Below are 288,358 nucleotides of genomic sequence, written 5' to 3' on the forward strand. Positions count from 1 at the left end.
GAAGAGAGCTCAGCTCAAGCTTTAAATATGATGTCTGTGATTTAGTGAGTGGACACCTCTTTAAAGTAGACAACAGAGGTGCAGATAGTGAGTTTCAAGTCCCTTATTTTCAAGGTAAGATCACTTTTGTGGATTTCTCTCTTGGCAGAAAGGTAATCATATAAGCAGTGGAAACACAATAAAATGCTGCAAGTGCCTTTACGCATAAACAAGTTAATGAATCATACAGAGCTTAGATCAACAATGATAAGAACCACACATGCTCGCTTGTTCTGTGTTTTTTTTTTTTATTAAATGATTAAATGCAGAGTGATGTAAAATTTGCGTACCCCTTCTGCTCTTTTTCTTTAAATGAAATAAATAGTCTGAAATGAACTTTGCGGACATTTACTGTCCAAAAGGAGAATATGATTGGAATGGAGAGCTCTTGTATTTGATGTGACCACTCTGAATCCCTTCATGAAGAGAAAATCTGAAAATTTGCTAGAATATCCATGTTGAAAGATATAATTTCAAAATGAGAAATAGCTCACTGAAAATATTAACACAAGGGATAACATTAGCCAACAGATAACATGCACAAAGGTCAAAATGTAAGGTCAAAATGTGTGATGCTGTGCTCACCTGCCTGGACCTCTAATGCATTTTGACCTTTTAGCCTCTTTAATTATTAGTGCCCTGGGCCAGTTCGCTCTACCTGTAATGAACTTTATGGGGTTTGTTTAACATGAAGAACAACCTTTCCCATAGTTAACCATTCCACAACTCCCAGAGGCCTTTCCACTTTAAAAAAAAAAAGTGGCACCATTTAAGAGGAAAATCTGAACAAGAACCACATTTCCTCTTTTTAGGTGCTTTTAATAAGCTATAACAGTTGTTGTTTGGCCTCTGAACAGAACAGCTCAGAGGCGTTGGCCCTGCTGCGCACCTTCAGCACCAGTGGAGGAAATGGGCGGAAGCTTTGGAGGGGTTCCTGAGGGACGCTGCACTTCCAAGTTTGCTGCATACATACATACATACATACATGACTGCCCTCTTTTGCTTTTTCTCCCCCTCTCCTATGAGTCCATACATGACCTTCCCCCAATCCCACAAATCAATGGACCCTTTCACTGATCACTCTTCATAATGACCCACTGTTTGAGCCCACAGATTTGGGGACGTGGAAAAAGAGAGAGCTTTAAGCTGCAGCTTTTCTGTTTTGTATTATTAGAAAGGGCTGAAGTGACATGCATATACTTCAAGAAGGAGCTTGATCATAATAGACCATTCTAAGTCAATTTAGCCCAGAACATATCCTGAGGAAAGTATTACTGAGCCTTATAGAAAGCAGGGAAGCAAGTGTGGTTATAATGATATTGCTCCCATCCTTGTTGTGTGGCTTTTCTTACTTCTTTCATTTTATCTCTCCTTTTTTTTACTTTAAAAAAGTATATATCTGTACACTCACCAGTCACTTTATTAGATACATCTTGCTCATTCTACGTTGGTCCTCCTTTTGCCTTCAGAAATGTCTTAATTCTTCATGGCGCAGATTCAGCAAAGTGCTGGAAACATTTCTCAGAGATTTTGGTCCATAAGAACATGATAGCATTACACAGTTGATGCAGATTTGTTGGCTGCACATCTTGTTCCACCACATCCCAAAAGTGCATTCATCTGCTTCAAGGTTCAACATATTATGAATTCAGAGATGCTGTTCTGCATACCTTGGTTGAAATGAGTAATTTGAGTTACTGATGCCTTCCTAAGCAGTCTGGTCATTTTTGGACCACTCTCTGTAAACCCTGGAGATGGTTGTGTGGGAAAATCCCGGTAGATCAGCAGTTTCTGAAATACTCAGACCAACAACCACACTACATTCAAAGTCACTTAAATCACCTTTCTTCCTCATTATAGTTACAATGGGTCCATCCAAATATTTAATATCATAAAGAAAATACACATATAGGAAATAACAGAAAACTCAGTGAATACAGATACAAATCAAAACAGAAATGTGAGTTTGTGTCACAGTGTGTAGATTTCTTAACGCCTACATTTCTCTTTTATATTCATCCATTTAAATACCATGTTCACTTATCTAATAAGAAACTGATCTGTTTTGCTTCCTTATCTAACTAAGTGGTATTGCACTTCCACACAGGCTTTATTTTTTGAACCCTGTGGCTGCATCCATCTTTTATGACTGACAGCATAACCTGATACATGCAATGAAAAAAAAAATGTATCTTGTATCAACCTGCATGTGCTTTTCAGGGTGGTAACATTTTCAGCCAAGAAAAAAAAAATCACCAATAGCCTCAGATTGTTGCGTGTGTGTGTGTGTGTGTGTGTGTGTGTGTGTGTGTGTGTGTGTGTGTGTGTGTGTGTGTGTGTGTGTGTGTGTGTGTGTGTGTATACCTGCATCCAGGAAAATGTGGGTGGGTTCTGGCTTCTTTTATAATGACTTTACCAATAACAAAGGGTGCACCACTGAACTCAGTGTGACTGCAGTATTAAAAAAAGGCATGCAGCAGTGAAGCCAATGTTTGCCAAACACAGAACAGGAGCAAACGGAGATTCGGCTACAGAGACAGCAGTGCTTTTTGAGTCAAATTACTAAATGGCATTGGGTAGAGGCGTCATCGTGCACTTCAACAAACCCCCTTTCTTCTCCAGGAAAGACGACAGACATTAGGGTGTTACCCTGGTCACACAGTGTGTTTATGTAACCTTTTTGTTTCTGCACAATATCAGAGTCTCCGGCTGTCAGCATACAAACACACAGTCTTTCTAATTCCCTTGCTTCCTTTCTTATTGTGTGAAATCATTGCCGACCTTACAGTATTTGCACATTAATGCATATTTACAGTCCTGTGCACAAGTCTTGAGCCACCCCTCATTTCTTTACATTTTGCTAGAAAAATGGGAAATAAATGGAATGATTTATTGAAATGTGTTCATACGTGGAAATGAAGCTTGTGTAAGGAAGATCTGCATTCACTCCTCTGTCTGCTTTGCTAGGTATTTGGCTGCTAGTTTATTCTTCTCGTCACTTCTACTTTCCCATGCTGTCAAACTCAAAGCTGATCTCATTGCTCTAGTCTAATTGTCTTTCTGCCCACCTTCTTCAAACCAACCAGCCTCCACTCTGCATACTTTAAATCTCACTGATTACCTGTCATTCTTCCTTGCAGACCCATTCGTGCAACCCACCTCCACCCCATCGCCACCTCACCCAAGTCACTCAGTGCGCCATCCAAGCCTTCATCTTTATCTTTACCACCACCAGCGTCTAGACTCCAGGGGACCTGCCCTAATTCCTATCATCGCTGGGATTCCGTTCTCTTCGTTGGGCCATTAAGAGTCTAACTGCCAGATAGCTTAACTGAATTCTGTATATCAGTACATAATGTTCAGCTCTTCCTTATGATCTCTCCCCATTGAAATACAGCATATAAGGCAAAAAGAGAGTCTGTACAAATCTAACAGGCCTGAATGTCATTATGTCAAATTCAGATTCATAAGACCTGTTGCCACTCATTTTGAGTCCAGTTCATGTGTAATTTGGCTTACCTCAGCCTGAGGCTTCGGTGAACAGTAGATGGATCAACTGAAGGGCCAGATGCATCTCTCAGGTCCTGTGTCAGGCTTTATTCTGGATTTTATCCTATTTTATAAAGACATGACTTTCAGATAGTGTTCATCTGCCATAGATAGCTTTTTAGGCCTGCCACATCTTCTTTTGTCCTCCACTTGTCAGGTTTCCTGAAAATTGTTAATGACACACTACACACCATTACTAGTTTTCAGCTAGTAACTCTTTGGGAATTACCTTGTTGGTGCAACAATATTAAATGCCTGTATGCTTACTGTAACTGTGTACTTGATGGCATTTTTCATAGATTCAACTAAAGAAATGGGAACAAATAATGTATTTTTATGACAGGCTGCTATTAACAGAGTGCCTAAAGATACAATTTAAAACTGGTTCTTTGCTGAGTTGTTATGTTTGTTGTATAAAATACAAGAAAGTCTGAATCATTGGAAGCAAATGTAAAGAAATGAGAGGTGGCTCATGTTTGCACTTGACTGAATATTTAAAAAGTGCAAACAGTGGCATGGAAATATCTGGGCACCTCTGGTTGAAATATCTTTTATTGCGAATAGATGTGCAAAAGAGGAGAACTTTTCCAAGAGGTATAAAGTTAAAGATGATGCATTTCATCTGACTGTGAAAAGCCAAAGTGTACCTTCTGGGGTGGTACTTTGTAGATTTTGAGTTGTTTTTAGGATCATTATCTTGTTGTAGCCCTTCTTTTCATCTTCAGCAGATTTTTTTGTTTTGTTATTTTATTACAGAATTTGATATTTGCATCTCTTCAAAATATCCCCCATGCCACTGTCTGTTACACAACCATTATCAATCTGCCCTGTGCAGAACGGTTAGAGAGGTGTTCTCTTAATGAAATTCTGCACCTTTTTTTCATACCTCTGCTCACTGTAGCCAAAAGGTCAAATTTTGACATGATCCACAGGACTTTTCAAAATGCATCTGGCTCTTTTAGATGCAAATGTCTGACCATGAATTTTGACCATGAGTGTCATGTTTGTACAGGTGTTGCTGCACAAACACCGCTACAGAAAGGTCTGCTAACTCAAAAAAGTTTTGCAATCAAATTCTTTTCTAGCAAATCTCCCAAGCAGCTGTCTGGAAAAGTTTTCTTGGTCTTCCAGACCTCAACTAAAATTCCTTTCATATCCTCAAAGCCTTCTCCTGCTTTGGGAGCATTAATTAATTGTCCTAATTTTTAGAGTGATGAGCAGCTACTTAGAGGAATGATGACTGTTGTAATATGGTGAAACGACGGTGTTGACGGTCTAAACCTTTGCTTTGCAAACCTCTGTCTTCTTTCACTGCTGCACGCCACTGCAAAGCATGCATTGTCAAAAACTAGGTTTGTTGACGTTCCTCTAATACCTCAGTTTATTTTATTTGTAAGGTAGCCTTTAACAGCACACATTTACATCCAAACCTATGAATGGGTCTTTCTTTGATCAGATCTTTCTTTCTAAATAATAGGTCCGATCTGCAAAACAAATGCCTTTTCTTCCCGTTTTCTCCTGCCTCTCAGATGTCTCAAGCTCTGGCAGTGTGTTGGGAAATGAAAACACCTCCTCGGTCCAAATCTCTTCTCTAAACAAGAGGAACGTCAGAGTTAAATGTCACATTTTGCCTTGTTTGTCTCGGCATGTCTAAACAGCTTCATCTGACTGGGATGCACCGTAGCCCTGTTACCCTCAATAACAAGCATGAATTGTTGGTTCCACTTTCCTCTGTCCTGCCAAATAATCCTCACTAATGACGCTGTGTAATCTGCAAAATATATGCTTGCGGTTAAGCGTATTGCACAGAGCAGGGATCTTCTTGTATAAACTTTTCTTTATAGTCTAACTGCACCTTTTGTATACATAGTATAATGATGAGAGATAAAGTTTCTGTTTGTATTTGTTTTACTTCCTCTTTTTAAGCCTGGATTTCTCAGCTGCAGTCTGTGTTTTGACACTAGCAGGATGGATAAGGAGATAAGATGTTTCTAAAGCAGTGTTCTGAGACTTGAGTATCAAGAGGAGTTGAAACACCATCATGTGTGCTGAGTAACTGTAGAAGAAAATTTCTATACAGTATGTCTACGAGAAAGGTCAGTGAAAGCAGAGTCCTATTTTTAGCCGTCCTTTTCAAAGGAGACTTGGATCCTAAATGCCATTCTGTTTATGGTCTTTGGGGCTGATGAGCTAACCACCACTGAACAGGAGCACAAATTACAAGATCATCAATCACAGCTGGAAACCTCAAGTGTCCAAATACTATGCAAAAAGCAGAAAGAGCTCTGTTTCCTACCTGCAGGGCAGATTTATTTTCTTCCATGGAAAGGGGATTAAGGACATCTATGGTGGGTATTTTGGGTGTGTCGTGGATTTTTTTTCTTTTTTTTTTTGCAGGAAGAGGTTATGAGCAGTAAGCATAAATGTGAGGCCACACACAGAAACACTCGTGCCATAGATGCTGAGCTATAAGGATGAGTTCTGTGTAGACTGCAGACCTATATACCTTTGAAGTCTTTGAGAAGAGTTCCATAAAATTTAGTGCATATATATTTAGTGCAGATGTGTGCTGCTGCTGTTGTTGTCAATCTGGCAACTTGTAGCCTCTCTAGCAAAGGCAAAACCAGTCTGTCATTCTGAAAAATTACTCAACAGCGACTGGATGGACTGAAAAGAAATCTGATGCACGCATCATAGCCAGCAATTCTTGTGTTGCCCTGGCGACCTCTGCTACCATCCTCAGGTTGACAGTTTTGTGGTTTTTAGTGAAAACATAACACAAACTGCCCGAAAGTTTCGAGCAAACATTTGTGTTCTTTGTAATCCTGAACAGATTTTTTAAAAGAAGCTTATTTGATCTTTTTGTTATTTGGTTAGAGGTTTCTTTTTGTTCTTCTTCTTCTTTGCAGAGTCCATTACAGTTCAGAAAATCAATGGTCTGGCTAGAAGTAAAAAAAAATATCATATTTGTGAAAACAGTCTAGCAAGCAAGGTCTCCCAGCTATTCCCGAGGAAGTTTCTGGGCTTAGAAAAGACTCACTGAAAAATAGCAATGCAGCATCATTTCAAATTCAAAACAATATGAAAGAGTGAGCTGTTCATTATTTGTACAGCATATGGTGGTAATGTGACCTGACTTCACAGGTTTGCAGGAAAACTGCAGCTGCCTGTTCATTTGCACATGAGATTCAAAGCAGCATGTGCAGCTTCAGTGAGCCTTTCAACATGTACAGTCTGGTCTCTGAAAGTGGGCGTGCTAACCATTTACCCAAATATTTACTATTAAAAAGGTTATAAACTGAATGCAGATCTAAGAGAGACCTTTGACTAACTGACCCGTTACTATACAGTATTAACGTTTTTGTGTGTGTGTGTGTGTGTGTGTGTGTGTGTGTGTGCGTGTGAGAGAGAGAGAGAGAGAGAGAGAGGGGAAGGGGAGTCAGTGAGGCAGAGAACCCTATCAGATCAATGGTGGTCTGTTTACTCTGCTGCAGCACTAAAAGACCATTCAGTTGTCAAAATAAAACCTGTGGAAGTGAACTATGGGTCAGTGAGTTGGTTTATTAGTGTGGTTTATGTAGCAGAGTAGGCCACCTTTAATGTCCACAAGGTACACAGAAGTACAAACTTTAATGGGCAACAAGGTTCTCTGAGGAGGCATTTTAGTCATAGACTCCATATAAAATATGAAGGTAGCCATCGTGACGTCACTCATTGGTTTCTGGATTCCACAATCTTCACCGTTAGCATTTTGGCCATCTCCGTTGGTTTTTAGGAACCACAAGTTTAGATGAAGGGGTGAAGTGAGGACTCAGAGACTTGGTTAGCAAACTGAATCCAAAAACTGTACATGTGCAATGCACAGATATCAGCTATTGTTGCTAAGAACTGTAAATGCTGCAAAAGGCATTCGGTACAAAGTGGGGTTCAGTTCAGTGAGTGAAATACTGAAGGTGAGGTGAGCTAGATAGACAGCTACATCTGCCTGCCACACCTGTCAATTAAAGTAGCCAAGTATTAAGCCTTAAGAAAATCCAAACAGGTGAGTTGAAAAAACTTCACTCACCCAACAGATGTTATGAAGAGAGATTCAGCTATGGAAGCCCAAACCATTTTATTGTTTTAAAAGTTGGGCATTTTAACATGGGAGTCTATGAGGATTGACTTGCTTTTGGAGTCAGCCTCAAGTGGCCGCTGGAGGAACTTCAGCATTTCAAGCATTCAGACTTCTTTGTGTTGGTAGGAATCAAAACTTTGTGCTGCTTTAATTTTATCTCTAAGATCAGGAAATCACCAGCAGTCTGTTAAATTACCATGAATGAGTGAAGGCAAATATTTGCTTAAGGATCAAAGTCACTAAGGAGGCCTGTCTCCTCAAAATTTTGTGTACGCCTTTAAGAACCACACCCATATACTGGTTTACTACTGTAAAGATTTGAAGCACCAATAAGCATCTATTTACTAGTCAAAGCTCAAAGAGAATGCTTCCTGTCAGCACAAAAGAACTTCTGTCCCCACAGTGCAGCCCTGACCAGAAATATCATTCACTGCTTTTCTGTTTGGAAGATACAAAGCTGGGAGCATAACACCCCACCCCACGTCCCATCCCACCACTCTCTGTGAGTGTTTTTCCCTCCTCTTCTTTGACCTTTGACCTTGAATTTAACTGAAAACAGAAACATTTACTGTGTGTCTTTGTCTTTCTGTGTTCAGATTATAACAGTGTTCACAGTTTGTTATGGTGTTGAGTGGCCTCCAAAATACACAATTATAATTATGCAAGATCCAATCCTGCAAACAGATTTGTTCTTAAGTGGCACCTATGAGAAGTTCAGGAGAAGCCATGGCTTTCCTTAGCTTTTCTCCTGCTTAAAATTTTCTCTTAGGCACAAATATAATTCACAAGCAAGTTCATGAACAGACAGGTTTCATTTTATATTACTGTACACTCTAATATTCTGCAGTCTAATATGAAAACTTGATCCAGTTGTCCACTTATTTCAAAAACTCTCAAAAGAGTAGTTGTAAAACAGATGTGTGATCATTTGCAAAGGAATGGCCTATTTGAAGAGTTTCAATAAAGTTTCTGAATTCATTACAGCACTGAAACAGCTCTAGTGAAGGTTGCAAATAAGCTTCCTCTAGCCTCTGATGGTAAACAGATTTCTGCGCTCATCCTCTTAGACCTCAGCGCAGCATTCAGCACCATCGATCATAATGTTTTAAGGCAGAGACTAGAATACACTCTATGAAAGGAAATGAACTGCAGTGGTTTGAATAATTTCTATCTGATAGACTTCAATTTGTTTATGTAAATGGAGAGTCTTCTTTGCACATGAAAGTTAGTCATGGAGTTCCACAGGGTTCTATCCAGTAGTTTTTACATTATACATGCTTCCCATTTCAAATCCCAATCACCTATTCAAACAAGCCTTCGGAACCTAACTACGTTGGCTATTGGAATGTTACTCCCTGGTTTAACAGATGTATGTTTTATTTTACTGTGTTATATTTGTTTATTGTTGTTTCATTATGTATCTTGTGTTGATTTTTTATGTTTTATTCTTGTAAGGTGACCTTGAGTGTCCTGAAAGGTGCCCACAAATAAAATGTATTATTATTATTTATTATTGTTATTCCCTTAGGCAATATTATTAGAAAACACTGCATACATTTTCCTTGCAAGTAACTGACTGATGTACGCCATATGAAGCCAGATGACACATATGAATTAGTTAAACCCAGAATCGAATTTAAATCCCTTCTACTTACATGCAAAGTCTTTAATAATTTTGAAGACCTAATGGTACTATAATACCTAATAGAGCAGTTCACTCTCAGACTGCAGGCTCACTTGCAGTTCCTAGATTTTTTTTAAAGTAGAATGGGAGCCAGAGCATTTGGCTATAAGGCCCCTGTACTATGGAACCAGAACCTAGTTTGGATTTGAGAGCTACAGTAGACACCTTCTGTACTTTTAAGGTTAGACTCAAAGCTTTTCTTTGTGATAAAGTTTTTAACAGGATAGTGTGACCCTGAACCATCCCTTAGTTATGCTGCTACTGGCTCAGACTGCCACGGGACTTCACGTCATACAGTGTCATGCACTGAGCACTTTTTCTCCACTCACCTCTTTTCACTCCCACATGTTTATATATCACTGCAGCATGTCATTACATTTTTATCCTCCCTCTCTTTAGTCTGTGTTTTGTTCTGTCTCCCTATGCCCCCCCCCCACCCCCCACCCCTGAACAAGCCTCACTGGAAAAAAACAAAAAAAAGAAAGAAAAAAGAGAAAAGAAGGAATAAAAGGCATTATAGTTTAACATTTGCACCTGTACCAACATTTGCCCCATGCAAGCAAGGATGGTTGTATGAAATATGTGAGTTGAGCAAATATTTAAGCCCACATTTACATCATACTGATACAGAAAATCATTTTGTCATAGCTGAACTTTACCCTTCACAACACCCAGTGCAATCTACTGTAAGTTACCAAAGAGTCAGCAACATTTCACCATGACCATGACCATTCAACTGCATGCACAAAGAACAGCCAGACTCTGCGTGGACTGGCCCACAAATATTTGCCCGTTACTAAATTTAGAAACAGTTTGTGTTGAGATGCACTTTGAAGTGGGTGGGCAGGTCAGAGTGCCAGTTCAGTTTTCTGAAAATTTGACTTTTGGGCCTTCAGACAATTGGTTGAATTTTTGGTCAGCTGTAGTGCAGTTTGAGCGGTTTTGTTGTTCAAAATTCCAGTGTGTTGTGCATCCCACATCTATTAGCTATACCTTTTATCCTGGACAGGGTAGCAAGGGGCTGGAGCATATCCAGGCTGACACTCTAAGCCAATTTAGAATCACTTAATGTGCATGTGTTTTGTATATGAGCCAGATTGCACTGATAAAACTCATACAGTTACAGGAAGAGCACATAAACTCAAGGTCTCAACTGCTCCACCATGCGGCTCCACTACCTCAGTCTAACTCTTTCATACTGTAAATTTTCAATTTGTAGTATGAAATGGGCACATAACAAAACTTCCTTTCTGGCTTTTGTCTGCGTTGCTGAAACCATCTGCTTTCATGCTTCCGTTCAGGGTTAAGCTCCACATCACAGGTTTAGGCTGAAAAGAGAGGCAGATTAAAACATGCAAAGTGAATGAACTAAACCATCCATCCATCCATCCATTAACCTTTTGTCCAACCAGGGTCACAGATTTTGGGCAATAGGTGGGGAACACACCAGTCAAGTTTAACAGAGAGAGAGACAGAAGAATCATCAACATCCAAATTTCATAGAATCAGAATCAGAATCAGAATCAGAAAAACTTTAGTGTCCATTGCAAAGCAGCAGAAATTTGTCTTAACCATGGCTTGCAATATATTCAAATAAAGCGACATAAAACACCATATACACCACGCAGCAAGATCAGAATACTGTTAAAAGTTGTACCTAAAAAAAAGAATTGACTGAAACTGACAACATGCCCCATGAACACAAGAATTCTCTGAATCCTTTGCTTTTTATGCAGTTTTTTTTCTTTTTTCAAAATCCAAATTTTTTTTCTTGCTTTTTTCCCCCTCATGGTCTAACTGCTCATCTCACCACGCTCTTCCTTAAAGAATTTAGATACTGTGGCTTCAGTGATCTGAGAGAGACTGTGATGAGTGGTAACCCAACATAAACTTTAAAAAAAAATAGTTCCTTCAGAGTGATGTCACTCTGAAGGACACACCATGTTTTTCCACTGTCTTTGTGGCCTTTTGCAGAACTTAATATGCTGAGCGTGAGCATGACTATGCAGAAGCGTTATAGCAGGACTCTTGCTGTATGTTTTCACTTGCCAGTGGATCAATCTCCCAAAGTGTAATTATGTTTCATACAGAGTCTGAAAGAGAACTCAGGACCACACCCAGAGACCAGGAAGGATGTTGATATAACTCTGGTGCTGCATCCTGCTTAGAAAATATCAAGCTTTGTAATTGTACATGAAATGTGTGCTCACCAGCCACGTGGATGAGCATCCATCGTGATCATTAACATGGTCAGGTGTGTGGGCCACCCAAGTCAGGAGCAGGTGTAATTTTATAACCAGCCCACTGAAACGAGCAGAAGAGGCCTGAAAGCTGCCGCTGTGCATCAAAGTGAGTGACAGACGGGATTACTCAAAGATCAGTTTCTGTTCCAGATGACATGCTGTACTCCCCGCGTTCCCTCCTGAGCCAGATGTGTATCATCACGCTCCCCTCCCCTCCCCTCCGTTCTCCGTCTCTCTCCCTCTCATTACACACATATTTTCCGTGTCTTTTCTTGGCTTATTGAGACTTCAGCAGTAGTCACCGTGGTATTAAGGCCCCCTTTCATTTCTTTCCCTTGGTTTCGAGATTGTATAACGCAAAGACTAAACACTTAGCGTTATTTGGGTGGGTTGCTGCGTGGTGAAGGCAGCACATCGGCCTGCCAAGTCTACCAGCAGAGTGAGGTTGTCAGCATCCACATTTACTGAAGTACCGCTTACCTCACGAAAAATATGGAAGAAAGAAACGCATGGAAAAATATACATCAAGTATATTTTTATAAAGTAGATACATCAAGTATCAAGCTTTACTGCTTGCTGCGCACAAACTTCAATAAGGACAATAAATCATCAAATACTGTACATGTGTGTTATCACTGCTAGATGGTTAGAAACTCTTGAAAGGATAAAACTCAAACATGCTTAGTAATGGTAACAAGTCTAAAGGCCTGGAAAAAAATAGTTCCTTCGACTTGGAGAGTCAAAAAGCATAAGAATATATCAATAATTAGTGAATATGTTGTCTTATCCATGTTAAAACAAAAACATTAATATCAGTTGTTTATAATAGGTTTCGTGGCGTTTACACCTCACAGGACTTGTAGAATAAAAGCGCTGCAGAAACGCCTCAGACTCTATTGTAGAGACCGGTGGAACTAATTCCTTCACAGTCCCACAGACTGAGGTGCATTTCTTTTCTTTTTTTTTTTCTTTGCCTCCCCCTCCTCCCTGCAGAGGAGTTTATACCAACGCACCTCCCAACCGGGCTGCTGGTGAATAGACCACTGACTTCACCCCGATTCAGCCTTTAGTTAGATCTCTCGGTCTGGTCCCACCCATATGTGAACAGCTTTTGTCACAAGTGAAAAAAAGTCCCTTTCAGATTTTTTTTTCTTGCCTCCCTTCCTCTCCCCTCAGTCCTCCCTTCCTACCTCCGTCTCCCTCCCCTCCTCCTCCTCCTCCTCCTCCTTCCCTCCTCAGCATCAAGTGCAGCCTGAGCGCAGCGCCCCGGCTGCGACTTTCTCTCAGCCTTGAAGGAGCAATGAGGAGAAGGCAGCCGTCGCCCTGCTGATACCAGACCGTCTGGGATGCAGTGACTCCCGTTTGTTTTACAGAGGGCTCATATTTGTATACATCCAGGGAAAACAAACAATACCTTGCGGATTTGGCATATCCATCAATCGAATGAAAGCAGGTAGGAAGTCTGTGCACAGTTACCTGTTATTATCTCCCGATGGAAACATGCGTGGATTCACTGATTTTATTCGTTTTCATTGTTTTTCTTATAGCTTACTTTATATTTCTAACTCTTCTTCTACTCTTTTTTTTTCGTTTAGTTTTACTCTGACTTGTTGATGTTTTAGAAGTGGATTTAATTCGATCGGATTGCGCGCACACACTTCAGTCATTTCAAACATTATTACTATGTTTGGGTGGTGTTATCCACTTAAGTTACACACATTTTTTTATTAAGCTTTAAGTACATTCTTATAGGACAGCTAATAGGCACATTATCAATATACTTTCCACATGCAGATGATGCAGAAGTGGAATTACAGATATTTTAACCTTCAGATTTCGCTGAATATGTAGTTTAGTTGGATATTTATTTACATTATTATGTTGGCAGTGAAAACACACGGATCATATTTTTACTTAGATATTTCAACAGGGTTGAAATAAGGCTTCTTTTTGCAAACCCTTGACTGTGTCTGCAGATGAATCGTTTATCTTTCTAACGCCGAGGAAACTTTGCTCCTGACTGATAGAAGTTCATTTAATATTAAGAAAATAGCCTGGAATGAATGAAATCACTCCTTATAACTAATGCTTATTGAGTTGATTATGGGCCATTGTGCCACAGCGCCACCCCTTGGTGACGTTGATCTCCTGGGTGCCTCAGATACTTTCCTGTGACTTCTTCCACTGAGGGATGAAGAGGGCACAGCCTTTTGTTTAGCTGACTGCAGTGGAAAATAGTTCAGTTGAAATGAGGGCCCTCTAAGAGCTATCATGGCAGCATATCAGTTTCCACTCTTTGCTGAATAATTGCAGGCTTTCTCCTGGATTTGTGTTTTGTCTGAGTCTGGCAGTGAGAGTGTGAAGTTAAACAGAAACTAAAGGTCATTTTTGTCTTCTCATTTATGGAGAGGGTTTTACAGCTCTTGTGGGCTTGTATTTTATTGCTGTCTGTTGTAGGGCAGCTAAACGTTGGCCACTGGGTGCGTTTTATTAGAAGCTGTGTGGTAGGCTGAAGCCAAAAAGTGCCCACTACAGGCATACTTATTGAAAGCACAGTGCACTTACTGACAAGTCTTTCAACTGAAGGGTTGACTCCTTGAGCAGTGGGGTTCTCCATCTCAGCTGAGTCTCCTGGGAACTTTACCAAACCCGGCGGCATGCCATTTTCACAGCACACTAGCATTGTCAGCCGGTCTGTCACACTCAGTCTCCCCCCCAAGCCACACTGAAGGCAGCCACTGTGGATTTTCACTCTTGACTTCTGTTTAAAATTAGCTGCTGGATTTGCACTTCTACGCCAAATCACTTTCTCTCCTTGTATCTGTGTGACTTCATCACCGCAGCCGTGCTGACGAAACTGCTCTGCAGTTAAGTGATGGTCTGGTGAATCTATTAAAATGCACCCCAATTGTAATTTTCTTTATAGGTTTATCAGGAGGATTGGCAGCCTCACAGTCATACAGTAGAAGCACGAGCCAGCAGGCCGTCTGCAGACTGCACAGTCTCATTGCTTGATGTAATTCATGTGCATGCAAAGAGTTGAGTGCAGCTACGGAAACCAGATATTGTCATTACAGAAAGAGAAGGTTAACCAATGTGGCGAACCTCCAAGCCAATGTCTCAGCCCATTCAGAGGATCAGGGTTCATCTTATCCTTTTCTCTGCCCGCAGCCTCCAGCAAGACTCAGAGGATATAAATTTCTCAACCACACAGCTAATGTAACAGGTCCAGAGACGTGCATCGGGAGCACATTAGTACTTTAAACTGAGTGCCACTGCTTCAAAAAAGAAAAAAAAAAGCATCAATTTGCAACCATTCTCGGCGAGCATTTAAATACAAAAGTCTGATGTGCTGTCATACTGCTGAACAGCTCACTGTAATGGTCTAGGACAGCAGGTCTGTTGGATATCTCTAATCTTCTGGGCTATATTGCCTCCCTGTGGTTGAAATGGAACTGTGCATATCCATTTTGATCAAGAGGTCATACTTAAAGCTTTTTAAAGGTTGCCGTGCATCCTTAGGGAGTCATTAGTGTCTGGAACAAATTCCATGGCAATCAATACAAAAAGTCCCAAAAGAGTTCATTTCAAAACCACAAACCTGAACCTCATGGTGACCAAAGCTATTGTGGTTCATAATCTGGAGACCACCAACTGTAAACTGTTATGCTAATTCATCTTGTTGATGTTTAGATCAGTTAATAAATGGGAAACTTTGACCAGCTTGTGGTCCTACACAAAAACTCAGGCATTACCAGTATCATTATGGTCAATCATCTGGGGACCATGGAAATCTGCACTAATAGGTGTCAAACTTATTAAGTTACTCTTTCATCATGATGCTAACAGGGAATCACCAAAGTTAGTAGAAGGCAACCTCTTCAGTAGTGTGTCCAAAAATTTCATGGCAATTGATCTACTGATGTGATAGTTTTGTGTAGACAGTGGACTGAGCAACTAACAGCGCCACTCTTAGTGTCATGTATGGCTAAAGTAAACTACAGTTTAAGAAAGTATGATATAATAATTCCCTCATCTGTTCTTACATTTCAGAGCCAGGCCCAACTTAACAATGGGCCCCATACCCTTCTGTGTCCTGCTCCCAGCGACAGTGCTGGCTGTGGTGGCTGTAGCTGCTGTTGATGATGAGTATACCTGGCCACAATGGAAAGTGCCTCTGGTAAGGAAGAGACGCACTGTGCCTCTTAGCAGCCCAAGCTTCTCAGCTCATCCGCAGCCAGAGCTAAGCGGGACCTGTGGGATCGAGTGCCAGCGTCATCTTCCTTCACCTTCCCTGGATGACTTGGAGCAGTTCCTGTCTTATGAGACAGTCTACGAGAATGGCACACGCACGTTTACCTCCATTTCTGTGCAGGGCCTCAATGAGATGACCTCATGGTCCAAAAATGACTCATCTAGGTCCCGCCACAAAAGAGAGGTGTATGGTACAGATACCCGCTTCACCATCGCTGATAAGCAGTTCTCTACCAAGTATCCGTTCTCCACCTCTGTGAAGGTCTCCACGGGTTGTTCTGGAGTTCTGGTATCACCTAAACATGTTCTGACCGCTGCCCACTGCATCCATGATGGAAAGGATTATATAGATGGAGCGCAGAAGCTACGTGTTGGTGTTCTAAAGGAGAAATCCAGGCGAGGGAAAGGAGGCAGAGAGAGAGGAGGGCGACGGAAAGGTAGAAAAAGAAAGGGAGACACAGATCAAGAAGAAGGACAGGAAAAAGAGGACAATGGTGGGAAAGGGGACCGTAGAGGAAAAGGGAAAAGTAGGAAGAACCGGAATCGGCGAAGTGTGGAATCTGAGAAACCATCATTTAGGTGGACTAGAGTCAAAAAGACCCAGGTTCCTAAGGGTTGGTTCAAAGGTGTGTCTGGTGGACTGGCTGCGGATTATGACTATGCTGTTCTAGAGCTGAAGAAATCTCAGAAGGTCAAGCACATGGATCTGGGCGTGATCTCTTCAGTCAAGAAGCTCCCTGCTGGGAGGATCCATTTCTCTGGCTTTGATGATGACCGACCTGGAAACTTGGTATACCGCTTCTGCTCTGTATCTGAGGAATCCAATGATTTGCTATACCAATACTGTGATGCCAAACCTGGATCCAGTGGCTCTGGGGTCTACATCCGCCTCAAAGAGCCTGGCAAGAAGAAGTGGAAGAGAAAGATCATTGGGGTCTTCTCCGGTCACCAGTGGGTGGATGTTAATGGGGACGGGATGCAGCAGGATTACAACGTGGCGGTGAGGATAACACCCCTCAAATATGCTCAGATCTGCTACTGGGTCCATGGTGACTCAAGTGAGTGCCAGGTAGCCTAATAAAACACAGGACCCCACCTTCCCCTTAAACACCAACCCTCAGTACAACAGACTCCCCAACTACTCACCCTTCATCTTTTATCATCAACCAGGGGCCAGACAACTGCCTCACCTCTCATTTCTTGTAACCTCCTGTGCCTCCCAGTGAGTCCTGCTACACTGGTCAACACATGCACACACACACAGCCATTCAGACTGAGTGTTGACAACAGGAACTCGTCAACACATCAGAACTGCGGCTCTTCAGCTTTTTTAATTTATTTGCTAAAAAAAAAAAAAAAAAAAGCAACTGAGAAAAAAATATATTGTATGTATTTTTCAGATCCTTCAGATCTGCTGTTTCTAATTTGACCTTTTTTTAAAAAAAAAAATATATATGACCTCTTTGGAATGTTGAAAAGTGTGTATATTATATTATATTATATTATCCCTGGTACATTCATATTCCAACTAGGCCCTGCATGAAAAGACTACACTGCAAGTGTTCTCCACTAGCACGCATCAGGTTTGACAAAAGACCCAGGAAAAATCATTGTAACTCTTGTTTTGCAAATGAACTAAATAGAGATATTGAGATAATGTTTTTATAAACATTTTAATTGAATACATTGGTGTTTTGCATTGTGTATATCTAGTTGTTTTTTGTTTTTTTTTTACAACTGCTTTTTTAGGACAAATTTTCTGTCAAATAGAATATGGTTCCTTATGGATCCTGGGTAGAATCTTCTTTTTTTCCTCTGTGAGTCTTGCAGTCTTTTTCTCTGTTCTTGCAACACAGTGAAATGTGATTTCATTGTTGTACACATAATTATGTTGGTGCTTATCCAGAAGATATGGTGCTAATTTATGAAAAAAACTACAAGGCTTTTAAAATATATTTTGATAGCCACATACTGTAACTATATATTTAATGTGAGGCTAGATATTTGGGTTGCATTAAGATGGGACTGAACCATTCAACAATTTACTTGAGCTGCTTATACTTCTCAAATTCTAAAGGTTAAATGAGATTTCAAAAGCTATGATATTGTGATATAATAACAGATTTAAATGTGGAATGTCATATTTTTATAGATTTTCATGTTGCTTATATTCCAAAAGCTCATGAGTATCCATTTGAAGACCAAATACCTGAAATTAAAGATGCAGATTGAAAACTACAAACCATTAAACCAAGCTTATTACTTGTGTGTATGTGTGTTTGTAATGAAGTACATTCAACTACAGCAATCTATACAATATTGAAACCATTAAACCACACGGTCGTCTTTGAAACAGGCAGCTTGCCATATACTCAGACTAACATGTAAAATCAAAATTTAGAAGTACTTTTCAGCATTTAAATTAACACAACTGATTAGTTTTACACCATAGTCAAAAATTTAGCATTAAATTAGAAAATTAAACAAAAAAAATGTCTCCAAAGCCCCTACTCTGTTGGTATCAAAGTGCATGCTTCTGCAGAGACCTGCTAAGTAAAAAGCTCATCAAGTGCCACAGCAGCACTTCTGTATGTGCCATGCATCTGGAGCAGAGTAAATAGATATTTTTTTATTTTTTTATTTTTTTTAGGAGCAGAAACTCATGAAGCATAGCTGTGGAAATGTTATGGTTTCAGGTGGTTTTGTTGCTTCATGGACTGGGCAGCTTGTAATCAGTGATTCAGTTATGATTTCTGCATCATAGGGTTTAAATTTCAAAAATTTTGAAATTTAAAGTGGCAGTAGTGCAGTGGGTAGGTGCTTGCCTTGCAGCTGGAAGGTTGCAGGTTCGAGCCCCTGTCCCTGCGCTGTGTTGTGTCCTTGGGCAAGACACTTAAACCACATTGTCTAACTGTAGCGCTGGTCTCTGGCTGTATGACTGCAGATGCTTGTCTCTGGATGAGTGATCTGGAATGATCATTTTGTTGTGTGCCTTGTGCGCACAATGACAATGAGTTGAATCTAACATCTTAAGCACACTAGCGAATCCACTGAGACAATGAAAATTTAAAAACTGGCAGTACATGCAAGAAAGCATTCAGATACATTGCAACTGAAGTAATTTCGCATAGAAGAAAAGTCAAAAAAATTTTGCCAGAGACTGGTTAAAAATTAGAAGGTCAAGAGGAAATTATCTCAGCTATAGGGGTTATACTGGCTTCTGAGGCCAAAGGGAAACTAAGGTCTGAATTATGCCTCTGCATCGGGTCTTTGTGAGGCCCACGTATGTAACTGGAAATCCCATCTGAACCTTACATGGTAATCGCAATCCTGGGCTGCACTGAACGAATGTGTAGTTACATTTCTCGAGAGGTGCACGTCAGGTTACGTCGTTGGTTATGTCATAGGTTATGGTGTAGGGTTCAGAGGGGATTTCCAGTTACATACGTAGGCCCGAAGCAGAAGCATAATTCAGGCCTTAGTGTGTCCACACATCACCTTACAGATTAATAGGTTTATATTAAATGAAAGACTGAAAAAGCAGCCCTGGCAGAGTCAAACACTACTGGAAATGAGTCCAACTTCAGATTCTGCTTCCTCTACAGAAGAAGAAGTTCATAATTTTCATGGACAGAATTTCTAGACCTAGCCAGGTGGCAGAAGGCTTGGTGGCCTCAGAATCTCATCTCTGCTTTTTGCAGATGATGTGGTCCTGTTGAGTTCATCAGCTCACAGTGGAGCAGTTTGCAGCCAAGAGTGAAGTAGCCGGCATGAGAAATGCCAAACCAAATCTGATGCTATGGTTCTCAGCCAGAAAAGGGTGGAGTGCCCACTCTGGGTTGCTGCCCCAAGTGGTGGAATTTAAGTATCTCAGGGTCTTGCTTACGGGTGAGGGAAGAGGGGAGCAAGAGATTAGCAGACAGATTGGGGCCACTGCTGCAGTGATGCGGATGCTGCACCAGTCCATTGTGGTAAAGAGAGAGCTGAGCATGAAAGTGAAGCTGTCGATTTACTGGTTGATCTATGTCCCTACCCTCACCTATGCTAACAAGCTGTGTGTAGTGACCGAAAGAATGAGATCGCAGATACAAGTGGCAGAAATGAGCTCTCTCTAAAGGGTGGCTGGCTTCTCCCTTAGAGATAGGGTGAAGATTGCTGTCATTCAACAGGGGCCATTGACCCGTGCTGGGACGGCTGGCCTCTGGGGTGGTCAGTTCCCCATTGCCTCTGGTTCTCTGGGGTTCTTGCCTTTCGGCTGTGGGGACTCCATCTGGGGCTTCTTCTTCCTTCTGCTGGGGTGGTAATGCAGATAAAAAAAGTCTGTCTCTGCCTTTCGAGAGGCGTTGTTGTGGCTTACTACCCTCATTATTAAGTACATTTTGTGACACATTCACTCTCTCTCACACACACACACACACACACACACACACACACACACACACACACACACACACACACACACACACACACACGTGCGCGTAGCCATGGTTTTTTTTTTTCTTCTGTTTTACAGGTGCAGCAGTTGGTGAACTGTTGTGCTTTTCTACTTGTGCTGTCCTCTTGTTCTCATCTTTTTTCTTATTTTCTCCCATGTTTTCTTTTTTCTTTCTTGCTTTTTTACTGCCTATTAGCACTGACATTGCCATAATACACATACACTTAAATATACACTTACACTTAAATAAATAAAATAAAAACACTAACAAGAATGGAGAATTTATAGGGCTCATTTTGGAAAAGTAAATATGTTTGGCACAACAATGCATTCAGATCATAATTCTGCCAAAAGCTGCCAGACAAGACAGGCTTATAAAGAACAGGAGGATGCCCCGGGACAGATCCAGGGCGTGCTGGAGAGATTATATCTCTCTGCTGGCCTGAAAACACGTCTGGAGCTCGGGAATCAATTTAGTTTCTGAAGCTGTCAAGGAAAAAAGAATGTTTTAATGTTCTTATCAATGTGACCAAGAGAAATAAAAACAAACAAAAAAACATCTCAAATAATTAGAGTTTAAGTTAAGCTGCAACCTCCAGGACTGAAAAATTAAGCCAATGTGGAAGTGTCAAAAACTGTGGCCACTTGAGGCTGGTTCTAAAAGTGAGTCAATCCCTATAACACTATGTAACATACTTACAAATAGAGTCACCACTGCATGCTGGTTAACATCGGGGTGAATTTTTATATAACCTGGATTTAAGGGGTGTGCCCACTTTGATTGAAGGCTATGCAGACACACGCAGCTGGAGGTCTGCCAGGTCCCACCTCTGCTAACTGGACCAACCCACATATTTATACTTTCAGTGCTTTTTAGAATATTTTAATATAATTATCTGACTGTTAATATGAATTTCTGTGTGCAGCCTGTGGTCACCTAATATGGTCACCTCTGGCTCCAAAGAAATCAACAAGGCAGCAGCCAAAACACTAACATTGAAGCATTGAAGCTAAGGATGAAGTCATAGAGGCCACATCCATCTTTTATATACACTCTGTGGTTTTAGAACATACAGTGCAGGTAACAGGTAAGAATTTCTGTTTGCTGATTATTTTGTGATACTTTAAAATTTATCACATAAATGTGTTACTATACTCTGACACACAACCACGGCATGAGGCAGTTATAAAAACTGGTCTGATCACTGAACAGCAGTAGGGAAAATAAATGGATACAAATTGGAGGGACTTTAGAGCGACTTTCTTGAGCTGGTGATCAGCAAACTATAATGTAAAGTTTTCATGTGGTGGAACTAAAATGAAGCCAGTCATATACTATATTGAAAAAAAGCTGAGCAGTTCAATCCATCATTGAATTTATTGCATCTCAAAGGGCTTACATGCACTGGGGAGGGTCATTATAAATAAAATAAATTTACAACTAAAGAAAAATACAATTTCCATAATTTAGTCATGAAAAATGTTAATAATCTCCCATTATTTTCTCTGAATCACATCTGATTCGCACAACCAATCCACTAAAAGGACAACACACAGAGTAAGCTTGATAACTGTCTGTAGTTCACAGCACAGGAGAGGGGACTGGTGTTAAACAATGTCCAAACGCATATGTCAACACTGAGAACAGAACGATTCCACTGTAAGTAAGCAGGAACAGAAGTGCTTTGGGTAACACGTTAAGAAGGTTCAACAGTGACCTCCTGTGGGTTTCTCTACACACTGTTCCCATGTGGCCACATACAGTATTACACATAGTTCCACGAAAAATTGGCCAAACGTCAGCGCTGATCAGATGAACAACTCAAACGCTATGTTCAGACAGCAGTCGGATCAGATTTGTAAGCGCACTGAAGTTAAAGGTACCCTGTGGAGTTTTTCGCTGCTAGGAGGAGTAATGTTTTGATGAGGGGACCCCTCATGTTCTCTGTAAACACTGTAGGTTTCAATGGGTTTTCATTACATGAAGGAAATGCATCATACTCATAACCATCACATGTCGAGGATACACATACAGCTTTCTTTGGTGTAAAATACTGAATGTAAACAGAATGTTGTTGGTTCGGAAGTAAACTCCATAGCGGACCTTTAATCTGCACCCAAATCTGTGATGGGATGTTCTACTTACAGAACTCCTTGTTGCTGGTTTACCACAATGGTTACCTGCTGTTTGCTTTGAAATGAGTCAATCTAGATTTGGATCTACATATGCTTATATCAACTGGATCTAAGAAAATCCCTTAATTTGAACTGTCTGAACACAGAGTTTGGTATGGCATTGTTATTGTAAAAGTGTGAAAGAAAGATCAGGCACCAGACATTCCCCACATGAGAAGTGTCCAAACCAGAGTTATGTAGACAGTTAAACAGGGTAAGTTTGAATTTACCTCCGTGCTGAACAAGTAAATTTTAAGATATGTTCTGTAATAGCATTACCAGCAAATATCAACAGCAGTATGGAGGATTATTCTAAAACAAACATAACATATACAATGAATAACATAAACCAAAAAGACAAAAGAAGAAATGTAGAAAAATAAGCCACAAGTTTAAAAAAAAACAAAAAAACAAAAAACAAACAGAAAGGATCACTTGCTGGTCTTGTATGACTCAGAAAGCCCATAGAAGAGGTTTCTAAATACACAGTATATTAATCATGTAGCGGTAGTCATATTTGTTTCCAAATAGTGTTGAAAGATGATGGTAAATAGAAGGATACTCACACCACTTCTTACAACTTCATGTCCGAGTCACATTTATATTTCTCTTCAACACACATACAGAATAGAGACGTAATCCTCGCCAGAGAAATCTATGTACATCAAAGAGGACCTTTCTGTAAACAACACGCAGCATGTTTCTCAGAAAAATCTCCTGGGGCTTTGTTTTCCCACTCTAATCCAATCAGAGTGGGGCAAAGGATGGCCCCTCCCCCTTTACAAGGAGGCAGAGACAAAGAAAGGGCAGAGACAAATAAGGGGAGGTGGGTGGAGGTTAGGACACCAAAGCACAGCCATCATTCAACTCGGCACTAGAAATGAATGCGAACACATACACCTCCACCTTCCCTCACTTGGTTTTTTTTTTTTTTTTTTTTTCTTTTGGAGTGATTTCATTTAGACAAAAGTTTGGTACATCGACATAAGCACACGCTTGTATTTTTTGTTTTTTTCCATATATTTATATGTAATCCGCTATGGTTCACTTTCACAGTTTGTGCTACGACATCACACAGGAGAAGGGCTGGGGGCAGGGGGTGGAGAAAAGAGGCTCTTATAAGGTCGAGTAGCTGAACATCGCTGGCATCCTGAGATGTTGACAGACACCAGGTAAAAGGTGAGAGGGCTCTGATCCAAAGAGAAAAGCAGCTGGAAGACAGGAAATGGAGAATATTTTAATATAAAAGCCAATTAGTTCTGGATTCAAATAAAAAGGTCTGCGCTAGAAGCTGATGGTGATGATTTGGAGCCAATAACAGAAGCTGAACTCAACCTGGGTTTTATTTAATGGGAAGTTCACTCTCATGTATTATTTTATGCTTCAGAGAAAAACACCTAAAGCATAAATTTTGCTACAGCTAAACGAAAAAAAAAAAGGGTGAATGGGTGAGCAGCTCCACCTGAAGATGCTGGATATGGTTTTATTATTTGCTGATGACTGTCTTAAGTTCTGACCTAAGACTTGCAGTAATTTCCAGCACTGCAGTTGCACTGGACAGTCAGTCTAAATCATCTGATTCCACAATGAGAATCAAAGTTGTTGATGAACTCCCACCTGGGGTGTTATAAGAAGTCCTTGAGGTCGAGTTCTGCCAGTGGGTCCTTGGGCTTCTTGGGGCTCTGGCTTGCAGGCCCTGGAGAAAGCTGGATAAAACAGGAACACACCAAGCTTCTTAAACTGACAATAGATATTTTAGATAGCAAGATTTAAAGTCATTTAATAATATGAGCAATATTTAGCACACACAACTATTAGCACACAGATACGCATAGATCATGACATGATTAATTACCTAGCCCACAGACAGGTGGAGGGAGGTTATGTTGTCGGTTACGTTGGTCTGTCTGTTAGCAGCATAACTGCTAATTATGAATGGATTTCAATGAAAATTTCTGCAAATTTTCAAATTTTGGTGGTGATCTAGATCACAATCTGGATCCAGGATTTTGAAAACAGATTCTTTACTATTGTGAAATAGGGACAATATTCACATATTTGAGACTAACCTCATGAGGATAACTCTGAATCAGAATTTGGGTGCAACATGACTGTAAGTTCTGCCATATAGCAAAGTTTGTACATGATCCACGGATGATTCCAGATCTAATGATCCAGAATGCTGAAAATTATAGTTTCAAAATATAATTCACTCCTGTAGAGTAAGAAATAAAGCCAGTGAAATACAACTAACACCAAAATATAGATGAACCTGATGTAGTATGACAACCTTGGGTGGAATCTATTGCAGCATAGTATTGGCACATATAAAATTTGGGGTGGGTGAGGTATGCACTCTACTGAGTGCCCTTCTAGTTTACTACTGGACTACATTGTGTTTTTGATAGTTCAGTCACTGCTAACCAGCTAGCTTTACTCCACTCTATTTCCCTATAGTCAAGCTGGTCAAGTTGCTGTTACACAAGCCCTTGATGTCATTTAGCTGTGTTGAGTTTCATCTTGGACTGCAGCTGATGACAATAGTCCTTGTTCTGTTCCAGAGATCCACTGCAAGCTGCACGGCCTCTGAGATCACCGAAAATGACTACCATTACTAACTGCACCCCAAGATGGTGAAACTAAAGTCTGTCCAGATGAAATGAGAAATTGACTCCAGAGGCAGTTGATTATTACTTATTGATTCTAAGTACACATACTATTATTGACTAATTCATTTGAAAAAGCATGGGTGCACAAACGTGCCAAAATACAATGTAATTCTGAGGGAAAGACTGTCATGTGTTACCGGTGCTCCTGGTGCAGCAGCTCCGGGTGCAGTTCCGGCCACCCCAGTGAAGGGAGGTCTCATCATGGGCTGTCCCATCATAGGCTGCCCCATCATGGGCTGCATCATAGGAGCTCCAGGCCCTGCTGCAGGAGGCTGGTAATACAAAGAAAAGTAATTTGTCTGGCATTTTTCATCCTTTGCCTTCAAAATGATCTGATGCAGTTCCCAAAAATCACAAAAGGAGCTACAAAAGTAGCACCAAAGGCTGTAGTTTTTAATGTTCTTGCATAAAGTTAAAAAAAAAAAAAAACCTCTACCATTTCTTAATTTAGAAGTTCTCTATGATCCTCAGAAGAGATTAATTATGAATTAAATAAAGCTTACCATGCCAAAGCCGGGCTGTGCACTCATTGGTGGCACCATGGCTGCGCCAGGAGGAGCTGCTCCTGACACTCCAGGAGCTCCAGGGGCAGTACCAGCCTAAAAAGACAAATAGGTCACATTAACACATCTTCTTTAAACCTTTACCATAAATCATACCGCTTCTTCACAAAGCGTCTGGCTGCATAAATGAGCAACAACACATGCTTCATGAGTCTGTGCTGTGTTTTAACATCCAGACTGATTAAATGAAATGTAGTTATTGATGAGCCTGTGGCAGTACAAAAAAACACTTCTAAACGTAGTTTTCAGAAACACTGCTTTTTGTATGAAGTATACTGTCATCCTAGGGGAGTCCATGTTGTTCTTACCATAGGGGCTCCTGGTGTACCCCAGCTTGTAGGGGCTACCTGTGGCATCCAGTTTGCACCTCCTGTCAGCTTCTTCTCACTCTGTGGGTCCCTAAAGGAGGTGAAATGCAGGATACAAGTGAAGCTCTGCACAAATAACGTCAGTCTTTCTCTGTCTGGGCTAAATGAGCTTTGAATAATTATGAAGAAGAGGATTGAAAATCTAATTATCAGCTCATTTTTACAGAATTCACACACTTACTTTTTCTTTACTCCAAGATCTGAACAGGAAAAAGAAGATAGAATAAGTTAGCCTTTTGTGTATGTAGTTATTATGAAGACAAATAATGGCGCTTTATACATAAAAAGCTACAGTTTACCTCCAACCAAGTTGGCCAGCGATGAATCCAGATCTCCAACAATGGTTTTGGTAGCAGGAGGGGTTGCGGGTGGAGCGGCTGCAATACCCCCAGCAGCGATGGGAGTTCCCATGCTTCCTGCTGTGCTTCCAGCGGTGCTGCCCCCAGTGCTCTGGGGTGTTACAGCGGGCATCAGCAAGTCACCTAATCCATCAAACACTTGATGGCGGGAAGGTGGGACATCAGACAAAACATAGATTACAAACCTGTGAATCCCTAAGCTAGCCAACACAGGCAAAGAGCAGACGGTATGATGAGTGGGACAATCCAGCTGTGACAGCATCAGTACTCAGTTGTGCATCACATGCACAATGTCACATTGTACTGGTAATACATTTGTGCATTTAAGGGGACACAACTGCTGCAACTGAACTCATTTGGTCAGTTGCCCAGCCAGTTAAGACTGTCACATCTCAGAAGCTAAAAACCGGCTGCATCTGGAGAACATGTTCTGAACCAGGTGTCATCAAGGTCAGGTGGTATCATTCCAACTAACAATTATAGAAGCACTGTATTATTCCAAGTTGGCTGAAGGTGTACAAAGCCATTGAGCTAAATAGTATCAGTATATAAGTCCATAAATATGATCATTTTGAATTTTATTAATGGCCTCACAGTGTCTAAGCAGGCGACCAGCAGTAATAGAATGTGCAAATATTAGGCATAGCACTTGCTCAGGCAATCCCAGCTGGTCTTAACTGTATTCCAGGTTAGCTGATTGTTCAGTGGATACCCTTCTACATATCTGTAAAATCTCGCATAGAGCACGCTATTTAAGCGGCATTAGCATGCCCACAGCTGACGTCCATCTGCAAGCCAATCTGCAACCCGCCTCCACCCGGCTCATCTTTCTCACATTTGTATCTGATTTAATCGATATCATAGGTTCCTGCTGATCTCCCTGCCTCTGGCTGGAGTTATGCTGCAAAATATAACATACTGCAGATGGAACCATCAAATTTTCTTCAGTCTAGAGTGGTCCTGAATGAATGATAATGATAGGCAGCAGACCAGAACTTTCAGCCTCTGGCTGATGCTTGCAGTAGGTTTTCTCACATAATGTAAATCTGTAAGGTTTCATCAGTGTAATATGTTTGAAAGATGTCGCTGTAGCCTTGATGGCATGTGGTTACTCCTAGAGGCTAATATCCAAACGACTGAAGGAAAACGTAGATGCATTAAACAAGGATAAGCAACAAGTCGTGTCTCATGCAGGAGACAACATGCAACTTGGGAACAGCTTTCATAAAGAAAACAGTAAGGGAGAGTTGCTCAAAGTGCACATGCTGCAGTCCACCACGGGGTTGAACTCACCAGTTACAGATTAGAAGAAGCAAGCAATGACCCAGCAGAGTGGAAAGGGGGTGATGAGGGAACAATAGTGGTAGGAGTAAAGCAGAGGAGAAATGCAGAAAGAAAGCGAGAAAATAGAAAGAAGGAAGAGTGGAGGGGTGAGTGGGGAGGTGAAGAAAGCACAGCATTTGTGAAAGTTCAAGAAGAAAAAGAGAGGAGACTAAGAGAGAAAAATCATTGCAAAAGAGGCTGCAGTGCTGAGGAATAAAGCAGTCAGCAGAAACAACAGTTTTACGTCAGACTGTGACCGCAGCACGTCGGTGTCTCATTCATGCAGATGTCAAGCTCACAGCAGGTAATAATAACTAGGTCAACTGTTAAGAGCTCAGCTTTAATAAAGCAAACCAGATTAATGCACGTCAAGCAAGACCTGTGCAAATATGAACAAATTCCTGCATAAAATTCTCTCATTTCACAAGACATGACAATGGCACCAGTTACTAAAATGAAGCAACATAAGATCCACTCACTTGAAGCATCAAAGCCACCAGAGGGTGCTGTTGTGGCGGACAGAGGTTCTGATGCTGCTGCTGCTGCTGTAGCTGGCACTATTGGTACTGCCGCTGCTGCTGCAGCAGGTACTGGTGGCGCTGGCGAAGAAAGTGGGCCCAAGACATCAAAACCCGTCTCCAGGAGGTCGTTCTGAGCTGGAGCCGGAGCGAGGGCTGGAGCCAGAGCTGGGGCGGCAGCAGGAGTGAGGGTGGGGGACATCAAGCCTGAATGATATAGCCGACAAGATTTTACAATCATACTTAGTACTGCATCACCACAATTCATTAAATATGATCCCTCCAAAGGGAACTCATTCACAGCAGTTACAACCCAAGATCTAGTTAGAAAACAAATTTTATATTTAACTTGATTTGAAATAATGATGTGAGTGGTGTAGGAGGGACATGCGATGAGAGATCTTGAATAGAAGAAAGCAGATAAAATAATCAGGCTCCAAAATGTCTTAAAGGTCTCATAGTATCATATTATCGCAACGGAGCACTTTGCTCTCAGCCTGCAGGCTGAATCATAGTTTTCAAAAGTAGAATAAGAGGCAGAACCTTCAGCTATCATACTCCTTGCCTGCAGAATAAGCTCTGAGTTTAGGTTCAGGAGACAGACACCTGCTTTAGTATAAAGATAAGGCTTCAAATGTTCCTGTTTCATAAAACTTATAGGTAGCACTAGCTAAGGAGACCCTGAACCATCCAGGAGGTCTTCCTCCCCACTGACACCAAGTGCTTGGTCATAGGGACATGTTTGGGTTCTTCCACTAATGTTCTAGGATCTTTGCCTTCTAATGTAAAGTGCATTGAAAATATTGAACTGATGCTGGTATTGAATTAAATAAATACTTTTTTTTTCTTCTACACTTTCTTCTGACAACAACAGAAGGAAAATTTACTAACACATTTACTGGTCCAAATGTGACAGTCACATAGAGAAGCAAACAAATGTTTGCAAAGTGTCTGGATGTGATGACATACCTCTAAAAGTTTCATGGTTTCACTGTAGCTAATGCAGAATTGCACCCCCCAGTAGGTTAATCAACAATTCAATAAAGATCTAAATGAGATGGGCCAGACATAGCTATGACATCAGAGGGCGGTCGTAGGGGAAAGACATATTCCAAATGAGTTCTAAGTCAGTCTGGAACAGCTGTGTGATTAATTCAACCAGAACTGCCAAGTCATTACTTTCTGCATGATGTCTTAATCAGTGTAAGACACTCCAATCTCCCACTTGCCAACATGAAAAGTTTTTACAAGACTTTTCAGCACAACTTATTTAAAAATTTCCATCCATTCAGCCTTTTGATTAGCATGAAACACTTTGATGGAACTCCAAATAGTGACAGCTAGAAGAGTCTCACCTCCCAGTAGGTCGTCTCCAGGCCCTCCAGGAGCAGAACTCTGCACTTCCTCCACAGGGCCGCTGAAAGAGTCTGCAGGAGCATCCAATTATCCACAAGGCAGCATGGAGGGCAGAAAGGGGTGAGAGGTCAGCCCTGGTACACAAAATGAGACATGATTGAGGGGTGGGTAGGAAAGAGAATCAAAACATGCCCACCCATGGTTTGCATTCAATAAGGCTGCTAGTTACTGGCCACTTCGTAAAACCCAACTGAACTGAAAATTAAAACTACATTCTGTTGAAAATAATGCACTTAGAGACAATCACATGGGGTAATAATTGTTCTAGGAGCATTATTGGGACCTGCTGCATCTAGGATCTGTAAAATCTAACACAGCTGTTCTGCTAGAGTGCTAGAAACACTCTTGTGAGAACTTACTGTAAAAACTGCAAAAGACACCCCCCCCCCCCAAAAAAAACAAAACAAAACAACAAAAACAAAAAAGAAACACACGAAAACGTCAAATTATATGAGGTACAAAGAACAACAACAGCAATTTTAAACAGTACATTTTGTTGTAGAAGAGATACACCAGTATGGGATTTCAGGTCAATACTGAAATAACACCTGCTTTTCCCCAACCACAGCTTAGGCTAAAAAGGTGACATTAGAGGCTTTTGTAAATGTGTATGTCATAACTTTGCAACTTCAGATTATGTAAAAAGGGTTTGCTTTAAGAGTAAACAGTGAGTCGATGGTTGCTCCGTGATATGGGAATGTTCCCATGGAGGACAAACAAGCTTACCTAAAAACAAAGGGAGGAATGTGTGAGTGAAGTATTTGAGAGGTGAATAAATTGGGTTTAAGTGTGTTTAGTTACCACTACAAGTCTAACAAATCCTTTTATGTATGTGTTGGTGTTGTATGTACAGTACCCAACAGGTCAATGACAGGCTCTGGCTCTGCTTTAGGTGGAGAGGGGGTCTCTGCAGCAGGAACAGAAGCAGGAGCAGGGGCAGGAGCTGGAGGTGAAAACGAATCTGGACAGCAGAGATAAAAACAGACAAAGATTAAATTAAATCAGTTTTTGTTAATGGCAGCTTCATTTCCAGCGAGAGAATCGTCTGCTCATGTGGTTTTATTCTGCCTGTTCTAAAGAACTAAAGCAGACATGCAGAGAGAAAGAAGCAGAAGAAGGAAGCAAGCATCCCTGCATCTTAACTGCGTATCCACATCCTTGAAGCGTGCACCCTTTGGAAGTAGAGGTCTGGTCTGCATGTGCATGCAGACACAAGTACTATGCAAAAACTTGTCTGGCTGCACCCTTCATTAAAAAAAGGAAGGGAAACAGTGATGCAGTAAAGGTAAAGCAGCTTAACTCACCCGTCACAATGTCTCCAGCCGGAGCCGGCTCGGGCAAAGGAGAGGGCCCGCGTGAAACAGCAGGAAGGTCTAATTTACCAACGCAAGCAAGAGGCAGAATACGAGAAAGGAGAAAACCGTGGAGGTTGGGGAGCAAAGAAAAGCATTAGCGTGGCAGGTAGAAAGATTAAAGCATAGAAAGAAAGCAGCCACATGGACAATCCAGTACTTGACGAGTGGGATGCATGCACAGTTGTCATACCACTATGGGGGACAAACCAAGAGGTGAAGAAAAAAAACAGTTGACAGAGGAGTGGACATATAGAAACCGAGGAGATGAAGAGGTTCCACACACAGAGAAATGGATATCAACTCCTGTACCTGCACCAAAAAGGTCTACGCTAGGAGTGGTAGCAGCTTTGGATTCAGTGGTAGGGCTTTGCTCAGGCATAGAATCAAACATATCTAAGAACAAGGACACACAATTATATGTACATTCAGTCCAGTGCATACAGAATGAGTTCAGAAGAGAGATGAAGGGAAAGCAGAGAGAGCAGATATTTTGATTATTAAATGGGTAAGTTGCTGTGTATCTATTCAGTGCAATGCAGAATGAGAGTAAAGGCTGAATATTGCCAAAGTTCAGCATGAAGACAAACTTGCATATTTTCTATCAGAGATAGCCCACAGGACTGGAAATTACTGAGGATTCTGAATATGTCAAATCAGCAATGTGACAAAACACATTAAAGCTGGACTGTGCGTGCTTGTGCTCTCTGAGTAAGCACTGCAGTGTACCATGTTAATAAAATTCAAGAGCTAAGAGATAAGCTGACTAATAGGAGAGTTTAAAAAATATAAAATAAGCTTTTATTAAGCCAGCCCTGCTATTAGCTGTGTGACATTCTGAGCTAAACAGTAATGTTAGCATGCTAACATCACCACAGATGATGCTCTGATATCTCGCTTCTTCAATAATTTAGCATGTTAGAATGCTAATGATTAGCACCAAACACAAAGAGGACTGTCATTTAGCTTTGTGAGTAGTTGGCCAGGGTCCAATATTTACTGGAAAAATTAAAATGCATTTTGATCTCATACTGTTCATTGTACAGGGAAAATGATTGTCTGCATTGAATTTAATGGTAGTACTGTACATCCAAAGGCTGTCAAGGCATTCCATGCTGGGCCTAAGTGGTACTATAAAAAGTAAAGGAATCCAAGGATTTGTACAAACTTTGCGCACAGGTTGTTTTGTTGTTAGTCAAGTAGGTTCAAAGCTGCTTTGTAGATTAACTGAAAGTAATTAACCTTCTGATGAGACTAGATGAGTTATTATAATTAATTAATTATAATTAATCTATTAAGTCCATGACAAGTGATCCACTGGTCATCACCATCACCAAAACTCAGAAATGCCAACCTCATGGTGGTGTTTGAGAAAGGTAGGTGGATGACCAAAGTGAGTGGGTTTAATCTTCTGGGGATCATGAATCTCAGTCTAATAAATCAACATCAGCATAGTAAGATCACTAGAATGGCACCACTAGCATGGCTAAAAGTTTCACAAGCTATACAGAATTCTTATTTTCACATTCACATGCAAGCATTTTGAGCCAGTAATTCACCTGACCTATACGTCTTTCAGCCTTTGAAGCAAATTCTGTTCATGAATTCTGACATTCAGCAATATTCCCTTTTACCTCAGGTGCATAAGCTACAATAATGCATTCTCATCTGCCAGTATCTAAAAACTCTGGTCACAAGCAGGAGAAGAAAACACTTTTCTTCCTTCCAAGTTAGGCAGACTGTTAGTAGTAGTTAATAATCAACACAATTTGAGCCACCTCTGTTAGTAAAAAACAAATAAAATATTTTTATTCTCAAGACATCAAATAAGTACAAGTTTTGGTCCCCATACAATAAATAATATTGGATTTTTTTTCAAAGCAGTACTGGCCTTGGAGAATTTGTTTTAATATTCATCTTTTTTTTTTTACAGAGGAGGCCAAAATGCTTGATTTACTGTAAATGATCTATAACTAAAGGAAAGGTATCATGGAAAATAGAAAAGCAAATTGGAATGTAGGGACTGGGCAAGTTATTATCATTGTCACTATCATCATCATCAGTACCAAGAGCAACACAATCATCATTATCAAGACCATCATCATCATCATCATCATTGTCATAATGCAGGGCAATGCAGTGAGAGGCATAATGAGAGTGAGAGGACTTTACCACCAAAGAGATCTAGAGTCGGGGCAGCTGCAGACTCTGTGGTGGTGTCGGTGGTGGTTGTGGTAGTAGTAGAAGTGGTGGTGGTGGTGGTGGAAGAAGGGGTGGGGGCAGCGGGGGCAGCGATGGGAGCGATGATAGTCGGCGCCTCACTAGAGGTGGGAGGTGTAATGGCGGCAGCATCTGCCCCTGTGTCAGCGGGCTTCATAGCAAACAGGTCCAGCTCTGGAGCAATGTCCGCACTCCCCTCCGTCGTAGCGAAGGGGTCTTCACGAAGAGCAGCAGGTAGGTGGTGTTGAGGAGTTAGGGAAGGGGTTATGATTAGAAAAGAAGGGAATGGGTCAGTGGAGAGGGGGTGGGGTGGGTGGGGGTTGAGGATTTGTTAAAATGACAAAAACTGCAAAAATCATTTTTGTGAGTCTAAATACCCCCGAAGCGCCAAGTTAGAGTCAAAGAATGTAAACCACAAAATGGTAACTCATTAACTTAAGTGCTGCATCCACAAGCTTCAACAGACAAAGTAACAAAATAAAATGGTAATTATGGACTACAGTTAATACTAGAATAATTGCATGATGCCCAATTTGTCTTAAACATGCAACCCTAACCCAAACATCCATGTGTCCCAGAAACACTCTGTGAACACTGCTGCCAATGTAAGAATGAAAGAACATGCTATAAAGACCTTACATCTAATAAAAAACACAGTAAAGTGGTTTCTACTCAGGTAAGCTATATATATGAGTCCTACAGTGACTTGTCTTTCTCTGTGAGAGCATCAATTAAGTTAGACAGAAGACACCAGAACCTTCTTTATATCAAAAATAACATTTGGCCACTTTACTCATCCACAACACAGAATTTTGAACAGTAAGTTATTTTATTTTCACCCGGCAGGCCAAACTCAAGATGATAAAAAAAATAATAATTATTACTTATTACTGAGTAATTGCTGAGTAGTCAACCATTTGCTAGCTACCATTAATTAACTAGCCGTGTAGTTAAGTATCCACGTCCTTTTCTTTAACAAAAATATTTAATGATTAATGATATTTTAGTCAATCTTCTACATTATTTAACTTTGTTATAGCATTATTCTTTATACTTTGAGTGCATAACTGAAAAAAAGAGGCTCTACCTTGGCAGAGTGCTGGCAAATGAGCTAAATGCTCACAGTGACAATAGTGGCAAGTAATGTTGGAAAGTCAGTAAGTTAACATGCAAAGCATGGCTAAAAACAATAACGTAGGCTGTGAAAGGTTAGTAGTTTTGGAGATATCATAAAACAAAGCATTAAAGTACTTTGACCTACAGTACTGAACACAATATAGTGCTGTATAAAGTGTCAGGAACTGAAATCAGTATGATTCAGCCTCTTGTGAACATAAATGTCTGCATAAAACTGGCAGGGTAGATTTCTGTATTTATTAGAATAAGTAAATATTTCACTTATAAAATGTGTAGCTTCAAAGAGGATGTTGGTTTCTGGAGATTACATAAAGCTCTGTAGATGTACTGTAGGCAACACATGGATAAGCATTCTGTAATTAGGGGTATATTTCATGTCCACAGGTTGTATTTATCAATTTTACTAAATATTAACTTCAAACAATGATCAATTTTATATTGGGGCACATTTCTTTTTAATTAACACAAATGGTCAATATGTCCCATCATTTTATTTTGTAGAAATTACATATGCTATACTAGTTGGTTTTTTATTATTATTATTTTGATTTGGTTTTTTTGTTTTTTTTTTTTGTGCTGTCCAATTTGCTAAATGTCAAGTTTTACTATTCAAATTAATGCTATTCCCCTTTTTGTATATAATTTTCATCATTATTTGTTCAAAATAGAATAGGTAGTAGAAAGGTAGTGGAGTTGATCATGGTCATGAAATGACATGTTAGCACCTAGCAGCTAGCACAAGGGGCTAAAATGAAAGAAGTATCAACTGTGTTTCGGCCAACTATCTTACACTCAGGTAACGGAGCAGTATCAGGGTTTGGGCCTATTGTCAGAGTGTATGCTCACATTTAGTGTTTTTGATTAAAAAAACATTTATTATTACTTAATGTAACTGAACGCTATTATATTGTTTAGGTACCATATATGTTACAATGAATGAATAAATAATAACATTAAAGAAGCATTGACCAAAACAATGATTTCATGGCGTGTGGCTCATTTTGATCTGATTCGATGGTTTGAAAGGATGTCAGTTTGAATCATTACAGTCACAATGTTACAACTATAATCTTACACACAATACTATTAAACAGTGTGTTTTGTGTTTTAGGGAGATGCTGAGAAGCACCACCAGATGGTGATTCTGAGAGAATTTATGAAAATAAAATGTTTTAATCTTAAATAAAGGTTTCTTATTTTCTCCAAATGCATCTGGTCAGCTGTGTTACTATTGAGAGCTGTCTTACTTTGTCAGCTGTGTTACATTTGTACATTTTGTGTCATAAATCTTTAAAAAAAAAATTTTTAATGTGCAGCATTTCATTCATGTCTTTTGTTACACAACTTTTGTCTGAAAGAGAGTTGACAATGTTTACTTTCATTTAAATATTTAAAAATTAATTAATGGATTTTGCACTCTATTGGGAAACAACTTCATTATTTAGCAAAAAGAAACACAGATGTTTCCAGTTTTTGGTTGATATGAAATGTATCCCTAATTATAGAATCACTCCAATGCTCTCACTGCTGAAAAGGTAAGCTAACCATTGTGAGAGCTGAAGAGATAAAATGTGGATGCAGGATAAAGTTAATGTTAAGGCATGCTAATTAAACTTAAATATTAATTACTCTGTGGTTACAGTACACTATGCACAATGTACAGTAAAGGATTATTTTTGCATATTGTACAGACATTACACACAGTTGCTTCAGTTTTTCAGCTATGTAAACTACTGAAGGCCAAAGAGAGCAGCTGAATGCAGTAAATAAGACCAAAAATAAAAGATGATTAGCATAACCATCATAATCCAGTGAAGATAATAGTTATAATATATAATATAATGGTGCTTTTTTTTCTGCAGTATTCACTGGGTCAATATTAGGAGGAGAAGAGTCATCGAGATGAAGGAGGCAAGGGTCCATGACTTGGGCATTATAGCGGGATTTGGGGTGAGACAGTAGGACCTGAGGGCAGGTTTGTTCTACTGTCTCCTATGAAAGCAGAAGCAGCTGTAATATAATAAAAGCAACAGCCTTCACATTCGCGCACACATTCGTATATCCACGCACACACATTTGCACAAAAAGCTGTTTTGTCACCCACCAGATCCACCAAATGCATCAGCAACGGGGCCCGCGGCCACGGCGGCAGGACCATCTCCTGGGGAAGGTGCAAACGCATCTAGGGTATTGCAGACGAAAAACAGCCGGAACGCAAACACAAAACGTAACACCCAGACCAACACACCGACACACACATGGATGTATAGAACAGAAGATGAGTAAACAGATGAAATGAACAGGGAAGAAAAATAAGAGGTCAGCATCAGGAAAAAGCAGAGAATACAAGAAATATGCAGCCCTGTAACTGCAGTGATTGATATCATTGCATCATCAGTCACATGATGAGGTTTTTTTTTTTGGGAGGGGGGGCTGCATAATGCTGCATTCAGTGAGTGCACTACCAGTGCAGGCTTGTGAAATGAGGCATGTTGTCACAAGTTACTTGCACTCTGTGACAAGAGGGGAAATGTCAAGTTCAGGGATGGACAGAGGTAGTCTAAAGTTGCTGTTTTAGTAGTTCTCAAAATGTTAGTCAATCTTAAAATGCCAAATTATCATTATATAACATTCAGCTACTCATCATCATCTTGGCATATCAAAGAATCTGTTAGTGAGTCGTAGGAAGAAAATAACTCAGGGTGATAACAAAAGGCAAAAAGTGACAAATCCCAAAAATATGCATTATGATATTACACTAATCACATTCCAGTGGGGTCACAAGGTAAAGCTTCATATTATTAGTTTATTTTGACAATTACTATATGTAGTCTTGGAAATCCAGTGAGAAGTTAGTACTGCACTGCCTCATTTTGGGGGGGGATTTGCCACAGATGGTAAAAGGTTTTTCCCCATTGCTGAGTGAAAAACATGGTGTGTGACAGCAGGACATTAGTGTGTTCATGGCAATCACAAAGCAGGATGTAAAAACATTTCTACAAAAATGATGTACATCAACAGCTCTGCTGCTTTTTTCCCAGAATCCTCAGATATTTCCAACCATAGAATGAAGAAATAGAAATCTATTATTTTATATTACACAAAATAAGGCATAGAGAGGGCACACAGAATGAACTTGGAAGCAAATCTGCAACTTGAGAAATATGTTAAAAAAGATTCTTCATTCAGATGGCAAGAAAACTGCTTAAAGATTAAGGAAACATTTTTCAAAAGAGCTGTGAACACCGCTAAACAACATTTCTAGGCTTTTCAAAGATTTACAGGTAATTATTTTTTGAAAACCAGATATTTAGCTCAGTGGTTCAAATGGTATGGTAATGCGTGTCTCATCTGCTTACTATTATAATATGAATTTTATGTTGTTCTGAAAGTTGCATCAGAAAACAAAATGTAGAAATGTTAAGATCAATGGTTAACCTGATGGGAAAAAAGCCTGGGTATGATAGGACTCTTGGGTATCCAAAAGCAAATCCAAGTCCTCTACAAATGAACTTCATACCAAAGGAAACTTATCACTGTGTAACTAAAGATGAATGGGCTTGTTGCAGAAAAGCAGGCAGGCTGCCATGCTGTGTATCCTGGTCTGCATCGTACTCTCCACCTACACTGACCTCCAAAAAGGTCGATGTCTGTGGCTGAGGTGGTGGCAGTGGTGGTGGCGGCAGGAGCAGAGATGGGCAGCGAAGTGGGCACTGGCACTGGTGCAGCCGCAGCCGCAGCTGCAGCTGCAGCCGCAGCCGCAGCGGTGGTGGAACGAGCAGGGGCTATGGGCGGGGCAGCCACGGGGGCAGCAGCAGCTGCAGCATCAGCAGATTCTTTCTTTGCCAGGAGAGATTTGGAAGCTCCATCAGCAGAGGCTGGAGTCGCTACATGGGTAAACCCAATCCAAACGCCACGACCCAGTCACAGCCCCCAAAAGAGAGAAAGTAACAGCGAGAGAGAAAAAGGGGGAAAAGGAGCAAGACGCCCGCATCAAAGTGATTGAAAAGTTAAAGAAGTTCAGAACTGCAGTGTGGAAAGAGAATAACGCTGAGGATGTGGGTGCTAAATGTGAAAATAGTTTTGTTTGTTGGGAAAATACAGGTTGAAAGCTAAGTTGCAGAGTGAAAAATCTAACGCCTGTAGGCAGCGCTGTCAACAGAGTACTCACCCTGAGCCAAGAGATCTGCAAAACAGCAAAAACAGAGACATAGTTTAAAAATATGGAGATGTTCAAAAAAATTACTATTTTTTGTTTAATTTGAGAGCTGTCAGCCTTTTACAGGAAAAGCCAGAAAAGCAGAGATGGGACAAAAGGAAATCCAATTAAGTGAAAGGGTCAAGGCTGGACCATAGCCACGGTTAAAGTATCAGAGGAAAAACAGCTGAACAGCTTTAGAACTGTAATTAAAACCACAAGAAGTTCCACATTGTGGAGCCCAATTTCTTCTTCTACTATAGGGAACTGACTTTCAGTAAAAGCCCAGAGTTCCTTCTATTATTTTTTTTATTTTGTTTCTGCACATTTACTATAAACTGTAAACCAAAGCATACTGCAGGGTTTTCCATTAATTTTCTTCTTTCTCCTTCTTGGTTTTCATTCACTCTATTGTGGCAATAAAATCACTTTGCAGTGACCTTGTCTCACTGTATGCTTTGGAAAATGGGACCCATAATGTAAAGTAAAAGTGTTTGTAGTTAATGAAATGAAACATTAGAAACATCTGATTTAATATAAAATAAGTCTGTTAAATATGCTCTTTCACTGAAGTACATTAAGTTAAGGACATTTAATATCAGTAAAATCCTCCCTCGAACACTGACTGTTCTGTCTCAGCTGAGCAACCATAACCTGACACTGAGTTTGTTAAACTTTATATTTCTCAGTATGTTAAAGAGCTGGATATAAGGCTGTACTGCAGGACAAGAGATACTCAGTATTTTACACCTCAGAAGGTCTGGTCTAACATCAGCTATAAATTTTAGCATGTGGAGCTAAGTAGCCTAATTCTTACAGCAGGGTTATTTCTGAAGCCAAGAAGTACTGTGCGAAGCAGCAGTCTATTTCAGCAAATTCAGTGACTCCACCACCCAATAAACTTGATTTTTCTTGCTCAGTGTGTTTTATGCTAAAATAAAATGGCTACTTTTTTATGTTTTGCTAGTCTACTCTTCTTCTGCACATTATATTCTTGGCAATGGAGAATCTTCACCAGTTGATTGGTACACTCACAATTTCTGACGCAAAGTGCGACTGTATCTTGATTCAGGGCTTTTCAGATGATCTGACTGGTTTGCACTAGTGATTGAAATCTGGTGTAATCCTGGACACATCGCTGCAAAAGAATGCTTCTGTGACTTGAATGCTGAACTGTTAGCTGTCTTTGCCGTCTGAATGCAGTTTGAATGAATACACTGTGCGGATTCCTCCATCAGCTGACACAAGGACAGACACGGGAAACCCTGTTCATAACTCAAACATCTGTTCGGTCATGTGTGTAAGCACAGATTGTTGATCTGTCTGAGATATAAACAAATAAGCTAAGCAGCCAAATGGGGGGTATGTTAGATCAAAAGCTGATCTTACAGTTTAACTTATAATACTGTATAATACCAGTGTTCTGTTTGTTTACTTCTATGTCCTCTACATGGATCATTGGCTGATGGGGATGCTGACTTTTTGCCTAAAAATGTAGATATAAATAGTTGAAGCTGGAGAGTGACTGTACTCCCAGCTTCAAGGTAAATGACACAGCATGACAGAGAAACTACAATGAATGTGTTGTGGGGCTACAGCTAGGTCAGGCATGTCTGTAACAGCCCTTAGCATCCATTCATTTATAAGGCACCTGTTCTAAGATTTTAAATTTAAAAACTAATGCTACTGTATTAAAGCTGCTAATATCAGAATGACCTCACCTCCCCATCCAGTTGTAGAGGAAGTGGCTGCAGCGCCTCCTGCTGACGAGGAGGACATGGGATCTAGATCCAACAGGAACCCATCATCAAGTGCACTGAACACAGAGGAAGAACGATAGAGGGGGGTGCTTCAACAGAGGGAATCCATTTATAACACATTTACAACACTTCATAGTGACTCTTACTTGCTGGTAGTGGTGGGGACTGGTGCAGTGGGAGTGACAGAGGGTGGAGGAGGCTTGGCAGGCGGCACAGGACGGGCTGGAGGCCCACCGGCGGCAGCGGGAGGTGCGGGCTTGGCTGGTGCAGAAGCTGCTGCTGCTACCGGCGCGCTGTTGTTGGCAGTAGCATCCTGCCGCAGAGGACAACCCCCCCAACATTAGATGATGACACGTTTAAATAAGCTGATGTGATTCAACAGCTTTTTAAACATATGAATTCACAATAAATCGCTACCTGTCTAAAGCAAAAAAAACGGTTAAAGGGTGAAGCCCTTGATTTGAGATTTCAGTAACTGTATTTTGACTCTGAAAAGTGTCACATATAAATAAAGACTCCTATTATCAGCATTACATTATGATTATCATGAAACAAGCTCACCTTTGTGGGCGACCTGCAAAAATAACAACAGCAGATGAGTTAATGAGTATATTGCTGTACATAATGAAAGCTAATGGCTGCTACTGAGACAGGAGGCAAAGTGGCAGCTTAAATATCACTTGGCCATTTTCAGGCAGGAAGCATTTCAAAGCAAAGCCATTAAGCAAACATCTCAAATTAATGGATCCATGCTGCACCGCTGAATTACAGCTTCGTGGCCCCAGCTCCACTTGAACAAAGCTTTTCTTTTCGACATAACACTCAGAAAGTAAGCGCTGAATGATTTTTGTTGACATGTGACTAAAGCTTTGTAAAAGTTGGGCCTGACTGTACAGTAGGGTGATAACAAAGGTGTTACGGTAGTGAAGACATGCGCAAAAAGGCAAGGCCTCTCAGGGCTCCAAATGATTCGGGGCTCTGAGATGTGAAAATAATTCTGTAGAACAGCATCTTAAACAAAACTGCACTCCAAAAGTTACAGATACCAATGTTCAGATGCCATGTCTATAGAATTACTGAATAATAGTAATAATAATAATGATGATGATAAGAATAAAAAGAATAATGTTAACCTCAAAACATTCATCAGTACAATGATGGTGAAGTAACATTTACAAGTCCTACTCTCATGGACAGAGAATACTTACTTGTCCTCTCTGAGTTGTGTAAAGATAAGAGGAAATGACGTGTTAAGAGAAGCACGAGTGAATATTACTACAGATAAATGAATCCCCTGCAAAATACACTGCTGTTAAAAAGAAAACAAAACAGGCTGCCAATGGATCTACTTACGGTTTCTTCCCCTCCAGAGTGTTGAGGTGAGTCTCCAGAGATGCCAGAAGGCTTTCGGGGGCCTGCAGAAAAATAAAGAGAGGGGCTACTGGTGCCTTGAACACAGGCAGCATGTTGTGTACATATAGAAAGGTATGAGAACAGAGCAGGGCACACAGAGTAATGTGTCATATTTGGATTGCGTGAATGCCTCACCAGGCCTTTGACATGCTGGCTATAAAGTGGAAGGACAGCACCTGGATATCATTTGTGAGAAATTTCTGTTTTACCAGATATGATCTATGTTTGAAAGATAACCTAGGTTTGTCTGATAGGCTGCAGACTGGCTAGTATCCTGATGGCTGTTCTGACTTCTCGTGTTCCTGCCTGATGCTCTGATAACTGTCTTCCCTGCTCAGTTTTATTTCCTATGTATAATCTAATCAACATTGACTCAGCAGCACTGACTCTTGGAACACCTCACTCTATTTTCATTTTCCTACATCTCTGAATGTACTGCTCCAAAGTGAACTTCAGACTGGCACATTGCCTTACCTATGACCTGAGTTTTAACACATTAGGGTTGTAAAGTTATCTTATTCCTCACTGACTGCCTGCTTGTTCCAACACTTAATTAAATCTATAAAATGCAAGTTATTTTTGAGCGCTAGATTGTTTTTCCTTATTATGTTTCAAATACATTTCTTATGATACAGACCAGTAAGCACAAACAGACAAGTCTGCTTTATGCTGGTTTCTGTTGGGACATTGCATCAATTTTTTTAACCGTCACAATACTGTAAAATTATCTTTGGTTGTTGGTATACAGTACTGTGCAAGTCTTGAACAACCATTCACTCATTTATATTTTGCTAGGAAAATGGGAAATATTGCAATGATTCAATGAAATACGTGCAAACGTGAATGGAAATGTGGTATACAAGCCAAAAACAGAGTCTGTATCATTCTAATGAGCTTGACAGTCAATATTTGATATGACCATCTTTATTCCTCAGCATAGCCTGTAATCCCTTAAGCTGTGTCAACACTGGAAGCAATTCGCTTGTCATGCATCGTTCTGAAGTTGATGGTTGGTCACTTGTGGACATTCCAGGATCCTAAGCAGCCCTCTAATGCATTTACTACAATCAAAAGTATCCTTCATTTTCATTGGTACTTGCTTGCCTGGAAGATGAGAAAAAATTTATGTTGGATCCTGTCCATTTTGTGTTGCTGGAGTCCTGAAGTCCTGTTGGCTGCCTTTAGTTCTGTTCTCTGTCACGATGATCCCAAACTGCCTCAATAATGTTGAGGTCCAGGCTCTGGGGAGGCCAATCCGAGACTGACAGTGTTACACTGTGTTAGTATCCAGGTGTTTTTATTGCATTGGCAATGTGTTTGGGATCATCAACATGCTGAAAAAAAAAGTCGTTCCCATTCAGCTTTCCAGGTGGTATTGCATGGTGGATCAAAATCTGATGGTAATAATAATCAATTTGTACCTCCCTTATGACCTTCCCTGTATATATGTATGATGAGTTGAACTGAAAATGTAAAAGTTGGATTCATCACTCCATCAGACCTGTTGCCACTGATTTTCAGTCCAGTTCTTGTGTAATTTGGCATCCCGCCGCCTTTTCTCCCCGTTTCCCTTCTTAAAGAATGGCTTCTGGACAGCCGCTGAAACCATTTGTGAAGAGGCTTCAGTGAATGGTAGATGCATCAACTGAAGGGCCAGATGCATCTCTCGGGTCCCGTCAGGGCTTTGCTGTGTGTTTGTTTTTTCCTTTTTCTTAAGGACATGACTTTCAGATTCTGCTTCTGTTATCCTCTTACTGTCCACTTAGAACATACAGCACAACATGCCAAAATATTCCAAGATTTTGGCTAATAGCTCCTTGGGAATCACCTTGTTGGTGTAAAAATACAATTTTATCCCTGTCAAACTGTCACTGCAATTTTTTATAAATTTAAAGAAATGGGAACAAATTATGTGTTTTTGCAATAGCTTCTAGCAACAAAATGCCTAGAGATATAATTTACAATTGGTTCTTTGTGGAGACACAACATTTTTTTAATGCTTGAATGGTTCATAAATCAGTAGCTTAACAAACAAACAAACAAACAAAAACATTCCTCTGCAAATGGTCAGGTAAAGGTATTGGACTGAAAATGAGTGAAAAAGCAGTCAGTGTCCTTTGACTACTTTAAAAACAAAGTTTGGTTCTTTGGAAGCAAAATCTAAACAAATAAGGGTGGCTCAAGACTTCCATAGCAGTATACATAGTAAAATGGACAGGAATTGATGTTTGTTATACAAGCACTGGGACACCACATTGGGAATAGAGCAGGATACAGTAGCAACAGAAGAAACAGAGGCTTAATCTTCATGCGAATAAACAGAACGTAGTCCCACCTGGCAACGATGCAAAGCTGCACGCCCAATCAAGCTAAATTGAGTGTAATCACCCCGTGATATGCAGCAAAAAGAACTAGTAATAATATCTAGCAAAATTCTTAAGAGGTCAAAGCAAAAGTTTTTTTGTTAAAACAGTAACCATCCACCCATTCTCTTTCGCTTATCCTTTTGTGTGTGTGTGTGTGTGTGTGTGTGTGTGTGTGTGTGTGTGTGTGTGTGTGTGTGTGTGTGTGTGTGTGTGTGTGTGCGGGGGTTGGGGGGGCTGGGGCTGGAGTCTATCCCAGCTGTCAGAGGGCGAAAAGCAGGGTATCTAATCCAATAACATTTTCCTTAATTCACTGTTCAATTTCCTGGATCTATCTATTCAAAGCTCCCTTTTCTGTTATCCTTAAAAACTGAAGACTTACAAGGCAGCAAAGCTCCTAATTTTGTCTTGGGAATGAGAGGGATGGATAGTTCATTATCACCCTGGGACTTTAAAATGTCTGCCCTCACTACCGAGTAAAAACTTGGCTGCTCTCTAGACAGAGCAGAATTATAACTGTTTAACTCAAAGCTTTGACAAATACAATGATGACTCTCATTTCAGGAGGCCACTATGAAAGTTGCTGAACCGTCAGATGATGGATCATTTCTAAATTGATTTGCTGCTCTAACAAAACAAATTGTGCATGAGTGATGACATAACAGCAGAGCTCTAAAGTTAGTCAAAGGTAAAATTATTCGGTCTTGTTTGTGCTGATCTAACTCCCTCAGGAAGGAATGAGAACAGAAACTGGTAAATGAGACTGAGATAAATGTTTCAGTTTTGGTAGACTGATCCAGTTTCTTCTCCTGCACTCATCAGCTGCAGTTTATCACCAGTACAGCATCTCATATTCTAAGACAGGTGAGACTGATGTCTGTAAATTAGCCTGTAATGATCAATGATGCCCTCGACAATGACAATTTATTGCAGATGACTTCTCACATTGACTGGTAAAGGAAACTGTGGGAATTTGGATCACTGAGAGCACATCCTCATGTTACAGTATGGCCACCATCTGAATAGCATTCATATTCTCTGCTAGTGTCAGAAACATCAAGAAGTTCATCCCAAAGGAAGCAAAGATTAAAGAATTTCTCTGCAGGCAGGACATCAGGATATGTTGCTATCAGGTGTTGCTGCCATACCATGTTTATATGCTTCCCACACCTCGTACTTAATGGAGGGACAGTACAAGAATGTAAGATATCATAAAGGTTAATGAAAAAAAACATAAGGAAAATACAACATTGAAATATTTTGTGAAATGGGCTTATTTGCATGTTTGACATGTATAAGATGTTTCAGGTGTAGATAAATATGAAGCTAGAGCTAGGAAGCAGTTATTTAGCTTAGCATAAATACTGGTCCATATGGGGGGAAAAAATCCATTAAAAAACTTGCCATAAAAACCACAACCTGCTCTTTTTGCCTTTATTAAAAATAATATTCATTTAACTCCATGTTGCTAAGAATGAGAAGAAGCACTTAAGAAACACCTCATTTTTAGCATGACATTGGTATTGAAATTCTCAGCTAACTCTCAGCAAGTATGGAAACAGACATATTAGCTAAAACATACTAGTACAATAGAGGAGATTAACGCTAACATGAGCTAGCCTTGTAACGCTTATGAGAACTTACATATTTTGCTCATTCCTTCAGTCTGCCACCCGACCTGCATGGTCAAATAGAGCTGTTCTATTATGTTTCAGTGCATCTGTTTTTGCAGCTTGCTCAGCAGTGACCTAACAAGCTTACAATTAGTTAGAGAGCACTACAGCATGCTTTTCATGCATGTCAACCACGCTGCCATGTCTAAAGAGGGAGTTTCCACAGCAGAACAGAGCTTTCAAGACTGCAACTGATTCAGGAAACAGCAGGAAAATTAGGTTTCTCATCCTGGGAATTACTTATTATAAATCAGGAATCAGATTAGGAAAAAATAATCTTGTGGCTCTATGGCTGTCATGGAAACTAGTAACAATCTGCCCTGTTTTATACAGCTATTGAACCAAAACTAGCTCTGCAAAATCAGCCGCCTGATCAGCAGCGTTGCTCAGCATGTCACAGCTTTCATCCAGCTGGCTCTTCTAGTCACATCATCCCACTTTGCCAGAGCGCCCGGTGTATGTCTGCTGGGTCTGCACTTACTGTGCAGTGTGTGCTTCAATTCAGTGCACTCAATGAGAGTTTAAATGGTGACCTTCCCTAAGCTGCTTGCTCCCAAAGCTAGCTCTGTGCACTACTCACTACTCACACACTCAGCCTGAATGATCAATCTGCATCTCTGAAAGTGAAAGGAGAAGGGGAGGCACAGAGGCCATCAATCATCAAACAAGCACAGCTTATTGGTTGTGTGGGGGTTGCATGGTTCCTGTGAATTTCTGATTGTTATAAAGTGGGAGCAGTTGTGGTGGACACAGCAGGAGAAACAAATAGATAGTAGCTTTAGACATTCATGTTACATGCGAGATCGTTAGAAAGACCTCACCGCTGACATGCTCTGTTAGTTTCTAGTCTAAAAGAATATCATATATCCAAAAAGAATGGCCATTTATTGAAAATAAATCAAAGTCACAAAAAACGGTTTTGACAGTCTTACCTTAGTGAGCTCAGGTATGTCGTTTTTGTCTATTCCCACTTCCTGTAAAAGAAAACAGCAACACGTAAGATAACAACTGCCAGAAAGTGCACAAGCTACCAGCCAATCAGTGACACCAGGCGCTCAAACGGTTACCTCAGCAATTTTGAAGAATTCAGAAACCCGAGTCATTCTTGTCAGGAACCGCTTGTAGATCTCAAGCCCATCTTTACACTGGCTTCTCTTCATCTGAAAAAATTTTTCTAGAAAAAAAGAAGGTTGAAATGTGCTTTATCTCCCTAAAGTTGAAGAATAGGTCCAACCAATTAAAGAAGTACTGACCACAAACCTCTAAGCTCTTCATATTTCTCTGTGGTATACATAGCCAAGGTTTCCACAAACACACTGGCTAGCCACACCATTGCAAGGGGTGAAAAATCTCTACATTATCATATTGTTAGAAAAAAAGTATTTGCCACCTATTTTTTCTTACAGCAGTGGTGTTAGAAATGAAATTCTTTACATGATGCATAAATATGGGCCATTCACACCAACTCATACCAATAAAGGTCAGGGGTGATTCTTTACCTAACAGGTTGATGATGCCGTCATTGTAGCAGGCATATAACTTGATCAGATCTTTGAAGAGTAGGAGAAAGCAGGCATTTATCACTCCATTGTTGAGATCCTTTGGATGCACCTGAGGTGATAAATATATCTGAAGTCAAAATCTGGTTTGGCTTTTGAGGGAGAGTTGATAATATTTTGTTAATATCTTTCTAAGACCAGTCTTTTCATTTAACAAAGTCAAATTACTACACATAATTGATAAAAATTTTCACGTCCTTCTTCGATCTTCAAAATGGTCTGGCAGGTTACCAGGCAAGTAGGCACATTTACCAGTCCCTGCAGCAGCACAACAGCGGATGCATCTCCAGGTTTAATTTTGGGGTGGTCATCTTGTAGGTCTTCCCCCTCTAATGTTAAAGCTGAACTATAACTCTGAAAACAAAAATACTGGCGACTGCTAGTTCTACCCCTCAGCCTCCTGGCAGTAGAATCTTTAGGTGGCACAAATCACCTGGAAGTACAAGTTCTAGAGCACATAATTACCAGATCTCAGTAGATCTTAATGGGGTGCATATGAGGGTTAGTGGCTTTATTCACCATATCAATTCAAAAACAATGGTTAAGTAAGAACCAAGAATAAGAAATGCTAGAGTCATAATAAATATAAACCCCTGGGAATACTGTTGTTTGTCATTGGCATTGGATGAGTTTCAGACACCCTGGACATAATTTTTTTATTGGCAAAACAAAGTAGCCTTCGCAATCACTTAAAAACACAGATTTTATGTGTTGCAGCAGCAAATGCTTATCAATGTAAAAAGAAAGGTCCTGCCTGCTGGGTCACTCCAAAACACCATGTCACGAGAAGCGAACATAATTCATTAAGCCTTAATGTATGAATGTTCTCATGACAGTATACATGACCCAAACAGTGATTATACTTCACTGACTGCTATTTGTCAAAGGCCTATTTAAACACATCGACTCTCCTTATTTGTAATTGGTAACAAACAAACAAAAAAATTTAACTTAAATCAATGCACCATATGAGTAAGTCCTTTGAACCTCATCATCATTTTAACTACAAACTGCAGCAATATTGACAAAACATTCCAGATCATGTTCACATAAAAGGCAAAAGAAAAAAATCAAAAATGAAACAATAAGTGTGGAACATCTTTTAACACTTCTGCTTCAAACTGCGCTCTGGCCTGAAAATCCACACACTTACAGCAATCTGACAGCAGAAGGATCATTATCATTGTGAAAATCCACTGAATGCAAATTGGGAAAAAGCTTTGATTGTTATTTTGTCAAAAGACTGAAACAGTGGTGCTCATATAGGTACATATTTTACTGAGCCACTGGGAAACCTGCAAAATGAAAAATGCAGGAATTGTATCAAAGTTGCCAAATTCCAAACTGTCAGAGATTGTCAACAGATGTACCTTAGCTATCACTATGAGATCCTTCTTGAGTAAATACACCAATTATATAGTTTTTAAAAAAAATCCTTCTCCAGCTATTGCGTTCACAAGATTTTCAGTAAATTTGACCTCTGACCAAGGTCACCCAAATTCAAACTCATCTGAGCTTTTTAGTAAATGCAGCTGTGGTATCAATTTGAAAATCCTATGTCACCTTGTTCTCGAATTATGTTCCAAAGTTGGATAGTCCACAGCGCCCGCTGTCTGCCCAGCGAGGTGATAACAATACAAGTTCCTAAAATCTGCGGGCCTGTGGATTTTTTTCTTGCATATTCAGTTCAAATTTCAATTGCTTTTTATACAGGAATGCAGTGCAGCATTTAGTGTCTTTTTGTGTTTTTTTCTTTTGTACTGGTGCTACACCAATTGGCCACAACAAGAAAACCTCCTCCATCCATCCGGCCATCTTCAGAAAAGCTTTAATGAGTAAACCACCAATCAGGACTGAAAACTAATTTCAACCCTCTGAATATCCTCAAATGTACAATGTGAAATGACATATAAAACCTTTATTACAGACGGTGCTACAGTACACAGTTTTCTTAAAGCCATTTAGCTTATATCTTGAATGCAATGTGAAGATACCTTGCAATGTGACATTGTCACCTATTAGCAGGTGTCACTCACCTCAAAATCCAACAGGGCGTCGATCTGGCTCTGCAGAGTAGGCATTCCTTTCAGCAGCTTCTCTACTGACATGGTCCTCATCACACCCTCAGCTCTGAGAGAGAAAGAAATGGAAACTGTGAGGTTTAAGCAGCAGCTCTCTGAAACATTTAGAGCTTGGTGAGAAAGCAAATATGAAACCCGCCTTTGTCACACATAGAGTATCTGCCACTGTGTCTCATCTCTATTCTGTCTTTATTCTTAAATCAGTTTTTCAGTGGCAGTTTATCTAGCCAGTGGGACCTTGTGTCTGCCAGCTAAACAGAGCTGTCCCCTCTGTGAGCATGAGTAATAACCCTCTCTGTATTCATCTCTACAGGTCAGTAAAGCCATGCACTTGGCTCAGTGCCAGGCAGGAGGCGATGGAGCCCATCCTACTCATCAACATGGCCCCTGTGACTGGGATGTGTGCTATTCTGACTGCAACTCCTATAGGTGTACTTTCTGGTCTCAGCTAAGCTAAAAAAGCATGTTAAAAGATGAAAAAGATCAATAACTGTCAGGACTCGAGGAGGAAGAGGACACACAAGCGGTGGCTGATGAAAGCAAGGTGCAAGTTTATTTACAGTGATTGATAGAGGTGCAAAGACAAGGGGGTCCAGGAAGGCGAGGGGGGAGGCGGCTGAAGCGGGTCGAGAGGCTGAAGGAATTCCCAGGTGGTGAGGGGCCAGCTGTGGTACGGCGTGGAGCGGCGGGTTGACGAAAAGCCGGGGTTTCCGAAAGGACGAGCAGGAACTGACACGGGGATTGAGAAGTAGTCAATGATCCAGCGAAGAGTGATGGTCTGCTGGCAGCTTAAAAAGACCCTGCCTGATGGCTTGATCCGTAGCAGGTGTGGTGATCTCCGCCCTAGGGAGGCGGAGACACCGGAACCTCCGCTGTGGCCCGCAGGACAAACACACATGTATACAGACACACACACACGCAGACCCTCCCCCTAGGTTATGACAGTACCCCCTCCTCAACGGGAGCCTCCTGGCGACCGAAACTTCTCGGGATGGCGCCGCCGGAACTCCCGCACCATGGCCGCATCCAGAATGTTAGCTCGGGACACCCAGGATCGCTCTTCGGGACCGTAGCCCTCCCAGTCCACCAAGAACTGATAACCCCGCCCCCGACGGCGGGCGTCCATAATGCGACGGACGGTGTAGATCCGCTGGCCATCGAGAAAACGGGCAGGAGGAGGTGAGGCAGCTGGAGGGCACAAAGGACTGGTGGCAACAGGCTTAAGTTGGGAGACATGGAAGACGTTATGGATGCGCATGGTACGAGGGAGTTTGAGGCGGACAGACACAGGGTTAACGATGGAGTCGATCTCGAAGGGCCCCAGGAAGGTGGGGGCCAGTTTCCTAGACTCGGCACGGACTGGAACATTTTTCGTGGAGAGCCATACCTTTTGGCCTGGTTGGTAGTCCGGCGCAGGGGTCCGATGGCGATCAGCGACGCGTTTGTTTTGCTCCTTCGTCCGAAGCAGAGCTGCGCGGGTGGACCTCCATAGCCGGCGACAGCGGCGAAGGTGATGCTGGACGGAGGGAATGGTGAGATCCTCCTCGATGGCAGGGAGGAGTGGCGGTTGGAAACCCAAGGAGGCCTCGAAGGGGGACACCCCTGTGGCGGAGGAGGAGAGAGAGTTATGTGCATACTCAACCCACGCCAAGTGGGAACTCCAGGTGGCCTGATTGGTGGACGCCACGCATCGTAATGCTGCCTCCAACTCCTGGTTGGCCCGTTCCGTCTGCCCATTTGTCTGGGGATGATAACCAGAGGAGAGGCTCACCTTGGCTCCGAGAGATGTACAGAACTCCTTCCAGACCTGAGATGTGAACTGGGGCCCCCGATCCGACACGATGTCTTCAGGAATCCCATGGAGCCGAAAAACGTGGGTGGTGAGAAGCCGGGCCGTCTCCAAGGCGGAGGGGAGCTTGGGTAGCGCAACGAAGTGGGTGGCCTTGGAAAACCGGTCGATAATGGTCAGGACCACGGTGTTTCCTTCAGAGGGAGGAAGTCCTGTGACGAAGTCCAGAGCTATGTGAGACCATGGTCGCTTAGGGGTGGGTAAGGGCCGGAGGAGACCTGATGGAGGTGACAGAGAAGGTTTATTTTGTGCACAAATGCTGCATGCTGCCACGTACTCACGGGTATCCTTAATCAATGTAGGCCACCAGAAATAACGCTGGAGGAAGGCCACAGTGCGATTGGCCCCGGGATGGCACGTGAATTTGGCTGCGTGTCCCCATTGCAGTACGCGGCTTCGCACTCGAGAGGGAACATAAAGGCGGTTGGGGGGTCCCGTCCCAGGATCTGGTTCAGTCCGTAGAGCTGCCTGAATGGCGGATTCGATCTCCCAGGTGATGGCTCCAATGACGCAAGAGGGAGGCAAGACAAACTCTGGCTGCGAGGAGGAGTCCGTGGAGCTGAACTGTCGGGACAGAGCGTCGGGCTTGACATTCCGTGACCCCGGTCTATAAGAGATAGTAAAGTTAAATCGGGTAAAAAACAAGGCCCACCTGGCCTGCCGGGGTTTCAAACGTCTGGCGGTTCGCAGATAGGCCAGGTTCTTGTGATCAGTCCAGACCAAGAAGGGATGCGTCGCGCCCTCCAGCCAGTGCCGCCATTCCTCCAAGGCTAGTTTGATGGCCAGCAGCTCCCGGTCCCCTACGTCGTAATTCCGTTCTGCCGGGGAGAGGCGGCGAGAGAAGAAGGCGCAGGGTCGGAGGCTACCCATGGACTGTTGGGACAACACTGCCCCTACCCCCACGTCGGACGCGTCCACCTCCACGACGAATGAGTTGGATAGGTCAGGTTGGATGAGGATGGGTGCGGAGGCAAACCGACCCTTCAGGAGCGCGAAAGCCTCTGCAGCGGCGGGGGTCCATCTGAAAGGAATCTTGGGAGAGGTGAGAGAGGTCAGAGCATGGGTGATGGAGCTGTAATCTTTAATGAAGCGGCGGTAGAAATTGGCGAAGCCCAGAAAACGCTGCAGCTGTTTCCGATCCGCTGGCTCGGGCCAATCCAGGACCGCTTGTACCTTAACTGGGTCCGCCTTGATCTGCCCTTTACCAATAATGTATCCCAAGAACGCCGTGGACTCCACATGAAACTCGCACTTCTCCCCCTTCACGAACAGACGATTCTCCAGTAACCGCTGCAACACCTGCCGCACATGTCCCTGATGCTCCTGTAATGAGGATGAGAAGATCAAAATATCATCGAGATAGACAAACACAAAATGATTGATGAAGTCCCGGAGTATGTCGTTTACGAGGGCCTGGAACACAGCTGGCGCGTTGGTTAGGCCGAAGGGCATGACAAGATACTCGAAGTGGCCGAGGTGAGTGTTGAAGGCAGTCTTCCACTCGTCTCCCTGCCGGATCCGGACGAGATGGTAAGCGTTCCGGAGATCCAGTTTGGTGAAGATGGCTGCCCCCTGCAGGAGCTCAAAGGCAGAGGTGAGAAGTGGCAAAGGATATTTGTTGCGCACAGTGATTTCGTTCAGACCGCGGTAGTCAATACAGGGCCGGAGGGTCTTGTCCTTCTTGGCCACGAAGAAAAACCCCGCGCCCATGGGAGAGGTGGAGGGTCGAATCAGACCGGACGCCCGAGCTTCGGTGATATATTTTTCCATGGCATCCCGTTCCTGCGGAGAGATGCTGTAGAGGCGGCTGGAGGGGTAGGGCGCCCCCGGGATGAGGTCGATGGCGCAGTCGTAAGGCCGGTGGGGAGGCAGGGAAACAGCCCGGTCCTTATTGAATACTTCAGCGAGGTCGTGATAGATCGAGGGGACGCCGGACAGGTCAGGTGGGGTCCCCTCCCCCAAATCGGTGGACCGAGGGAGAGAGGGAGTTGCGGATCTGAGGCAGCGCTGGTGGCACCGCTCACTCCAACCCGAGATGCTGCGATTCGCCCAGTTAATCTGTGGATTGTGCAGTTGCAACCAGGGAAAGCCGAGGACGATGGGCGTCTGTGCAGAGTCAAACAGGTAAAAGGAGAGCCGTTCAGAGTGATTACCCGACAGAGTCACAGAAAGCGGTTGGGTCTTGTGAGTGATTTCAGAAAGCTTGGCGCCGTCCAGAGCGGAGACCAGGAGAGGCGTGGGTAGCGCTGTGGATGGAACACCCCACTGCTGGGCGAGGGCACGGTCCATGAGATTTTTCTCAGCTCCGGAATCGAGGAGTGCCAAGACTGTGTGACTGCCTGATGGAAGATTTATCCTTGTCTGAAGCGTGAATCTGGGCAGGGAGGAGCATGCGTTAGCTTGACCCGCCAGTATCCCCACCATTACTGACGGGCGCGGTCTTTTGGGCAAACAGGGCATGACGCGATGTAGTGGCCCTTTTTGCCACAGTAGATGCACTCCCCCGCCTCCCATCTCCGTCGTCGCTCAGAGAGAGACAGCCGTGCGCGGCCGAGTTGCATGGGTTGCTCCTCCGCGCCGCAAGGGGGCGCCGTAGCCGAGCTGTCGTCCGCTAGGAGGCTCCTCCGGTCCGCGGAAACCGCCCGGCGAGGGGCATGCTGGGAGTTGTAGTTCCTCGGAGTCCGTCGTGCTCTCAGGCGGTCATCTACATGGATACACAATGAAATCACGGCCTCCAAGGACTGAGGCAAATCCCTAGTGGCAAGTTCATACTTGAGATCATCATTAATATTGTTCAGGAATACTCCCCTGAGCGCCTTTTCCTCCCAGCCGGCCTCCTCCGCGAGGATCCGGAAATCCACGGAGAAATCCGCCATGCTCTGTTGTCCCTGCCGCAGGCTGAGCAACTTCTGGGATGCGGATTCAGGGCTGGTGCCTTTATCAAACACCTCCTTAAATCGAGACAAGAACGCAGGGAAAGACAGATCGGGGTTTCCCCGTAACACAGCGTGCCCCCACTCTAATGCTCTACCGCGGAACAGATTGACCATAAAACCAATCTTTGCACAATCAGAAGCGTAGGCATTTCTCTGTTGCCGGAAAACGAGGGAACATTGGGTGAGGAAACCTCCACATTTCCCTAACTCACCGCGGAACACCTCCGGGATGGGCAGGGCTTTCTCCAACGCTACGGCGGGCTCGGTCGCGGAAGCCAAACCAGCCGGCGGATCTGTCGGCGGAGGGGATAAATCCTGGTGACGGGGCGTAGCGGATGACATGGTGGATTCCAACATACCTCGGAGATCGGCGAGCTGTTGGGTGGCTGCGCCCAGCTGACTGGAAACCAGACGGAGCATATGGTCGTGACGCTGGAGGGTCTCCTCTTGAATAGCCAGGGCCCGATGAACCGGATCAGCGTCCGCGGTGTCCGGTTTTGGCTGGATCATTCTGTCAGGACTCGAGGAGGAAGAGGACACACAAGCGGTGGCTGATGAAAGCAAGGTGCAAGTTTATTTACAGTGATTGATAGAGGTGCAAAGACAAGGGGGTCCAGGAAGGCGAGGGGGGAGGCGGCTGAAGCGGGTCGAGAGGCTGAAGGAATTCCCAGGTGGTGAGGGGCCAGCTGTGGTACGGCGTGGAGCGGCGGGTTGACGAAAAGCCGGGGTTTCCGAAAGGACGAGCAGGAACTGACACGGGGATTGAGAAGTAGTCAATGATCCAGCGAAGAGTGATGGTCTGCTGGCAGCTTAAAAAGACCCTGCCTGATGGCTTGATCCGTAGCAGGTGTGGTGATCTCCGCCCTAGGGAGGCGGAGACACCGGAACCTCCGCTGTGGCCCGCAGGACAAACACACATGTATACAGACACACACACACGCAGACCCTCCCCCTAGGTTATGACAATAACAGAACTGAATTAATCATGCAGCAAGGCCATGTGAGAATGAGAAATGAAATACTGCACCCTTTCTTGACTCGGCCAAAGTCAAAAGACATCTGTCTGTATGCGAAGGCCTTCTCGTTGAGATAGCGGCTGTAGCGTCTGATAAATGTGGACATGTCTAAGCCTGGGGACAAAACACACATAAAGTATACACATACACAGCTCCCAGTGCAGAATATTAGCAAAGTGTCGAAAGATTTCATATTCAAAAATGACACCAAAGCCAGCCGAGCTCATTCCAAATACTTCCAGTTATGCTAGAATGAGCTAACTGCCTACAGCGTCATGGTATCAATTACAAGTTAAGCTAAGCGACATTAGCATAGCTGCCTTGGTCATTGCGCACACAATTTACAGTTATATATTGTACTGTAATATTACTTTTCTTCCACCAAAATTACTGTATCTTGACCGAAGTGGTTAGGCTAGTGTAAATACTATAAACAGGGAGAAATAGTTAGCATGACTGCAACATTTAAAAAGAAGACTAACTAGCACCTCTAATATTATTTCACAGGTTATATGTATTTTAAAAGGAAGATTAAGGATCTGCTGAGTGGTTTATGATTCACAATTTACTACTAATATACTGGACATACATTGTTAAAACAAATGGCAGGTTCTAGGCCTGAGTAATATGGGCTTATATGAGAAATCCTTAAAAGCTTCTCACATCCAAAATGTTTAGTAAAAATGATTTAGAAAAGGTCAGATCTTGCCATGGCATATAAATAACACTTATTTCAGTATACACATCTACAAGGTTGTAAAAAATATACAAGGGCATTTTAAAACTAAGCCTAGCCTATATTTAAAAAAATATGGGGAAGTGAAGAAATGTTGTACAGTCAGTGGAGGAAAAATTAATAAAAATCTGCCTACTGAAAAGAGTTTATTTGGAAAAATATGGTAAGACACTTCATAACCCCAGCAGGAGGGGCAGAGTGCACGCTGAAGATGCCCTGGGAATGAAAGAGCAAATCGTGACCATGTGTTTAAGGGATGGATATCAACTGGAGATAACATGGAAAAACATGGAAAAAAATCAAAATCTACTTTAGTTATTGACTAAAGTAGTGAAATTTTTACACAGAAAATATGTCAAAATTACAAGTTTTAGATTTTAAATTGCCTTGGCTTTGCACACTATGTAGTCACCCTAGCAGGCAGAATGCTTCCTGAAGAACAGGATGTGAGCCCAGAATTTATTACCAGGAGACTGCAATAACTTTAATGGAAACAAAATTCACTGAAGGGAACAGGGACTAGTGGAACTGGAAGTGTGGGGTGGCCAGGTTGGTTTTTGTTCTGCTGCTGTCTTAACAGCTTAAAACACATCTTTTAAATGTCCTAAACTGAACTAATAGAGAGTGAGAAATGGAATCAGTGGTGGGATCAAGGATTATTCACGGTCATCAGTGAACAAGGACTGGTGTGGTCAGAGACGGCACAGAGGGAAGGGAGGACCACGCACCATGGGAGCCAGTTCTGTCCAGGAAGTTGCTGAGGTTGAACAAGGTGTTTCTAGATGCCAGGAACTGGAGGAATCTCTGCAGGAAAAGACACACACAGAAGATTAGGTATTTATTCTAACAGGCTCCAGTAATGAATCGATGGCATATTCTCTGTTTATTTTATAACTGATGATCATTTTCAAACAGATGCCTGCATCTCATCTGTAACATCTCAGCATGTTACAGTAAACCTCTGAACCCATAGTGGAGAATAGACATAAAAAGTGTGAATCTATACTTTCCTTCTTTTAACTGGCTAAATAGAAAATCAGCAGTGAAGGAGCAGTGCTGCAGCCTCTGTGAGTGGGAGGGTGTGAATATCAAGGAGATGCAAGGAGAGCACTGGGAAACAAAGTTTAATGTAATAAAGATAAATCAGCTCAGTTTACTCCAGTAGCACATAAAAACACACATGGAAGCTGGCCTTCAGGGACTTGTGACAGAAAGGCTTTTCCTTTTTCTTCCTTGTTTTTTTTTTTTTTTTTTGCCTGAACCTATAGTTTAAAGAAGATGGTTCTATTCATCTCATACAGTATCTGTTCTGGAATCTCCCCCTTTTTTATGTGCTACCATGGACGGAGGCATCAATGTCAAATGATAAGGAATCGATTAACTCAGATACACCATGAAAGGAGGAGCTGGGGTAGAAGCAGGTTGCAAAGTGGCTGAAATTGGATGTGCTGAAGGGTATCACCTGAGCCATCAGCTGATGTCGGTTGGCACTGAGATCAGCTCACCTGCTGGGATTGTGGCTGAGTGTGACCTCTTGAACTAATACTATCTATCAAGTTCACCTTTGTTTCCAGGGTGAAAGTCCTGGTTTTACCTGGTTATTCATTTTGTTAGAAGCCCTGAAGACAAACTTTACTATCAAATTATACAGAATCCTCCTGTCCACAATTTGCTTGAGCATTCAAGCAAAATATGAAAAGAAAAAAGAAAAAATCCCCTGCATCCCATTCGGTACAAATAAACTGTAAACTGATTAGTTATGAAAAAAAGTATGTGTCCAGGGCCACGGCATCCCAATGTGACCCATGGTAATGCAGTTACACTTGTTCTTTCCCCTGAGACCTGCTGTGGGGACTGCAAGGGTCAATGCTGTTATCTTCCTGTCATTAAATCTCATCTGCTTTCTGTCAGCTCATGCTGGGAAACATAATCCCCAACTTCACAATAATGAATAGGACTAGTTAGGGCAGAGAAAGTGATTCCTGATTCCCCAATTACATACAGTTTATTTTCTCTCCTAAAGAATATTTCTGTATTCGTATTTCTCCCTCTCTGTTGTGTCATCTGCTATTCATTTCTTCCTCTCCCCATTCAGAGCCTTAGGCGTTCTTCATATGTCAGGATAACATTTGGGTCAGAGGGTCAGGGCTGGGGCAGTCCCTCAGCTAAACCTGACTGCCACTGAGCAAAAAATGTCCCACTATGGAGCATATTTTGCTTATATTTTGCTGTTTTATTTTTGGTGGGGACTAGGGACATAGATGGCCATAGGTGAAGGAATGCTAGCACTGTCACCTACATTAAACCCTTAAAATCCAGTTTTCTCTTTCAATTCCACTTAAAGAGATTTGGAATTGATTTCTTGAACTCTTTATTAAAGATACGTGACTTTTTTTCTGTTTGTCGGTGCATCATTTTCTACATATTTATCTATACATTTAGATTCACAGCTAAAGTTTGAAACTGCTGATGCGCAAATAAGTTCAAATATGAATTCACTAGGCTGGCATAAATGTGAAAACTACTAATTTGTCTGTTCTGTTAGATTTTCACAGGGAATGGAGTAACTGTTGCAGATTTTACTCCTGTTGCTTCTTTATATTGTTGAATGAACAGAGCTGAAAACTACACCTCGTGCAAACAGAAGGGTAATCCTGAACAGCTACAGGCCTCTGTTGTCTCTGCTGGCAGCTAAAACCACATTAGTGGCCACAAAAAGAAAAAAAAAAAACGCCTCAAACTGTGTATTATGATCTCACCTCATTGCCATGCACCATGAGGTGGTGCGTGGTGATCAGGGCTTTGAAAACCACCACCCAGCTGGCATTGCCAGCCCTCTCCATCAGTGTGTCCGCCATCTGGGGGACGTTCACATTAGATTCCTGGGTGGCCTGGATCAGGTCTGAGAAGCACAAGGGAGAGGAGGAACAAGAGATCAGCTAATGGATACTAGCACAGGTACAGGCAGCATTTTTATTCAAGGAGGTAATGGCAACTCAAACCGCTGCACTGATGGTGAAAGAAGAGAGACAGGTGAGACATGAATAACAGGAGTGTACTCGAATAAATGCAATGACACTGCATCTGGCCACTGCTACATTTCACAGTCACACTCTCAGTTTTCACTTAAACTGACTGAATTGTTTCACTTGCAAAGCATTTGCTCAAATAGAAAAACACCTTCAAATAGAAAGAGATTCTTTACAACCTATTTTCAAACATTCTCAGACTCATATCAAGATTTTTATAATGTAAACTACCAGTAAGTAAACTGCAACAAAACATCATTGAATACCATCTTTTAGGGGCTATTACTAAATCTTGATTCTATGAACTCTTATTTTCACAATCGAGAGTCCATTTAGTATGCAGCAGACTTATTTGTGCAAGCAAGAGGAGCTGATCTGCGTGAACAGAGCTGCCTTGGGAAGGTGCTGATTTCCATCATATTGAAATGCACTTAGATGAGCTCTTCACATTATGCCACTAGTGCCTGGTGTGAGTCACACTGGCTGCTGCTTTGTTTCGTTTCTGCAACCAGTTATTAACACCAGCAGGCAGAGCGGGAGAGAAAGGGAGTGGAATATTCCACAGCAGAAAGGCACAGAGAAAACAAAAATGAGGCAAAGACTTCAATTCCAATCACACAATGGGCACTATGGATGGCAGTCAGTGCACCACCAGAAAGAAAAAGTTGTAAAGGTTGTTAACTAGTAAGAGATATTTTTAATTGTAGATTACAGAATTCAATAATCTATGCTAATAATTACTGTCAGTGTGTAAAATATCGCTAGATGTCAGTAGATCGCACAGTGCAGTCAACTGAATTCTGTTTGCTTGCCCCTCCCAGTTCTACTGCGTAATCCCAGCTACGTTGGCTGCTGCAGGACAAACGTGTTTTATTCAGCCAAGAGAGATCAAAAACATTCAATTTAGTGCTGTTAGCTGCTGTTAGTTAACATGTCCACCCTGTCAGAGAAAAAGCTGAATAATAGAAAGAGTTTTCAGAAAGTTTAAATATATTTTGAAAACATCATGTGGTCTACTTCAATAACCAATAACTTTGCTAGCTGATGGTCCACCATGTGCTTCTTAGATACTAAATTAATCCAAAAATGTCTACCCTGTTGCCAAACCCCACATGACAGGTTGGACTTTGTATTGTATAGTTGGGATTTTCTTTTATTTTTTACATATTTTGATGAGATGGTGATAATTTAAGAGTTCTTTGAACTTTTTTTTCTCAAATTAGGCTCATACTGCTAAAAAGGGTGAATCATTGGTGAGTTTTGTATTGTCTTTTTAAAGCAATGAGTCCAGGTGGAGCAGAGACAGCACAGCAATATTGGGAACACCATGATGCTGCTCCAGGCTGGAGCCTATCCCAGCTGACATAGGGCAAGAGGCAGGTTACACCTGTACAGGTTGTCAGCCTGTCGCAGGGCTAACACAGAGAGACAGACAACCATTCAAACCTATGAGCAATTTAGAGTGACTAATTAAACTAACCCCAGTAAGTGCATGTCTTTGGACTGTGGGAGGAAACGCACGCAGACACGGGGAGAACATGCAAACTCCACACAGAGAGGCCCGGGCCAAAGTGGAATCAAACCCGGACCTTCTAGATGTCATTCTAACTGTGAGGCAGCAGTGCTAACCATCACGCCACTGTGCTGCCCTCTGAAAGATTATGTTAGTCAAATGGCAACTGGACACAAGCAAACAGTCTCACAACTTAAGACAAAAATGCAGGCGAGTTTGCATACGATACAATGAAGAACTTAGGAAGTGACTCCCAGAGAAGCAATTTGTCATACACTTCCTTTTGCCACCTTAGACCCTATTATATATATCTTAATTGTGATGCAAAAAGCTTATGAATGTTCATATTTATATTTTGTAATGTAGACTTTTGTTGAGAAAGCTCTTAATAAATCTATTCATGTCAGCAGTTAACACATTTTTGTCCACCCTGTCATCGTTTTTTGAAAATAATCAAGTTATCATCACAAGTTATTAAAAGCTTTTCCCGTTTTCTTAATAAACTAATCACTGCCAAATAATATTGTTTGAAAAAGTGATCAGATTGCGTTTTTTTAGAGATTTTATTTAAAAAGGAAAACACAGCTATCACAGATCCTTTGAAGACACAAGCAATTTGCAATTATTTCACTATTTTCAAAAGCCTTATTTTACCAAATAAATATTATTATTGAGCAAGGGAGAAACTAGCTATCTGAAAACGTGCATTGTATAATCACATTGGTATGAAATTTTATTTATTTTCATTTGACTTTGTCCATGACAGGGTGGACATATTTTACAATGTGCTCATTCTTTATCTGCTTGCAGTAAATTCATAAAAAGTGTGGGAGCTTGACCAACATGCATTTACAACAGCCTAAGGTCAACTTGATACAATGGATATAAAATTAGTTGGGAAACTGAAACTTTTTTCGGACGATTTACGAAGTCCAAATAGCACTTTTTTTTCCGCCTAACATTAGATGGCTTATTGTCAGCTGTCTGGGGAGGTAAGGTCACATGTCTAATCTGTTGACAATAAGTAACTGCAGCAATATTGGGACTAAATGAGCATGTTTATGCATGTTTTCATGTGTCAGAGCCCTGACTTCAGGAGATGAGGCTTGAGGTGAGGAAGAAGAGGATGACATGTAGCTGGTAGTATCTCTCTCCTTGATGCTTTTGCTTCTCTGGTGAAGGGGAGCCTTTCTCAGATGATAAAACATATCTTGAGTTTGAAAGTGTAGGCACAAATAAAAAATTGCCTCCACGGCATGCAAATACCTGCAAGTGCTCGTCTCCTCCACCTTTGCCATGCTACATATATGGTCGGTCTCTAGGCACATACATAAATGGGATTATGTCATCTCAGGCTCTGTATTTGAAACATGGCAACATGGCAACTTCCACAAACCAGCACCTGCTCCTATGTATTTTTAATGGATTAATTGTAACTCTGTGAGAATGCATCAATTTGTTGAAGACATACTGTAATTACACACCAATCTATGTATATTTTTTAGTACAATATTCTTTTATTCTATTAAATAAACTTGAAAAAATGACATTTCATGATGGTGAACAAAAAGCATTACTTTACTAATCGTACTCTATACAGTTATGTCAATGTGTTTTCAGGTTGTCATAATATAGGCAAGGTTTAAAATGTGCACTTAAATATGAAATGCAGTTTGATACAAAATACAGAAAGCAAGTTCATTTTTCACGTTCCCGTTTGTGTTTTTCACCTCACTATTTTGGTTTTACAGCTTAACACTGTATTCTTGTCTTTTTCATCATATATGCAACTGTTTTAAACCAAAAACACCAGAAAAAAAAATTCACTAAGCCAGTGGTCAGATCCAGATGATGCTAGCTATAGCTCCTATAATTTCTAGTTGAATATTAAATGTTTGTTGCTAAAAATCCACTAAAAGCTGAGAATATCTCAGTGTACACAAAAAATAAGGCCAGTCTTTAGCTGTGATTCCTTCCTACTGTTTATCAGCATCTTAGAGATAACAGTCAAGCCTGTGCAGGAAATCTATTCACCGGCAGATAGGAGGTCATATCTCCAGCAACAGTGTGAGGAACGAGATAAGTAGGTGTGTACTCAGAGTGATAGACAGAAAGGCAGAGAAAAGACGACTGCTGTCATTTTAAAAGCCTTGATTCTGGAGAGCAGGCCAGACGCAAAATACTTCTGTCCAGTCCTCTGATTTATTAATAGTGTCATATCCGTGTCTGCACATTTAATGGCAGCACGCTGAGGGGAAAGCTGAGAGGTGTCAATTCAATTTTCCTCCCTGGCGTATTATTGACTAAATGCCACTACATCTCACGCCTGGTACATCTTACACAGGGAGTAACTGCAACATGATTATAACATGTTGGTGATCCACATGGTTTAGAACTTAAGAGTTTTACTTTTAAAATAAGACAGAACGTTTGAAAAAGCTAATATAGAAGATTGTTTGGATAACGTTTGTAATGCTAGTATAATACATGTTTTATTTACAAAATGGTATGGATGGATGGATGGATAGATGGATGGAGATGAGATTATGTCTTATATTGTTTTTCAGCAGAGGACACTGAGTTGGACACTAATACCTGGAGTCTTATAAATGCTCAAAGGAGCACCTGAGTGTTATTGTTAAAAAAATGGCAGCATCTAGGGAAGAAAAATTAAGACCAAAATTAACACTAAAGGCCCCAAAACTGCATTTCCTTAAATGGCCACTTGAGTCTGACTCCAAAAGCCAGTCAATCGATAGACTCCTATGTTAAAAAGCCCAGCTTTACAGAAGCAGAGATAACTAGTGATGCACAGATTCGATATTTGGATCCCATTATCAGCCTGATCCTGACTTAAAAGGCCGGATTGGCTATTGCTGATAACACTCCAATCTAGGCCGATCCATTCAGTTCAGTTGTGTGTTGTTTACATCTGCAGCAGCATTCCAGTTGCTAACAGGAGAGTTAATATAGCAGGGAGAAAGTTAACAGCAAAGAGTCAGCAGCTTGGAGGTATTTAGCTACACCATCAGGTTTTATTTGTGTGTTTGTGGTAGGTTTAAATTTAACCACAAATTGTGGTCAACTGAGTTGCCACTCTGTTGCAGAGTATCACAGTCTCTGTCAGATGGGCTGGTCTGAGTATTTCAGAAACTGCAGATCTACTGGGATTTTCCCAAACAATCATCTCGGGGGTTTACAGGGAATGGCTTGAAAAAGAAATCAATATCCAGTGAGCAGCAATTCAGTTGATGTCAGAGATCAGAGGAGAATGGCCAGAGTCAGACTCCTTCAGCGTGACAGGAAAGCAACAAACACTTACAATCAAGGCACACAGAAGAGCATCTCTGGAAACATAAAATGTTAAAGCATGAAGCAGATGGACTACAGCAGCAGAAGACCACACCAAGTGCCTTTCCCATCAGCTAAGAACAGGTAACTGAGGTTACAGTCTACACAGGCTCACCAAGATTGGACAATAAAAGGCTGGAAAAATGTTGCCTGGTCTGATGAGTCTCAATTTCTGCTGCAACATGTTGGTATGGTCAGAGTTCGGCATAAACAGCATGAAAGCATGGATCCATCCTGCTTTGTTCAGGCTACTGGTGGTGGTGTAATGGTGTGGTGGATACTTTCCTCTCACACTTGAGGCCCTTTAGTACCAGCTGGGCATTGTTTAAATGCCACAGCCTACTTGAGTATTTTTGCTGACCATGTCCATCCCTTTATAACCACAGTGCACCCATTTTTTGATGGCTGCTTCCAGCAGGATAATGCACCATGTCACAAACCTCAAATCATCTCAAACTGGTTTCGTGAACATGGCAATGAGTTCACTGTACTCAAAATGACTTCACAATCACCAGATCTCAATCCAGAGCTAGAGCACCTTTGATGGAACAGAGATTCGCATCATGGATGTGCAGCCAATAAATCCGCAGCAACTGTGTGATGCTATCATGCCAATATTGACTAAAATCTCTGAGAAATGTTTCCAGAACCTTTTTCAATCTGTGCCATGAGGAATTAAGGCATAGCTGAAGGCAATACGGTATCCAGCCTTGTGCTGGCATATTCCCGCTGTTTTACTTCTTTAAGGAATGTGCTACTGACAGGTTAGAAAGAAAGAATGAAAATAAATAAATATATTACTAACAAAGAGGTATATAACATATGCATGTTACATGGGGTTAACTATTTGGCATAAAAGCAACTATGACCACCTCCGCAGCAGTTCTTACAATGGTAATTTAGCTGCATTAATTAGATCCAAATTGTCGACGTTTTTGTATACAGACAAAAATCTTATGGATTTAGATTGAGTCTCAGTTCATGGAGACTCTTAGGCTTTACTGACCGTCCTTGACATGAAAGGGAACTCTGTTTGGAGACATCACATACGTCTGCTTTAGGCAGAAGTAAAAATTTAAAACAACCTTTGTAGAATCTGTGTATGCTTTCCATTGACATTCCAGTGAGAGCCGCAGGCGTTGTAGAGAAACATATCTCTGCATCTCTCTCTCAATAAATGCTAAATAATTTTTTCTGGACTGTAGTTAATGTTTCTCCTTCCATGAATAAATCTAAACCTGTATTCATTGGTATGAGCAGCTGGGAAAGAAAATGAATGAATAATGATGTAAAAATTGCATTCAAGGACGCTTTGTCTTTGACAGTCATGCTACAAGTCTGCTGGCTTTTTAGCTCCCTCCGTCATACTTTCATCATGTGGTAAGGTTGGCAGTGCATGTCCTCTTCAATAGTAAGACAGGGCACACACATACAGCGCAAGCACATAGTTGTACACAGACACACACATGCAAAGAGTGTGAAGGATAATCCCTAAAGGGCTGATGAGTCAGCAGCCTGCATCATCCTACGCTTCTCATCTCTGTCTGTCTGTCTGTCTCACTCACTCTCTTTCTGTCTGTCTCTCTTGTGGGGGTCAATGCTTCTGTAAGACAGTGAGGGAAAATACAAAACCACTACATGTAATATCACCATAAAGAGGTTGCTTAAATCTATCCTAATGAGAGTGGAAGATTCTAGCTGCAGGTTATGAACGCCACACGAGGTCTCTCTTCAAATTTGTTTGTGAGAAAATGTGCTGGATAAAGTCCGAGGAAATATTTAGAAAGGAACGAGAAGTGAATCCCGATCGTACAGCAGGAGAGAAACGTGGGTAGAGTCTCAGTTCGGATTGAGATTCCGAGCAGCACTTGAGCAGGAACTCCTGACTCACCATCTCCCCTCCTCTTCCCTGTTAATTATTCATGCGTGCGAGTATGAGTAGGAACGAGAGACACGGGGGACCCAGCGTGGATGTAGCTGAGCGCTAGCACACACAGATAGAATCACCCTGACTAACAACTATTTGCATGTTTGGATCCACATCCAATGCTCTGTGTGCTGAAATATGCAGCGAATTGAATCATAAATATTTTTATGGCGTTGATGCCCTCTCTGCATGGGAAGCAGCTGCACTATTCGAGTTTTTAATCCATCAAGATTCTGGTTCAAATTTGCTGTTTCAGAGCCAGAGAGAATTCACCTGTTGCAACAGTGATTAAAAGTAAAATTCCAGTTTTATATGTAAAAACTAATTCCCTGGTTTGCTGCTAACTATGTCGAGTTCAGAGAGTCGGGTAAGGCAAATTCCAAAAATCTCCAAATAACCCAGCTTATGTCAAAATAGCTGGTGTGGATTTGGCCTTGAAAGTTAATGTTCAAATTGCATTAAGGTTTAAAGTTCATTATTAGGGGTTTGGCTGCTTTAAGTTACAGCTGGGTGCTAACTCAGGTTATTCAAGCCTCTTTTTATGGTGTGAAGAAGTTGGAGAACTCTGAATGCAATTACATGTATAAAAAATGTCTTGTGTGGTTAGTGCTACTAATGAAGCATCTGTGGTCAGGTTTTCTTTTTCAATTAGCAAAACGTTGACATTATGTTAACAAGAGTAGTAGAGTGCTAAGTATTCAGGGCCGTGTCCATGTATAATGTGGTTAACTATGGTTTGCACTGCTGGTCCCAGTGGTAATCACATCATAATTCAATTTGTTAAGCAGAAAACCCAACTGTGAGGCCATAAAGAGGGTAAATACCAACATATCATGTTTTTCATGTGTACCTCTGCAGGCACACATCTGTCTCTCATTCACTGACCTTAAACATATCTTATAATTCAACACGTGAAAGTAGTCTAATGGAAGAAAGGCAGTTCACTCTAACAGCCTCACTTTGTGTATTTTTTCATTTCCCATGCCCCCTGAAAGTATAGATTAAAATAATGTAATAACATCATAAACTTGGGACTACTAGTACATTAGGAAAGTAATTGGTTAGCATGTTTAAATGTAGATGGTTTACCCTGCAACATCAATAACATATGTGTGAATAAAGTCATTCTACTCTATAGTAAGTGATGACATGGGAAATAAATCCACAGAGCATAAAATAAAAGCAAATACAAATACTGACATCAGAGCAATAACAGCTGATCTACTGAAGCCATATGACACTGAGCCTGTTTGAAAGCCTGATACAAAGAAGAACACTGAGAGGGAAAAAGTGATGGTACGAAGCTCCTGAAAACCTACCCTGCAGTTCAAATATGACAAAAAAAACAAGGCTTTTGTCATACTTGGCCCAGAGGGTGGTTAAGTTAAAGCTAATGCTTGCAAGCTCGGTTATCAGGCTGCATTGGTAAACTGCATTAGAACATCACACAGACTTGTGCACTTACTGCACAAGTTAGTTACAGACTAATAAAATACCAGAATTTCACTCACCAAACTGAAAAACAAACTTCTTGGACAGGCTCTCCCTAACAGCACGCATTATTATTTATTATATTATTTTTATTAAAAAATGTTCCACAAGGCACCAGCAACTCAAACACAGAGGAAAAGTCATGTTCACTGGCTTAAAGTAGTGGAGGTGAGCAATCTGCAACACACATTTTTTCCCGTGACCAGTGGCTGTATCACAATGCTTTAATAGTAAGGCAGTGGATGTACACACACACACACACACACACACACACACACACACACACAAGTGTGTTTTGCTATCTTTGTGGGGAATTTCCATTGACTTCCATTCATTTCTACAGCCTAAACCTTACCTTTACCCTTTTCCTAACCCTAACCATCACATACCTAACCCTAACCCTAACCTAAACTCAATTCATACCTTAGCCCTAACTCTGACCCCTGACCCAAAAACAGGGTTTCCCCTTGTGGGGACAAGGTTCCAGTCCCCACAAGGAGCAATTGGTCCCCACAACGTAGTATATGTCAGGAAAATTGTCCCCACAAGGTATTATAAACATACGCACACACACACACACACACACACACACACACACACACACACACACACACACACACAGTGCAATGAAAAAGTATTTGTCCCCTTCCTGAATTCTTTGGGTTTGTTTTTTTTTTTTTTTTGCAAATTTCAGTCCAGACTTTGACTAGGCCACGCCAAAGCCTTCATTTTGTTTTAAGCCATTCAGAGGTGGACTTGGTGGTACATTTCGGATCATTGTCCTCCTGCATAACCCAAGTGCCCTTGAGCTTCAGGGCACAAACTGATTGCTGGGCATTCTCCTTCAGGATTTTCTGGTCGAGAGCAGAATTCATGGTTCCAACAATTACAGCAAGACGTCCGTGTCATGAAGCAGCAAAGCAGCCCCAGACCATCACACTACCACCACGTTTGACTGTTAGTATGATGTTCTTTTTAAAGTTAAAGTTAAGCAGATGTAACGGGACTCAAACCTTCCAAAAAGTTCAACTTTTGTCTCGTCAGTCCACAGAATATTTTCCCAAAAGTCGTGGGGAACATCAAGATGTTTTTTTTGGCATATGTGAGACAAGCCTTTGTGTTTGTCTTGGAACTCTTCCATAGATGCCATTTTTGCCCAATCTCTTTCTTATTGTTAAATCATGAACACTTACCTTCACTGAGGCAGGTAAGGGCTGCAGTTCTTTAGATGTTGTTCTGGTTCTGGTTCTGGTTCTTTTGTGACCTTCTGGATGAGTCGTCAGTGGACTCTTGGAGTAATTTTAGCAGGCCGGTCACTCCTGGGAAGGTTCACCACTGCTTCCATAGAACCACAGTGATAATGGCTCTCACTGTGGTTCTATGGAAGCCTTAGGAATGGCTTTGTAACACTTTCCAGACTCATAGATGTCAGTGACTTTAGATTGTGGCATGATGTGTTGCTTTTTGAAATGTTTTAGCCTGCCTCACTTTGTCAGACAGGTTCTATTCAAATTATTTCTTGATTGAACAGATCTGGCGGTAATCAGGCCTGGGTGTGGCTAGTGAAATGGCAAGGTAGGTTTAGATATTTTTTTTGCTTTATTCAATAAAATAATCATTTTAAAACTGCATTTTGTATTTACTCAGGTTATCTTTGGCTAATATTACATTTTTTGATGATCTGAAACATGTAAGTGTGACAAATAAGCAGAAAGCTAATAAATCGTGAAGGAGGCAAATACTTTTCACAGCATTGTGGGTGTGTGGAGGTTTCTCGTGTGCATGACATCACTATCACACTATAATGCTGCCTGCAGTAGCATGGAAAGGTTCGCACAATTGAAGCTAAGCTAAGGCTTCATTTTGTGGTATTCTTAGAATTGCAAACTCAATTTTAGTTTCACTGTTTATCCATAGGGCAGCATGGTTGCGTGGGTGTTACCAGTGCTCCCTCACAACTACAAGGTCTGGGTTCAAATCCACCTTGGCCTGGGCTTTCTATGTGGAGTTTGCATGTTCTCCCCTGTCTGCGTGGGTTTTCTCCAGGTACTCTGGTTTCCTCCCACAGTCCAAAGACATGCAGTTAGTGGGGTAGAGTTAATTGGTGATTCTAAATTGCCCATAGGTGTGAATATGAAAGGTTTTCTGTCTCTCTGTGTTGGCCCTGTGACAAGCTGGTGTACCCTGTGTCGTGCCCTGTGGCAGCTGGGATACACTCCTTTTCCTGCTCTATTTTACAACCACAGCACCTGAGCCATCTTTGTGCAATGTAGATACCCGAGACAGGAGCCTCTGCTTTGACATTATTCACCATTTGTGCATGTGGTTAAAAAGCAGGAGGAGAGAAAACAAGAGAAACACACCTGTTTGAATGAGAGAAGCTCATAAACAGATGTACAGTACACATGCAGTCTGCAAAGATGCAGGGAACATGATACCAGACTGCAAAAGTGTCCCTTGAGCAAGCAGCGCTGCAGGCTTGTATTGACTGTAATCTTCCCCCACTCAGGACTCATGTGTGCTCTGCTGACCTACCCAGGGTCAGATAACTGTCACTGAATGCCATATCACGATGCCCGCAGCCTCTGCCACACCCAATAACTCACAACTGACAGGACTCTGATTTCAACTAGCTTCCTTTAATGCATCAATAACTGTAAGCGATATCAAAGCTACTGCTTGTGAGAACAACCAGAGGTAAACCGCCAAGCGTGAGTGCACCACAGGACACACACATACATGTACTGTATGGAAACTTCCTACACATCCAATATTTTCCTCTTCTTTTTCATAGATTAATTTTTACAAATGTGCAAAAGCCACTGGGGACATGCCAAGGTGGTTTCCTAGGCAACAGGCTCTGGTGTTTGCAGTGGCATCAAGGATGCGGTGAAATTTCTTTGAAATCATCTTCACAGTATCAAAATGATGGGGTTATCTAGTCAAAGCCAGATGTCTGTGAGTCACCTCAATCTGAACACAGCTGAGAGCTGAATTCAGCTCTGAATTCACACAAATATTCGGCTTTGCCCTTCATATAACTGGTGGTTCTTTCATCTTCTCATATTCATATACAGTAGATCCGCATTTGAACAGGTGATACATAAACATGAGGATTGGTTTATTCAGTCAGCAGTGTGTGTGTGTGTGTGTGTCAGTGTGCAGAGCGTGACACAATCCATGGTGCATGAGTGATGCTTTGTTGAGCTACACATGAATGGAGCGTGAGAGCACAGTGGCTATTTATAGCTCCTCTCACCCTCCAGCAACATTCAAGGGGAGGGGGGAAAAAAATACCCACAATGCACTGTGTTCTATAGTAGCATGGCACCAATGTGGAGTGGCAGCCAAACAAAGATGGAGCCAATGGGATTCAGACACTGTGGAGACTGGAAGTGACATCTGAGGAACAAGCTGGCAACCCATACAATGCTGCTGTTACTGCTGGTGGACACAGATAGCAGTGCTGTGCTGCCTTCATATGGACGCTTTGGCTTTTAGTGACATTTCACCCAGTTGCTGGTGGAGCTGTAGGCCATAAGCCTTCAACAGTTTGGTTTACTGTGATGGTCATACAGTATGAAATGGTCCTTTGCTCACTGGCCTGGTTCATCACTCATCATAAGACTAATCTTTTCTGCCAGCAAACGGATCTGGTTTTGCCAGTTATGTTTACTGATCAATTTTCCTCTAATTACTCTAATTATGACACACATCCTTCTTGCCCACATCCTCTTTATCTGAAAACTACTGATGCTATCTGAAACAACAACAAATAATATACTGTAAAGCAAATAAAAGCAAAAAAGGTACCTAACTTAAATTCATTCTGGCTTCTGTCTTGCTGTGTGCCTTAGCTGCATTGGTCAGTGTATTAGCAGTTCATTTGCCATGAGGATGAGGGACTTCCATGTGTAAACAGAAAATCCAATAGTTTGTCGATTTCTCTCGGGCGCAGCTTCTTCTGCTCTAAGGGTTGTATACTGTATTGCTTCCCTGTATGACGAACCATATAATGCAGCCAAGACATTTTTTTGTAGTTCATTTTTTCTGGGTTGTTGCACTTCTTTTTTTCTGATGAAGAATAATCTATCTGCGTAGGTGTTACAGAAAGTGTGCTCAGAGGTGAGGAAGCACAGAAAATTGAGGATGGACCAAAACAATGGAATAAAGTACTTTGTGGTATATTTTCCGCACTGCACATTTCTGAGAATTGTAGTGGTAGCTGGCACTTAGGTTAATATCCAGGCCAGATCTGGACCAGCTCTGCCCAAGAAAAATATGATAAGGCTCAACTCAAATGTCTAAAGCAAGCTTTCAGCACATAGGCTCTGGTGATGTAATGAACCCTCTGAGGTCTAAGCCATCATAGCCTAACCCCTGCCCTATGTGTTTGAGCAAGGAAAATTGACTTTTGGAAAAGTCAATTTTGGATTTTTTTTTTTTTTTTATGTATGTCAGCTAGAATGCTGATTATTATTATTATTTTGCTCCCTGATTGTCAGTTGTTAGAGTTGAGGTTAGAGTTGGGGTCATCACCAGTAATGACTTAGACCTCAGTGAGTTAAACTAAACTCATGAGAACCCACAGAAAAGGTCATAAACTACTGAATGAAATATAACCTCTGCAGTCTGATGGATGGATTAAAAAAACAAAACAAAAGTATTCAGCTGGAATAGTCCTGGGACTTTCATTCTAACGTGCTTGAGTTAGCAACCAAATAATCTAGAAACTGAAAAAAAACATCTGGCGGTTGGCAGCAATCTGCTTGGCAACAGAGACTGTTTAGGAGTAAAGAAGGGTTATGTCAGAGCAACCATACTAATAGATTTAATAGAGTAAAATTAGCAGTTCCTGCCTCTCTTTTTTGAACAGTTTTCAAACAAGTAACAATTGCCAAAAGTTACTCAGCAACTACAGGGTTACAATAAACCAGCCTAACCATCCTTGGGTGACTAATGACAGCACAACTAATATAACATTGCCAGTAGTTAGCTACAAGAAGTTAATTCAGACATCAAAGTGACAATGGCTGTCAACTTCTGTCTGAAATTTTCTAAATTCAATGTTCAAGCAATAAATCTACCACAAGGATCACTGCAAGCTGTATGTGCTGACAGGTGTGGCAGCAGTAACAAAGACTGGTTGCACCTGAAGAAGAGAGGGTTGCTTGGAACCAACAACAAAACTTTATAGCAAGACAACAGTCCTCACATAGCTGCTTACGTGACACTTTGGAAGTCAGCTGAATCTGACTTTGGGAGTCTAAGGAGATCATTCCAAGGGAGGCAAGGGTGTTGTGTAACTCTCAAAACTATTTTAATCTTTTTTAAAAACTCAAAATGTTCCCACAGGGCCCGCTATCTGGGGATTCACTCAGTTGGGGGGAAGACTTTCTTGCGACACTTTGCTTTTTATTGCAAATGTCAGATCCTGAGGCAGTTAGAGAGAGCAGGCTAATAAAACAGCAGGAAACCCTAGCCTCCCTGCATTATTGATATGCAGCCCTGCGTACAGACGTGCCCCTTTACTGTGGGAGATGCTAGATAGGCTGCTGTTGTTTACCTGCATAATAGGACAAAGGAGTGTTGGCTTGCATCCATTCCTAGGCACAGTCTGCACATTTAAGTGCAATAAATCCCTGCAAACACTCATCTTGAGTGTAATTGTCATGTTTTTATCCTCAAGCTAGCAAGCTCAAGGGCATCATGACCTCCAAAGAACATGAGAAATAGGGCTGAGAGGGAGGGTAAGAGGTGGGTGGAATTGAGAAATAAGAAGCAAACACTTTCAATCTACTGCTCACATTTAGAGTACATGGTCTGGTAACAGCGGGATCCTTAACCCAGTTCATTAATCTGGACACACACTGTTGGTAGGACAGTCCACCTCCCACACATTGTTTGACATTAGAAAGACATTCAGAGGCTTTCACGGACACCTGCTGTGAGATCAGTGCAGCAGTACATGGCCAGCCTTCTCAGCAACCTCTTTTATTCTTGCACTTGTTCTCTGCATCTCACCATTAGGCAAACGCTGCGCTCAAACATTATACAGAAGAGAGGAAGAAAGAGTGGGAGTGAAGATACAGCAGGACAGTCAAAAGGAATAAATTGCAGAAATATTTGGACAGTGCATCAATATAAAAAAGAAATTGCCTTTTTAAACACAGTTAAAAGTAATTTTACACTTCTGTAGCAAATGCTTTTTTGGCCAGCTGCACCATTTCAAGCAAAAATCTTTAAGAGTTATATAAGGAACTGGTTTGTCACAATTTGTAAGCACGGGAAGAACTACAGAAAGGCAAACTTGCAGGTAGACTATGGAGAATGAGTACTGATGAATGGAAAGGAACGAGAAGCAGGTAAAGTTTTGAAACAAAATCTAAAGTGATAGAAAGAAGAAAGTGTGGGGGGGGGGAAATGAACAACTCATGAGGTGCGGCAGGACTGGCTCGGGGCTCAGGCATATCTGGCTGCCAGCAGAACTGGCATGCTGGCATTTCTGGGTGATTTCACTGCAGAGGAAAGCAACAGGATGAATGTAGAGTAGGCCCTGCGAGAGACTGGCGACCCATCCAGGGTGTACCCTGCCTCTTGCACTGTGGTAACTAGGATAGGCTTCAGTATGCTTAAAAATGTTTTATATATACTCATACACACACGCAAACACTGTGACAGCAGCGAGCTGTCAGAAACGGCTAGATTAAAGCACTAGATTGAATTTGTACCTCACAGGATGTAACTGAAGCAGCATGAAAATATAAGCTGCAGAGGCAGCCAGCACTTTCAGTGAAGATATCCACACTGACAGCATAGGGTCAACAAGTGGAGGTGCTTAAAAAGATGTCATTTTGTGTCAGTTTTACTGACATATTTCAGCCAAACCTCTGCTGCTACTGAGAAAACTGCATTTTCACCATCCTCAGAATGAAGGCAAACTCTGTGAATCTCACTGAAGCTAAGCCATACTAACCTGACTGTGCTTGCTACAGATAAAGAAGTGGTATCACTCTTGTCATCTAATTCTATGCAAGAAAGTGGATAAGTGTGCTTCCCAAAATGTTTGGAAGTAGTGAAGGTTGTCACAGTGGTTAGCACCATCATCTCATAGCAAGAAAGTCCTGGGTTTTAATCCACCCACCGACTGGGGCCTTTCTTTGAGGAGGCCATTACATGTCTTCCCTGTGTGGGTTCTCTGAGTGCCCTGGCGATTATCTGCCTCTATATGCAAGCACTGTGATAGGCTGGCAACCTGTCCAGGGTTGCCAGCCTATCAAATTTCCACATGGAAAATCAAGAAAAAAATAATATGACTGATTTCTTACAGTATTGTCTGAACTAGACTAACTTTACTGATGGGCAATCAGGGGCAATAAAGTTGAACATTTACCATGTAAACTAATACAGACATGTTTACAAGTCCCATCCTCCATCCTTTGAGGAGGCAGGATGCCTCTCAAATGCAGTAACACATTAATCGTGACTCATGTCGTGGTAACAGCACCATAGCAGCCAAAGGGGACGCAGCACGCTGTTTACGTTTCTCAGCGCTTACCCTCTTGCTTGCCCCCCCCCCCCCCCCCAACACACACAGAGCAGGTAATGTATCCCGTGTTTGCTCGGAGCAGTGTATAATCGCATCTCTGGGTAAAAAAAACAAAGAACTTTTAATTAGAGTGACTAGATTTAGAGCGGCAGGAGAGCTGGTGATAATTATTGCAAAAAATCCAGACAGAACCTCAGCCGTGATGCTTAATTAGGTCATTACGATCAACATCATCTGGGTTTAAATATTGTATAGATATAAAGAAGAGAGAGAGGGGAGCATGATGCCATAGATTTTCCAAAACATAACCTTCAAATCATAAACCTGTTCTAGCTCCCTAAACTGCAGGAGGATTACGAGGTTAGGGGCTTCGTGAGCAGCAGCAGCTAAAGATGGAGGTTATTAGGATCAGCAGCAGGAGTGATGGTGCCCATCTCGGAAAACAAAGCCATCTTCATTTGGCAGACATTCAAATCCTGTTACACTAGTTGTTTCCCTTTAGGCTGCAGATACCCTGCATGTCCTCTGATCCACACTCTAGGCCTTAGAATTCACACTGAGAAAAAGCTCAGCTGATATTGTGCCCAACCCCCCAGAAAGAGATGCATTCAAGGACTCCTCGTAAACCCCTATTTCTAAGGCAGGAAAAAAGACACAGTCCTTTGCAGGTAATGCCAAAATGGACACTCTGGTCAAGGTAATCACGTTGCAGCTGCTGCTTGACTGTGCTACAGCGGCAGATATTGAGTAATCCACCAACTCCAATCAATCCAGGCAGAAAGAAGCAGTATCTTGAACACACCCATGATGGAGGAGTAGCATTTGAGCACTTCTCACTCCACTGCAAACCTCTGAGTGTATGTGCCTGCCGGCACACCAGATGACCACGCTGCTGATAGGTCAAAAACATTTTTACTGATGAACTCAAACTTAAAGGTAGCCTCTCTAATTTACTGCAACATTAATACATTTCTGGAAATATGTGTTGTGCCTTAATTGTGCTTAAATTGTATTTTCCCACATACATACTTCATCTTCAGACCACAGCAATGGGAATACCGGACATTAAAGATGCCTGCTTGAGTTTTCATATGTTTACATTGAGTACCAACAAATCTGGTGAACATATTTCCTTCCTCACTGAAGCTGAATTTTAAGTTAGCTTGGGATCTTAACAAACACACTCACAGTAACACTGTTCCACAGAAATACCAGTGGTCCAAAACTACACAGTGTGCTTTAAATTTACAGCTTAAAATATTTTTTGTTTAGGGCACATGGTTAGTGCATGTTTTACATTTTGTGCAGCTGCGAAAAAAACTGCAAGCCTTCTCAGAAATTATCTTCTTTGTACACAGCTATAATCCTCGTGCCCTTTAAAACTTCGGCCCATTGAAGCACTTGACTCCCAGCTGCACCTCCTCACTTGGATCCGCATTCAAGTCCATTCATGCTGGGATGCTGCCAAAGGCTTGTGGCATACAAGCACCTTTTGTGAATGCACACATGCAGCCACGTGTGTGTCTGTGTGTGGGTGGGTGTGTTTGTGTGTAGGATATCAAGATCCTTCTGTAAGACACACTCATAGCATGTGGGGTGTCGGGCAATCTGTGCTGCTGCCTGGGCGCTAATCTTTTATAAGTTTAGCAGACTTCCGATCTGTATCTCAGTCATCTGTCAGGCTCTCAAAATAAAAAAAAAAATTTAAAAAAAGGCATCTTCAAATTCTTGCTGGGCTTCCAGAGGCACACACTTAGAGCTGAACTATTACTTGTTTTGTTTTCCCCACCCTTTAAATCGTTGGTTTGCATTTTAAAAACACAAGGTACAGCTTTAGGATAGTTTTGCTGTTATCAAAAAAGTAAAAAGTTACCTGCAAAACTGCATAAGAGACATGAGCCCGGAGACGTGTCTGTTTATATTCTTGTCCCACTCTCTTCTAATATTATCTATTTATGGTGCCTTTCATCCTCAGAAATGCTGCAGCACCTGATTCAGTCAAAACACACTAACTTCTGATTTTCTCCTCTGTGTCTCACTGTGGGGTTTTGGGATCACAGCTCGAAGCGCTTACTGCCCTGGATGTTACTTGAACCAACCCAGCACACATTTGGCTGTCAGTGGAACAATCCACAAGAGATATTTTTAGACCTTGAACACACAGCTCCTAACACAAAGTGCCCTTTTGCCATTCAGCATGTTTCCTTTTTTTAAATGGCTTGTAGAGTGAAGTTAGTACATGCTTAGTGCACTATATTGCACTGATAACAGACTGACCAACTACATCGTCTATTCAATGGGTGGAGCTCACTTGGAGAGGGACAAAAAAGGCAGATAAGCGATATCTTTCAGTCATCTTAATTGATGCGCTGCTGTCAGGTTTCAGGCAGAGTGAGGAGCAGCTCTTCACATTAGAGCCAAAAAGCCCCAAAATATGAAGTAAAATAAGAATTTGATATGTAAGAAGGCAATCTGTGATATCTTTGTAGCATCTTTATATAATTAGAATGCAAAGTATTTCAATAATTGACAGAGTATCCCAGAGCTAAATACACTAAATACATGTGAGTGTGTGGCTCACAGAGTATATGTGCAGGGGTATTAATGGATGCCAACCCTGTACATATAAAACAGGACAACAGCAATGTTGAAGGATCCTGGCAACAGGTTTCACTGATGATTAAGATGTTTTTGCTAGTGGGCACAGAAAGCACTGTGGTATAAGTAGTCAATTTTCTCCTAGTAGCACATTAGTAAACGTCAGCTTTGTGTGAAAGATGTTTGTCAGATTTCTAAAACAATCAGTAAAAAGGGACTGATCGTGGATTTTAAAGGTCACATCACAGAAAACGTTCCCCCCGGACAATGGAACAAAATGCTGACTCAGACATCAGGAAACGGGCCAGCTTTCCACTTGTTGTTGGGCTATGATTTACCACCATTCATGTTTATATTTTTAGTCAGGACAGGAGCACACGGGTTGAGTGATTTGTTTTCCCCCCACAAGGCCTGAGTTTGCCAACTTGAAGCAAACTTGCCTCAGTGAAAAACAGAGGGAGGTCTATCATATTGCTGGTGTACCCAGGGCCCCTTTGTACCCCTTTCCTGAGGGTGAGAGAGGTTCCATTTGTAAATTTATCCTGTTAATCTGTCATATAGCATTTCACAATTTAAATATACATTTGTTCTCCGCTGTACCATAAGGTCTTTCTTTTGTTATTTTAGCATGTTGGTGTTTCCAGCACAGATTTTAACACCTAAATGGTGCTAGCTTAAAGTTACAGAAAACTATGCTAACACAATTTATTTGTGTGAGCTGGAATGATGAGTTTTACCTCTGCTTATGCTATGCCTGTCACATTTTATTATCCATCCATCCATCCATCCATCCATTTTCTTCCGCTTATCCGGGACCGGGTCGCGGGGGCAGAAGCCTAAGCAGAGAAGCCCAGGCTTCCCTCTCCCCAGCCACCTCCTCCAGCTCATCCGGAGGGACCCCAAGGCGTTCCCAGGCCAGCCGAGATACATAATCTCTCCAGCGTGTCCTGGGTCTACCACGGGGCCTCTTCCCGGTGGGACATGCCCGGAACATCTCACCCAGGAGGCGGCCAGGAGGCATCCTAATCAGATGCCCGAGCCACCTCAACTGGCTCCTTTCGATGTGGAGGAGCAGCGGCTCTACTCTGAGCCCCTCCCGGATGGCCGCACTCCTCACCTTATCTCTAAGGGAAAGGCCAGCCACCCTTCGAAGGAAACTCATTTCTGCCGCTTGTATTCGCGATCTTATTCTTTCGGTCACTACCCAAAGCTCGTGACCATAGGTGAGGGTAGGAACGTAGATCGACCGGTAAATCGAGAGCTTCGCTTTTACGCTAAGCTCCCTCTTCACCACGACGGACCGGTGCAGCGTCCGCATCACTGCAGAAGCAGCCCCGATCCGCCTGTCGATCTCCCGTTCCCTTCTCCCATCACTCGTGAACAAGACCCCGAGATACTTAAACTCCTCCACTTGAGGCAAGAACTCGTTCCTGAGCCGGAGATGGCACTCCACCCTTTTCCGGCTGAGGACCATGGCCTCAGACTTAGAGGTGCTGATTCTCATGCCAGCCGCTTCACACTCGGCTGCGAACCGTTCCACTGCGAGCTGGAGGCCCCCCCCTGATGAAGCCAACAGAACCGCATCATCTGCAAAAAGCAGAGATGAGACTCTGAGGCCACCAAGGAAGAAGCCTTCCGCCACCTGGCTATGCCTAGAAATTCTGTCCATAAAAATTATGAACAGAATCGGTGACAAAGGGCAGCCCTGACGGAGTCCAACACCCACAGGAAACAAATCCGACTTATTACCGGCTATACGGACCAAGCTCTCACTGTGGTTGTACAAGGAATGAATGGCCCGCAACAATGGGCCAGACACCCCATACTCCCGCAGAACCTCCCAAAGAACACCCCGAGGAACACGGTCGAATGCCTTCTCCAAGTCCACAAAGCACATGTAGACTGGTTGGGCAAACTCCCACGCACACTCGAATATCCTTGAGAGGATAAAGAGCTGGTCCAGCGTTCCACGACCAGGACGAAAACCGCATTGTTCCTCCTGAATCCGAGGTTCGACTAACGGACGCACCCTCCTTTCCAGCACCCTGGCATAGACCTTACCGGGGAGGCTGAGTAGTGTGATACCCCGAAAGTTGGAGCACACCCTCCGGTCTCCCTTCTTAAAGATGGGGACCACCACCCCGGTCTGCCAATCCAATGGCACTGCCCCAGATCTCCACGCGATGTTGCAGAGGCGTGTCAACCAAGACAGTCCTACAACATCCAGAGCCTTCAGGAACTCAGGGCGAATCTCGTCCACCCCGGGGGCTCTGCCACCAAGGAGTTGTTTAACTACCTCAGTGACCTCACCCCCAGTGATGGTCAAGTCATCCCCCTCATCCCCAGACTCTGCTTCCACTACAGAAGGCGTGTCAGTGGGATTCAGAAGGTCCTCGAAGTATTCCTTCCACCGTCCGACTATAGCCTCAGTTGAAGTCAGCAGCACCCCCCCCGCACTATAAACAGTGTGAGTGAAGCACTGCTTTCCCCTCCTGAGTCGCCTGACGGTTTGCCAGAATCGCTTCGATGCCGTCCGAAAGTCTTTTTCCATAGCCTCACCGAGCTCCTCCCACACCCGAGTTTTTGCTTTGGCCACTACCCGAGCTGCATTCTGCTTGGCCTGTCGATACCTGTCAGCTGCCTCCGGAGTCCCACAGGCTAACCAAGCCCGATAAGACTCTTTCTTCAGCTTGATGGCTCCCTTCACCTCCGGTGACCACCATCTGGTTCGGGGGTTACCACCACGACGACATTTTATTATATGGTTTTTATTTTTTAGTATAGTGGGGAAAAGCAGCTTTAATAGCTAAATGCTGCTAGCTTTAGCATAAGGTAAAATAAGCTAACAAGGATGTTAGCTTGGTGTTTTAATTTAGATGTTGCAAGAGAGAGAAGGAGGCCATCATTAGACTGAAAAATAAAAAATAAACCTATTAAAAAAAAACAGGAAAAATTCATCTAAAAGAGCCTGCACAGTTTTGAAAAAAAAAATATCTATGGACAGATAAAAGCAAGATGAACTTGTAGCAGAATGATGGGATGAGAAAAGTATGGAGAAGGAGAGGAACAGCTCATGAGCCAGAGCATACCATACTATCATTCAAACATGGTGGAGACAGGGTTATGCTATAGGCATGCAGGCTATGGCTGCCAGTGGAACTGGGTCACTGGTATTTATTGATAGTGTGACTGCTAATAGAAGTAGCAGGATGAACTGTTGAGTGTACAGGGCTATACTCTCTGCTCAGATTCAGCCAAATGCGGCAAAACTGATTTGAACTTCACAGTGCAAATGGATAATGAACCAAAGCTTACTGGAAAAGCAACCTGGGAGTTTCTTAAGACAAAGAAATGGGATATTCTTCAATGACCAAAATCCATTGTGGTGGTGTACAGAGATGAAACTACAAAAACTGTGTCTCCACTTATACACCTGTATGTTGCACATTCACAGACACTGATTTCACAATCATATTCCAGACTCTATTGTGTCTGTCTGTTTAAGCAGGAATGTGGAAACAAATTTTCTTAAACAAAGTTCCTTAAAACTACCCAAACATTAATTTCCCCCCACGATGTTTCTGCCTGTATACAAGCCCATGACCTCACAGCTCAGCAGGTGTTACTCACCAATCCATTACAACTTGTTTCAACTAACTCTCTCATTTTTACAATAATTCCAACACCAAATAAATACACTAATAGTTCAGTTTTAGTGGCAAAATGTTGTGAGGATTAAAAAAAAATACAGTCAACAATAATGATTTATTTGGTGGAAAGGGAGTGAGGAATTTTATTTCCACTGATGTCAAGCTTTAATATTTGCCAAATGTGTTTATATTATAAACATATTTATATTATAAACACATTAATGTGTGTGGGGAATATCTTAATATAAGCCATTATGAGTCTTTGTGCAAAAAGAAGGCAGAAGCTATTATTTACATGTATATATTCTGCTTTATGACTTCTTCCTGTCAGAAATAAAGAAGACCAAATGCGAAGAGGTCAAGACACCACCAGCAACTGTAGTAATGCTGTTTTTTTAAAGGTTGCTCTCATTACCCTTTTTTGGTCTATTTTTCACATATTTATTGACAAAAGTCCTTTAAAGACCTTGAGAGTGTGTAATTCATTTGCATCTAGAAGAAACCGTTCTAAATCAAACATTCCCTTTCACTGTGTCCACTATTATCTCCTCTGCACATTAGTCATTGCAGAGTTCAATCAACTTTATATATGGATGCCCACTGGGGATATTGACAGACCTTGAAATTGTGTGTTATCAGTAAATACAGCCTCATTCCACCCTTTCCAAATAGTTAATAGCCCTTCTTTATTTTAAATTGAAGTGGCACTCCTGATCCATCATTTTACAACCATGTTCGTACAACACAATATGTCAAGAAACTATGCTGGCAGTTTTTTTGTGCTATCATAGAGGACAAGGTCCCAGGCAAAAGGCCCTGTGTGTTTAGTAGTACAAACACTGCTTTTAACCTTTTCAATTATGCAGTCACTAGCACAAGAGTGGCACAGGACAGACAGCCTGCAATCAGAGGGACTTATCTGCAAGTACCTGGTTGGAGGCTCTGTGGTTTCCCTCTGGCTCTAAGCTGATGCATATAGGGGCCGAGAGGCCCTGTAATTACGTATGAAGTTTGGCTCAGTTAAGACTGAAAGTGGTGGTGGTGGTGGTTGGGGGGGCAGCACTGATCTGTGTGTGTGTGTGTGTGTGTGTGTGTGTGTGTGTGTGTGTGTGTGTGTGTGTGTTCATACATGTGAGTAAATACAATGAGTGGAAGCCATCCAAGCATATTATTAACACACACTGGAGGAATGGATGGGGGGGGCTGACCATCATGGCTTTGGTGCAAGGCCTAGTTGTACATGAGAAGGATGGATGGAGGGTCATTCAGATGGATTGTCTGACTGACAGATGTACTCACACTCCAAGTGTTTCTTCTTTGGGGCTGTCTGTTCGTGTGTGGTGGCTTTACACACAGCTCGGCACACCTCGGATCCCGTCAGGCTGTACTGAGCCGCGGCGATGCGGTCCGTCAGCGTCTGCCCCGACATCTTCCCTCCGCGGAGTCCAACCTCGACTAGCAAGCGTCCAATATGGTCCTACCCCCCCACCCCCACACACACGCCCCGGAATGAGCGACCAGCCTCAGTAATCCCAGCTGCCCTCGAAAACAGCACACAGACACAGCACCAGAAAAAGAGATAGTAGGACACTTTCTAAAGAGCCGCAATTGATTTGAGTTGCATAACAAGCGGAGAGCGGCTGATTCCCACTCACTTCTGTTGGATCTGCATGCGCTACTGGAACAATCATGAACTGACTTTCTTCAATCAAGGCCAGTGTCCTCTGGTGATTACAGTCTATGGGCAAAAAAAGAAGCAAAAATCCTATTCCAGGTTTTAATTTTGTTTTGTTTTCCTTTTATTAATTTCTTACTGTTCCGCGGTATCGTCGGTCAGCCTCCCTCACAATACCGTCCTCCCTGGATGATGCTCGTCTCTGCCTCCCCCCTTCCTCCCTGTCTTGCTTCCTCTAGTCTCTTGGATAATCCTTACCACCACCACCAGTCTGACAATCCCTGAGTATCAGTGGGCCGTTTAGGGAAACATCATCATCCCACACCATCCAATGTAGCAGGGTTTTTTTTTCCTCTCCTCCTCCAGCCCTGCTGGATGCTTCCTTTCTGCTGCGGCCTCACCGTCAGCCCCGGGGACACGCGCTTCTAACCGGGTCGTTGGATGGCGGTGCTTTCCGTGGATTTACGTCCTCCTGTTTATTTAATTATTAATATATTTATATTTCTCAACACGCCCTGCCCCCTCCTCTGAGTCAGGTGACGCGGTGTTACCAACCCCACTGCAGCATCTTTCATCGCGAGAGCTCATGGGATACGAGGAAAAAAGAAAAAAAAAAGATTGGATGAGGATGCGTGAGGATGCGAGGGGTTAATAGAGCTACTCTACAGCCAAGCTTGGAGCCCGTCATGCTGCCTCCATACTACGAAGGTCATATGAAGCGTGCAGCTTCAGAGAGCACTATACGAAGCAAATTAGGTAATTTGGTTCTGTCCATGGTGCTGATCTCTCCGCTGGTGTGGTGCATTTCCAACATTTCCTGATCAACTGTATACAGTTTTGTGGTACTTAGTTTACATGAGCATTTACATTTGATTCTCTCTTACTGTATTCTGTATCATTGTATATGTGCCTGCAGTTACACTCAAACAAGGACTGTAATAAAAAATAAAAGATCAACATCCAAAATATGATGCACAGCAATGTTCATGATGCTTTACTTTTATGCAGCTGTACTCTAGGCATTTTCAGATACAAGCATATATGATTTTTTTTTTTTAACATATGAGTAATGAAAATAAAGTTTCCTGATATGTTTTATTTTTTCTTATTTTGTTACATATTCTTTTACTGTGTTGGATGTTAATATTAAACATGGTCTAAGTGTCAGGTAATCATGTGCTGATTACCTGACACTCAGACACATAGCTGCTTAGTATCAAATTTACCAAGCAATCTGCAAGCTAAAGCCTTGTTTCATACAATCTTATTACAGATTACACATAGCAGAGAAATAATTTGCTAGCAGCATCTATTCATTTCCTTCTTTAAAGTCTTGGTAAGGAAATGCACAGTTACTCAGAGTGCACATTTCTATTAGAATCAATGGCAATGCCATAGGGTAAATTCTTTCTTGATATTATGAAAAGAAAAACAGCCTAAGTAAACACCTCATTAGAAATCTTTATTAAGTCACATCGATATGGAATGGCACAGCATCTTCACATGAAATGTTGAAAGTCATCAAAGCTGCTCCTTATATACAAATAATTAAAATCAATACAGTAGCTTTTGAAAAGTAAAATTATAAATACAAAAAAATGTACAAACTATTCTCCCTCATTTATAACCCCATATAGTTTTTTATAGGTTGAGGTTTTTCACTAGTGTTGATCAGTTATGTGTTAATTCCCTCTCCCTCCCTGTGGTTTGACCTCACGTCTTGATAAGGCCCTCTAGAAAGTCTTTTTCCACCATCTCCTCAATGTTCTGTCGAGCTCGACTCCAGAAGACTTTCTGGCTCTCCAGTTTGTGGCCCTCCTTGTGGCCGGGGAAAGAGGCATCTGTGGGGTTGTGAGCGTAGGCTGGGCCTGAGCGGCAGCTGGCCTTGCTGCTGAACACCTGGCTGAGCAGGTTGAAGAAGGGCAGCAGCTGCTCCATGCTGCGGATAACGTAGAGTGTCAGCATTAGGTGACCTGGCTCCCAGGACAGGGTTTGGGTGGAGCAGTCCTCCTCTGGGTTTTTCTGAGGAGGAAGGCAAACAATTAATTTACTGAAGCAGAAAATTCACCCGACAACCCGCAAAAGATTCAAAATGAGCTACACTTTACAAAAAAGGCTCTTTTAAGAAGCACTTTCCTGAATATGCTCTTTGTAAGAGGCAGTCATTTGTCTCCATGATTTAATAACCTGTGCAGACAAGAGGGGATGAGATACCTTGGCTCGTTTCCTGAGCAGCTTCACTAGTCGGACGACGTAAGGCTTAAACTCTCTCTGATGAGTCCCCTGACGTCTCACTTCCAACCCTGAATCGTCTGAAGCCTCTGGGATGAAGGCCCAGCGATACCTGTAATGAGGCATAACGTACTCAGAAAGATCTCCATTTTCATCTGTTTAATGAGTCAGCACAGCTTTAAAAGGAATGAGATTCAGTCAATTATGCACTTCAAGCTTCTTACAATTGTCATCACAATGTAGCCATCTATGTCTCAAATCCTGACAAACAGGCACACATTACAACCTTAACAAATTATGTCTTATTGATTCTCTGATGAACCCATCACATGCAAAAGCCTACTGTCTGTACTGACATCTGAAACTGAGGCAGGCTCTCAGGAGGCAGTGCCAAGGCCAGATCCAGGAGCTTGCAGGCAGAGAGATAGAGGTTGAGCCAGCGCTGGCTGTTGTAGGAGGTGGAGAAGCCATTCCCGCCAGAATAGGTGGTCTCCAGCCCAGCCACAGACGGCCCGGACGTCCTACAGGTGAACAGGGAGAATAAATTATAAAAAAGGAAGACTGGAAAGGATCATCATCATGTTGCTTATATTTTTTTTCCACTGAAGCCCAATTTGCAATAACAACACATTATGTACCTGGATATGTCCTCATCTGCTGTTAGCTCCTGCTCCATCAGCAGAAACACCTGAACCTGCAGAGAAACAGGCATATGACCGTGTGAGTGGGCTTTTTTGGGTGAAACACAAGCAAAGGTGCATCAGGTAATAGAATTTATGTAGTGTATAGTGCTCACCAGCTCAGTGATCATGGTGGGCCACAGAGAGGTGAGGTGTTGAGGTGACATGCGCAGCAGCAGCACTCTGAAGAACAGGAACACCTGAGCATGAAGGATGGGCACCTGAGGCAGACGCAGGCTCTCCACAAGACGCTCTGAGGACACACAGTAAAACAAAACAGCGAATAACTTCCCCTGTCAGCAGGGCTTTCAGGTTACAGACAGCATTAAAGAACATCAGAATTTGTTCTCAGCAACCAAGCAGAGGCTCCAAAATATTTATAAAAGGTCTCCTAAAGCACAGGTGCCATCTCTGTGATTCTACCTTGGATGTCAGGCAGATATTTCTGATACTGGTCCACTTCACTGCTGTAGATGGTGAAGGCCAGACGTTTAAGCAGCATGGCCCTCTGCTCCAGCTCAGCGTCTCTGTTGGTGAACAAACTCAGAGAGCTGCTCTGAGCTACGGCCACCCGGGCTGACAGGAAAACACACACAGACACACAGAGTTATTACTTCACCTGCCACAGTCTTTTAGCTTTTAATAGCTATAACACATTAGCATTTTTTCAGCTGTCAGTGAGGGCAAAATGATCTGATAAATGGTCCATGACTGCAGCCAGAAGTGATATATCTCCAAACTCTAATAGGGAAAACATGAAGCTTACTCATGAGGTCTCTGAATGTGGTCTTGTCATGAGTCATCAAGTGGTCAATGATCGCTCTCCAGCTGCAAAATGAGAAAATAATTTTTACAAGCCCAGCCCTCCTATATGTGCCAACAGGTGAAATTAAAACATTTTCATGCTTTTATTTTAAAATCTCTACCTGAAGCGTCTTCAATTTCTTAAAAATTCTTACAGATTTTCTCTCTTTTTTTCAGTTGTGAGGATCTTAAGTGCTTTTTTTCCCCTCTTACTGTAATCATTTGGGTTACAGCTGTAAAAGTCTTCATCTGCACACAGTTTCCTCTCCTACTCACTGGCTGACGCAGGAAGAGTCCATCTGGAAGAAGGTGTGGTCCATGAAGAGGTCGAAGGCCTCCTTCTTCCAGGCACGCCGGGTGTACTGATACCCACTTAGACTACTCAACAGTTGGATACAAGCCCGGTAGCTGGGGGCGTTGTGAGCACTGCCAGAGAAAAATCAGGAAACATTCATGTGACGCATGCATACAATCACTCTCACACTAGGCAATTCAATGCACTTTTTTACTGATTAGAATTTCTAAAATAAAAAAGTTCTGGAAAAACAAAGTTTACACAGTGTAATTTCTCAATGACAACAAAGCAGCGCAGAATACAAAGACGTTCATCCACACCTGTGGTTGCGGAGGTAGGGAACTACGTAGTGCATGATATTAACCAGCAGTGGAATGACCTTCTCCTTCTCATCACTGTAGAACACCATGTCCAACAGATGAGCCAGCACCTGGCAGATAAATCCAGTATTCATCATATCACTTGCATCAGAAAATTTCAGTAAATGTGGCAACACCGAGTGACATTCTTCAAAAACAGGATGCAGCCTCAATAGACTAGTAGGCCTCACGACCTACTTCCTGGGTAATCCCAAACTCTGCACTATTATACTCAATATGTACACCACAGCCCAACATACTTTGTGTACATAAAGAAGAGTTTCATGATTTTAGATGAAATTCTTGGTGTGCTCACATCACTCTTTAACATGTAATCCAACCTTGTTTGAGATGGATGAGCAATACTATATGAGAGGGACATGGCCAAGTCAGCCAACTTTAAATATTTTTTATATGCATGCAATTTCAATGTTCTGGTGAGTACTGAAGTAAAAGTTAATTTGATAAAAGCTTTAAAATAAGTGCCCAAATAAGTCCTTGAGGCATTTCAAGATGGATGCTGATTGGCGAGATTTGCTTCTAGAAGAACTGTAAAAAGCACATTACACCAAAGTGAAATGATTTGTGGAGGCATTTATATTAGTGATGGGTCGGTCGCGAACGATCCGGCTCTAAGAGCCGGCTCTTTGAAGTGAATGACGGGAGCCGGCTGCCGATAGTGAGCCGTTTCTTTTTTCTTTTGTTCGTTTCCTTTTTTTTTGTGGAAGCCGCACGTGATTGGTTAAGATGATTGGTAGCAAATGAGCGTCTACACTGAGCGGGAGGGGAGGGTCCATGGACACACTGCGCAGTGAGTAAACAAACACCAGAGAGGGAGGGGCTCCTGCAAAATGCACTCGGAGACAGGAAAGAGGCAGAGGAAGTTGCGCGTTACATACACGCTACACGCGGGAACGATGAGGAAAATGAGTGATGGAGAGCGTAGCAAAGACTGGACACATTTTAACCTTATACCTCCAAACATGTCGAATGAGACACAGCGTACTTCAAAAGTGCCGGCGTTTGCGGACTTCCGGTCACAAATACCATAATACCAAAATGAAGTGTAATTTATGAGCTTTCAGGAACCGTTTGAATTTTTTCGATAGCAGGAATGGTCGCGGAGTTAAGGTGAAAAGCCAGCTGCTCAAGTTCCTTTGACCAACTGAGACGCTATGTCTTAGGGGCTCGACACACGGGGAGCGACGTCGCTCGCTCTCCATTCATTTCCTATGGAGCTTGTGCGATGAGGCGACAATCGCTTGCCCTCCTCCAGCTAAGCGACCGGCGACATTCGTGCATGTGAAATTTCGAGCTCGTACACGTAGACGTGCACACGCGACCAGGCGACGCGACACAACAAAGTTGGAAAATGTTCTACTTTTGTCGCTGTCGCGTGGCACTAAACCAATCAGCAAGAGTTTCATTGACTGACCAATGAGCGAAGAGTATGCTACACACTGCAGTCTGCAACCACTTTCAGCAGGAAGGAAAGCATCGTTTTAGCTGTGTTTGACTTTCCTATATTATATGACACTTCACGCAGTGATTATCGAGTTAAACATAAAAGGCAGCCATATGAGAACGTGTTGGTGCAAGACTAACGTTAAACAGACGGATAGAGAGGACTTTTGTGCTAATATAGGATGAACGCGAGGTTGTCTTTTTCTTTTGTAGAGGAGACTTAACAGCAAGATTTCTGTCAGTTCCAATAAAATCTTCAGACTCCTCATCTTTATTGCCGTGTCTGACACGGACTGCTTTGAAAATGTCTAAATCCCTCCAGTTTCATAACCAATCACATTTCTTGGAGACGAGTGACGTAAGAGCGCGATTCGCAAAGCTGCCGTCGCTATCGCGTCCCGTGTGTTCGGTTTCACCCCAGTGGCGATGCGACCCATTCGTCGCTGTCGTTTGTCGCTCACCGTGTGTCGAGCCCATTAGTCAGCTGTTCGCGGCTAGTAAGGTCAGAAAAACCCGCGATTCAGCAGCGATCGCCTGGCGTTAAAGGATTAATCTGATAGACAGAGTGAAGACTGCAAATTTAAAATTTAATATCGCCCTTGTTTTTTCTGATTTCCAGTCTTTTGTTTTATAATTTGTATTTAGAGCACTCTATTATATGTTGAGTTTATAAAGAAATGTTCGATATAGGCCTAATGTATGCTTTTACATTAGTAATTCATTTTACACTTTTTTTTTTTTTTTTAAATTAAAATCTAAGGAGCCATTTGGGAGCCGAAAGAACCGGCTCTTCTTTGGGAGCCGAGCCTAAAGAGCCGGCTCTCTGAAAAGAGCCGGAATTCCCATCACTAATTTATATTGAAAAGTCCTTGAAGTTGGATCTTTGGCTGCCTTGATCACCATCCAACCACTGCACTGCACTGTGTGATTTTTATGCTGGCATAGCTTCCAGTGCTTGTGTTCTCTGATATTCTCCTTGAAACAGTTTCTCATGTACTATTTTCTATATATTAAGGTTTCAAACACAGTAGTGTACTAAACTCAAGACTATGCAAGTCCCTCTTTATTTATTTGGTTGCTTTATGTCTTTCATTCAGTAGAAAGTGTCACACATCAAACATGTTACTGATGAGCTGACTGCAAATTTAACTGTAACACAAAAGTCATGGGTACACTCCACATTTTGTCCTACCTTTTGTGCCTCAGCTACAATTCAATGGGTGAAAAATAAGAAATGGCCACAACTCTACTCACTAAGCAACAGGTGCACAAACTGAACTGCAGGATATATTTGATAACCTGCTTTAAATGAACTCATTCATCTATAACCTGCATCCATGAAGCACGGCCTATACCTGCGTAATGAACTCCACTCTGAGCTAAAGAGCCAAAACACAAGAAGGTGGCCAGTGATTTCAATTATCCACCTCCTCCAAAGTAAAGCGCTTAAAGAAGATGGATTTACTGGTCCACTAATAATGACTAAAGAGTTGGGAGGTGGTCGTAAATCAGCTCTAAGAAGCTCAGGCAGACTGTTAGTGGACTGTGGGGGTGTTCTTGATAGCAAAAGGTCTAAACATTGCTGGTAAATATGAGTGAGAGCAGCTTGAAACGTAATTAAGATGAACAATGGAAAGAACTGGCACAGCAGCCACTGACCAATGGCCTGCGAAACAACAGCAGAGCAAAAGGGTTGAAGGGAGTCACAGACACACGGGTGCTTTACCTCGGCCAACAGTGTGAGGGCGTGAACGCTGTACACTGATGGAGTGAAGCTGGAGGCCTCCATCACTGTGAGCATTAAATCTACAAAACACACATACCAAACGTTAGCAGCAGCTACAGATTATAACACAGCCATGCTGAAGCATCCAAAAACTATTCACAACGCACATGCTTTTAGCTCTTAGCTCCTGTCAACATAAGTCTTTAAGTGCTTTGCATGACCTTAGTTACATTTAGTTCTAGTGTCTAGCATCCAGATTAAAATGGAATGTTATTAGCGCCATATATGAATCTGCTACATCTGATTTCACAGAATCACCTAAAAGATCTTCATCTAAAATTTTAAAATAAGAAAAGGTAAACATGACATGTATTAAAACATCTGTGGTAGAAGCAGACTCTGCAGTTGGTGACAGGGCCAGGCATGTTTAGTGTGACTATCAAGCAAGATAGCTACCAGCCTTTTCAGGTCCAATCATAAGGTTCAAGCAGCGCACCTTCTACATCAGCTTCCAGGCTGCTTCCATCCACAACGATCTGAGGAGAAGGCTTCACCTCCAGGTTCCTCCTCAGCCACGTGGTTTGCTCCAGAGAGGAGCCTGCAATCGTCCCGATGGCCTCCACCACTTTATGGGTCACGTCCTGAATACACAAATGATATTAATTCCCTAAGTAAGCTTGTCATGTTTAATTTGATCGTTATAATCCTCCATGTCTGTAGAGCATACGCTTGTCGTACTATTATCGATAATAAAAACGAGATCTGGACATGAGTCAAGGTCACTACAGTAACTACCTGCAGCTCTCGCTGGTCCTTCTTACTCTCCAAATTAGGGTTCTTCAAAATGAACTCATTCAGAACTCTAGAGAAGAAAATCAAAGGAACAAAAGTATTAAATAGGTTAAAAGATAAAATGTGGATTCACACATTTGATCTTGTGTGATGACCACAGGAAGATGTTCAGGAGAAGGCAGAGTTAAGGAAGAGAAACCTACCCGAGTATGAGAAACTGTCCTGGAGCGGGCAGGCCCAATTGTACTGAGTCCTTCAGCAGTGCCAGCAGAGACGGCCAGCTATCAACTAAACTGGAAACAGGAATCCTAGGACAGAAAGACGCGACAGTCATAAATGCAGAGTGGTTAGTGGTTGTAATTATCTACACAAAGAAATAAATAGTGTATTCGTTGTATTAAATAGCAACAGATATGGAGTCTAAATATATAATTATGTGAGGAGGCAGTGCACTCACCTCTGGACATAGGCGTAAAAGAACTGCAGCATGCAGACCTCTAAAGACAGATGCTTCTGCAGAGCAGTGAAAAAACAGTCAGTGTAAAATGTGTCACTGTTAAAGCTCTTCTACAAAAAAAAAAAAAAAAAAAAAAAAAGGATTAAAATTAAAAGGACTCCACTCAAAAACAAACTGTGATGTCTCCGAAGCAGAAATCATAGCAGCAATCAACACAGCTTTCAGGTACTGAAACATATTGCAGCCTTTTTTATTTTTACTGGCACAAATGATAATCACAGATACGATATTCATGAGCACATTCCTGTCTTAGCATTTTAATGCATACTGAGGCAAAAACAGAGCCAGGTGACTTGAGCAATCAACACTTAAACACCAACCTTGTCCTTGGCGATAGCAGGCGGCTGTTTCAGGACCTCTTTGACCGTGTGCATGACAGTCTCAGTACGCATGGCGCTCACAGAGCGAACCAGCTCAACCAGCAGCAGCTGCTCTTCACTGGCCACAGGAATCACCTGAAAGAAATACAATCATTTCCAAGAGTGCATTCAAACTGAAGCATCCTGGAGTCTCTCCTGAAAGCACTCCTGGTGAGAGAAAAATATGCGAGACAATCATCCACACTTTGTTTATACCTTATTTCGGACTGGAGTCTTAACCTGTTTCCTCTCATTCCAAACATAGGCTATAGCTGCCATGAAATGAGCACCATGATTCATGGAGATTGGACCCAGCAGCTCCAGGATCTGCTGACGGAGGTTCTGCAGAAATAATGCAAAAACATTCATCGATACCATCATTATTAACATCCCATAAATAGCATCCAGTGTCTCTCTCAGAGTGTTGCGTTTTCCATGAGACAGCTGCAAACAGTTTACTTTCCTAAAACTTCTTGAGACACGTCACTTTCAGATCTGTATCAAACGTGACTTTCCACAATGAGCATATTAAGTGCCACAAATAAACTGTCAAAGAACATTTAAACTGCTCTGTACACTTGCCATCTGTAATGCACTAAGTTGGATTAGGTAGGTTATTTGGCCCTTAATTATTCATCCTTCAGGGACAGAAGGTCTATAATGGTTACAACTTATTTTCAGTGCAGGATAAGATTCACCACAATATCTCAGTGTAAATTACATTTCCAACTCACCTCAGTAAAAATATCAAATGCTATCTGCAAGGGGTGAATAAGTATTTGTAGAAAAACAGAGAACTGCAAGTCCTTGAGCACCAGTAATAAGATTCTGTTTGAGTGTTGCTTTATGAGCTATAAAGCTAAGCAGCAACAGTTCAGGTTAGCACTGAGCCTAATTTCCACTCTGTTGTGTATACTGCACACTTGTCTTTCATGTGGCTTGTTATGAAGCTAGGTTAGCAGGTTATCTAGCCTTTTGGGGGGGTCTAACTTGCAGTTTTTCACTGTCTTTGCTGATGCCTACGGGGGAAAATCATTGTTTGCATTAACCCAACTGTTAAGAGCGGGATCACATCACTGGGAGAGATCACCACATTAACTCATAGTGCCTGCTCCAGATCTGTCGACAGCCCAAATTCTAAATAATCTGATCACTGTAACAATTCCACTTCTTTCACATGTGAGCTGAATGGATAAACCAAGAATTAACAGAGCCGACTCATGAGCAGCCAGACAACTATAAGGGAACCAGACCAAGCTAAACTCCATTATTCAAGTTCCCTGTCGACACCTGGCCTCTGTGTCTGTCTCTGAAAACAAGCTTACCTTTAAAAGTGCTTCTTTTAAAAAAACAATCAATAAAAAGCCCCTCCCCTCATTCAGGAAAACATTTTTCAACTAGTATTTGTTATTTGAGCAGTTTAACCTTGAGGTCAGACTTGCTAAATCACATTAAAATACAGAATTGAATCTTTGATGGAAAAACTATGCATACATATTGGCTGATATACCTTAGTGGAGCCTAGGTTAATGTTGGAAGTAGAAGCAGCAGAGGCAGCAGCTGGCTTGTCAGAGTTATCAGCCTGGTGAAGGACACTCCAAAGGAGAGTGACAGAAGACATGATGGTGTGGAGGATGGACAGGATGCCTGAACGAGCCTCAGCCAGGTGCTTCTGATCGACGCTCACTTGTAACTGAACAGCAGAATATATAAAAAGATACTGAGTACTGGTATACTGAGTTTTACACAATGAAACAGAAAAAAATTTAATATTTCAAGATTATCCAGTAAGAACACACATATTCTAAAATATAAGCAAGGAACTGCTTCATATAAACAAGTGTATATAAAGGGCAGTAAATGTCCTCTGGAGTATCAGAATGCAGTCTGCTGCAATCATGTGGTGCACGATGCCCTCACCTGGTGGTACTGGGAGGTAGGATCCAGCAGGCAGTAATGGATGATGGCTGTCACGCCCTCTAGCAAAGTAAGAATCAGGTCAGGAGGAATGCAGAGAGCCATCCACTGTGGTCTAAAAAGCAGGAAGAATATGCAGTTTAAACAAGACAATTAATATTTTTCAACAAAAAAGCCAAAAACATGTACACATTTGGAACATTTTAAGGAAGAATGAATTGCAACTGAGTCACTACATCTGATGGTCAAGGGTGCCATCTGGTGACCAAGCCATTGCTATACCATTTTATTGCACTGTACTGCTGGTCTGTTATGTAGTTAAGTTAAGTTTCATCCAGACATTAATACCTGGTTTCGGTGATCCCGGTCTCATAGCGATACTGCTGGAGAAGATTATCCAGATTCCTGCACAGCTGCAGAGTGACTGAGGCCACAACCCTCCTTAGCACTCTCCCCATGTAGGGCAGGGTGGCTGTGATGAGTCCTATCCACTGTGGATGCATCTTGCATGCATGGTGCTGATGCAGGGCCCTGATCACTGCACAAAGGAACATACCCTGTGCCGTGATAGGCTGTCCATGGAGGTACTGCAGTGATGTCATAGGCTGCTGAGGGTTGACATGCTCCACCTCCCCACCCAGGATCTCAAACCCTGCTCCAGCGCTGCCTCCTGTCCCTCCACCTCCTGCCCCTCCGCCTACAGGTTCTGCTCCTTCATCAGCTGGTACAAGGACCCTGTGCTCAAGCACAACAAGACTCTGCAGCAGCCTGAGCAACTGGGACTGGACTGCGCTACAGCTGTCTATCTGGTCCTCTGACAGGTTGATAATGCTGTCCTCAGAGAGACCTTCTTCCACTGTGGCCATGTTGACCCCTGCCACTCGCTGCTCGTGCCATTTCTGAGCACTGAATATAGAAGAGAGCAGGCAGTGGAGAACCACCTTCTGAACTTTGCATTTAGAAAGGACATCGCTTATAAAACTAGCAAAGCCCTTAGCTGAGCCATCTGTGACTTTGGCTAGCTCGCTGAAAAGGAGAGTTAAGACCTCCACACTGGTCAGCTGCATGGCCCGGTTCCCTGCCAAGTCCTGGGGGCCTGCAGGCACATGTGCAGAGTAATAACTTCTTAGAAAATAGAGACAGAGTGAGATGATGATCTCCAGGTACATGGCGCTGCGGAATGAATGGGAGTGGGAGTCCTGGGAAATGGGGCAGTAAAAGTCTTTGCCCATGACAGAGACCCGGTGACGGGCTAGGAGGTTTTGGAGCAAAGAGAGCTGTGGAGTGTATGTGTTGTTGATGCTGGTGGTAGAGATGGCACTTACAAACCCTGAGGGAGCAGCTCTCAGCATTGCTGCGATGGCTGACAGGGCGTGGAGGGCCCGGGAGGAGTCATACAGCTGGAGGTAGAGTAGGACATGCTGGTAGAGGGGGTGGATGTTAAAACGAGGCGGGGCAGAGGATGATCTGCGTCCTGTAATACTGACACCCCCAACAGTCACTCCAGAGCCCCCGCTGGGCGAGCCAGTGTCGCTCTCTATCTCCGACACCTCACCCTCCCCACAGCTGTACCAGTTCTCTAGATCTAGACTGTCACCAAAGAAAATACTGGGCGGGCGCAGTTTGTCAGCTTGATTTGCTGCCTTCTTCTGCCTCTCCTCCTCTTTTCTCTTAGTCTTCTTGATCTTTGGCTTTGCCCCTGGAGACTTGTCCGCTAGCTTCTCCATGATTTTCCCTTTAAGGCTAAGCTGGATGCTGCTATGGCTACGTTTACGGGCCTGAGGGTCATCCACCTGCAGGGTGTGATCCGGGGTGGCTGGGTCGGAGCTGTCTGGCAACGTGACGATGGAAGGCGATAAACTATGGCGGGTGATACCCTCTTTGTGCTTTCCGTCTGCCAACATATCAGCTGGTGTGACAGTGAGAAACTCCAATGTGCCTTCAGCTAACATCTCCGGCACAGTTTGGTGGATGGAACCATGAGGAAAGCCAGAGTCCAGGCGGGTACCAGTGGAGGTATCTGAGGAGGTGCTGTCAGTGTCCGTTTGGGGCCAGTTTTCAGGTGGAGATGACCCTTCGAGAGTGCCCTCATCAATTAGCTGCAGAACTCTCTCAATGAGTTCACTTATAACACAAGATACAACTTCTTCTATAGAATCCTCAGAGAGGTCATCTGAGGATCCAGGCTGTGGGTCTGAACCATTTATTGTGCTTTTGACTCCCTCTGGTTCCTCAAAGCTGCCATTTTCCACTGTAGATGAATGAGAACCAGTGGACTCTGAACTCTGAGGCTCCCCCTGCTGGTGAGCAGGCTGATATTCACCAGCTAGCTGCAGGTTCTCACTGCTCAGGCTCATTATGGACAGGCTGTCACTCAATGGGTTTACAGTCAGGCAGAATGGCTCCATGTCACCCACTACCAAGCCTTGGAGCTCCTCTTGTCCAACCCTCTCACCCTGGACCTGACTGAAGTCTGAGGAAAAGCAAGAAAGAGATGAAAGAAAGATTTACATAAAGACCCAAAACACTGTTCTTTTCTTAAAGAGCGCTAATGACTACCATCAAAACAGATAAAAGAAAAAAAAATCTATGTAAAGGTTACTGCTCACTGTCTGAGAAGCCAGAGTCTCTGTTGTAAATGGGTTCTGATGGCTCCCGTTCAGGCGGTTCAGGAAAGACCTGGGCCAAATGGCGCTGTGCCTGTACCCTCTGAATGGAGACTCGGTGGGTCTTGGGATGGAGCAGGAGGAGGAGGAGTGGTTCGAGGACCCGGGCAATGTCATGTCTTTGAAGGACCTGATTCAGCCAAGCCCGACCGACTGCACTGGTACATGGGTCCCAATAACTTAGGCTGTCCAGCATGATGAAGAGAGATCTGAGGGACAAAGACAGAAGAGGTAAGGAGAGGACAACAGAAAAACAAAAGAAAAATGAAAAGGCATTGAAGAAAAAGTGATTTATCAGCATAATTTCCATATGATCAACAAATTAATTCCTACCTGTCAAATGTGCGACTAAAAGGAGAAGACTTGGTGATGTTCAAATCTCGCGTTAAATGCCACAGCACAGAGAACTTAACGTGGGTCTCCAGCCGAATTTGCTGAAAGAGAAAAGTACTTCAGCGTGGATTTTGTTTATCTGATTTTTGCCTCTCGGGTAATGTACCCGCTATGCTGACCTTGTCCCTGTGCATGAGTTGCTGGCTGATGACATCTTCACAGATGCTGGAGGAAGGAACAAGGTTGTGGAGCTGGTAGAAGAGTTCCACACTGCGCTGATGGTGCTGAGGTGTTCCTTCACTCAGTTGGTTCCACAAAATCAGAGCCACTGACTGAGCAGAAGATTAAACAGGGTCAGAAAAGTAAAAAGCCCAAACAGTTTCACTATAGTCAGAAACCAGATCTCTACCTTGAAGAAGTCAGTTTTGTCAGCAATGTGCTTTAGGATTCCCTGAGTGAGTGGTGGCCTGATGACTACAGCCACTCGACCCTGGCTTGGGCTCATGGGTTGGGTGGACTCGGAGCTGGTGCCAGATGCCACGCTTTCAGCAGTCACCATGGCAATCGACTGGGTAAGCCCCACAAGGTCCATAAGCAAGGAGATGGCTACGCCTTGCAGGCTGAAGTCACTGGCCAGGCAACAGGCATCCATCAGTGTCTGCAGCCACAGCGGCAGCCGGACCTGCTCACTGTCTGTGTGGACGCAGGAGGGAAAGAAAACATGTTAACTTGCATGCACTCATGTCCACAAACTTTCTTTGCTCTTGTTTCCAAATATTCAGATTCTCTAATGATCTACAATTGTAATCACCTATTAGTGCATTTGTTATCACAGACTGTTTTTGCACTTACCAAACTGTTCCTCCTGTGTGGGTGAGGACTTGAGGTTTCCCTCTGCAATGTAGACGGGGAAACTGGAGCATTCTAGGAAGAGCTGGCAGGCAGCTGTGAAGGCAGCAACGCACTCTTTCTGGACCATCCCAGAGCCCGAACATATGTCCACACAATCACTGTGTTGAGAGCACTCTGAAACTGGGGGCCCTGAGTGCATCAACTCACCTCTTTGACCTTCAACTTTGTCCAGCTGCCCTGGGATAATGTATAAAGTGATGAGACGAGAGAGAAACTGCTGGAAGTGCTCCAGGCAGCACTGCATGACTGGTTTGTCCAGGGGTTTGGTATGACACGGGCCTGAGGAGCGACGGCCTGTTCTAACTGTGGGGTGGGGATGAGGGGAGTGCTCTGTCTCTTCAGGGATATCTCCTTGGTATTGTACAAAGTCTGTGAAGCCACTTTCAGAGGAGCGGCAGCTGGGAGTGTTTTCCACCTCCTCAAAGACCTCCTCATTGCCTGGTGCCTCAAGAGTGGACGGGAGAGTCTATCACGAAAAATGATGAAAGAAGAAAGATCAGCAAATGTGTAGACTTTATGCATTTGTAACTGCGTTACTTTCTAAAAAGCCCTCTGAAACTTTGTGAATGACCTTTTATTTTTTCCCCACAAGAGAAAAAAAAAAAAGCTTACTTTAGCAAAGGTAAATCAAAGACTGCATTCCACACACATTATATACTTAATTATCATGAATGTTTAAATACATATTATGAAAACTAATATTGTGCCATTTACTAACTTTCAGTGTCAGAAATAGTATCATTCATACAGTCTGGGTACTGGTCAGACAAGCTCGTTATCCTCCCTGTGGTATCAATCAGTGCCACTCTGTGAAGCCTTTTGCATTTATTTTATGAGCAAGGTGTTTTTTTGGAACCTGTGCCCTGACATAGGGTTATGACAAAGGTGGGGGGAAACTGTCACTCCTAACCCCTCATGTGACAGGATTACTGTTTTGAAGGGGTGTGATTAAACCCAAACCAACCAACCGAAACATTTCAAATGAGTATTATTTTCCTTAGACTGCTGCCCCCATGACCTGGTCCTGGATAAGGGGTAGAAAATGGATCGATGGATTATTTATACAGTGCCAATTCACAACAATAGTTATGTCAAGGCATTTGTAAGGTAAAGACCACACAATATCAGAGGGAGAACCCCCCCACAATCAGATTGTCCCTTGTGAGCAAGCATTTAATGATGTTGGGTCGTGATTTTAGGGGTCCTCATGTTCCTTTTGGCCAAAAATTCAAACTCAATTAAAACCAAAGTTTTGAAAAAATCGCGGGAATAAGTAGGCTCTGGTGCAGGCTGTTTGTTAGACATCTTGGTTACACAAAACACAGACAAAAACCATACACAGACAGTAACAGAATTAAGACTAGAATACAGAGAGAGAGAGACAGAGAGACAGAGACAGAGAGAGAGAGAGACAGAGAGAAGAAAGAAGAAAAAAAAAGAGAGAAACAAAGAGACAGATGGATGCAGAGACAGGAAGAGAAGAAGAAGAGCAGAGCAAGAGGACAGGAAGAGGAAGAGCAAAGACTAAGAGAGAGACAAAGAGGGCACATCATTTATATCTTTAAGATGGTAACTGCCCACTTGCCTTTAACCCTCTCAATTTACATAAAGTCTCAACCCCCTGAAACTTGAACCCTAACCATCACCTTTTGGGGCTCTGTTAACTTTCGTCCCACGTGTACTAAAGAAACACACGTCACCAGAGTACCCAACGGTTTACAACAGCTCTGGCAGATGTCATAATGATGGATCTTCTCCCAGTTAAAACCTCTGCTATGAAAACACCTCTTGGACAATCCCCACTTAGCTAAAGTTTACCCCCTCACTAATTCATGTTACACAAACACAGGTGGGCCTGCAGAACTCAACTTTTGAGGCCCGCTTGTCAAAAAGTTGCATAAAATACAACATGAGGTGACAATGTTATGTGAACCAAAGATGTACCTGAATCCCACACCAAGGCCTTAAGCATAAATAAGAAATAGATATAACAGGCCTCAGCTTTATCCTACTAATTTAAAGCATACAGTGTTCATTAATCCAGTGTGTGACTAATATATTTTAATAAATGATATAAAAATAGTAACAGTAAATACCAATATCAAAGTGATAAAATAAATTCCCAACAACGATGCTGGGGAGGAAGATCTGCCTTTTAACAGGAAGAACCGAAACCAGACTTGGGAAGAAACGGCCATCTGCTGTGAGTTGAGGGGGTGAGAGGAAAAAGAAAACCTTACAAAGGAGTTTAGGCAAATGAAAAGTAGTTTTTAGTGCCTAAATCTGACCAAGAAAGAAAGCAAAAAGTAAAAACTGAGTGAAGAATTCATCAAATGAAAAATTTGACAAATGAAGAAAAATAAGGGGGGGGCAACAGCCTGAGTGAAATTACTGTAATAACCACATGTTGGCTGTGAGGTGCCAGTGATGTGCCAAAAAGTGATCGTCTGCCATAAAGTGATTTCTGATGTTTATGAGCTTTTATGTGTAATATTTTTGCTTATCTTGGTAAAAAAAAAAAAATAGTGCAGTCAACAGGATTTATGAATGACTATTACATAAAATGAAGAAATTACCTGTTTTTCAAGTACCTTTATGACTCTGTTATTGTGCCTACATTATAATCAATCCAATCATTTTTGGCCACTTTATAGAACTTTAATGTTGTATTTGTTTGGATTTCTGCTGCCCTGTTGCCCAGATTTCTCTTGAAAAAGACATTTTTAATGTCAATGACAGTTTTTACCCTGATAAATAAAAAATATAAAAAAGTCACTTTGCCATAAAGTGATTGCAGGTTCTACCTTGTGACAGAAATGTTGTTTCTCACTCAAAATGACTTGATATAATTCGTGAGAGATGTTTTTGACATGTGTTTAACAGATTATAGGTCAACAAGTCATTTGCAACAGTTTAAATACAGGCAATTATTTTCTGGCAAATACCGATCACTTTCTGGCACAACACCGGTCATGAGGGTGGTACTTGACTAGCTAAATATTTTCTGAGGTGTTACTGATTGTGAGAAGTTTGAGAACCACTGGGTAAGGGCTTCTGAGCAGGATGCCTTCTGGGCACCTAGGTGAGGTATTCCATGTATGTTCTACTGGGAGAAGGCCCTGCACTAAGGACAAGATTACATCTCAGTGTCCCCCTGAATGACCTGGAGGTGTGGCTGAGGAGAGGGAGGTCTGGGCATCTCTGCTTAGACTCCTACCCCAGCAACACAGATCCAGATAAATAAATAGATGGATGGATGGATGAGAACACACTGGTTATACAAATGTTTAAAGCCTCTGCATACCCACACAAATGTTCTCAGCTACCCTGGCTTATTAGTAAATCTGAGAGAATGTGAAGGAGTAGAGTTGGATGATGGATGTGAAGATGTTTTGAAGCACCGTCCTGGACACTGTCATGGCAGACCCTTTGATCTCTAATAGCATGAAAATCAGATGTAACCTGAACACTAATCAAATGAAATAACGCCATCTAAAATCTATATCTAATACCATTTTATTCCCTCTGACTTTAACAGGCATTGCAGAAAAATAACAGGACATCTTATGAGAACATTTTTTGATGCACTGCATTGTTGGCCGCAAGCCACAGAATTTGTTTGTCATTTGCAACTTAATGAAGTAACTTAGTTTGTCAGCTACGTAACACTGCCATTAACTCAACCTCCATCTAGAATTTAATCTGGAGACACTTCCAGGAAGTGCAGCGTTCATATAGTGAAACTGTAACAGAAAATTACAAACTTCTTCCATAATTCATTCAGAGCATTCTTATAAATTATTCAGTCAGAAATGTGCACTTTGTTTAGTAAATATTCACTGCACTTAACTATTAGTTAAAATAGTGGAGGTCTCTCAGCAGACACATACAGGTTGTGACTACACTGGTCTTTATGTAATAAGGCTGTGTACACAGCTGCTGGGCCTGGCCTGAGGGAGCATCCTACTGCAGACAGACTGACAGACTTAAGTTCTTCTGTTTCTTTATTCCGGTCAGCCTTTGGGGGCCTCGGGGATTCCTGGGATATATTTTGATTGAGGTAGCGTGCACATTCCGGAGCCTGGACTCAGATGGCATGTTTGGTAGAACGTTCTCTATATGCCCCTCAGGGTGGGAGTGGAGGTGGGGGTATTACAGTATTCAGTGGATATATGCAGGATGTTTTCCACTCTGTTGGATACGGCACACCCCAGAGGCATCTCGGGCTAGTTTACTCCTCTACTTCCTCAGAGGAAAAAGTGAGCTGGGCTCAGCTGTTGGGTAACCATCTTCTGTCTTTTTACTTGTCCTTTCTCATGGCCCTCACGGGTCTCTCTCAAACCATCATGGTTCTCTCCAGCTCTGGGCACTGGACTGACTGACTGAACTTCTAATCATGGCTCACTGGGCTTACAAACACTTAAAACAACCAGGTTGTTGGACAGGGACCAGAAGGACCTCAACAGCCGAATGTAGCATTTGTTCTGAATAGTCTTCAAATGCCTTGCGTCGAGGGAGCGTGGGATGGCAGGGCCACCCAGCCAAATGCAGCACAGGCCAGGAGGCTGGCAGAAGGCACCAAGAGGCCCTGTTCATGGACCAGGACACACCATCAGAGCCTAAACTGATAAGTTTCTGGGCAATAACTTGTAGGGGAAGTGGGTCAGATTAAGGTTTGATCTGTGTACAACAGCAACAGGGTCTATGTTTTTTAAAGGATCATAGACAGAGCAAAATTATCACCAAAGTGAGAGCTTGGCAGAACACTGACTTCTCTTTCAGTGCTTCATTTCTAACTCTTAATCTTGTTAATATTATGAAAACGGTGGGACAGTGTCATTAACCCCAACACTATCCAATTATCTTCTTCCCCTGATCAAATACAACAATTCCCTTTTACTCCCCTGAAACATTTTGAGACATTTTAATCACCTGTTTGTCCTCCGTGTCTCTCTTTTTGTCCCTTGCTGAGTTTGATGGGTTGCCAGTAGAGCTGGAGAGGCCCTGAGCCTGAGGGCCTGACGGCAGGGCCAGAGGAGACACCAGCGGAGGCTGCACCTTGCTGAGGATCTTGGAGCAGAGGCGAAGGCAGTGGGTGAGCTCGCCGAGGCCCAGGGCCTGCAGGTGACAAGTCAGCGCTGACACCATCCGCAACAGCAGCTGAGGGAGATGCTCTGTCTGGATTTCTATGTATGTCTCCTAAAAATGTTCGAGAAAAAAACACAACTGAGTTGAGGAACTAAGTGTAATTACTGTGCATTTGAAAATGGACAACATGGTATAATGTTATTAAGCCTGGTAGATATGCTGACACTGGGCTTTAATTCTACAAAATAGTTAACAGAACACAGTTTGCTTGTTTTAATGGTGTTAAATGCACATTCATATATATGACTGACTGTCAAAAGGCAAGTTTTAATGACAAATAATAAATAGTGCAATATTTTTTGTTTTCTTTTTAACCAAAAAGTTAGAGAAACTGGCCCATACATCTCAAAAATCTTACCTGATCTCGATCAATTACATCTTTTTGTGCAGCTCTGGACCAATCCCACTGCTGCTGCTATTTATATTTGCTCTACGGAAATCCCATTATGACCACCATGGACTTTTAAAATAAGCCAAGCAGTTTTCATTAACCGAAAACATGATTGGGTTTTTTTTTTTTGTTGGTTTTTGAGGGTGGGGGTGCATTTGTCACCCAGGCTGAGACTGTTAACAGAGTTCTGCTAACAACCTGAGACATCTGAGAAGGAACTGAGTAGAAACAACCTGAACTGCTGAGAGTCACCGTGCCACATTATGTTAAGAAATTACTGTTTTGACACACTGGAAGAGATCCAGTGCATTTCACAGAGGCACAAGTGCAAATGGAGAGAACAGGACTTCCTCTGAGGGATCTAAAAATAGCAGCAGCAATGAAAACAATCTAGAGCCAAATTTAAAATGTTTATGTTGTATGTTTATGATCACACCTTTTATCAAATGAATTTGTCGTTTTCTTGTTTCCAAGAATGATCACGTGCCAATATTAGAGCAGTAGAATATTAATGAACAACTGACATGAAGTGGGAAAGGCTGTTTGCTATTTTCTGTGCTAGAAACAGGATATTTAAAATGTCTAAGGTTTTTCAGGAGGAAAATTTTCTGCAACTTTCTAATTTTTCATTTGGTTTTTTTCATGCTTCTGTTTCTTATTTACAGTCTAAAAAAAAATACAGAAGCTGGCAATTCTTAAGTTTTACATATCAGGACATAATAAACAGTTTCTAGTCCTTATCAGGTTTTAAAATTAGGTAAATACAACCAGGTATGAGCAACAATATGCGATGCATCACACCCATGATATATTATACCATGCCACTATTTATTTAACAAAACAACAACAACAAAAAACACCAAAATGCAGAAGAAGTGTGAAAAAACTAAATATACCCCCCCAAAATTTATCAGCTTGTAAAACCTCAATCATTTGGTCATTTAGTCTCACATTGTGGAGAAATTTAGCCCACTCTTCTTTACAACGTTGCTTTAGTCTATTGAGGTTTGTAGGCATTTGTTTAGACACAGCTCTCTTAAGCTCCTGCCACAGCATTTCATGTTCATGTTCAGGACTTTGCCTGGACCACTGGAACACCTTCATTCTTTTCTTTTTCAGCCACTCTGCTGGATTTTTGTTTGGGATCATTGTCCTGTTACATGACCCAGTTTAGGCCAAGCTTTAGCTTGTTGGACAGATGACCTCACATTTGATTCTAAAAATACAGAGGAGTTCACAGTTGACTCAATGACTGCAAGGTGCCCGAGTTCTGTGACAAAACAAGCCCAAATCATCACCCCTCCACCTTGGTGCTTGACAGTTGGCATGAGGCTTTTGTGCTGATTTGCTGTTTGCTCTCTGCCAAATGTGACACTGTGCATTGTGACCTAACATCATCACTCTGGTCTTCTCTGTCCAAAGGACATTGTTCCAGAAGTCTTGCAGTTTGTTCAGATGCAACTCTGCAAACCTATGCTGTGCTTTGACATGCTAACTGAGGCCTGTAGAGCCTGACATGTAGCTCTTGGGGTTTGTATGATCTGACCTTGTGAATTTGCTGGGACGTTCACTCCAGGGAAGACGGGCAACTGTCCTGAATGTTTTTGCTCTCTTAATTCTTATGGAAGCAGTAAGCAGATGTACTCCATTTTCCCACATACTGCTTCTGCATTTTGCGTAGTTTTTGCTAAATAATGACACTAATGTCATGCTTTGTTCATCTCAGGTTGCATTTACCTAGTTTTAAGACCTGCTAACGACCACATTATTTTTTTATTATGTCTTGATATGTTAAACCTTTAGTGTACTTTTTTACCCTGACTGTAACTCTATGTCTTATCTTGTTTTCCATTTCACCATAGTTCAAATGGAAGGAAATTATCGCTTTATTATGTATGAGAGCTATATAAATTAGAAAGTATTTTTACTCAAGCAAACAGATTTTAATAAAATTAAAAAAGGTAAAAAAAAAAAAAAAAAAAAAAATATATATATATATATATATATATATATATATAAAAACACAAACATTAACTTAAAGTGTAAAATTAAAGGGTCATATTTTTTAATAAATATGTGAGCACTGCAGTAGCATATAACTGTATGCATACTTAAGGGGGAGGGGAAAGCACATACACACTGGGCAGTGATTTCATTTTCACAAGATCCACACCAAACAGCCAGGTTAAGTTTGCACCACATGTGATGATATGTCATAATCCACTGGGATCATGTTCATTTTTTTTTTGACATTAAAAAATGACAAGTCAGTCAATCTGAAATGATCAGTCAAAGCAGGGAGGGAACAAAGATGGCCTGAGGGATGTTGGCAGGATGTTGCAGAAATGTTATCGTAGCCTCAGTGAAGCAGGGTGAGGTGAAAAAGCAGGAAAGAGCAGTACTTTACCTGGCAGATTACCCTCATGCTTCTAGTAGGCTTCAAGGAGAAAGAGCAGATAGTTTGAACAGACAGGAGCGAGCAGAGAGACCACAGGCCACACGGCACTCTACACACACCTCTCACAACCTCACTCAACACAACATTCTCTCTTTTTACCCACACACACACAAGCTTTTAAACAGGGTAATAAAAGAGTGTGGGATTTCCAAACTATTCAGATTGGAAATTCAGTCTAGAAGAGCATAATTCTATAAAGATGCAAACGATAGTTTTGGCACGGAAATCAAACACACAGGCTTTTTGAACCTGTGTAGTGAAGGCACACATATAACACACAGAACAGACAGGAGGAGGGCACACACCGGACTGGCAGCTGTAACATCCCGCAGACTGGATGTTACAGAAACAGGGCTGAAGGACAAATCTGACAACACGGAGGCCAAATTGTTCATGGTGGTGGAAAGTACTTGTAGGGGACATACTGGATAAAAGAAGGTATGTGAGCCAAGGAGGAGAGACAGACAGACTCAAAGCCAAAGCAGGGTGACAAAGGACTATAGGAGAGGGACGACAAAGGTTGTGATAGAGATCATCAAAGAAGAAACAAAGGACGAGAACTAAAACATGAAAGGACAGAAATAAAATAATGAGCAGGAAAGAGCAAGGGTGTCAAAAGAACCTAATGCTGCTGTAGTATGAAGCAGGCAATGGAGATACCGGACAACAACAACAACATGTAGAAATGCAAGTACAGCTGCAGGTCTGCTGCTGCTTGTTATAATGGGAGCACTCTGAACAAAAGGAAGACACACTTCAAATTGTAACGTTACTGCCATCTATCAGGGAAAGCTCCAAATATGATCCAGGTGCTGCTCGTAATGTTAACAGAGCACAATCACTACCACGTTTTTAAATTTAAAACTTAACACTAAATTAACACTGGATCTAGAATCAACACTCATGTAATTTCAATGATATCAGTACAGACTACAAAATCTCTGGGACCGCTACTGAGTGAAAAAGAAATCGGCAAATGACAAAGAAGCACACAAAATAATGCGGATAATAAAAACAGCATGAAAATGTGACAAGGAAGAAAGGAAGGAAGACAGAAAGAAAGACAGAAAGACAGAAAGAAAGAAAGAAAGAAAGAAAGAAAGAAAGAAAGAAAGAAAGAAAGAAAGAAAGAAAGAAAGAAAGAAAGAAAGAAAGAAAGAAAGAAAGAAAGACAGACTCACCAAGGAAACAATATCCAGCAGAAAATCTACCAGCTGACAGAACTCCACCAACGAGAGCTCAGGAGGATCTGTGCTCCCAGCATGTCGTGCTGCAGTTGTGCTGCTGTTCACTGTCCTCCTGCAGCAGGAGAACATTTTGGATTATATCAAATTTAATGTGGGGAAAGTATTTTGCAAAAATTGGAACCAGCTCAGTGGTGGAGCAGGCGACCACATATATATGCCGCTTTGTGGTGCGGGTGGCACGGGTTCGAGTCCCGGCCTGTCCCCGATTTTCCCGCGTGTCTTCCCCATCTTTCCCCCACTTCCTGTCTGTCTACACTGCAAATAAAGCCGCTGTGGCCATTTGCATTTGTTGCTTTCAGTTCTAAAAGCTCCCTGAAAAGACTTCAGCTGATCCAAAATATCACAGTGAGTGTACTAATAAGGACAAGAAAGAGAGACTGATTCTCTTCACTGGCTCCCTGTTAAATCCAGAATTTAATTTAAATTGAACTGAATTTTTAATTCCTCCTCTAACGTACAAAGTCCTGAACGACCTGGTTTATCTTATCCTATCTTACAGACCTCTTATCAGGCCCCTCTCCCATGGAACCAGCTCCTAGTTTGAATTCAGGAGACAGACACCCACTCTAATTTAAAGATTAGGCTTTAAAACTTACTTTTTTGATAAAGCTTATAGTTAGAGCTACAGAGTAGGTGACCCTGAATCATCCCTTAGTCATGCTGCTTTAGGCTCAGTCTGCTGGGGGATGATGCAGTGAACACTTTCACTCCCTATGTGTTTATGTGCCACTTCTGCATATCATTAATTTTTTTGTCTACCCTCTCCCATAGTTTGTGTTTTGTCCTTGCTCTCTCAATGCTCTCCTTTAGTTCCTCTTTTTCCTTCACACCCCCCATTATTGGGGTTTTCTATCAAATATTATGCACCCTGCAATATTAAGCATCATGACAACAGCTACTATGAACTTGCACTACATAAATAAAACTGAATTGAATTAGCCCCCTGCTACTGCCATGAAGAAAGTTTTAACACCACAGTGCACCCAAAACAAGAATGAAACACCTTGAGCATCATCTCCAAGAAGCTCCAGAAGCAAATTTTATTTTTCCACAGATTTACAGTTTCTGATACGGCACGATGTGCCTCGAAAAGTGTAGACTTGACTGTATTTTGGATGAAAACATTTATCTTAATATACAGACCTGCAGCACTCCTCAAACCAACGAGCGATGTAGTCCCACATGTAGTACGGCTCAAACGAATTAAACAGGAGATTGGCTGTTTTAATCAGTTCCGCCGTCTTCTTGTTCTCCCGTAGTTTACTGAAAAATAAGGCAAAATTAGCACCACGCAGCTTCAGCACAGCATCTCCAGCACAATAATGCAGCATGCCAATGTTAGAGTCTGTATTGGGCATGGAAATGTTGAAATGAATGAGCCAAGCACTTATCATCTCTCATGTCTTAATAGTAAAGAAGGTTAAGTAGTGGATCACACAAACCTGCTGAGGTGCGTGTGATCTTTGCTGAAGGGACTCTGGTTTTGGAGGTCTAACTCTGTCCGGCACTGTGTGTACAGAGTCCGAAACACCTCGATCAGAACATCTTCCAGGATGGCAGGCCCTTGGATGAAACAGAGTGTGTGAGCACATGTTAAAAATCAGGTTCTTTATATGACATGTAGTGCATACACAACACTAATTAGACTCCTGTTATCGCAACACTAATAAACTGGTTACCAAGCTCTGGTTTGTCCAGCAGGCTGATCAGGATGCGAAATGGCTTGAGGTCATGCATGAGGATGCTCTCCTCCTCTCCGCCTCGGGCCTTGCCCTGCAAGATCCCCACCATTGCCTGAACACACACACACACACACACACACACACACACACACACACACACACACACACACACACACACACACACACACACACACACACCCCTTTATTACAGTAGGTATCATAAAATATCATTTATATTCATTTGCTTTTCATCTTCCTTTATTTTCAATTAGATTTGGCAGAGCTGATTTTATATTCACAATGGCACGCTTCCCTTCTTTTCCTCTTTTTGTATGTGGCATGTGTGTTTCACGCTTCAGCTGCCACATCACTGGCTAAACCATGGAACAGACGGTCCCTGTAGTACCGACCGTATCCCCACGGAGGGAGTTCCGGTTAACTATCTGAGCAGATGGTGAAGGAGAAAAATTTTTTTTTTACAAAACATAAATATATAAATAAATAAATAAAAAACCTTTCCCTGCTGGCTGCTCTCTGTGCCCCCTGTTCCAACCCCTGGAGCACCAGAGCATATAACTGAGCTGTTTTTAGCGTGGCAGGACAGATTACACAAGAACTGAGCCATCTTCAAAGCACTGGCTGCTGGGAATAGGAGCAGGACATACAGTATATGTGCAGCCCAGAGAGGAGGTGTGGGAGGAGAAGGATAAAAGGGGTTCGAAAAACTGTGTAGCAGACAGAAAGAAAAAAAAAGATCTTCCTCACCATACACGTACACATGTCCAGCCTCAAGAGACGTGGTTCGGGGAATATTTTGGAAACCAAGTTCACGCGTAAGAAACCATTTTTTTCATCGGTTACCTGATTATGCAGTCAGCTTGAAAGCTCACCTGAACCAGCATGTCCTTAGAGAAGGTGTTGAAGTAGTGGCTAGCGTGCTCCTCTGGGTTGCTCTGTCGAGTGCTGCGGGGGCCTATTATCACCCCATTATTGTCGAAGCCTTCAAAGAACAGAGACATACGGTTAGAGTCACATGAACATTCAGATGTACCTCTATAACACTCAAGCACAGGGAAAGATGTAAAGCCCTTATCAAAAGAAGAACAAATAGAGGTTGAATCTCTGCTGAGATAAACAAGTGTTTGTTATAGCTTCTTTTACGGTTAAACTTCTACTAATGGCTGCTCCAGCATTATTAATATTTCAGTCTCTGCATGAGATTTAAGAAGTGTGACTAAATTGGACTGGAGCAGACTGAACAGTAAAGCAAAAATAACATAACTGCTGCTGACTGAATACCAATCACACTCTCCTGTGTACCTCAACATAAGACCCTGACCTGATTTGTTCTTCATCATTTCTGTGATCCCGAAATTTTGCATTTAGCGTCACAATAGTTGCATAATGCTTTGGTCAAAAACTGTGAGGTGATTATTTTGTGTTCACCTTTTAGTCATGCTGATACTTACCAGTGTGTTCGCCCGCAGTAAGTTGCAAACAAGAAAAAATAAAGTAAGACAATAGCCAAAGCAGATACAAGCTTAATGTATGTTGTTAAAAAGAAGAGAAACAGTGTGCACACAAGAGAAGAGTGTGTTTAAAGCTTTTTGTAGCAGGGTTCCTGTCACTCTATGAAAAATCGCTATTAGTCTTCTTATATTTAAATGACAGTGGCTTCAAGACCAAGAGTAAAGAGTGAGAGTAAAGTCCTGATATCTATGCGTGTCAACAAATGTAGGAAGATTTGGAAAGTATCCCTCTATTTCTACAATATCCTACGACTGACATGATGAGTAGGAACTCTGATGCATCAGAGTGGCAGTACTGTGTCTGAGCGTGTATTTCGCACCCAGGAGCCAGGCGTAGAGTCTGCGGTTGAGGGACATGTCTCTTCTCAAAACCACATGCAAAGCTGCTGACAGGATCCGGATCATGTCAGGGCGAGTCGCCTGAACACAACACACAACAGACCACAATATCTGTCATTGTGTATTTGTCCCTTTTGCATATAGAGGGGTGGTGGTGGTGGGTCTATATTCTAGCCCTGTCAGATCCAGAAATGTTTTGAGGTTAAGAATTTAACAAGCAGCCAGCATGAGTCACCAAGCAAGCTGCCTATGCAGCCTCATCATGGACACACTCACACACACACACACTCACACACACACGTGCACAGAAACACCCAAAGAAGCAGCTTCAAATTTGAAAGAACAACAGCAATAATAATGTCAAAACTGATATTAGCTGATATTTCAATGAGATGTCCATAGTTCTTTTTGTCTAAAGGCTGACTCACAGACACACTGTTATCCTGCAGAGACCACAGGAGCATAGAGCTACTCTCACCTGGCTCATATGAAAGGGGAAGCAGAACAGGATCAGGTCCAGAGTGCTCCTTTGCACCAAAACACTGGAGTCCTGGACTGAGGTGCTGACTGCCTCCACCTGGTAAGAGTGCAAGCAGAATATTATTCAGCCACTCCACGCACTTAAAACAACTCATTCTGAACTATAGTATACTTTCTAAGCTAGCACCATAAATGAAAATGTCAGGAGGACATATATTTTTAATTTAAGGACATGCAGTGCTGTCATCAGCCATTATCTGCCACGTACCATGAGCTCAATGTCACTGCCCATGACATAGAGCTGGTCCTCCATGGAGAGCTTCCGGTTGAGGTGCAGCAGTACAAAGGACACCCCGGGGAGACGCACAGAGGGGCTGGTCAGGATGCTGCCCCACAAGGCACTGTAGAAGGCCGACTGTTCCACGGCTGAAGCCACCTTCTCCAACAAGGTGTTGGTTCTACAGGAAGCACAGACAGGTTACAAGGACCAGCCTTATTAAGCACACACACCAACCTTTACCTCCAACCAGCCCTGCACTAGAACTGATGTTGTCCACATATTGGCAATCAACAAATGAGAAATATAATTATTGATTAAACTCCATGTATAGCAGTATTGATAATGTTATTGCTAAGATTTTTTTTTTTTTCTGGAATGTAACTGAAATGACACACCATCATGATTTATTAGTCATTACTGAATACCTATGATCAGAGGAGAGCATTCACTGAGACACAATTGATAGCGTGGCCCAATCCACGGGTTTCTGGAAGAGCACACGTAGGCTGCCATGACAGACTGCTACTTCCGCTGTACAGTTTTATACTTCCGGTTACCCAAAGTTAGAGCCAGAGTTAATGAAAAAATTTGGTTACTTTGTGCTGTAACGGGCGGCTTTATTAGTTGGAACATGAGCTCGGATTCAACTTGTGCTGTTGTCGGTTGTCACTACATCAGTCTGTACATTTTTTCAAATTATCTTACTCTGTAGATGTGTTCTTTTTCCCCCAAATTATACTACCCAGTTGCACATCCTATTACTGTAGTTTTTCCTTATGTTTTAAGTTTTCCTTTAATGTACAGCCTCTTATTTTTTTTACGTTATTTTATTTATAGTGTGACACTACAGTATACAGCCTACACAAAGCTTAAACAATGCCTGCCTTCATGTAAACACGTAGCAGTTAGCAAGATGACAGTTGCGTGTCTCCCCAATCACAGCCTTTGGCCAGTCCAGTGTTTCTGTTTCAGTGATCTGAACACTCTGATATCCAGATAAGTGATTTACCTTCCACAGAATAGCTGCAGCATCACTACATGATTTCCCTAATCAGCGATACAGGAACAGCTGACTGTCTCCACCACTCCCCTTTCCCTTAGCATGACCCATGCTAAGCGCTTAGCTTGGCCGATGCTCTGGCTCGGCTCTACAGCTGCTTTAAGGAAAACAACGTTGCCTTGTTTGTTAAGCATTACTTTACTGATTTTATTGCTTTGAAGGTAATATTTGCTCTTATAATTACGTGATTCCTCACCATCAACACCTTCGGAAAAACAAGGTAATTGATAATGTCGATGTAGCTGAATACTGTGGATATAATAGTGTCTTAGAATAAGCACCACATAACCTCTACTGAACTAAAAAGAAGACTTAATATATTTGTGTTTCAGCTAGTTTGAAGAACTTTCTTTGTTGTTACATTGTTGTTCACTGTTAAAAATGTGTTGCGTTAGAGTAGCTTTAACTAGACTTAGCACAAAAGTAAGGAAATTTTTGTTTGGTCGATTATTTCTTTGCTGTAACAATGCTTCTTGGTAATAAACCTTATACCATTGAAAAGCCTGTTTATTTCCCCTTACATTGAGCCACATGTGTAAGGAAAATGCATTTGTGGGTTGAGCAGCAGAGTTGAGTATGTGGGTTGCACCCATGAAAAACCTGCCAAGTCTCTGCCAAAGCCAAACAGCTTATTCTGCTATTAACTCTTGTTTGGTGTCATTTATTAGACTGGATGATTGAAGAAATGAGTTATATTGGCAATTTAACAATTTATTCATGAAACAAACAGGGGCCAGTAGCATGTGGAAGAACCACACACAGCCACAAGAACCTGGCACCTCCTCCTCATGCTGGCCCCAGCTTGGTCGCACACTGCTGTAGGATGGCATCCCATTCTTCAACCAGCATTTGTCACAAGTCAGCCAGTGTGGTTGTGTTGGTCACTTTGGCATGAACAGCCCAAGTTGATCTCACAAGTGTTCAGTGGGGTTGCGGTCAGGACTGCAGGCAGGTCACTCCATCCTATCCACTCCCAAATTCTGGAGTTAGTCTTTGATAAAAAGATTTGGGGGAGAGCGTTGTCATCTTGGAGGACAGACTTCGTACCCAGACTGTAGAGATATGGGATTACCACTAGTTCCAGAACCTCATCTTGATATCTCGCTGCACTGAGATTGCCTCCAATGATGACAAATCTGACACCTGGGGCACCAGAAGCTCCAAACAAGCATCAATAACAGAATAAGCTGTTTGGCATTGGCAGAGAAGACTTGGCAAGTTTTCATGGGCAACACCCACAAATGCATTTTCCTTTCACATGTGGCACCATTTAATAACCAGGCTTTCCAACAGTATAAGATTTACAGCCAAGAAGCCTTGTTACATCAAGGAAACAATCAACCAAACACAAATTTTCTTTTCGCTTTCTTTTCTTAATTATTCTAATATAGCTGGTATGTGGCAGGCGCAAGATTTAAAAAGTTCAAAATAGGTATTACAGTATAAACAGAGCAGTTAACTCAAAATCATGTAGGCACATATGCATAAAATATGCACCATAGCCTCCTGACATAAGATTGACATAAGATGACACTAACAAAGACTATAAGATATGTCAATTTTATAAGTATAGTATAAGTATAAAACAGTTCTTTAAATTTCAGTTAACCAAAATATATTATTATCTATTTTTAGTTTAAATTTAGTTAACTGTAATAACCTTACACACAGTTACTTAAGATATAAGTTGTGGTCTGAGATGATGAAATTAACCGTTATATACAATTAATAATAGGTTGGAAAGACTGTTTTCACAGCAGATATTCAGATATGCCATAAACAGCCACACGTGTATTTACAAATATATTGTTACAGTATCTCAGTAAATAATACCCCATGTAAGTAATTTACATGGGGTATTATTTACTGAGATACTGTAAATAATACCAATATGAATATGAAGCCACTGTTGCATTAGAACCCCTGTGCTTTTCCTCCTAGAACAAGCTAAAAGTCCACTATGAAGCAACCATCCTGTAGGTCAATAATGCCATCATAGCTTAACTGTAACTGGAGCGCCCCCTAGGGTCTACCTTGGACAGGATGAATATATTTTTGAATGCCTGGCCTATCATTTACCAATAAATGTTCAGTCTTTTGATTGAAGGAATAAAAAGAATAGATACATGCCTCCTTCCAGTTTCCAGAACAATCTGGGAGTTTTTCAGTGGTGATTATGAGGAATGAAAATAGGATTCTAAAGTCTGAGACACTAAGACTTTGGCTATCCTCTGTTAGTAATATTTATCTTGCAGTGACTCATATCTCATTCATCATTCATATGATTGCCAATCACTTCCTTTCCACATTAGGCAATAAAATGCTTTCTTGTAATGGCCTAACCCAACAGTCTAATGTGCACAACACCAACTTTTCCAAGTGCCCTTCTCTATGTTCCTATTCTCCTCACCTGTCATAGTACTCAGAACCCTCCTCCAGACCAGGGAGGACCCCAGTCAGTAGCCCCTGCAGGCCTGGCTTCAGAGTCTTTCCCAGTGGCAGATAGTAGGTCTCATAGAGCCCCAGCAGCACAGGCTTCACTGACATAGCAGCATTGGAGAGTAAAGGGAAGAGCCCAGAGCTATGAACATGAGGGAAACATATTGGTTGGTTAGATCTGATTCCAACCTAAAAACCTTGAAACCATCTTGCTTTGTGAGATCTGGCAGTGCAGCATTACCTATAAAGAAAGAGGTCTTTGGCCAGCCTCTTGGGTCCTATGATCTTGAAGATGATCTCATAGGTCTCCAAGGCCTTGCGATGGACCCCGCTGGGCAGAGCAGGGTGGAGGCATTGGGCCAGCCGTTTGCCTATTGTCAGCTTCTTAGGAACCACTTGGTATTTTGCATTATTCTGCAGAACCTGGGAAAAAAATTGAAACTTGAAAATTGACAGAGAAGTGCGACGGCTGCAATGTCATATAGGAAAAACAAGTGAAACTGATGCCTTTGCACAGACCTTTCCACATCGCTGTAACTTAAGCTCATGTGGTTAGACTGCATAACTGTATCAGTCTGTGTTTAGAATAAACCAAGCATATCTGATTCTCACCTTATTGAGTTTGCCCAGTGCAGAGATGAGGTCTGCCCACTCACTGGAGTACTCAAAGTTCTTAAGGGCCTTGTCCACTGCTGCCACATAATTCCTGTACTTGGAGTCACCGAGCAGCTCCAGTTCCTCTGCATTCATTCTCCTGGATGGTAATGTTACGCTAATGTAAAACACCAGCTGCACATATGTACATCACACCTGCAAAAAAAAAAAAAAAAAAAAGAAAACATGCCTCATCCTGAAATGAGAAGCCTGAGTCTACAGTATCAATAAAATGCTGAAGTAGAGCTGGAGCCATTTTATCAGATCAATCTGACATGAGCAGGCATTATCGCATTTATTCTATCTTAGAAATGAAACAAGGCAGCAGACACGCTGACCTCCTACAGACGTGCAGAGTTCGGAGAAGGCGAGGCAGACAGTGCTGCTGCTCTCAGTCCTACAATGCAAAAGTTCATGAAAACCTGTTGTCTACAAAGAATGCCATTCCAAGAAACAAATTCCTGAGGCTGGTTAACAGGAAAAGAATGAGTCTGTCTAGAAATTTATGCTTAACGGCCTAACCATGAAACAGACTCTTGTTTACACACAAATAGCTGTCAGCTCTATTTCCTGCATTACAAAGCACCATCCAGGCTGACAAACCACCAAAATCCCTAAATACTGTTAGACTGGGAAAACTTCCTTCCCTTTTTGTATTTTATTTTATGTATAATTTAGCTTAAATTACCTCCAATGAGTCTTGAATGACAACCCAATATTCATAATTTACTACCACACTTATGAGTGCATTCCCCTTTGGTCAGAATACACCAGAGCTGTAGTGCAGCTCCTAAAGGTAACAATTGGGATCAGTTATTAAGAGGTATCTGTACTGTATGTGCATCTGCTCATATTTCTTTATATTTACAGTGGGTTTAAAGCGGCAGACTTTTTCTAGAACAGACGCTCTGTCTTGTCACAAGGGGAATTGTGACATAAGTAACATTAGTGGCGACTGGAGGCCATAATTAAAGCGTATCACTGAGCCTGCCCGTACAATGCAGCCATTACTAATTGATGGTATTAATCACACCTGTGTTTCCTCTGACGTCATGTCAAAATGCCCGCCGTAGAAAGACAAGTCTGTAGCAGAATCACGGACACCGCGGACTAGTTTTTCTTCACGTTTGGGAGGCGTTTCTTTAACCCAGACCGTGAAGTTTCAAACTCAGGGAAATGTAACGTTACGCATGCGAGGCTAACTCTGACGCAAACTTCGTTAAGGCTTTCAGCAGCAACAACAGTGGAGCAGCACCGTCACCCGTATGACAGCTACTGCTGCCCGACTATAACAGCGTTACTGAAATAACTACACTTTTATACACAAAATATTGCCGAAATATTACAACTAACCTCACTACCGTTACTGCCAGTTACAATTACGTTTCTGCTAACAGCTACTCCGTCACTGGCCAGGTGAGGTTATTTCAGCCAGCGCAGGTTGTACGACACTTTATAACGTTAAAATTAAAGTACACATAAAAACCTTACCGTTGCAGGATTTAAACAAACCACTGTCATTTATTCGTGTATCCGGTTTGATGAGAAAAAACAGCTGACAGCATCGATAATATGATTCGGAGGCTAGCTAATGTTGGTAGCAGGTTGTTTTTAAATGATGGGCCCGGCTCCTGTGTCAGCCGCTCATACGAACAGATCAGAAGGCTTTGGAAGCAGACTGTAGGTAATTATATCCTACATGTTAGTGTTTCTCTTTGTGTTTTCCCGCTGGATGTGAATAACAGCGGTGAGCGCATAGGTAGCTCCCAGCAGAGATACAAAGCTACACGGCTGACAGTTCCCAGACTGCACTGCAGATCAGCCGTACGTCCAACCCAGGCCGTCCAACTGCTCTTCCGCATGCACGTCTTCCGCCTGTCGGCTCTGTGGAGTCACGCCAAGGAATCCAGGAAGTATGGAAGTTTTGTCTTCAAAATAGAAGTCGAGTATGTGTGATTCATACATGCAATTTTAGTCCATTTTTTTCTTTTCACTCCCAACATTTGTGTTGGCTTCCAAACAACTTTTTACAGTACAACCCCCTCCAATAACTGTAATAAACCTTTTAGTTGGTGCATGTTTAAAAATACACAAAAATATATTCATTTTGCATGCTGTATCACTTCTCAGAATAAATGTAGGTTTCTCTCATTCTCATGCTAACAAAGTAAAGAGGGCAGTGGGTGGTGTTGTGTAAATAATAAAATGATGATAAAACAAATATGTAATAATAAAACAGGCCTCAAGAAATTTTAGATTAAGGGAAGTGCAATGTTAACATACATACATGATTTATTATGATTAAGACTATGCTTAATCATACAGGCTGAGCGGTTTGGAGACAAAATTTGGAGACATGTGCAGAGGAAGGATGATAGATATATTGGTCAAAGGATGCTGTAGAAAGAGCTGCAAGTCAGCAGGAAAAGGGGAAGGCCCCAGAGGAGGATGCATAGGGGTGGTGTGACAGAGGCTAGGGATAAGGTGAGATGGAGGCAGATGATGAGCCGCTGTAGTGACCTGTAAAAGGAGCAGCCAAGAGAAGAAGAAAAATTAAAAATCATCTTTAAACATGATCGCCCTAATCACACAATAAATTGATAACTGACCCAAAAACCCAAAAAGTACAAGAAAAAGTGTTCATTATAGGGGTGGTGTTTTTAAAACGTGTAACCTTTATTTTGAAATACATGCCGGATATTACTCTTACTCTTTCGTACTTTCCATCCGCGGAATCGTCACGCCGCAGACAAACGCAAACCTCATAGACTCAGATTGCTATATCAGACATATGTGTTTTTGTGTTTGTTCTCCTTTGGATGCTGTGTTACTGAACAAAGGCAACCCAGCCGCTCTCCAGTTCTGATAAATCTGTCATCTCTCTTGGATTCTTCCTGCACTTCCCACTGAATGGCAAACGAGATGCCAGCCAAAACACGTGGAGTTGGAGTGTTCTTGGAGCTGAGGAAAAGGCTTCAGAGTGGACTGCTTATTGTGGGGTAAATATGTATCAGGTATCACGAGTAATGAGCAGTTAGAAGCGTCTGTTTCTTTGGCCAGAGCAAGGCTAGCTAGCATCAGCTAACTTAGATGATGGTGGTGCTTCACCATCATGGCAACGAGAGCAGGCAGGCTAAAATTAAGTGTAGCTTAACTGTAGTTTGTTGTTTTGGTGAGATATTTCAAACTCTAACGTTCGCTACTGTTTGAATTTGAAATTAATACAAATAAAAAGAAGATTTTACAACAAACCTGTCCAGAAAATGGTGGGTTATTTTTTTCTAGTGTAGCTTATAAACGTAGAAAAGTAGCAGATCGCACTCTTTTGTCTATTTAGCAGCTTTGAGTTTCTTCTAATTGCATTTGAATAGTTCTACTGTATGGCGCTGTACATTCATCTAATTTCAAAGCGAAAAGCTGACATTTTATTTGATATGCTTAGATTAAAGAGCTGGAGCTTGTCTCAGCTCCCATAGGGTGAGAGGCAGGGTACATCCTGGACAGGTCACATGTCCATCAGTGCCAGAGAGACAGACAACCACACACTCTCAAATCCACCACTTAGCCTAAATAGCATGTCATTGGACTGTTGGAGGAAGCCAGAGTTACCTGGTGAGAACCCACCTAGGGACCGAGACAGCATGCAAACTCCACACAGAGGCTCCAGCTGACCAGGAGGTTGAAACCAGTAACCTGTGGCGTTGTGAGTATCACTGTGCTGCCCTGTATACGATAATGGATTCATATTATAAAATCTGAAAAATAATCAGTAACTAAAGCTTTCAGATCAGTGATACAAGGTACAAAGTATACTTTCAGCCACGATATTGTGGAGTATTAATAGAAGGCAGCGTAAAATAGAAATACTTAAAGCACAAACAAATGCATTAAAACGGCACTGAAGTAAATGTGTTACATTCCACTACTATACATGCTCTCATCCAGTGCGGTTGGGCATTGTAAGATCACATCGGAATGCGCATGCGCTTCAGGCTTCAACACTTTGACCTCTCATTGACTTTTAGTGGTGTGACATCATGTGTCTATGAACTGAATTGTGAAGCTGTTGCTTCACTTTGCAAACCCTGAAAACTTGAGAAAAGGGCAACTTTTCCTGACAGTGCTCTGATCTAAGTGCTTTGGTTGGGCACATTAGGGGCTACGGGTCTGATTTTAGGGAAGCTCAGCACCACCTCCATGCCCATGTTTACCTCTGCTATAAGCACAGGCATGCTCTGCCGTTTCTTTATTGCAGTGACCAGGGATCTAGTCTTAAATGATGTGCAATGCTCTCTGGTATTTAAGGGCAGAGAGAGCACAGATTTTTTTTCTTTTATCTTTTACTAAGCTCTATACTTGCTACTCAGCGCTCTCCTTATGATAAATTATATATTACACCAACAAAACCACTAGATGGGGTTGGTGAGGTTTGAAATGCAGCAATATAAGCTCTGGTCCTTTGCTCTCTTTTATAGAGTGCTGAAAAACAGTGGACAGGCAGCTCTATAACCTGCTTCTACATATAACTACATTATGTAGCACTGTACAGCCCTATGATCAGTAACAGCAGAGCCTCCCACTCTCCAATGTGTGGTTCTAAAGAAAAAAGTGAATAAAATGCTTGGATTTATATCCATATAACCAAGGAAATGTTCATCCTACACTCTGTTTTTCATTTTTTTAAAAATTTAGTGTTTATTATTGCACTAGTGTTAATAGTAATAGTTCCTAATTGTTCTACTTAATATGTTTTTCTCTTCACTTAAAGTACCTGACACAAAAAAAGCAGCTTTTGTTGTGAAAGAAAGGTTCGCTCATTAATCACTGTGATGCATGAGGCTAATTTCAGACTTGCAAAATGCATTTATGCAGGATTGCGTGAAGTTTGTGGGGAACTGACTGGATGGTTTATTTATTGTACATTATGTGACAAGAACAGAGAGTACAATAAGAACCAGCCTTTGGAGTTTTTCTTTCATACAAAAAAAAAACCAGGTCCCAGCCCAAATCACCAGAATTGTAATGAAAAGATTTTAAACTAGCAAATGAGGTTTCATTTACTCATGTATATATTTATTTTTAATCCTGTGGCCAGAAATACCAGGAAAAGGTATGTATTATATTAACGTGAAATGTTATACCTAGTGGTGAAATTGGTATTATTGATAATTTTAACTGGTAATCCACAAATAAATCCACTCCTTTCCTGAGTTAAAATGTGGAGGTTTTTTTATACTGAAAGCTGTTCCAATGGAAGAATTTGCTTGTTGTCTTTGCCTTATATACCATAACAATAATAATGTCTAAGATTATGGTGAGTTAGAAGTCAAGAAGTCAAACAAAATCACCTTGGGCTCTGAGTAATTGCGGTGGATATTTTTGTTATTATCTGACACTTGAAAGCTGAATTTGGACATGAATTGGCAGATTGTCATTTAGCATTATTATTATTAGCTGCTTCCCTTTGTTATAAAACTCATAGACACAAGTTTGACTCAACAGGATGTTTGGGCTTGCAACCATGTTTTTGTTTTTAATCGTTTAATCTACCACCTATTTTCTTGATTTAATGGAAGGAAAGCCAGTTATATTTTCAACAGCCCCCAAACCCCCAAGTACTGAGTTGACTGACGTTTATGATGCATCAAAAAAAAAAAAAGCCAAATATGTGGCATTTTTACTTGGGAAAAATGCATTTTTCAAAGTTGCCAACTAATTATGTCAATATGGGCTATGGATGTAGAGGGATAATGGTGGTGCCCCATCACTGCTAACCTAAACAGAGGGCCCAACATTATGTGCATGTTGAAACATATAAACCATCTGTTCTCCAGGAAAGATGTGGCCAAGACTCCTGCAGATGTGGCCGTGACAAGTGGAGATTCCTCCCTCCACGTCCGGACTCCCAGAGGGGAGCTGTGCCTGACTTTGCCGGCAGGAGTCACCTACGAGCAGGGATCCTGCATTCCGACACCTGCGGGAGAATGCTGCGGCGAGGAGCTTCATTTCAGACTGCGTATCAGCGTTGAGCGAAGCACAGATGAAGGTAATGCTCAGGACGACCTCCCTCTGAGTAGCTGTGCTCCTCTGTGCCAAGACGAGTACAAAGTCTTTTGGTAGCTATTTAGAGCCTTGGTGTCTATTCTGATTTAATTGGGCTGAGTCACTTGGTCAACTGAGAGAGTGAAGGTGTAAATTTTCCTCTCAGGATCCTCGACAGCCCACAGGCAACTAATCATCAGCCATGGGAAAGCTCCCTTTAAGTGCTTTGAACGGGCTCATCTAAAGCAAACCCCAGAGTCATTGCATAACATCCCCAAACTCCATTGTTTGGCATTTTGTTTGTTTTAGCCATTGAAACAGAAATTTACAGCTAAGGCCAGTCAGTGACAGTCCAATCAAAGTCAGATTGATCGCTCCCTCTCTATCCAGCCACCATCACCACCGAGGTATTTTATCGATTTTGTGCTCAGTAGTAGGAGGTTACCACCACCTCACCAAATCCACCTCATTTGTTTTTTTTTTTTTTTATGCCTTTTGCCCCTCCACAGAAGCTTCTGCCAGCATGATCAAGACACTTCGGGCAAAAGAGGCTTATTGTTTCTACTGCCAGGGCTGCACGACGAGGCTGCTCGAGGACAGGTGAGGAGCAGACGGGACAAGGAAGGGCATCGGTGGAAATGGGTTTTTATTTACTCCATCCTGCGTAGGAAGACGAGCGATTCTTTATTGATGGCGTGACCCAGCTGTAGAAGTGATATTCGGAGAGAGAGAAATTGATGGATGGGAGCCTCGGCGGAGAGCACGGCTGACAGCTTGACTGGGTTAGAGTTATAGAGTCTGTGTGACGTAAAGGTCTGCGCTAGCCATTAAAACACAATTGTGTTTCTTACCTTGAGGTGGTTCGACTGGACAGTGGTATTGTTCTTACTGCCTCGCAGCTTTCTCTGGTCAGCAATGTGACATGCTGAAAATTGCAATAGCTGCATTATGGAGACCCTTGCCCTCAGGCTATGTTTCTCAGTTGTAACTCACTAAAAGTTGCCAGAGATATATATACTTTTTTTTTTTTTTTTTTTTTATGGCTTTAGCAAGGTCTAGGCAAAAGTGGAAACATCAGGGGAAGTACTCAGAGCAGGATGAAAAGTTATAATTTCCACGTTATGCCTCAATTGTGTTTTGTAACAGAATGTTCCATTTAATAAGGCTGCTCTCAGGTAATAATGGTTGGAGTGGCCTCCTGAAGATTTTTGTATCACTTTAAACAGGGCTGGAATTAAATGAAAGCAATAATTCTGTTAAAGCTACAGAGTTTATTTTTATATTAAGCCCACCTAATGACTCCATGTAATAGAAAATGGTTGCAAGACGCAGTGATCCTACAAAAAAAAAAATATATATATATATCAATCACAGAGGAGCAGAAATTATATATATATATATATATATATATATATATATATATATATATATATATATATATATATATATATATATATATATATATATATATATATATATATATATATATATAATTTCTGCTCCTCTGTGTTTTCCTTCAGAACATTTTAGTATCTTTTAGATTTAGGTTTTGGGCACCGTAGATTTTCTGCTGGCTTTAGTTCTTGTGCAGTTGCCAGTTGTTTTCATCAAATAAAAGGAAAGAAAAAAGCTCTGTATCCTACCAGTCCAGCACCAAACAGGAGTGGACAAGTTAGTGGACAGACTGGAGCCTTTAGGAACTAAAAATCCAGAGTTGAAGGCAGGGTTAATATTGGAATTTCACTCATGCAGTGAACTGAAACATGTTTTCAAATTACTGTAAATGTTGATTCATCGTTTAAATGGTAATTATTGTAAATTATTAACCCCAGATGAAAAACTCTGAAGCTGCAAAAATGAAGCCAGGAAGGCGGGGAGAGATTTTATAATTCATCCATCTGGATACTGGAGTTGGGGGCGTGTGACAGGTGGAACCGATTGCTCTCTGCGAAACTACACCTTCGAGTCACCAGACTGCACCTTTTTGTCCTGCTTATGTTTGGGCCAGTTTATTATCTGACTAATATTATGACTTGCTGTGTAGTACAGACCATCCAAGAAGTTTGTGCTTCAGTTTTATAATATATATAATATACTGTAAATAGTCCGGCCTGTTAAGGTTCAACACACAGGCACATCATGTACATTGTATATAGTGTTATTATTAGTAGTATTAAGGTTAATCTTGTTTGTTGATTTTATATATATATATATATATATATTCTTTTCTTAATAGTGTAAATTATTATATTTTTATTTATATTTATAATAACTGCGGCTGCTGTTACACCCAAATTTCCCCTCTGTGGGACAATAAAGGCTGTTTCTTCTTCTTCTTCTTCTTCTTCTTGACAGTTAAATTCTTTTACTCTGTTACTAATTAGCAGATATCTGTGGCTGTGTATTGGACCCACACCGTTTAGCTATGCCACCCTTTCCAAATAATGGTAAATATGGAAACTAAAAACCAACATGCCAGCAGTCAAAACGCTAACCTCATAGCTTCAAAATGCAGAGTCCAAAACCAGTGAGTGATGTGAGTTGGTGGTGTAGTTGCACCTCATGAGGCTAAAGGCCAAACATTTCATCTTGTGGGTTGCGGGTTAGTATCTCCGTGGCTCGAGCTTGTCCTAGTGAGTTTGGAAACTGGGTCAATGCCTTGAAGTCTTTCTCATATTCCTTGAGCTGCTGCTGGAAGATGCTGCTACCATCAGTAAGTGCCCTTTGCTATGGGCGGGTGGGATGGTTGTGCTGTTTTGCAAGAGGTGGGTGGTACCTGGCAGTGCCAAAGGTTCCCCAGCAGAACACTGTATTGTAACACGATCATCGGTGTTATTCACTTTGCCTGCCAGTTATTTGCCAGACTACATTTTAAGAAACTCCTGGAAAAATGAAATGTAGCTGGGATGACCAACCCCACCCCCCCAAGTCTCTATTATATTTTTTAGTCTAATTATACTCTTTTGTATTTCAATATTTTTCTGGCTCTTGGGGAACTCTGTGCTTATTGAGAAATAACACCTCTCACTGCAACAAGAACCAATTAGCATAGTTTCTGAACATCACTGGACAGTAACACTAATTGCCTTTTTTCCCCCTTTGTTTTCGCTCTTCTTCAGAGTGTTTAAGCGAGTTCTTCCTCTCCCTAATGGTAACTGGAACGCCATCGTGGACGACTGGTGTTGCCACCCAGATCCGTTCGCTAACAAGAAGCTGTTGCCCCGGGCCGAAGATTGTTTACTGGGCGACTCCTTCGTCCTGTTAGCCCGAGATGGCAGCTGCGAGCAGACTCTGACAGAGGAAGCGAGTCCTGTGGGCACAGAGGACAGCCAAGATTCAAAGGTGAGGGAAACAAGGTTTGCTCCTTCAGTGGAAGCACTTTTTATGCCATTAGTACAAAATTAAAAGATTTCAATAGAAGTGCCTTTTTTTTTTTCTTTTTTTTTTTTGGATTCATTGTATAGTCATCCACACACACTCTCTTCTTAGACAAAATGAAGTCAGACTGTGTAGATGAGGATTGATCCCCCCTCTTCTTCCATTAGTCATTCTCCACACAACAGGCTCAACACAGGCACAGCTCTCTGCGTGACTAAAGCTGGGAGAGAGTGCAGGAAAAACAATCTGCCTGCTGCTCTTTGTCTCACCTCCCTTTCCATTTTCCAAACTAGCCATAGCAGCTATTGATTTTAAAACGGCCGAGTTAAAGGTGGCGGCGGGTTGTGGTGATCAGTTTCTGGATGTTGTTATCTGTCGTGTGCACAGAAACCTTGCCGCCGACTGACCCTCGTCTCCTGCGCGAGCTGTTCGTCAGTGCTCGGCGAGGCCGTCGCACCAGGTAGGGACGATTCTAACAGATTTCTATAAATAAACAGCATTTCAAGAAGCACATGAGAGCCCTCTCCCTGTGGTATCTTCCAGAGACGCTGAAACTGTACATCACACAGGTGGTGGTGGAGCCTGCTGTGGGAGACAGAAAGCCAGAAGCTTCACTTAACAGGCAGGTTTTTAATCCAAGCTTTCCATACGAGGTCCCGTTGGTGCCAAAATTCTGTTCACATGCACACGGTGTGTTTCAACGGAACATGTGACAAAACATTTGTTGGTGCCGGCGCAACTTTACTCCCGAGCTTCCTCTCATTTCAGGGTTGTCGTCATGAGTTTTGTTTGTCTCTGTTATTATGATTGCCATCCTGCAGGCACTGTCCTTGTTATTGTCCCATACTGTATAAAACTGAACTAGTGATCAAAGCACGGGAGACGTTTCAGTCATTGTCTACAGTACAGTGTAGATGTATAATTTTGGCACAAATATAAGCTCATATTCCACTGAATATGAATATGGCAAGGAGGCATCTGTTGCTTTTGTTTTATAGGAAAGAATAAATAAATGTTTTTCTTTTTTGTTAAGGGGGTGGGGGTGGGGGGGTAGGAGAAAGAAGTCACACAATCCCTTGTCGCTCTCTAGTTTCTCTCCAGTTTCATCATTGTGACTGCTGTTGGATATTTTTAGTCCTTCACAATAAAATCAGTATGATGACTATAAATCAGTTCAGGTCCATTTGTATGTTTGTCTCAAATATCTGACACAGCGCTGATTGGATTTTGCTGGGTCTTGCGGGGGAATGAGGCATTTCAGCACTGTGTTTGGGCTTCTTCAGAAATAATTACAGTGTAGGTCTGAATTAAACATTTTAATAACCACATCTGCCACTGCACGATTTTGAATAATTTAAAAATCTACGCACAAGCGTCTGTTTCTCGTGTACTTTCTCGTGATTATTTGATTATTATTATAAAAACCAACTTGTACCGGACACGTTTTCTTTTCTTTTTTTTAACTTTGAGACTTTTGGCAGTTTTACATTCTCCAAAGATACAGCTGGCTCCAATCTGTTTTACTGTGAGTGCCTGACCATGATTATATGAAATGGCTAGAATTCGAATGCCCTTTCAAGACAGAATATGTAAATGAACATTGTGTCTTTTGGACAGATCTCTGTTTGTGGAGAGGACGGTGGCAGCCAGGTTGCTGGAGCTGGCTAACTCACTGAATACCTTCCACTTCTCGGTCCAGACTCCTGATGGAAAAGCCTTCCTGTTGGTAAGAACCACCCAGCATAGTCAGAAAAATAAATGAATTCTAAATACAAAAAGAGTACTCTGTTATTTAAGAAATGGAAAAAGATTGGAGTACTTGAAGGGGTACAAAAGCCTCATTGACTGTGATTATAGAGTAGGCTTCTTTCAAATCAGCTATAAGTGGATTGTTACAGGTAGCCAGTATTTGGTGTTTTTAAATTGTAGCATTTATTAGGGGGCAGCTGTGGCTCAGGTGGTAGAGTGGGTTGTCCACCAATTGGAAAGTTAGTGGATTTGTCTCCGGCTCTTACAGTCCATGTGTTGAAGTGTCCTTGGGCAAGATGCTGAACCCCAAGTTTCCCCCAATGCATCCATTAGAGTGTGTGAATATTAGATAAAAGTGCTTAGGTATAAATAAAATGTGTGCGTGTTATTGGATGAATGAGAGTTGTAGTAGAAAGCACTTTGAGTTGGAGCAAATCAAGTAGAAAGGCACAATATAGACTATATTGCCAAAAGTATCCACTCATCTCCCTTCTCTCACATGCATGAACTTTCTGAATATGATGTTGGCCCATTCCCAGAAGAGTTGAAGCTGTTATAGCTTTAACTCTTCTGGGAATGCTTTCCACAAGGTTTAGGAGGGTTGATGGGAATATTTGGCCATTTGTGAGGTCAGACACTGATGTTGGATGAGAAGGCCTGACTCACAGTCTTTGCTCTAATTCATCCCAAAGGTGTTCTGTCAGGTTGAGGTCAGGACTCTGTGCAGGCCATGTCTTTATGGTCCTTGCTTTGTGCACTGGTGTGCAGTCATGTTGGAACAGGAAGGGGCCCCAAACTGTTCCCACAAATTTGAGAGCATGAAATTGTCCAAATGAGTTCCACATGAAGGCCACATGAAGTTTGGACGTCTGATTGACTCTGCAGAAATGTGGTGACCTCTGTGCACTATGCACCTCAGCATCCACTGACCCACTCTGTGATTTTACATGAACTACCACTTTATAGCTGAGTTGCTCTCATTCCCAATAATTTCCACTTTGTTATAATACCACTAACAGCTACTGTGGAATATTTAGTAGTGAGGAAATTTCACAAGTGGAATTGTTGCACAGGTGGCATCCTATCACGGTACCATGCTGGAATTCACTGAGCTCCTGAGAGCGACGCATTCTTTCACAAATGTTTGTAGAAGCAGTCTGCATGCCGAGGTGCTTGGTTGATACACCTGTGGCCGTGGAAGTGATTGGAACACCTGAATTCAATGATTTGGATGGCTGAGTGAATACCTTTGCAGTATGGTGTAAGTACCAGTCCATTTACCATCCACACAAATGTCAAACAAGGTACTAGTTTGCCATTTTCTGGGGTTTAGTGTCTTGCACAAGGACACTTTTTCCTCTTCTCCAAAATATACTCTTGGTGTACAGACTGAACAGGGCCTGTTCAGTCTTGGTGATATTACTCCAAATTCCAGTATGCCACTAAATTTCTTGTCATTGTTCCTATGGTAATTCTGTGTCATCAGTCTTCTTTGGTGGACCCGGTTCTAGATCTAGATGACTTGTTAAAGGGTATTTTCTCAGTTTTACCTGATGTTTGAGATGGACCGTTTTTCACAATAAAAATATCCAGTTTTCTGGTTGTGTTCTTGGCAAACTTTAGACAATAGCATAATAAAATGGATCGCTGAAACTCAGGATGGCAGAAACAGTATAATTAATCTTGTGAAATTGGGCTGAAAATTCCATAAGAGAGAAAAATTAATGATTACAAACTCAACAATGTTTCCCCCTCTTTTCTGCCCTTATTATGCCTCAGTATGAGTAATAGTATTGAAGTAGAAACCTTTGAAATATATTGAATTTAAAAAAGAAAAGATTTTTTTTTTGTTTTGTTTTTTTTTTTAATTTTATGCTAAATTGGCTATGCCTGAATAGATCTTGTATCTTTTTTTTTCTTAAAATCAGATTAATAAATGTATACCATCTCTGCTTTTTGATGGCATGTGTGACTCCTTGCCCACATGTGTCTCAAGTGTTTAGTGACCTGTCTGCTCCTCCTGCAGCTCTGGTTGTTGAACAGCGACTCCATCACAGCATCAGTCCCGGAGACGCGTGTCGGGGCCGAGGGGTCCAGCAGCTCCCCTGCTCTTCACAGTCCATCACCCAGAGCTGCCAGGGCCCTGAAAGTCCTCTACATAGCCTGCTCCGACACGGGCACCCAGCAGAGAGAGTAAGCAAGGACGCTTAACATATCCTTCCCCCTCCCCTTCAATCTTTGTTTTTTCTCCTCTTAATCTCATCCTTTCATCTCTCCTGCGCACCCTCTCAATCATCACCTCTCTCGGCTCAGCGCGAGGGATGAAAGCCTACTTTGTTGGTGAGCAGACTTTGGGTCTTAATAGAACACGTTGCTCTAAGGGTCTCTGCTCAGATATAATTGTCTATTATCTCGCGAATGAGCTTGCCATCAAAAGCCGCCTCAAAGTTGTCAGCAGCATGTTTGTTGCACACATAAGGGGATGTTGTTTTGACTGTAGTGAGGCTCTGTGTGCCTTGCTGTGATGCATTAGAGAGGTGTAGGTGGATGTGCTGCACGTGGTTCTCCAAGCTCAGTACAGCAGCACCCCACTGGAAGAGCCTTCCACCCTCATTATTTTCAACAGAATCAGAGCTCAGCATTTTTTTTTTCCCCCCACCTTCCTCCTCCTCCTCCCATCCTTCATTCCTGCTGCCGGGAAGAGTGAAAGCAGAACAGAAAGGTTTTGTTGTTTCAACCATTTTGACAAGCCCACCAGCTGACTGATGGAGAAACAGTAATTAAGAGACAAAACTCACCCAAAAGGAGAGAGAATGCTGATCTTCTCAGCCAAAGCAGTAAGAGTTAAGATGAATGCCATAATCTACTATTTAAGTTGGGTGATGCATGAGAAGTCTGGGCAGGTACAGTGAGAAATGTCCTCTTAAACAAGCTATGAATGTGACTTCAGGGACAGGGAGAGATCTGGACATTTTTTTTTTTTTTTTTTTTTTTATAAAGTGATCCTTTCTTTATTGTGCTGTACACTATCATCTCTCGTTTACCCAATAACTCCTACAAACAATAATACTATCTCAAGCAGTCTTGAATAGAAATATTAGTGTTTCACTTTATAAAAAAAGCAGGTGTTAGGAGGCTGAGGAGGCACAAACACAGCTAACGTTTTACAAGGAGACCAGTGTGGTTATGTTTAGACAGCATACTGCTTGTTTTGTTTTAGGGAGAGATGATGGTTTTGGTGGTTTTCATGATACCAATTTATCCACAACTACAAAAATTTTGAGTCGGGTAACAAGGAAATGACCTCCTTCACGGAGCTTCATAATTGGCAAAGCTAACCTGAATTTATTTTCTCAAAATTTTGAGATGCCTAACTCAAAATTTAGATAGCAAAAAAAAATTTTTTTTTTTTTTTCTTCAGTGGTGGAAAATTGCTTCCATAGATATCAGATATAAGGAACTTATCCAACATGGAGTATGTAAATGCTAACAGGAAGCCAGCATGAGAGAGAGACTAGAGTGGCTTCATCCTGGTTCCTGGACCAGATGCACCACTTTGACTCACTTTGGGGCAGATGCCCCAAATGGCCATTTGAGGAACTGCCGTTTTGGAGTTGTTTTTTTTATGTCAGAGGTTCAACAACCTTTTTTTTTTTCATGCCTGTGGGCAGACATTTTCCATTTACTGAGCTCTATAAAATGAATATGAAAAATAATTTGGTTGCACCAGTGACTCAGTCTGTTCTTAATAACAGCGTGCAATTGGGAATAGAGTTTCTTTGTGTTTTTGTTGTTCCTGTAACTGCAGCAGTCACGACTGATCCCTCAGTTTCAGGAAACTCATTCTTCTAATTAAGCTCTTGTACATCATATTAATAACCTAAGAAAAAAGTTAGCAAAAATTACAAAGCTTCCCCAGTCGTTCCATTGGGGCACACACATACTCATTTTTATTTTAATGTTGATTGTTACTTGGCTTCAGCAGGTGATGAGTCTAATATTTATTAGTCATCTCTAATGAATATTTATCATCGATAGACACTTTTTGATGAGGATCTTTTTTGTTATAGCAAACTGTTGCCAAGAAATGTGCTACATAAGACATTTTCCTTTTAAATTAAGCATGCCATTGCTCTCTGGTTGGGAAACTATTATATATCTTGGTGACACTGTATCTAAATGACTGCAGTTACTGACTGGGCAACCTCAGCAGAGAATAAGCTTCACATTAGTGTCTAGGCTGTGTGCTGCGTTTTAGAATTTTACTAATTTCTGACTTTTTTTTTTTTTTCCTGAAGTGTAGCAAAGCTAAATGCCGGTGTGTGACTCACACTTCCATTTCCCCCCACATAATTTACCATTCATCCTTCATCACTCATCTCTGACATTTTTAAATTAAATGTTATGCCTGGGGAGCTGAAATCCCAGGATGACAAACCCTCTTATTCAGGATACAGTTGGTTACAGTCGACTGCAGCCAGAGGTTGCAGTATGCGTTGTTAAAACTGCCAATAATTGGCTGGAGAATCAGTGAGCCAGTGCCTAAGTGGATTATGCTTGTCACTAATGGCAGTTACTTGATTATAAATTGAGGGAAAGTCGCAGGCACCATCACTGTCCCAGTACAGTGGAGAAACAGGAGGTCTCATAGATGTGGAAACTGAGTCTAATGGAAGACACATGCACAACTTGTTCATAATGTCTAATTAAATCCTATAAAGAGTTTTGATGTTGGCTGGTTTGGGTTCAGTGTAGCCACAACTGCATTTTTCCAAATATTCTAAACAGCTGGAACAGGAGTGTTATTTTTTTTTTATTTTTATTTTTTTTTTCCTGTGTTATGTCTTAAGTACAATTGCCAAAACTCTGAGAAGACTTTACCCTTTCAGAAACTGCACAGACGGCTAAATGTCACCCAAACAAACTGGATCAGCACCTCCCGCTGACAGACCATCAGTCTTTGCTCTCTCAATCACTCTTCCTCTTCTCTATTCAGCCCCCTCTTCTTTTGTCCTTGTCTTAACACATAGATCATCAGACACGCAGACATGTATTGCAACACGTGCACGGAGGCTATAAATCCTTGTTTATGTATCCCTAGTTATCTATTCCAGTTTACAGCTTAAAACCAGTCAATTAAAACGGCAGGGCGACCGCTTCAACCTGAGATTTGCAGTAGCTATTCTGGGCATTATTTTGTTTGGATAATGCTAAGGCAGTCACAATAAATCATTGCTACTTTGTGTGTGTGTGTGTGTGTGTGTGTGTGTGTGTGTGTGTGTGTGTGTGTGTGTTTTCAGCATTGTAACTAGTTGGGAGGTCAATGCCACAGGACATCCTGTGGAGCTGCCGCTGAAGGTGTGTGAGGAGCTGCTGCAAGTGATGGATGACAGCAACTCAACGCTCCCTGCGTCCATGCATTGCATGAGGTCCTACGAGGTGAGACGTTTACCATGTATTGTAAAGCCATGTTCATAGATTGGTTATCTTTCTATAAAGCTCACATTAGTGCTTTCTTATATAAGCAAAGAGCGAGTGAAATTCTTGTGATTCATCTTCATCTTTAGTAAAAAGCTATATTAGCAGCAGCGCAGGCTTTGTTTTAGCTGACAGCACTTGCTTACTTCTCTCACTTTTTCCTTACAGCGCCTTGTTTTTCCATTATTCAGTAGTGCTTGACAATGTTTTTATCCCACCTTAATTAATTTCATGATTCAGAGCTTTCAGTTAACAGCTTCGCTTTAGCGATTATGTGGGTCAAATGTAAGTCTTTTCTTTTGTCAGCCTTATTCCAGCTCCTATACACCTGTAATTGTGCAGAATGTGTATATTTAGCTCGAGCTGCCAAGGAAAACCCTTTGACTAGAAAATGGGAGGCGTTAACTTTTGCTGACAAGTCTATTGTCTGAGAGGCTTTAAACAGTGATGGGGGTAATTAGCACTATTATCCTCCACTTCCTGCTCAGAAAGTTTGGAAAGTGACTCCTACCTCTTAAACAAGTTTGCCATCTGCTAAAAAACTACAAAGGCTGGATTTGCGCCTCTAAATCTACATTGAAGAGTGCATACTTCACTGAAATAAAAAAAAAAAGGTACAAAAGATTTATTTTACTTTGTTTTTTAACTGTCATTGCTGAATGGCAACAGACCTCTATGGTCATATAAGTCTCATGCTAAAATTAAATGAGGAAACAAAAGCATGAAAGTCTTTTTAGGGACAGTTTTGGGGGGTTTTTGGCCTTTACAACATAACAGCAGAACTCTAGAAAAATGATTAGTGTGTTTATCTGTTGCATTATAACTGCAATTGTTAGCACGTTAAGCATATCATTAACTATCTAGAGTTTGTGAAATTGATGTTCTCAGCTGAATTCTACTGGTATACACTGCTCGAAGAATTAAAAGAACATTTTGAAAACACATCAGATCGGGGGGGGGGGGGCATGCTGGATATTTATATTGATAAGGACTGGGTAATGTGTTAGGAAGGAAAGGATGCCACATTGTTTGATGGAAGTCATAATTATCAACCTACAGAGGGCTGAATTGAAAGACACTGATAATCAAAGTGAAAAACATGATAGGGCAGGCTATTCTAGTTTGCTGAAATTTCATTGTAGCAACTAAAACTGGTACTCAGTAGTTTGTGTGGCTCCCATGTGCTTGTATGCATACCTGACAATGTCAGGGCATGCTCCATGAGACAATGGATGGTGTACTGAGGGATTTCTTCCAAGATCTGGACCAGGGCATCACTGAGCTACTGGAAAGTCTGAGGTGCAACCTGGTGTTGTCAGATGGACTGAAACATAATGTCCCAGAGGTGTTCTATTGGATTTAGATCAGGTGAGTGTGGGGGCCAGTCAGTGGTATCAGTTCCTTCATCCTTCAGGAACTGCCTGCATACTCTCTCCACATGAAGGCCGGGCATTGTTGTGCACCAGGAGGAACCCAGGACCCACTGCACCAGCGTAGGGTCTGACAATGGGTCCAAGGATTTCATCCCGATACCTAATGGAACAGGGTGCTGTTGCCTAACCTGTAGAGGTCTGTGTGTCCCTCAATGGATCTGCCTCTCCAGACCATCACTGACCCACCACCAAACTGGTCATGTTGAACGATGTTATAGGCAGTTCTCCACGGCTTCTCCAGACCCTTTCACATCTGTCACATGTGCTCAGGGTGAACCTGCTCTTATCCGTGAAAAGCACAGGGCACCAGTGGTGAACCTGCCAATTCTGGTATTCTATGGCAAATGCCAGTCAGGCTCCACAGTGCAGAGCAGTGAGCACGGGGCCCACTAGAGGACATCGGGCCCTCAGGCCGCCATCATGAAGTCTGTTTCTGATGTTTTGGTCAGAGATAGTCATACCAGCGACCTGCTGGAGGTCATTTTGTAACTCTGGCAGTGCTCATCCTGTTCCTCCTTATACAGGGGAGCAGATACCAGTCCTGCTGATGGGTTAAGGACCTTCTGTGTCTTAGAGTAACTGCCTCTCTCCTGGAATCTTCTCCATGCTCTTGAGACTGTGCTGGGAGACACAGCAAACCTTCTGGAAATGGCACATATTGATGTGCAATTCTGGAGGAGTTGCAGTACCTGTTCAACCTCTTTAGGGTCCAGGTATCACCTCGTGCTACCAGTAGTGACACTGACCCTAGCCAAATGCAAAACTAGTGACAAAACTACATATATAGAGAGCTTTCAACTCCCCACGCTGCCATCTGCAGAAGTTCTCTGACGACTCTGCCATAGTTGGCCTCATCACAGGTGAGGATGACTCAGAGTACAGACAGTGGACTCAGGACTTTGTGGACTGGTGCCAGCGGAACCACCTCCTGATCAACGCCGCTAAAACCAAGGAGCTGGTGGTGGATTTCCGCAGGCGCAGACCCACCACACGGACACCGGTGAACATCCAGGGAGTGGACATTGAGATAGTGGACTCTTATAAGTACCTGGGTGTTCACCTAAACAATAAACTGGACTGGACTCATAACACTGATGCGCTCTACAGGAAGGGTCAGAGCAGACTCTACCTGCTGAGAAGGCTGAGGTCTTTTGGAGTGCAGGGGACACTCCTGAAGACCTTCTATGACTCTGTGGTGGCATCAGCCATCTTCTATGCAGCAGTATGTTGGAGCAGCAGCTTGTCTACAGCTGAGAGGAAGAGGATAGACAAGCTCATCAGGAAAGCCAGCTCTGTCCTAGGATGTCCTCTCGACTCAGTGCAGGTGGTGGGAGACAGAAGGACTCTGACCAAAATAACATCACTGATGGACAAGGTCTCCCATCCCATGCATGAAACTGTTGCTGAGCTGGAGAGCTCCTTCAGTGACAGACTGCTGCATCCTAAATGCACAAAGGAGCGTTACCGCAGATCCTTCCTCCCAGCAGCTGTAAGACTTTATAACCATCACTGCTCCCAACAAAAACCACAACAACCTACACAATGTAGGATAATATATAATATACTGTAAATAGTCCGGCACATCATGCACATTGTATATAGTGTTATTATTAGTAGTATTAAGGTTAATATTGTTTGTTGATTTTATATATATTCTTTTCTTAATAGTGTGAATTATTATATCTTTATTTATATTTATAATAACTGCGGCTGCTGTTACACCCAAATTTCCCCTCTGTGGGACAATAAAGGCTGTTTCTTCTTCTTCTTTGAATATTTCTATACATGAACTACAGTAGCAATTATTGTTTTTGTAGGAGAGTTTTATTTCTGCCTTTAAAAAAAACCAATGCCACCTGGTTGTAACAAGTTTTTTTTTGTTTGGTGGTTTTTTAAGTTGTGATGTACAAAAAAAGTTGCAGCAGCCAAGCTAACTCAAGTTTTAACTGTAGAAAATGTGGGTCCCAATAGTAGAATACTTTTTTAGGTACACCTTGCTAGTACCTTGCTTGTTCTTTGTGAGCCCTACAGATGGTTGTGCAGGAAAATCCCAGTAGATCAGCAGTTTCTGAAACCCTCAGATCAGCCCATTTGGCACAGATCATACCACATTTAAAGTCACATAAATCACCTTTCTTCCCCATTCTGATGCTCAGTTCGAACTTCAGCATTGACTGGCTGATTAGATAGTCATGTTAGTGAACAGATGGACCCAGCAAAGTGGGTGGCGAGCATATATTCAGTCATTTTCATATGCATGTGATCTATTACATTACCAGGATAAGCCAAGGATTTGATGAAATGATCATCAAAGCAAACAGTGAGAAATTGATTTGTGATTTGAAGAGAACTAGTGGAAAACTGAGCAGATGTCTCGAGTCACTGACCAACATTAGATAAGATTAGCTAATCATGTTTTCACACGGGGGCACAAACAGTAACACCAAGATTCAGCAGTTGGTTTAATAATCATGTACAGCATGAAAAGTTACAGCACCGATTAAAATATAATTAGGAACTTGTAACTTCACACACCCAAGTCTCTGCTTATGTGATTATGTGATTGTTGTGTTTCAGTGCTGACTTTAAGATAAGCTGATAGACTTGGGAGTGCATGTTTAGATTGTTTTTTTTTTTTTGTTTTTTTTGTGTTTTTTTTCCCAGTAATTGGTTTAGTAGCTCCGAAACAGAAATGCCATAGCAAAGTATCACATCACTCTTTTGCCCTGTGCATCCACATATAAAGCATGTTGCTACTGGAACACATTCTCTGAGTTCAGAATTACCCCTCTTGTACATTTCTCACTCAATTATGCCAGTTACCAGTCTCCTTTGCTCCCACTGGTAGTTTTGTTCTTCAGTTGCTTTCCTCAAATTGGGATTAGTTTAACCTGGTACCCATCCATTTCTCTTCATTGCTACTAGCTGCCAAATTTTACAGGCATTCCACGAGCTCTGGTTTTCAATGTGCAGCTTGTCTCTCTTATGCATAACCCCCTTAAGGCATAAGGAAATCCACTCTTTTGTTCTCTTTGATGGCTGCTATTTGTCCCAGGCTCCCTAATAAAATGTGCCGGAAGGGAAATCTTAAGATTCTGCTGTGTTATTTTGACTGAAATCAGAAGTTGACTCATAAAAACTGAAGTCCACCAGTGTAAATGAATACTAACATAATGTTAAACTTAGATGAAGCCACTTTTTCCTCCTCCCTTGTTATGAAGATAGTGGGCCTTAAACCTTAACATTCATCACTATGGCATTGCTGTCCCTCCACAATCCCTAAGGGTGAGACTTTAACGAAAGGTCAGACCTATATCTCTTTATACACACACACACACACACACATCCCTTACATATTGTGGTACAGTAATGAGCAGTATTTTTGTTTTCTCTGCTAACAACATGACAGCGGTGGGTGGAGTGGAGGGAAATTAAGCCCTGCTGAAATGGAGAAGGCTACGGAGGGAGCGACCCAGACATGAGACACAGTATCTGTCTGGTGGTGAAAGCTTTTACAGCAGTAAAAAGAGTGATAAATTGACACACTCAAACAGTTCCTCATAGTAGGAGCCTCTTGTGCTGTGGGCGGCAGAGTACGGGAAGGTAATGTGATCATATGGTTATCTAGAATTACTGGAGATGGTCAGAGAAGAGCACGTGAGAGTCCCTGTTTGAAAACACAACAGAGTATCAAAGGCCGTAGCATAGCATCCACCTGGGAGCTTCTAATGACCTGTAGGATTAATCTGCTGCTTATATTGGCAGTGGTCCTTACATGTGAGCAAAAGACTTATTGAGAAAAATTCATTTCAATTGTCAGACTATATGTTGACCACAGTGTGGTCATTTAGACATTTGCAGTGGCAAGTGAAAGGTTACTGGTTCGATTACAGCCGGAGACACAAATCCCCTTTGGGGTTGCATCAGGAAGGGCATCCGGCGTAAAATCTGCCAAATCAAACATGCAGAGCTACCCATCGTGACAAGGAGAAGCCGACAGTAGCTCTAGTTTGACTATATTTAAAGTGAATTTTGTGTTTGTGATCTTGAGAGGTGTGTGTGTGTGTGTGTGTGTGTGTGTGGTGTGTGTGTGTGTGTGTGTGTATAAATGGCTACTTTACAGGCAGAATAGCACAATGTCATATAATAAGAGTGTCTGTGATGTTGTGTCTCAATACAGTTTTGTTCTGTCCATCTTATAGCTTCAATCTCTGCATTCAGAAGCAGAGATTGTTGTCTGTACTGTCTTTTATTTTGAAAATTGACCACATTCTCTCCCGTCCCTGTGTCTGACTTCCTGCTGTCCTTGCCTGGTCTGTGCAGGTTGATGCAAAACAAAGAAAAAAAAGTTATGGCACTATTTAAACAATGCCTTGTGGAAAACTCCTTCTGGGTCACTTCTGAAATGCGCCATGCCCAAGCCCATCAAGTCAACTATCCAAATCACTTCTTTTGGAAATGAAAGTCTATATTTCACAGGCCTTTATGTAGCTCTGTGAGAAAATAAGTGCATCCTTACTGCTTCCAGGAAATTAAAAGGGTAAGTGGCAGCCAGGTGCTGCTGACCAAATGCAGTTGATTAACTGATATTTACCAAGTGTGAGCTTCTCTGTAAAAGCAGAAGTTTTGGCACTTTGCTGGTCTGGTGCATTCAGGTGTGTGTTAACAAAATATCACAATCTTCCCAGGAGTGGATGTCCCAGCAAATTAATTCCAAGTTCAGACCATCAGAGAAAACTGCAAAAAAACAAACCCCACTCTGCAGGCCTCAGTTAGCATGATAAATGTTAAAGTTCATGACAGCACAATTATAAAAAGACTGAACAAATATGGCTTGTTTGGAAGGGTTTCAAGGAGAAAGTCACTTTTCTCTAATGAGAACATGGCAGCACAGCTTAGATTTACAAAGTTGCACCTGAACAAACCCAAGACTCTGCAGCAGTGTTGTTTGGACAGACGAGACAGTGACACATTTGGCAAAACACAGCATATCAACACAAACACTTCATATCAACCTGCACTCATTGGGGGAATAATGGTCGACCACGAGCTCCTCTGTATACTAAAGTCAAATGTGAGGCCATATAAAAGCCAAAGATTGGTAAATTGGGTCAAACACAGCAACAAATCTGGCAGACTGGCTGAAAAGGAAAGGAATCAAGGTGCTGCAATGACCCAGTCAAAGTCCAGACCTCAGCCTGACTGAAATGCTGCGGCAAGATGTTAAGAGAGCTGTGCATAAATGAACTGAAGTGATACTGTAAAGAAGAGTGGGCCAGGATTCCTCCACAGTGATGTGAGAGACTGATAAAGTCATACAGAAACAATTACTTCAAGTTATTGCTGTCAAAGGTGGTTCTAGAAGTTATTGAATCATAGGATCTAATTAGTTTTGCACAGAACTGTGAAAAACCTTTTGTCATATTAATATATTCGATATTAATGGCTCTGAAAACTCATTCAGGTGTTTTCACTCATGCTGATGATGAGGGTTAACGAAAGACCTTTTGAGCAAGTCAGATGTGTACAAGTACAGGCTGATAATGAATATAATGTGGTACTAGGCGTCCTGGATCTCTGAAATGACTTATCGTGACGCTTAATTGAGACATCAATAATGTTGCTAGTTATTCTTGCAATGTGTCATGCCTACATTTAACTTCTCAGCAGATAACTAAGTTTTACCCACAAGGGCTTCCATTTACTGAGTTCGCTTTCAAAGTTCTGGTATTGTGCATGTTGGCTCACTGTCACCCTGTCAAGGCCGACTGGGACACTTGAATAGAACTGAGCCATTGTTAATGTGATTAGTGACAGCACTTCTCGTGGTATGACAAGTGAAACTGTCTGCTGTGAAAAAGCCTTTACAGTGCCCAGGAACGGCTCAACAAATGGAATGAGCTGCTATTGTCATTAATTACCACTTTTGTTTTTGGTGTGTTTTTATACTGTGGTGATGTCAAAATGTCTGCGGTGAAAAACGTTCTCCAGAGACTGAAAAGATAATGTTCCAGTGTAAAGGTAGATTCACGAACACTCAGGCCTACAGCTAATATTCATCAGTGCTTTATATACTTTCCATTTAAGGATATTTATTTTTCACCATCATCCTATATGAGTATCAGCCTCAGCAGCCTAATGCCACTGTCACAGCACTTGACGTTGTTTGCAGGTAACTGTGCTGAATTGGGTGTGTGATCAGAGTTTCTTTGTTAAATTTCAGTCAGTGTGAGCAGATCAAAGTCTGCACCGTAGCTCAGCCGTTATTATGCTGCATGTGGAATGTCTGGACTGCTCGGTTCCCCGCCCTGCGTCCCTCGGCCTGCCGGCGTAATGGGGTGTAAGTAGATCGAGCTCAGAGTGTCGCTCATGAGCCCGCAAACAGACAACCCCCCCCCCCCCCCCCCCCCCCCCCCCCCCCCCCCCCCTTAACTTCATTAATCTCCCCTTCACTCCCACTGAGACAGCATGCAGCTTAGACACAAAACGATCTAAAAAAGCGATCCGATGCCGATCCACGGAGAGCCGGGGCGAGCTATCAATCGTGCATTCTTTCTGCAGTCCGCACGGCGTCACACCGGGGGCACGGCTGCACTTGTTGAAAGAAATTACTTCCTCTGAGATGCACATGTAGTGATTCATTGCACATGGACTGATGTGTGAGAAGAGGAATTTATCAGACATGCAGGAGGTGTGTGATACTGTTTTAGTCTTTACATCAGAGTTGCACTCACATCCAAACATGAAGATGGAAATAAAGCTTTTATTTAAAAATGTTGATTATATGTTGGTTACCTGCAGTTCTATTGGAGACTCGGTAGATGAGACTCTAAGGAAATGGTTACTAGTAGTTTATTATACTTCCTCAGATGACCTAAAGGGTTGCAGCACCTCTAACCAGTTTCTGAAATTAGGTTGTTTTTTTTGAAGTTTTTTTAATTCCTTAGTTCTCTGCTAACTAGCATACATAATGATTTATGACAGGTTAAGAGTGTGTTGCTCATTAATGCATCAGCTATGAGTGATAATAGAAAACTGAAAAGCACAGGTCAGTTCATGTGTCCGGTTGCTCTTCGTTCGATCATTGCTGTGGCATGGAGGTGGAGGCACACGGTGCGTCATTACACAGACAGTGGCTTTGTTCATTTTTCCATAATTTATAGTTGTCTGTTTAACTGCTGGACACTCAGTATGTCTCTTTGATCACCTTCTACTCTTCCACACACCTTTCAGTTTTTCACATGCAGCGAAACCTCCTCAGTGCTTCTGGCCAAGTTTGGAGTGTTATGATAACAGAGCTCTGGCACCAGGCATCAAAGAGTGTGTTTGCTCGAGAGGCTTCCTTAAACCAGCCTCTTGTCATTGTCTCGGTACCTTTAATACCCAGACATTAACTGTAAAGCTGCTGAACTAAAGAGCTGTCGTGTAGAAATGAAAACTCAACTAGAAAAGGTAGTCTCTCACCACAGCTTAGATTGTACTACTCCGAAGGATTTGCTGTGTGATGATTTTTTTTTTTTTTTTTTGTATTTTTAATACATCTCACTGAATTCTGATAGATCAAAGAAACCCTTAACATATTAAGGGGGCAGACCTGCTGTCACCATCCCAAAAGACTTTGATTGATCTGAGGAGCTTTTTTTTGTGCAGTTTCTAATAATATAGACAAGTGACTTTAAAAGGGGGGGAAAAAAAAAAAAAAAAAAAAAAAAAGGAAAGAAACCTGCAAAGAGCATTTTGACCACCTGGATCCTCTTTGATAGAAAAATTCACCTTCAGATATTCCTGAAAGTCATTTTGGTTTTAAATCAGCTTCTCATTCTGAGGAATGGGGGCCCTTCCAGTCACAAGTCTGTCTCTGCTCAGTCCTGCTCTGCTTTGCCTCCTTTTCTCTCGGACTTAGCAGCAGCTCACCTCTAGTTGCCGTTTCTTATCATTTGTATGAATTACCACTGATGCGCTTGAGCGGTGAGCAGACATTGGCACGGGGACGGAGAAGACAGGGCCTTGAGTGAGGCAAATGCCCTCATCTATCATCCCAATATAGAGCCCTCAGTGGAGCGCAACTATTGTCTGCAGCAGGCACACACCCAGGAATAGCAGATGGAGGGAGAGAGGGAGGACGGGGCGAGCTGATTTGTTTTCTGGGCTTTGTTTATCTAAATGCGTGTTTTTGAAGTTGATTAAATCTCTACCACCTGTGTTTTTTTGTTTTTTTGGGGGGGGGGTGGGGTTTGTGGCGTTTGAAGACAGTAATTGCAGATAATGTGTTTCTGGCGCTGATCAGTGACTGTAGAGATTGAGTACATCTGTGGTTTGGGAAACAAACAAAAAAAAAAAAAAATCCAATGGGAAGTGGAATTTGACCAAATGCTGAAGTTACTTTTATTTTTCAGTCCCTGTGAGTTTCTATATAGATTTCAGCCTCAACTAAACTTGTGCTTATTGTTTCTAGGTGGCGTACATGAGGCTGTGAGATCACAGATCAGAGACCAGGCCAGCCCAGGACTTCACTCATCAGTCTTGGTTGCAGCTTTCAAGAAGAACTGGAACAGCCAAAAGTACATGTGACGTGTTTCTACAAGTTAAGATCCTGCACAGATTTCCAATGTACTGAGACTGGAATTTACTGTGGCAGCAGGGGATCGGGGTCGAGGTGGGGCGTGCAGGCTGTAGTTTGTTAAGCAAGTCAAGTTGTGGGTTCTGGTTCCTTCTGTCAGATGGTTTTAATGCGTCATCATCTGCACACAGATTCATGTTGAAACAGGATGATGCCAGACTACATTTGTAGTTCCAATTATCTCGAAATGTATCACAATGGTACAAAAGCCTCTGTGTGGTGTGTGTGGTGTGTGTGTGTGTGTGTGTGTGTGTGTGTGTGTGTGTCTCCACATTTTTTTTACTGTTCTCACAAAAAAAAAAAAAAACCTGAATAAACAGTTGTGTTTAAAGAAGTCTCTTTTTTTTTCTGTCTGCTGGAGAGCACTGCTGGTTGATATGTGGGACATTGTTTCTTGAGTTGACTCTTGATGAAAGCTTATTAAGACACACTTCAGCCCCAGGGTACAGCAGCACATCTTCCACTTGAGTGTAATTACAGCTCGTGGAGGGTAGGCAAGTTTTGTCTAGTTGTGGGTTTGTTTGTGTGTGCCAGTGATTGATAGAAACTAGTAACTGCGTGGTATGAAGGAATCATTGTGAAAAGGGGTGTTTTAAACTTTGAAGTGAGCCTTTTCATTTGAGTATAGCCCAACTTCCAGATGGATTGTAATGGAAATTCACACAGACAGTCATGATTTTCCAACGGATAAATCTGTGATCCCACAGATGGTGTTGCTGTTTATAGTTCAGATTAAAATATTTTACTATCACAAGGATTACATGTAGACTAGATATTTATGTTGAATTGTTCATGTAAGTGTTCTTTGTTGCATCCACCCACTTTAGTTTAAGATGACCAAATGCCTGCAAAACTAATAACACTCCCATAAGCCTAATCTGTCCTGAACATGCTAGCATGCTTTATTAAGATGGTGACACGGTCTGCATGTTGCCACAAACTGACTCAAGGTTAGTCACAATGCGTGAGAGTTACTTAATAAAATAAGAATTAAATGGGTATATAAACATAAATGCCAGAGGTGGTTGATGGTCAGGTGGATGAAAGATAGAGGAATAGTTAACATGACCCAGCTTTTACACAATGAGGCAAAACAGTATGAGACAGTGGGAAGGACGTCCCACTGGTTGCATTCATGTTCCTTTAGCAAGGGCACAAGGTTGCAAGAAATGAGGAGAGACAGGGCATACCCTTAAATGAGAGGAAATCTTTGCTGCTGAGGGAAGCCATAAAAAAATCTGTCAAAAAGTGATAACCACATTTACTTACTCTTTCTATCATTCATATGGTCAAGGTAGGAATATATATATACCCCTTTACCGCTTGAAACTGAGCAGGGTATCTGGCGTTCGTGCTTACTGAGATGCCACAGGTGCCATGGCTACTGCTGCAGTTTTTGGCACTTTCGTGTTGGTTTTATTTTACTTTTCATCTCCTGACGTTGCTGCTTGGCAAGAAGCGATGAATGCGAGGCAGGAGCATATGTCTTGCATGGATGGGAAAACCTTAGCTGGTGAAAGGTCAGCTGAAATATTGACAGAGAAGAAGCTGATATTCAGCAATACTTGAACTGAGCAGGACTCAGTTGTGAGCCTATAGCTCAGTGGAAACTCGGCCTACTTGATGAACTGACTTGGCCACTGAAGAATATCCAATTTCTTTGCCCTGAGAGACTCTTTGGGTCATTATCTATTTACACTGTGAATCACCGTCTGTTCAGTTTTGCAGGATTTGGCTGAATCCGAGCAGGAAATATAGCCCTGTATAATTCAGAACTCGTCCTGCTACTTCCACCAGCAGTCACCTCATCAATAAACACTAGTGGCCCAGTTCCACTGGCTGATGTCATAACATTGCCTCCATCGTGTTTGACAATAATGATGTGATATGCTTTGGATCATGAGCTGTTTCTCTGCTTGAACATACTTCTCTCTTCCCATCATTTTGCTACACGTTCATCCTGGTTTCATCTGTCCAAAGATATTTTTGGATATTTTCTGGCAAAGTCTAATTTGGCTGTCTCATTCTTGAGTGTAACCAGTGGTTTGCACCAGGGTTATTATAGTTAACGAAAACTGAAATTGAAAAAACATTGTCGTTAACTGAAATAAATAAAAACTAAAATTCAAAGGAAGAAACGACAACTAACTAAAACTGAATTGTGAGTTTACAAAACTAACTAAAACTAACTGAAATTATAGATATTGTTATTTTTTCAAAAGTCGTGTGGATTGATATGAAATCATTTTTTTCCTCTCTCCGAGTTTAAGCTCGGAACGCCGTCGGGCAAATAGGTGCGCATGTGCGTGCGTGCGCACACCGCGCTGCTCCTCAGAGTCCCATGTGGTGTTTTTTTTTTTTTTTTTACTATGATAGCACAGATAGCAGCGAGTGTCTTGTTGTGGATGATGTTGTGGATGATGTACGGAACACTTCTTAGTCAGGAAAAAAAACACCAACATCAAAGTAGACCTGAGAAACGCACACAAGGCAGCTACGGAAACCGCTCTCATCCTACAAGGCAACCCGGCCTGCACCTCCAGAGAAACGTGACGACTCGTCGGGTCAACGCAGCCACAACGTTGTGTTTAGTCCTTGTGCGTTTCCGGCTACTTTATCAGTCAGATAATAACAATCAGGACTAATAATCAAAGCATCAATATAAGGACTCACAAATGTCAGCAAATTCCTGGAGGGAGCTGCTGAAACTATGGGAATGGACGTGAAGAATGAAGAAAGTGAAAAAACAGGACAAATATGTTTGCACCCTAAAAACTGAGCACAAAGAGCAAGGACCAAAAAACCCCCAGCACACAACCACAAGGTAATTAACACACGCAATCCAGCCATACATGCATAAATGCGGACATGAGGTCGGACACTTCCGTAGGCTACATAGGCCGCAAAGACCCTGCAAGTCTAATCAGCGAGCATCTAACCAAGCTAGCTCCAAAACAGAAGCAGCATCAGGTGGAGAGAACATCAGGATGCAGCTGGATTTGAGCTTTGACTCCTTCAAGGAGTTTGTTTTTGTCAAACACCACATGTAGCTGTTGTTAATCTGCTGCACTGAGGCTGAACTTTATGGGAGTTTATTGTAGAATTTATCGAGTTTTGGAGTTCATATTGTTAGCAGTTTCTCCCTGTTGATGTTCATGTGTGTCCTTAATATTACACACATTTAGCATGTAGTTCTGCTGTCTGTGAACAGTTCGTTGCTGAATTTATTTCTTTAAAGGGTATCTTTAAAGGGTACCTGATTAAGTATGAAAATACTAAAACTAATACTGAAACTAACTAAAACTAAGCATAAAACCAAAAATAAAAACTAATAAAAATGAGCAAAACCACTCTGAAAACTAATTGAAACTAACTGAATTAGAGAAAAAAAGTAAAAACTAACTAAAACTAAACTATAATGTAAAATCCAAAACTATTATAACCCTGGTTTGCACCCTCTGAATTTCCATTCATGAAAGCTTCTCGTGATTGTAGACTTTGGCAGCCATACGCCTACCTCCTTGAGAGTGTTCTTGACTTGTTTAGATATGAAGGTATCATTATTAGCCAAGGAAATAATTTATTTAATTTTAGCTGTCTTCTGTGGTCTTTCAGACCTTTTGGTGAGCTGCATAGTGATCATTGATCTATTGATCATTCCAGTGAAGAGCTATGAAATTCAAGTCCAACACTTGGAATCAACTTCATATCTTCTATTTGCTTAATTTGCCATTGAATAACAAGGGAGCATGCCTCACCTGGCCATGAAACTGTTTAGGAGTCAATTGTCCAATTAAGTTTGAGTCAGTGGCTCAAAATTAATTGGACAATTGACTCCTAAACAGTGAATAAAAATGTCTAATTCCTGAACAATTAATGCAATACTTTGTTAAACCTGCTGAATTAAAGCTGAAACTCTTCACTTCAATCAGATCTTGATGGTTTGATTTGATGTAAAATCCACTGTGGTGCTGTGCAAAGGAAAATGATCAAAACTGTCATTTCCCAAAAACATATGGACCTAACTGCTATACTTTGAATTCATATTTTCAACTGTAGTATAGAAAGCATGTATCAGTGTCACATTTGCATGCTTTAACTTCTCCTTTAAATCAAGAGAGGAATATATATATATATATATTATATATATATATATAATTTTTTTTCTTTTTTTTTTTTTTTTTTTTTTTTTTCTGTTTATGAGCCAAACTGCCTGCAGAGGCCAGCCAGATGAGTAAAGCAAAATGATCTATTACAGATTACCACTGGAGCATGTGATGCACACACCTCTACTTCACGGCTCATGAACACGGCACCCAGTGTGCATAGGTTATCTCTGACCAACAGTGCAGCATAATATCTGCCTGCATGTCTATTTTTACAGCCTCCTAGTGAGGACAAGGGGACTTCCCCCCCCCCCCCCCCCCCCCCCCCCCCCCCCCCCCCCCCCCCCCCCCCCCCCCCCCCCCCCCCCCCCCCCCCCCCCCCCCCCCCCCCCCACCCCCCCCCCCCCCCACCCCCCCCCCCCCCCCCCCCCCCCACACACACACACACCACACACCCTACTGCATGCCTGGATCTGCTTAATGCTGATGCGGCAAGTGACAATTACTTTAAAAATATACAAAGAAGTATTGGCCCACCGAGGCGGCAAAGCAGAGAGTGAATTGGCTAATCAAATACATCCAACACTGAACCGTCAAGGTTCTCATTTCCTTTCTGCCCTTTCTCCACAAGTGCAAATGAAGTAGGCTCTAAATAACCCATTTGTTTCAAGCCCGCTGAGCAGACGGAGCTACTCCACATTACGGGCTACTGCTGCTGTTTTGAACACGCCAGCAGACACAGTCACCCAGAAGCCTGAAGGAGTTGCAGCAGCCCCCCCCCCTCCCCCCCCCCCCCCCCACACACACACACACACACACAAAAAAAATAATAAACAATAGAAGTGTCAAATTAAAAGTTTTTTGGCCAGTAGACCACCGTCTGTTGACACTGTGCGGCTCATTAGCCTTTTCAGACAGTTATCCTATGAATAATATCAGCCTGAACAAAGGTCTGCTACATATTCTGCCTAATTAATTACATGTCCGCGTTGGAAGGCAGTTTTATGCTTGCTCTTCTTTTAAGTGTGCAGCAGATTTAAGGAAAGAAAAGAAGATGGTACTCAACCGCGGCTGGCGAGGATTCTCAGAGACTGACACTGTTTTGTGTCGTTCCAGATTTCCTGTTCGGTGACAGAATTTTCCGTGGGGATGTTCTGGCTCGTTGTACAGATATCATTGTCATTATTACAGCCCAACTGATATTACCGGGCGGCATGTTGGGCCCGTATGCATCAATATGTGCCAGTGTGATGCTTTCCGTTTCTTTGGGGAATTACAAGTCAGTGGTATCTATGGTAATTTATGATCAGTTTGCAAAATACCTTCTCACACTCAACGACCGCTTTTGATCACAAGATGATTGCCAGGTTGGCTGATAGGAGGCAAACCTTTCTGCAAACAGTCACAGTCTGGACTTGGACTGACTGCAATCATTTTCAGAGAGACTGTCAAGGTTTGCAAAATTGCCCTCTAATTTATAAATGCAGACAGCTTGCCAACGTGTAGCCATCAATCTGAATGAGTCTTGTCAGTGAGCACAACTCGAGGGGCTGGCTGCCAGTTGTTTGTATTCTGGTTTTATTCCTATAGAACAGGAAGGTTCTGAGCACAAATGTAATAGTTAATGTGAATTTTTGTCTTTGTAGAAGCAACAGATATGTGATTTTTGATGAGTATCACAGTTAGTTGCTGTGAAACAGAATGCATGCAATTGCCAACTTGACCCCATTCAATCACAGACCGATAGCAAACTGATTCTGTCTTATGGTCACATTTATGGCAGGTTTAAGTGATAGTGTTGCATGCTTGACAATCTCATTTTGCAGCAAAAAAAAAAAGAATCCTGAAGTGAGATAACGTTAATTACTGCATGGTCATGCCCTAAACTGCGAAACTTTTGGGATGAGGTATATAAGGCCATAAACCAGATTTTTCAGGAGGTCATACCAAAGGATGTAACAGTCGCAGTACTTGGTATTATACCTGCAGGTGTGCAAGGACGAGCTAAATCATATCTTTTAAATATCCTTTTTACAGCTGCCCTGAAATGTATCACAATTAGGTGAAGGCAATTAGAACCACCCTCCTATAATGTCTGGGTTCAAAAAGTAAGTTAATTGTACCAAATGGAAAAGATAACATATTTATTAAGACTTCAAAAATCTGTTTTTAGCTTACGGTGGGGGCCAGCAGAAGCCCTACTCATGTAAAGGTCCAGTGAGATGGAATTTTGGTTTACGTTGCCTATTTTTTTTTTTCCTCTCTCCTTCCCCTTCTTTCTAGTATTGTATGATGCTAAACCCACATAAAACTGTTAAATGTTATGCTGAGATTTAATTGTTGAAAGATTCTACATTATTAACATGTATGTGAATTGTTGCTGACGCTGCTGTGTAACCGCTCTGTTAAAAAGTTAATAAAAAATTTTAAGTTCAAAAAAAAAAAAAAGGAAAAGTAATACTGAAAGTATAGTACAGGCTCTGAAATGGACTCAAAGTATAGAAGTTAAAAGTAACTTTTTGGAGAACACATCTACCAGCTATCTTTATGCAAAGCTGACTGAACCTCATGACCTGCTAATATAATGATAAAATAATATTAAGGGTCCTGTCCACTCTTTCTTATGTCTTTCACCCTCTCTGAGAATGAACTTATCACCCACTCACCTTTCTTTTTTTCTATCTGGGAACAACGGTGTCTTTAGCTAGCAGACACATTGTGTAGCAAACTGTGCTGAAACCGTTTGTGTCCATCCTGGTACTTGTTGAACTGTTTGAAGTGTAGCATTGGAAATTACCTGCCACTTCAAATTTTTTTACTCATTTATGCTCACCTGTCTTCAGTAGCACGAGCTAGATGCTGAAGTACTACCAGTACAACTTGTTGACATCTGCTCTTTGAATGCTAGTCCGGATCACTTTAACCCCTGTGTGTAATGCAATAAAAGATGCATAAATTATATGTTTTTTTGCCTCTTTCATCTCCATTAATTTTCAATCAGTCGTGTGCAATAAGCACCAATGATGAATACATCATGAATAATCAGTTAAATATCAGGAATGGGTGTAGTGATATGAAATAATCAATAACTCCCCTCAGATTAACTTAAAGTAATATATAGAGAGTAAAAGTAAAAAGTTGTCAGAAAAATTAATACTTAAGCACAGATACCTCAATATTCTGCTTTACTACAGAAACAAAGTATTTGTACTTAGTTACTTCCCACCTCGACTTATACAAATATCAAACTGACTGTGAAGTCAGTAACTTGTGCTGCAAAGCACTATAATCTAAGTCAGGATTCACGTGTACGTGCTTCAGTGCTCTTTCCTCTCCTTCACTTTGAGCTGGATGACATCACGCATTGACCGACTGAACTGTGGATCCTTTGCTTCGTTCTGCTTGTGCTCCTTGTGCTGAAAAATTGAGAAAAGTTCAACTTTTCAAGTGCCAGCCAGTCAAACCAGGTTTATTCAAATGCTCCAGTGCTGCTCCTGGCCAATCTAATCACTTTATGAAAATGTCCTCGGAAAGCATAGTTGCTGCTTGTGTGTCCTGCCCATAAAACTAAAACAGATTATTTCAGTGAGTAATTACCCTGTTGCAAATGAACAAAGTTAGTAACAGGCAGCTGGCTGCGTTAGTTGTCCTTGTGAGTGATGAAACATGGCACAAGCACATGACGTTATTATGTGGAAATGTTTTGTTTTTTTTTAAATAATTTCATGAACTTCTCTCAAATATGTCCACACTCTATGGCTGTGATTATTTTCAGGGTGCCAGACTCACCTAGAAGTAATATTAAACTAAACTAAAGCTGTGAATCTACAGGCATGCTAATGCTAATATTATATCGGCTATAGCTGTCACAACACGTCACTGAAAACAACAACTGTCAACCTCAGGTTGGTACTAGAGAAGAAGTCTGTGGATCACTAATTAGGGTGAAGATTCAGCCAAGTCACAGGTGTTCGTTCCACGGGAATCTTCAAATACTTAAACTGGCACTGAGCAGCACGACTTGATACATTTCTTCACCCAGAACTGCTCCACCCATCTGAAATAAATGTCCAGTAAAATGACACGTGACATCACCCGTATGGAATGATCAAGTCTGCAAACGACACTGTATGAATTTCAAATTGGATTTTCCAGCTCTGTGCCTTTGCTAATGTATGTTGATATTATTTTCGGCTTAAGCGACACAGCGATGTGTGAGATTACAGCATGAGTAGTGTAAAAAAAAAGAGAGAGATCCTTTTGGGAGAGGTCAAGCCATAAAGCTTGTCTCATCTCTGAGAGGAAATGAGGCATTAGATTGAGTTCCCGTTTTAGTCACCCAATCCTAATGGGTCATCTATCCTGAGAATCTTGGAGTTGTTCTGCCAAAGAGGGATCACACGAGCTTTGCTCTTGGCTTTTTTTTTCCTGAGTCACTCTGATTTGGACCAGATAAAGACAAAAATGTTTGAAATAGTCAAGCTGTGTCCATTCATAGTTTTCACAGGATTCCAATGGCATTATGATTGTTAATGGATTTGAAAATATAGCACTAATTTGACCCTATGCCACCCACTGGATCATCCATCCTGTGCAAACATAGATTCATATTGTAAAAATATTATATATTGTAAAAACATTACTGTCTTGAGCCACCCTTTATTTCTTTATAATTTCCAAGGAAAATGGGAAATAGGTGCAGTGATTAATTGAAACTTTCACAAACATACATAGAAATACAGCATATAAAGCAAAAAGAGAGTCTGCGCAATTCTAACAAGCCTGATATCAATATTTGTGTGACCACCTTTATTCTTCAGCACAGCCTGAACTCTCTGAGGCAGCTTTTTGTACTTTCTCTAAGTAGTTTTCAGGAATAGTTCTCCAGGCTTCTTGAAAGACATTCAAAGTTCTTCTTTGGCTGCCTGTTGTTCTGTTTGGTCAAGATGATAACACATTGCTTCAATATGGTTGAGGTCTGGGGTCTGGGGAGGCCAATCCATCAGTTTTGAGAAGTTCCCTAACACCACTGTCTGAAATGCAGCCTCAAACCATGGCAGAGCCTCCACTATGGTTTAGCGATGGCTGTAGACACTGTTGTACTGTCCTGACCTCCTTTATACATGTTGATGACAATTTGAGTCAAAAATATTAAATTCAGATTCATCTCTCCATCAGACCTGTTGTCACTGGTTTTCAGTCCAGTTCTTGTAATGTGGTATACCTCAGCCTTTTTTCCCTGTTTCCCTTCATTAAGAATGGCTCCTTGACCGCCGCCCTTCCACTGAGACCATTTCTGGTGAGGCTTGGTGAAAGTAGATGGAGCAACTGAAGGATCAGGTGCATCTCTCAGGTCCTGTATCACACCAGTGATACACTCTTGGTCATATTAAGTTAATAACCTTGCAACAGCATTTGTCTATCTTTACTGAGACGGAGAGGGTTTTTAATTTCAGTTTTAGTTTGTTTTCATCTATGGAGGAGCCCTCATTGATTTTGAATGTCATATATAGCTCCTGTTATTTAGTGTAGTGACTGATTTTCCTCTTATCAAGCTACCATGAGGCTGACTTTTACCAATCAGAGTCAAATGTCTCGACAGCTCTGTTTACCTTCAGTGACAATGTCATTTTTCCAGTATTTTGGTTTCTGACCAAATACCTGCTAGACCTTTAGTCTCAGCTCTGCTGTGTTTGTCTTAGCATCTTAGCTCATTCATGGTTCTCTGTCACTGTGAGCATGTCAGTATGCTTATGACAGAGTTTAGCTCCAAATACTGCTGCACTCAAGTAATGACCACAAAGAGCCACTAGCATGGCTGTAGCCTTAGTCTTAGTTGTTTCGCTGTGATCCTAATTCCAAAGTCAAACTGTCTTTCCCTCTAGCTTTCCTGACCCCATAAATATAAGCCACCCAATCCCCTCCACCCCCACTTCTCCCTCTGTAACGTCCCCATCTCTGTGATCTAATCAGACCACGGGGCATATCCATGACTCTTCAGGGGCTCATTAGTTTGTCCATCGGTCTCAGCAAGCTTCATTGGTAACCTTGGAGCAAGCCTACACCAAGCCTTAAAGCAGGCGAAGGCCACAGAGTCAACATGCTCCCGGGGAAGAAGGATGCAGCTGCTTCAGCAAGCATGAGGCAGAAAATAAAAACATCTCAAAACAGACAAAGAGAGAGCACTTTCGGAAGTTATAATGCTTGTGACAGCACAATGACAAACAGAAAAGTGCTTACTGTCATGAGTGACGGGCCAAGAGTGAGAATAAAGTAGTGAGAATGAAACTTATCAAATGCATCAGCAAAATTTCCAGCTGTTTGGGGTTCCAGGTTACACACTGATATTCAGCCATAATGCAAAACCTCATTTCTAACCTTGGAAAGTAAGTGAGGTGGTAGGTGGCAGACAGATACGGATTGAGCTGAAAGCTGTGGTCTGACAGGCAGGAGACACTTTGAGCTGACAGCTGGCAGAGGAGATGGAAGCCCCGCTGGAAGTGGGGTGTAGGATGCTGCTTCCACCGCCGCTGCAGCTTGATATCTCCTCCAGCTTGAGGAAGATAAATCGGCTGTTGCTTCTCAGTTTGGAGACAGAGGAGTTTTGCCTCGCTGTCGGGGGGCAAAATGCTTATCAGTGGATATGTTCAGAATGTATTATGGGAAAATAAGCAGTTAAGTTTCCTGTTGTTGCTAATCTGCACTCCAGGGGAAGCATAGTGTGCACTAAAATTCAAATTCAAATAAACACATTTTGTTTAGCAGGTAGAAATGGGTATGAAATCAAGTGTTCACATAGAGGAAAGATAAATAGGACATTTTTTAAGGGGTAGCCAGCAGTTGATGATGTAGTATTGTCCCAGACAGATTATAGACTTTTGCACTAAATTGAGATATTTTGTGTAATCTATTAACCATCAATGAGATAACAGCTATATGAACTGGAAGGAGGACCTGAATGAAGGATGTGAAGAACAAGAAGAAACAGAGGGAGGGATAATAATGACAGAACAATCTGTCAGACCTAAGACAAACACTCCAATCTGCCCCCATATTTGATCTTATTTGTTTTAGTAATATTAGACAACATATAAGTTGTGTATGTGTGCGTTCATAATTCTAAGTATCCTCTGATGCTGAGATCAAAACAGAAAGCACAACATAATTGTTTTAGTAGGCTACCAACTCTATCAACTTTTACCCAATAAAATGAACATGCTGGCCATCAGTCCAAGAACTTCATTTGATCCTGCAAGTCGGATACATCAACCACTGCAAACTGTGACCACACGGTAGCGTTTGCTCGCTTGTGATTGCCAGCCCTTGCATGCCCACACTGATGATGCTATTGGTTAATGCTAACATCCTAAACACAATACAGACCTGCAGGAACGGCGTATTTTGTAGGCCCGCCTGGAATTCAGCATTGCCCTGATTCCCTTGCCAGTGAGGCTTTTCCCATTGGCCCTTTGGACAACTACAGAAAATAAGGCAAGCAAAAGTTTACAATACTTACAGTTTTGTTCTGCCAGATAGTCTCCACAACTAATGCAACTTTTATGACTTTTCAAAAATCCATTAAAAAAAAACCTTGATTATTTTATGTCTAATTACTGTGACAGCAGATGCTGCTAGAATATCTTTAATCCTGGTCTTAAAGTTAATGCATTTACCTTGACTATTCCAGCTGAAAGGCCAGGAACATCAAAGATGTTCTAATTTGGCCCAAGGGAGACAACAATAGTTCTGCAGATGTTTCAATGAAAACCAAAACCATCAGCCTACAAGTTGAGATATTTCAGTCTTTGACTAAAGTCCTGTAAAAAATAAATAAATAAATAAAAACTGTAGACAAAATTGAAGCATTCATCTTTCCAGCATAGGACACTAGAAAATCTGTAGCCAAGGAGAGGAGAAGAGAATAGGGCACACGCACAAAATTGCAATATTGCTCAGCACATTTCTCTGCTGTCCTCCCCCTCTTTTTCTCCAGGAGTTTGGGCTGATTGTAGCCTCGGGATAAAGAGGGCTTCTGTTTGTGTAGCGGACCTGACCTCTGAAACCCTGCAGCAACACATCCTTCACACGATAAACCCAAGAAAAGTGGAAACCTGGAACCAAAGCGAATAATAGGCAGAGACACATTCCCACTGGCCAACCAGGATGGTCTCCACGGTTTCTGTGTGTGCCTTCATGCCAGTTTGTGTGTTACCCATTGCCTCTTGCCAAAGAGAGGCCTTTTGTCTGTTCCAATATATTTCCATGAATCTATCTTTAGATGGGATTCAGCTTGATGAGTCCAGTTTTCTGAATGGTTCCAGGGCTGTGCACATTATGAGCCTCTTGAGGCATTGATGTTTTGAGGTACGAGAGTCCCATTTCCTGGTACCTCTCCCAAATTATAGTACCTTCCACATGAAGGTGTCCCTAGGCAGCCTGTTACATTAGACAGAAGCCTTTATTCAGTGGAGTGTTTATTGCTGAGACAGAACAAAGACCCTTGCTATCCTGCCGAGTTGGAGGGGAGGACGGTTTTGACAAGTTGAGAGAATCGTCTCATTTCCTTCCTGTCAAAATGTCCCTTCCTTTTTCCTCTTGCAACACTTTAGTACAACCCAGAGAGAAAAGGTGAGTGTAATATTTCTTTACATTTACTTTGTCTTCTTTCAGCATTGGAGTGGTGATAGAAGCTCAGTGCAAATCATAGGGGATATATGGGATTTCAATAAACTAGTGCTTTCAGAGGTTTTTAGTAATGTTGAGAATGAAGGTTGCTTCACTCGAGGAATTTTTTTCTTTTCCTTCAAGTAATTCCTCAGTGTGACAGGAAAAAACAATTCCTGTCACACTTTGCGGACGGAGCATATCCTTGCATTGTTCTTTTAAAGAAAAAAAGAAAAAAAGCTGCATGTTGGACCTGCTTGTCTCCGCTGCTTCTCATCTATAAGAGAGCCCCCGTCCTCACTGTGCCTCTGGCTGGGGATCTTGCAACGCATTGTGTCGACTGTAATAGCTTTTGTAACAAGTTAAGAAATGATTCACTTCAGTTTGCTGAAGGCTACCTGCGTTGTACTGTGCTCTGCCGTGTGCAGTGAATGAATCACGGCCACGATACAAAGCATTTAATGTAATTTTTGTAGAGGAAAGAGGGAGGGGGAGAAGTTTTATATCTACTTTAATTGGAGTGCACGTTATTATCCGGAGCAGTTAGCAGGGACATTTTCAACAGTGATGGCTTTATAATTATCATACAGTAGATTTGACTGTCACCCTTGGCAGTACCATACTGTGGCCTTTGCACATAAAATGTCCATTTTAGCACACTGACAAATCAAACCATGATGAGAAAGTAGGAGGAATGTCATTCCTTATCCACATCACGCAGAAAAGGACAATCAATTCATGTGGAACTAGTGTAGTAAATGTTTTCATTTTTCCAGCATTCAATTACAAACAATTAATTTACTTAATCTTGATCAAAACCTAGCTCGGTTTTAGTAGGGTCGAGACCTAGTAATATTGAAAACAATGGTGTGCTAAGATTAATGGAAAGGGGTTTATCTCTAAAAGACCTGTAGTTATAAGATTCACTATTCTGCCAGTGGAAACACTTCTGTGCAACTCTGACTGACCTTTGTAAGGAAATAACCCAGATGATGTTACCAGCTCTGCTGTGGTACCACTGATATCATCCAAAATGACTGATATTTAATCCCCAAGCTGTACTACTGTTTTGTAGTACTACATGGTTTCACTGTGCTGCCCCTCTTGCACATAGGTAATGTGTGCACTGTAACCATACAATTTATGGATTCAGCTTGCTAACCAAGCTTGCTAGCCTTAGCTGAGCTGATAACTTAGCACTTCACCCTGTCATCTAGATATGGTAACGTTTGGGGTCCAAAAGCCCAACATGGGGTGGCCAAAATATTAACACTAAGGCTTCAGTAAGCAGAGTCCAAAACTAATGGGTAACATGGTGGCTGCATCCTTCTTTTATACTCTTGCTGTCACCTAAGTGAGAGTAAGACACTAAACTGAACTTTTAATGCATTTATCTGACAAATTTTATGCCTTGTGGTTAATCATATGAACAAACTATCTGGAAACTTTGTGCTTGGATTTTCACTGTGCATAAAATTCTGGTATTTTATTATTATGTTAGCGCAAATTATCAGGTGTAGATGCACCTTGCTAACCAAGCTTGTTAGCTTGAACTGATAACAGGCACTACACTCATTCACTCCAAAATGACCACTTCAGCCTTCAAAAGAAAAACCGAGATGGCACAGCTAATGCAAGATTTATACTTCTTTGTTAAATCCATGTTGGCATGTTATAACCCTTCTGAAACCCTCTGCTGTAATGCACACTATAATTTGACACGCATCACCCTAGAAATATAACTACACGTGGCATCAGCGCAGCCTGCAATTACTGTGATTGGCCTGTTCAGTGGTGTCTTTTTTTTCCATTGCCTGCTACTTCTTCTGCCATTATTTTTCAAATCGACTGGAGACACTGGATAAAGCTGCAGAGCAGATGGAGGTACGTGAGGCACAAGTATAAATCCTGAGAATGATTGTACTGCAGTTAGCGACAAGAAAAGAGTCAAACCTAGTACCCCAATGTGTACGTGACTCTTACAGATATTTAACATAAATTACAATACAAAAGTGCACACTTTCAATCCTACAAGGACATGCAATGTATGTGTCATCCACTTAAGTATGCTACATCATAGGCTCTTCATTGCATAAGTATAAATTAAGCTTAAAACGTGGTGATTCAGAAACCAGTAGCTGAGGTCACAGTGCCTGCATCCATCTTTTTATATATCTAGCTGTGGTGAGAATAAAGAATCGAATGGCTGTACTTGTTTGAACAGTGTGTCTCGATGTCCTTGAAAGATAATGACATTTAAATCAACCATAAGGAACTGCCCAAGACTGCAAGACTGTCTGCAAAGGAGGTTTAGTGTGAAAAGTGCATTAACAAAGCAGGAATATTCAGAAACAGAATTACATGTAGCTCAGCAGTGTTTTTGCAGCAGCCAGAGAACAAATACATAGTGTGCTTATGTTGGGAAAACAGAAGAAAATGAGAGTTTGCCTTTCACATGTATAGCACAATTGAAACAACATCACACAGCTTCTTTAGGCAGCTTTTGATTAACTAAAACCGAGATATTCATTCATTTGAACCTGTCTCTTGCGTGTAATGTAATATAAGAGTGACACTATACAACTTTTGGTCTGGATAATTGGTATAAATATCGTCCTGGTAGAGGAAAGTAAGTTGAACCCATAATCAGCTCTTTTGGAGTTTAATTCCTGGGAACATTTCAAAAGAGCAGTTTGAACTCAAGCTTAATGTGCAGCTTTTGTCTGTGAGCCATGCATCTCTCTGTTGTTTTCACACGACTAAATGATGCCTTTCAGGGATGTCAGCATCTCAAGCAGGGGATGTTATTACAGCAGCCCGTTTCCTCTGATCTTCCCCTGTCTGTGCTTGTTATCCAATAGCTCCTTTATCACTTGAACAGCCCCATCATCATAGTTCAGAATCGCTGCGGAGGAGAGCAGCAGGCCTTGAGGACTGGGCTTATGTCACAAGGTTGCAGAGCTTATAGGGAGCTGTGTGTAGATCTTCATCAATGCTCATGGTGAAAGTGTAGCTCCTACTTAACGATGCTGACTAACTGGCCAATAGGGCGGATGATGTGGTTACAGAGTGTGTGCATGCCCAGTCGATCTGTTGTCATTAACATTTTACACTCCTCTTTGTAACCTCAGTGTAGCACAGCGTTATTGCCTGCGGCCTTGGCCTCCCCACAACCCTGCCAGCCTTGTTCAGGATCACTGCTGATGAAAGGAAAATGTTTGAAAACTCCCTTAATGGGAACAGTGAGGAAGAAGCGTTTCATTTTTCCTCAACAGCTGTCTGTTTGACTTTGTACCCCTCACACACACACGCACGCGCGAGCACACACACACACACACACACAGCCACACCTTTCTTGTCTCACTCACTAATTAAAGATGGAATTTACCTGATGTCTGTGAAGGTAAATAGCTCACAGTTTGCAGTTCTTGACTTTCAAGTTGCTTTATAAGGTGTGTACATGGCTGCATAGTTATTAAAATACCATCATTATGTTATCATATAGCATACATACGTTTTAAGATTTTAACGAGGTCCACTTAAGCTTAAGAAGTGGACTGATCTTGCTATCAGCAGATGCAGCACAAACTCATCATCAGAATAGAATTGTTTTATTACAGACCCTCAATTAATATAGAAATGTAAAGGGTAGAAAATCATAAGGAGGAGTTGTAAAGTTTGATGGCCACAGGCAGGAATGACTTCCTGTGCCATTCTGTGGTGCATCATGGTGGAATGAGTCTTTGGCATTAGATGGTGAGGGTGTGAAGTATTGTCCAATACTGACAGTAAGTTGGACAGCATCCTCCTTTCTGAAACCTCTGTCAGAGAATCAAGCTCTACACCCACCTTCAGTTTACTGTCTGTTGGTATTCACCATCCTCAGTCTGCTGCCCCAGTGGACCACAGGATAGAGGATGGCACTGGCAACCACAGATTCAAAACATTGTGAGCATCGTCCTGCAGATGTTAAAATAGAGACGGCTTTGGTCCATCAGCTTGGTCACCAGTGTTTTGGTTGTCCTCGTGTCCGCAGCCAGTTCCTTAGTCTTTGCCATGTTAAGCCACAGATGGTTTTGCTCGCACCACATAACAAAGTTGTCCCCCACAGCCCTGTACTCATTCTCATCATCCTCTCTGATACATCCCACTACTGCAAAGACATCAGACAACTGATGAAGGTGGCAGTAGCTGAAGTCTGTGGTATATAGAGTAAAGAGAAAGGGAGAGATGACGGTCTCCTGCAGGGTACCTGTGTTCCTGACCACACTGTCTGGCACACAGTGCTACAAGTGCACATACTGGTCTGCTAGTCAGCCAGTCAACTATTGAGGTCACTAGAAAGGCATCCACTTGCATAACTGTCAGTTTATACCAGTAGAGCCGGCCCCATGGTGTTGAAGGCGCTGGAGAAGTCAAAAAACACGACTCATAGTGCTCGCTGACTTATCCAGGTTGTAGACACGCCCACAAGCATGTAGGCAAACTGGAGGGGGTCTATCAGTGGGCTAATCATGGGCCTGTCCAGAATGAGTCTGTAGTCCTTAGGACCACTGGGCCATGATGTTTTTCTGCATAGGCATGAGGCCCGACCTCTTCCGCAGCACGGGATCCATTACAGATTCATGCTCATCCCACTTAACTGTTGGCCACAAGCTTTGAGAACCCTGAGGCTTAAGCCATCACGGCCTGCGGACTTGCCCGAGGCCCTGTTTAAACAAGAACGTTTTCAGTAGAAACTGTGTCATTTTCCCGTTTTTGTTTTCAAAAAGTAACACGTTCAGACAGAAACGTTCAGAAATGGTCTCCGTTTACACGGAAACGCAAGATGTTGAAAACACTGTTGTTCCCATTGCCAGGCCACAAGTTGGCAGTGTGGATACAGGAGTCGCAACCGTAGCGTGCATGTGCCAGTGCCCCCCGTTTTCAAAAACTAGGGATTTTGCCCGTTTACATGGAAATGGAGACTGGAGCGTTTCAAAAACAGGACCCGTTTTCAAAAAGTATCGTTTTCATGCCGTTCTCGTGTAAACGGCAGGCCAAAACCCATCAAAACTTTACCATTTTCATCTGAAAACGTTCTCATGTAAATGGAGCCTGAGTGGAGTCTCATCAGCTGTCTCCTGATTTGGTCAAGAGTGAAGGTGACTGGAGTGGGAGGAGTGGAGGTGCCCCGATACAGTCTGGAAGTGCAGTGAACCTGGGAGCCAAGGGAGGAGGTGTGAAATGGGCTGAAGGACTGTGAGGAGAAGGATGGAGAGATGGAAGGGTGGCTGGTGGTTGCAGGCTTCAATTCCGTGGCTGTTGGATGGTATTAGACTAGAGATGGTCTTCATACCATTCCAGACCGCCCTCATGTTTTTTTTTCTGGAGTTTTCACTCCAGCTTCCTCCTGTATTTGCCCTTGGCCTCCATGATTGTTGCCTTCAGTTCCCTTGAACTGTTCTCACCTCCTCGCTATGGCCAGCTCTCATTAAACTGTGTTTTTGGGTCGCATGCAGAAGTAAGACTCATCACATCATGTCTCATGACAATATTTAATTTCCTGCTGAATGTTATGATCACCAGCTACTAACACTTTGGGAATGAGGTGAACTTTGGGACACAGATTGTAAATCGAAGCATGCTGAAATGAACTGCAACATGTCGCTAAATTTGAATTCAATATTCATGTTAAGTTATTAACATTCAAATTTAGATTTGACAATTTAATTTTTATATTTAGCAGTTAGGTTTATAATTAACATTTAGGTTTATATGTAAAAACTTTGCAAATACTGCTGTAAATCAAGGGAAAATTCTGGTAAAATTCCAAAAAATAAAATAAAATCCATACAAGGAAGATGATTTAGTGGTTGCCTCCCTTAATCTCCTCATGTTTTCTGTCAGCATCTACTGCATCAAGTAAAGAAGTTTCAAAGTAGTGCTTCCATGCAAAAGCAGCATACTGATGAAGGTCTGTGTCAGAGTTATTTAGGTCTAAAAGAAGTAAATTCAACCTTTATATAACAGCATTAGATACCTTCAGCTATAACAGTGACCTACTTTTATCAGTTTGTTAAAAAGTGAACATGTTTAAAATCTGATGGATATGTCTGTGCAGTAACTGTATTGATTATTTTCCTGGTTAAATAAATAACAATAAGTTATCAGCTATCAGTTCTCAGCTCTTTTTACCAGGTCACAGTTTTTTTCAAGATTTTAATGGGAACATTCCTGGGAGAAGAAGAAGAAAGTGACATTATTGCATTAGTACACTTCAGTAAGCGAGCGTGCTTTTATTGTAGCCTCATTACTTGCGAATATAAAAGACTGAAGGGACAAAGTGGGTTTTCAGAAAGCCAGGAGATCTTTATCAGATGACTGTAAGTCACATCTTAAACTCAATGTGACCTGGCTGGATTGGAACTGAGGAAAAAAAAAAAATTACCATTTCATTAATTTACATATTCTCCATCAAATCAAAGAGATACTTGTGGTGTAACAATGCCCCACAGACACTTCAGTACTTTGTCTGCTTTGGCTGCAATCCGCATATTTCTGATTTATAAGGATTCATCTGAAATAAATGAATCTTTGACAAAGTGTGTCTCTGCGGGGCGAGGAGAAAATAGAAGTGGAGAGAAGATAAGGGGGGAGGGAGAAAGTATCAGGAGAAATGGTCTTAGCTCCTCCATTCTGATGACCAAGAAGGCCGTGACTTCATCACATACCTTTATAGTTTCTGAACTCACGCCTCTTTAGACTACCCGCTCAGTGACGTCCAAACTGGAGGACCAGTTGTCAAGTCAAGAATTCTGTTCGTGTTTATCCTTGCATTGTTGAAGGGATTTGTGAGAGAGTGGTGGATTAATCCTTCTTGAGCTGTGCTTTTTTGTAAACTCCAGTGATTGAAGCATTTTTTGCTGTTACTGGAAATTCAACTCAAAATGCAAAATATCGACAATAAACAAGTAAGAAAGGTCGTAACCTAGCTGTGATACTCTGAAAATAGTGTGGAATATGTGAGCTGGTACGTGCGTGACCAGCACTTTACAAAAGCTAATTGAGTTTCTATCCCTCTCATCTCAGATTGGCTCATGTACAGAAAGGTAACCGGAGAGATCTTATTTGCCCAAAGCGTTGGCTTGTGAATAGTAATGGAGGTATCGTCAAGTACTATCTGATGCTTACATACGAAGCTCATGTTACACAGCACTTTAAGAATGCTGCATGTCATCTGTCGGGTGGGGCGGGGGCTGTCTGAGCCTCTATTTGAAGCCTGTTTCATTATACTCAAGAGCTGCTGCCAGACTTTTCTGGCACGGAGACTCGTCTCATTTCATACAGAGAATAGAAAAATGACAAGATGGAGCGCAAAGAGGCGGAACGGCACACTTGACAACTGGGGGCAGAGATTGTAACAGGAGAAATGTGAATGTAAGTATTTCCATGTGCATTGAGAGAGGGCTTCCTTTGAAGTCTTGGATATTATGCACATGTATGAAATGTTAAGGTGTGGCTCACTGAAACTGACAAAGTCCAACTTAGAGCTGAATACTGTTAGTAACATTTTCAAAATGGTGTGTAAAAGTAACATATATATTATGTTTTCTTGTGGACAACTGGCTATAAAAATAAGCATATTTACCTTAATCTAGACTTTAATCTACATGATATTACTCTGCAGAACCCTCATAGTGATGTGGATGGGAAAAATATTCCTGAATGGACATGGGATGCTATTGCATGACCAGAAGTTAGTTTTGTAACTGCACCGCATTACATACAAAAGTTCAGTTTGAATGACACCAGTTTGGCCAAAAATTAGCATCTTTAAATGTCTGTTTTTTTCATAGGTGAGAATAACCTTACAGAGCTTGTTTACTGGGATCACAAAAATGAACCCTAGATGTTGTGGCCATGCATTATTATTTAATTAGCTATTACATGCTATCCCATCCTAAGTGCACACCATACAAGAGAGTCACTAAAGGCAAATGAAAATGGTCAGGCTTTCATAGTTAAAGCATCTTGATTGATTCTGTTAATGCGTTGTTTATATAGCTCAACATTTCCTTTATGATTTTCAAATTAAAAGCCAGCTAACAGAAACCCTTCATTTGAGGCTTTTACTGTGAAGTGCTTGCAGGAAATATGTGAGGAAAAGAGAGAGGTATAGGGAGAGAGGACAACCGCCCATACAGGTAAAAAGAAGAGGATAACACATCCAGGCAGAGCGTAAGATGTTAGGAATGTGTAGTGGCTTGTAACGTCTGGGTTGTGTTCGGTGGTGAAGAGGAGGCGGCGGGCAGCCAAAAAAAACGCACAAGCACACGGGCACTGAGAATTTCAGTATTGCCCTTTTAATAAATGTAATCTTCACAACCTTATGAAGCCCGGTTGAACGGCTGCTACATAAACACACATGAAAACGAGCAGTGTTCATACAACCTATGACGGTACAAAAAAAATAAGGAAAAGGAAAAGGTCCGCCTCAATCCAAAATGTCCGTCTGCAAAACACATCTCCCCGCGCTCTCTACTGAGGAGCGGTGGGCGCACACTGGTGACATCATCTACACAAAAAGACCAGACTGTCGTAAAGAGACATCACAATTACGACTGTTACAGGCTGATGGATAAAGTCAGTATAACATTTGATCACATGGTCAGAACTGAGTAATGTATGTAAAATGTCTCTCTATTTATGCACTCTATCTATGATTTACTACATTTTTGGCCAAATGTAACTCTAGAGAAACAGTCATTTTTACTTTTGGCACACTAAAACAATGTTCTATATTGCACACAGTTTAATGCAGGTGATAATCCAGTCATCTCCTACCATACCTGTTCTCCTCCTGTTACGCTGATGTCTCAGTTTCACTGCCCCATGATGTTTTTGTGATGTTTTATCATCGCTCCTCGTGAAGATTTACCTCAGGAGGCAGAAATATCACGTAAGATCAGCTTTCACATAATCATTAAAAAAAAAAAAAACAACCACGAGAAGAGAACGTGTTTTCAAAACAAGTTTACATAAAACACGCAGGGAAGTGCAAGTTATCTGATGTGGCTGCCGTGTGTAAAAAGCCATGAGAAAGGAGATAATTTTAGGCACCATAAATTCTTGTTTCTTCTCTAAGTGCTGTAGCTGGAGGAGTTGACACAGCATCCACTTTAGCACCTCTTGTGCCAACAGATTAATGGCAGGAACACAGTTTTCATATTCTGTGTGGACCTTGTTACACTGATTCTTCAAGGCCTGCTGAGCACTCTAATTTGGATAGGAAAAAAAAAACTACATGTTTTTAAATGGGGGTTTTGCACCACACGACCTTGTAAAGCAGTACAGGATGGCGTGATCAAGCTCCTTCTGGCTGTCTCTGCTCCCAGTGCCTTACTACTGCGCTGCTGAGGTCATTACTCATTGTGACACCCTCCGCTGATCTACAGCACGTTACAAAGTGTTTAATATTGTTCCGTGTTGAATTTGTGGCCTCACAAAACAACCACCAGGAGGACTACCAGGCTGAATTAAATATATCCAAAAGATTGTTTCAGTGCTTCCCTCAGCAGATCTGTCTTCCTTCTTGCAAAACTTTTGTAAGTTTTCGCTTTGCAACTTTGCGTTGACATTCTGGTTGATTAGTAATTGATCACCTTCTCAGAGAAAATGCGCACACTATGCAATCAAAACCTTTTTACATTTTTACCTCCTAAGGTGTAACGTGCTCAGCCCAGCATGACAAACAGTTCTGGGCTACAGTATATCTCGCATTTGTTTTCCACTCTTGCTCTCCTCAGTACACCCCACCAACACCACCCCCACCCAAAAGCAAAATTGGAAACTGCACAAACACAGAAGCAGAAAGATGACTTTCCAGCCAAACCTGAGGTGACTGTGTTTCTCTTCTATTCTTTAAATCTGATTCATTTCTTTTTTTGAGGTGCTACTTAGCTCAGATTATATAAGAGCCACTTTACCAGACAGCAAAAATGTGTCTCTAAACGTTTGTGGTTATTTGGACATTAGGGTAATTATTGCTTTAGATTCTGTGCTTCTAATCCTTTTTTTTTTCCTCCCCCCACCTAATTGCATTTGTGTATGTCGCCATGGTTGGAGTGTGTCCGTGTAGAAATCAGAACTCCTGGCTTAAAAGCCGATTGCGTGGTGTGATTGAAAGCACCTTAATGCTCTAAATGGACCTTGTAGAGTTTCCAGCTGCAGCTTTAAAAGGTAAGAATGGACTTTTGACCTTTTTCAGTCTCTGACAGGAAGTCCTGAGAGTCCTCTGAAAAAAGAAAAGAAAAATTTGAGCCTCGTAGTCAAATAATGACAAAAACTGTCTGAAGCGCACTTGAAATGTCTCACAGGGATGAAAGTTACCAAATGCTAGAAAAGGTAAATAATCCCACATTGAAGCAGCGATTTGATGCCAAATCTATTTTAATCTTTACACTGATGCACATGATGCTTGTCACTTCAAACTCAAAATAAACTCAGTTTTTACAATCTTCAGTTCAGACATGACTAAATCGTCTGCCAGTTGTTTAATTCCATTTGTAGCCACAATAAGTCAAACATCACAGCACAAAAAAAAAGAAGCTAGCATGCATTTCTGTAAATCACCGTATTTATATGACACATCATTTGCCAAGATTGTGCTTATGCAGCTTCACGTCATGTTCTAAAATCTCCGCTTCACATGTTAAGTATAAAAGTGATGAATGGTAGCGATCTGTGTTAGGGGGATCGTAAACAGAGACACAGCAGCAACTCGGAGCTGTGAGGCTCTGATTGTGAGTCTGTCTAAACACACTGTTTGTTTAAGTGGGCTGTAGAGCACCATGTTTCCATGAGCTCAGGGCTAAGGGTGTGAGGGTGTTTCCCAGTCCAGATCAGGTTTCCAGACTACTGAAGAGATGGCAACACCCTTTATTTCTACCTCATTGTTGTCTCTGGGTGAGAATCAAAGAGAAATTCAGGATACTATCATATTTGTGCAGCTAAATGAGACAGAAGGAGCACTGTTACTCTATTTGCATTTTCATTATTATTAAACTTCAATAATGTCAATCCAGCAAATTAGCACTCTGATCTGAAGCTCTTCTTTTGACACTTCATATGAAAGGTTTGTGATTTTTTATTTATTTTATTTTTTTAATTAACTGGGAAAATGTGATGATAGATTATATAAATCTAACAAGATTTTCAGACCTGGCTCTGACTGATGTTATTTGTGTCTAAGGATACACCCTTCACTGTTTTCTGCCTTAGACTCATCTATGCTCTCATGCTTTGACTCATGGGTACCCACATTCTGCTGAAACCTATTTGAGAGGGGCAGGTAATGGCTTAAAGGGAGGGTAGTATTAAAGGGAGAGGAGCTAAAATGGCTTGTTTCAGACAGTGGGTGAACAGAGGGGCAGCACCACCAAGGCTCAGTGCAAGATAAACACGGGTTATTTTGAACTGTGAATCATGCAAAGCTACTCTTGTAGAGTCCTACAATAAAAATACGGAGCTTGAAATTTGCCTAACAGGTCCACTTTAAGCCCACTTAAAGAGACAAATCTGTGTGAAAACACTTGAACATGTTATTTTCAGGCACTTGGTTGAGCCCATACATAAATCAGCTTCTAGTGGTTTTAAAAAGTGTTGGAAAAGCTGCCTTTGAGTTAATGACATTGCAAGAATCAGGCAGCTCTTGAGTCTGAGTTCAGAGAAAACACACTGAAGGAAAAACACAGGGTTCCTTTTGAGACCGGCCCATTGATCAGCCGTGCTATTGAGCGCTGAGAAATCAACACAAGAATCAGCCACGTGTGCCTGATAGATTGTTAGCTACAGAGGTAATTTTCAGCAGTGTGAGGAAGAGTCGCACAGCTGAATAAATCTTTATATGGGAGCGATCTGGTGTGCGGATCAGTCCGTTTTCATAGCTGCAGAGGTAAACACCGACGCGCTCGCCACGTTGAGTTAAGAATTTTTATGTCAAGATATCCTGTAGTAGAGTTATCAGAAGAACTGAGCTTCATCAAACTGAAATATGAAATAACACAGCTGTGATTTAACCACAGGAGGATCGTCACCATATTTATCTGCAGTCCTTTTTTTTCAGACCAGAGGACAGAACATTTGAATTTCCACAAAAATTGCTTTAAAATGAAGTATTTATCTGCAGTGCATTCTACACATACAGTTGGTCTTTTCTGATGTCTTTAAGAGTGAATTTCTGATGTTCTATTAAGTCTTTCTGAAGATCAAATCTATCATCCAAAGAGTGAAAGGTCACAGGATAGATCATATTATTATTAACATTTTACAATTATCATGCTCTTATGCAACAACTCTTTAAAAAAAAAGTCACATAACCCCAGAAAATCTACACATAAAGGTCACTGCAAATGTGCATTTTCCATGCATCCTATTGAGTTCTGCCTTTTTTATGTTTGGATATCTCACTCATCTCTGCATTTCTGTCCCTCAAGCAGATGCGGCAGATGCTTTCGCCTGCTCAAAGGGCCGCGGTGCTGTCAGCTCGGATCCGTCTTCGTTTAGGAAGGCGCTTGTTCGTCAATCCCTGGCGTGGCTCAGCAGGAGGCCGGCTTCCACAACAGGCTCATGTGTGGCATCATAAATCCACATTAGCGGAGGACGAGGCATCTCGTGGGGAAGGAGACTGCAGCGGTTGGTGCAGATAACAAATAGTCCGGGCCCGCCAATGCCCAATATACACATAAAGAGCTCATAAAAGCCGCTACGTAACCTTTAAGGACGAGGATCAATGGTGGCAATTTATGGAGCTTGTGTTACTTTGTTAAAAATCTTTATCTACAAAGTATGCCCCACCACCACCACCACCACACACACACACACATACATACACACATCAACAACTGCCATTTACATAGTCCGAATTTTTTTTTTTTTTTTTTACTAAGGGAAAGGTCAGCGGCTGGGGCAACGTGCCAGGTGTTTGCGGAGCAGCAGACCAGTGCGGCGTGGTGAATGTAATTACGGCACTCTGGCAATCTGATAACCTGCCAGCCTGTCTCTCAACACTAGGAAAGTGCACTGGCATATTAAATGTGGCTTAACAAACAGTGAACAGCATCTGTGTGTGTGTGTGTGTGGAGGGGGGGGGGGGGGGGGGGGGGGGGGGGGGGTAGTAGGTAGTATAATGGGGAAAGCATTCTGTCAGGAGTTTTTTTGACTGCAGGTGTTTTATTATTCAGTTCTCAAAATACTGACAATTTTCAGACCTTCTGATATTTTTCTTGTTATTCTCACCCTATGACAGCTGGGATAGGCTCCAGCGTCCCCCATCCATGACCCTGAACAGGATAAACGGAAGGATCGATGGATGGACTGTAAAATAAAAAAATTAAAATATAGTGCAACTTTTCACCACAGTGTCTCACTAGGAGGCAACCCAGGGTTATGGGAATGGCTTGGGAGGGACTGATAGTAACGAGTGAGGCACTTTTGTTCCTCGAATTTATCCCGAAGACAGTGTTTGTCCCTTGGGAGGTATGCCTGTTGTCTAGATGGATGCACCACCTTAACAGCAGAAGTCAGGGAACAAAGTCTCCTGTGAGCAGTACAGAGAGCATGACAAACTGTTACATAATCAGCTGCAACCTCGATCTGCATTATCAGCTATCATACTGGGTGTCTTGCTGGTGCTAAGATGAGGCTTCAGCTGTGTGTTAGCCAAAGAAAGTGGGGCTCTACAAGAGCTGGGTAGCAACATTCACTTTTAATGTTTCCATAGACTTGATGAGCTATCAGAGACTTAACAGATAATTTCTGTATTTTTAAATTGTGGGTCAAAGCCTCTGCCAGTGACTCTTTCCTGCAGTCATCGGTCTACTTTTTCTATAGTTTTACAAATGTATGTGATTAATCCCACTTAAACTCCTGCTCCCACTTAAATAGCAAACACTGAGACTAGATTTTTTTTTTTTTTTAACAAATATAACCTGAATCCAGAAAAGGTGTCTCTAGGGAGGAAGCGGTTAATCTTATTTGTGTAACTCAGACTGCTAAAGCCTCATTTTAGCTGGACAGAGAGAAGAAATTGCATTTGAATAAACATTTTTTGGGCATAAATATCAGCATCGGTGTAGGAAGTAAATGGATAAAAAGGCAGGGTAATTGCGATTAAGCATATTGAACATAATTAAGCGTACATTAATAAGGCTGTCAGCTGACCATCATTACAATCTGCACACAGCAAATGACAACAAGGCCTAGTTTCTTATAGATATCTTAAAAAAATGTTCGATAACAATGATTTAATATAAGTTTAAAAGTGACCCATAATGCATGCACAGAGGTTTTACTAGAAACCTCTGTGTGGGTAAGTATTCATACGAGAGGAAACAAGTGAGGTCACATGTAACAGCTGAGCCTCAGGTGCCAGTATCTGTAACAGTATCTGTTACTAACGAGTACGGACCATCAGTCCTGCTCCCGTCTGCAAATGAGCTTAGCTGACGGCCCAAACAGACTGCTGAGGGAGTCCAGGGAGCTGCCCAAGACACACCACCTCCTCACTGGACCTTAGTTGACACCATAAGTCAGCGGCCGGCTATTTAGACATCCAGCCTGCTCGGAGACTAGAGTTAACAGTCACAAAGGTTCCAGCGAGCCAGGGACGGTGTCGTCATGCTTAGAGAAAAGAGAGCCCTCCCCTCACTCATCTATTATATTCTTCTTCCCCTTCAGCCACACATTCTCTCCCTTCTCTTTTTTTTTTTCTCACTGTAATTACACCTGCTCCGCCAAGCATAACTTGAGGCGTGGCCGGGCAAAAATCACTTGTTAATATGAATCTGCAGAATGTGTGCAAGGAGGAGAGCTGCTCAATGATGGTCTCTGTGGAAACATTAGGCTGTAAGCAGCCTGCACCTGTACGCCCCTCATGGGATAACAAAGTAAGGAGCCTCGCTTTGGGGAATAATGGTGTGCGTGTGAAGTGAGACCATCCATTGTCAAAATCGTCCGACAACAATATCAAATCTGTGGTGGTGGTGGTGGGGTTAACTGGCTAAAATTTCAGTGCTGAAGTGTTCGTCAGAAAGCCGTAAATCAAGGTGCAATCTTTGGATTTAGAGGACACACCCATACACACTAAAGGTGGCACATTACAGACAAAAGCACTCTCCTCGTCTCTAAAACTGGCAAAGTTGCTTTTGAGCAAATGTCTCGCAGATACAAAGAGTTCCAGGTGGTAAGCGTGAAGCTAAAGATGGACTTCAGCTAAACCCCGCTGTGTCTGTCAGGATGCACACAAAAGCATCCACACCAACCGGAGCACAGACCACACAGATTCCACATGACTTCCCTTTCTGGCATCCAACAAGCTTAATCAGACACATTCAGAGACAGTCACAACTATGTCAGCAGCCGCTGATGACAAAAACTCTAATTTTTTCCTCCCTCCTGAAACACACAGATGTGCGAGATACAGGCCTGGCAAACTGTGAAGGAAATCTGTGCACGAGGCACACTGTTGCACTGGAAATTACATGCAGCTGTAGGCAATGTGAGCACAGTTGTTAGAGACGGAGGAACAGGAAGATGATTATCTCAAGACGCTTTTTCAAAAGGCCAAGGAAGTTCACAGTCATTCCTGCATGCAGACACAACAAACATTCATTTATGCTGCTATACGGCAACAGGTATGGTGTCTCCTTCAAACGGATAGCACGCATTAATCGTTAAGCCATACTGTAGTGGACGGCACGGGAAAATAGCAATTGACAGTTGAGTGTAAGCACTAATGACTTACTTCCAGGGATGCAAGTTCCCCTAAAACAGAGTACATGAAAAGCAAAGCCGCTTGTGCTCATTTCCATAAAACCTCCGTGTGCCCCCATGAGGATCTCTGCTTCGGTTTGCCTTCATTTGCATGTGCCATGGAGTGACACATGCACTGTTTTTTTCCCGGGGTTTTGCGGGTGGAGCGCATTGAAACGCTTACAGTACACGCCGGGTAGGGCTGTTAGTGGTGAAATGTGCCTGCTGGCTGCAGGCTCATTTTGGGGGGAATTCGCAACAGAGCCAGTGGTTCTTTATCAGATTCACAGCGGGAAGTAAATTGGACAGGAGATAACAGTTGGCTACTCTCATCACCTCTAAACCTACGGATAGCTCATTTGAATTCAGGCCGTTGTCCTCTATTCAACATCAGAACTTCTTTCTGCAGAAAGTTGCTTGTTAATGAGAATAGGACTTTACACTGCTACCCTGGAGATACTATAAGTGGCAAAAGTGCAAACGTTTCACACATTGCTGAACTCGCTGACAGCTGGAGCAAGATTTAGTGTTTGTCATGTGGTTTAGCAGAGCTGTGGCCCGCTCAGGAATGTATGCGTTGTGTGTGTGTGTGTGTGTTCCCATGAACTCCTTCATCACACACACGCATACATTCCCGAGGCGGGGAATTATGCGTGTGTGTGTGTGGTGTGTGTGTGTGTTCCCATGAACTCCATCACAGGCCTTGGGATCACATTCCTCAGTCTTACAATTAAAAGGCCCTTAGTCGAGACAGATGCCAGCAATCCACAGAGGCGTTTATTCAGCTGAATATCATCACAGAAAAAAAAAAAAAAAAAAGAGCAATCACATCCACCTAACAAATCCAAAGAGCTATGCAGTGTGCACTATAATCATTCAAGAGAAAAGAAAAAAGGGGGGCATACTGTATTACACATATTCACGTATTAAACACAGACTCGAGCAAGTGTAACATTGCTCTGCAGCGGAGGCATTATGAGAAGGATGCAATGACCAGCAAGTGTTTTGACAAATATTCTTTCAGCTACAAGTCAGTTCCTCCATTCATTTATCCTTTAGGGGAAAGTAAAAATAGAACATATCACTCTTTGCAACTGTTCAAAAAAAAAAAAAAAAAAAAAAAAACCCTTTGCCATGACTCACTGTCCATGCACTGTTACACAGAGACAATGCTGTTGAACATCACAGCTGCCAGGTACTGGTACGGGACATGCGGCAGTTGCTGATGGGAAGTCATGGGAAGGGTAAAAAGGAGCGACGACGGGTGTGAAGTCTGAAGTAATATCATGGGGGGGGGGGGAGTGGAGGGAGGAAGACTTTCATGCAAATTTAATAGTATTAAGTCTTTTTTTTTTAATCTCACTGCAAGGTCCCAGATGGTGTCCCATTCTCCCTCACACATCTGAATTGATGCTCAGGTTGGCCAAACGTGGGTCAGAGTTTATCTCGTACCTGTAATGATACCCCTCCATGTGGTCCCTACAAGCGTCCCGGATGTTGTACATCCACCGCTTGATGCCCTTTCTGTTCAGGTAGAGCACCAGCAGGAATATGACGCCGATCAGGGCCAGCACCAGTCCCAGGAATACATAAGAGGTCCCCAGCACACTCTCCATATCTGTTAAGCACTTCAGCTGGTACGGCTCCACCTGCAGGAGCGGTCGGCGTCTCAGGTCCTCGGGTCCGCGCAGGTCAGATTCTGGACGTCGATGACCTGAGAGGAGTTTTTCAGCCACATCAGCGTGTCTTCGATGAAGCAGTTGCAGCGCCAGGGATTCCCTGCCAGCTGGATGCGGAGGCCAGGCTTGAGGTTGAACTCTGCCATCGTGGTGCTGGGCAGATCCTTCAGGCTGTTGTCCCTTAGGTCAAGGTCACGCAGCGGGGGCGCTCTGAGAGTCCCATTATGGATGTCGATGATGGAGTTGTTCTGCAGGCTGAGGTTGACTAGTCTGGGAAGGCTGGTGAATATGTTGCTCGGAAGAATCACAAGGTCATTGCTGGACATGTCCAAGGACTGTCAGCTGGAGGAGGTTTCCACTGTGCAGGAAATTTAGAAGCACATCTATGGTGGAGCCATTGTGAAAAGACCTGCGAGTTTCAAGTGCTGCAGTTTGTTGTCATCCGGGAAAGCACTTTCATTTAAACTCCGGAGTCTGTTGTTGCTCAAGTCCAGCTGCGTGAGGTTTGGCAAGCTGACAAATGCCATCGCATCCACATCCTCCAGCTCATTCCCACTGAGATAGAGATGTGTTAATAGCTTCAGGTCGGTTTGGAAGGAGCTCACGTTAAGACGGGAAATTTTGTTCCTGTGACGTATAGGATTTTAGTGTTATTTGGTATGGAATGCGGAATCTCGTCCAAGTCCTTGTTTTGGCATTTCACAGTTTCTGAGGAGCACGTGCATTTATCGGGCAGCCACGACCGGACGGCACGATCGCGAGGAGAAAAAGTACAAACATAACACTGGACTTTCGGAGTCTCCCTTGCGTGTTACACTCGCACGTGTTTAACATGCGCATCTTGGATTTTGGAAATCAGTGCGCGCAGACCGTGCGTAAAGAGTTCGCTTTACACGACCCAAAGCGGCCGACCGCTGCCTCGTTCTTCTGCGGGGGACAAAGGAAAGTTTTCCCAGCAGTCTTTCCCCGCGTTTATCCTTTCGAAAAAATGCTCCCGCTTCCAACTCCATATAACTACCGCCACCACCATCCTCATTTAGGATGAGTCTACATTTCAGTGAAGCTGGCAAACTTCCGCGATCCTCTTCTTTGTCTTCCGAATCTCAGAGAAAAAAAAAGCACAAGATCCTTTTTCTTGGCAAAACGAGCAAATCCAAACAAATCGTTTTAAGTCTAATTACTTACTCGGACTACTGATTTCCAAACAGGCAACCCTCTCCTTCTCCCAGAGGTGCCATACGTTACATACGTACTTCCAGCATTCCGCTCTCCTAATCGCTGCGAGTCCAGAGGAAAGACCAACCGCAGCAGCACGGCACAGACGAGTGCAAGGAGGGGAGCGTACCATTATTCAAGGAAACGGGGGTGAACAGAAAACTTAAACAAGTTTCCTTCAGGCTTCAATTTGAATTCTACAGTCACGATGACGCTTATACGTGATTTATTTTGCATGAACATGACCTGAAACTCTTGAAAAGTATTCACAAACTGACTCGGAGCTTATTAGTGCCGTTACATGTATGGGAGAAGGCTGAATGTTCATGTTAGGTTCAGATTAAAATGGGACCTGAGTTTATTGTGGAAGTGTTAATGGTCAGTTTTAACCACCGTTGTTCCTGAATGTCAGAGTTAGTATTTCTCTGCTAAATACTAAAATATTATATATAGTCTAAAGAAATTTTCAGAACAGATTCAAAGAAGCAAACCAGTCTGTTAGATTAAGTGTGACAAATTAGAAAGGACAAGTCACTGCACTGCCATTAGTATTAAGATGTGAAGAGATTATGAATGGGGGCTGGAAGGGTTTTGCATTTTTTTCATTTTACGGATGCTTCAGCTGTTTTCTTCTATCTTAAATCTGTTACTATATAACTTTTCTACTTTACATGATCCTTTGATATACTAGATTTCCCTTCAGGAATAACTGAAGTGTTTGAATTGAATGAGTTGTCAAAATAAGATTAATAAATCTCTAATAATACATATATGAAACTGAAGCGAGACTTCAGAGTCTAACTAGTAAATGAGGAAGTGACGCTGCAAGAGGAAAAAGATGGAAGATAAAGGATTATTAGACCTTACTACATTTATTAATTATAATTTATACTAAGCAACAGAATATGAATCCATTTGCTTTCATGAAAGGTGCTTTCAGGTGCTCTTTTATTTCAAAGGGTCACCACAGTGGATGGATGCCCTTCCTTACCCAACCCTCCCATTTACTCAGGCTTGGGGCCAGCACTAGGAGTACACCAGTTTGTGACCTCCTGATGCTGGGTTTGTGTCTCCTCCCAGTCTTGAAGTTTGCTTTCATGATAAGTCTTAATGCTAAAGTAAATGTCCCACTTTACCAACAAAAACTCAGCTGGAAAATTTTACTGGCACAAATTAAATTGACATATGAAGCTTCTAAACCTTGATTTCACTGTATGTATGCTGTTGAAAACCTACTCAAATGAACAACCACAAAATAAGTCTAATGAGGTACCTTGTCCCACTTTACATAACATTATTCCACTGAATCATAACCACTTGCTAGTTCAGTTACAGAGAGCATTTCTTGGAGTATTAGATCTTCAGATAATGTTACTTAGCATGGTTAAATGCATGGATTTGTTATTTGGATGAATTCCTGTGGGTAAAAGTAGCTTAATCTTAAGACCTGCCTTAATGTTTGATAATCAGTGCAGTTCAGTCCAAACCTCATTTGATGAGCTCAGACAGCTGAAGGGATGAAAAAACTATCTTTGGAGGCCATGTCAAAACCTCAAACTCGTTGTGGTGCTCCTAAAACCATTCCTGAACTATTTTTGCTTTTTGGCCACAACCATCGGGGAATACTGTTTCCATGAAATGGTGTACATGGTCTGCAATAGTGCTTAGGTAGGTGATACATGCCAAAGTAACATCCACATGGAAGGCAGGACCCAAGGTTTCCCAGCAGAACATTGCCCAAAGCATCACATGACCTCTGCTAAGCTTGACTTCTTCCCATAGTGCATCCTGTACCAGGTATTCCCCAGGTAAGCAATGCACATGTACCAGACCATCCACGTGATGTAAAAAAAAATGTGATTCATCAGGTCAGGCCACCTTCTTCCATTGCTCTGTGGTCCAGTTCTGATGCTCACATGTCCATTGTTGGTGCTTTCAGCAGGTGACAGTAGTCAGCATGGGCACCCTGACTGATCTGCAGCCATGCAGCCCCATACACAACAAACTGCGATACAGTGTGTATTCTGACACTTCTCTATCAGAACGAACATCAAATTTTTTGTCTGTTGGCTCGGAATACACAGCCTTTACTCCCCATGTGCATCAGCGAGCCTTAGCCATCCACAACCCAGGAACACCGCACAAGAGCTGCAGTTTTGGAGATGCTCTGACCAGGTTCGGTCCTTGTCAAACTCACTCAAATCCTCAAGCTGCCCATTTTTCCTGCTTCTAACACATCAACTTTGAGGACAAAATGTTCACTTGTTCCCTGATATATCCCACCCACTAACCGGTGCCTTGATGAAGAGACCATCAGTGTTATCCGCTTCACCAGTCACTGGTCATAATGTTATGGTTGATCATGTATGAAACGTAATGTGTAATTTGTAAATCTGTTTTAAAGCCTCATTAATTATGGCATACCTGTTTGGTTGTAATTGCACATCAGTGGGACCTTGTAGTAGAGGCACTGTCTGGTGGTTTGAGCTAAATTCATAAGAAAAAATGTGGACGCTCTGATGCTTGAATGGTGAGGGAGGGTGTGCTCATTAATATGTCATGTTTGGGAGCAGCCCCTAGTGTGGCTCTGAGTGTAATACTAGCTTTACCTTCCTTTGACCATCTCCTGTTCTTAGCTTTGGCCAATATGACAATCATCTTTGTAATTCCATGAAACCTGGATTCTGAGTATCTAACTGCTGTAACTGACACAATGAACCAACAAACATTTTCCATCTTCTTTTCACACCCACACTAAATGTGGCATGCTCAAATGTGGACCATCACAGTTTTTATTCACTGTTGAAAGAACGAAACAGTTATTAGGCATGGTTTTAAAACGTTATTCATCCTCAAAATATCTTTACAATTAAGCGTGAATAGCATTAAGCATTTTTAATATTCACAAATAAGATGATGTTGCCATAGGACACTTGTAATTTAATGTTAAATGGTGCAAGTATTATATTTTCTCTTGATTAACTTATAAGATTGCTAAGAGATAATATTTAAGCTACATTCATATTTCGTATATATTATTATTATGTTATTATCTAATAACGTGTACAGAAAACTGAATATTAAAAACATTTCCTATGACATCATGCACAGAGCAACAGCACACTCTGAACTCAACTGACCAACCCCAAAAAACAACCAATAGGACATCAGAATGCAGCCGCTGTGGCCAATCAGAAGTCTTGACATTGATGCGGATTCTCGCCAAACCTGCAGGGGCTCAGTCCTGTCCAAAATTCGCACCGGTGAAACAGTCATTAGCACCTTTTATTTGTAGTGATGACACAGTGGATGTACGTCGTTGATGCTGCTTTCTCCATGTCTTCTTTTTTCTTTAACTAGCGGAAGGTAAGAAATGAGGCGATGCTAATTTCCCTCACCGTTAACAGCTCGCTAACGTTAGCTTGCGATGATGTGTCAGTTAAGCTAGCTGTCAGAGTAGCATTAGGTAACTGTCTTGAACTAACTACACCGGACTGAGTCTCAAACTTGCCCTTATCGGTGCATGCAGACCACTTTTGGTGGTTGAAATGATCTGTGCAGCAGTACCCTGCTGGGAAGTATGAGCTAATATTACTGGGTTAAGTAGCTAATGTGCACAGTTTGCTACTGCAGCAAGTAAGATGAGCAATAAAGGAGATAGGACAGTTGCTGTTAAAGAAATGGGGCCACTATGACCTTAATATCAAAGGTCTGTTACCTGAAGCCAAATGGTGGGTGGATGGGGGTGCAGCCAACAACAACAACAACAGCAGGCAACAACACGCAACAACAATCAACACTGAGCTAAGCTAAGTTAGCCTGTTATATAACCGTGATGATTAGTCAGCATTAAAGCTCGCAAACCTGTAAACTCGGCTGAGCCGTGCCGCTTAAGGCTGACATTAGGGCAAACTTGTTCTCACTTTTGCAGTTTGTATTTCACTGCTGCACATGCATGTGAACAAAGTGTGGATGCTGCTTGTCACTCATGGTGACTCACATTTCTTCCTCAGGTGCACTCTACAATTATGGAGTTGTGAAAAAGAGAGTGTGGAAATTTGGGGGGGAAGGTGGCCTTTCCCCTCAGGTTTGATGTTGGGACTGCAGGAGGAGAAGGTCAGAGGGTTGGTGAAGTTTGTTGCCTTGGTAAATAAGTAGATGGAAGACTATTTTTGCAGAAATTGTACAATTCTTTTGTATAGATTCATAAGAAGTTTTCTATTTATTGAATTCCTGATGCCATTGTGTACTTCAAGCACCTTGCTCTACGTGCAGTCTCGGTCGAAATGGTGGACTGAAACGAGCCACGCAGAGGCTCTGGAGTCGCTAGGGTGCAGTGGAACCTCAACACAAGCACAATTCTAGCACTCCAAACCACCTTGACACCCCCCCCCCCCTTCTTTTTCTGTTTTATTGACATTGTTTTTATTTTGCTGCCACACATCACATTGTTTTTGAGTGTGTTTGCAATTGTGGGTGGTGGGCTGGCAGAAGGACTTTGCAAAGAGAAGAGGTTCACTGAAGATTTGTTTCAGAGGTCAGGATGAGTCAGGCTGCTGGACTGCACCCCCAAATGCCGCTCACAGCAGCATGCAGACCAGGTAGTTGCCGCGCTAACAAGCGGCTCTGAGGGGCAACTTCGGGCATTTCTGACTTCATACTGCCACAATGCGGCCACCTTGCGGGATGCCTTCGGTCGCACATCCCTGCACCTGGCGGCCTCATTGGGTAAGAAGGCCCTGCTGGAGTGGCTGCTGGAAAGTAAGGGTGCTGACCTGATGGTTAAGGATAAGGAATCTGGCTGGACTGCTCTGCACCGCAGCGCCTTCTATGGACAGATCCATTGTCTCATGTCACTGGTCAAGGTGTGTGTTGATTTGTCTTTGAAATTTATCACTATGTTCATTACATTATTACCAAGAATGGAAATTTCAATCAAAGTTTACAGTGTCATAAAATAAAAAAACATTATTCTGAAGAGACTCAAATTTTGACCTATAGTTGTTTTGTTTCAGCATGGAGGACTTCTCTCTACCCAGGACAAAGAAGGTCTTTCTGTCTTGGACTTGACCATGAAGGACCGCCCATCACATGTTGTGTTCAGAAACACTGGTAAGAAGGGCTGAAACCCAAAGATGCTACTTTTAATGCTTCGGTTTTGTTTTCGAGATGCTTGACTTCCGTCGTTCAAAATACTTTGGGGTTCTACTATGAAGCAGTATATTTAGCATATCTTTTTCTTATCTGGCTGCACTTATTCTAACACTGGTAACCAGATAACAAAGGTGGTTAGCAGCTGGATAAGACAACTGAAGGTTTTCAAATGTAGCTCACGCTAAAGAGGTGGTGTTGGCAGCTTATGACAAATCACAGACAAGTCTGATGGCAGAAGAGCAGTATATTTTATGAAGATGATCAGATTGTAATATTACAAAATACAAAGAGATGATAGCTCTTTGTGTAACACCAGCTGAAAGCAACAGAGCTGCTGCAGCCAAATAAGCAAAGTGTGAGTGTGTGATAGGCAAAGTGCTGTACAGTAGTACAGTGTTGAAAAATGCTGTGTAAATGTGTCTGCACTTTAAGTCCTTTGCTCAGTAAGACTGGAAAAGCACCAGAAATGCTGACTCTGTAAGTTGACAGACTTATGATAGCTCTGTCATTAGGACACAGGAGATTCAGACATATAATTACAATTGCACGTTAAATTAAGTCTCTGTTGTGTGACATACATAATCTACATGTCTTATTGATACAATACAAAGAAAGACAAAAACGTTAAGTTGTCTTCAAAACTTACTAGCTGCACGTTGGTGAACCTCAGTGTGGAGGTAGCAAATTTCCAGACTTTTCCAGGAATAGTGGCATTATTTCTGGTGAGCTGATTGGTGAGCAGGTACTAGTTTTGTATGTGTTCTCCTGTCTGGAACATATCCTGGTTCAGAACAGGTTAGGTTTGCAGCATATGTTACTATGGTAGTGTAGCATGGTAAGAAGTGATCTTTAAAACCCTGAACACCCAGGATTAAACCTGAAAGGTGCCTCTCTAAGACCCAAATCCTGCTTTGCACTACAGGCCTTTGTAGTTAAATCAAGCTTTAGGTGGACACAATGTTTTGGCTTTCCTTTTAATAGTGTTTCTTTCTTCACTTCAGACCCTACTGAAGTGTACACATGGGGAAACAATACTAATTTCAGTCTCGGCCATGGCAATCAGGAGAGCCGACAGCACCCTGAGCTTGTGGATGTGTTTGCCAGGACTGGAGTTTATATCAAGCAGGTAGGCTAACAACACATTACTGTTCTAAAATCTGTCAAAGTAGTAGCTGACATGGATAAAAGCTGACTCTTTTATCCATGTTGCACTGGTAATGGCCCCATGCTTCAACTCAATGCCAACATTTTACATCAAATTAAAAAAAAAAAAAAAGTCAATGCACATGGGTGTTTCAGATAAGCCACATCGCTTGGGTGAATTCAGCCAAACACTCCCTTCCCTCGAGTCCCGTATTACACCAGCACCTCCTCAGAGTACATCAACATTTGCAAAAAATTTTTTTTTCTGTTTTTTTTTTTATCCCTTCAGCTGTCTGATACAGTTTAGTCCACAGCAGCTGATATAATGCTCAAGCTGGAGAACTTCAAACTGTACTTGTGATAAATGAATTAAGTTATTAATTAAAGCATATTACTTAATATTATTTGGTATGTTGTAATGAGTCATGGCCACAGTTCCTGGTTCATCTGGGAGGTGGGGGATCAGTAATGTTATTTGAGTCTAATATGGGGTATTGTTGCTGTATCATCAGGCGTGGACTAGCGTCTCTTGTACAACCTTCATTTGTGACTTAGTGAAGCTAGGCTGTACATTGTTAACCCCTGCTAGCCAGACTGTGCCAGCCAGGCTACAATTTCATGCATTTGTCATGTGAAGGCTCTTAGTGTGATTAATATAGCGCCTGGAACAAGTTCAATTACCCCCAGTGGTGTGTGTGTACCCACCAAGTGTTGGAATAAGATAAGGCTGTGTTTGCTTTATTTTCACTTTTCTGTTTATGTATTAACTAATCATTTATCTGTGCCTAGTGTTATATAATTGCTGTTTACAGCAGAAAAGGTTTTTTTTTTTTTTTTTTCGCCTAACCTGCAGGAGTCATTTCATAAAGCTAGTCGAGGACAAGTGGATCTGATTTCATGACCATTTCATGACCCAGTGGGACTCAGTGTAGTCTTTGTCTTCCTAACCCAATCCAGCAGGTGCCAGAGGTTAAATATTAATTCCACAATGACATGTTTTTAATTAAATAAGTGTGTATGCATGTGTGTGGATGTCCACATCAATGCGATACTTCAGGAGACATCCCTGTGCTCTATTGAAGTCTTGAGGGGAGCGATGTATTAGTAATGATGTTTGCTTTTCCACCTGTGCCCTGGCCTTTTATTGGCGTAGTGTTTTACTATCGCTACAAGAGGGCTTGGCCAAGGGACATGGAAAGAGATGCATTGCAGCCTCGGCTGCAAGGTCAAAATTATAATGACAAGAGCATTAATCAGCACGACCCAGTACCTCATAATTTTCCTCTAGTGGGACGTGCAGTCTATTAAAACTGAAAGCAACAAGGGGACATCACAGTTATGTTTTTTCTTCTTTCTGCAGGTGGTGCTGTGTAAGTTCCACTCTGTGTTCTTGTCACAGAAAGGCCAAGTGTTCACCTGCGGGCATGGACAGGGAGGAAGACTTGGCCATGGAGATGAACAGACTTATCTGGTGAGATTTGTTCTTGGGCATCATGGCAAAATGCCCCATTATAGTTTAAAAAAAAATGCTGGATTTGTTCCTCTTTAATGAACAAAAAAACGTATTATCATCATAAACAAACACCAAGTGCCATGGTCTTATGCTGATGGATAATTGACCAACTTATAACCGTGTTGGTGGGATATATTGCTTAAATTACAGAGAATTAAAGTTTCAAGGAAAACATGGTTTTAAAACTGGATTTGGATCTGATTTTCATGTAACTTACAATTATAGGCAAACACAATCTGATTAAACAAATAACACAAACAGTCTCCATTGAACACATTAAATTTTCACTGACAGTCCAGGCTGGGAAAAAAGTCAGCATGTCTTTGATAGTAAGTCATAGAACCTCTTTTAGCAGCAACAAGTTGGTGTTTTCTTTAGCTGCTTAGGAGATTTGCAAGCCCCCAGAGCGGTCCGTACCATGAAGTTTTGGTGTTGGTGTGCTGTGGCTTTTCTGTTGCAAACATAGTGTTGTGTAATTTTTGCCAAAAAAAAAAATGCAACTTTGGTCTCCTCTGTCCTCCGAAATTTTCCCAGAAATATTGTGAAACATGCAGATGGATAGAGAGCAGTGGTTTCCTTAATTGTGTCTTTCTGTTCAGTGTTTCTCTGGTAGTGGTCAGAGACTTCAGGAAGGTTGTAGAGATTACTGCAGGTGCTTTTCTGTTAGACTTGCTGTTACCCTTGGGTTCTTTTCCCACCTCCTTCAGAGGGGTGTACTATAGTACAAAGGAAGTTCAACACAGCCAGGCTTTCTTTGAGTTAGCTGGTTCGACAAACCCTAAAGCCCCAGTTGGAGATGGCAGGTATCACGACGTAACAGGTATCAACTTTCTCTGTTAAGCTGGGCTTTCTTCTTCAGGCTCTGTGTGGCTTACATAAAAAGGGGTCATATGACCCTTCTTCAATACAAAATGATTCCTATGAGTCTGTCACCTCCAATCAGACATGCTATCAGATGATGATGATAAAATGGTGATTAAAATGCAACATTTTTATAAATAAGATGAGAATAATCCAGCAGAAAAAAATCTTGGGATTTAATGCATTAGTGTTTAAATAAACATTTTAGTTCAAGTTAATTATTTTATTATTTTATCGAGTGCGCTCTTGATACTGCTGTTTATTTCTTCTTATTAGAATCAAGTACAGTATAGCAACATTAATACATTTTCTGCATCACCTGATTAACATATGCACATTCCTATGACAATGCAATGCATAGTTTGCATTTCATTTATTGGTTTTAGTAAGGTCCAGCTGAAGAAGTTGCACATACAACACTTAGTACCCCAGCAGAGAATCTATATCACACTCGAAACATGCTGTAAATAAATCGTGGCACTGCCTGAAGATTTTAAATCAAAACTAATATAACATAATCTGCTCCTGACCAGGTTGTGTTCAGCATAAGTTACCACAATTATTTAGCCACTTTGTGACACAGAAAACTCTGACTTTAAGCTAGGCATAGCGCGCTAATAATATATATAATATATCTCACTACGTAGTACACTCCTCAGGTGTGAACGTTGCACTGTTGTTTTGAGCTTTGTCAGCAGTAACAGTTCTGAAAATCCTCCATTTTTTAGACCTGTGGGTAGCACGGTTCCCACCCACCTTTTTTTTTTTCTTCTTTTCTGTACAAGAGCAGATTTTATCAGTAACCAGACTGGAGGGGCGCTAAATATTGAATTCATTCTAACACATATTCCAAGTAGATTTAGAAAAAGCTGCAAGCAAAAAGGTTCAGCCATCACTTTGAGTACAGGCTGGAAAAAGTGTGTTCAATAATGACATAAGACGTAACTATTTACTAGGCTAAATGCGAACATTAGATTTTGCCACTAGATGAAGTTCAGGGGTGGGGAAGTGAAGGAGGTGCTGGCATTGCCTCTGTAACTATAAGTTTACCGGTACTTAGATCCCAGCTAGAAAAAAACAAAAAAAAAAAAAAAAAAAAAAAAAAAAAAAAAACACAAATAATACAAAATGCCATTAAGTCTGTTACACTAAATGCACAATCTGTTTTGTTTTCTGAGCTTTTAGTGGCGTCTCTTTGAGTTTAAAAAAAGGTGTTAGGGCTGATAAACTGATAACACTTCTTTCATGTATGTCAAATGAGCTTAGAAATGATTATTAAACCTTCTTCTTCTCCTTCTTCTTCTGCTTCTCCTTCTCCCATTTCCAGGTTCCTCGAATGGTGGAAGGTCTCATGTCCCATCACTGTTCCCAGGTGGCAGCAGCTAAAGACCACACAGTGGTCCTGCCAGAGGAAGGCTATGTTTATACTTTTGGTCTCAACACGTTCCACCAGCTGGGCCTAGCTCCTCCTCCCGCCTCAGCATTTGTACCTAAACAGGTAGGAGATAGCAGTGGGAGTTCCTTATGTTTTGTAGTGTAAGCATAAGCGTTTCTTTGTGATACAATGATTATTAATGATTTGCGTTGCATTTAGGTTTTCTCCAAGACACTCAAAGGCAGGACGGTGATTGGAGTTGCAGCAGGAAGGTTCCACACAGTGCTGTGGACCAGGGAGGCTGTCTATACAATGGGACTCAATGGAGGCCAGCTGGGTAAATCTTGTCCTTGGAAGTCAGCAAAAAAAAGGGAAAAAGACCCAAAGAAACCAAAAACTCTTTTTGATGTGATTCAAAAGTTGGGTTCAGTCAGATTAAGGTGAAGCCCACAGCATGTGGCAAAGTGGAACCATGCCAGAGAACAGAGCCAATATTTCGCAACACAGTCATGAATTGTGTTGCGAAAGTACTTTTGCACAATTTTCTGTTTACTTGTGCAAGAGAGAAATTTAGTTGTGTTTTTGTGAAATTCCATTTAATAAGAAATTAAAAAAAAAACAAAACTTATTTATCCCAAATTCTTTAATAAGCGCTTCCTGTCTGGTATGTTTTTCCCTCTTTTCCAGGTTACTTGCTGGATCCTAATGGAGAAAAGTGCGTAACAGCCCCCCGCAGGTTCAGCCCTGCACCACAAGGATGTGACCATATCTATGGCAGCAGCTAGTGATGGCGCAACAGTAGTTGTGACTGAGAAGGGGGATGTGTACCTGTTGGCTGACTACCAGTGCAAGAAGTTGGCTTCAAGGTGAATAAAAACAAGAATATCATCAGTATCTAGTGTACCATTGTAGAAGTGGTCGCCTAATTACACCTAAATGTTGCAATAATGAAATTTTGGGCCACATGGGGGCAGCAGAAACAAGGTATGAGCTCAATATTTTTATGATCCCCTTTCAAATTCGTATGGCGAATAAACAATTGTTCATTTAAACATCGAGCAATGCCACTGTTTGGAGTCATCTTTCTGGCTACGTTGCAAGCTTACATGCAGTATTCAGTCTCCTTTAGCTTTGATTTTGTTCTCTGCTATTGTTTCCACCAACTCCTGATTGCTAAATGTTACACTCAGTTCGCCAGCTGTTTGCTAACTGTGGTCTCTGTGCTTATATTTGCTGCGGGCTGTGATTGTGAGTGCTTTTTTTTCCCGAAAATTACACCATGAAGAACAGTGAGGGTGAACCAGAACAATAGCTTTCAGATGGGGCAGCTAAGGGTGAACTTGTATCTTGGTGATAAAGCTGAGCATAGCTGCAGAGTTGGCTGATAATTTTCAGTTTATTGCTACGAGCCTCTCAAATGTTTCACATTGCCATATTTTATTGGAAAGTATTTGTTACAAATACCCATAGTCACTCTAGTGTTTCCTATACCCTAATCAATAAATAGATTTTAGATTAAGCTATGTTTAATGCCCCAGTTTAGCATTTTTTAAATTTTATTTTATGTTTAATCCATTTGTGAGGACACCATCTGTAACTAATGGGCAGTTAGATTGCTTTCCTCTGAAATGGGATTGCAAATAATTTTGTTGCGCTTTTGGCATAATTACAATAAAAAAAATCGGATTGTGATCCTGCACCTCGTTCTAACCCCCCGTACTTTTCTCCTGAAAATTGCATGTACTCTGGCAAAGCACACAGAGGGCTTTTATCTGTCATTATGTTCAGCACAGACATGGAAGAAATTTTACAAGCACAGCAATTGTCTCACTAACTTTGTCTCCAAGTGATTGTTTTCATCTGTAAAAATAATCCACTTACCAGCCACTGCTGGTTAACATGCAGTCATAATGAACTACATTTCAGTCTCTGTTCTGTTGTCTGCCAGCAGAGAGAGAATAATATTTAAATGAGAACAGCTTTATGATTACTTTGGTTTTATTGTATTAAATATCCCTTGAATTGGAAATAATTGTTGTCTTTTCTCTGGTTTCTATAGTTTAGTGCTACAAAAGGGTTTGTTAATGGGGCTGAGTAAGTACATTTGTATGCATTTTGTACACACCTGCTCTTCTTTCTTTCTTGATTTTTGATTGGTCTCTTTCAGGCAGCTCAATATCAAGAAGGTCCTGGTGAGCGGGGGGAGTCTGGACCATCGAGTAGCTCCGCAGATCTTGAACGAGGGAGGAGTGGAAAAGGTGGTGATCTTGGCATTAGATACAGCTGGAAGAGTAAGTGCAATGTTATTCAGTGTAGTGCTTTTTAGTCTGCTTTAGAGATACTTTGAGCACCACAAGGCAGGTGCCATGTAGTTCTTGGATATTCAAAAGAAGGAGGATGTAAAACTGTAAAGCCATAGTTCACTTTTTATACAGTATGTTGGTGCATGGAAAGAATGTATCCTGTTATTTTACACTTTACTTTTCCTGTTGTTATCTAACCTATGCTACAGAGTTACACAATCCAAGTCAGCCTTACCTGTATGGAGGAGCGTATAGATAAAAATGGTGAGTAAGATTAGTTTTTCTCTTGTCTCTGTCAGGTGTTTTGCTGGCGTTCCTCTGGAAGCTCGGTGAGACAGTGCCGGTGGGCGTATGCGCGTCAGGTTTTCATGACGGACATCGCTCTCAGCAAGAACAGCATGATGTTTGTGACTCAGGACGGGGAAGGCTTCAGTGGCGTGTGGGCTGGAGAATATAAGAAGTGCGGGGAGAAGAAAGGTGAGGAATTTAGAAATAAGGTCTATTGAATACCTAAGTTGGCAATTTTTCTTCATGATTTTTTTTTTGTCTGTGCTTGGATCAGATTTTAGCATAATGTGGTCTAACTCAAAAATTAAACAACAGCTGTAAAAGAGAAGAATCTGGGGCTTAACAACATGAAAATCAATCATTAAAGCAAACTTGTCAAAATAAGTTTTAAGAATGGAAATGGATTATTATTATTATTATTATTATTACTCAACGTGGTTAACATTCTCCTTCTGTGTTACAGAGGTCAGCGTGGAGGTGTGTGGCCACTCAGATGCAGGCACACTGTATGAACGAATCCGGCTGGAGAAACTCCCCTATGTCCACAGAGCTGTCAGCATCACCATGGACTCAAAGGGTCGGAATTTTGGAGTTCTTCAGGCTGACCCAAAAACTAGGTACACGTCCCCTCGAGCACAGAAAATGCACTAAACACTTACACTTGACGTAAACGTCAGTTCATGATGAGTACCGTATTTTTTGGACTGTAAGTCACTCCGGAGTACAAGTCGCACCAGCCAAAAAATGCATAATAAAGAAGAAAAAAACATATATAATTCGCACTGGACTATAAGTTGCATTTTTTTCGGGGGGGGCATTATTTTATAGAATCCGAGACCAAGAACAGGCCGAATAGGGTTACACCTGCAGTATGCTAACGTAACACATTCATCTACATAACACACAACAAACTGAGTACGTGTCTGGTATGTTAACGTAGCATTAACAGTTCTTCAGATAACCATAGCATAAAGAACATGCTAACAAGTTTACCAAACCATCAACAAAGCGCTGCTTCGTCTTCTGTGTCGCTTTCGTCAGACTTGTCATCAGTTGCAGTTCCTATTATTCCGGCCTTTCTGAATCCCGACAGGATGGTGTCGATTGTCACTGAAGCCCATGCTTTGTTGATCCATCCAATGACTTCCAGGAAAGTTGGGTGGCACATTCTTCTGGTTGCCGTGAAGCTGTGCTCTCCGTCCATCATCCACTGCTCCCACAGGTTACGCAAGACTGCCGTAACGCTCCGGTTCACAGAGATGTCAAGTGTCTGAGTATTTTGGTTAACGTGTTAATAATTTCACATATAAGTCGCTCCGGAGTATAAGTCGCACCCCCAGCCAAACTATGAAAAAAAGTGTGACTTATAGTCTGGAAAATACGGTATATAACATGCTGTCTTTCGAAAGTAAAGGTGGGAAGGGGTTCACCACTCTGAAAAACAGCAGATGGTTATTAGTAGAATATTAATATAAAACAGGATCATAGCATCATTAATCCAGAAGAGCATGCTGTGCCCACCAGACATGGCTGAAAACCGTGATCTTTTGGGTCCCCAGGTGGCAACAAAGTAAAAACAGAAATGATCCTCTAACAGAAATAACCACATGGACTCAGGTCCACTTCAGAAACCCACTGACAGCACTTGTCATTGCTGAAGAGTCGTTTCGACTGTGCAATCATTCTAGGAGATTGTTTCTATTGTGTTTTTTTTTTTTTTTTTTTTTTTCTCTTTCCAATCAATAAATGTTGGCTAAATAAACCAAAGCAACACTGTCCACAATCATTGTCAAGTAGTTTTATCTTAAATGTGAGGATTCTATTAATTTGGGATTTCTTTATCACTAGAGAGACACTTTTGGCCAGTTATCCACGTCAAGCTTGAGTGAAGAAAGGAGCTTAAACATATCCTCTGTAACAAAGCATGGAAACTGAAATAATACAAATGGAGAAATTAAATATAGTTAGAAAATCACAGTTCATTGTGTGTATGGGTATTATGAAATCCAAACTTAAATTAATAATTCTGAAAATGATGAACATGTCATTATTAATAATAATTAGGGTTATAATTCTTGCTTCCACAGTAAAAGCATGCTCATCACTAGCCACAGTAAGGTAAACCCTTAAATGTGAACTGTGCCATCTAGAGGTGAAAATGATCCTCAGGAAATGAAAGAAGGAAAAAAAAAAAGGACTTTAAAATACTCTCCCCTCATACTTAATCAGGTCACTAAATGTTAAGTTTAGGATTTGCATTGCAGCTGTTTAGGCATAAATCAGAACAGTGGGCTGTGTCTCTGAGCAGCTTGTGTCTCATCTTTTATTTTTAGATCTTCTCTCTGCTGATTACATTCACTGCTTTATTAGGAGTCAGCTGGGAAGATCCTTGTCTCTTTAAGCATTACGCTACGTGCTATCATTGTTCTCTTGTTATTGGAATGATGTCTTGGCAGTTTAATCAGAAAATAGATACTTGAAAGATTAATTCCAGTTGTTTTTGTGTGTGTGTGTGTGTGTGTGTGTGTGTGTGTGTGTGTGTGTGTGTGTGTGTGTGTGTGTGTGTGCGTGTGTTAAAATTGTTATTTATTTATGTATTTATTTTTTAAATGTCTTCTTGTGTATGTACTACAGCCTGTTTGAGGTTCCCAGTATTTCTCCATCCTCCTTCTCCCAACACTTCCGAAGCCTTCTGGATGAGGCGGACGAAATGGACAACATCCATGATGTGACGCTTCAGGCCGGTGATCGCACCTTCCCGGCTCACAAGTACATTCTGTCCATGAGGTCCGAGTTTTTCCGGAAGCAGTTCATGTCCGAGCATTGTGGGGTTGACGAGGAGCTCGAAAAGGAAGTGAGGAAGAGTGAAGATGCCGTGGGCTGTGATTTACTCATTCTGGAAAAAATCCCACCGGACATGCTGGAATACGCGCTTCACTTCATCTACACAGACTCCTGTGAGCTGCTGGTACACGGGGCACGGCCAATAGTCTCGGGGGTCATAACAGCCCAAAACCAGGTGAGAAAAAAAAATCATATGTTCTCGATTATACTGTACAGCTTTTCTTTAAACTCCATCGATTTTTGACCCCACAATAATTTCATTGACCTGGGAGGTCTGTTAGCTCTGACTCAGCTGTGTTTATTTCATTAACACTGTCTTTGACTCCCTCCGTTGCCTTGGCCAGGATTCAGAGGAGGATAGGCTTATCAGCAACCTGCAGGACTTGGGCCTGAGTGGTCGTTCAGCTCTAGAGGTGTATCGTTCCCTTCCCCCCGCAGCCAAAGGCAACAGCGACAAGGCCAAGAGCAAGGGCTCCAAGCCTGGCAAAAAGGGGAAAGGAAGCAAAGGTGACAAGTCCGGAGCCAATGAGGGAGGGGCCAATCCAGTGAAAACCTTACAGGGTGTAGCAAAAAAGCTCGGTCTGGGCAGCCTGTCAGCACGGTGAGAGGCTGACTGTGCTCTAAAGTCACTGGCAATGCAGATTCAGTGTCCTTTGTTTTGATCATGTTTGCTTTATTTCTGCACAGACTGGATGGTGTCAAATATGAAAATGGAAAAATTAATGTTACACAGAAGAAAACTGGCAACAAACCCAAATTCTACCAGAAAAAATGGTACGCATATGTGTCTTTGTAATTAGCTGTAGCTACTGATTAAATTGCAAACTTAACTTTGAAATATTTTCCCATATTTTGTTCTTTCTGCGTCTGTGCAGCTCCTATCTTTGTGATGTTACTCTGAAATCTGAAGATGGGAAAGAGTTTTCTTGTCATAAATGTGTCCTCTGTGCAAGACTAGGTAGGTTGAATCAGACAGCATGTCATCAACTCATTCAATGGAATAAAAACTGTAATTTCAATTTATTTTGGTTTGTATTTAAGATGAAATCCAGTTGACTGTAAATGCAGATTTTTGGAGTGTAATTACAGCAGGCATTTCTTTCTTTTGCCATTAATATTAGTTCATAATATCTTATATTCATATTATATAATCATATTATTTTAGACTCTGATTGAGGCAGCTCTGCATCCAATTCTGCCTTAATGATATTAGTCCTATTTGGGACAATATTCTGCAGTATAAGTACACTTGAGATTTTATATCGTCAGACCCATTATGATGTGTTACACAGTCATCTAGTTTGAAAGCTCTATTTTGTGGTAATGTTAGCTTCACATGAGTAACTTAATTTGAATGCTTGAAAGTATTTAACTTTACAGATTATTAATAGTCATGTGTTTACTCTTGTCTTTCATTCTACAGAGTACTTCAACAGTATGCTCGGTAATCCCTGGATTGAGGTACACACACACACACACACACACACACACACACACACACACACACACAGACACACTGCTGTGATATCTAACCAGTCACAGCTCTAAATTCGATGCTCGGGCTGATAATCTTTTCTCACAACTCTTCAGGCTACATCTTGTTCTGCACTCGAGATGCCCACCAGCTCAGAGATCCTGCAGGTCATTCTTGAGTACATCTACACAGATGAGTCTCCCACCATTAAAGGTAACCTCACAAGCCCCCCCCCCCCATTCAAAAATAATATTTTGAACTGTTATTTTTAATGATCATGTGCGCTCCAAATTTAGATGAACTGACTGTACTCTTCCTTTTCCCTGGCAGAGTCTCTGAATGTGGAGTTTGTCTGCAATGTGTTGGTTGTGGCTGACCAGCTGCTCATCACACGCCTGAAGGAGATGTGCGAGGTCGCCATCACTGAGAACCGTATGCTCACTTACTCCAGTTTCTGATGCAGCTTCTGCATTTATGTCATGGCAAAATAACAGATTTGACTGATTTGAAGGTTAAAGGGAAAAGCAATATGTCCACAAGAACTTGGATACTCACTGAGTATCCACTCACTCCTTTATTTTCTATTGGGCTGTCATGTTCTTTCTACATTCACATAACTCTCTCTGTAATTCTCGGCATTAGCCTGAGGGCATTTATTTAAGGTAGCATTAAGTTCATTTCTTCCTCATGTTATCTTCATTCAGAATAATTTCATAAGTAGAGCTCATCTTGAACTGCATGCTTTTCTGTCCTCAGTGACTCTGAAGAATGCTGCAGAGCTGCTGGAGTTTGCTACCATGTACAATGCAGAGCAGTTGAAGTTGTCCTGCCTCCAGTTCATGGTGCTCAACATGGCCGCCCTGCTGGAATCAAAGTGAGATTTTAAACCCAGTTCACATTTCAGCTGATTGATAGCATTTTGGATTTCAAGACAAGATCCTGAATGTATTTATTAAAACATGTCTATGGAAATAGAAAGAAAAATACGTTTTCTAATCAGTATGTTTTGGTTTTGTCTTCCTTCGGTGGCCTCAGAGCTCTGGATATTCTTAGTGATGAAGTGCTCGTGGAGCTTTCTGCAGCCTATAGGAAGATGGTGAGTTACCTTCCACGCTTAGTAACACACCAGTCTGCATCTGTAATTTTTTTTAAGGCTACAGCTTCTTAGGCACAAAGAATCTAATGTATCTAAAACAACAGTAGGCTAATAACAGCAAGGGTATGGTTAAGGGCGTGCACCTTGTATAAATTATGGACATCTGAAAAGTGGAACCAAGGCTTAAGCCTGCATTTTTTTCTAGTGACCAACAGGGGGCGACTCTTGTAATTGTAGAAAGACATCCAGTTGCATAGACGTCTGTGGGAGAACAGCACTGAGCTTCAAACACTTTCCTGATGCCTTTATGGGTTCAGTTCCTATTTTATGTTGTGTCCAGTATAATTTTTAAGTTCATTTTGTACACTATTGTCGACAAAAATGCTCAGGTTGAGGCTTCACAATGGGGCTTCACCTAGTCTGAAGTCTTTTCTTGGGACACTCATCGTGTTGTTCTGACTTTTAGTAATCGTATACTTAAAGTTTATCTACATGACAAAGAGATTTTACGGCCTCTGCAGAGGACAGAAACATGAGTATGTTGATTGATTTGCTTAACTGAATGTGAAATGCTGCTTTGTAAAGCAGCTATAGCAGAATAAGCTGTTTGGCATTGGCAGAGAAGATTTGGCAAGTTTTTTGTTTTTTTTTTTTCTTCTTCATGGGCACAGCCTTCATACTCGGCTCTGCTGCTCAACATACAAATGCACTTTCCTTATAGATGTGGCACCACTTAAGGAGAAATAAACAGGTTTTCCAATGGTATAAGAGCTATCCCCAAGAAGCATTATTACAACAGAGAAATAATCAACCAAACACACATTTTCTTACTTCCAAACTTTTCATAGAACTGTTTAGTTTTTCAATTTTCCTTCCCACCCCCATTTGATTTTAGATCCCAGCAATGCAGAAGCGTGTTATCACCCCATATCCTGGTGCACCAGACCTCAGTTTGTATGAGGATGAGGATTTGGACTCAGCATTCAGCCCCAAACCAGAGACAGAATTGGATCACTCTTGCAGGTACACAATCAAAAATGGTAATCAGTTGGTACACAGTATCTCCATTTTAATTCTTTTTTTTTTTTTTTAACTGTGCTTTCTAAAGGTTTATAGCTAAAAGGCAGGGCATTATATGTGATAACCTTGAATACATTTTTTAAGCATTGTTAATGTGTTAACCCAAATAATAATCTTCTAAAAATATTACAACATTGTCTTTCTCAGGGAAATCCTGTTAAAAAAGGCTAAAATGAAGGCTAAGAAGAAACCAAGGAGACGCTCTGACAGCTCAGGGGGCTACACTCTCTCTGATATCATTCAAAGCCCTCCTGCTGCAGGTATTTAGCTGTCAGCTACTTTTTGAAAGGATTATGTTGTTCTTACCTAACGCATGCTCTTTTTGCTCAGTGGTTTCACCATGCCTGGTGAAGTCTGGTAAGGTTAACTCAACAGAGTCCCTGCAGGAGCTCCTCACGTCGGACTCTGAAGGCAGCTACATGGGGGTTGGCAGTCCCAGAGACATGCAGTCACCTGTTTTCCACGAGAGAGCTGAGGTTAATTTTACATCTTTAAGATGCAGCACATGCTTTCAGTTAGAAGTGGTTAAATAATCAAGTGAATTGGTAGCTTACAGTCAAGAATGCACAGCTGGTCTACTTATTACTGTTAAGTTAAAGTTGTGGAAACTACTTGAAGTGCTTATAAGATTTTCATCTGCAGGATGAGAAAACCTTTAGTCAGAGACTGAAGACCCCACCCAGCACCCCATCTTCCCTGAAGAACGGCCTCCCAACTCCCCCCAACTCTGCTCCACAAACCATCCCAAAGGTCCTTCCCTGGTAGGATGGAATTCATGGTCTGAAATTTCTAAACATTTTTGTCTTATTCATTTGATTTCCCTCACGTCTCCTGTGCCTAGAAATGCAGGTTTAAGATTTAAGAAAGGGTATCTTCAAAGGTTGTAATTTTAACTTTATATCCACCCACTTTATGTTGAGGGGGTGGTTAGCAGACAGGAAGTGTTTTCACTCCTAATAAATGAATAAGAATTGAAATTTGAGCAGTATATCCTTCTTATTAAGTGTGACTCTGTTTTTCAATTTGCAGTCCTGCTCGTGCACCTCCAGTCCTGGATCTGAGAACCATCATGGACATGGAAGCCAGCTCTCTGCAGACTCTTGGAGCAACTCCTAAAAGCCCTGGAAGGTGGGCGGGTGGCCTACTGTGTTTAATTGAGAAATTGTTAGCGAACAAACAATTTATATCACTTATTCTAGTCCACAGAAGGCAGTGGCGGCTTTAATTAATGACTGATTATCTTTTACTTTACAAATGTACCTTTCAGTTCTTGATACACTGTCTGGAACTGTTGTTTACTTCAGCTCTGCTTATTTTCCCCCCGGTCCACAGTGTCAACACCAGCATCAAGCACTCCCCTCTTTCCACTAAACTGTCCCAGAAACAGAGGAAGATGTTGGCCATGGCTAACAAGGAGGCTATGGTGGAGTCAACAGCATCCAAACCAACCCCCACATCCACCCCATCCAAAAGCAGCGGAAAGGCCTGGTGAGTGAGCCCAAATACAAATACTGCTGCTGTCATGGAATACCTTCCTGGTCCCTTTGTCAGGAAATGTCAAAGTAAAAAACTGTTTTGTGTGTGTGTGTGTTTTGTGTAGTGAGCCCATGCATTCCTGGCCTGGATGGGATTGATAATTGTGAAAATGTGCAGCATGTAGAAAATGTCATAGGTAGAAGTTTTCCTTCCTCCACTTAGCTACAGCGCTACAGTTGATCTCTTCCACAGGAGAGGAAATAGTGGCTTCAGAATAATATTGTTCTGTTGCCAGAAATTTGGTGCAGATGCTGTTTTGGAGTCATTGAATGGGGCAGGGGGTTCATTGCAATTAACAGTCTGCTTTGTTTTAATATCCTCATTAGTAAAACGTTTGGACAAGACTTGTTGGATAGTCTTAGTTGTATTTGGATTGGATAACACTAAGGTACAAATTATGACTGAGGAAGTGGAGCAATATATTTTTTGCCATTTTTGTCAGTCTTTTAACTCAACTCGACAAGATCAGTTTGTGTTCTCTTCTTCTGAAACAAGTTGCAGCATGTGCCACAGCCATCATCTGGCTTGTGGCCGACCCTACACTATGATGTTAGTGTCTTTTACCTCCAAAGTAGGGCATGCAGATTAAATGTCCCCTTTGAGCATGGATGTTTGACACTTGAAACCGTGGTTGAACTACTCAAAAACTGGTACAAAATGAAGAAAGTTGTGAGCCAGTGGTATCTAATCTTAAGGTAATGTAGCTGGTTGTGATATTCCTCAGATGTACAGAAAGTTATGAACATCTTGCTGAAGCACATGTGAGCTATTAAAGACCTGGGTTTTATAGAGGAATTATGACTAATGAATTTATCATTGACATAAATGGCTCACCAAAAATCATAATTAAGGAAATGAAGTGGCTCATGCCCAAAATGTCATTTCTTTCCACCTGCAGGGCAACGGCTGTCCAGTCCCCACCCTCCTCGTGTTCATTTCGGGCTCTGCTAGAGGAGGAAGAGAACCGTTTGCTCAGAGTGGGGCAAACAGGAACACAGAGGGGCCAAAGCACCCTGGGATCCCCCGTCACTGCTACACCTGCTGCCAGGAGGGTCACGTTCAAGTGTGCTGAAGGCAGTGAATCGGAGAGACCTGTAGGGTAAGCAGAAATTGCACCACAGAGTTTGGGAGTCAGGGGTTCTATCACACGCTTGAGTTAGAGCCAAAATATCTTCTCTTTTTAATGAGTCAGAAATAGACTTGAATTGAGACTCGATTCTTTGCCAGATATTCTGAGATGGCCATTATCTGTTACATAACATGAACTGTAGCAGAAAAGCATGACAGACGTGCTGCTGCAGTAAGATTGACTTTCTCTTTGGTACTGCTGATTTCCACTTGGAGGCACTGTTGAGGTGTCCTCGTATATCAGCTGGGTTTTTTTTTTTCTTTTCTTTTTTTTTTCTGAATCTGCAGCCCCATAGATAAACCCATTGTCTCAGTGGTAATTTCTCATTATTTTACTTCTAGTTTCCACAGCCTGAACATTAAATTATCTTTTAAAATATGTGACCACAAAAACAGGAAGACAAATGTATGTGTAGCACAAGCAGGCACTGTTGTACTGTTTTGCAGCTAAGACATAAGAGGGGAAGTGATGGTGATTGTTTATCTCAGACTGATTGTTCAGGAAATAAATAAAGAAATTAGTTGTAACTGACTGAATTTTACATGCTGGGCCACCATAGTTGGACAGACTGAGAAGCACATTAAGCTCTTTGTTTTGTTGTGTGAGGTGAATGGCTCTGAATGACCCGGTGCAGCTGGGTTGACCTGCCCTTGACTGAGTCACCCTGACCTTTGCAGTGTCCCCCAACAGCTGGATAAACACAGCATGCACAGAATATATTCCGAGCTGTTGGTGTGCTTTATTGTTGAAGTGATGCCTCTTTCTGACATTGGGTAGTATGGAAGCAATAAAATCCTCAGCGTTTGGCCACCTCTGCATTTTTTAATTCCTTTCAGGTCCTGAAAGTCAAGTTAAACTTTCTCTCCTTTTGTAAGTGCATCTCTTATCTGATTTCATACTTCCTCTGCTGTATGTTTGGCTGTGCTTCATGCTGCAGTGTTAAGAGCAGACTTCTAGATATTAAACAGCTGTGTAAGTAACTCAAGTGAAACCAGTGATGCTAATCAGAATCGATAAGGGCAGCCCCAGTGTCACAACAAATCACACAGAAACGGGAGCAGGTTTCAGGTTCGCCTCGGTCTTTGGATGAGCAGAGACGGACGAGTTCAAGGCTCAGGAAGCAGCAGAAGCAGCCGTGTATATTCTCATGTCTGCCTTCTGGGACACAGTTTCCAAATCAAATTTAATAGAGATGCCTTTATAATCTGCACTGTGATTGAATGTCAGACATTTTTTCCTCTGCTTATGTCTCCTACAAATATTTCCAGCGTTGTCTTTCAGCCAGATGAAGACTCACGCAAACAGAGGCCCCTCTTTCCGTATGACATTAACATGCATCATAATGGAGTGTTTTTGACAGGATTTACAACAACCTGTGATATAAATGACCTACAAACCAACAAAAAAAAAAAAATCACTGAAAGCAGACAGAAATCAGTCTAAACGTAGCTCATTCACTCATTATGTCAAATAGATGTCCAGGATCTCCACAGAATAAGAAGAAGCAGCACAAGTTACATGCATTTACCGTGAAAGAATATTTATATTTAGACAGGAAGTTCTATTCTCTGCAGTCTGGTTTTTGGGTGGAACTGGTTTTTATTCTTTAACAAACCTCATTATTCATACCTACTTCTCCAAGTTGTTTTTCAAGTGTTTTAGGAGGATTTAGAAATGTTTATAAAATTGTGAATATGTACATAGTGGCAGTCTTGATATAAAATAGACATTCAAGGTAAACACAACAGCAAAAGGCAGCAGAAAAGAAGTTTGTGCACATTTTGAATGTGCTGACATTTTTTTTTTTTTTTTTTTTTTTTTTTTGGTGTTGCAATAATTCGCCTCATGTTTACAAATGATAAGAGGCCCGACTTTTTTTTTTTATTTATTTTTTTTTATATATATTGTTGGAGCAAGGTTGGCCTTTTATTTTGAGGCTAATCCATTTAGGCACTGATGGACAAGCTGTCACATTTTGGATTCTGTTTTTCTAACATTTTTAGGGTGAATCAACAAGCACTCTGAATACAAAGTGTCTAAACAAAGTGTTTTAAAATGCAACTGTTGCTGTGTGTGAATGGGCTTAGACTGTGACTGTGCTCAGATTCATTCCTTTGACAGTGAGGGAAGATCAACACATATTGAACAATATGTTGCAGACTATCAGGAACAGTTCAGCCCCACTGAGTTGATGAAAGCAATGAAACATGTAGTTATTAACCTTATCCATCAGAATAACATGATGCAAAACCAAATACAATTTGAATAACACTGATTCATTTTTATTATGAATTATACTTTATTAGGCACACTTTGCTAGTACCAGGTTGGACCCCATTTTGCTTCAGAACTGCCTTAATTCTTAGTGGCATAGATTCAACAAAGCGACACAAGCATTCCTTTGAGATTTTTGTCCATCACAGTTTCTGCAGTTGTGTCAGCTGCATATCCATGATATAAATCTCCCACTCCAACATCCTAAAGGTGCTCTATTGGATTGAGATCTGGTGACTGTGGAGGCCATTTGAGTGCAGTGAACTCAATGTCATGTTGGAAAAAACACTTATGGTGATATGAGCTTTGTGACATGGTAGATTGTACAGCTGGAAGCAGCCATCTGTAAATGGGTACACTGTGGTCATGATAGGACATGGTCAGCAACAATACTCAGGTAAGCTGTGGCATTTAAACAGTAGTAAATTGGTAAGGGGCCCAAAGTGTGCCAAGAAGATGCCCCCCCACACCATATTTCAGATAGCTTTCTGGTTGTTTGTCGTATTCGGACTCTACCTGACCCCATCTAAATATCGCAGTAGAATTGGAGACTCATCAGACCAGGCAACATTTTTCCAATTTTGTTGATCCCGTGTGAGTTGGAGCCTCAGTTTCCTGTTCTTTGCTGCTATAGTTTATCTGCTTCAAGGTTCACATTCATAGATGCTTTACTGCATATCTTGGTTGTAATGAGTAGTTATGACTTACTTTGCCCTTCCTATCAGCTCCAAGCAGTCTGGCCATTCTCCTCTGATCTTTGATATCAACAGGGTATTTTTGCCCAGAGAACTGCCACTCACTGGATATTTTCTCTTTTTGGACCATTCTCTATAAATGCTAGATGGTTGTGCAGGAAAATCCCAGATCAGTAGTGTCTGAAATACCAACCCATCTGGCGCAAACAGTCATGCCATGTTCAAAGTCACTTCAATCGCCCTTCTCCCCCACTGTGATGCTCAGCTTAAACTTCCCCAGGTTGTCTTGACCATGTCTAAATGTTCAAAGTGCATGAAGTTGCTGTCATGTAATTGGCTGAGATTAGATATTTGCATTAATGAGCCACTGAACAGGTGGGCCTAATAAAGTAGCCATGAGTGTGTATTGCTTTGTTGAAATCAAAATGAAAACAGGATCAAGTATTGAACGCTGTGGAATGCCAAGTAGTAGGGGTGGGACTGTAGAGAGAAAAGAAAAAATGTCTTGTGCAAAAAATACCACTTATCCCACACTTGGATAAACTTATCACTAAACTAATCACTAAATATTAAATATAGTTACATAAACTGACCAGCAGGTTGCTTTTACTGCAAGGTAAACATTTCTGTTTTTGTTAATTGTCCAGTGCTTTCTCAGTATGTTGTTTCCTCAGATCTGCAAACTTTGTCTGTTGTCACACATACAATATAAAGTTAACATGCACCTTTTTCATTGTTGCTCAGGCACTGCGACTCCCTCCTTGCTGGAGAAGGCTTAAGCGAGGTTGATGTTTACAGAGAGAGCAGGAGGGTGTGACTGAATGAGTGGGAAATTGCAGTGAGAACTGAGAACTCTGGCACAGCTTCACTGAATAAATGCTTTACATAAGTCAACATCAAACTATATTGATATATTTTTAAAGTTCAGCAATAAGTCAGACTCGTTTCCAGTAGGCTGTGCCCTTTGTCAACAATCCTGTTCAGATTTTTATGAACAGAATTTCTAGGCCTTTCAGCCAAGAGGTAAAAGGTGCCAGATTCAGTTGTCTCATGATCTTTTCTGTGCTTTTTGCAGATGATGTGGGTCTGTTGGTCTCACTGAGTGATAAACTTCAGCTTGCACTGGGGAAGTTTGCAGCTAGAATGAGAATTAGCTAGGATGAGTAAGGGAACAAGGGAGCAGGAGATTGACAGACGGATTGGTGCAGAGTCTGCAGTAAAACAGATGCTCTACCAGCCTGTCATGGTGAAGAGAGTGCTATAAGTGAGACAGAGAGAAATGAGTTCCTTTGAGGGGAGTCTGGGCTGTCCCTCAAAGTTCAGATGAGGAGCTCGGTCATTTGGGAGTGGTGCAGAGTAGAACAGTGAAAGGAACCAGTTGAGGTGGTTGAGGCATCTGACTCCTGGCTCTCTCTTAGCTAAGGTGTTTCTTGCACGTCCTACTAGGAGGAGACCCTAGGGGAAACCCAGGAAACACCAGAGAGATTATGTCTCGTGGCTGGCTTGGGAATGTCACTATGCCCTCTCTCTCTCTCTCTCTCCCCATTCATCCCTGTGCCCATGACCCAGAACCAAATAAATGCCACGTTCTATCACGCAGTGTTTCAAAGTACTGTATCAAATACAGCAGAGGTCAAAAAGGATTGTAACCTGGCCTTTTATGTTGGCATGTGCAACAGTTATCCGAAACTCCACCAATGCATTTTAACTTCAGTTCTGTTATGCAATGGTAGCAGAGGTTTGTTAAAGCCAGGTGGACAGGTGGCCATTCACACACAGGAGCTTGTCAGTAATGGTTGACTCAACCTTTGTCCATTGGATCAGACTCTCGTTGCTTTCACTGTCACAGAAGTTGATGCCATCCTGTGTGTGTGTGTGTGTGTGTGTGTGTGTGTGTGTGTGTGTGTGTGTGATTCGTTTATCCCCTCAGGCCCTGGGTGCTGGGTGCAGTGGGCAGCCCTCCCCTCTCTTCCTTGGTGACCTTTGCTTCCATCGTGGAGGAGGAGAAGCAACAGGAAGCCGCACTGATCCGCAGCCGAGAGAAGCCGCTGGCGCTCATCCAGGTAATGCATCTTGCCTGTGTGTCAGTGCTCTCACACACACGCACACACACACTCACCCCTGGCACAACTGAATGTATAGCTTCTGTATACAGCATCCAAATGGAAAACATGGCGGTGGTCCATCAGGGAGGGTGGTATGTCTGCTTCTTGCATCTCCTCTCTTTCTTTATCTGGCTGACTTTTATCTAATCATCACATTCTGCACAGTGCTGTTAGAAATAAGGTGTCTCCAGTTTTGTCTCTTTGACAGCCCACTCTGCTCTCCTCCAGCTGTTGCCAGACTTCTGTCAGAGCCTTCACAAAAACACTTTTTCCCTCTGTGGCTTTCTGGTTGCTATTAAGTAAAACACTTATTACCATTAGGCTTTAAGCGTCAGCATTTTCTTCTTTTCCCCTCAAATGCCCCCCACCACACACACACATTTTGTTCCTTGTTATTTTCCATCCTTATAGATTGAAGAGCGGGCCATCCAGGACCTTCTGTTCCACTATCAAGCACATGACAACCCAGATGAGCTGATAGTGGTGGAGAGGTCTTCCAGAGGTCCCATGGCAGTCCCGACCTGGAACAAACACTGATGTTCAACAGCACAGCCACTAAATACTACCATCCAAGTGGGAATGTCTCGCCCTGTTGTCACGCCCCATTGTCACTTTATACTTCTGGAAGCGTCTCTGCTCCAGCTTCCCCCCAGAACCCCTCCAGATCCCAACAGTCCATGCTGAGACATACCTCGGACTCATCCATGCCAGTTTACGATGGGTTTGACGCAAATCTCTGCTTCTCTCTGCAGTGTTCCATTTGTTTTATTGCTGCTCAGCATTTTGTTGTTTGCGTGTGAGAGAATGTGTGTTTTTTTCCATAACTGAATGTGGTCCTGAGGAGAATTTTTGGGACTGGGATTAGTTGTGCATGTTTTTCTTTCTTTCTTTGTTTTTTTGTTTTTTTTTGTTTTTGATTTGATTGTTTTTGCTGAGCAAAGAGTCCATGTATAAAAAGTAAACAACTCTCACAAAGGAATATTATTAGTGATGTGAAGCTGAAGTTGCCAAAGAAATGAAAATGTGAGATGTTCCAGGCCACAAAATGGGTCCAGATTACATCACAGGGCTTTCTTGTGTTGAATCGGTGGAAGCTCTCAGTGAGATTAAGAGAAGTTAAGAGTGCCAATTATCATCTATGGCAGAGCATAAGGAGCACTTGATAAGTGAGCTGTTTACCAAGGCAGTACATTTACCTTCTTTATGGACCCTTTTTTTCCCCCTTGCTTATTATCAACATTGTTTGCTTCAGTTGATCTGCAGTTACATGGTAATTTAGCAGTAAACTGTTTGTATTTACTTTAATACAAGCAGACGTTTGTCATAGTTAAAAAGCATTATTTGACTCAGTTACAGAGAAAGCTAAAGTCAGGCTATTCTAGTAGGGTTGATTTTGTTTAACTGGTCAGTAGTGTGTTTTAGAGATGGTCATGTGCCTTGCGATTGAATAATGAAGCAAAATGAAGTTTAAAAAATCTTTATTTTCTCCTTATTGTTTTACTCTCCTAGAGCCAGTGTAAGCTTGGTAGGTAGCTCAGATCTGGACCATATGTTCTCCTTTTCAGGTGCCATTTCATACAGGTGTGTTTGTGTGTGTTGAGACCTAAGGATGTGACAAGAAGATGGCATGCAATAATAAAAATATCTCACCTGTGCAATGAACCTGTTGCCTCTCTGTGTTTCATAGTTTTGAGTGGACAGAATGGGTGAGGGGGAAAAAAAAACGGATAACTTAATTTTCTAAATAATGTGCTGCTTTATTTTCTGTCATTTATCAGAGAGACTCAGTCATTTGATGAATAATGTGGCTCTCAAAGCATCTAATAAAAATAACATTTAAGCTCGCCCATCTCTTCGCACGTCATCTGCCCTGCATGAGCAAATGACCATTATTAAGTCTCAACCTGTGATTAGCTGTGATGACCCCGATCTGAACAGAGAGCGTGCTGATTGAGGGATTTTATTGGCTGTAATTACAGGTAGAGCATCGCATTGGAAGTCAGGAAGAGACGGCTCGCAGGGAAAATGTTAATTACAGATTAGGATCTATTAGCCGGTGCAGAGATGACACATGAATCAATGCCTTGGAGGGGGGGGGGGGGGGGGGGGGGTAGTCTTCCTTTTGACATCACACCAGTGCAACCTAGAAACCGATGAAAGATTTTTCAATAGGACTGCTCACACTGTGCATCTGTGCGCAGAATAAAAATTTGGTGGTTTTGCATGTAGTGTACTGCCACATGACATTAAATTTGACTGTAGAACACAAGCCAAGATAAAGTACTGGAGCTTTAACCAATAAGCTACAACATTAAAGCCTAATATGTAGATCCCCTTCAGGGCACAGGACAGGAAGCAGATTTTTTTGGGTGGTGTGGGTTGTGGGAGAGTGGCTTGTGGGATCGGGTTTGTTCTGACGCATGCCACTGATACATTTGGTTTGGGATAAGGGGACTTTTGGTGGCTGGGTAAGCACTTTGGGATCTTTGTTGCTAATCCTAAACAATTTTTTGTAAGGTTGTACAGCAAGATAAATGCTATTCACATCCCCTTTTCATGTGTTAATGTGACTGAACAGTATATGTTAGATGTTAGATTCAACTCATTGTCAATGTGCACACAAGGCACACAACGAAATGATTGTTCCAGATCACTCATCCAGAGACGAGCATCTGCAGTCATGCAGCCAGAGACCGGCCCTCTACATGTCAATATTACGTGAACGTTGCAGACAATGCGCCAGTACTGATTAGTATGTGTGTGCGTGCATGTATATTACATATATATATAATTTTTTATTTTTATTTATTTATTTATTTTTTGGCATGTGGTATGAAAGATTTTCTGATTCTGTCCTTGTGGTAGTGGAGTTGAATCAGTCTCTTAAGGTTGCTCAGCTGCCTGTCCAGAGGGGGGGGTCAGGATTGTTCACGGTGGATAACAGCTTCAAAAGTGTCCTGTTTGCAGCCAATCACAAAGCCAGCCTTCCTAATGGTTTTATTCAGTCTGTTGGTATCACCAGCTCTGATGCTGCTCTCCCAGCAGACCACAGCAAAGTACATTGCACTCGTATGACTGAGTGATACAAAATCTCCATCATTTTGCTGCACATATTGAAGGATCTCAGTTTGCTTGGGAAATAAACTGCTTATTCCCTTTTTGCATACAGCCCCTGTGTTGGTCTTCCAGTACAGCCTGTTGATCCTGTGGTCACACTTGTATTCCTCCATCACATCAAGATCCTGTTCCAGAATAGACATGTTGTGGAGCTGTCGTCCTTCCCAAACCACTCCACAAAATCATCCTGTTGTGCTCTGTGCTCCTCCTCCTGCTCCTCACTAATACATCTAACCACTTCAGAATTGTCAGAGTATTTCTGCAGGTGCCGTGGCCTGGAGTTGTACTGGAAATCGGAGGTGTGTGCTGTGCACTGGAATGGAGACAGCATAGTCCCTTATGGAACTCCTGTCCTGCAAGTCAGCCAAAGAAAGAGGAAAAATAGGGCAGTGGTTCCTGCCAGATGGACAATACACCATTCAAAGTTAAGATCATCACCTGTCATGCTCCAAATATGTTATTTTAATTCACCCTGATGCCCCTTATTCTTGAAGTGTTTATGTGTAATGGGTTGTGTTGCAATATTGTTGTACAGCTGAAAGTGTAGTTTAGCTCATTCTAGCCTCACTGAGCGCGATAGCAGCTTTATTCAGCATTGAGTTTCAGTATTGAGTTGCTTGTAACTTTTTATTGAAGCCAAATGTTACCACTTCAGTCAACTATTGCAACCACTGACGCATTCATTTTGGCTGTTATCATTAGCTAATCATGCAGCCTTTACCTGAAACATTATTGGAGAGAAGCAAGACAAAATCCTAAAATCTATGGGACGGTTGTTTCTAGGACTTCAGCCATTAGCTTCCTTTTGTTGTCTAATCACCACTTAATGTTTACTTTTAGATAAGTATTTAAACATTATCTATCTTTAGCAAACTTAACCATTTTATCATTACTTTTCAACATATCTAGTTAGCTTATATCCATTTAGCCGTGTATACTGTTCCTGCTGCTTTTCACACACTCTTTGATCATAACTGGTCTTGTTCAGGTGTTACAGCTGACTGACAATGTAGATATATATTTTTTAATGAAGTAATGTAGCAGTGCCTCCTGGGCTATGTTTACCCTGGTTAGGAATCAGTGCTGTAGGGTTTGCAGGGACAAGTGTGACAGAGCAGTTCAGCATGTTTAAGGAAGGAGCACTCTTCCTCTCAAGTGGTGCTCACTCCTGGCCGTCCAGCCTTCCAGCCAGGCAGATGGGAAAATCATAGGGCTGTCCTCAGGATGGTGAGGATCACTTCAGGATTAATTTGTTTATGGAGAAAAAGGGACATTCTTGACATCCCATGGAACAATTCCTACATTCCCAGCCTGTTCTGACTGGATAATTCCAAATTTAAGCAAAATGAAGGTCAAACCCCATTAATCCAACCGGATTTAATCACTCATCAAGCTGTTCATCGTGGTCATCTGTTAGGATTGTATGATTATGATGCTTTAGTAGCTCTCCAACTTTTTCTTTCTTTCTTTTTATGCTGCCCATACAGTATGCCTGGAAGTACCATAATGGTAATTTGTACTTTCTTTTCATTCATATATATGCTGAAATTGATCATCTTTAAAGTTCTGCTCTGATAATGTTGAGTTTTTGTTCTGCAAGTTTGTGCTGTTGTCTCACTTCGATTGTCAGATTGTGCAATATGATGATCTGTCATCTTGGTGTCCACTGTTTGTCTTTTCTACAGTACCAGGAAAACGACTGTGCCTGGATGGTCTAAATGGATATATTCAGCCCTCATCTGACTAGCTCTTGTAAGTTACGAGAGCTCAAAAATTATGAAAAAAAAAAGTGAAATAAAATTAAAATTTCAAGGGTCTGTAATTTGGACAGTTTTCACAGTATGAAGGTAAAATTTTACATGGCTTAATTTAATATGCTGAAGTTAATGTGCAAAAAGAATCAGATGATTCTGATGGGGCTCAGGTGGGAACTTTTCTCCAATATAACTGATTATACACTGCTCACAAAAATTAAAGGCCAACTTTTTAATCAGAGTGTAGCATCACGTCAGTTAAACTTCTGGGATATTGATCTGGTCAGTTAAGTAGCAGAGGGGGTTGTTAATCAGTTTCAGCTGCTTTGGTGTTAATGAAATAAACAACAGGTGAACTAGAGGGGCAACAATGAGACAACCCCCAAAATAGGAATGGTTTTACAGGTGGAGGCCACTGAGATCTTTTCTCACTGTTTTTTCACTAGTTTTGCATTTGGCTGGGGTCAGTGACACTGCTGGTAGCATAAGGTGATACCTGGACCCTGCAGAGGTTGCACAGGTAGTCCAACTCCTCCAGGATGGCACATCAATATGTGCCATTGCTGGAAGGTTTGCTGTGTCTCCCAGCACAGTCTCAAGAGCATGGAGGAGATTCCAGGAAACAGCTCTCTAGGAGAGCTGGACAGGGCTGCAGAAGGTCCTTAACCCATCAGCAGGACTGGTATCTGCTCCTTTGTGCTAGGAGGAACAGGATGAGCACAAATTCACTTCATTCAAATTGCATTAAATAAACATTTTATGGATTGGAAGAGAGACAAAAATCCAAACTACATGTGTAATTATGTCCAAGTGATCCAGTGAAATGTTGTATAGAACATAGTGGAAATGTCTGGATTAAATATTTTTCTGCACAACTGACTAATTTGTCCAAGAGGCTCCTGGCTGCTTGGTTTCTCTTCATAGCCTCTGTCAGAGAGCAGTAAAAGTTCAACAAGCTTCTTCAATCCTATTTGGCAAACATGGAACCAGTTAGCCCTGGATTACCTGACCTAACCACTACCGTCATAGAGCTGGCAGCTTTACAAAGATCATTAGAGCCTCTGTGAGTGTTTTACTCTGAGAGTGTGGCTGGAACATGCCAGCCTACCTGGTGTCTTGGCTGTCATTCAGGAGATGCCCTCTGTGGCTGTGATGCATTTATTACCAACCTGTCTTTTTCTAATTATTTTCCAATGCATTTTTAAAATAAATTTGCACATATGGTTCTTTGGCTTGGCCCTGTAAAAGCACAATATACTTCTGTTTAGTTAGGACGCTGTGTAAATTTACCAGAAGGGTGATAAATGAAACTTACCTAAAATAGTTAGAACATGTGCAAAAAAGTCATTAAAAAAACACCTGGTCAAACATCTCACATCTAATTAGGTTAATGAGTAACATAGATGGGTATAAAAAAAAAAAAAAAAAGAAGCATCCCAGAGAGGCTGAGTGTTTCAGAAGTAAGGATGAGGAAGGGTTTACCACCGTGTGAATGACAAAAAAAAAAAAAAGAGAGGGAATCCAGACAAATCTCTGTCCACAGGGGACAACTGAAATCCAATACTTAGTAGATATGGTCATCTGGCCTCCAGGCAGCAACACATTAAAATCAGACACGATTCTCCAAAGGAAATCACTGCTCTGGGCTCAGGAACACTTCATCTTGTGTATCACAGATTTAGAAATGCAAGTTTCTGAATGCAGGACACCACGAAAAGAAAGAAAACATGCCACTGTGTGTTTTTTTTAAGATTGACTGAGAGAGTGGAAAACTGCCCTATGCCCCGACCAAACAAACTTTGGATTTCCTCTTAGAAATCATGGACAGCATATCCTGAGCAGCTGGCTTGTGGTCAGTGTGCATTTGAAAATGCAACATCTGTGATGGTATGGGGAAACGATAGATTTTGGGCACATGGTGCCATCCAGATCATGTCGTTTCAGAGAAAGCCTAGCTTATTTCAGCAAGGCAATCCAAACCACATTCTGCATTATAAAAGCATGGTTCTATTAAAAAAAAAAAAAAAATAGGAGTTCTGGTAGCACTCGTGGCTGTTGCTTTATATTTACTGTACAGCCAAGAGAGTGGTGTCGACCTTTCTGTCAGTCTCAGCAAGAACAAATAAGCATTTTGCCCAAACTGATGATCTGTCAGTGGATAAAAAATAGACAATATAAGGCCTCATAGAGCCAGCTGGGTTTGCTTTCTCTTCCGTCGGACTCAAATGACAGCTGAGGCATGCTGTTAGTATAAATGGGCACACCCATAATAGATGCAGGGTGCAATTATGTGTGAAATCACAATGGACACAGATTAGAAAACCACATTTAAAAGCCTTCAAGTTAGAGGTGTGGCTGTTTGATGTGGATGCTTCCAACGTGGTGTGAGCTTCCAGGTGCAGGGGAGGCTGTCATACCATTAGCATGGATCAAGTGAATGCAAGTATGGCAGATACAAGCACATACAATACAAAATCACTGCATATTTGTATCTGTAGCATCTATTAGTTGGTGAAGTACTTTAGCAGCAGCATTCAGATCCTTTACAGTCCCTGGTCTTGCACAGAGACCCTATAATGGGGAAGATTAGGTGAGATGGGTCTCTCTATTCCTGTGAAATAAGACCTATTCTGTAGCTTTCAGCTCTAATCGACCAGAGCAATCTGAAACCAAATACAACACCACAGTTTCTGTCTCTTTGGGATCAAAAGGAGTGGAAATAATGGGATCCTCTGTGCAAAGGTGACTCCTGCTCCTTCCCACTCCACAGACCCTACATAACCCCACATTGCCTTTCCTTGAAGGGGGAGCGATTCTCCAGCTTTTTGCCACTGGGGGTCAGAAGCAACTTCACTGAAAGTGGCTGGAAATCCCATTTCTCTCCCTGCTCCTCTGATCCAAAACAAAACTAACTCTGCTGTCAGCAGCGGGAATATCTCCTCCGACAGCTGGGACAAACTAATGCGACCCTCCTGGAAATCCAGTTATCTCTCTGAAAAGAGAGGATGAGGGTAAAAGATGGCTAGGGAGACACAGAGCTGAGAAACAATGAGTAGATCTTTGTTTTCCAGTCATGTCAGTGCTCACGTTTCTCAGGCAACATTGCCTCAGAAAGTGCTTCACCCCTGTGTGAGACCTCCGTCACGCTGCAGAGCTTCTGAGGGCGAGCGTTTCTGATCAAATCTGACATCCAGTTATTCCATCTTCTTTTCTTCTCTAAGTCACAGCGGCAGCAGGAAAAACCCCTAAAACAGCTTGAAAATGAAATGTCTGTTGTGTGACACTGCTTGTAAATCCTTTGCTGCTGGTTTGTGTTCCAAAGTTTATCTTGGAGGAACTGTTTCAGTCACCGTCTCTCCTGGCTGAAACAGTGTTACCAGGGAAAGCACCAAAAATAATGCATGTGTAAAACGGTCCTACCGGTGAATCCATCTAGATCCTGCTGGCATTGCTACTGTAAAAACAACAATGTTCCATTAACTAAAATATTTGCACTGGTTAAAGTTATATAATGCTTAAGCCAACATAATGTACATACCGTTATACCTCATTGTACCACGCTACATACCATCCTTCCTAACGTTCAGTCTGTATCCTCTCAACAAACATAATAATTAAATTTTAAATTAACCTCCTGCCATGGCAGTGATTTAAAATGCCTTTTTAATAAAGGGGTTTATGTTTAAACTTGCTAGGCTAGCGTTAGTTGATACTGTATCCACCACTCATCAGAAATGGTCATTTCTCGCTCTAAAAAACAACAACATGGTGGCACCCAAATGCTGACTTTAAGGAGTCTAAACAAGGGTTCAACAAACCAATGGCGATGTCACAGTGGCCACATCCATCTGGAATAATCAGTCAGTGCTCTTAACAAGATCCACCAACTCATCTACAATTCAACGTTCTTTGGATGCAGGGAGCAGGAAAATTCCCTTTATCCAGTAACATACCTCAGAAAACACCTGAGCAAGATTTAACGCCAATTAGAAAATCTGAAATTTCTGGTGATACATTTATTTTCTAAATTAGTTTTCATTATGATGCTGGTATTGTTGCTCAACTGGTCAATAGTGAGAAACAAAAAACAAACAAAAAACAACACTAGCGTGGTTGTTTGTAGTATGTAAGAATAATAGCATATTTACATAACAGAAAGCAATGTGTTGAGCTGTAGTGTGCTTGTCTTTGTGGTCATTGCTATGGTTAAAAATTGTTTTCCAATGTCTGAACTATCCATCCGTTGTGTTTCGCTTATCCGGGGCTGGGTCACGAGGGCAGCAGCCTAAGCAGAGTTAAGCAACTTTTGTCGTTTTGTTGCAAAGTTAAAGTTGCTATGCACTGCTAGCAACATTAGCACAGTAGCTTAAGTGCTACTGCATAGTGCCACTTAAGAGTTTTGGCTTGATAGATACTACTCTAAACTTATACTGTGGTAGCCTTTTGTGTGTGCATACATTATAATGTAAATTTGTCATGTGACACTGCTCTTGATAAAGAGGAATTTCTTCAAATTTAAAATGCTAACCTTAAATTAGCCAGCTATCTGCTACAGCTAACAGTGGCTCAGCCTTTATATATGAGTATAAACCTTGCCTGGCTTGCTAATTCAGTCGCTATCATGCTTAGCCTTAAACAATTAAACTAAAATAAATGGAGAGCTAAGTTAGAGAGGTTTTTTTGTGGCTTTAGCTAAAAGTAAGCCAAGAATTTGATGGTTACATTTGGTAACAGTATGTATATACTTAAAAAAAAAAAAGGGAACACTTTGAAAACACATCAGATCTCAATGGAAAAAAAAATTATGGTGGATATCTATACTGATATGGACTGGGTAATGTGTTGGGAATGAAAGGATGCCACATTGTTTGATGGAAATTAAAATAATCAACCTACAGAGGGCTGAATTCACACCTCGAAAATCATAGTGACAAAAATGATATGGCAGACTAATCTGAAAAATTTTCTGAAATTTCACTGCAGAAACTCAAAATGTTACTCATTAGGACGTATGGCCCCACGTGCTTGTAATGCATGCCTGACAATGTTGGGGCTCCCAATGAGAACAACGGATGGTGTCCTGGGGATCTTCTCCGCAGATCTGGACCATGGCATCACTGAGCCTGACAATCTGAGGGTGCAAAATGGTGAAACGGTGTTAATGGCAGCATAACGTTCTCCGCAGCTTCTCCAGACTCGTTCAGCGTCTGTCACATGTGCTCAGGGTGAACCTGCTCTCATCTGTGAAAAGCACAGGGTGCCAATGATGGACCTGCCAGTTCTAATAGTATATAGTAAATGCCAATATTATGGTGCAGAGGATATTTTTTGTTTAAATGCAACACCCTACCTGAGTATTGTTGCTGATCATATCCATTTGATGGCTGCTTCCAGCAGGATAATGCACCATGTCACAAACCTCAAATCATCTCAAACTGGTTTCTTAAACATGAAGATGAGTTCACTGCATTTACGTGGCCTCCGTAGCCACCAGATCTCAATCCAATAGAGCACCTTTGGGATGTGGTGGAATGGGAGACTCTCATCTCAGATGGGTAGCCAACAAATCTGCAGCAACTGTGTGATGCTATCATGTTAAAATGGACCAAAATCTCTGAGAAATGTTGGATAATCCAACTTCTGAAAACAACACTGATGTTTTACTTGTACTTACGCTGAAAATAACTCCAATTTAATACAAAACTACTCAAAAATTAAAAAAATAATTGAAGAATGGCATATCTTTAATCCAATGTCTGACAATGATTTGTCCTTTCAAGTGAAAAACCTGCAGTGATGATCAAGTTTATCTGCATTTGTTACGTATGTCTAGAAATATTTTTCAAAGGCTTTATGTCACTAGAAATAAAAGCAAAAAGAATGTTTAACGGTCCGTCTACCACAAGGTCCTGATCTGAAGAGAAAAGCTCAAAGGGAGCAGCGACATTTCACTTCATGGTGGATAAATCCAGCTCATGCAGTTTGATAAATGATACTGGAAAACAAAACAGCTCCCTCCTTTTCTTTTTTTTCTTTATTGCTCTGAACTGTCCAGAAAGGTTTTCATAGACCCCAGAGGCAAACTTTGTGTGACTGTAAAAGATTGCTTTATGAGGCATAGAAGTCTCATCCACAGACATTAGAGCCTGCAGAGCAGGAAAACAGCGCTCTGTTTTGGAAAGTTTTTTTTTTTTTAAACTAAATAACCACCAACCCATCTGACAGGAAAGGACATTAATATCAGCAAGGAAAGGGTATGTATTAATTTTGAATTCTTGCCTCCATTTGATTTCCTGACAACATAATCTCATTCCTGTCTTTCAATGAGCTCAAATGAATAAATCATCCATTTTGTGATGAGTAATGAGGTGCCAGGTTGTATTTATACAAAACATCTCATCAGTAGGCCCTGGTGTTGTAATGGATGTGTATACCTGCTGTTGGCTTTGATTTAGCTTTGCAGAGAGCGCCAGCGCCATGCATGGACGCGGGACCGAGTCCAATCCTTAGCAAACCATGTCTCCACACCTGGGAAACAGATCGGCAGAGCTGCTTTCAGTCCATTGTAATGGACTAACGGTTCCATGTGCATTTCCAGATGTGGGATACAGTTTCAGTTCAACCTGTCTGACATGCGCCAAAACAAAGTACAGAGAAAACAAAACAAAAAATTATAGGTAACAAAACTAAACTGAAGGTCAAGCTTTTGAAACACGCTTTAGACTGTACTTCAAAAAGATATTTTTCTTCCTAATTTCTCCTTTAATTAAGGCTGATTTTACGGGGGGGAAGTTAATTGTAATCTTCATTATGACTGACTTTGTGTGTGTGTGTGTGTGTGTGTGTGTGTGTGTGTGTGTGTGTGTGTGTGTGTGTCCTGTCATGATGAGGGAGTTACGCCGCGCAGACGTGCAGCTCCTGTGTGGGACTCGGAGTTAAGACAGTGGAATGGAGTCTATGGGATAATCAGGGTTTACAGATCTGGGTGGCTCCTGTGACGCAGGGGCTTTGCACTGCGTAATAGAGTGTCCGTGACAGCAGCCTCTCCGCCTCCCAATGGCATCCCCTGGGCAAATCGCTGATCCTACCGCTCATGTGACCCCTGACATTCTCACATGCTGCTAACCAGGTAATGTCTGGGCCTTGGCAAAAAAACAAGGCTTCTGAGGGAGATAGAGTCTGAGAGGCTTCTAAGAAGTTATATAGAAATAATCACAGTTATCAAAGGACATAAAATGCTGCAATGCACGCCTTAATTGTAACCAGTTAAAGGGTGGACATCCTAAAGTGTGTTTTAGAGATGGCAACTCAGTGTATCAGCACTGAGCTATAGCAGGGTAGGTGTAAGGTAGCAGCCTCGTGTTACAGATAAAATGTTTACCCTCCTTTAAAAAAATGGACACATTTGCTGAATCTAAATATTGCTTTAATGTGACATTTTAAAGGCAGGCTTAGACTCAATTGATTCCTTTACTCAAAGCCTAAACCATCCCGCCCATAGATGGCGACATGACGACGTGTTCTGCTGCAGATCAGCTCAATCTGAAGCGAACAGAATACTTTTATATTTATTTTTAAACTATGTAATGCTCGTTCTTCTGCGCATTTCTAATTTTATTTGATGAAGGAGTGATCATGACCACAGGAATGATCTCATCTCTGATTTAGGCGCATTCAGGGTAGTTGGGAACCGCAATTTTCTCATGAAGTGATATCAAGTTTGGATATATCTTCTGATTAAATGCATTCTAAAATATACCGGCGGAGGCTACGGAGCTGCTTGATAAAGTAGAGCCTTACAGTATTATCATATTGAGCAGCGGTTAAGCAGTGAGCAACAGATGGGGGGGCGGGGTGGAGTGCAGCTTGACAGCTTCAGACTACAGACCAGACTCTTGCAGAAGGATGCTTCATGTCAAGTGGGCAACTAACGGTTAACTTATACAAAAGTGAGGGGAAATATGTCGATCTAAGAGACCCGAGGAAAGCAAGCTGGATTTCCTGAGCACACACAAGCTGCATTAACGGGATTATTATTTGGTAGCAGGAGGAGATATTAAAAATATGTAGGAGACGCGCGTAAAAATCCACAAGATTCCTCCGAGGGGTTGAACGTCAGTGGGAGGATTGTGCCAAAAGCGCGACTTGAGGAGCAGCTTATTCATGCAAATTCATAAATCATAGGGCGTGCCTTTTTTGGGCGATGGAGTCACAGTCGGAAAAGCAAACACCCTCCTGGATCATCAGCGACCTTCAAAGACTTGTGATGCGCAGCGCTCGGACGCATTGACAGCAGCGCCGAGGCAAATGTTTTAAAGACGTAGGGAAGAGAAGAGAAAGTTCTACACGCTTCTGTTAACTGACTCAAATTCTCTCCTCACTCAGTGGCCCGCTCGACTGCTGCGCTGGATCTCCAACCAAAGAGTGAACGAACTGTAACGCACAGTCTCTAGCCCTGGATAATATTTTATTTTTATATGTTTACAGTCAGTTTGGACTATTTTAAATACTGAGACTCCTGATGCGGAAGACCCTACTGCCAACCTGCTTTAGAGACTTTGTGCTGTTCCTGTTTTGAGAAAACGACTGAATTTTCATTTTTATTTAAATACCCAGAGGACTTCATCACCATGTCAGAAGACGACAATAGATCCACTACCAGCTGCATGTCCGAAAAAAGACGGCAGCAACGTCAGTGTCCTCAGCTGGGAGCAAGTGCAGCGGCTGGACGCCATCCTGACGGAGACCATCCCGATCCACGGCCGGGGAAACTTCCCCACTCTAGAGATGCAACCGCGGCAGATCGTTAAAGTAGTGCGGAGTCGGATGGAGGAAAAACAGATTCATGTCCGGGACGTTCGGTTAAACGGCTCCGCGGCCAGCCACATTCTGCACGAGGACAGCGGACTGGGCTATAAGGATCTTGACCTCATATTTTGCGCAAATATGAAAGGAGAAAGTGATTTTCAAATTGTGAAGGACATAGTTTTGGACTGTCTCCTGGATTTTTTACCCCGACTGTGTGAATAAGGAGAAAATAACACCGTTAACGTTAAAGGTAGGCTACACACGCCCTGACAGCAATGCACAGTATTTATTTATTTTTTTTTGTGCTTCAGATTTGTTAGATACTTTTATATATGTTTATGTTTATATGTTTAAAATTTAACTGCATTTGTGCCAATAGGGCTTAGCGACATTTACGCACAGCTTAATGTGCAATTAGATTAGTTTAAAGTAATAGTGAAAAAGTTTGTTTGCTGTAGTTAAGAGGATCGAGTTAAACCATTTGGTAGGGATCCTGAGCTCAGCCACTCAGGTCTAATATAAGTACATTCCATAGCCTTTAATATTGGGGTCAGTAGCATTAATAACACAACGACAAACAGTTATTATATATATAAATGTAGTCATTAAATTGAAACCTTACTGCACAATGCAAAGTTAGGCCTAAATCTACTGGAGTAGCGATTGCAACTGCAGTTATATTCACTTTGTTTATGCTCTTTTTCTCTCTCTCTCTCTTTCACCCTCATGCATGCTCACACATTTAGGAAGCCTATGTGCAAAAGATGGTGAAGGTGTGCCATGACTCAGACCGCTGGAGTCTCATCTCCCTGTCCAACAACCGCGGGAAGAATGTGGAGCTGAAATTTGTGGATTCCCTTCGGCGGCAGTTTGAGTTCAGCGTGGACTCATTTCAGATCAAACTAGACTCTCTGCTGTTGTTCTAGTTACGATTGCTCAGAGAACCCCATGGCCGAGACCTTCCACCCCACCATTAGGGTGAGAGTGTGTACGGAGACTTCAGTGAGGCTCTGGACCACCTACGTCACAAGATAATCTGCACACGGAACCCGGAGGAGATCCGAGGAGGGGGTCTCCTGAAGTACTGTCACCTGCTGGTGAGGGGTTTCCGGGCCGCGTCAGAGTCAGAGATGAAGTCCCTGCAGCGCTACATGTGCTCGCGCTTCTTCATTGACTTCCCTGATATTGGTGAGCAGCAGCGCAAGCTGGAAGTCCTACCTTCAAAACCACTTTGTTGGCCTGGAAGACCGCAAGTACGACTACCTGATGACCCTCCACGGAGTGGTGAACGAGAGCACGGTGTGTCTGATGGGGCACGAGAGGCGGCAGACCTTAGGGCTCATAGCCATGCTGGCAGTGCGTGTGCTTGCTGAGCAGAATGTCATCCCCAACGTGGCTAATGTTACATGTTACTACCAACCTGCTCCTTATGTGGCAGATGGCAACTTCAGTAACTACTACATAGCACAGGTGCAGCCAGTGTTTGCTTGCCAGCAGCCTGCCTACTCCACCTGGCTTCCCTGTAACTGAGTACCCCGAAATAAAAGAGGAAGGAAAGATCCTGATGTCTTTAAACAGGAGCGAGTGGCACAGTTGTACCCTTAACTCTGCGCAGTGCTTAACAGCTGACCAAAAAAGACATCCTTTGTTCAGTGTTTTGCATCAAAGCTTCTGCTTTTGTTCATATGTTGAGTATGAACAGTAAATCCAGAACAGCTGGCACAATTCAAATGGAATATCTCACATTTACCAAACACCAACAGTCTCCTGATCCTGCCCCAGGCCAACCGAGTTTGGAAAAGACTTATTTGGATAGCCTGGAAGCAATAGCTGAGTTTTAAGGCCTTGAATGCCAGCTGCAGAACTGTCACCGGAGACTGTACGGAAGACTGAGTCAGTTCTTTAATGAAACTCATTAGCCAGCATGTTGCAGCAGCACCAGCAGCAGCTGCATCAGTGTCCTGAAGCTGACACACTCACATGCACTTGAGGTGAATCAGATGCGCACGGTGCTCCAAAGCGCACTGTGCTTTAAGATCATCTGAACTGAGGTGAGATCCTATTAAACTAGTTTGGACAACAAGAGCCACCTCACATTTGGATATAATTCTGGTTGCTTACAGACCAAAGATTTTTTTTTCTAACACAAAACCCCCATTTTTTTTAAGGGAGAAATATAAACAAAATATGAAGCTATTGTAATGTATATTTGTACATGTGAACATATGTGTGTTTATAAAGTGCCTATTGCCTCTCAGCAGGCAGAGAAAAGAATGAGCAGGCCATATGACCCCTCTCTGTTTATAGACAGTAGCACCCCAGAGGCTTGTGAATGTATATGTGAAATCCTGCACAGTCAGTGTTTTGTGTACATTTGGATGAAAAAGAGCACCGTTTGTGTGGATTTTGCAGTAAAGTAGCAGCCAAATGTGCGAATGAAATGTTTCTGCAAGGTTCACATTTCTTCTCGTGTATATTCAGTAGCTCAGAGGCTAAAACTCCCCAAATTACCAGCATGTCACGACAGAGCCCGATAAATATCAGCCACTCGTCAAGTCACACAATATTTCCTGTATATTTTGTATAGTGGTGCTTCACTTTTTCTCATCTGAGAAGAAAAAGAAAAAATAATAGGGGGACAATAAGTAGATCATAGAAAGAGAGAGGGCTCAAACGAATCTGTTCCTCAGTTGGAGGATGTTTGCAGTGACACCTCAGAGGATGAGACACTGTTTGCTGTAGCACCCCTGGCAGGGAATTCCTCAGCTGCTGCTGAAGAGCTTGAACTTAGCTGGGTTCTGCAGATATTCGGTTCAGGAAATGTAGTGCCAAACATTTAGGCAGCCCCCTGCTGATAGCCCTGAAATTTAATGAGGCCACTGTTTGAATCAGATGCTGATATTAGAAGTCAGAGAGAGAAAGAGAGGCAAAGGAGAGCAAAATGATAAAGCAAGATTGGAAAAAAAAGAAAAGAAAAAAAAAGAGATGATCTGGGAGAGATGGGTGCAGCTGGTGATGGGGTTTATCTATCTAGGGCTACTGTGTTTTACTGTACAAATTGTCTCTGTTAGGTCAGACTGCAACGTGATGGACAACGCCGCAGCTTGAAACCAAACCGTTCTGTTATCAGCGCCTGTTTTAATTATCTGCTCGCTGAAACAAAAGGATGGAAACCGAAGAATACTGCATTGCGTTCACCTCAGCATCAGAAGACTAAGTTGCACCTTATGTTTCCTTTGTGAGGTCGCTCTGTTGATGTTCTCTCTCTTTTTTTTTTTTTTTTTAATGCTTCATTCCACGCCTGTTTTTGAAGAATTGTGTATAAATATATGAATTACACGCTTGCTAACTGTACTGTTGCTTTTTTCTCAGCTGCATTAAGAAAATAAAAAAAAAAACAAACTCAAAACAAACAAGCAACAAACAACAAAAAAAAAAAGGGACCAGCATCAAGTCAATATTGCAACAAAAAAGAGAAATTCTCTCGCTGGAAAATGTTTTTTTTTTCTCATCCTCTGTCTGGTAATCCATAACTTCTTTGCTCAGTTCTTTCTTCTAAATAGCTGTTCATGCTGATGGTATCCTTTGGATTGTGCAGGCAGTGTATTGTAATTTTATACTCAGTGAAGGTCCCAACAGCGACTAGCTAGTGGCTCCAGTCTGCTTGTCAGTTAGTGATTGTGCCTATCAGTTAGAGATTGTGGGTTACTGCACCGTCTTGTATGGTCGTCTAAAGCTCAGTTTCATGCAGTCTTTTACAAATCACACTTTGAAAAAGAAAGAAAAAGATCCTTGTCATGTATGTATATTTTTTTATGATTGTTATTTTTATAAATGTATCAGATGCTGCAGGGGTTGCAGTGCTTTGAATCTGTGATCGGCTTCAGAGGAAATGTTTTTTTTTTTTTGTTTTTTTTTGCTATATGATGTTATGTGTCCAATGGGTCAAAAGGTTAAAGATGTTTTCCTCAATAAAATATCTGAAAACCAGAATTTGTAATGTCTTCTGTTCTGCATCTGTTTGACTGTAATCAAGTTTACTGCACTAGCCTGGTCCAGCAACAAACCTTCTGCCAAACACAAGAACTTACTCATTTATCGATTACCTCAGATTTCTTTTTTTAGAGTCGTAATGTCTCTTTATTTTACTGGGGTGAGCCATTTTAGCGGTTTTCACATAGGCTCCCTGCTTACTTGCTGGGAAGAGTCAAATCCCTCTCACGGCCTGCTGGGCCCAGCAGGCCCAGCCAGAAACCCATCCAGAACTGGCCCCGCTGCTGCCAGAATGAGCTGTTGAATGTGAAGGGATTTGCATCCACCCAAAAAAGAGACTTTAAACGCTTTTGTAGAATGAATATCTTTGCCTGCTCATCAAATTCTCTCTGTTAACAACCCCCAGCCCCTCCATACACCGACAGAAATGCAGTCACGATCAGCGTTAAGGCCTGCTGTGCTCAGAGCCCAAATATCTCATGGTTGTCAGGCTGAAATAAAACTCACCACAACAGAGCTGATTGTCACACAGGTCACATGACAAACTGTCCTAGATAGAGAAGGATATAGATGTGAAAACACACAATGAGTAAGAGATTCACTGTATCACATAGTCCTAAATATAGTCAATACGATAAGGGCATTATAGGTTGCACTTAAGCGCATTTGCAGCTCATTAATCTGAGCAATTAAAGGAATGACTGACAGGTCCAGGCTGAACAGCAATGTGCCTACAGACAAGTGCAACATTTGTTGTGCATGTGTGCATATAGGCCTATAGAATATATGTATTCTATTGGCCCTTTCATTCCTAAACAACTACAGTACAGGATAGATATGTATTTTCTGTTTATAACAGTGCTAACATTCCTACACACTAACAAGAAGAAATGTTTTAACTTTCTCCAATTTAGTTGAACTTTGGGTGGGATTCTTTGCTCAGAACAAGCGCTGCAGCATTTATCTTGGAATAGCTTGAGGAAGGGCTTCTTCAAGGCCAGTATTGACCAGTTTACTTTACAAATATCGATTTGGGAAAAACGTGAGCGTTCCTTTAAAGTATAGACCATTGTATGACGTTTCCACAGATAGACATATGAACTCCTAATCAAAAATACCTGTGAAGTTAAAGCCAAAGTGCTCAAAAATACTTTTGTGGTAGTTCCAATCGCTGTCTCCAGGACCACATTTTGTCATGATGACACACAGAAAATAGACAGAACGCAGAGAAAACAATATCAGTTATTCTATGTCAGCTGCTAAAAATACCCACAACACAGCCTTGAAACAGAGTACGAGATACTAATAAATGGCTGGTTTTTGTGAGGCACCTATTTCTGGCATTTAAAGGTTTATTTGCTTCTATGCTGTACATTACTCGCTGCATCTCGTTGTCTACATAGCAACCAATCCAGCAATACCGCTGCAATATAGATTCCTTTCATCATTAGCAGGACTGAGTACAATTCTTCATATTTGTTTTTTTTTTTTAAATTCTTTCCCCCACAAAGACGGCATTTGACGACCTCCCCTGTAGCCTTAATAATGAGTTTGACACCTCAGTATATATCAATAAAGATTTGTTTCATGACCATTATCTAGGGTAGCCCCAGTGAGCTGTATAGGCAGAGATCACCCTCACTAACGCATCATTTTGTTCTGAAGCAGGCCTGAAATATGGTAGAATCTGCTCAGTTCAGAAAGCAGAACATGGATTACCCCTGGTAGGCATCCAAGCAGGAAAGAGTTAAAGCTGTAGTAGTCAATATTTTAAAATTAACAGTGGATTAATATCTAAGCTGCTGTCACTTGTTGTCATACTCAAATAGTGTGTTATCAAATGATGACACTGTCCTCTTTTGGTCTTGGGATAAGCAACTTTACTGCTATAGTTTTACTCCCGCTTGTTACCACCACTAAATACTTTTTTTTTTTTTTTTTTTTTTTCTGCTACACATAACTCAAAATTTCAGGTTATTTTCTTGAATTTTGAGTTAGGTGTCTCAAAATTAAGTCTAAATTTTGAGTTATGTATCTCAAATAAGTTGAACTTTTGACTTAGCTCTACGAATCACGAAGCTCCGTGGAAAGAAGTAAATTCCTTGTTACCCTTGAAGCAGATGACGCAAAGGCAGCAGCTAGCAGTGTATAGCAACGTGAACAAATCATCAGATTTTTGACCTTGGAATGCTTTTAGCAAATAAGAGTTGTGTAAAAGGTAAAGAATCAATGTTTTCATGTTGAACCGTTGGACACTTGATGCCTTCAGCCTCCTGCCTGTGGGTTATAGAATGATGGAGCTTACTGATTGGCAGAGCTAACACAAATTTGTGATAATGGTTGGTCCTATGGGTCATTGAAAGCACTTGAATCTGATTGGACCATGTAACTTAGGGAGTGTGGATCCCTCTAGTTTGTGTTACAGTGCCTCTGAAAAAGAAGATGCTTGTTTACCTGCAGCTCTTATTAATAAACAACATGTCAGTGTGTTATCCTTGCGAGTCTACGAAGACAAGAAACCAAAACAAAATGAAAGGAGAGGTGTCATTATCAGGTAGAAACCTAACTCTAGATTCTAATGTTGCTCTATGACTGCTGGAGGAATAACTTTTGCCTAGAGCTGTTACCTTTTTAACACTTATGGGTAGATGGTAGTATTGTGTTAACTTATATTTGTGCCAAAGTTATTGGTTTAGATGCCAGAACGTGCACCATTTTTTGATCATGATACAGTATCTAATATAGCATTCATCAAGGCTACTGGCTGGCATTTGTTGGGGCATATAAGAGACAAAGAGTGTGCAAATCACATCACCAGAGGCCCAGTATCTTCTATGTAGAGCCTAAAATAACTTAAAGTATCTAACATCAAAGTCATGCAACATCACCTTTATCATGTTGTCCTGAAAGAATATTTATTTTGTTACTGTCAAAGTCTGCCTTCTGGTGCTGCTAGTCTCAGTCTTAATTTCAAGCATGACTCTACTTAATCCTCTCTTAAGAACCCATCTCATTTGTGGTTCGCTCTAAAGAAGTCAGATTGATGTAATGGCGCCAAAGGACCTAACTCTCAGGTCCTTAATTTGTGCTGCAACGAAGTAGCCCTCTTAATTTAAGGGGAGCTTTGATTTAAAGTTTAAAGAGAGAGTTGTGAAAGACTCTTACCACCATAGGTAGCTGGCAGAGGGAGCTAGATAAACCAGAGGGAATTCACGCAGTGCGCAATATCCAATGTCGTTATAATTACCTATTTACCTTTAAATAACACCTAAGACACTGTCATTCATCCTGCAGTTCCTCATCCCTTCTGGTCGTCTGTGCTCATCTGTTCTTTAATGACTTTCCACCGCAAAGATTGGAGAGTGGCTGGCTTCATGTGATTTCTCTCCTTTTTTCCTTCCCTGTTGCTGTGAAGAATTTTTCCAAATGAAGGTTTTATGGAATAAGTGGGAACTGTTTGGAACGCAGCTTACCAACCTAGTTCGGTCCCCCGACTCCAGTCCAGTCCACTGGTGAGGAGCAACAACTGTGGCCAGTCTAATGTGCTGTTTCAATTTCTCTGAAATCCCAGTTATTGGAACATTTCCAGTATTGTGTGTGTGTGTGTTGTGTGTGTGTGTATTTGTTTTGCACTTATTTAAAAAGTGTGGGGATACCACTGAGCCGACAGCATGAAAGCCCAGACCCCCCGAAACACACATGCATATACGCATATCAAGTCTTGTAAACAGATTCCACATGGGTCAGTCTGTACAAATAGTAAGGAAACATCCATCAGGCATATTAGCAGCCATTAATGAGATACGCTATATTGCCAAGAGTATTCACTTGTCTGCCTTCACACGCATATGAACTTGAGTAACATCCATTCTTAATCCACAGGGTTTAATATGATGTCGGCCCACCCTTTGCAGCCATAACAGCTTCAACTCTTCTGGAAAGGTTTTCCACAAAGTTTAGGCCATTATTCCTGAAGCACATTTGTGAGGTCAGACACTGATCCGACACTGATAAGAAGGCCTAACTCACAGTCTCCATGCTAATTCATCCCAAAGGTGTTCTGTCAGGTTGAAGTCAGGACTCAAGTCAAGTTCTTCCACAGCAAACTCACTCATCCATGTCTTTATGGACCTGCTTTGTGCACTGCTGCGCAGTCATGTTGGAACAGGAAGGGACCATCCCCAACTGTTCCCACAAAGTCGGGAAATTGACCAAATGTCTTGGTATGCTGAAGCATTAAGAGTTCCTTTCACTGGAACTAAGGGACTGAGCCCCAACTTCTGAAAAACCGCTCCATACCATAATCCCCCTCCACCAAACTTTACTCTTGGCACAATGCAGTAAGACAAGTACCAAACCCAGACTCGTCCATGGGATTGCCAGATAGAGAAGCGTGATTTGTCACAGAGAGCACGTCTCCACTGCTCTAGAGTCCAGTGGTGGCTTGGTGATGTAAGGCTTGGATGCAGCCGCTCGGCCATGGAAACTCATTCTGTGAAGCTCTCTACACACTGTTCTTGAAGGCCACATGAGGTTTGGAGGTCTATAGTGATTGATTCTGCAGAAAGTTGGTGACCTCTGCGCACTATGGACTCAGCATCCACTGACCCCACTCTGTGATTTTACGTGGCCTACCACTTTGTGGCTGTTGTAGCTGTTGTTCCCAATCACTTCCACATTGTTATAATACCACTAACAGTTGACTGTGGCATATTTAGTAATGAGGAAATTTCACAACTAGACTTGTTGCACAGGTGGCATCCTATCACGGTACCATGTTGGAATTCACTGAGCTCCTGAGAGCGACCCATTCTTTCACAAATGTCTGTAGAAGCAGTCTGCATGGCTAGGTGCTTGGTTTGATATACTTGTGGCCATGGAAGTGATTAAAACGCCTGTATTCAATGATTTTTGGATGAGTGAGTGAATACTTTTGGCAATTTAGTGTAAGACTAGTGTGTAGACCTTGTATTTATAGCAAGGTTTCAGTCATCATACCAGACTGTCTCATGATGTAAGTACTGCTTCAGTAGTCTTTAATGTAATGTAGCCTTGTTCAGTTTAAAAGGGGTTAAAGAAAAAGTCTTTAAAAAACGCTGTCTCCTTTACCCAGCGAGGAGACGTTTAAAATATCAAGATTTATAACATTTGGCATGTTAGTCAAGTGATCAAAGGCATCATCATCAGCCATGCTTCAGTTCAGTGACTGGGACGGTATAGTCAGGGCTTTGGTTGAGCACTGTAAGACCAAATCTTTTCAATAAGCAGATTCAAAAATATTCAGGACACAGAAAAGAAGTGCGTTACACATCACTTTTCCCATCGTTGTAGGAAACTCTCATATGTCATCCTTATAATAAACATGTCAGACTAATTACTGGCTATCATTAACTTAATATGGGCCTTATGACCCTATGGCAAATTTCTGTCATGCTGTGGAATGTACATGATAGGAAATTTTTCAGTTTAATTTAAAGCTGCACTCATCAATAGTTTTTTTTTTTTATCAGCAAAGGGTGAAATGACTGTATTTTACATAAAAGGTGCCTTTTGTAGTATTGTAGTCATCAGTAGACATAAACATGCTGTGGCTGTCAGCGGCTCAGTCATATGAGGATTTGCTTGTCATGGACTGTGTTGTCTTACATTACTAACCCTAAACAATGAAAAAGTTGATGATTTCCACATGATTTTAAACAGATTTTTAAACATAGTTTTAAAAGCTGGAATAAATCAACACGGTAGAAACAGCAGAACGTAAAAACACTACTACCAGGACTGTGTAGTCTAAGTAATACCTGGTTAACAGAACTAATTCTTCCATTAATTACACCCATAAGTGAACTAAGGCTCTGTTGATAGATTTTTATCATTGAGTCCATTGACATCAGAGAGGAATGACAGAGAGTAACTTATCCCTGACCTGCATGTACATACTGAAACACATGAATGCATGTTATTACAAATTAATATAAATAAATGTGCCAGTAAAACAAATTAACTTGGCAACGAAGTGAAAAAAGACCTCAAATAGATGGAGTATGAGGTGATACAGGTGAGTGTGTCCACACTTTTGACTGGTACTGCCCATATTTACATACATAAAGACTGGAAATACAGCCTTTGAGTTCAGCTGGAGTGAGATTTAAAGTAACTAAATAAAGTATTTCTGAGATGTATTCTTACTTCACAACCAGCGATGCTGAAATGTCTACTTTATTCCCACTGCCACTGACACTTCCATATCTATTTTATATGATTTACTTGTTTTAACAAGAACCTTACCTTACTAAGTGTTGGCCTATGAGTTGGGTATGAGTTCATAACCTAGTTTCATTTATTTGACAGCAGCCAGATTACTGACTAATTCATGTCTCTACTCATTGAGGTGTTTATTTATTTCACTGTATTTCACTGGCTTTTTAAAATTCGAATTGAATTAACATGGTATTCTAGGTAAAACAGCCAGCCTGTGTATGCCTCTTCCACAACGGAGAATATATTTTGCAGCAACCACACAACTAAAGCTAATTATGATTTAGCATATGGTGAATAACTCAATCAATTGATTTGTCCTGTCTCTGTTTATTGTTTCTATGTGATTCTCCATGAGCAGTAACAAGATGAAGCACAAGATTCCTGGGAAATGTAATGGCATAGTGTCTTTTTTATTTTCTCCGTTCTGAGCACGTAAAGCTGCCGTACACAGACTGCAAGTGTCAGCTATGGTTTTGGCAATACCGGACTAGAAAAGAAGAAAGCATTGCATATTACTACTTTTTTCAGCAAAATGTGTGTCTAACAAAAGTTAATGCAAGACAACTCTGGTGCAGTGTTACAATTTTCTTTTGACCAACCACTTAAGGGAAACACAAAGAAACCAGACACACAGAGAGCTGCACAGACAAAGAGGCCAACAGCAGCTGTCAGTCGGAGCAATGAGGGGCTTTTCTTGCTGATATTTGAAAGCTTCTGTAAACATACACCTCAGCTGAAAGTATGAGCAGGAAGAATTACAAAGCTGAAACTGCAGAATGGAGCTGAGGTGAGGCTATAGGTCAGGGTAGGAGTGACGGAGTGAGAACAAGGTGGAAAAGGAAAAGGTTGGAGGGCAGAGATGCAAAGAGAAGTGGATCATAATGGAGTACTGTGTGTGTGTGTGTGTGTGTGGAAAGAGAGTGTGAAGGCGAGAGGGGGAATGTGATCCTCTCGTCTCAGAGATTAGGGTCACTGAGGTCAGCAGGTTTATCTTACATAAGTCTCAGGACAGACGAGCGTCCTCTGGCACAAAGAGGGAGAGTCATCTGTCTATCTTATTAAACCATGCTGGGTAAATATTTTGTGCGTGTTTCAAAATCAGTTTTACCAACACTCCTAACAGGGAATTAGATCAAATAATTTTATTGGATTGCAATCAATGTTTTGAGTATTTTTTAAAAGAAAACAGTCTGATAGTGAATAATATAAAGTTGTATTTGACAGGGGGATACAGCACAGAGGCAGCACAATGGTGTGGTGGTTCTGTCACCTCACAGCAAGAAGGGCCTGTGTTTGAATCCAGACTGGGGTCTTTCTGTGTGGAGTTTGCATGTTTGCGTGTTCCGAGTACTCTGGCCTCCTCCTACAGTCCAACGACATGTATGGGCTTAGGTTAAATTGTGATTCTAAATTGCCTGTAGGTGTGAATAGTTGTCTGTCTCTATGTGTTTGCCCTGTGACGGATTGGTGAGCTGTCTATGGTGTCATTGTACAATTCTAATGCGCATGATGTCAAGATTTTGTACTTTTTTCTTCAGGAGTCTTCAGGAATAGTTCTCCAGGCTTCTTGCAGGACATTCAAAGCTCTTCTTTGGATGTTTGCTGCCTTTTGTTCCGTTCTCTGTCAAGATGATCTCACACTGCTACAATAATGTTGAGGTCCAGGCTCTGGGAGGCCAATCCATGACTGATAGTGCTCCACTGTGTGCTTATACTGCATTGGCTGTGTGTTTGGGATCATTGTCATGCTGAAAAATAAAGCCTATTGCCAATCAGAAGCTTTTCAGATTGTATTGCAGGGTGGAAAGAAATCTCTCTGTTCATAATTTTATGTTCAATTTTGACACCATTCTCAATACCAATGGCTGAAATGCAGCCCCAAGCCATGACAGAGCCTCCACCGTGTTTTGTTGATGGCTGTAGATACTCAGTGTTGTACATCTTCTGACCTGATGACAGTGATTTGAGTCAGAGATTTCAAAATTTGGATTCATCACTCCATCAGACCTGTTGCCATTGATTTTCAGCCCAGTTCTGTATAATTCAGCACACCTCAGCCTTTTCACCCTGTTTCCCTTCATTAAGAATGACTCCTGACAGCCACCATGACCACCATGACAGATACTGTATAGTTATAGTTTTTGTAGGCCTATCACTTTTTCTTTATGATGAAATGATTCATAGGTCAGTGTGAAGAGGCTTGCTAAACAAACGGAATTAAACATTCCTCTGAAAATGGCAGGTCCAAGGATTGGACTGAGAATTAGTGAAATCAGCCAATGTCCAAGAAAAACTTTGGAAGGCCTTCAGAATGCTGAAGAACTATCGCTCAGGACCACTTTAAAAAATTCTAAGAAAGTCTGGCTCCTTGGAAGCAAAGTACAAAGACGTTTGCACAGCAGTGTATATTAAATTAAAGCTATATCCAACTTCTTGATTCAATACAGTTCATTCCAATAGTTATGCTCAGTGTTTGCTCAAACAGACACGGGTGGAAACTGTCAAACTACAAGCAATTTTACATTACTAATTTAGATTTTGCTGTGATAATGCTCTTGTTGAATCTGTTTGTCAGAGCGCCCGTCATCACTATGTTTTGTGTGTTGCAGTTGCAGACAGCAGCGGTTGCCACTACAGCCATATCTTATATGGTGCCTTCATGTGTGTATTGAGCAATGTTGATGAGTGAGCACTAAAAAGTCCCCCAGAAAAAAACACACAGCTAGAGTAAACAATGCGAATCAGCACAATATAAAATGGTTATGCATGGACTGGTGTGCATTGGGGCATGGCGTTTGCGAGAAGAGTTCTTTTTTTGAACACTAACAGGAAGCTTTATCAAATATGTGTGATAAAGAGTGTGAAACCTCATAAGATTATTGCATGTTCATTCTAACCTCCCAATCTGATAACAGAAGAAAAGAAAAGTTAAAACATGGTGAGATCTTGGATTGTGATTGTGGTGTGAAAAGACGCCTGGTAGGCTGCCACCTGACTTTTGCTATCTGCAGAAATGAGACCCGTTGAAGTGGCTACATGTCACATAAAAGCAATCTCAAATCCTCCAGAGTCTACAAGGTCAACAAAAGGGTCAAAGGTTATGCCAAAGGGTCCTGGTAACCATTAAACTCAATGTAATTTGGCCATAAACCAACCAAACAAGGTGAAAAATAAGGGATACCATATCACCAAGGATTTCATTGAGAGCCCATTAATATCTGCAAGATTATTCTTCCAACTATTGCCCAGATATTTCAACATGATGGCACTAGAAGAGAAGTCAGTGTCTAGGCGACAAAACATTGTGGCAATCCATCGAGCAGTTACTGATATTTCAATTTCACCAAAGTACTCCCATTCCACAGAGCCAGGAGGGAGTCATGGCTAAAAATTTAATTCAAAGCCTTCTGCATGAACAAAAGTGGCTTTTTGTTGTCATGCTCTGGCAAGAGATAGTTATGATTTTCAATGATATCTTAAGATATATTCTTCCATTTTTTTTCTTTCATGGTTCCTGTGGGCACTTACCATGAGGCCAGTAAAAAATCTTTCTGACAAGCTGTTGCGTACCACGCTGCATGTTGCTGTGGCTCTTTGGCCCTCCTTTGTAACTGTCTTTCCCTCGAAACAGATGATCTCTTTGGCTCTGATGCAGCCCACCACCGCTTTGAATTTACCAGCTGCTTTATATGAAATTGCATTCTTTAGACCGCTAATAGTAGCTTAAGAGCTATATATTTATATACTTGGCTGCACATTCCTAAATATAATATACAATGTTCTTTGAAAGATTTGAAAAATATTTCAGGGTTTGTCACCAATACCACCAGTTTGTTTCCTGTCTGGAATAAAATAATTTTATTATCATTTCTGTTGGTCTCAAAATAGCTTTATATTTACGACAGGAGGAAAATACCACTGAATGGGGTCCAGGCAATTTGGAGAGCATTTAAAGCCCACAACATATTACAAACGTAACCTTTCCTGGGTAAAACACAATATTCTTCTCTCAGAGACAAATGAAACCATTTTAGGCTTGCTCATCAGTTGCTGAGGTAATAGGACCCAGATGGTAGCGCCGATATAAAAGCCAGGTAATTTCATACAACACTGTGAAAGGGCGAGATGCATCTCTTTGGAATCATTGCAGTCTCTCTACCCTTGTGTAAAACCAAACCAAGATAAGGCAATCCCGAGTCTCCCCAGTGAGATGATTCTCGTAAACTTCTATCATTTCCTTAAAAAGAAATTTCATTACTTTCCACTTTAATCCATTGGTGGGAGAGAGTCTTGTGGGGAAAGGGGAAATGCTGAGGACTCCTTGGTAAGACAGAGACGGATTTTCTTTTGAAAGCTGCACAGTGCAACTAGTTGAGGTTGACTGATTTGATTATTACTGTTGAATGCACTTCTCACATGCAGGCTCACACTAGTGCTATAAATCTTACACACCACACGCAGGTCTGCATATGCAAGTGAGGAAGACATTTCTCTTGATTTTTTTTCTGTCATAAAACATTCATATGAAAAAAAATTTAGTCCAACCTATGGGAATTTTTTAAAATTTGATGTTCTGTGAAACAGGGACTGTGCTAGCTGGCATACTCAGAGGACTCGTTTTCAATATCTTGAATCAGAATCAGAGGTTCCAGCTGAGGTGCCAATTATTAGAACCTTCCACAGGTTGAACCTGTCTTATTTAAACCTAATTAGGGTTGGTGTTTTCTTTGTTGTTGAAGTGCGTGTTGTCATCACGCCAGGAGCTCAAGGCTTTTGATAAAATGTTGCAGTAAGTTTGGCAAGGCATTTAACAAGATCCCTAATTAGATGAAATAAATCGTTGCACTGTGAGGACAACTGGACAAGTGGCATCGACTTCAAACAACTGACAGTTTGTTCAGAACTGGCCCATCCTAGATAATCCATCCCTAGAGCAGAGTGTTGGATGTGTATGTGTGTGTGTGTGTGTGTGTGTGTCGAGGGGGGGGGGGGGGGGGGGGGGTATAGCACCGGCAGCTGTTGGTGTCAAAGTGCACATGTCTACAATCAGTAAGAGACTGCACTTATTTGACCTACATGAGCGACGCATGTCAGGAAAATGCCAGTGCTGTCCCAAAATAACATTAGAGTAGAACTACAGTTTCCCAGCATCATTAAGGAAAAGAACACGCCTTCTGCTGACATGTTTGGTGCAGACCAAAGAAAGAACCTCATACCAGCTGAGTTGTGGAAACTCAAACATCTTGTAAATGAAGGAATTTTGCATAGTAGAGGGGTCAGAGATATCAAAATTTAAGCCGGTATATTTGCTTTTTGTTTTTTTGCAAGAGTGAGAAGATTAGCCATGTTATGGAGTGGATTCTGGATGTGCTTAAACATTAAAAACCGGAAACTGGTAAAACAAGCTGGCTGACTCTGTTAAATTAAGAGAAAACAAATAATAAAAAGAAGACATATTTTTTACTATACAATGCAAGAAAAATATAGAAAATTCCAATTAGACTGGCACCTGGATTTGAAACTTGGTACAGATAGATAACCTCACTGTGACATTAAGAACAGTCTTGTGCTGTAACTGCTCTTTGCCATTGTTCCCTCAAAAAAGTTAATAACACATAAAACAATATATTTTTTTCTTTAATTAATTTAAAAAAATATATTTTTGCATACGAAAAAGGATCCATCCATCCATCCATCCGTTCTCTTCCGCTTATCCTTTTCAGGGTCGCTGGAGGGCTGGAGCCTATCCTAGCTGACATAGGGCGAGAGGCAGGTACACCCTGAACAGATAGCCAGCCTGTCACAGGGCCAACACAGAGAGACAGACAACCATTCACACTCCCATTCACACCTATAGGCAATTTAGAGTGACCAATTAACCTAACCCCAGTAAGTGCATGTCTTTGGCCTGTGGGAGGAAACCGGAGTACCCGGAAGAAACCCACGCATGAAAAAGGATATTTTGTGATAATCACTCAGATTTAGATTGCTGCTAGGTAAACTTTTCACTTTAAATATAACCAGGCAAGATGTTTTTCCTTGCTTTCAAGCATAGACGGATGATGATTTGCTGTGGCGACTCCTAAAGGGAGCAGCCGAAAGAATAAGATGTTTTTCCTTGCTTTATTTTGAGCTAAGGCCTATTCCAGCTGTCATAAGGAAGGAGGTAGGGTACACCCTGGACAGGTCACCAATCCATCTAGGGCATATAGACACAGGTGGGAAGTAACGAAGTACAGATACTTCATTACGTAGTAGCTTTTTCATGTATCTGTACTTTACTTGAGTATTTATTTTTCTCACTACTTTTTAACTTTTACTCCCTACATTTTTACACAAGTATCTGTACTTTCTACCTCTTACATTTTCAAAAAAGTCTCATTACTTTAGGTTTAACACATCTGAGAAAAGTCTGCATTTCCGGTGTTACACCAAATTCTGCGACCCATCATATTCTGCGACCACAGGGGGCGATAGCGTACATCCCTCTGCATGTACGTGCTGAATACCAGCGAGAAGGAGACTATTTACGTAAACTGCAACATTTATTTATCGTTTACCAATTTATTGAAGGATGGGTAGTAGTGGGTTTATGTATTTCAAACGGTAGAATAAAAGCATTCAATGCAACGGTCCGTCCAGCTGTGTTCAATGTCAAATAAAAAAAACGCATTTCCTTCGTCAATGCGAACGAAATAATATTCCGTAAGGTTTACAATCTCCTGTTTTGGTGCTTACGCAGTTTACGTAAATAGTCTCCTTCTCGCTGGTATTCAGCACGTACATGCAGAGGGATGTACGCTATCGCCCCCTGTGGTCGCAGAATATGATGGGTCGCAGAATTTGGTGTAACACCGGTCACTGCGCCGTCAAACATCAAACGCTCTAAGCCTAAATGAAGGAACCATAACACATAAGAGACAATCCTACTGCCGTATTCTCCATCCCCGGGCCTTATTATACAAAGAGATTAAAGAGGCAAAACCATGTAATTTATGTATCACATTTAGCACTATAATCAGGAGTTATAGGGGGTCGGACCGAGTCCGTAAGTTGTGCTCTCGGGGCGTCAGCATCTTAGCTAGCGCTACTGAAGAGGAGCGAAAATAAAGGGAGTAATGTGTTGCAGGTAATTTTAAATGCCACTTTTCTAAATGCTCAACAAATATCAGCAAACACACAAAAAGTGTCTGCAGTTTGTCACACAGTGTGTCTGCTAGCTAAAGGTCCAGCTGCTGTGTTTCAGGGAGAGAAAAGAGCTGAGCGAGAAGTTCACTCAGAGATGTAAGAAAGAGGACAGGAGAGGAAGAAGAGAGGGTAGCTTTAAAGGTAAGGACTGCAAAACAAACGGAGGTATGCTAACTTTGTGTAATTCAAAGATTGTATGAAAATACTGCAGTGTGTGATAAACAGGTTAGTTTGCTGTACTGTATTTACAGTAAAGCTCTGTGTTGGACTGGAGCACAGTATCTGTGTTCATTGTCAGAGTTACAGGTTACATGAAGTGTAGCAGAGATGAGTCTGAATCAAAGCTGTTGATGCTTAGATTCATTCACTGAATTCAACATTTATACAACCTGCTTTTATTTTATTACTTTGAGTACATTTCAGAGCCTGTACTTTTTTTTACTTTTACTTAAGTAAAGAAGTTGAACCAGTACTTCAACTTTTACAAAAGTATTTTTTTTAACACAAATACTCATACTTCTACTTAAGTACAAAATGTCTGTACTTTTTCCACCTCTGGCAACCAATCACAGCTACACGTCTTTGGACTGTGGGAGGAAGCCAGAGCCCCCACAGAGAACTTGCATGCCTGGATTCAAACCCAGGATGTTCTTAAGAACATTGTGAGGTATCAGTGTTAATTGCTAAACCACCATGCCACCCTTGGACCTGACCTCAGAAAACACTTTGCTGATGGGTTTATGGGCTCAGTTACACATGTCAGGTCATACTGAACAAAACATTAAGCCCATGTTGTAAATTTTGGTCATTTTAAGGAAACGCTCATTGGCTAATGACTTGCGACTGATGATTTGTTAGCCACTGAGCACGCATATTCATATTCAGATCCACCCCTCACTCATCACTTCTGGTTTCAAAACACAAAGATGCCAATGAAGAAAAATAATCATCTGAAGGTGTCAGAACTGGACTTCACATGCCAATGGGTGCCATGGTTATGCCCATCTTTTATATATCTGTGTTTGAGATACTGAGTTTTTCACAGATTTTATCTTCTTGGCTTTGGAAATTTGTCATTGTTTTATTAAAGATGGGATAAATGACAATATCATTAGAATTCAAAAGGTAATTTACCCTCAGCTTCCATATATGCAGTGCAGTTCATGTACCGTTTACTGTGCATGCACAAATGCAGAAAAAAGAGCTTTGTTTTCCCCTGTTGAGCCTTGTTCATGCATTTGACTGAGGCAGCACTGAGACCCGCATGCTCACTCTGTGGAGCCGCTTGGTTCACAAGGGTCAGTGTGAGGATGTGCTCCGTTTGCACTGCAAAGTTGCACTGCTGCCAAAGTTAGTGCTTTAGAGCCATCACCAAAAAAGAACAGCATTTTTGGAGAGTCTGAGATTTTTTTTTTTTCCTGTGTGTTTTTTGACACAGTCCAGCTTCCTCATCCATTCCTTAGGAAAGTACAGTAAGTCATTGTCTGACAGCTGTTTTCTTTTCTGTGAGCCTGCCCTGCTTGGATCCTTGGGTGTAATTCCACACACAGGGCCAGCTGGAGGTTTTCTTGAAAAAAATAAAAAATAAAAAAAAATACAGACTGAGTGCCGAGCTGACAGATTCACCAGCAAAAAGCACCAAAACAGCATCGCTGGTCCAGAAATCAACAGACTCAGTCTCCTGCAGTTAGATTTATCCACCTATTTCATGTCCAAAAAACATAAAACCAAACTCCAGCAGAATCATAATTGGATTTGACTTTTAATTTAATTATGTGTGAGCGGATTTTCTTGGACATCTTCATGAACACCTGCTTTATCTTTCAGTTCAAGCTCCATACGGTATTCTGGATACAACAACTAATGTGAGCATAAACTATTCATACTTTTACTTTTACACAAATAAGTTAGTATTAACCATTAAAATACAATATTAGATAATGATTAACATAGAAAACTGCACTGAATTGAATGCACTGTATGCAGAAATATTGGCCTTTTAATACCATTAGAAAAGTCTGGGAATCACCAAAAATTTGCTAAAATGTGGTAAACAGAAAAATATGTAACAGCGCAATATTTTTATTCTTGAACTCTGCTAGTAGCATGATCCACAGTTCAGAATAATCTTTTTTTTTTTAAATCTTACTGAGCCTCAGTGCAGCCCCTCAGTTCAGTAACAAGCCAATTTTACTCTGTACATTTTCACTCCTTTAAGGCTTCTTTTAAGCCATCTCTCTTGTCATTGGCAGCCCCTCACATACAAAAAACTGGAACTAGCTCACAGCTAGAACTATGTGCCAGAGATGACCATATTCTTCCATTTATTTTTATGATGATCCACGGTTTCTATTATAATTCTTTTTTACTTTCCTTTGTGACTTTGAATGGTGATTATTGGATTTTTGGTGCAATCCTTTTTTCCTGTTTGCTCATATTTTGGTGAGTGTTTTCCTTTCATGTGCCTCCCGTGTTCCTCCTGTTTCACTGTTGTTTGTGGGTGTTTATTCTTGTTCCCTCGTTCAATCTAACTTCCTGCTTAATTTTGAAGGTTAGCTCCTCTTTTGGCTTTCAGTGTTTTGAGTTCCCACCTTTGTTCTTTTCCCTACCCTCTTTTCTGATTGAGTTCATCTGTTTCTTATTACCCATCTCTGTTCCTTCAGTCTTTTTCAGGTTGTCTTTTCAACTCTGTCTTGTTCCAGAGATTCCCTAGTTTCTGCTGTCGGCTCCTGGTCTTTTTTCTTTTCTGGTTCTGTCAGTTACTGACACACTTTTCTGCGAGGTAAACTGCAAAGTAAACTTTGCTACTCCGTCATATTTGATTACTGTTCTACAGTTCTACTGTAGAACAGTAGAACTGCACTGACATTTACTGGTATCTTCAGAGAATCATATCTAACCTTATGCCATTTAATGCAATAACACTGTCAAACACAGTGTATTAATAACTAAGTTTGACAGTATTATAACTCTCATAAATGTAACATCCATGTGTTCTTATTGTGTTGTCACACAAGCAAATATGGCTTACGATTTGAACTTTATTGAACACACTGCTTTTTCATTTCACACATGAACATCTGATAGCTTATGACTGGATGAAAGCGATGGCACAATGAAACAGTCCAGGTCAGAACACGCTAAGGGATGAGCTCCAGGCTACGCCGATCTGAGTGCCAGGTCTCTCGATGAGTCATGAGCAGAACTCATTTTACAACCATTTTCCCCTTTCATTTCCTGTCTGGATGACCCAAACCTCTCTGGAGGGTAGCTTGTAACATATCCCCAGCTAGGTTTGGACACCATCTCTGCCGTTAATTTGTAGACAGGATGTTTAACCAGGCCGCTCGGAGGGGTCATCGGAGGGGAACCCTGGGGCGATTTTCCTCAGATGCTGCAACGTGAGTGTTTTCCCTCTCTGTGGAGGGTGATGAAAGCTGCTCACCACTAGAACATAATATTTATCACTGATTGTGTGTGAAAACCTAATAAAACAGAGTTAGGTGATTTTCATGGTTCTTTTTTTTTTCCGTTTCTGCAGCTGAAGGATTACATGATCCTCTGTGGGTCTAACAAATTTTTGGCCTCTTGGCCTCATGAAACACTGATCTGAGCCACAGGGAGGACGAGAAAGCATTAAAACTGCTGTTTATCTCAGTGTCTGGAAAACCCATACTGTGTTAAACAAGAGCTCGAGTAGATGGAAGCTTCAGTGTTTGTGACATGATAACTTCTTGCTTATCCACATCTGTTAACAAGCCCCCCCCCCCCCTTTAAATCCAATTTGTCAGTTCATATTGTGGACAACAACAGATTCATTTTCTACTTTATTAAGCCTTGCTGGGCATTTGCTTTGTTTCAGTCTTTATGTCTGTTTTCCAATGTACTTTCAATTGTCTAACTTACAGTAATATGATGTTTCCTGCATGCTAAATGACAGGCAGGTTTGTAGGTGTAAACTTTCAATTGCGAGGAGGGTTCTTCACGCTGTACATGTGCAAAGTGAAGGAATTACAACTGAAAAGCTTACAAGTGGAGCAATGACGAAGGCTTTGAAAGATAAGGGCTTCCAGGAGCTTGGTTTTAATGTTTTATTGGCACAGAGTACCAATTTTCAAAATACCTCCCTCGTCAAGCGCTCATTAAAGCTAAAATTACACGAGTTAACGGCTCATAACCGCTGTATCGCGGCAGCTTGATGGTGAAAGTGCAGCTCGTGAAAGGAGTCCCTGTTACCCTGGACAAGCTTCTGTGCTCCAGCGACGGAGCAACACTCACATCCAGAACCGCTGAGCCACAGCTATACTTACCTGAAGATTACAGTAATTATCAGGTTTCCCATCGTCATACCTGTACCAGCAGAATACCTGCCACACTGTACACACCTGCCCCAGCACAGGTAAGTATAGCTCTCCTGCAGCTCAGCAAGTATTCAACTCAAATGACAGATGCTACCATGAATGAGTGTGGAAATAGCTGACCACAGAGTAGGACCACTTGGTTAACTTCCAGGAAATTAGATTACACTTTTGAGTGTACAGGGCTGCAATGAATGAACAGTGAAGCTTACAGAAGATGAGTGAATGGCCCTGACACACCTGGTGTTAATGGGCATCTCAAGTGATCGAATCACAGATGGTATAGGGGAAGAACACATTTAAGATCTTGAGTTTTTGGAGGTGGTTTGGGCTGTATGTGGCCATATTCTTTTAGCTTTAATATGGGAATATGCCAATTATGGCCAAACTTCCAATTCAATTAATGTACACACTCATCTGTGTGGCATTTTAAAGTTTCTGAGAATTTTGAAAGAGCCCATAAAATTTATGTTTGATGCCTCAGGTGTGTCAAGGATAATAATTTTTGAGGCAGTCATTAAAACTACAGACAAGGATGTGCCGGTGGGCAGAATGGGTCTTCTGGGTTGTGGCAGGAGCCTGTAGGAGAGAGAAACATGGAAAAACAACAAAAAATGGGTTTTGTTGTTTTTCCATGTTTTTCCATTGAGCCAGATTTAGAGAGAGATGTTTAATCTGGACTATTGTCCACTAGCCTCTATAAATTACTCTACAGAAACTTGTTCAGGCATTCTGAATAAATGAAATACCGGGTTTACTATCTCTGTTCTGTGGCAACAGCAAATATGTGGCATTTTGCTGTTAGCAGATGGAGCTTCCACAGATTTAAGGTTAAAGAATTAGTAATATGGCTCAGGTGGTGGACTGGGTTGCCGAAGTGACACGGAATCCCAAGTTTTCCCCAGTATCATGGCCAGCGCTGTGTATTTGTGTGAGTGTGTATCTCCTGTGAATAAAAAGTGCTATATAAATCAAGACCATCTATCCTGTAGACCTTCTACACCCTTCACTCCATGCTGAACTTTTAAAATTTTATGCTTCTACTTTAGCTCTCTACAGGAGCTTTTGGATACATTTTTTTAACTTTTTGACAGAGCCAGGCTTGCTACTTCCCTTGCTTCCAGTCTACATCCCAAGCTACTAACAATCTCCTGACTCCAACTCCATACTTGGCAGATAAGATTTTTTTTTGTGGGGGATTTTTTTTTTTGCATCTATTTCTTAAATCCCTGTGAACAGGATGTCTGTTTCAGCAGATCTGTGATTACATAGATTAGTTAACTACTATCTTAAGAGTACTTCCAGTTTTAATGTATTTAAAGCTATTTTCAGATGACTCTTCCTTCAGTTTTCACTCAGTGCTCTAAATGGTTTGTTTAGCTAAAGAACAAGCCTTCTCCCAAGTGTATCATGAGGTCATTGTATCTGAGTTACAGTCTCGCTCCGGGTCATGGGCCTGTCCCGTTCACGCTGAGGCCCTCATGTGACTGTTGCCTGTTGTTCTGGGATCCAGCCGCGCTGGTCCGAGAAATGCTGTCAAATGTTGACAACTCCAGAGAAAAATCTGGAAAGGAAAAAAAAAGAAAGGGGGGGGGGAGAAAGAGATTATAGATGACACAACATGGAGAGAGAAAAAAGAGATCTCCAACACAGCCAAAATCTTGTCCACTTGGAGCTGGACATGCCAAGTGCTAAACAAGCATTATATATCCATTTCTGGGGTTCATATTTATTCTGGTGTTATGAATTGCTGCTTCATAAATCAGTGTATTATAATGCCTATGAAGAGGCTTACAGCGAATGGAACATCTGCTGGCTAATGCAAGCAGACGTGGAATAAGAACCATAAGTCTGAAAATTACTTTAGAGTCCTCTCAAAGGCTAACAGTATTTGACTTCCCAAAGAACCAGAATGTGTCAAACCTAGTTGAACAAAAAGCGATGGCAAAAGACAATATTTGGCCTTGTGAGGTACAATGCTGTACCTTTTCCTTGGAACTGCCTTTTGTAATTTTGGCCGAACTATGCCTAAAGTTCAACAGCTCACTTCACATGTATTTTGAAATGGCTCTGCTGGATGCCGGTCCATCTGCTCTAACCACAATGGAGTGAGAACAGGCGTCAACTGACTGCCTGCAAGTGCAGTGATGATACCTGCAGTAACCAGAGCGACATAAAACTGACACAGGGTGGGTTGCTACACTGTATTCATTTCTCCTGACACGAGTAACCACACATACAGTTCACCTCTTATGATATGGTGCCATAATTGTAGATAGTCCCACCACAGAGCTTTTGTCTGAAGCTTCCTGGCTGCAGACATCCCTCAGCTGAAACAATAAAGGCATCAATGCCTTGCTTTTCTTCTTCTCTTCATGCCAGTATTTTTACTGACCTGTTTTATTTTAACCTTCCCAGCATCCTCCTCCTCCTCTCTCTGTTGTGTGACTCCTTTGTGTGCTCGGTTTCCAGACATGTGAGGAATCTAATTCTGCTTCTTATTAGGCATGACCGCAACGACCCTGCGCTGTGATCGAGCCAGCATGTCCCTTCCCACAACAGGAAACACCGTCACCTACAATTAGCCAACCAATACAGAATCTCTGGCTCCAGTCACAAATCTTCAGCCTCGGAGATCGAATTTTGTTAAACATGGAAGCAAGCTTCACAAATGAGCCCATGGAGATGTAACACAAAACACAGATTTTGTCTAATGCTGTGGAGAATCTTGGTTTGCAACACGGTTTACCTCAGACAGATGTGACAGCCAACAGGACGCATTGAAACCGAGGAACAACATCGCAATATAAGCCAATCAGGACAGCTTACTGGCTCTGTTACTTTCAGATGAAATTGTTTAATGCAAAACCTGGCACCAAAAAAATAAAAGCTTTGAAATAGAACTTCATTCATCAGAGTGCTCCAGCACTGCAGGGAATTTGGGTTTCATGGGAACGCCAGCCACTTCATCCTCCATAGAGTCAGAAAGAAGATTAGAATTCATTCTATGATTTATCCACTGTGTTTCCTCAGCCTCGCTTTGTGATTAGTCGTTGCCATTTTTTTTTTTTTTTTTTTTTGTTGCTGTTATGTCTACATCTGTCTCAACTTACATCAAGAATTCATTCAATTATATTTCCCAGAACAGCTCCCAGAGAAGTGGTACCTTTTTATCTGTGAGCATTTATTCTAAATACTGTCTGAATGCTTTGTGTTATAGATCGCTGAGGCCACTGTCATTAGAAAAGTTATGTTTGTGCTACTTCATCTTGTATTAAGGTGATTCAAAGTGGGCACTCTAGAGACTGTGTTGCCTTTACAGTTTAATGACGGTGAAAGAATGATGTCTAATAACATGCACCAGTGTTAGGTAAAAACATCAGGGGTGCACACAACTTTACATTTACAACAGGTCAAACAGCATGTATATTGTGAAAAATGTCATTTGCAATACATAAAGAATTATCAGTTGACTGCGGTTTTACTTTCAGCCCGTTGTTTGGTTCAGTCTCACAGCTTTCAGTGGGTCTCCTTCACTGAGATATGCGTAGAAATGTTCTTAACCTGTGCAAACAGTAAGTCCACACAGTGGACTGTGGCTGTGATTCATACAAGATGTTGCATGACATCTGACGGACATAGACCCAAAACAGTGAGCAGTAAGGTGGCACTATCGCAGTGGTGTGTTTTAGGCCGATAAAAATGCATTTGCAAATCTTGATAAGTTATAATAAAAATCCTTGGGGATATCAGTTTTTTATTTATCAGGTTTGCTGGGGTAAATATAGGAAATCTTTAGCAAATGGATAATAGATTATAGTTCATAAACAGTGTATAGTTTTAGTAAATAACCATTAATGCAGCTGCCCTTTGGTTGGAGTGGGATCGTGAGATCAGTGGAATGTTAAATGTGCTTCTCTGTCAGGCCCGTTCATGAATCACTTTGATAGCACGCCTCGACATGCACATGAAAACTGACTGAATGTTGTAGGACATATCTAGCACAAACGTGTCCATATATGCATGACTCCTTTTAGACACACATATTTAGCCATACAGACTCATATAACTTGCATATCACACTTGTCATGTGTGATTGTGACAGCAAAGATGCCAAGTAAAAATCTTTCACATCTGCAGTTAGTGTGTGAAGGTGTACGGGCACTTGAAAAACTGAGGTTTTGATGGTGGAACTGCCATCACAGCTTTCACACGTTCTGCCTCGTGTTACATTATTTAAAAGCTGAAGAAGAGAGAATAACAGCTCTTGTTTGGATAGAGACCATGCAAAACATGTGCATGTGTGGTGGCTCCATTTCCCCCCCATGCCATGTGCAAAGTCTGCTTCTTTTGTGAAATGTCCCAGTAGCTACGTCTAAACTAAACACATATTCCAGGATGAGTAATCTCATTTCTTCCATAATGTAATCACACTTAAACTTTGCGCTGCTTTGTCGACAGGACAGAGCGGGTGAGGGATGAAGAATGTTTGCACACATCAATCGAGCTGCCTGTAGACACCAGGAAAACACTAAGGTCACTCTCTGAGTTTAGAGATCTGCTGGGAGAAGCACATTTCCAAGTGATTACTGCCAGAAAGCAAGACATATGAGGAAGGTTGTTCTGGCCAGTGGCGCTTGACTAACCCAGCTTGACTAGGACTCTGAAGGAAAAGCTTTAATACACATTACTTTTGATGTATTATGGTGCACTGTGTCTTCTGAAACACCCCTTCAGATGTAAAACTAGCTTATTTCCAGACCATAAAACATGAAACTTTCTGAAATCAACATCTGATTTTGTTTGAGTAATCCCTCGATAATACTCCATTGCGGACATGGAGACAAACAGCTGGAGACCTGACGCTTGAGTAGCCATTCCTGTTGTATTTGAAACCTGCTTGAATTTGTAAATTTGTACATTTGTAAATTCTACATGGATAAGTCTGCAAGGTCACCAAAAACAAACAAACAAAAAAAAATAAAACAGGCAGGGATTCGGACTTCTGTGCAGACCGTCATGCTCACCATCTGATGACGAAAGTTGTGTCACTCAGACCAGAGGGGACCCTAGCCGACTCATAGATGTGGAAAGTATAATTGAGGCCTAAGAATGAGTCAGCTGCTGCTTGCACTGGTCTGCTTTGGAAGTCCCTGAAAATGTCATTCAGAGTTGTTTTCAAGTTCAGGGAACAGGCTCTTCCAAAGGTTGTAGCTGTCTTGAAAAAAAAAGAGATAATGATAGTGGTATCAGTTGTTAAAGGAAGGGCACATTTAGATAGTTAAAAAAAAAAAAATTACTGTACACTTGAGCTCAGACTGGAAGTGCTGAAGTGTCGTTCTGTACTTTAAAGGAAAGAGATCGGGTAGAAATAGGTGTGAAAGAGTTCTGCTTTCCATCACAAAGAGACAAGGTAGAGAACTAATTATTGAACTGAATAGCCAGACTGATCATGCAGAGGTCACTTTGTCTCTCTTTTGACTCTCATTTTCCCTCCCCTGATGGCTTCTTTGTGCTTTCTTAGCCACCTGTCCCATGAGTGCCATTTGCATTGTTGCCACAAAAGGTCACTGCGTTTACTGTCACATGGTGTTACATAATAGTTCCCGCCTTAAATTTCCCTGCTCACACTAACAAATTCAAGCCAGAGAAAAATTGTTTGATTATTTATTCTTTTTAAATTGAATGATGCCAGTCTAGTGCTGTTTCATTTCTCATATAATAAAACAAGACACAGTGCTATGCCTGCCAACAATGAAAACTGTGGCAGATTTCAGATTGCACTATTAAGATACTTGCACTTGTCTGCTGAGTGAATAAACTGCATTCCAAACTGTAAAGAGGTTAGCATTATGTTCCCTTTTTGAGCAATTTGCAGAAAGCACTATTAAAGTTTTTCATAAGAAGAAAAATTATTTGCTCTTAGACAATAGCTGGCATACAACAGTGAGTAAGAGCAGACCTGCTATGAAAGAGCTGTAGCAGTGGAGAACCACATGGATGTCCTGGAAAAAAGTTAATACTAACTACTAACCATCCTTATGCTTGGAGACAACACAATCTCCTAAAAGGATAAAACCTTAAAATAAATAAAACCTTAGATCAGCATCAAACATTATCAAAATAACCTGATTATATTTAATATTAAAGTGTAAAGACAGCTATATAGGTACTAGATAGAAAGTACAGAAAAACTATACTTGCATTATCCAGTCAAAAGAAAACCAAATGTGCTTGAAGCATAATGGCATGTGGATGTGTGTTACAGTTATTCTAGCTTCATTCGTTGGTTTCTTTGCCAAATTCTAGACTGCACAGAAAAGATGGATGAAGCTACCAAGAAGTAACTTGCTGACCCAGTGGTGGTCACTACATGTGATCACTTGGTGCAGCAAGTGATCACATGTAGATGAGGGAGTGAAGTTCAGGTGATGTTATCAGCTAATACTATCTTGTTTGGTTAGCAAAGGTGTGCTGCATAGACAAATCTACCTGCCAATTATTACTAAACAACAGATAAATAAAATACGAGAAATTCATTTACCAAAACTGGGGCACAGGCATCCTGGACTACGCTGTCTGTGCAATTAACGACACAGCAACTCATATGCTAAACTAATGGTATGGTAAACATGCATGATATATATGAGAAGGCAGTAACATACAATCCTGTGCACAAGCCCCTCATTTCTTTATATTTTGCTTCCAAGGAGCCAGACTTTCTGCAGGTCTAACAAAGTTTTTCTTTGGACATTTGCTGCTTTTCCACTCATTTTCAGTCCCGTCCTTGTGGCTGACCATTTGAGGACCTTTTTTTTTTTCTTCAAGCACACCCAACACTCACTTATGAATCATTCAAGTATAAAAGGCACATAGCTCAAGGGATGATCAAGTCTTGTGTCTACATATAGCAGGCAACTTAGTAAAGATTGAGGAAAACTGAGGAAACTGGACAATGGAGGACAAAAGAAGAAGTGTTTGGCCTAAAAAAAAACCAAACTATATACAGCAGATGAACAGAATCTGAAAGGCATGTCCTTAAAAAACAGGAAAAAATCCAGCAAAGACCCGACTAAAGACCTGAGGGATGCATCATGCCCTTCAGTTGATCCATTTATTGCTCAAAACATGCTCAATATGTAGAGAGGAGGTCAGGCGAGAGAGCAAACAATGAGTGGTTTGGGGCTGCATTTCAGACAGTGGTGTTGGGGATCCTGTCAAAATTGATGAAATGATAAATGCAGAAAAGCACCATCAGATTTTGATCCACCATGCAATACCATCTGGAAAGTATCTGATGGGAACAATCATTATTCAGCATGAAAATGATCCCAAACACACTGCCAGTGCAGTAAAAGCATACCTAGATTAAAAAAAAAAAAAAAAAAAAAGACGGATTGGCCTCCTCAGAGCCTGGACCTCAACATTATTGAAGCAGTGTGGGATCATCTTGACAGAGAATGGAACAAAAGGTAGCAAACATCCAAAGAAGAGCTTTAAATGTCCTTCAAGAAGCCTGGTAACTATTCCTGAAGACTACTTGAAGAAATGACAAGTAAGAGTTCATGCTGTGTTGTACCACATATTGTGTTTCAAGCTCGTTAAAATTGCACAAACTCTATTTTTGCCTTATATACTGCATTTACATGCATGTTTGCATATTTCAATACATTGCTGCACCAATTTCCCATTTTCCTAGCAAAATACAGTACTGTATTTACTTCAAAACTACAGCCATATCTACTGCTGTAACAGGCTATACACCACAGCAGGCTTCATCACCAACAGCACGTCACAATGTCCATTATCGTTAAGGTGGAGGGTAAAATCTCGGTAGTGATTTCACTTTCTTTTTTTCTTTTTTTTTTAAACCATGCTTTCCCAGGAGCTCACTGATGAGGTGATGGTTAGAGTGTGGACGCATTAGCGGCTCAGCTGAGTGGCTCCCTGGGCTCTGAGGACCCAGCATTAAGAGTCCAGCTGTGGACTACACCTGACAGACAGATCTGCCTCTGTTGTGCTGTTGTGAGGCCAAAGTTGAAAACATGTTGCTAAAGCCTTAGCAACAAACCCAGGAGTCATACGCCATGGCAGATAAACCTTGACAGTTTAAAGCCAGTTGCTCAGTAGATGTGAATAATTTATAACTCGTTTGTTCCAGTGTCTGCTTTATAAGCACGAATCCAGAAATCCTTGGCTAAATGATGCAGTACATTTGGTTGATTTATTTGATTTAGCTTTGAATGGTCTCTTAGGAGGTCTAGTAATGATGAAAAAGCTCTTTGGAATAGCACATGAAAGATTAACAAATTAAAACAATCACAAAAACAGGAGCTCAGTCTTCCTTCAGGTTCATTTTCATGGGAAACATGAAACATCCAGATTTTTTTTTCTTGCCCAGAAATACAGCAGCTTTGGTTGAGCTTGCTACTGAAGCATGAGCTTGAGTAGGCTCCCAGGGACCTTAATATTTAATCAGATATAGGTATGTTAGATTATACAGTGCAGAAATGTCCAGGTGTGGCCCACGCTGTCCCCATCTGAGGCTACACACAGAGTTCTTCAGCCATCATGTAAACATGGAAACCCCTTTGGGCACAGTGCCAGTCAACAAGAAGAGAGAGTTTCCCAAGATTCCTCACACTCTCCAAACTGTATGCAAGTGTATAGTCTGGATAATGTTTGAAGAGTGAAATAGCAATCATTTACAGCCCACTGGTGAAGTTCAGTAGACGACGTCTGATTGGAAACAATTTATCCACTTTAAAGGTGTGAGTCAGCAGTCCCTGGGGAGGAAGAAGTAGCAAATGAAACATAGTTGCTAATAGATGATTGATGTTAAAGACCAAAAGACACCCCCCCATCAGACTGAGGAAGTTGGGTGGAAGTGCACAACCACCAAAAGGAGAGCTACTGAGCTCAGAGTAAGAGGAATACTGAGAAATAGCATTCAGGAAATACAGATTTTCATTGTGAAATTTGTTTTTAGGTGTGGAGTGATTTTTCCCTCAGAAAGACAAATTCTTACACTGTTATGACTTGTAAACTCCCAAAACTGAACATGCCACCATAAAAAAGCCTGTTGTAGGGGTGTTTCTCACATGGAGAAGCATTTGCCAGCGTTGCATTCTTTTCATGCCGCCAGAAAAAGGTATAAACTTAGAAGGGTCACAGAGTCCAGAATCCACAGAACTCAGCTATATGGGTTTCACATTAACAGAAACGACCACAGTGAACCCCAAACTTCCTTCAAAAGGCTCAGGTCTTTAAAAGATTCTTATTGGCATGGAAACTTTCTACTTTTTCAATCAGTCAGCATTTTTGAGACACTAAAAATTAAATTGGGGTATGAAGATGAAATTTTGGAGATATTTGTTGTAACGGTTATATGAGTTGCCGGTAGCACTTCCTATTACAGCTTATGATAACGCAGTAATAGTGGGATAATAAGGTGAAAACAAAAAGGTAATAATATGGAATCAACAGGTTTTTATCTCTTAATTACCAAAGTGCTATCCAAGTATTAACCATGTAATTATCTTGTGTCAATAGTGGCTATAGCTAAGTAATACTACACTGAAGTAAACAGATATGTTGTCCTAGGTTTTCAGTTGTAGGAAATATTACTATGAAATGTAATAGTAGTAGTTTGTTTGTCTTCTGCAGCCCTAATTCCAGGTGATTACACATAAACTCTTACATGTTTCCAGATACTCATCACGCTTCTTGCTTGAAGTTTGCTTCAATAGGGTATTAACATGGAATTGGATTTTTTTTTTAAAAAAAGAAAAAACAAAAAAGAGGCAGCTTTCCATTTTGTAGCGCTGATTTCTGATTATTACACAGGATCTACTGCACATGTTTCCAGGTAATGGGCAACAACAATAAACCTAATTATGGCCTGAGCAGTAAAAGTTCAAAGGCTCTATTGTATCTACTTCATTTATTATTATGATTGAGACAAATGAATCGCCTTTTTGAGGACCTAAACATGCTCAAAACTCGTGAAATTTTGCATATATGTCAGGCCTGGTGAAGATTTATATATTTTATGGGTTTCACATATGGAGAGTAGAAAATGGCTCCAAAATGCCACCTATGAACAAATTCCTAGCACACGGATTAGGCTACATGAGTGAAATGTAACATCCCAAGATGTACAAAAAAAGTCCATAGGACCTATGACCAAAACCCAATACTAAGTTTACTATGCTATTTTGGCGATTTCCAAGCATTATACTCTTTCAAACTCCCCCTGGGGATTTTATTGGATCAACTTCATATTTGGTCAGTCTAAACTACAGACCTGTGCCATGTTAAATTGCAAAGCCTTTAAGTCTTCACTGAAGGGCTTGTCCGATACAAATAATGGCGAATTTTGATCATTTGCCATGATCGAAATTTCGATCATGTGCCACGCTAATTTACTGTCATTCACATATAAATTATCCAATCTGCCCCAAAATTCACATGTTTGATCAGAGTCTGAGTATGGAGACATCTATCTGCCAATATTAGGTCACACTCCTAATGCTACCTCAAGGCAACATGCTACTTAACTATTATTTGGACATAAATTTGGTAATTAAGTCCTAATAACTTGCTATTTACATATTATATTGTAAATAGAAGTTTTTTCCACCTTATTACTACACTATTACTACTTTATTAGTAAGCTGTAATAGAAAGTGCTACCAAGTTGCCTTCAAACTCTTTGCACTGTCCATGTTTGAAGGCCAAACTAGCAAAAGAATCTTGTTTTGAGATTGAATGAAAAATGTTTTCAGTGCTCTTTGTGCTGGTACATGTCGGCATGGACCACAATTCCAGAGATTTTTGCCAAATGTTGTCCCTCAGGAAGCTCAATCTGATTTAAGTCTCCAAAACCTTCATTTTGTTTTTTTGAACCATTCAGAGGTGGACTTGCTGGTGCATTTTGGATCACTGTCCTGCTGCATAACCCAAGTGCTCTTGAACTTCAGGGCACAAACTAATGGTCGTACATTCTTCTTCAGGATTTTCTAGCAAAGAGCAAAATTCATGGTTCCATCAGCTATGGCAAGCAAAACAGCCCCAGACCATCAGACTACCACAACCATGTTTTATTGTTGAAATGCTGTTAGATTTAAGCAGCTGTAACAGAACTCAAATCTTCCAAAAAGTTAAACTTTTGTCTCGTCAGTCTACTGAATATTTTCCCAAAAGTGTTGAGGATCATCAAGGTGTTTTTGGCAAATGTGAGATGAGCCTTGGTGTTCTTTTTGGTCAGCATTGGTTTTCTCCGTTTTTGCCCAATCTCTTTGTTATTGTTGACTCATGAATCATGAACTCCGACCTTAACTGAGGCAAGTGAGGCCTGCAGTTCTTTATATGTTGTTCTGTGTTCTTTTGTGACTTCCTGGATGAGTGGTTGATGCACTCTTGGAGTAATTTTATGTAGTCCGGTCATTCCTGGGTAGGTTCGCCACTGTTCCAAGTTTTCTCCATTTGTGGATAATGGCTCTCACCATGGTTCTCTGGAATCCCCATGAAATGGTTTTGTAACCCTTTCCAGACTCATAAATGTCACTGACTTTGTTTCTCAGCTGTTTCTTTAGATTGTGTGCTTTCTGAGATCTTGGCCCACATCACTTTGTCAGACAGGTTCTATTTAAGTGATTTCTTGATTCACCAGGTCTGGCAGTAATCAGGCCTGGGCGTGGCTAATTAAATTGAATACGGCTAATCCCAGTTATTTTTTTCATATAGGGCCAGGTAGGATTAAATAGCTTTTTTTTCCCCATTAATAATTGAAATCATTTATAAACAGTCTAATTTATAAAAACAGTCAATTAATCTGAGTCATCTGTGACACATCTCTTTAGAATAGGGGACTTGACTAAACTGGAGATGGCAGCTGAGTGCGAGTGATCACGGACCTGATCTCTGGCTTCGAAGCAACCATTTCAAAGGCAATGAGATCGCAAATTCATTGCACTCAATCGCAATAATTCTGGTTGTGCTGCCACCTCCAAACACTGTTTTCCCCAGTGTGGCTGTAGCATCAAACATATTGAGCTGACTTAGCATCCTTGAAATTCTCCATCCAACCCCCCTAAATGAAATAAATAAATCATATAAGACAACAGTTTTTCAGCAGAAGAGTAAACATTCTGTCTCCCATTAATCACCACATAAACAGACTGTGATGGTAATGGAAAGCTTGAAAGTGTATGCGGGTGTTTGTGTTTTATCACCTTGTATTTCGGAATTACTGAAACACATTGTAAAGAATGGTGGTGGTGTCTGTTTAACTCACTTGGTATGTCACACATGCAGCAGCGATTGCCAGACTCATGGGCTGCATCACACACTAGACACTTCACATAACAGTAAACACATCAAGACCCAAGGTCAGCTACTTGACGTCAGCCCCTGCTTCGCTTCTCTGCTGCTTGGAAACACAAACGCATGAACACACTTATGCAGCACACACGCGCACACACACAGACACACACTCCATACATGGAAATCACACTTGGACTTGTACGTGTATATCAAGTGTGTATACACACACTCCATACTGTAAACATGCTCTCCAGTTCTCTTTCTCACCTCTCTTTCACATAAACACGATACACCGCTCTTTAGTCATACATTGAATGGTATTGTACATGGTTGATGTGAGCAGGTTGCCATAGAAATCAGTATAGAAGTTTCATAAATTAAACCAGAGTGACAGTGACGTACTGTGAAATTGCTGCTAGTGATAAGGAAATGATTCCAGTCACATGGGGGTCCCATGGTTTTTGAGTTCCTCTGACTTTTGAATCCTTGCTTATTATATAATATTTTCTGTGCCCTATGCTATGAAGCTATTTCAGCACACACATGGTATCATTCTGTTATCTAGATTCATTTACCCTCATCAGCAGCAGAATTAGCCATCATTTGTTTTGTGTGTGAACTGTGTTTGCATTAAAGGGGGGCCATTGGCATCTGATGAATCACAGTTATGGGTAAGTGTACTGGCAGCAGAGCGGCTGATTTTGCAAAGCAAGAAAACTCTACCATGTGGAAAATATGAGGGTAAACACAGAACACAGGCTGAAGGCAACACAGTTGCTGCAGATAAAAGCAGCAGTGTGAGTGTGTATAAGGAAAAGCACTGTATAGTTGTTTAGTACTAAAAGTGCTGTATGAATGTGAGTGCTTCAAGTGCTTTGGTCAATTACACTGGAAAAGAGCAACTACTTAATAAGGTTTAGCCTTTTCGAAGCCAGGAAGGAAAGTCGGCAAATGCAAACTGTTGAGTTAACTGCTGTCACTGTATCATTTAGTGACTCATTTAGATTTTTTTTTTTAACTAAAAAATTTCATACTTTAAACATAATCACTGTATTTGTATTTATTCTCATGTTGTGGCCTTTCCTCTTGAGAATACAGGGATGCAATGAAATGTTATACAGAACTTTAATGCTCTTTTAAAGGACAAAAATGATTAAACAGATGGAAACACTGGCAAAATATTAATAGCGTTTGCATTTCCTGTATACTATATCACTTGGGTATGTATGCTCTGCCTGCTAGCCTCTTGCACCCTGCTGTTATGTGCTGGATTGTCTCAGGGGCATCTCTGCACAGCCTGCACCAGGGGTCTTGCCTTGCGTGGCAGACCCAAGCCTCTATCGATCTTGTGCTTAGAGCTTGTTCCTGTGCTGCCATGTTTAGTGCCTCTGTGCTGTCTTTCAGCCTAGCTGTGACCAGACATTGGTAGGATTTTTTTGATATTAGCTACTGAGATATTCACCAAGCACAAAATCAGTTGTGGCCATCTTCCTGATGTACTCCTGGATCTTTGTTGTTTCATCCTGGATGGTGGCTCTGACACTCAGTAGTCCTTGATCTCTTTAGGGTGAAACCATGCATCCATCCATGCATGGTAAGGAGCTTTCTTGTCGTGATGTCAGTGGTTTATATCTCCTCCTTTGCCCAGCTTATTATCTCAGCAGGGTATCTGACAACTGGCAGGGCATAGGTGTTGATTGCTTGGATCTTGTTCCTCTCATTCAGCTGACTCTTCAGGACTCACCTTTCTCTCTGCAGGTACGTGGAGGTTGCAGCTTTCCTAGCAGCCTCTTCATGGTTCCCATTTGCCTGTGGGATTTCAAGGTACTTATCCTCAGTGTCTGCAATGTTGCCTTCTGGTAGTGCAATCCCCACAGTTCTGACAACTTTTCCATCTCTTTGTTACCATCCAACTACACTTCTCAAGTCTGAATGACATTCCTATGTTGTTGCTGTAGATCCTAGTGGTGTGGATCAGTGAATCGATGTCTCGTTCACTCCTGGCATACAGCTTGATGTCATCCATGTACAGGAGGTGGCTGATATTTGCTCCATTCGGTTAGTTATCAAGATATAGCAGTTTTTTTTATTGCAAAAATGTAATTTTTGTTACTCTTTCATTAAAATTCTTTGGCACCAAACTTAATCCTTTTTATTTACACATCTATGGCTTTTGTAAATATTCAAAGGTTTACAATGTATATATTTAATTATACATTTTCATATATTTCACCATCATTTTGAAGCCGCAGCTCTTCAAAGCCGCAGCTCTTCAAAGAAGCTGTTGAGTATTCAGTGAGTACAAATACATCGCATCCAGTAAGACTACAGTCAAAGAAAAAAACCTTTTATGTAATTGGAAACAGTTTCAGAATAACAGGGACAGTCATAATGTATATCTGGCAAAAGCTGTAACTGTTTTCTCATCACCATCTGCTCACCAGGTTGGATAATAGAACACTCCATCCCTCCTAATGTATGGATATTTCTGTTTACTTGTTTTTTGCATGACTCTTGGAATGACACCAAACTACCGAGTGAGATTTACTGTGTAAATAAACATAGGATTTAAAATTGCAGACTCACTGAGTATCTTAATCACTGTCAGACACTGCCAGATGGTATGTGAGTGATCTCTCCAGCAACATCATTAAGTGATTTCTCTCCCACAGTGGGTAATCGCCTCTTCCTGAAGTCTGTTGTTTGTTGGTCTTACCATTTGGCTGGTATGGTGTGGAAAAAATGCAAAGTGGTAAAAATATGCAAAAATAGCATTTGTAGTGGCTACATAACACAAGTCCAGAGCAGTAATTGGTGGAAACAGTTCAAAGTCACTATGCTAACAAACTTTCCCTTGTGTCTTTGCTGGCTCTCCAAGAGACATGGGAACCAGATGATGAGAAGCTGCACTGCTGCCATTTAATCCCAGAATTCATCTGTGTGGCATCCATGTCCACTGATTCACCCCAGCTCTGTTTTCAAAAACACACGTTCAGGCAGTAAATTATGCTGATGCTCTCAAGATTCTGAACCACTTCTTTTAGTCAGGATTTACCTTTCTTACAGTATCGTCTCCCCTAATCAGCCTCTTTCTATTGCTCTCGCAATCCACTGCGCATGTCAATTGCCAAGCCTTTGTTGAGCGAGATTGTCATCCCCATGGCTCACTGGTGTTACTTTTATGTCCCTGCTGAGAGTATTGATGAGCTCTGGCAACATCCAGCCCACAAAGGCACAAACATTTCTTTCACTGGCTTATACCAAATAAAACTGTTATAAACAAGACCCCAGCCTCTCTACCATTCCCTCATCCAAAAACCAAACAAGATGCTGAGGCTGCGGAAACACTTCCCAGATGTGCGTCTTGAAGTGTAAGGGACTGGCTGTATGGTATGATTCTGCTGCACTGCTGAGGGTAAGCATCATGAAAACCTACATGTAATGCTCGTTGGCTTCTGATGACTCTGTTTTAAATGTCTCATGAACAAGACAAAGTAATTACATGCTTATCATGGCATCTGTTTGGCTCCATTCCTGTGAGTAATGTACAGTCATCCAGAATGTGCCCTAACACATGCTAAATGACTTAGCATTACAAATAATTTCCATGTGCACACTTTCTCATATTCCAATATTTGTGTGTGAATATATTTCGAGGGCAATAAACCACTTATTATTTTGCAGCCTGCTTTGATTTTTCAGGGCTGTACACAAAAACAGTAGCAGAGAAAATGTTATTTTTCTTTTCTGACTTGCAGCACAGCATCTGTGAACCTTGCCAGAACGCTGAATTCATTCCCTGCAAGTACAAATGTTATCATGTCTTTAAGGCGGAAGAAATAAGACGGTGTAACACTGTTTGGAGGTAGGGAATGTTCAGAGCGTCATTCTGTCACGGTCATTTGCTGATGCTCAACGCAGTCTTGGGCTTCAACGTCGTAGGGTTTTTGCTATATAATGGCCTCTTGCTGCTATGTGCTGGTTCTACAGGAAGAAACCGAATCCTGTGAGACAAATTAATACTTAGGCACGGAGGGATCTGTGGACAGCTGCTGAAAGCCGCTTTGACTGTTAGGCCTGCCAAAGAAAACAAAACAACACAATGCAGAGTCCCATAAGCACCAAGGGGAGAGAGTCAGATGTTGTTGTCAAAGTGCTTTTATCAACTATGATCATCTGACCATCACGTTATGTTCTATTGATGCCATATGGCTAAAAAAGATTTTTTTTAAAAATAAGACAACCATGTAAATTTTCCATCTGGAGCTGTGATCATTATGTCTCGGGCTCCACACTTTTGCTTTCTGCTCATTTGCAGCGCTATTTAGCTACAGCAGATCTGCATTCACAGTTAAATTGTTAAGGAGTTGCTCCTTGGTCAGTGGGGCACTTTCACACTTGGCTTTTGTACAAGCTTTGGTTTTATATTAGAATTCTAGATATATTCTTCACGTGGATAAAGTCATCAACCTGCCACAAACACTTCAGCTCAACAGAGGGAACAATGACATTAAACACTTCCAGTACAGCAAGCTGAAATTCTGAAAAACTGTTGGGAATTTTGTGGACTAATGCTATGTGACTGATTCACTTAGTTATATCACCTTAAAGTTTGTTAACATTACTGTACATCATACTGCATTTGTAAGGTATAGTTGTGAATAATATTTATATTTACAATATCTTTGGTGAACGACCCCAAGTAGAATTCTAGTATAAACTAGGTAATTAGTACCATTATTTGCAAAACAGCCAAAATTATAGTATGAGAAGCCTTGTAGTTTTTGTGTTCTAATTGATTTTAGTATATACTGTAACTTACTGGTTGGAAGAAAAGCCAAAATAGGGCATTTCCCTAATACTGCTTTACTTTGGTTTTACCCAGCACAGCTTGTCATCCTTTGAAGCACAGCTGTGGACCAAGTTTTTTATAGACAGAGGAAAGAGGGTTGTAATGTGAAGGGAGGTCCACCTTGGGGTTCTGCATTTACTCTGCAGGTCTATCCAGGGCTCACAGTACGGTTACCTTTAACATGTTACCTTCATAAATTATCCTTTTTTGTGCACACATGGACATTTTCTTTTTTGGTCCTAGTATGAACATTCATACAGAAGAGCAGATGTGTGTAGTCTCATACACAAGTCTTGAACACAGGAACAGTTATATCTCTTTGTTTAGGTGTTGGGTTGACAGAATGAACCCCGTGACAATACACCAAATATTTCCATAAAGGCAGAATGTGGGGAATGTTCTGTGGAACAGGGACAGCATGTTCCCAAGTCTTTAAACAGTGGAGAGTATAAAGAATATGGGTTTAGCAGGGCTGATTCAAGTCTGAGGTTAGCAAACACTAAACCATTGACAGGTAAATTTAACAACATTGTCATTTTGTCACAATGCCAAGCTCTGCGGGAAAATCTTGGGTCTTGGCATTTACACTATATTGCCAAAAGTATTCACTCGTCTGCCTTCACACACTTATGAACTTGAGTAACATCCCATTCTTAATCCAGAGGGTTTAATATGATGTCAGCCCACCCTTTGCAGCTATAACAACTTCAGCTCTTCTGGGAAGGCTTTCCACAAGGTTTAGGAGTGTTTATGGGAATTTCTGACCATTCTTCCTAAAGCACATTTGTGAGGTCAGAAACTAATGTTGGATGAGAAGGCGTGACTCACAGTCTCTGCTCTAAGTTATCCCAAAGGTGTTCTATCAGGTTGAGGACTCTGTCAGGACTCTGTGCAGGACATTCAAGCTGTTCCACACCAAACTCACTCATCCATGTCTTTATGGACCTTGCTTTGTGTACTGGCACATAGTCATGTTGGAACAGGAAGGAGTCATCCCCAAACTGTTCCCACAATGTTGGGAGCATGGAATTGTCCAAAATGTCTTGGTATGCTGAAGCATTAAGAGTCCCTTTCACTGGAACTAAGGGGCCGAGCCCAACTTCTGAAAAACAACCCAACACCATAATCCCCCCTCCCCCAAACTTTACACTCAGCACAATGCAGTGAGTTCTCCTGGCAACCGCCAAATCCAGACTTGGATTGCCAGACAGAGAAGCATGAATAGTTATTCCAGGGAACTCGTCTCCAGCGATTGACTCTGCAGAAAGTTGGCGACCTCTGTGCACTATGTGCCTCAGCATCTGCTGAGCCTGCTCTCTGATTTTATGCGGCCTGCCACTTCGTGGCCGAGTTGCTGTTGTTCTGAGTTGCTTCCACTTTGTTATAATACTAACAAGTGACTGTGGAATATTTGGTAATGAGGAAATTTTACAACTGGACTTGTTGCACAGGTGGCAGAGAAAACATCTCCACTGCTCTAGAGTCCAGTGGCGGTGTGCTTTACGCCACTGCATCCAATGCTTTGCATTGTGCCTGGTGATGTAAGGCTTGGATGCAGCTGCTCGGCCATGGAAATCCATTGTGATTTTATGTGGCCTACCACTTCATGGCTGAGTTGCTGTCATTCCCAATCAGTGCCACTTTGTTATAATACCACAAACAGGTGACTGTGGAACATTGGTAATGAGGAGATTTCACAACTGGACTTGTTGCACAGGTGGCATCCTATCAAGGTACTACACTGAGTTCCTGAGAGTGACCCATCGTCTATACTGCCTGTCTATACCATATTAGACAGGCAGTTTTACACTGTTTTACACTGTGGCTCATCTGTGTATGTGACTGAGTACGGGACACGATTGTGCTTTTGCTCTGTTCTAAAGGCATTCTATGAGGCAGAGTGAAGCATCTTAAGGCAAATTTCACAGTTTATCAAAGCTAAAGAACAGATTCCCTATGAGACAATTACTGGCAGGTCAACATGAAGACTGGAAACTGCAAAAACGGGAAATAGTGACATCTGTGACCTTAGTTTGTGAGTGTCAGTGAAGTATTTTATGAAGTAAGCAGGTAATTTTTGGTAATAGGAAATGGCAATAGTGGTGAATGACTGATGAGCTGATTAAATTAGTTTTAAGTGTATGCACAGCCTTCTAAAATTGCTCTCAGCTGCCCTTTTTTGTTTTTGTGTATTTGCAGTTGGACACACTTGCTCAACAAGGAATCCCATGAGCTGAGTGAATTTTTGCCAAAGAAACCATTCGGACCATTAGAGGCAAAAGTGTTTTATAGGTTTATTAATGATGACTCAATACTGAAATTAAAATCTCAATGTTACTTCTTTTTTAATACATTTACATTGATTTTTCTCTATAAAATGTTTATACATTTATTTTTAATCTATATTTGTGTCAAACTAGCTGTGAGGCCATGATATCCAAATGACTGTTAGTGGGATTATTATGAAACTTGCCACAACCATTCATATTAGTCACAGGAAGAATTTCAAAATTTTGAACATGTTATTAAAAGTTTTACTTCTTCAGATACTTTTAACATAAACTGTGTGCTTTGCTTTAGCACTAGTTAGCAAATATTAGCATGCTAATCTATGTTGGGTAACACGCAGATATTATGGATGGATGGATGGATGACAGAAATCACATCACATCACATCCATCCATCCATGGATGGATGACAGAAATCACATATATGCCAAATTCTGTAACTTAGGGTAATATATATATATATATATATATATATATATATATATATATATATATATATATATATATATATATATTAGGGATGGCACGACACCATTTTTTTAAGTCCGATACTGAGACCAATATTTTATCTGCCGATACCGATATAAATCCGATCTTTTTTTTTTTTTTAAAAAACAATTGATTTCAAATGCCTGGATACATTTTACATACGTCAACAGTCTCACACACAACAAAATCAAAATCTTTTAGTTGTCTGGAACTGTTTACCACTCCAGCTCCATTTAGCTGACTCTGTGGAGTCTTAAAAAAACAGTTGAAAACCTTTAACCAGGCTTTCTGTTGACTTTATTTTTATTCTTTTTCTTTTAATATGGTAATTTTAATATGTTTTTAACATGGTGTTTTATCTGGATTTTTTGATATTGTGTTTTAATTATTGTACAGTGCTTTGTGACTTTTTGTCTGTGAAAAGCACTAAATAAATAAACTTTACTTACTTACAACAATCGCTCTATCACCTGAATCCTGTTGCGCCTATGTGAGAAGGTGATGCATTGGCTTATGGTATGTTGCAAATTTCAGTAGGGCTGCAACTATTGCTTAATTTAGTAACTGAGTATTCAATCAATTATACCATCAGTTACCAGAGTAACTGGATAAGAAATACTTTTTTCACATTAACAGTTCATCTGCATATTTTAACTACCGGACAATCACTAGTTCGCTAGCAGTATGTCCGGGAGCTGAAGTAGAGAAAAAAAATAATTGCTGAATTTCTCAGCACAGCGAGCGCAACACACGAACACACAGAGAGTGGTGGAGGTGTGGAAAAACATATGAGCGATGATCCATAAGAGGTATTATGTTGGTGTGGAAAATTTTCTCTGTGAGCTTGGGCAGGATTCCATTTGTTTATGCCTGGAGGTGACATTTTATAAGATGTATGTTGAGTGTGGACTGTTACGGTTGCAGAGAAACTGTTGGAATTTTATAGGTACTGTGAAGGTGAAATGGGGATATTCATCCATCACAACAAAACATTTAGACGTTTGCACATTTTTATCCAGCGTGTACAAGTTGGGTTCCTTTCTCCTGACACAACATGTTCTGTGAAGGATAGAACATCACTCAGCAGCGTTCTGATAGCTCGTTGCTCAGCTGCAAATATTCCTTCATCCAATGCCAAACTGAGCGGCAACTCAATAAGTGTTTCCTGTTGGTGAAGTCTTCTCCACACTGTTGTGATGTTTAAGAAATTGGTGGTTTTATGCGCTGCTGCTGTGTTCTTGATTGGGTTTCATGGCCTGTAAGGATACCGGAAACAGCATCAGATTGACTTCAACCGCAGCATCGCGAGCCAAACCTTGACACTGGCTGCAACACATAGTGTAAACATGTCATGTGAGAGTGATCACTATAGTGCAATCTGCAAGCCTTTAGACCCCTTAGTTTTCTCACCAATCTACATACAGTACCCCACACTGAAAGTGAGAAAAGAAAAAGAAAAAAGGTTTTTTTTTGGAGAGTTGTGTTAATACATTAAAAATAAAAGACTAGATACTTGGGTAAATGAGATATTTCAGATATTCACTTAGTTCTTGGTTAAAGTATTTCACTCATGATGTTTTATGTTGTTGTTCATCCATCTTTCCCGACTAGCCTCTCTGTCCCTGTCCCCGGTTGTCATCTGGCTAACCTCTGGCTGTTTCATGCTTTTTAATGAGGAATTCTTTATGGCCTCTCTACCATAAATGTTCGATTAATGTAAGGCTGCAGCAGCTGGTTGCACTTTTGTAGGGTTCTGCTGTCTCAGAAAACAAAAACAAAAACAAAATAATCAAATAATCACATTCATATTGTAACCTGGGTTCTTAGTTCCCAGTCTGACAAAGGCTTATGCTTTTCAGTTGCTTAGTTTGATTTAAAGGTCAGATTATTTATTGGTGGTTCCAAATTGCTTACTGTAGATTTGTTTACTGTATCTTTCCCTCATATCTGTGCATACAAAATAATCTTGTAAGTTTTGCTTGTGTTGTTTTTAAACTCTAAAATACACCAGCAATGAGACCTCACACTGTCTCTGTGTGCCTTTCCAAATGATGTTCATTAAATGCTTTGATTGGTCTTCCAGATATCTTTTGGTTCTGAGCTGAGCAACGGGCTCAGATATTTACTTAACTGGTGATCAGATTAGAAGCTAGAACATGCTTTGCTTAGCAATATTTTTACACCATCTCCAAAAACAAATCAATATTAGTTCAGGCTGGTCATGAACAGATCAGCTTATTACTCTTCTTTGAATTCTACTAGCAAAACTCACAATGATTGCAATTTTCAAGCTGCACTAGCCTGCCTTGAGTTGTTCCAAGCCACTTTGCAACCCATCTCTTCCCTAGCTGCTCCTTTTCCTGTCATATCCAGCTTAATCTGGATTAATGTTGGTTATCATTGATGCCTACGCTGTTTTGTACTGGAAAAGAGCCATATCATTAAAAATAAATTACTGCAGATGCAAACAGCAATCTTCTTTTGACTATAGAGGGCCTGTCTGGAAAACAATAATGTCAGAGGCCCTAAGACATTCTTTAACATCCTAACTCTGTTGTCCTAAACTCTTTTTAAAGTTCATTATTTTTGATTCAGTCTTATATTTCCCATCAGTGTTATACAGCAAACAGCTGTTTTCTTACAAAATAAAAAGTAATGAAAAATGTATACATGGCCTGCCCTGGATCAAGTAACAAGCAAAGCAACTTGCTGGTAAACATTTTGGATCTTTTAGCAGCTGTAGTGTACCCAGAAGTTGGAGGTGGTCAGATTGTCTTGACCAGCTGAGTCTGCGAAGCTCTTGGCCACATCTTTGGGGTTGTTATCCCACTGAGTGATAATGATGCCAGTCAGTTCATTTAAGTACATATGGCTCAATCTGACCACACAAACTGCTTCGATATTCACCCTGCTGCTTCTGTCAGCAGTGAGTTTATCAATAAATGCAAGATTATGAGTTCATTTGGCAGCCAGAGATGGAGCAGAAGCTCCGCCATGTCTGGCAGGGCTATCCTTGGGGTCATGATTTGTTCCTAGATTTCCCCACACTTTCTTCTTTACATCATGTTGTCAGAGGTAGATTTTTGTATCATAATTCCACTCAAGTTTGTTCCATAACAAAAATTTATATTTTATAATGATCCCAAGGCTTCATCTCTTTGTGGTCTGAAATTCTCATCATGATTAGTGAACACTGCAAGAATTCTGGAGAGGATCAGATGCTTGGTGTGTTTCCTGTGAGCATCTCAAGCAGCAAACTCTGGAGCAGAAAAATTAAACCAATGCAGAAGTCCCAAAATCTGCAGTTCCACTTTTGGGAGCGAGTTAATCCAGATGCCTGTGTTAAAATGCACAGTGTTAGAGCATTTGAAAGCATGGTACTTCTATGGCCATTTGCCCCATTCATGACTTTTATATTCATTTATGTATACATAGGAGTTTATCCCCTTTAAATGGCAGGTGTCCTGACACTGAGCTGTAGCCATTTGGTGTCTACAAGGCCTCTGCTAATTAGATTTGCTTAACTGAACCTCTGTTGGTAACCTTTGGAGTGTTTTTAATGGAACTGGAACGGCAAAAAATATGGTCTGCTGTGTGGTACAGCTTCTTCGATTTTTGCTTCAGTTTGGGTGGGTCAGCCTAGTATTTCTTTAGTTTGTTACCATTTAGCTGTAATTAGCAGATACATATGTGTGTCCCATAGAGTTCAGGAATAGCACTTGCTAACCATGCTTGCTAGTGCTACCTGGTAATTTGGCAGTCACCTCCCTCATCTAAATATGGTATTTTCTGGCTCCAAAAAAATACCAATGATGGCAATATCGAGGAGCTGAGGCTTCAGAGAGTCCAAAACCGATGGGTGAGGTCACCGTGGCTCTGTCCATCTTTTTGATAGTCTGTGGTGCATTTGCTGTTTGAATCTTTCCTACTATTGATTTTAGGCATTTAGCAGCTCTTAACCCTTAATTAACTCTGAGCCACAGTTTATGAATCAATGCTGAAATGAGGCCAATTCCATTTAAATCTCAACACAATGTGTTGTTATTATTTAAGTCAAGTTAGCAGTAAGTTTTTTGGGTGTTTTTGGATTATATAGTTCAAAGTTTAAACATAATCTTAGACAAACAGTTTCACGATGGCACTGCACTGCTGTGTTTAATGTTAACAGGAAATGGAGGGTGACAATTTTCAGTTATTGATTGAGATGAATCGGAATTTAATTGCCCACTCAACCAAGTGGCATTTGTTTGACACTCCACTGAACCGCAACAGTGACGTTTGCTACAGCAGCTACAGTATTAGAGTTGGTTTTGTGCATAATTGGACTATTTTTATATTATCGTAGATAGTTGACAGCAGAAAAGCTCTTTAATAAGGTGGAAGACAACAGGCCAAATAGGCCAGTGGCTTCAACAGGCCATTTTGACATGTCATCGTAGCAAACACAGGTGTGATTGATAAAATTAATTATGGTCTAATTCAGTTTAGTGTGTTATAGGCATGTAAGTGAGTCAGCATGCACAACACCAGGGCCATGGCATATAAATTAGACAGGGGCATAATTAATATAATCAGATTACACTCGTGCTCCACCTGCAGTGACATGTCAAAATGGCTACTTTGAAAAAGGGCTCTCTCTCTCTTTCTCACACACAAACACACACACACACACACACACACACACACACACACACACACACACACACACACAAACACACACACAAACACACATACGTAATCAGCGAAAAAATGCATTGACCCCAAAGAATATTTCCATCTTTTGCAGTGTACATGTCCATATATAAAAAAAAATCTAATCAGTTGTTCTAGAAGGTAAGTACACTTTATGACTACTTTTCATCAATATTAAAGCACGAAAATGCAAATGGGACATAAGAAAAGGAGCTTTACGTGTATAATTAGTTTAGGCTTTTATACATGGATAAAACTATCACTGTGTAATAAAGCAGCCTTGCAATAAATCTTGTAAAACTTTTCAAAGGTATTAAATCATCTTTGAGGTAATTTTGGCGGTTGTAATCCTGCTGAATTTCATTATATTGAAAAATATTTCTACTAATAAGTTAAAACTTATTAAGAGTTATTGGGTGGATGAAATATTGCAAGTACCAGATTAATCCAGTTAGTCTGATTTCTCCTCCTCTTCCCTAAAATTCCCAGCTCACATTTTGATGCGTCAGAAAATGATAAACGCTATTATACATCGGCTGCTTTGGTTTCAGGTTCCTGGTCTTGTGACTGCTGGCTCGCTGAGGAGAGCCAAAGAACAGATGGAACAGATAGAACGATGGCTCCACAGAACAGATGAATCATTAATGTTTATCACTAACACCTGTGCATATCCTATCCTGAATCAAAATGGCTGCTGGCCTCAAGAAGACATCTCAGATACACTATATCGCCAAAAGTATTCACTCGTCTGCCTTCACACACATATGAACTTGAGTAACATCCCATTCTAAATTTAATGTTTAATATGATGTTGGCCCACCTTTTGCAGCTAAAACAGCTTCAACTCTTCTGGAAAGGCTTTCCACAAGGTTTAGGAGTGTCTGTGGGAATTTTTGACCATTCTTCCAGAAGCACATTTGTGAGGTCAGACACTGACGTTGATGAGAAGGCCTGGCTCGCAGTCTCTGCTTTAATTCATCCCAGTGGTATTCTGTCAGGTTCAGGTCAGGACTCTGTGCAGGCCACTCAAGTTCTTTCACACCAAACTTGCTCATCCATGTCTTTAAGGTCGTTTTACCTGAAGTCACGTTGGAACAGGAAGAGGCCATCCCCAAACTGTTCCCACAAAGTTGGGAGCGTGAACTTGTCCAAATGTCTTGGTATGCTGAAGCATTAAGAGTTCGTTTCACTGGAACTAAAGGGCCGAGCCCAACTCCTGAGCAGCGCCTTCGGTCAGAGACTGAATCATCCTCACTGCAGGAAGGAGCGCTTTCGCAGGTCATTCATCCTAACAGCAGTTAGACTGTATAACGTATCATGATGTCATGAGTCACTTGGACACTTTGCCTCCGCTGCCATCACTTTATGCATACAGTACATATACATTTTATTTATTACACTCTCACCCATATAATGCATACTGTATATGCTGTATACTTTACCAGCTACAAATGTATATAGTATTTTAAAGTATATATGTGTATTGATATATATTTTATGCATATAGTGTTTTCTATTCTATTTTAATTTAATTTGTTTTATTCATTCTTCTTCTCCGTACTGAGCTGCTGTAATGTGCAAATCTCCCCGTCGTGGGATCATTAAAGTTTTATGTTATCTTAAAACAACCCCAAACCTAATTCCCCTCCCCCCCCCCCCCCCGCCCCCCCCCTCACCAAACTATACACTTGGCACAATGCAGTCAGACAAGTACCATTCTCCTGGCAACCGCCAAACCCAGACTCATCCATCAGATTGCCAGCTGGAGAAGCGTGATTCATCACTCCAGAGAACACGTCTCCACTGCTCTAGAGTCCAGTGGCGGCGTGCTTGATGCCACTGCATCCAACACTTTGCATTGTGCTTGGTGATGTAAGGCTTGGATTCAGCTGCTTGGCCATGGAAACCCATTGTGATTTTATGTGGCCTACCACTTCATGGCTGAGTTGCTGTCATTCCCAGTCAGTGCCACTTTGTTGTAATACCACAAACAGTTGACTGTGTAATATTTAGTAGTGAGGAATTTTACAACTAGACTTGCCTGCACAGGTGGCATCCTACCACACGGTACCACGCTGGAATTCACTGAGCTACTGAGAGCGACCCATTCGTTCACAAATAGTTGTTTAAAAAAAAAAAAAGGAAAAAAAAAAGCCACAAAGTTACCAAATACAGTGATGGTATGAAAAACTAACAAATGAACTGATTGCTGTTGTCTAGAGCTCATGTCATTATTTGCATGTATTTTGTATATGATCCCGATTTGCATAATTGTACATCTCCTAGAAATATCCTTTCATCAGAATAAGAATAAGTGTTAGCTTATACTTTCTGAAAATTAGAAAAGCAGTCAGCAAAACAGCCATGAATTTTACCAAAATTCCCATATGGAAAGAAAATGGTAAAGAGAAAAAGTAAAGTTTGTTTTGGTTTTTATCCATATGGTTATTTTTAGTTGCCCTTCTCAAGGTTAAATCTGAACATAGAATAATATGTTAATGAACAGAGTGGATATGCAGTAGGGTTTAATATTTTTCCCGAAAATGACATGAATCAAATCCCGGGAAATGACGAGCCATTTCCCGGGAATCCCGGGAAAAAGTTTATTTATTTTTTATTTTAATTAGGCCTTCTGTAGCCTGTGTCGGCCTTAACCTATTCTGATATTGTAGAGGTAGCTTTCCAGCTATGTCCTGTTATGCCCAGTAGGGGGCAACGTCGGCTTGATTAACGCAATAAAACCTACATCTCGACATTCGAGTGCTCGAGCTATGCGGTGTTGTATCGTTCCTCAACACTCCCTTAACAAATATAATTCGAATATTCCTCCATTGTACATGGAATTATACCAAGCTATTTACAACTGCTGGTGCAAAACAATACGGTTCATCTCCACAGCATGATAAAGGCTCAGCCACGCTGTCGTGGCGACATCTGTTACGCTATATCTCCACCAGTGGAACGCTGTAATAGTCATTGAAAAGTTAACTACCGTACTACACTATAATATGGCATAACACAGGGCCTTGAGTAATGCTCCACGACTTGGTCATTGCCATTCTGGCAACAGCAAATTTATAACACCGTGTCTGAGGGTTAAGTAGGTTCGCTGTGAATCGTCTATTGAAAAACTGGCCAATCCTTATAGCCTAAAAAATATACATTTTACTCAACTCCATTTTAAAAGCGAAATATGTTAAAGCAATCTATTTCATGATCATTTCTCACCCATTAGGCCCGTATCCTAATTCATGATTGTTAGTAAGCGGCTGCAAACGAGGAAAAGAAACACTCGAAGTTAAACAGATATTTCTTTATTGTTCAGGGCAGGCATATTTTATAGGCTATAGAATGCAATATAACAATATATAATAATATGAAATTATATAATACAAAATACCTTAGGGTAAACACATTGCCCTACGATTTCAACAAATTAAAGAGGAAAAAAGTACAACTGTGTAATACCTCTATTAAAACGCTTGAGATGAAGGCTGAAGCCTTAAACGGAGGCTGAACGTGCCTGAAATGAAGAGTAATGCTTTTCGCATTAAACGAACCTTCTCTCAATATTTCCTTTAAATTTAACATTCTGAAGCTTTCTTTTCTTTCTGAAAGTTAAATCGACGCGCGCGACTTTTTTCCCGGTTTCCCGTCTAAACGTTTCCCGGGAAACGGGAAATTGTTCTGATCGCATTTCCCGGTGAATCCCGGATCCCGGGATTAAACCCTAATATGCAGTCATGTGAAAAAGAAAGTTTCACAGGACTATGAAAAGTATGAAAAGTTCTCTCTTCCTGGAACCATAAAAATTAAGAGGTTAAGTAGAAGCATTTGATCAGGTTCAGCTGATGCAAATGAACTTGATTAACTGGTCATCAGCAGGTGTGAGCACCTCTATAACAGCAGAGGTTTCAGCAGTGGTGTTTGTCTGGAGCATTCAGCTGTGTGTTCACACAATGCCACAATCTTCCCGGGAGTGAAGGTTCAGAGAAAACTGCCAAAAAACCCAAGAGCTCCATCTCAGACTCTACAGGCCTCAGTTAGTATGTTAAATGTTAAAGGTTGTTCAAGTACAATTAGAAAAAAGACATAACAAATATAGCCTGTTGGAAGGATTGCTAGAAGAAAGACTCTTCTCTCTAAAAAATACATGACAGCACAGCTTACATTTGCAAAATCGCATCTCAAGAAACCACAGGTCTTCTGGAATAATGTGTTTTGGAGAGATGGGATCACACCACATTTGGAGAAAACCAAACACAGCATATCAGCACAAACACCTCAAACCCAGCTGTCATGGATGGTGGAGGAATGCTGATTTGGCTGCTTTGAAGCCACAGGATCTGAGCACCTTGCGGTCATTGAGTTGATCATGAATTCCTCTGTATACCAAAACATTCTGGAGTCCAATGTGAGGCCACGTGTCTGACAACTAAAGCTTGGATGACACTGGGTCGTGCAACAGCACAGTGATCTCAAACACAGCATCAAATCAGCAACAGAATGTCCTGCAGTGGACTTAAGTCCAGACATCAACCTGACTGGAATACAGTGGTGGGAACCTTCAGAGAGCTGTGCATAAACAATGGCTGCACACCTTAAGGAAATGAAACAACTCTGTAAAGATCAGTGAGCCAAAATTCCTGCACAATGATTTGAAAGCTGACAAAGTCATACGAACCTGATAAAGTTTTCTTCTGCTACCAAATCATGAAACCGTACTTAGTTTTTCACAGGACTGTATAGAATCCTGTGAAAATGTTCTTTTCACATTACTGTAGCATTTGGATAAGTACTAGACTACTTTTATTTGAGGTTAAGTGTTAACTTAATTACAGGCAGCAGGACATTATACTTGATGCCTCTCAACCAGTTTCTACTAAAATGCTGAGTAAAAGAAACAAACTTTTACAACCTAGATGTTCACAGTTGTCTTCCACACTGTGGCTCACCATTTAGGAAGATCTCACTCATTCAAAATCATAGTGGATTCATTCTATTAGATACATTTACCAAGAGAACAGGAGGCAATGCAGATTTATTCGCTCTGGGCCCTCAAAGTAAGTAGGATTTATATGGCATTTGATCTGCCAGAACGAAGCCGCTCCCCCCTCCTCACAGCAGACTTCAGGTAAATTACATATCAGAGGTTGTGGCCTGCACTAACCGAATGTCTGAACATTTGTTTCTTGAGGCTTGTTGTGCATCCACAATACATTAGACCACACTACTAGAAGTACACCACATTGCCTGGAGGGAACATGAGGAGGGGTGAACAGCTTTATTGTCCAATTACTCCACCAGGCAGGCAGGCATGCTGAATTCTACTCTCATTGTGATTTTTATTTTTTTTTTAACAGACACATCTGCTGCAGCACTGCAGCAGTCAGGCAAATATATATTAAACTTGGATGGGAGGTGGTAAGCTGTAAGGTTAAAATGATGGATAGATAAAGATCCATCAGCTAAGGTCTGTTGTCCCGTGATTTGTCCCCCTTTAAATTCTGAAATACAGAAATGGAAAAGTGTGAATTATCCAGATGTTAAATGAGTATGAAAGTGAATTAAGTGCTATAACCATGTAAAAGTGAGGTCAGAGGTCAAAGGTTACATGATATTTGGATGTAAACCGTAATGTAATATTTGGAATCCCCCATATATCATTCCCAATAAGCTGTCAATACAAACAATGGCAGTAACAAACATAGTTTAAGTAGCTCTATATAGCATTATTATCACTCTGACCTTCAGATCAATTTCTGACTTGAAGGAGAGGTCAGAGATCAAATATATTTGAAATCTTTATACAATATTTTCTATGTTGGACAATAAACACGAAACTTTTTTGCTTTTTGTAAATTTTCGATCAGTAAAGCATGAAGTTGACCTTGAAGGCCTCGTGGATTTAAGCCAAATTTAACGAATTGGTAACATGACCCCAATCTGCACCCCTGCAAACTTTATCAGAATTCCTTTAAGACTTTCGAGCTGTCATATTTACAGACAGAATGGAACACATGCAAATGCTACCAAGAACATGATCTCCTTGGTTAGGTAATTAATTTTCAAGTGAGATATATATATATATTTTATTTTTTATTTCACCATCATTATGAATCTTCATATCAAGCAACATCTGTCTGAAGAATGCTGGGTGCGGACCCTTTGCCTAAACTTTCACATTTTGATACATCACCACAGGACAAGCACAGGAATCAAAGATAAAACAGTAATTCATGTACTGCTTTGGTTTCATAGAGATAACTGAAAATTATTTGCAAGAAGATGAAAAGCAAAACCTTAAAAAAAAACAAAACTTTTTTGCTGGTTTTTCTTTTCCACCATTTCTACTTTCCAGCCACCATTTAACCCCATCTCGTCATCTGTTTCACTGTTGTGTTGTCTTTAAATAATACAATTAAAGAAAGTCACGAATTGGACTTATCTCAACTGATCTACACCAGCTTATACCAGATGTGCACACAATGTGCGTTAAAATTACTACAGGATGATAATAATGTTGATAATACGTGATATAAATTCTTCCACAGCACCTTCAGGCCTTTTGATCTGCCATGAGCCTCTGTCTTTAATGAAATCTTTGGATGATTCAAGTTCAGTCTTATAGTCATAGAAAAGGATTCAAAAGGTCTTGTTTTCTGACTGTTATGTATAATACTCTGAATCTGGATCTAATTTATTCCAAAAAAAAAAAAAAAGAATGCACAGTACATGGGAAGACTAAAAGAAATTTGCATGTTTTAGGGAAAATGCTATATGGTTTTTGACATGCTATATGTCTTGAATCCACTGACACGGGGTGCACTGGTGGTTGGTTGAGAATCCAGAGCAGGCTCTCAGATCAAAAGAGCATTTGATTGCGGTTTTAAGTGCTGAGTCAACCAGCATGTGGTCCATATGGTGAAATGCCTCTTCTGCTTCTACTTTAAATCGTGTGCGGGACGTTCAGAGTGCTGTGCTTACCTCTGTCGTGTCCTCGGGTCACCGTCACTGAGCTGTGCCAGCACTGGACACCTCTGAACCTGTCTAGAACTTTTGGGGCTGGAGACGGAGTTGATAGAAGAGCAGTTTTATTGTTGTACTGCAAGCGGTGTGAGTGCTGTCAATGGGGACACACACACCGGTCAGCATCTAACCAGAACAAGCTGTTTTCCATCGCCTCTGCCCAGGCCAGCACATCATTATTTTGTTTGGATGCTGGCCCTGTCACATGTGTGTCACACTCTGTGGCTGGATGTCAAATCTCTGCTGTAGCTTTTTTTTTCTCCCCCACTACAGAGAGTGAGTTTGTAATTTATGATTAAGTGCACCCGTTGCACAAAGGGGGTCATTAGGTGTATGAATAATAAAATATCACATGGGCTTTTCTGTGATCAGTATAATCAGTGATTTTTACAGCTACATGGTGACGAACCAGAGCTGGATGAGAGTGATATTTAAGTCTTATCTGGCATACATGAAACCAGGTGCCAAACTAACTCAGGAAGTAGTTCTGAGCACACAGAATTTAATATCTATACACTGTGGGAGCTTTCTTATTCACTTAACTAATAATAATAAAGCATCAAAATGCAGACAAGAATTAAAAAAAAAAGGCATAACCTTCAAGGCATAAGGGCTGCACATTGGTGTGCATCAGAGGAATATTTTCTGCTGTGGAGAAGGGTGAAGCGGTTACAACAACAGAGGGACGTAAGGATTGCAGGATTGTTTCATTTAGTCGGGAGTATGAAATCCATGTGGGCAAAAACCAAGACCATGTGAAAGTGCACTGCAGTGGAAACATTTTTTTTTTCCTCAATGTGCTAAGTAATTTTTTTTAAATGAGAGAATAACCTCAAAGTCACGCTTTTACATTTAACGAGGGCTCTGAAAGGAAAAGCTAAAGATAAGTCCTGATTAAAGCAGGCTGTTTTCCTCTTTAAAATAAAACTGTTAACAACACATGAAGCATATTTTTAGGCACACCTTTAACATAGAAATCATTTAGCCTTAAATCATCATTTCAGTAATGAATCATCCCCCTTTTTTTGCCTTTAACCCAGCAGAATCCGGTTAGCTCTATATCCAGAGTGCTTGTCACTGAACGTCACAAGTGGCTAAATGTCCCTGCACCTGTGAGTCACTGATGACATCAGTCAACACCCGGGCACAGCCGGAGACACAACATGTCGCTTAGGAAGTCAAAGGTCAAGGGACAGGAATTAATTAGTGCAAGCTGGTAGCAGATATGAGCGGAACATGGGTCATCGCGATCGGCCAAAGATCTCCACTTATGACGTCTGTTTATGGGCATGAATCATCACGCAGGGGCATGTCATGCTTGAAACTGAAGACTCTGAAATCCTCCTTACTTCTGGGAACATGCAGAGAAAAGATCAGTCATCTGCACGTGGGCCTGAGAGAGAACCAAAGCCTGTAGGATGTTTTAGTGTAATTAAAGCTGCGAAGCAAGAAATCTGAGAGATTTATCAGCCAGTCTAATATTGTTCCAGTGTGTTCAGTCTACCAGTTATTGGGTGATCAGTTAGATTAAAGGAACTAGGTAGGATCAGGGAAAGACAAGTCAAAAAGACCCTTATCTGAGGTCAGTTTTCAATTTATTTACATTTGATTTATGGCTTCAAATGGAGGAAGAGACTCTCATAGTAAGGATGGGGAAGCTGTCCAGAAATTTTACAGACAAGAAAGATAAGAAACAATCAAAAATGTGGTTACTTGTGTGCCTTAAAAATAGCTTAAAAAATATGTAAATGAATAGTATCTTTAGGTGAATATGAGACTCATATCAACTCTATTGTTGGCTCTGTTTTGCTCTCTCTTTTTCGCTGTTAAATGCACGACTGTGTTCACCTGCATGCAGCTTTTGTCATCTGGTGATGGGCATCTAGCATTAAGTGGGTTATGTTACCTACTCTTTTTTCTTTCTTTTTTTTTAATAAAACAGCTTTACAGTATGACAGGGAACATAAGTTAACAAGAGCCAAAGACACTGAAACCCTGTAGAGCTGACAGTAATAGGCATAGTCAGCCAACAGTTTCCTGGGGGCTTGTCACTATGAATGACAGCTTTTATCTTTTATATGCCGTAATTGTCTGATACATAGTGTATATATATGCTTTTGGGAAGTGATGCTTATAAATAATATAGAAACACTTATGGATATAAGTTAAATTTGAAGAGGAGCAAATTATCAATTAAAACAACGCACAGAGGACACACGCTGAAAATGAAAACTTCACATAAATTTTAGGTCAGTGCCACATTTATAACCTATAGGCCTGGGCCTAGGCCTACATTTATAACCAACTGTGTTCTGCATTTACGGTGAAAATCCCATCAGAACATTAGGATACTTTTGCAGTGATGAAAATTGACCCTCCATGCACCGTCCATCCGTATAGCCTGAAGGCAACATTTTGGTCAGCATCCATGGAAAAATATCAATTGTAATTAGGGTTTACTTCAGCATAGGGGAGATTATTTTTTTCCCCTCACATGGGAGCCCAATTTATGGTCAAATTCTGAGGTTGAAATTACAGAGAAAGTAAGGGAACAGCTGTCGGTCTTGGTCAGACAGAACGACACGGACGGAACAAGGAACACACAGGATGGTACGGCACACGAGGCTTTGCTATTAGCATTATGTTGGACTGCTGACAAATACCGAGGGCTGGCAGTTTGAGGTCAGTCCTTGAGTCTTGTGTGGAGCTGAAGGCTGTGTTCAGGTCAGTTTAGGATAGGTTATTATGTCAAACTAGGGCTTTACACTTCTGAGTCCTACATGCTTCATAGCACAGGTATAATATACAAAAGGATGCCGACGTAGTTGTTACATATGGTAAAATGCAAAACAGGAAAGAAAGCTATATAGGGATTCACATGATATCATTTTTGGGATCTTGGGAATGGGGTTAATGATAGGGTGCACCTCGCTACGGAGGAGGCATGGTGACACCAAGAACTCTCACAATACAATACCCTGATGCCTCATCCAACTGCCTTAAAGTGGTGAGCCAAATACAGCACTTCAATGCATCTTTGCTCAGTCATGCAGTAAATACAGTACAGTAGAGTTTGTGGGGTGTGATAGGATGCATGTGTGTCAGTGCCAGCGACACTGTGATTATGACTGACCCGAGTAAATATTTTACATGGTAAAAATGGGAATTAAGATGAAAGGATGCGTAATTACACAGTGCATGGCCTGGTAAAGCTGAGTCACATAAGGACAGTACAGAGCACAGATATTGAAGGCTTTCCAACAGGAAAATGCAATTTATCAATCGACAGAGCCCACGGGAAAACAACGGGGAGGTAATGGCTGGTATTCATCTCCCAACATCTGTGAATTAACAACCAGGAGCTACACTGAAGCACTCAGTAAAATCCCAGCAACATAAAATACTGTCTTCATATCTTCCTTAAATGATCTCAGGACAAAAAACAAGCTCCTGTGGGAAAGAAGAAAGCGATACTCTGCATCACAGGCTGACTGTAATAATAGCAGAGCATCAGGATAACTGATGCAGCTGTATTCTCTTCTTATGTGCTCTGTTAATTCCAAAAAAATACATGATCGGATCATAAAAATGTTTTTACCTACATAAAATAGTGCACGGAGGAGCAATCTAATACAAGTCACTGCCAATTTATGAAAGCGGCTTTGATAATTTGAAAATAAAGACACCACTGTGAGACAATACATAAATCAGGAAATGAGAACCTGCTGTATATCATTTCCCTTTACCTTTCATTTACCTCTGTTTGTAATTTACAGCCTCACAGCTTGATCATCCTGCCAAGATTTTACATTGAACTATGCTATCGGTGGCTTTTTCTTGAAGTGACATGCTCCACTGCAGCTCCAGCTGGAAGAGTCAGTATCCTGAGCCAAATCGTAGCACCTGCAGTGAGGGATTATTTCCTGGTTTCTACCTGCAGTCTTATTCAGGTCGCATGCAGTTCACTGAATCGGCGAGAATCAATTAAGGGAAACTTGGAGGGTCTTCAGCAAAGACGATAAGCACACATATATGGAAATTTTGAATAAGATATAAAAGTAAATCACTCACTATCTTAAAACATATTTCACATTATTCCCTCAGTGGGAAAACGCATTCTGAATATGTGAGCTTTATTTTTCTTTCTCCATGTTGACAAATGAAGTGTTTTTGATTACTGCTCAGACTCATTTTTTTTTATGAGAGCGAGGCCTCTGCTTATGTACAGTATGTCACACACAATAACCTGAAATGAAATGTTAGAGCTATAAATTTCCTTTGATCAGATCTCCCTTTGATCATGTCAGTCCTGAAAGATGAGATATACCCTCAAAAGTAAGTTTCAAAGAAGCAGATAAGATCTGATACAAGAACAGTGTTAAAAATGCAGCTGCATTTAGCAACATGTCAACCATGTCATATGTAGATATGAGAAGCAGCCATTGGTGCGAGTGACCCTGATGAGAGGGATGTAAACACATGAAAATGAAGGCAAACTTTACACAGAGTGATAGAAAGGATGGGTGAAAATGGGGTGTTGATCACAAGTAAACATAACAGCATTGCTTTAGACAAACTCATTTATAATAAATCATCAAACAGAGATGAAATATATCGGCTGACATGTAACAACGATGATGAACAAAGAGCTAGCCAGACTAGCAGCATGGAGACGCTGACTACACGCTGACCATAAGCAAAAGCAGCATGCTCCAGAATGCTACGTGCTCATTATTACCGTGCAAATACTATTAATGTATAACATGTCAGCAGGGAAAAGTGGTTCAGTGATCCAGCTTGACTGACAGTTTCCAATAAGCAGGGATCCTAAACTGTTTTAGGTAAGCTGATGTTTTTCATAAAGAGTTTGAGGGGGGCACTTGGTTTCTTTTGCCCTGTGCCCCCTACAGATGGTTCCCATTTCCTCTAAAGTTTTACATGCAGGGTTTCTGCACCACTTTAAAAATCAGAACCAATGCCTTTTAAGGCATGAAATAAATAAAACTGTGTTTTTGTTGTTGTTCTAGTTTTTTTCTTTTTGTTGTTTTTCTTTTATGAACAAACCATAAATGCATAATTTAGTATTCAACTATTTTATAGCATAATAATCTCTAAAACACAGTATGTGATGCTTTTCATTGCCAGGCACGACAACAAAGACTCTTTTTTTGGACCGTTGGGCAAATAAAACATGAAATTTGAAGACGTCACTTTTATCTGTAGTTTTTGGGGGTTTCTGCCAGTGTATTAACAGTCATGTTGTCCTCTTAGCCTAAATGATCTTCAAGCTTACAACAAAATAAAAACAATCCAATGTTTAGTTACATTTTGATTCAAATTCACAGCAATAATGCAACGTAAAGTCCGACAATGTTCGAGAGAAAATGCCAGCAGTCAGACGACCCCCTGCTCTCTTGTGCGAAAGCCTTTGGTGGGTATGAAAAACTCCCTTTAACAGAAAAAGAGCTCCAGCAGAACCAGGCTCAGGGAACGGCAGTCGTCTGCCTCAACGAGTTGGGGGTGAGGGGAACAAGAAGAGGAAAAAAAGGGAATGTATAGAGCGACAATTTCTTTGTCATTCCTTTGGCCCTGGCATCCATATAACTATACAATGATGTACACCTACCTAACAATGATTGCAGATCACATACACCACTTCATTGCAAAAGTATTCCCTGATGGCAGCGATTCCTTTTATAGCAGGTTAATACACACTCTCACACTGCACAATTATTCAGGAATGGTTTGAGGAACATGAAAAGTTCAAGATATTCCTTTAAGCTCCAAATCTCAATGATCTAAATACGGACAAGTGCATGTAGGATGTGGTAGAACAGCAAGTCCAGGCCACTGATGCACCACCTTGCAGCTCGGAGGACTTGGGAGATACACTGTTAATCTCTTGTTGGCTGAACACAGAACAACTTCACAGGTATTGCTGAGTCCGTGTGTCGAAGGTTAAGTGCTGTTTTGGCAGAAAGAGGGGGTCCTCCGCAGTATTACACAGGTTTTTTGGTTTTTTTTTTATGTCGCATATAACTGATGTATATCTTCCGCTTTTCTTCATGTGGGTTGTTGATGTGACGCGGCAGTTTCACCATCTCACAAGATAAAAGTGGATTTGGTTAGCATTGTCCTCATTTGTAAAGGGTTAAACTTTTCTTTGTTTTACAAGAACCTGTTGTTCTAAAAACCTAACTTCATTTTTAATTTTCAAAACCTTTCTGCCAAATCTCAAAATTATCTCACAGTGTGACTGTCTCAAATATGAGTCAATAAATATTAACTTTATAAATTAAAAAAAAGCTTAAAACGCTGATAACCTCCACCATTTTAAAGCTTTGTGTAAGTGTCTGTTACAGGAAATGGTAATGTAGAATAGAATAAAAAATAGAGAATAGAATAGAACTTTATTGTCATTATACATAAACGAAATTATCATCATACAACAGATTATATAATGTCATTCTGTCATAATATAACGAAATTGCATTCAGAACAACCATCCAGAGGAGAACAGACAAGACTGACATAGGGGGGATGGGTGTCTGCAGCTGCTGGCACTGCTGTAGTGTAGGAATTTGATACAATTTCCTACACCATCCTATGACGTGACACCAAATACTGATTTTAAATTGCGCAATTCATGGACATCTATATTCGGCTGATCAAGCTGAGATCACAGAGGTATCGCAAAGAATCAATCAGTGCAGTCCAGTGAAAAAGTTAGTGACTAATATTTTCTCAAGCAGCACGATGGCGTGGTGGTTAGCACTACTGCCTCACAGCTAGAATGACATCTAGAAGGTCTGGGTTTGATTCCATGTGGAGTTTGGATGTTCTCCCTGTTTCTGCATGGGTTTCCTTCCACAGTCCAAAGACATGCAGTTACTGGGGTTTGTTTAATTGGTCACTCTAAAAATTACCCATAGGTGTGAAAGTGAGTGTGAATGGTTGTCTCTCTGTGTTAGCCCTGCAGCAGGCTGGCAACCTGGTTGTACCCCACCTCTCGCCCTATGACAGATAGGGTAGGCTCCAGCACCCCCACAACCCTGAACAGGATACGTGGAAGAGAATGGTTGGATGGATGGATGGATTTTCTTAAATATGTTTATATATTACTTAAATATATGTATTTTTTCTTCCAAAATGGCGTAGTATTTGCAAACTACCCGTGTGCATACTCATTTTAACATTTCAGCTGCATGTACATCTTTTGTCAGGTTTGTCAGACAACAGAAAAATACTGGATTTTTTTTGCATGAAAAAAAAATCACCCATCACATGTGCAAAGAGCCCAAACTGAACATCCCCCCTATTGACAGAATTAATATAATGCAAGTCAAATGATTTCATTCCATCCCGTGAATATTTGCCAATGCCGTCACTTACCAAATGCTAGAAACGTGAGAACGTCAAATCTGGGCTGTCACTGTCACTAAAAAGAGCTGCTACATGTTTGAAATTTTATGATTACAAATGAGATATGTGTGTTTCTGTGCCAGATTATTGCTCAACTGATAATCTAATGATGAGACTTGGCTTTGTTGCTTTGGCAGAAATAATACTAGCATGGCTTATAAAGCTTTTTAATTTACTGTAAGCACATCATAACCACATTGTGATTGTAATCAATAAACAAAAGGTTCCAGAGAACTTTCAGAGCCCAATCCTGGATCAGGTTCATGGGTTCACATGAAGAGAGTCTGCACTCTTTAAATCCTTCAGCAGCTGAGGGTTCAAACAGGCAACCTCCAATTTTCATCTTCCACAAAAGTTGCTCTGAGTTCAGCTGCATTAATACCAATCAGTCCAGACAGTCTGACTGTAAACTTCTGTGGCATGCTGGTTATGGGAAACGCCCTGATGCATAACTGAAATCCATGAATATTTCTCATAGTGAGGAGATGGTCACAGGAAGATGCTTGAATGTACAGAATGTGCTGTTCTAGTTCTGTCCTCACTTGGAGAAGGTGGTGGACTAGAATATTTGCTATTCTCAGTCACAAAGGGATGATGCAAAAATAATAATTAAAAATAGACAAAAATGTAACTTCTGACATAAAGGAGATGTGATTAGTAATCACGCTAAAGTGAAGCTAATGCAGAGCACGTTTGGATGTTAGGATAGACACACATGGTGCTAGCTACCATTCTTAAAGGGTAAGAAAATGTCACAGAGTGCAGCGTCACAAAGCTTACTCCACTTTCATGTCATATCAGTTTCCCCTTAAATCTGCATTTGGAAATTATTTTGAAAGCTCCTGTATCTACCTTGGTGCTAAACTGTTTGCCAGCAAAAGTGAACAAACATTGAGGAATCACATCAACCAAAAGCTGTAAAATACAACTCTATATTTATCAAGCATGATATTTTTAAAGTTCGCACTGTTAACTTTGCTGTCACTGCTGGGACAGCATGCAAAAAAATAAAATCAGAGTCTGAGGGTGAGGGTGAGTGCCATTTTCTTTTCACCTGTTTTTCCTAAGTACATTTCTGTAGTAGTAATATAAATGTGTGTGTGCTTTTCTATTTCCCCAAATATTTGCCTTGGGTGTAGGACTGATCATTGGCTGGGTGTTGGGAGACCCATGACCCATGAAGAGAGGGAGGGTGTGCCTCTAGCCATTCAGTGCCTATGAAAAGGGGATCAGAGCAAGTTTTGTCTAATTACCAACATGTTTTCACCTAGACATGTAGGCCGTGGTCTGCTGAGAAAACTAAACTGCCAGGGGGGAAAAGTACTGTTGTTGAATTTAATGAGGAAATGCCACAGCTTTTGTTATAAAAGCCTTCAGATAAGGTCTTGATTGATCTCTGGTCGCGCTCAGATTTGGTCTTTTTTTAGCCATGTTGTCAAGAGCTCTATAGAAGGCAAACATTATGCCAGCCAGCCAGTTATGGCTTGGCAGTCCTAGCTTTATCTGTATGTTGTAGCAAATTAATTTTTTAAGGTTTTTTTTTTTTTTTGGTACAAATTCAAAACTTTTTCCTTAACAAAGTCAGCTTCTATCAGAGATTTCCTGGAGGAAAAGTAAAAAGAGCAGTGCTATACAGTAACACGAACAGTGTTGCCATGCAGCTACCTGCACATTGCGCCATTATTCTGACATCCTTTTATTTCACAGTGAAACCCGAGCCCTCACTGAGGGTATCATTTACTGTGCGGCTGCCTTACAGTTTTTCAGGAAAATTAAAATTAATGTGAAATAATTTCCAAAATTATAGCACACTAGAAGAGCAATCCCCAACTGCTTACTCATTTGCGAACCGCAGACAAGTGTGAGACTCTGATTCAAGTTTCACTTTTAAAAGAGTCTCGGCGGGGGAGCCGAGGGAAATGTCTGCCTGCCTCTCCCACACTTCCTGTTCAAAGCCTGCCTCCATCGAGGAGGCAAAAACCCAAAACAGCTATCAGTATTAAAACACAGCTTCCTCTTATCAGCACTGCCACAGGGAGATTTACACAGTTTGTTTCCAAAATGTCTATTATTACGTCTTAAATCACCCATGTCACCCATGAATAGGGGGAACAAACACTTGTCTTAATTACAAGCAGCCACAATATCCATATTTTAAGCTATGATTCATTATTATTCATGAATAAAATCAGCAAAAAAACATTTGCTTCAACTAAATCTTTACCAGACATGGCACCACAGCTATTCACACTGTGTGTAAAAACGTGCCACACAACAATCAACTCCATGTCACTGCAGAAAATAAACTAGCTTTTAGCTTCTGCAGTGAGTGGGTATTACAGTATTCAAATTTGAGCTGAACCTTCACGCTGAAAAGATCCACCCTGAGTCACTGCTGTGAAGACCTTGCATGCAGCAGGCAGCCATTGTTTCCTCCATTGTTCTCCCTGGTGACTTAAATAAAGAGAGTCTCCAAAGCCACACAGCTCTAAATATGTATTTCTGCTGTGCTAATTAGAGACTGTCTGTCAAGCGGGCACTGAGCCCAGGATGAGGGATGGCTAAATATACCAAAACAAAAACAAAGCTTCCAAATGGAAAATTATAAACATTTAGACAGAAAAATCAAGGTCAAAATTGAAAATATAAGTGGTAAGGTGACTTTATGTGTATTTGCTTAACTGAAGGAGACGTGCAGCAGCGACAGAGGTCTGTGGTTTGGTCACATGTTTTGAGACTGTGACTGTGGAACAGGAGTTCTGAGTGATTTAAATGGCAGGAAGGGTCACACTGTCCACTGAAGCAGTTTGGAGACATTTCACACAGACAATGTTATTCCTCCTTTTTAAAAATGGTACGATTTAGATGAGCCACTGCAAAAGTGTTCTCTGATTCTACTTCTACACCACCAGTGCATAAAAAAAATAAGTACACTCTTATTGCTTCTATGGGAATTAAGAGTTTAAGTAGCAGCAAGATGCTGCTGCTCAAATGAACTTGATTAACTGGTCATCAGCAGATGTGAGCACCTCTATAAAAGCAGACATTTTGGCAGTTTGCTGGTCTGAAACCTTCAGGTGTGTGTTCACACAATGCCACAATCTTCCTGGGCGTGGAGGCTCAGACAAACTGCAAAAAAACCCAAGAGCTCCATCGCAGACTCTTCAGGCCTCAGTTAGCCTGTTAAAGGTTAAAGTTCATGACAGCACAATTAGAAAAAGACTGAACAAGTATGGCTTGTTTGGAAGGGTTGCCAAGAGAAAGCCTATTTGCTCTAAAAGGAACATAGCAGCACACCTTAGGTTTGCAAAGTTGCCTCTGAACAAACCACAAGATTCTGGAACAATCTCCTTTAAACAAAGGAGACATAGCACATCAGCACAAAATACAAAAGTATTCTAGACTTAAATGTGAGGCCATCTGTCTGACAGTTGAAGCTTGGCTGAAACTGGGCCATGCAACAGGACAATGATCACAAGCACAGCAGCAAATCCACAGCAGAAGGACTGAAAAAGAGAATAATCGAGGTGCAGCAGTGGCCCAGTCAAAGTTCAGGCCTTGACCTGATTGAAGTGCTGTGGTGGGACCATAAGAGAGCCGTGTATTAGAAAAAATGCCTGCACACCTCAAGGAAGTGGGCTGAAATTCCTCTACAATGACTTGAAATGCTGATAAAGCCGTACAGAAATCAAAGTTATTGCTGCTAAAGGTGGCTCTACAAGTTACTAAATCATGGGATGTAATTAGTTTTCACAGGACTGCACAGATACCAGTGAAAACTTTCTTTTTTCACGCTGTGAGTTGACCATTAGCTCTATTTTTAGCTCTGCTTTAGTCTGTGCTAACCCCCTGAAGGAAATACCTGTTAGCTGCTAGTTATTTTACTTTGTTGACAAAGTACCTGCTAACTTTATCTGCATGAGCTGCTTCTGTATAATGTCCTTATTAAATACAGATTTTAAAAAAATCAACTCTCAACCAAGTGGGAACCTCTGTTAAATTCAGCTAAAAAATGAAACCAATGCGGAAGGACCTTTAATATTTATTATCACATGGAATATGTTAACCTAGCTAGCCAGGGCTAGTGTTAAATGATAACTCACCAGCTCTTCCCAGACCAATGGGTGACTTAACAGTTGCTGTGTACATCTATTAGGTACAGTCTATGCTCTCAGCGGTGCGAGTGAACCAAAACTGTTAAGATGCTAAAACCAAAACACTGAGCTTAAAGATACTAAAATGCTTCACTCTCTTCAAATTCTCTATGGGTCTGTCCCTAAACCCAAACCTGTTCGCATTACACATAAACATGTGACATATAAAATTCTGATTAGTGCCAATTTTAACTACTACAGATTATAACAGGTACTGTAAGCTTGAATGGCATTCTCTGATATTCCCGTTTTCCCAGCGAAGGACAGATTTCTGACACTATTGTTGATTCTGTTAAATTCCTTCATATTGGATGCATCCTTGCAAACCAGCAAAAATTTCATATGACATCCATCTGAGGAAAGTTGGCACTGCCTGATAAAGACATTCTTAGCAGAAGCATACCAAAGTCTGAACACACTATTTGGAAATGCAAAACCCTGGCTGTGCCTCAAACCTCTACAATATCTCTGCAAATATTTGTCTTCTTACTCAAACAGCACATGATGTTTGAATATATGTACATTTAGCTATGTAGATACATATATATGCATGCATACAACACATAAAGGATGTCTCAGGTACACCCAAAAGTACACCAGTAATTCTAGCAGACAGTGACATTCTTTGAGAAAGTCGAGGCACTTGGATGGTCTGAAGTGTTTTTTTTCCGCACAAGAATCTTGTTCATATTAGTTTTGCTTTGAGTAATAGCACGGTAATAATCAAATGTGCCCCTCCTATTCAGTCTCAGGGGTGTCGCAGGTCAGTCAACTGCCATCACTTTAACCATCATTTCTGCAGTCCCCCCCCCCCCGCCGCACTCCTGACTCACTCCCAGCTCTGATAGAAGTGCTCTGACTCAGCCTCCAGGAAGGTGAAATGTTTCACTGCTCGCACATTTCCCTTTCGCTGACCTCAAATGACTCCTCTTCTCCCTCCCTGCAAAATAAGTGTTCCTTGAGATCCTTCAGCACCGCTGCTCAACGGCACATCTGCCACAGCTGGGAACCGATAGAAGGAGCGAAGCGCTCTGTGTCTTCAAGTGCTTTTGAAAAGCGAGAGTGCCTCAAGAGTGGAACAATGGAAGTCATGCCACAAGCCCTGACTGGTATGTTCACTCTGTAAAAACATTACATTTAAAAGCATGACAGTGTATTTATGAGCCCTATGTGAAGGCTGGCATGTTCAAACTGTGGAAATATGTGTCTAGCAGATGGGCTTGATGCGTAGACTAACTGAGAGTTGTGCCGATATCATGCTGTGTTAATGGTTTGGTAAAGCTGCAGTTTCAAGCTACTGACTGGCTAATATCATACCAGATTTTTACTACAATAAATTATCTCATAAAAAGTTTCTCATGCAATAAAGTCTACATTTTGAGAGCAATGCTGTCTGGAGCTGCTACAGCTGTACATGCATTACATTAGATAACGTGAAATAATACAAAAAGTTTGATGCTAATATAACCTGATCTTTCATTTTGTGCCTTTCCCCTTTTGCAGATATTGTGTGAACCGATTAACTACACACTTATAAACATCCCAGAGGAAGCTCTTTATCTTCTGGAATGCAGGAAGATGCAGCCTTTATACAACTCTTGGAAGAATAGCTGATATCAATAGATCATTTTGTGATAAGCAACACAAGTAGTTTACACTTGTCCGTCTTGGTGGGAGCTCGGTGGGAGAAATGCAGCACAGTAGATGCAGACATTTTTACCTATATTGAACATTCCTCTGAGCAGCTGCTGAGCAGACTCGGCTCTATCTGACCACACGCAGCCGAAAGAACAGGAACAGTTTTGACAGGACATCAGATAACATACTTTAAAACAGGCGGCATTTAACTCAGACTCCCCAAACCCAAATCCTAACAATGGTGAGCATTAACGCTGAGATATCACTGTTCTAGCAGTTTAGCTCATCAGTCACTTTGGACTGAAACGCAGTGAGAGTCTGCACTTTATTGTCTGGTGCAGTTATGTAGCCGTTAAAAGCTGAGCAAGTCGCCAGCTCAATGGAAAAGAAAAATGATCTTGTGACAGTTTTTAGATTTAAGGACACCATGCGTAGAATTTGGAAGAAAATCAGCCTCTGGCTGGGTTCAGAGACAGCATTAAAAAAAAACAAAACAAAAAAAAAAAACTGGGACTTAAATCCATTTTCTTAACTGCTTAGATGGGGTACACCCTCAACAGGCCACCAGTCCATCACAGAGATAGCACAGACAGACAACCACACACTCTCACATCCACACGTCTTTGGAATCCACAGTTAACCTTATAGCCATGTCTTTGGACTGTGTGTGTGTGTGTGTGTGTGTGTGTCCTGTGACCCCTCGCGGTCACAGGGAGAACATGGAAACTCTGGTGCTGAAATGAATAGACTCAAAAATGACAAGAAGACTGCAAATCGTTTTAATGCGATATTACATTTTTTTTGTGTCAACAAAAATCAGTCAGTATATTCGTACAAATGTTGAAACCAAAGTTGCTCAGGCAGCATATTAGAAATACCTTCCTAGGGTTATGGTTTGATGTTAAGCAACACGCTGGAGAGATTATATCTCTCGGCTGGCCTGGGAATGCCTTGGAGATCCCTGAATGCTCTGTTTGAGGTGGCTCGGGAGAGGAAGTTAAGGTTAAGGTCAAAATTTGGCCAACACATGTCATCTAAAGGTATGCAGGTGAAAGAGTGTGATGAAAAGTGGCTATCATCTTTGTTCTTTGGAAGAAGAGTGCCATGTCTACACAAAAGGTGTTTTCTAGATGTCTGTCTTATGTATCTCTAATGGAACCCATTCGTATGAATGGGTAAGTGTGAATGGTACTGTATATGTTAGGCACTGAGCGCTTCCAAAATACAGGTATTACCTACACTCAACATTGTACTGTACCTTAATGCCTTCTGCGTAGCTGCACTGAGAGTACTCAAGGCTGCTGCTAAATATGCTGCTTACACAACATTTGCTGTAAGGATAATAATGCAGAATGGTCATGTGAGCGGTGGAATAGTGCATAATGTTTGGAACATTTCTCAGGTGCTCTCCTTTAATTTGTTCTTACTGCATTTAATATAAAACCCTGCCAAATGGTCGAGCTGGGAAAAATATAATAATGGCAGGCTAATATAAAATTCTTTTTATTTAAACACCACAACAAGGACTTTATTTTAAAGCATTCTCATCGCATTGTTCGTCTTCTCAACATGAACACTGAAAGGCAAGAACAACCTTCTTGTTAAAGTATTCTTCAGCTTTCTTATAATGGCTTTTTCTCTACACAGACTTGGAACAAACATTAGACAAGTATTTGTTCCCCCATTTCTAATGCGCAAACCTCAAAGGCTGCTCTGGTGAAAATTCAAGCACAAGGACTAAAATTCTATTAAGGTGGAAGCAAACTTTGCTTGAAAATATAGAGTTCTAGAACGAAGCAGGCTGAGGCCCTTCATGTTTCCTTTATAGGCAAAAGCAGTTTATCCTAATTCAACTGTGATTCAAATTTTCTGTCCCAAATAACCCGGTCCAAATAGAGACCTGATCTGTTTCCACTGTGAAGAAAGCAACAATGACATAATCTCACCAATAACCAGGATGTTTCCTTAACCAACAGTCTTTTGGGTCTATTAAATTCACCTTCATGCTGGAGCTTTACAAACACCAGTAGACTTGCGCAGATGGTCCGCATTTGTGCCCTATCAGCTTTCAGAAACAATAATGTGTTGTTACCACCAATGCGGGGAACAAAAACACTGCCCTTGCTGAATGGGCAGCACAGAGAAACAGAACTTACCATGGAGAGCGTAAGTGTGTGAGCTCTACATGCAACACTCCTGAAATTAGGCTGGAAATTATTTCATTGCTACACAAATTAGCCCCACTTACGTCAGATGAGACTGAACTACCCTCTGTGTCTAACAGGATGTCATTGGCATATTAAAACACACTGTCAAGCCAACAGCAGGGCAAAATTACCTCCATTCGACCAAGAGTGTTTTGTATCCCCCCCCCCCCCCCCCCCCCCCCCCCCCCCCTCGCCAGCCCTCCATAGCAACCATCTGTCAGACAAAATGGCCAGAATTAAATCCAACCTTCGCCTGACTTGGTGATGATGAAGAAAGACTAATTCATAATATCCAGCTGTTTTGTGTGAGACGGGAAGCTCTGATCGTCGGACAGGCAAATGTGCATGTGTTTTGTGTTTTAGTGCTGTTCAGAGTGCTCTGTTTGGTTTTAAAGAGGCATGTGGACAACAGTATGCTGTGCAGTCAACTCTTAAGTATTATGGCATCGGTGAACTAATGTACAGTGCATCTTTTGTGTGCTTGTGTGTGTGTGTGTACGTGTGTGTGTGCACTTGTGAAAGCACACTGCTTGCAGGTAAATGTTTGACTAGGTAATGAAGCTTTGGATAAATGGAACAAAAACAGCCGGTGTTCTCCATCAGTCCCTTGTTATTCTGCAGGGCAAACACTGGAGTCTGGGTTTTTAAAAGCAAATGCACTTATCTTATAAGAACTATAGTTTATAGGCGGTAATTTTATCCTATGAGTAATCATTGAACATGATATCATCCTTGGAAGTTGAAAGAGTCTTCGGTTCTGCCTTTAAAGGTAGAATTACTAACACCTCATTATTTTCTATTCTGAAAAACACAATATGAAGAACTGACCTATAAGGACCAGAATTCACGTCCCCTCTTTGTCAAAGTTCAGCAAAGGCTTAGCTTTTTATCTCCCCATTACAAACAAGTAATAAAATGTAGGCTATATCCTGTTTTGGATTAGCGTGCTTTAACTCTGTCATCCATGAACCTCTGAAGTCAAGGATCCTTTGAGATCTAAAGAACAATTGGAAAGTATCTCTGCAAAGATAGCACTGCCTGTTCTATCAATACAACAGACTATTAAAACAAAACAAAAGCTTACTTTTAGTTTAAGTACAAAGAGATTGCATAATTACAATGATTGTGTTGTTATTGTATTGTGCTGCAATTAGTAAATCCATTACTAAGCTTGTGTGCGTTTGTGTTAAATTTTTTATAAATGTGCTGGCTAAATCTCATTAATCCAAAAACTTTACTAAAATGACTTTCCTAACACCATCCATCCATTCATTTTCTACTGCTTCTCTGGGTATCTGACTTGCAGACAAGTCAGTTCCTTCCATGCAAACTATGGGTGATGGCAGCATCTTGCTAGCAAACAAAGCAATCACACGCAGTTTTTTAGTGCAGCATTGTGTATCTCTCTGTGACCAATTTCACATAGCAACAGTAAGCAACCTCCTGCAACTACTCACAACCATGAGGGGGGGTTACACATTTTCCCTTAGGGCCCTATGGTTACCAGTCTCTGGTCCCGTGTAAATGGGGCTTAGCAGTCAGCTAGTGACTGCTAGCAATATCTAACAACTATTCACAATCGGTTAGGGAATACTCATTTTTCCCTAGTGACTGGTGGTTTCCAGGCAGTCCCCAACTGATCTCTAGCCCTGCGTGACTGGAGCCTAAGGGCCCTTTGGAGGAAGCTCATTTTTGTCATTTGTATTTTTTTTCTCACTACCCACAGCTTGGGGCCATAGATGAGGGAGGGACCCAAACAGTAAATCAGCAGCTTCACTTTTATGCTCAGAACTCTTTTCACCACAACAGATTGGTAGGACTTTTGCATTACTGCAGATGCTGTCAATCTCCTGTGGCCTCTTTTTTCACTTGTGAACAAGACCCCAAGATACTTGAACCTCAAACTTGAAGGAAGCCATTGGAGGTGTTAATTCTCATCTCATCCTCTCCACACTCAGCTGCAAACTCCTACAAGCAAGCTTGAGGTCATTGTTCAGTGAAGCCAACAGAACCACATCATTTGCAAAAAACAGAGACCACAAAATCTGACACTCTTTGCACCTTGGCTTGCACCTAGAAATTCTGTCCATAAAAGTTGTGAACAGAAACAGAATCTGTGACAAAGGGCAGCATGAATTTATTGCTGGCAATCTGACCTGAGCCCTCACTGCAGTTGTACAGGGAGTGCATAGACTCCAACAATGGGGTCAATACTCCATACTCCCTAAGCAGCCCTCACAGGACACCCCAAAGGATGTGGTCAAGATGTAGTCAAATGCCTTCTCCAAGTCCACAAAACACATATGAACTGGTTGGGCAAACTCCCACTCACCCTCAAGAGGATAAAAAGCTGGTCCAATGTTCCAAAATAGAATCCCCCATGAGTTACAACACACCCTCTGACCCTTCTCTTTAAAACGGGGACCACTCCCCCAGTTTGCCAATCCAAGGGTACTCCCCCCAACTTCCATGTGATGCTGCAGAGGCATCACTAGGGCAGCCCCACAACCTCCAGAAAATTAAGGGACTCAGGGCAAATCTTGTTTCTGCACTAAATCTGGGCATTTTAACTATAGACTGCAGACATATAAAAGATTGGTGTAGACACCACTCAACCTCATCAGTTAGTTTCTGAACCTCTGTTTAAGGAGTATAAAATATAGCCAGTTTGCACTTATTAGAATGGTTCTGCCCGAAGTTTCTTCCTGTTTAAAGGGAGATCGTCCTCCTCACTGTCAAAAAAATGTTTTGGTTCTATTGTAGGGACTTTATGAAGCACCTTGAGACAATGATTGTTGTGAACTGGCTCTATAGAAATAAAATTTAACTGAATTGGTTTGGGTCAGCTGGGCTTCATGCCAGCCTGCAGATTTTGTGTAAATTTTTAATTCCAATCTAAAAACTGTATGTGATGTATAAATCTCAGTTTACTCAACATGTATCTTATAACTAAAATTTACTTTTTGCTGGCCATAATGTTTTAAGGGACTTTTATCCAAGGGTAACACTGGGAGGCTTTTGACTGACAGAGGCATTACCAGCACTCATTACTGAAGGAATGTTCAACACAAATTTTGTTATGCAGATATGAGCTGCCATGGCATGGTATACTGCTCATTTGCTGTTTTTAATAAAACCAGCAGTGTTTTCCTTATCAGTGAAAATTAACTTGCTTCCCAGGAATGAGGTTCTAATTTGATTTATGGAGCCCTACAGTACATGAAACAACTCTCAGCGATGCTGAGCTGAAATGAAGTCATGTGGTATATATTTTTTCAGTCCACAACACATCTTATTTTGCCATCATTTTTTTCACTTTAACCACAGAAATCTATCCCAGGCTGTTTCTGTTATAATTAAATATCAAATGAAATATCATGTTGAATAAATGCAATCAAAGCAATCTCATGAATTTGTAGTGATGTTGTAAAACATGCCTCCGCGACCACTGAAATGCAAGAAGGGCCACATTACAGGCTGAGCAGTTCTACAATCCCCACTAATCTGTGGTTGTATGGTTGGACATGCACAGGAGGATCTTCACCCCCCCCCCGTGGCCTTGCGTTGTGACCTACCACCCTGAGTTTTTGAGTTTCATGTAAATTTAGTGTGTAATGACACACTGTCAGCTCACAGATGCTATTATGGTATTCCAACCGAGTAGAGGTCATCTTTTGCCACCCCGCCCAAAGGAGGGACCGCTGCACCAACATCGTTAAAGGCCCTGCTTTCACCCCAGACCAAAATGACATATGATTTTATCTGTACATATTGGCAAGAGTTTGTGGTGCAGAGCGCTGGGAATCCTATCTGAAACTGTACAAGGTTTCAGCAGATACGTACTTCATGAATGTTTCTTTTTTTTTTTCAGGCTTTTACATAAAAATCTTTTGATTGTCTTTTGCTTGACTTACTTTTGAGTCCAGATGCTGCAAGTTGGCAAAACACTAGTATAGGTGCCACAATGGAAAGGTGGGAGAAATCCCAGCATGTCTCGGTGATTATGAGAAACAAAGAAGCATTTGGTGCTGAGACAAGTATTTATTTTATTTGCATCTTTGAGCTGACCCAAAATACATTTACAAATGTTTCCCATTGAAAGTTCACATGGTGATGGACTGTGCATGCACTGCAGATAGGCTCTGATCTTTTTTCTTTTTTTTTTTTAACCCTCAAATACACCACTACAGTTCTAATACAGCCATCCCAAATTGATGTTTTTTTGCAAGCCAGGATCAGAACTACATCCTTCCAACTGGTTTTATTTAGCAACAGAGTGGACTCCTCGGAAGCTCAGCAAACATCGGTGATGGAGTTTTCTTGTGCAGCTCACAAAACCCTTCACGTCACTTTAACAAATTGTTTACAAAGTGACATACTGGGTGCAGTTGCTCCAAAAAAAAAAAAAAAAAAAAGTTTTCAAAGAACACAAAGAAATAGCCAAATCTGCAAAGTGAGTAACGTTCAGAAGATATTCCAGATGGCTGTTTTACATTAAAACCATGAAACTTTCTCTGGGGTGCAGATTTGAATTTAGGCCATCCTGTCAAGAATTCTGGGCCTTATACCCCTTCCTTTAAAAATCCCAGGCAGTGCCACGGGGAAAACATCACTCTGTTAAGTTATTATTCACACTTTGAAGTCCTTCTCACCTTCCTCCTAAACTCCACTGATGAGTTGAGCTCAGCATTTAAGGCACAAATTAAAAGCAAAGACCTTGAGGCATGGGGCCATCTGGTCCTGCGTATGCCTCGGCTGTACATTTCATTAGCAGGCTGATTATTCTTTCCCCACAGCATGAGGACTAGTGATACTCTATATACAGTAGTGAGAGCAAGAGGCAGTGTGGTGCCTTTACATCACTTTGCATGCCTGTTTGTAAACTGTAAACTGAGCATATGGGAAAGATGTTTCCACACTGAGCAAGTACCAAAATAAGGTACAGAGAAATCAGTTTATACTGTAATCTCACTAAATAGTTTTCACACGAAACCGCAAGGAATGAGAAAGACAAAAGAATGGTGTGTGGGTCAAGGTGCTATGTTTTAACATGCTCCACAAGGTAAATATATATATATATATATATATATATATAGCTCACTTGGGAGTAAACTGAAGTGTCAGCAAGTGCCAAAAAATTGCTCTGATAGTGTTTTTCACCCTTTCACAAATCGCCATGAAGAAATACAAATTCCATTTGTCAAAAT

The 288,358-nt window shown here is 41.4% G+C and overlaps 7 protein-coding genes and 1 long non-coding RNA gene across 10 annotated transcripts; 5 read left to right on the top strand and 3 right to left on the bottom strand.

The window, feature by feature from the left end:
• The first annotated feature begins 12,834 nt into the window (after positions 1 to 12,834).
• Positions 12,835 to 17,249, top strand: prss35 (serine protease 35). The gene is made up of 2 exons (XM_030750151.1): positions 12,835 to 13,085; positions 15,686 to 17,249. Exon 2 carries the CDS (start codon positions 15,705 to 15,707, stop codon positions 16,962 to 16,964), a length of 1,260 nt encoding a protein of 419 aa, XP_030606011.1. The 5' UTR covers positions 12,835 to 13,085; positions 15,686 to 15,704; the 3' UTR covers positions 16,965 to 17,249.
• Positions 17,250 to 23,416: 6,167 nt separating this feature from the next.
• On the bottom strand, positions 23,417 to 83,249 carry snap91a (synaptosome associated protein 91a). Its single transcript, XM_030749430.1, has 29 exons — positions 82,413 to 83,249; positions 58,765 to 58,907; positions 56,734 to 56,809; positions 55,281 to 55,383; positions 49,424 to 49,517; positions 47,328 to 47,439; positions 46,896 to 47,002; positions 46,761 to 46,802; positions 41,733 to 41,794; positions 41,588 to 41,596; positions 40,941 to 40,953; positions 40,526 to 40,692; positions 40,341 to 40,435; positions 38,593 to 38,607; positions 38,054 to 38,308; positions 36,526 to 36,603; positions 33,237 to 33,500; positions 31,377 to 31,460; positions 31,017 to 31,085; positions 30,569 to 30,673; positions 29,652 to 29,723; positions 28,258 to 28,503; positions 26,396 to 26,593; positions 26,278 to 26,296; positions 26,037 to 26,127; positions 25,669 to 25,764; positions 25,303 to 25,437; positions 24,114 to 24,202; positions 23,417 to 23,707 (listed from the first exon to the last, which is right to left on the bottom strand). Exons 1-28 carry the CDS (start codon positions 82,540 to 82,542, stop codon positions 24,122 to 24,124), a joined length of 2,961 nt encoding a protein of 986 aa, XP_030605290.1. The 5' UTR covers positions 82,543 to 83,249; the 3' UTR covers positions 23,417 to 23,707; positions 24,114 to 24,121.
• Positions 83,250 to 84,227: 978 nt separating this feature from the next.
• On the bottom strand, positions 84,228 to 117,434 carry dop1a (DOP1 leucine zipper like protein A). 2 transcript variants are annotated; one of them, XM_030749735.1, is made up of 38 exons: positions 117,043 to 117,434; positions 115,510 to 115,707; positions 115,139 to 115,320; positions 114,869 to 115,039; positions 111,387 to 111,576; positions 111,117 to 111,215; positions 110,620 to 110,719; positions 109,661 to 109,743; positions 108,768 to 108,882; positions 108,531 to 108,651; positions 108,232 to 108,351; positions 107,023 to 107,140; positions 105,791 to 105,820; positions 102,777 to 103,043; positions 97,785 to 98,310; positions 97,342 to 97,625; positions 97,112 to 97,264; positions 96,933 to 97,033; positions 96,543 to 96,808; positions 94,282 to 96,406; positions 93,937 to 94,048; positions 93,527 to 93,709; positions 92,233 to 92,358; positions 91,978 to 92,112; positions 91,598 to 91,653; positions 91,344 to 91,448; positions 91,144 to 91,210; positions 90,845 to 90,989; positions 90,349 to 90,428; positions 87,120 to 87,229; positions 86,781 to 86,930; positions 86,467 to 86,528; positions 86,124 to 86,276; positions 85,817 to 85,953; positions 85,659 to 85,714; positions 85,377 to 85,541; positions 85,003 to 85,132; positions 84,228 to 84,810 (listed from the first exon to the last, which is right to left on the bottom strand). In XM_030749735.1, the coding sequence occupies exons 2-38, from the start codon at positions 115,645 to 115,647 to the stop codon at positions 84,502 to 84,504; spliced, it is 7,470 nt and encodes a 2,489-aa protein (XP_030605595.1). In that variant the 5' UTR covers positions 115,648 to 115,707; positions 117,043 to 117,434; the 3' UTR covers positions 84,228 to 84,501. The 2 variants fall into 2 exon arrangements, with proteins under 2 accessions (XP_030605595.1, XP_030605594.1); XM_030749734.1 differs by having other exon boundaries at positions 84,502 to 84,810; positions 109,661 to 109,770.
• An 847-nt stretch (positions 117,435 to 118,281) lies between these two features.
• On the top strand, positions 118,282 to 142,535 carry ube3d (ubiquitin protein ligase E3D). 2 transcript variants are annotated; one of them, XM_030750341.1, is made up of 10 exons: positions 118,282 to 118,550; positions 121,386 to 121,597; positions 122,103 to 122,193; positions 124,713 to 124,935; positions 125,359 to 125,431; positions 125,515 to 125,593; positions 126,589 to 126,697; positions 128,747 to 128,913; positions 132,021 to 132,159; positions 142,087 to 142,535. In XM_030750341.1, the coding sequence occupies exons 1-10, from the start codon at positions 118,462 to 118,464 to the stop codon at positions 142,105 to 142,107; spliced, it is 1,203 nt and encodes a 400-aa protein (XP_030606201.1). In that variant the 5' UTR covers positions 118,282 to 118,461; the 3' UTR covers positions 142,108 to 142,535. The 2 variants fall into 2 exon arrangements, with proteins under 2 accessions (XP_030606201.1, XP_030606203.1); XM_030750343.1 differs by having other exon boundaries at positions 122,106 to 122,193.
• A 12,420-nt stretch (positions 142,536 to 154,955) lies between these two features.
• Positions 154,956 to 168,070, top strand: LOC115794865 (uncharacterized). The gene is made up of 3 exons (XR_004021208.1): positions 154,956 to 154,985; positions 167,501 to 167,696; positions 167,951 to 168,070. It is a non-coding gene; the product is annotated as an uncharacterized LOC115794865 (long non-coding RNA).
• Positions 168,071 to 171,568: 3,498 nt separating this feature from the next.
• Positions 171,569 to 173,783, bottom strand: tpbg (trophoblast glycoprotein). Its single transcript, XM_030750272.1, is given in 6 exon segments — positions 171,569 to 172,500; positions 172,503 to 172,824; positions 172,826 to 172,905; positions 172,908 to 173,120; positions 173,123 to 173,221; positions 173,224 to 173,783. Coding segments are annotated over 6 exon segments (1,116 nt in total). The 5' UTR covers positions 173,333 to 173,783; the 3' UTR covers positions 171,569 to 172,207.
• A 3,096-nt stretch (positions 173,784 to 176,879) lies between these two features.
• Positions 176,880 to 202,239, top strand: ibtk (inhibitor of Bruton agammaglobulinemia tyrosine kinase). Its single transcript, XM_030749205.1, is given in 31 exon segments — positions 176,880 to 176,970; positions 177,068 to 177,073; positions 178,256 to 178,572; positions 178,723 to 178,819; positions 179,863 to 179,987; positions 181,365 to 181,475; positions 183,706 to 183,876; positions 183,973 to 184,090; positions 184,441 to 184,489; positions 184,491 to 184,619; positions 185,921 to 186,044; positions 186,356 to 186,533; positions 186,808 to 186,961; positions 188,979 to 189,363; positions 189,533 to 189,789; positions 189,876 to 189,962; positions 190,064 to 190,146; positions 190,612 to 190,649; positions 190,779 to 190,875; positions 190,993 to 191,094; positions 191,419 to 191,536; positions 191,698 to 191,758; positions 192,654 to 192,781; positions 192,986 to 193,098; positions 193,169 to 193,314; positions 193,481 to 193,599; positions 193,868 to 193,966; positions 194,171 to 194,326; positions 195,273 to 195,473; positions 200,403 to 200,535; positions 200,989 to 202,239. Coding segments are annotated over 31 exon segments (4,119 nt in total). The 3' UTR covers positions 201,115 to 202,239.
• Positions 202,240 to 213,324: 11,085 nt separating this feature from the next.
• tent5aa (terminal nucleotidyltransferase 5Aa) lies at positions 213,325 to 218,033 on the top strand. The gene is given in 7 exon segments (XM_030749669.1): positions 213,325 to 214,123; positions 214,125 to 214,460; positions 214,462 to 214,506; positions 215,003 to 215,179; positions 215,181 to 215,229; positions 215,232 to 215,467; positions 215,469 to 218,033. Coding segments are annotated over 7 exon segments (1,206 nt in total). The 5' UTR covers positions 213,325 to 214,078; the 3' UTR covers positions 215,787 to 218,033.
• Positions 218,034 to 288,358: the final 70,325 nt, after the last annotated feature.

The sequence above is a fragment of the Archocentrus centrarchus genome, chromosome 16, assembly GCF_007364275.1.
Source record: "Archocentrus centrarchus isolate MPI-CPG fArcCen1 chromosome 16, fArcCen1, whole genome shotgun sequence".
Taxonomy (NCBI): domain Eukaryota; kingdom Metazoa; phylum Chordata; class Actinopteri; order Cichliformes; family Cichlidae; genus Archocentrus; species Archocentrus centrarchus.

Bases quoted from the DNA above. Each gene is read 5' to 3' on its own strand.
- snap91a (XM_030749430.1), bottom strand. From the start codon at position 82,542: ATGTCGGGGCAGACGCTGACGGACCGCATCGCCGCGGCTCAGTACAGC. The intron at 29,724-30,568 runs GTACTGTACATA...ATGCTCCTGCAG, and splicing joins GCCTGTCATTGACCTGTTGG to ACTCTTTCAGCGGCCCTGTG. The intron at 28,504-29,651 runs GTGAGACTCTTC...TATATCATTCAG, and splicing joins TGGAGACGACCTACTGGGAG to GCTTGATGTCCCCCACCCTC.
- ube3d (XM_030750341.1), top strand. From the start codon at position 118,462: ATGGCAAACGAGATGCCAGCCAAAACACGTGGAGTTGGAGTGTTCTTG. The intron at 122,194-124,712 runs GTGAGGAGCAGA...GCTCTTCTTCAG, and splicing joins ACGAGGCTGCTCGAGGACAG to AGTGTTTAAGCGAGTTCTTC. The intron at 132,160-142,086 runs GTGAGACGTTTA...TATTGTTTCTAG, and splicing joins ATTGCATGAGGTCCTACGAG to GTGGCGTACATGAGGCTGTG.
- prss35 (XM_030750151.1), top strand. From the start codon at position 15,705: ATGGGCCCCATACCCTTCTGTGTCCTGCTCCCAGCGACAGTGCTGGCT.
- dop1a (XM_030749734.1), bottom strand. From the start codon at position 115,647: ATGAATGCAGAGGAACTGGAGCTGCTCGGTGACTCCAAGTACAGGAAT. The intron at 96,809-96,932 runs GTAGGAATTAAT...TTTGTCCCTCAG, and splicing joins TTTAGTCGCACATTTGACAG to ATCTCTCTTCATCATGCTGG. The intron at 91,449-91,597 runs GTGAGTGCACTG...TTTCTGTCCTAG, and splicing joins TTTTACGCCTATGTCCAGAG to GATTCCTGTTTCCAGTTTAG.